Genomic DNA, 269,842 nt, shown 5'->3' with positions numbered 1-269,842 from the left:
GGGGCTCTGGGCAGGGGGGGCTCTGTCCGTCCCTCCCTGCTCTGCTATTGGGGGTCCCACAGCCCCTCCTGCGGGAGCGCCCACCCCGGGCTCAGCTCCGGGGGCTGGGGGGGTCCCGGCGCGGCCCCGAGCAGGTGCGCAGGCGGCTCCCAGCGCCGCGGGCCGATGGTGTGAAGGAGATAAGCGCGCGCCGCAGCCTTATCGCCGCCCATCTCCCGTGTGCCCGGGCACGGGGCAGGAAGAGCAGCCCCTGCCCACCGCCCCCCCCCCCGGTGGGCACCGGCAGCCCCAGCGGGGCCGGAGGGCGCGGGCAGAGCCGGGGGGCACTCGGGGACCCCCTTGGGGACGGCGCCCCAAGGCGCCCGCGTGGGGACGACGCCCGCGCCGTGCCCGGGGTGCGCGGGGCGGGGGCCAGGCCGTCCCCAGCCGGGACCGGGAGCGCTGGGACGGGGCCTCCCTGCGCTGGGGGGGGGCCCGGCCCCCACCTTCTCCCCCGGTTTTTCTCTCTTTTTTTGAAATCACGTGATAAATGCCAAACGGCGCTGCCGTTACTCATCCCGGCCCCTCCCGGCGCCGCGTCCCCCCGGGGGCGGCGGCGCTGACTCAGGACCTGCCGGGCTCCCCCGGCACCGCGGGGATCCCCCCGCGCCCCCGAACCGCCGTCCCTTCAGGAGGCGTCACCTGGCGCAGCAGCAGCAGCGTCCCCGCGATGCTCAAGTGAGTCTGGGGGCTCCCAGCACCCCAAAGCCGCTGCCGGGGGCTCTCCCCGCTCCCGGGGCTCCCGGGGCTCTCCCGGGGCTCCCGGGGCTGTCCCGGGGTGCCCGCGGGGCTCGCTGGCCGCGGCTCGGGGCCGTGCTGCCCATTTTGTCACCTCCCGCCACCGGGGGGGGCGCAGCCCCCCTCTGTCCCCCGTGGGGAGACTCCGACCCCTCCCCAGTGCGAGAGGGAGGGAGCAGCTCCCACGGCTGCCCCCGTGCCTCAGTTTCCCTTTCCCACCGCCTGGCTCCGCTGCCCACTGCGGAGGGAAGTGGGGGTGTCCGGGGAGGGCGTTGCTGGCCCCGTTTCCTGTGACCCCCCCGAGCTGCCAACCGCAGGCCTGGGCTGTGCCTTTGGTGGCAGCACTGTCCCACGGGGTGTCCTCGCCGTGCCACCCCCGCCGTGTCCCCAAGGCCACCCTGAGCCCCCCTCGGCTGCGCTGCCCCAGGGAGGCTGCGGGGGATGTGGCCCCGCTGTCCCCAGGGGTAGGGACAGGGCACAAGGTGGCGTTTGGTGGCTCTCGGTGGCCTCCCGAGCCCGGCTGGAGGCACCAGGTCCCCCGTGTGGCCTGGCCGTGACAAGGACAAGCCAGGCCTGCCTCGGCCGTGAGGATGGGGGGGCTACGGGTGCTTCTTGCGGGGACAGGGGCTGGGCTTTGTCACCTCCCGCCTGTCCCGAGGGCAGTGGGAGCATCCCGGGGGGAATTGTCCCCTCTAAGCGCCGGGGGTGTCACAGCAGCGCCACAGGGCACCGTCCCCAGGGCCAGCCAGGGGTGCGCAGCGCCCTCACACCCTGCCCTGCCTGTGTCCCCCGCCCCTGGTGGGACACACCTGGCTCCTGTGCCCTCTGTCCCCTCTGTCCCCATGTCCCCATGTCCCCATGTCCCCGTGTCCCCTCTGTCCCCCATGTCCCCGTGTCCCTCATGTCCCCATGTCCCCGTGTCCCCGTGTCCCCGTGTCCCTCATGTCCCCATGTCCCCGTGTCCCCATGTCCCCATGTCCCCGTGTCCCCTCTGTCCCCATGTCCCCCATGTCCCCATGTCCCCCGTGTCCCCATGTCCCCCTATCCCCTCTGTCCCCCATGTCCCCTCTCTCCCCATGTCCCCGTGTCCCCCATGTCCCCGTGTCCCCATGTCCCCATGTCCCCGTGTCCCTCATGTCCCCTCTGTCCCCCATATCCCCATGTCCCCTCTGTCCCCATGTCTCCGTGTCCCCTCTGTCCCCCATGTCCCCTCTGTCCCCATGTCCCCGTGTCCCCGTGTCCCCATGTCCTCTCTGTCCCCATGTCCCCATGTTCCCATGTCCCCCGTGTCCCCATGTCCCCATGTAGCCTCTGTCCCCATGTCCCGATGTCCCCATGTCCCCGTGTCCCCTCTGTCCCCCATGTCCCCTCTGTCCCCATGTCCCCCATGTCCCCGTGTCCCCCATGTCCCCTCTGTCCCCATGTCCCCATGTCCCCATGTCCCCCATGTCCCCTCTGTCCCCATGTCCCCCATGTCCCCGTGTCCCTCATGTCCCCATGTCCCCATGTCCCCCGTGTCCCCTCTGTCCCCATGTCCCCGTGTCCCCATGTCCCCGTGTCCCCATGTCCCCATGTCCCCTCTGTCTCCATGTCCCCGTGTCCCCATGTCCCCATGTTCCCATGTCCCCCGTGTCCCTCATGTCCCCCTGTCCCTCTGTCCCCCTGTCCCCGTGTCCCCGTGTCCCTCATGTCCCCATGTCCCCGTGTCCCCCATGTCCCCCGTGTCCCCTCTGTCCCCCATGTCCCCATGTCCCCATGTCCCATGTCCCCATGTCCCCCATGTCCCCTCTTTCCCCCGTGTCCCCATGTCCCCATGTCCCCATGTCCCCGTGCCGCCATGTCCCTCGTGTCCCCATGTCCCCATGTCCCCATGTCCCATGTCCCCGTGTCCCCCATGTCCCCTCTCTCCCCCATGTCCCCATGTCCCCATGTCCCCGTGCCCCCATGTCCCCCATGTCCCCATGTCCCTCGTGTCCCCATGTCCCTCATGTCCCCATGTCCCCATGTCCCCGTGTCCCCCATGTCCCCCATGTCCCCATGTCCCTCGTGTCCCCATGTCCCTCATGTCCCCATGTCCCCATGTCCCCGTATCCCCCATGTCCCCATGTCCCCATGTCCCCATGTCCCCATGTCCCATGTCCCCATGTCCCCATGCCAGCGGGTCACACCTTGCCATCTCCTAGGCAACAACTTCATTTCATTGTTTTTCCCATCAAAACCCCCTCTTATTTCGGGCACTTTCAAGGTTTCTTTTTCCAGCTTTCAGTTGGGTCGGTTTTTTTTTTTCCCCTTTTCTCAGTGTTTTTATCATTTAGGGGAAAAACGAAACAATTCTCCCTGCTCGGGCCCCGCTTTCCCCTGCCGGGGGGAGGAGGGACCGAGGCCGCTTTGGAGGGACGGGACCGTCCTGGTCCCGCTGGCTGCGGGTGTCGCTCGGGGATTCTCCGATGCCCTCTGAGTGGCGCTGGGGTCTCATTCCCGGCCGTGCCTTTGTCCTTCCGGGGGGATCCCTGCGAGCACCAGCGCGGGGGGGCTGCCGGGACCCCCAGCCCGGCTCGGGGGACGCGCCGCCGTCCCCGTGTCCCCTCCGCGGCGTTTATAGGAAACGGCTCTGCGAGGAAGTGCCCGGCTGGCTGCCCCCGTGAGGGTTTTTTTCCTGCCGTGGGCGCCCCGGGGCTGCGGGGGATCCGGTGTGAGTCAAAGCCGGAGCCCCGGGGTTCAACCGCAAGCCCGGAGCTGCCGTGTCATGGCAGAGCCGCGCCAGAGGCGTTTATAAGAAATGGAGGGGCTGCCCTGAGGGGGGAGGGACCCCGCTGGCACCGCGGCCGTGCCCGCCACCCCTCGGGGACCGCTGCCCTGGCTTCGGGGCTCGGGTCTCAGCCCGGGGCTGCTGCAAGGGGCCGGAGCTGCTGCGCCTCAGCCTCGCAGTTCAGCCCCTGCCCGGGGTGCCTGGATCCCCCCAAAGTGCCCGAACCACCCAAGGGTGCCCTTGTCACACTGAGGTGACCCCAGGCACCTCATCCAGCTGGGGGCCTGGTGCCAGCATCACCCCTGAGCGGCTCTGTCCAGGCTGGAAATCCAGTGCCAGCATCACCCTGGGTGCCAGCATCACTCTGGGGTCCTCAGGTCACCCTGGGTGCTTCATCTAACGGGGGGTGCCGGTGCCAGCATCACCCCTGGGTACCTGTACCCAGCTCTGTTCAGGTGCCAGCATCACCCCTGGGTGCTCCCATCACCCCCAGGTGCCTCAATCCTGTTCCTGCCTCACCCTGGGGTACCCACACCCCGAGCGGGGCTGCTCCTGTGTCCCCCCGGTTCTCCTGTCCCCCCTCCTGTGGCTGCCCTGCTGTCCCCGCTGCCCGCTGGCCCTGTCCCACTCGTGTGCCAGCAGCTCCTGGCCTCTCACAGATGCTCTTCCTGGCGGTTTCCACACGTGGGGACAACGGTGGTGGCGCTCGCGGTGCCTGGGGACCTCCTGCCCTGCACACTCCGGGGAAGGCCACGCCGTGTCCCCTCCTGGCCGAGCCGCCGCGGTGTCCCCGCTGCCCGTGACAGGATGGGCTCTTTGCTGTCGCCCCCTCCCCGTGCCCAGCCATGGCGGCCTCGAATGACAGCGCGGGGGGGACAGGGCCCCACACACACGGCACAAACGCGGCCCCGGCTGCCATGTGCCCAGCGCCATCGCGGCTGCCGCGGAGCGACAAGCGCCACCGGGCCCCTCGGGAGCCGCGGGCCGCCCCGGAGCCGCCGCCGCGCTGCGGGGAGGTGACGGAGCCAACGCGCCGTGACACGGGGCTGGCGGAGCCCCCCCCGCCTCGGCCAGCGCCTCGGCAGCGCCCGCCGGGGGCAACTCTCGGCTGTCACAACCCATCTGCGCTGGGGACAGCGTCTGCCGGCGCCGTAAGTGGGGTTAAACTCGGGGTCACCCCCACCGAGCATCCAAAGGGAGGGGGCCGGTCCTGCTGGAAAGGATCCCCCCCTCCCCAAATCCCTCCGTGTCCCGGCCCTGCTGTCACCAGGGTGGGGCGGTCGGGGGGGGGGACAGTGAGCGCGTCCCCCGGTCCCCCGTGGCTCTCGGGGACAGCAGCGATGGTGGCCGGGCACGGCGGTGGCCCCAGGGCCGCTCCTCAGCGCTCGCTGCGGGTCGCGGCGGCCACGGGGACCCGCGGGGCCCCAGGTCCGGCACCCGCCTGAACTGCGGTGACCCGCGGGGAGCGCGGCCAGCGCGGCCCCCGGCACCGCGCCGCCCTCCCGGGGTCGCAGCCCAGCGCTGCCGGGTGGATCCGGCCCCGATCCCCGCCGGGGCTGTCCTGGAGCCCTCCAGGGCCGCGATCTGGGGACAGTCGGGCCCCGCCGGGCCGCAGGAGCCGGGTGCCGGGCAGGTGCGGTTTGGGGCCGGGGTCCCAGGGCCCTGGCAGAGGATCGTGGTGTGGGTGGCGAGTCCCCTTCCCCTCACCTCCACCGCCCCCCGTCCTTTTCGTCCCCCCCGCCACCGTCCGGGCTCTCGCGGTGCCGCCGGACCCACGGGCGGCTCCTTTTAACCCGCGGCTGAAATGAAACCGGCTCCGGCTCCTTCCCCGTGACCTATTTTTAACATTTGATTGGAATCTGTTTGTTTCCTTTTTATTTTCCCCTCCTCTCCTCGCCGTTCCCGCGCGCCGGCCCCGGGTGCGAGCGCGGTGTCAGCCCCGCGTCACATCAATTAACGCGCGCGGGGCGTCATTTGTCACTTCGCATTTCCCCAAGGCCACCTCGCCGTGGCCGCGGCGGTGGCGGGGGGCGCACGCCGGGCTGGGGGTGGCCCCCCCTGGGGTGAGGGGAACGAGGATTCTCCTCCTGCCCCGTGGTTTTGGGGCTGGGGCGGGGGGGGAGGCACCGGGACGCGGCTGCCGCCGCCGCCGCCGCCCGCCCCTGTCGGTGGGGTCCCGGTGCCGGGCGCGAGGGTCGCTGGCGGGGGCCGGGACACCCGAGTCCGGCCCCCCCCCGGCCCCGAGCAGCCGGTGCCGACACCTCCACTTCCGTCGGCAGGGCCCCCTCGGGTATTTTTAACCGCCGGCGCTGCCGCTTGGCACGCTCCGAGCGTCCGTCCCTGCCTCCAGCTGCCTCCCCCGGCCCGCGCCGCCCCCCGGGGCAGCACCGGGGCCTCCGGAGCCGCACCGGGCGCTCCGCGACTGCACGGGACAGGATCGGGACTGTGGGACTGGGGTGGGCCCAATGGGGCCGACCCGAGCAGGGTGGGACCCCACGGAGCGGGACGGGGCCGTGCAGGGCAGGAGGGGATCCTGTGGCGGATGTCAGTCCCCAAAAAGCAGGGCGGGACCCCACAGAGTGGGGAACTTCTGGAGAAGGATTGGGGGATGGAAAGCAGGAATAGGATCAGGCTGTAGGGGAACATGGGACCCGGCAGGGTTGGACCCTACAGCTCCTGCAGGGCAGAACCTTCCAGATCGTGATGGGATGCTGCGGGACAGGATGGGACCCGGCAGGTGGGACAGTCCCCTATGGGACAGGACTGGTCCCAGTGGGTCCGGATTGGTCCCAGTGGGGCCGGATTGGTCCCATTTGGTCAGAGTTGCTCGCAGTGGGGCAGGAGCGGTAGCTGTGGGGCAGGATCCACATCTCCACCCCTTCCGCCGGGCAGGACCATCCTCATCCCCATCCCAGAGGGGTCCAGCCCCCCATGTCCCCACGCCACCCACGTCCCCCAGCCCGCGGGACCCCTCCCCTGGCCGGGTCCCGGGCCGGGGGGGCTCCGTGGCGGGCGGGGGCAGCGATCCCGCACACGCGCTGCCCGCGGGGCCCGCGTGTTGTCAGAAGCTGTAGCCCGTGTCTCGCCCGCCGTCCCCCCGCCCGGGCAGCGCACATCACTCCCCGGCCTTCGCCTCCCGCTGACGAAGAGGAAGGGCCGGGGGCGCCGGCCCGGAGCCCCCCGCGCCCCCGTCACGCTAAGCCGGCCGGACAGGGGCTGCAGCCCCGCGGCGCTCCCCAGGGAGCCGCGCTCCGCGCCGAGGATGCGGCTCCCGCTGAAGAAAATCACCTCGTACAGGAGCGGGGCGAGGGGCCGGGCACGGCGGCGGGGGGTGAAACGGACTCCCCCGACTCCCCCCGGACCCCCCCCGGACTCCCCCGGACTCCCCCGGCCTGGCGCACGGTGGCGGCCTCATGCGCGCACACGGGCGCAGCTGCGTCCCTGCACACCCGCGGTGCCGCCCTTGCGCATCCCGGCCCCCACCCGGCCCCCGCGCACACTCGGGGACCCCCTGGCACCCCCTCGCCCCCTCAGCTCCCCTTGCACACCCACACCCCCCCCCGGCCGTCACACACCTTCGCACACCCACGGGCAGCCCCAGCGCGCTCTTGCGCACCCACGCAGCCGCTGACGGCCCCGGTGCTGCGGCCCCAGGCGCGGGGGGCGCCCCCGAGGCGGTGACACCCGGACACGGCGGGAGCTGCCCGCGCACGCCGCCGCCTCCCACGCGGGGCTGCCATGGCCAGGGTGAGGAAGAGGAGGAGGGACCGGAGCCCAAGCTCGGATCGGTCTCCGGGGGGCAGGAGGGGACAGGAGGGACCAGGGAGCCGCCACCTCTGAGTCCCGGCAGCGGGACCACCGCAGGGAGGGGTTTTGGGGACCCCCGGTGCCACCCAAGCCAGCGCTCCCCGGGGGCGCGGTGACAGCGGGGACGGGGGGCACGGGGGACACGGGGGGCACGGGGGGCACGGGGGGCACGGGGACAGCGGTGCGGGCGGCGCGGGGCTCAGCACCAGCCGGGTTTTGGGTGGCAGCGGCTGGAACGATGTTAATGACTTTTCTTCCTGTCGCTCTCCTTTTACACCGAGGGCAGCTCCGTAACCAGAGCCGCTTCCTTCCCCGAGATTAAGGAGCCGTCTGCTCGCCCTGCCCGGGCCGCTGACCCCCCCCCGCCACCGAAGTGTCACCCCCGGCTGGCCCCGGCCTGGCCCTGCTGGGGACACCCGCCCCCGTCACCCTTGGGTGCCCCTTCCCCGCGAGGGCCGAGAATCCTCCCAGGGCCGCCCAGGACTTGGGGTTCGGGGCTCCTCAACGGGAACGGGGCTCGCCGCGACCCCCCCGCTCCCCTCCCTCCCTCCCTCGGTCCCCTCGGGGGGCTCCCCCAAAGCCCGGGGGGGGCGCAGCGCCCGCTGCCAGCTCGGGGGGCGCTGGGGCAGGGAGGGGAGGGTGACAACGCCGGGCTGAGGAGCCGCGGGGCGGGGGAACAGCGGCTGGGACCCCCCAAACCCCCCCAGCACCGGCTCTGCCCGTGCCCACTCGGTGCCACCCGCGACTCGATTTCCCCGCTGTGACTCAGAGGAGCTGGGGGACCTGGCCAGGTCCTGCGGGGGGGACAAAGAGCTCGGGGTGGCCTGGCCGTGGGACGGGAGGGGGCCCGGGGGAGGGGGTCAGGAGGGCTCCGGGGGAAAGCGGGGATGCGGCACCGGCTGCAGGTGGGCGGCGGATGCGGCCCGGGCCGGGGGTCCCGGGGGGGGCGGCGGATGCGGGGCCGGGCCGGGGGTCCCGGGGGTGGCAGGTGGCCGGGCCGGGCCGGGGGCCCCGCGGTTTGTGCACTTGGTGGCTCCGTGGAACGCTCGTCACCGCGCTGCCTTCGAGCAGCGGCGAGATGCAAATTCCTCTGGGGTGGGGGCAGTAATTTTGTATTTTTGGTTCTCCCTGAGCCCAAATTTAGCCCCCGCGGGTGCCCGGTGCCCTCGTGCTCATTTTAATAATGAAAACAGGAACGATGCCACCGAATAAGAAAATTACCCGCAAGTTTCCCCTGGTTCCTCAGAAGCCAAATTCCACGGCAGAGGCAGAACCTGCCTGGGGGCTGGGCTGCAGGGGCGCGTGGGGACGCTTCGGGGACACTTTGGGGACATTCTGGGGACACTTTGGGGGCTACAGAATTGCCCCCCCCCGGCTGGGTGCGACCCTCGCCCCTCCGCGGGGTTTTGGTCCCGGGATGATGCCGGGAGTGGGGACATGCAGGGTGGCGGCGCTCCCCAGAGGGAACAGGGGACAGGGGAAATGCGGGGTAATCCCCCCACGGCGGATCCAACCCCCACCCCGCGACCCCCTGGAGACCCCAGGGATGGAGGAAACTGAGGAACGGGGGCAATGCCGGGGTTGGCTCAAGGGACGCAGAGCTCGGTGCCGCCGCTTCGCAAGGGAGGTGGCCCTTGGTGACAAATGTGTCCCCGGCCCCGGGCGCATCCTGCAGCCGAGCCGCTTCCTCCCGGCCCCTCTGTGAGGGCGTTGGGCACCCCCGAAGCCGCGAGGGTGGCCGGGAGGGGCCGGGCGCGGCGGCCACACGGAGCTGACCTCGGCCATCCCGGGCTGTGCGACAGCAGCCACCCCCAGAGGGGAAACTGAGTCACGGGGCTGCCAAAGGAGGGGGTTCAAGCCCGAGGAGGTGCCGGAGCTCCCGCGCTGCGGGAAGGGCCCTGCGGGGGAGGATGCCCGGCCGTGGGCAGGGCTGGAGCCCAAATCCCCGCGTTCCCTCTCTGTGGAGGGCCCAGCTCGGGCTCGGAGTGCCCCGAACCAAGGGACGCTGTGTCCCAGAGGGGGCCGGGATGTCCCAGAGCATCCCCGTGGCCGGCCAGTGGAACGGCTGGTGGCTGTTCAAGGTGATGGTCAGGACACGGCTGCTGTCCCTGCTGTCCCTGCTGTCCCTCCCGGCCCTGCACGGGGACACCTGTGACAACCATCTCCCCAGGAGTCCCGCCGCGTCTTCCAGTGTCCCTGGTGTCACTTTACGGTGCCAGGGGGAGGCTCAAGGCCGTGACATCCTGAGGACAGGGCCCTGTCCCGCCCCTCCGGACCCCGCTGCTGGCCCGGCCAGGCCCGGGAGCCCCGGGGCGCGGGGGGCGGTGGTGGCGGTGGTGGCGGGTCCCCAGCTGCGGCCGCGCTGGGGACCCTGGCGAGCCCGACACCCTCTGGGTGCCACGGCGGCTGCTCCCTCAGCGGGGGGGTGTCCCTGTGAATTTGTCCTCGGCGGCGATGGCAGAACGGGGATGAATTAGCGCGTGGTGACGTCAGGAGCGCTGGTGCCTCGGCGCTCGCTCCCCCCCCCGTTAATGAGTCGCTCCCCCCATCCTTAACCCCCCTCCGGCCTTGATTTTCCCTCCTAGAAAAAAACAATTCTGGAAATTTCCTTGGTTTCCTTCATTTTCTCACTCGGGGTCTCGGCGTGGGGGTCCCTGCTGGGTGGGTGGGAAGGGGGTGGCAGCGCCCTGGGGGTCTGGGGGTGCCCCGGAGGGTGGGGACAGCCGGACGGGGCGATGCTGGCCCCACCGCCAGCCTCAGGGAACCAGAAAAGGGCGGGGAGGGGGCGGTGGGGGGCAGCAGGGGGAGCTTTGCATAGAGATTGAAGGCCGGGAGCCCTCTGAACAATGGCAGCGCTGCAAGGGCGGCCCGAATGGTGCTAAGGTGTGTGTGCTGGGGCAGTGCAGAACCGCCGGGACACCCCGGGACACCCCGGGACACCCCGGGACACCCTCGGGACACCCCGGGACACCCTCGGGACACCCTCGGGACACCCCGGGACACCCCGGGACACCCCCGAGCCTGGGGACCCGGGGATCCCGTCCAGGCCGCCCTGCCCATCCTTAACTCGCCATTTCCTCCTGCTGGGCTGGGCCGCTCCGGGGAGAGGCAGCGCTGTCCCCATTCCTCATCCTTATCCCCGTCCCTGTGACCGACCTGTCCCCATCCCGGGCCACCTCCTCATCCCTGTCCCCATCCTTATCTGTGCCTTCATCTCCACCTCTGTCATCCTCATCCGTGTTCCCATCTCCAATCCTGTCCCCATGCCCATTCCTGTCCCTTGTCTCCATCCCTGTCCCCATCCCCAGTCCTGTCTCATCTTCATCCCCACTGCTGTCTCCATTCCTGTCCTTGTACCCATCCCTATCCCTGTCCCCATTCCCATCCCTTGTCCCCATTCCTGTCCCCATCCCCATTCCCATCCCTGTCCCCATTCCTGTCCCCGGGGTCACACCCATGACCCTGATCCCCGGGGTCCCGGTGTGGGTTCGGTACCGCCCCCCGTGTCCCCCTGTCCGTCCATGCCCACCCCAGCTCCAGCGGGGTCCCCCAGCTGCCAGGAGCGGGGACAGTGGCAGTGCCACCGTCCCTGGGTGCGCTCTGGGGGTGGCACCGCGCCGCTGGCAATGGAAAATATTGACGGGACCGGGCTGGGCTCCTGCCAGGGGCCGCGGCCACGGCGGGGACAGCGCCTGGGGGGGCTCCGGGGGACACCGGGACTTCCCCGGGCACCGCGGGGTCAAGGACAGGGGCCGGGCTGGGCACGGGACAGGGCACGGGACAGGGCACAGGGGGTGGGCACGGCTGGGCCGGGCTGAGCCTCCCGGGGATCTCAGGCCACCCCAAAACAGAGAAGGGGAGGGGGACCAGGAGCCCTCAGCGCCACCCCCCCAGCGCGTGCAGTGTCACCAGAGCAGGGGAGGACCCGAATTGTCCCTTCCCTGTGTCCCCCCTGAGCCCCGAACAGCGACAGGAGCGTGGCCCCCGTGTCCCCCCTGTCCCCGCGCTGTCCCTGTCACCATCCCTGTCCCCGTCCCGCGCTCCCGCGTCCCCTGCCCGCGTCCCCCGTCCCGTGCCCGGCTCCCCGCGTGTCGCGGTCCCCGCGCTGTCCCCGGCCCGCCCCCGGCCCGCCCCGCTCGGGGCTGGGGAGGGGCTGCAGGCGGAGCTCGGCAGCGGAGCCGCTTCTTTGGATAAGAGGCGCGGGGCCGGGCAGGTGGAGCGCGTGAGGCACCGGCACCGGCACCGGCAGCGGGCGCGGAGCCCCCGCGGCACTTTCGGGGTTTTTCCGGCTGCTTTTGGGGATTTTTGCCGGGTTGGTTTTTTTGCCCCCGCTCCCTCTTGGCCGTCCCGGAGCCGCCGCCGCCGCTCGGGGCCCCCCGGTAGCACCGGGCATGGAGGGGGCGGCGGGAGCGCGGCCGGGCGGGCAGCGCTGAGCGGCGCCGCGTCCCGGGGACCCCCATGAGCGGCTGAGCGGGGCCGGCGCCCCCCGCCCGTCCATGGGCGCGCTGGAGCCGGGCACCGGAGCCCCCCGGCCCGCCGCCCCCATGCTCAGCGCCGCCGCCGGCTTCGCCAAGGAGCCGCCGGGCCCGCGGGACGCCGCCGCCGCCGCTTTCTTCGGTGATGGAGGGGCACCGGAACCGGGAGCCCCCCCGCTCCCTTACGGCGCTCCCGGCGGCTTCGGCGGCCGCTTCCTGGGGCCGTGCCCGCCGTACCGGGCGCCGCCGCCCCCCGCCCCGCCGCTGGAAGGTTACGCGGGCGCCGAGGGCGGGTTCGGCGGCGGGGGGGGCCCGCTGTGCCCCCCGCTCTGTGCCCTGCCCGGGTACCGGGCGGCCGGGAAGGTGCAGGTGATGCTCAACAATTTCCCGCTCTGGGCCAAGTTCCACAAGCACCAGACCGAGATGATCATCACCAAGCAGGGCAGGTGAGCACCGGGGGCACCGGGGACCATCGGGGACCACCGGAGAGCCGGGGGCACCGGGAGGGCCTGGAGGGGACTGGGCTGGGCTGGACAGGGACGGAGCGGGACGGGGGCCGGCGGGGACCGGGCTGTGCGGGCACAGGGAAGGATCTCGAGACGTGTGAGGCGACGGAAGGGACGAGGTGGGGATACCGAGGGGAACCTGAGAGCCCCGGGGGAACGGGGGCACCGCCGCAGAGATGGGCAGCGCCACCGGCACCGGGCAGGGCGGGGGTCCCGTGCGGGCACCGGGGGTGCGGGGATGGGGACACAGCAGTGACGGGGTGGGACAGACCCGGTGAGGGGCTGGGGGGGTCCTGCCTCGCCTCCCCAAGGGCTGGAAGGGCGGGAGGTGTTTGTGGAGCTGGGGGTGTAAGAAGGGCCCCCCGTCCCCTCGCGGGTTTTAAGAAAAGCCTGGGAGGGGGAGGCAAAGCATCCCGGCCGTCCCCTGGCGCTGTTTCCTCGGGGGTTGAGGCTTGTGGGAAGCAGAAAAGGGTCTGGGGGTGTCCCCAGCTGTGTCAGGGGGGGACAGGAGGGTGGCAGCGGTGGCGGCGCTGCCAGGGGCCCGCAGGCGGCTCTGATCCGGCCCCAGCCCACGGGCCGGATCCGGAGCTCGGCCCTGCAACAAGTGGAGAGGAGCTGCTGCCACCCCAGGGCGCCGTGGGCGGGTGGGTGGCACCCTGTCCCCTCCCTGTCCCCTCCCTGTCCCCTCTCTGGGCTAGAAACCCCCCCGAGCTCTGTGACCAGGGCAGGGGCAGCGTTTTGGGCACGTCCCGGCTGCCAAAATGGCCCTTGGTGACGCCACCGCCGGGCACTCGCTGTCCCCGTCGTGCTGGGCTGCAGATTCCGGGGCTGGAGAGGATCGGGGGATTTTGGGGGCTCTGCCCGAACCCCAGTTTGGGGGGTCTGGGCGCCCTACAGGCCCTGTGGGGCCGTGGAGTGGCCACGACGTGGAGCAAGGGGACTCCAAAATGTCAACCTCGTCCTTGAGCCCCACACTGGGGTGATGAGGATGAGGAGAACCCACCCTGGGCTGCACTTTGGGGTCCCCCTGGCAATGGGATCACGGCAGGGATCCCACACAGCCCTGCCGCCCCCAGATCACCCCGAGGGGCCCCAAAACCCCGAGCCAAGAGCTGCGCCCCCGCTCTGTGCCCTCAGCAGCTGGCACGGACCCCCCAGGCCCTGCTGCCCCCCCTGCCCAGCCGCAGCCCCGTGCCCAGGGGTGCCTCGGTGCCCCCTCGGCCGCAGACAGATGGTGTCACTTCGATGCTGAGCCCGACCTGCTGGATGCGGTGGAAGTCTAAACACGTTAGGGCCGCTTGGTTTGGCACGGCCGAGCCCGGGGATGCTCCGAGCCCGGCACGGAGGGGGGGACGCGTCCCCAGGGGGTGGCAGGGGGGGCGGCCACCCCAATTTGTTGTTTGTCGCCCGCCACCCCTCAGGCCCCGCAGGAATGTGCTGAAATTCCGCCTTCCCCCCCCTTTTGTGCTCTCTTTCCCAGCTGGGCGCTGGGGACGTGCCCTCCCCGCCGTGTCAGGGCCGGAGCTGAGGGTCTGGAGACTGAGGCGGCCCCGCAGATCCCTCCCCCCTGCCCCGCTGCGCCTCTGCGTTCCTCTCCCAGCCCGAAACCGCCAATTTTGGGTTTTTTTCCCCATCTCCATCCCCTGGCACGGCGGGGCTGCGGGCTTGGGGGGTTCGCCCGCTGCAGGGGGGGCTCACGCAAGCCCAGCCCATGGAGAGCGTCAAACCCCGAGCCACAGAACATCCGTTTCCCCCGACCCTGAGCTGCTTTTGCAGCGTGCAGGGCCGGGCTGCAGCGCTGCAGAGACAGGAAAGAAAAGGAAAGAAACCCCAGCGGGGCTCGAGGGAGCCGTGAGCCCCAAAGGGGACCCCAAACCCCGGCCTGGGGGGCTCTGGGGCAGGGAGGGCGCGCGGTCCCGTCCCGCCCGCTCCTCAGCACCGATGGGTGCAGGACCCGGCGGGATTGAGCCTGGGGGGACATGGGGGCGCTGGGCGGAGCTGGCCAGGCCTGCGATTGACCCTGCTGGCACCGCTCCTGCTGTCCCGTGCCAGCCCGAGCCGTGCCAGCCCGAGCCGTGCCGGCCCGAGCCGTGCCAGCCTGAGTGTTCCAGCCTGAGCCGTGCCAGCCTGAGCCGTGCCAGCCCGAGCCGTGCCGGCCCGAGCCGTGCCAGCCTGAGTGTTCCAGCCTGAGCCGTGCCAGCCTGAGCCGTGCCAGCCTGAGTGTTCCAGCCTGTCCTGGGCCACCCCAGCCCAACCATCCCCGTGCAGACCAACCCCGGCCGGCTTCACACGACTGTCCCCATCCCTGCCCCTGTCCCTGTCCCTGTCCCCATCCCTGTCCCTGCCCCTGTCCCTGTCCCTGTCCCTGCCCCTGTCCCTGTCCCTGTCCCCGCTGTGTCCCCCGTGGCTCCTGGGCCCGGCAGGGCAGGATTCCTGCAGAAACCCCCAGGATTCACCAGCACCCCGGCAGTGCCGGGCACGGGGAATTCCTGCCGGGGCTGGCTCTGCCCTTTGGGGTGACACAGGGGCTGGCTCTGCCCTTTGGGGTGACACAGGGGCTGGCTCTGCCCTTTGGGATCTTTTGGGGCACTGCCTTTTGGGACAGGGCCCATCTTTGCATTTTGAGGGGACTCGGGGGCTGGCCCTGTGCTTTGGGGTGACACAGGGGCTGGCTTTGCCTTTCGAGGGGACACAGAAGGGCTGTCCCTGTCACTGGGGACACGAGGGGCTGTCTCTGCACTTGGAGGTGGCTCAGAGCCGCCTTTGGGGGTGCAGGGGCTCTCTCTGCTTTTGGGGACACCAGGGACGGCTTTGCCTTCAGACAGGACACTGGGGTGGCTTTGGGGACACAAAGCGGCTTTGATCTGAGGGGTGGCCGTGCCTGAGGAGGGACCCCAGAGGTGGCAGCGCATTCTGGGGACCCTGGGGATGGCTCTCTGGGCCGGCCGGGCTGGGGACACACAGGGCCCGGCCGGCAGCTCGGTGCAGACATGTTGTGACTTGTCACCGTGTCCCGCTGCGCTGTGACATTTGGCTGTGCCCTGTCACCCACACGGGCGGTGCAGCTGTGCTGTGCAGATGTGCAGTGCCACACAGCCCTGCCGTGTCACCGGCTGCCACCGGGACTCGTCCAGCTGTGCCACCGCGCTGTGGCACCACGGCGTGCATTGCCATGTCACCGTGCCATGTCCCCCTGCCATGTCCCCATGCCATGTGTTGGTGTGTCACCATGTCCAGCAGCTCTTCCATGTCACCATGCCATACATTGATGTGTCACCGTGCCATGTCACTGTGCCATGTCACCATGCCATACATTGATGTGTCACCGTGCCATGTCACTGTGCCATGTCACCATGCCATACATTGATGTGTCCCCATGCCGTGTCACTGTGCCATGTCACCATGCCATACATTGATGTGTCCCCATGCCATGTCCCCGTGCCATGTCCAGCAGCCACGCCATGTGACTGTGCCATGCTCTATCATCACACCATGGCACCGTGCCGTGCATTGCCGTGCCACCACCCCATGTCACGCTGCCCTGTGCCATGCAGCGGGGGCTGGCCCATGTCCCATGTCCCGTGTCCCGTGTCCCATGTCCCGTGTCCCGTGTCCCGTGTCCCATGTCCTGTTCCCATGTCCTGTTCCTGTGTCTCATGTCCCATGTCCCTTGTTCCACGTCCCATGTGCCACATCCCATGTCCTGTTCCCGTGTCCCGTGTCCCTTGTCCTGTGTCCTGTTCCCGTGTCCTGTGTCCTGTTCCCGTGTCCCGTGTCCCCTGTCCCACGCGGCCCCGGTGGCTCCTGTGGTCCCCGCGCTGCCGCTGGGTGAGGATGAGGATGAGGAGGAGGATGAGGATGAGGATGAGGAGGAGGACGAGGATGAGGATGAGGAGGAGGATGAGGACGAGGATGAGGATGAGGATGAGGATGAGGAGGAGGATGAAGATGAGGATGAGGATGAGGAGGCTCAGGAAGCCGCAGCCCCCCCGAGTCTGCCGGGGGCTGGGGAGGTTCTGCCGGGGGTTTGGAGCCCCCGGCCCTCCTTTGCTCCACCTGGCTGCCCTCCGTGTGTCCCCAGCCCCGCAGTGTCCCCAGTTGTCCCCTCGGTGTCCCCTCGGTGTCCCCTCGGTGTCCCGGTGCCGCCCCGAACCGAGCGGTTCACACCGGGACAAGCCCCGAGCGCCTGAACAAAACCGTCCGAGGGTGAAACCAGCGGTGCCCACCCGCCTTTTGGGGAGGGGGCACCTCCCAAACCGCAGCGCCCGGGCCCGGGGGAGCCGAGTGCTGCCCGGGCCGGGCTCGGGCTCCGGGGGTTTAAAAATAAAGGCGAGGCGAGCGCGGTTTCGGCTCCTGCCCCCGCCCTGCCGTGCCCGTGCGGTTTCCCCGCAGCGTGTGAGCGCCGGGGCTCGGCTGGCAGCGCGGGGGAACGCGCTGGGGAGAGAAAGGCAAAAAAAAAAAAAAAACAAAAAACCCAGCCCAAAAAAAGCTTTTTTTTTTTTTTTTTTTTTTTTTTCCTCTGCGCTCCTTGCAGAGCTGGGGCCGGTGCAGCAGAGCGCTGGGAGCTCGGCCCGGCCGGGGCCCAGCCTCGGCTCGCAGCTCCCGGGTGGTTTTGAATGCGGTCGCGATTTTCGATCAGCGGCTGGAACCCCCCGTGCTCGCTGATGTGAGCAGATGCGAGCCCGCGGGGACGGCCCCTGTGGGGACACAGAGGGGACAGCGGGGTCTGAGCGCGCTCGCGGGCGCCTGGGGGACCTGGGCACGCCCGGGATGCTCGGGGACAGCGCCGGTCCCCAGCACGAGCAGCTCCTCACCCCCGCTGCTGCTGGCTCCGCTTCTTTCTCTTTTTACTTCTCTTTTTATCTTTTTCTTTATCTTCATCTTTATCCTCTTCTTTATCGCTTTCTTTATCGTCTTTTTATTCTTATTCTTACTATTTTCATGCTCTTGTTTTTAGTCTTTATCTTCTCCTTCTTTCTCTTCTCCTCCTGATTCTTCATTTTTTCCTCTTATTTTTTTCATAGTTTTTCATTTTTCTCTTCCTTTTTCTACTTCTTTTTCTATTTTATCTTCCTCCCCCGCCCCTTCTTTTTCTTAATCTTAATTTTCTTCTATTTTCTTTTTCTGTATTTTTTTTCTTCTCATTTTTTTCTTTCTCTTTCTATTTTTTTTTTCTTTTTCTTCTCTTTCTTTTTCTATTCCTCACTCTCTCGCAAGGGCAATTTTGAGTCAGCCTCCACCCGCTGACTTTTCTTTCCACTGCTCTTCCCCCGGCCCCGCTTCCTGCAGGGGGGGGCCCGGACCCCCCTTTTCCCCCCGAGTCCCCCCTCCCCTCAGGAACTGGGGGTGAAGATTCCCCGGGTGGGGAATTGAGGGGTGGTGGCGCTGGTGGCGTTCTGGCGGGGGTGACATTAATGGGGTGACCGGACAGCAGCGGGGGGGACACACCGGTGTCCAGCTCCGACCATCGGGGCTCCAGGAGTTGCCAAAATTCCATGGCCGGGAGCCACGGGGGGGCCTGAACTGGTGCCCACGGCCGCGGCTGGAGGCCCCGACACCAACCGGGGACACTGGGAATACTGGGGATACTGGGGACACTGGGGATACTGGGGATACTGGGGATATGGGGATACTGGGGACACTGGGAATACTGGGGATACTGGGGACACTGGGGATACTGGGGATACTGGGGATACTGGGGCTATTGGGGCTATTGGGGTACTGGGGCTGCTGGGGACACTGGGGCTACTGGGAATACTGGGGATACTGGGGATACTGGGGATACTGGGGATACTGGGGATATGGGGATACTGGGGATATGGGGATACTGGGGATACTGGGAATACTGGGGATACTGGGGCTGCTGGGGACATTGGGGTACTGGGGCCACTGGGGATACTGGGGACACTGGGGATACTGGGGATACTGGGGATACTGGGGCTATTGGGGTACTGGGGCTGCTGGGGACACTGGGGCTACTGGGAATACTGGGGATACTGGGGATACTGGGGATACTGGGGATACTGGGAATACTGGGGATACTGGGGATACTGGGGGCATTGGGGACACTGTGGACACTGGGGATACTGGGGATACTGGGGCTGCTGGGGACACTGGGGGCACTGTGGACACTGGGGATACTGGGGATACTGGGGATACTGGGGCTGCTGGGGACACTGGGGGCACTGGGGATACTGGGGATACTGGGGATACTGGGGACATTGGGGACACTGGGGATACTGGGGACACTGGGGATACTGGGGATACTGGGGATACTGGGGCTGCTGGGGGCACTGGGGATACTGGGGATACTGGGGATACTGGGGACATTGGGGACACTGGGGATATGGGGACACTGGGGATACTGGGGACATTGGGGACACTGGGGATATGGGGACACTGGGGTTATTGGGGACATTGAGGTACTGGGGATATGGGGACACTGGGGATATGGGGACACTGGGGATACTGGGGACACTGAGGATATGGGGACACTGGGGATACTGGGGACACTGGGATGAGTCCCCACGAGGGGCAGAGCAGCGAGCAGAGCAGCGGGCAGAGCTCTCCCAGGGCAGCGCTGTGGTTTGAGGGGACGCCCGGGAGGCAGCGGGTGCAGCCCCGGGGGGGTGGCAGCTGCCACCCCGTGGTCCCCCCCGGTGCCACCGTGTCCCCTTCCTGCCCTTGGCGCGGGCTGGCGCCCGGCCCGAAATAGCAGCGGTGTTGGTTTCCGATCCGGAAGGTGCTTGGGGAGGGGGAGGAAGGTGCCGGGGGGGGCTCGGCCCCGAGAGCGGCCCCCAGCTGCCGGGGTCACTCAGCTGCTCGCGGGCACCCGCCGGCCGCGGCAGCGGGGGGGGCAGCGCCTGCCTCAGTTTCCCCATCACCCCCGCCCCAAACTGCCCCGTGCGCACGGGCCGGGCGGGGGGTGACGGTGTCTGTGCCTCTGTCCCCTGCCCAGGCGAATGTTCCCCTTCCTCAGCTTCAGCCTGTCGGGGCTGAACCCCGCGGCGCACTACAGCGTCTGCGTGGACGTGGTGCTGGTGGACCAGCACCACTGGCGCTACCAGGGCGGCAAGTGGGTGCAGTGCGGGAAGGCCGAGGGCAGCATGCCAGGTACGGGCCCTTCATCCCCCCTCCTCCTCCTCCTCCTCACCGTCCTGCCGCTGCCGGGGCGGGGGTGACGCCGTGGCCGCTGTCCCCGCCCAGGGAACCGCCTGTACCTGCACCCCGACTCGCCCAACACGGGCGCGCACTGGATGCGGCAGGAGGTTTCCTTTGGGAAGCTGAAGCTCACCAACAACAAGGGAGCCTCCAACAACGTCGGACAGGTGAGGGGAGGGTCCCGCCGCCCTGGCAGCTCGCTGTGACGCCCCCTGACCGCTGGCCGTCCCGTTTTACCCCGCAGATGATCGTGCTGCAGTCGCTGCACAAGTACCAGCCGCGGCTGCACGTCACGGAGGTGAAGGAGGGCGAGGGGGAGGACGGGTACCCCTCCCCGCACACCCACACCTTCGCCTTCCCCGAGACCCAGTTCATCGCCGTCACCGCCTACCAGAACGCCGACGTGAGTGCGAGCCCCCCGCCAGTCCCCCCCAGCACGGAACCCCCCCAAAAACCCCCCAAGAGCACAAAAATCCCAGCAACGCCGGCAGCGGCCTCCCAGAAACCAGCTGGGATATCCCAGCGCCACCACAGCCCCCAGGGCAGCCCCGTTAATCCCCCCAGCAGCATCCAGGGGGTGCTGGGCTTCAGGGAAACCCCCCGGCCTCGGCCCAGGCCACCCCCGTCTGCCAGCACCCGGGGCTGCAGCGTCCCTGCGACCCCAGGTACATCCCCTCGGCATCCCAGGATCGTCCCCTGCATCCCCTCGGCATCCCAGGATCTCCCCCTGCATCCCCTCGGCATCCCAGGATCTCCCCCTGCATCCCCTCGGCATCCCAGGATATCCCCCTGCATCCCCTCGGCATCCCAGGATCGTCCCCTGAATCCCCCCAGCATCCCAGGATCTCCCCCTGCATCCCCCCAGCATCCCAGGATCTCCCCCTGCATCCCCTCGGCCTCCCAGGATCGTCCCCTGCATCCCCTCAGCCTCCCAGGATCTCCCCCTGCATCCCCTCGGCATCCCAGGATCTCCCCCTGCATCCCCTCGGCATCCCAGGATCGTCCCCTGCATCCCCTCAGCCTCCCAGGATCTCCCCCTGCATCCCCTCGGCCTCCCAGGATCGTCCCCTGCATCCCCCCAGCATCCCAGGATCTCCCCCTGCATCCCCCCAGCATCCCAGAGGCCTCCGTATCCCCTCAGACTCCCAGAGCCTCCCTGTGGATCCTCTGACCCCCTGACCCTTTCAGCCACCCCCTGGTCCCTTCAGCACCCACCATCCCTCCCAGAACCATCTCACGCATTCCCACATCATCCCAGGACCTCCCCCTGCGTCCCCTCAGCATCCCAGGGGCTCCCAGTGCCCTCAGATCCCCTCAGGTTTCCAGAGCCTCCCCTGGATCCCTTCAGCCTCCCCCAGGGTTCCCCATTACCCTCCAGGACCATCTCTCACATCCCAGTACCCCCTCCCAAACCCCTTCAGCGTCCCCCAGCCCCCCAGCACCGCCTGCCCAGGCGAAGGGCGGGATTCTGCTGGGATGGGGGGGAAGGAACGAGCTGCCAGCAGCGCCCCCAACCCACATTCCCCCAGATCACGCAGCTGAAGATCGACCACAACCCCTTCGCCAAAGGATTCCGGGACAACTTTGACTCGTGAGTGTCACCCCCGCTCCCGTCCCGGCCCCATCGGGCGGGAGCAGCCCCCCAAAACCCGCACCGTGTGCGCCCCCAGGATGTACCCGGGCCCGGAGAGCGACCGCCTGACCCCGTCCCCGCCGGAGGCTCCGGGCTGCCAGCAGCTGCTGCCGGCGCCGCGCTTCCAGCCCTTCCTGCCCGAGCAGTTCCCGCTGCCCCCGGGCCGCTTCTTCGGGGGGGAGCGGGGGGCGGCAGCGCTGCCCCTGCCCCCCAAGGACGCCCCGTCCTGGTTCTTCCCCCCGCAGCAGCCGCCGGGCCCCGGCGCGCTGGACTACGGCGGCTACGAGGGGGGCTACGGGGGGGGCAAAGCGCTGCCCTACGGGGTGAAGCCGCTGGCGCTGCCGCCCGGGCCGCACCCGCCCCTGCCCTTCTACCCCGCCGAGGGCCCGGGGGGCTTCGCGGGCGGCTGGAGCCCCGCGCAGTTCGGCCCCAAGGGCGGCGCCGCGGCCCTGGGCTGGTACCGGGAGCCCCGCGAGGAGAAGGGCAAGGAGCTGGAGGGCTGGGGCAGCGAGGCCGCCGCCGCCGGGGACCCCTCGGACTCGGGGCTGTACGAGTGCAAGCGGCGCCGCGTGTCCCCCCCGTACCCCTCGAGCACCGAGAGCTCCTCCCCGCCCCGCAACGGCGACAGCTACGACAAGGAGCCGCTCACCGACGGCGGCTACTACGGCTACTACGGCAACTGAGGCACAGCGGGGCTCAGAGCCTCCCCGGACACCCCAAATCTGCGTCCCGTGTGCCCCCCAGCCCCACATCCCGGGGCTCAGCCTGACAATCAGCCCCCGGTGCCACCCCGGAGCGGCGGCGGGGGCCAGCGGGGAGGGCAGGGCGGGGAGGGCGGTGGGGAGGGGGTTGTTTTTGGTGTGGGTGGTTTTTAAGGGAGGGGGGGTAATGCTGAAGTATTTATTGAGCCCCCCCGCGCCCGGTGTGGGGCGGGGGGCAGCAGCATATCGCAATAAAGGGGGCACTGTGGGACACGGCTCTGGGCAGTTCTGTGCGTGTGGGGAGGGAAACTGAGGCACGGCAGGGGCGTGGGAGGGGCTTGAGCGTCCCCAGCTCAATTTGAGAGGGGGTTCTGAGCCCCCCGGGGCTGGCGATGAGGGGAGGGAGAGAAGGAATCTCTCTGCACACCCCAGCTCTTCACAGCCTTTATTAGAGCAGCCCCTGTGCACAATTTGGGGGGGGGGGCAGTGGGGTCCTCCCGCCCGCGGGCACCCTGCGACCCCCTGAACCCCCCCTTATCATCCTGTGCCCCCAGGGCAGGGGGGCACTGCCAGCCCCTGCCCCAAAGTGCCTCAGGTGTCCCCAAGGCTCTGCCCCGGGGCGGGGGGGAGGCATTGCCAGTGCCCCCCTCCCACGTTTCTATCACAGTTTTACTGAAACAGCGGCAAAATGGCTCGGAAAGGGAGGGGAGGGGGGCTCTGCACCCCCAGTGCTGGGGGGACCAGCCCCGCTGCTGTGAGGGGCTGGGGGGCTCAGCACGCCCGGGTTTGGGGCGCTACCAGAGCACGGCGCTGTCCAGGTGCGAGAAGCCGGGGTCCAGGCGCAGCTTCCAGTAGGTGTTGTTGGTGACCCAGGACTCCTTGCCACTGGCATCTGTCACACGCCTGGCGCGGGGCGGGGGGCACGGTTGGCACTTCCAGGGGGCTTTTCCCATTCCCTGAGAGCCCCACGCTCCTCTGAACCATGAGGCCTCCTGAGGGTCTCACAATTCCCTTAAATCCCCCACACCTCCCTGAACCATGGGGTGCCCTCAGGACGCCCATGGTGGGGGGGTTTCCCCATTTCCTGAGAGCCCCACATCCTCTTGAGCCTTGGGGTGCCCTCAGGACTCTCATGGGGGGGCTTTCCTCATTCCCTTAAAGTCCCCCCACCCCTCTGAGCTATGGGGTTCTTTCAAGACTGCTGGGAAGGGTCTCCCCATCCCATAAGATCCCCACATCCCCCGAGAGCCCCATATCCCCTGGGCCAAGAGCTGCCCTCAGGACCCCCAGCAGGTCTCCCCTCCCCCTGATGCGGGGGTCCCAGCCCCGGCAGCCCCCCCAGACCTGAAGAAGCGGGCCTGGTGGGTGATGTTGTTCTCCTCCATGACGCGGCGCCGGTCGCGCTGCAGCTGCTCGATCTGGCGCTTCTGCGCCTCGGCCGCCGGCACGTTCCCCTCCTCCAGGTACCTGTGGGGACACGGGACAGGGCTGTGACCCCGGGCCGGCCCCAGCCCGCCCAGCCCGGCCCCCGGGGCGCTGCTGACCGCTGGTCCGGCCGCAGGCGCGTGTCCGTGGAGGGCAGCACCCGGCGCAGCTCCGGCGTCAGCTCGTTCAGCTCCAGCGCGAACTGCGTGAAGCCGTAGCTCCTCTCGTGGTCGCGGGGCATGGGGTCTGCGTGGGGGGCGCGGGGGCGGTCAGAGAGCCCCCGGAGCGGGGGAACCCCCCCGGGCGTCCCCCCCAGGTCCTTACTGGCTTTCCAGACGCACTGGCCCGGGGCGGGCCCGCGGCGCAGCCCCTCGTGCCACTTGCCCGCCAGGCGCTCCACGGCCGTCCCGGCGCGGCTCAGCACGGCGCCCTGCACCTCGTTGGCCCCCGCGCCCCAGTACCGGGCCTGCGGCCAGCGGGGCTCAGCCAGCGGGGCCTCAGCGGGGCGGGGCCGGGAGCGGGGGGCGGGGTCAGCGGGGAAGGGCGGGGCCGCGGGGAGGGGTGGGGCTATGGGGAGAGGGCGTGGCTAGGAGCAGGTGGGGCAATTGGGAAAAGGGTGGGGCCATGAGGAGGAATCTTCTGGAAAGAGTGGGGTAATCTGAAAGGGGCGTGGCCACTGGGGAAGGGTGGGGCCACAAGGAGAGGGTGTGGCTATTGGAAAAGGGAGGGGCAATGAGGCTTTGGGGGGAGGCTTCTAGAAAGGGCAGAGCCAATGGGAAGGGGTGGGGCTATGATGGGTGGGGTCATTTGGAAAGGGCGGGGCTACTGGGAAAAGGGTGGGGCCAGGAGAGTAATTGGCAGAGGGTGGGGCACTGGGGGGGTGGGGTCACTGGGGAAGGGGTGGGGCTATCAGGAAGGGGTGGAGCCATAAGTGAGGGGTGGGGCCAGACAAGGGGCGGGGCAACAACACAGTGTTTAATTACCACGTCTGTAAAGGGGCGGGGCCACACCTGAGGGGGCGGGGCCAGGCCATGATAATGCAGAGGGGCGGGGTCAGGGCAGCGTGTGGGCGGAGCCCGGGCAGGAAGGGGCGGGGCACACCTTGCAGAAGGTGAGCTTGCAGTGGTAGGAGGCGTCGCGGGTGTTGCGGATCAGCACCTCGCCGTAGTGCTCGATCCAGCGGGGCCCGCTCAGCACGTTGTGGATGCACGTGGTCACCTTGTTCCACTCGTAGTGGTCGCCGGTCCTGCGGGCAGCGCCCTCGTGGGTGGGCACGGGGGGCAGGGGGCACGGGGATGTGGGGGCGCCCGTCTGTGGGGCTGGGGTCTCACCTGGGCAGCTGGACATTGACGGTGCCCATGGGGACGATCTCCAGGGATTTGCCCCAGAATTTGTTCTTCCACCTCATGTCTGGAGGAGGAGGAGGAGGAGGAGGAGGAGGAAGAGGAGGTGAGACCCCCCCAATCCCCCCGCCCTGGGGGGACCCTCCCAGTGCCCAACACCCTCCCGGACTCTCACCTTGCCAGAAGACAAAGTTGTCGGACTCGGCGTGGCAGGCGGAGATGGGAGGGTGGTGGGAGACCTGTGGGGACAAGGAGGGACGTGCCAGCGCCCCGCCCAGCCCGGGGAGCCCCCCAGGACCCTCCCCGTGCCCACCTGCTCGCTGATGAAGCGGAAGCCGCGGTCGGGCCGCACGCACTCGTAGGTCTCGCCCAGCACGGGGTTGAAGGGTTTGCTGCCCGCCCGGTAGTAGGTGGAGGCATAGGCGGACACGGCAAAGGCGGCCACGTACACCTGTCACCGTGTCACCATGTCACCGTGTCACCATGGCACCGTGTCACCGTGTCACCATGGCACCATGTCACCGTGCCACCGTGTCACCGTGTCACCGTGTCACCATGGCACCGTGTCACCATGGCACCATGTCACCGTGTCACCGTGTCACCATGTCACCGTGTCACCATGTCACCGTGTCACCGTGTCACCGTGTCACCATGGCACCATGTCACCGTGTCACTGTGTCACCGTGCCACCGTGTCACCATGGCCATCGCGACGCTGTCACCACGCCCGGCACGGGCACACACCTGCCCTCCCCCGTTCTCACAAGTCCCAGGAGACCCGTGTGTCCTCAAGCACCTCTGAGCCCACTGAATCCTCAAATTCTCCCCTGTTCCCCGTGACTTTGGGGTCCCCTGTGTCCCCAAAATCCTCAAATTCTCCCCTGTTCCCACATAACCCCTGGTGTCCCAGCTCCCCCCGGTGTCCCAACTCCTCCCAGTGTCCCCTCTGCCCCCGGTGTCCCCTTTGCCCCTTGGTGTCCCGGCTCCCCCCGGTGTCCCCTCTGCCCCCGGTGTCCCCTCTGCCCCCCGGTGTCCCCTCTGCCCCCGGTGTCCCCTCTGCCCCCCAGTGTCCCCTCTGCCCCCCGGTGTCCCAGCTCCCCCCGGTGTCCCCTCTGCCCCCAGTGTCCTGGCTCCCCCCGGTGTCCCCTCTGCCCCCCAGTATCCCCTCTGCCCCCGGTGTCCCCTCTGCCCCCGGTGTCCCCGTTGCCCTCACCAGGCGCTGCCGGGGGTCGCGGGCGCGGCTGGCCCTGTCCAGCAGCTCGCTGTACTCCAGCTCCTCGCAGAGCCGCTGCAGGGTGTTCAGCGGCTCGTTCAGCTGCACGGGCAGCGCCACGCGGGACAGGTCCTTGCCCACGCTGCTCCGCAGGAGCCCCCACAGGCTCACGTCCCCCGAGGGCGCGGGGGGCGCGGGCAGGCGGCTCCTCCGCCGCGGGTCCGGCCCCGGCAGCTCCAGCGGCGGCTCCAGCGGCGGCGGCTCCGCCGGCAGCCCCGGGCGCTCCGCTCCTGCCGGGCAGCGGCCGGTGGCACGGAGCGCCCCAGTCCCCGGAGCTGTCCCTTCCCCCGTTCCCCCGTCCCGTGCTCCCCGTTCGCGTGTCGGGAGGCAGAGCTGCCTCCAACTCGGTTCCCCCTTCCCGCACCTCCGCCGGTGCCGCTCCCCCCCCGGTGCCCTCCCCGGCGCTCCCCGCACCTGTCGGGGGGCGGCCCGGCCCCCCCGGCTCGGTGGGCTCCTCGCAGACGCTGGTGGTGACCTCGCTGATGCACGACTCGTCCTCCGAGGGCTGAGGAGGCGCAGGGACCGTCGGCGGCTTCGGGGGTCCCGGGGGGATGTGGGGGGGACCCCACGGAGGGGGCGGGGGGGGCGCTACCGGGAAGGGCCCCCCGGAAAGGGTGGGAGGAGCCCCGGGATCCTGGGATGGGGGTGTCGGGATGGGGGGGTGGGGGAGCAGCGGCGGGGGCAGCACCCGCCCCCCCCCCGGGGCTCAGAGACTGCGGAGACCCCGAGAGCGGGGAGAGAGGGGGGAACCGGGGGCTGGGGGGAACAGCGGGAGCGGGGGGGAACCGGGGGCTGGGGGGGACACGGGGATCGGGGGGGATCCGGGGACTGGGGGGGACACGGGGAGTGGGGGGGATCCGGGGGCTGGGGGGGACACGGGGAGCGGGGGGGAAGCGGGAGCTGGGGGGGACACGGGGAGCGGGGGGGAACCGGGGGCTGGGGGGGACACGGGGAGCGGGGGGGATCCGGGGGCGTGTGGGGACACCGGGAGCGGCTCTCGGGCCGCCTGATGAGGTGGGACGGGGGAGAGAGAGGGGACAGATGAACCCAGAGCAGAGAGGGGTGGCGGGGGGTCTGCAGAGCCCCCCATAGCAGAGCCCCCCATAGCAGAGCCCCCCAAGCCCCTCACCTCGTTCTCAGAGGAGCTGGCGGAGAGGAAAACCTCGCAGGCATCGAAGAACTCGGTGTGGGAGTCGGCCAGCGAGACGATGCTGCGGTTGGAGAGCTGCTGCTCCCGGCCCTTGGCGGGCAGCGCGTCCGGCTGCGGGCACAGCCACCGGCTCAGCCCCGCGCCGGGGGCGCCACAGCACCCCCAGACCTCCCCATCCCACCGCCCTGACCTCATCCGGGTGCAGCGAGGCAAAGGAGTCCAGGGTGGTGTCGGAGGAGACGGACAGGGAGTGGAAGCGGCGCAGGGCGGGCTGTGGGAAGGGCGAGGCTGAGCCGAGCCCCCCGGCCGGTCCCCTGCAGCCAGGACAGGGCTGGCAGGGCCAGGGGACCCCCGGAGCAGCCCCCGAGGCCCCCGTGCCCCCTCACCCCGGCGGTGCCGGCGCTGCCGGGCCGTGGGGCCGGGCCCTGCCGGTCCAGCGCCCGCCGCATCTCCTCCAGCCGGGCCCTCTCGGCCACCAGCGCCGCCACCACGCTGCTCAGCGAGCCGTGCACTGCCGGGGCACACGGGGGGGTCAGGCTGAGCCCCAGCAGCCCAAAACCCGCCCCGGGACCCCCGCCCAGGCTCGGCCCCCGGCCCATCGCACCTTTCTGGGCCAGCACCCAGAAGCTGCGCTGCAGCTGGCTGTACTCCGGGGGCACGCTGAAGGGCAGCTGGCTCTGCGACGGCTCCAGGTAGCGCGACAGGTTGGGGACAGAGCCGTGCAGGCGGCCCACCTGGGGGGACACGGGGCTCAGGGGGCTCGCCCGGGGGGCTCCGTGCCCAGGCAGAGCTCGGGGTGGGGGTTCCCACTCACCCTCACCCTGCCGATGGTGTCGTCCTTGGCGAAGCTCTGCGTGCACCAGATCTTGGTGCTCCTCCGGCCCTTCTTGGGCCTCTCCGTGGCAGCTGAGGGCTGTGAGGGACAGGAGGGGGCTGCAGCCGGGAAAGGGGGGCCCGGGACCCCCTCCCTCCCCCGGCTGTCCCTCTCACCTGGCCGCCGGAGATGAGCGGGGCCGAGGGGATGCGGTGCAGCGCCTCCAGGTGCTGGAGCATTCCCGTCAGCTCCTGCAGCTTGGCCTGGCACTCCGACAGCTCTGCCAGGGGCACGGGGGTCAGGGAGCGGCCACGGGGACCCTGCCCGGCCCCACACCCCCCTCGGGCCCCGCTCACCGGCCGAGCAGCGCTCCAGCCCCTCGCTGTCCTTCAGCCAGGCGCTCACCTTGTCCCGGGAGCTGGCCAGCGTGGACAGGGCAGGGGCGCTGCCCGAGGGCAGCATCCGCGTCCACTGGCCCTGCAGCGGGGCACAGAGGGCATTGATCGTGCCAGGGGCCGCCTGCCCAGGCCCTGCCTGGCACTGTCACCCCCAGCTGTCACCCACCTGCGTGCTGGCCCCCGGGGGACACGGCCCCGGCCGCTCGCCGTGGTGGTGGGAGCACAGGCTGCTGACCCAGCTGGAGAACACCTCCGGGGACTTGATCTGGGGACAGGGCCGGGTTGGAGGGACACCACCCGATGTCCCCAAGCCCGTCCCAGCCCAGCTCCGGCCTCCCAGTGGCACCTTGAGGTGGTAAATGTTGTCCTCCGTGTCCAGGTCAACCCTCTGAGCCTTCTTGTTGACGGACATGACGGACTGACGGACATCGATGGCACCGTGCAGCTTGCCCTTGAGGACCTGGGGGAGCGCAGGGACGCCTGTCAGGGGACAGAGCCCCCTCCTCAGGGGGACCACGGGGGTGTCCCCAGCCCTGAGCCCCCGGGGACGCTGCGTGGCCGCAGCCTGGGCACACACTCACGTCCTGGCGCGTGGTGGAATATTTCAGGATCCCGTTTTCCAGCACGAAGTACCGCTGGGGATGGAGGGGAAAGGTTTGTTCTGGGAGGGGGTGCAGGCAGCAGCCCCTAGAGCCAGCCCCCCCTGCCCAAATCCTGCCAGGCCCAGCCCGGATCAGGGCTCCTGGTGCCAGCTCTGCCCCTTACCTTGTGCCAGCCCTTCAGGGGCCATTTCCTCTTCTTGAGCAGGTACCCCTCGTGCCGCTGCGGCTGCTGCCCGGGGCTGCCCCGGGGCTCCTCCACCACCTCCCAGCTCTCCGAGCCCTGCGGGGACAGGGGTCAGCGCGGGGGTCCCTGAGCACCACAGGCTGCTGCCCACCTCGTCCCCAGGCAGGGACATTCGGTACCCACAGCCCCCAAAGCCTCCCTGTGCTCATTCCGAGCCCCCCAAATCCCGATGCAAACCCTCGGACCTGCTGCACGCTGCTGTGCTTGGAGGACACGGTGCTGTTGGAGCGGGACAGGGCCCTTTTCGGGGAGCACGGGTCCTTCTCGTGGCTGCCCATGGCCGGAGAGCGGAGGGGCCGGGGGGCACCGGGCCGGGCCCCCGCTCCCGTCGGGGCTGCGGGGCCGGGGCTCCGAGCTCGGCCGTCAGGGCGGGAGCCGCTGCGGGGAGGGCACGGCCGGTCAGGGAGCTCGGGGACGGCCCCTGCAGCCGCGCCGGGAGCGGGGAGGGCGGGGATGGCCCCGTCCCCAGCCCGCGGGGGGCTCTGCATGGCAGCGCCGCCGGCACCCGGAGACTTCTGCGTGAGCCGGAGCCTTTGACCCCGGCAGCGTTATCGCGGCTGTGCCACCCAGTCCGGGTCCAGAGTCCGGCCCCGCCGCCCCACGGGCCGGCGAGCACGGGGCGAGCCTGGCACAGCCCGGGGTGACACCGGGGCCAGCCTGGCACAGCCCAGGGTGACACCGGGGCCAGCCTGGCACAGCCCGGGGTGACACCGGGGCACGGGCCGGCGAGCACGGGGCGAGCCTGGCACAGCCCGGGGTGACACCGGTACAAGGACCAGCCAGGCTGGCGCAGCCCGGGGTGACACCGGGGCACGGGCCGGCGAGCACGGGGCGAGCCTGGCACAGCCCAGGGTGACACCGGGGCACGGGCCGGCGAGCACGGGGCGAGCCTGGCACAGCCCAGGGTGACACCGGGGCCAGCCTGGCACAGCCCGGGGTGACACCGGGGCCAGCCTGGCACAGCACGGGGGTGACACCGGTACAAGGACCAGCCAGCCTGGCACAGCCCGGGGCCAGCCTGGCACAGCCCGGGGTGACACCGGGGCCAGCCTGGCACAGCCCGGGGCCAGCCTGGCACAGCCCGGGGTGACACCGGGGCCAGCCTGGCACAGCCCGGGGGTGACACCGGTGCAAGGACCGGCACCGACCCCGGCTCCATCCGAGCCCTGCAAATCCCGGCGTGGCCCCGCGCCCTCCCGGCACGGCGTTTGTTCCCCTTCGCCATTCCAGAGGGGGAAACTGAGGCACGGGAAGCGTCTCCTGGCCTTGCCACCCCCCCCGGCGCTGTCCCTAACGGGGCATCCATGAGTCCCGGCCGCTGCTGTAGGATGGATCCCGGGATAACCCCGGGACAGCGGCCAAGCCCGGGCACCGGTGAGCACCGTGCCGGTAACGGCGGCACCGTCACCGCCGTACCGATACGGTAACCACGGCACCGGCAGACAGCCACGCTGCCCCAGATAACCCGGCACCGGTATCGGCGGCTCCGAGGGGAGGCACCGGGGGTCTCCCGGCTCTCTCCCGCAGGTGCTGCCCGGGATCGGCACCGACCCTTCGCACCGGAACGGGGCTGCGCCGGTACCCCCGGGGCTCTCCATCCCCCGGCGGGGCAAAGCCCGTCCCGGCGTCCCCGCGCCGGTGTCACCGCCCGGGGCAGCGGGGCCGGGGGTCGCGGGGCCGGCCGGACCCTCCCCCCGTGCCGGTGGCCGGTGCTCACCTGGGCGGGCGGCGGGCGGGCGGCGGGGGCCGAGCGCATCCTGCCCGGCGGCGGCGGCGGCAGGAAGCGGAACACGGAGGGCGGTCCGGAGCCGCTCGGCTCTGCCCCCTGCTCCGTGGAGGACCGGAGCCGCCAGCGCCGGCGGCCGCCGGGACACCGGGAGCGCCCGCACGGAACCGGGGCAGCTCCGGAGCCCAGCCGAGAGCAGCCCCGGGGAAACGGGCGGGGAGAGGCAGCGCCGGCGGGGGTCCCGGGGTTGGTCATCCCACGGGGGTCCCGGGAACCACCGACCCGCGGGGGTCCCGGGATGGGTGTCCGAGGGTCTCAGGATCATCATCCCTTGGGGACTGCCAACCCACGAGGGTCTCAGGGATCACTGACCCACCGGCATCCCGGGAATCCCCAGCCCATGGGGGTCTCAGGATCATCGTCCCGTGGGGGTCTCGGGGCTGATCATCCCATGGAAATCCCGGGAATCTCCACCCCGTGGGGATCCCGGCAATCCCTGACCCACGGGGGTGTCCGGGCCCACCCCTCCAAGGTGGTCCCAGGGCATTCCCACCCTGGGTTTGCCTCTCCCACCCCCAGCCCTTCTCCCTCAGACCCCCAGAGCAGCCCTGGCCTCTCCCCCCACCCTCGGGGGGCAGGACCACCCCCCACCCACCCCCAAAATCGCAGACAAGGCCTCGGCATCTCCACACAGAGACTTTAATGGGCAGGACAGGGAGCCCGGGGTGGGCTCAGTGTTACAGCACAGCCCCATCCCAAAGCCACGGGGCTGGGAGTGCCCCAATCCCCCCGGCAGGGTCCACCCCGCGCTCCTCCTCCTCTGGCTGCTCCCAGAGAGCCCCGATCACAGCTGGAGCGATCACAGCTGGAGCGATCACAGCTGGAGCGATCACAGCTGGAACGATCACAGCTGGAAGGATCACAGCTGGAGCGATCACAGCTGGAACGCCGCTGGGACGATCCCGAGGGAGCACAAGGGAACGGCCACGACTCCCTGCAGGGCTGGGGGGGCAGCGGGACCCTCAGTGCCAAACCCCCAGCCCCTGACCCCGCTCTGTGGAGCTGCAGAATTCCATGGGAATCGTGTCCACCACCCTCCAGCCCCTCACCCGGGGCGCTCCCCGCTTCCCGTGGCCAGGGCAGGAGCTGGTTCCCGGCTCCCAGTGTCAGTGGTTGCCGGTGCCGGGGCCCGGGGGAGGCTCCGCGGCTCCGCCCGCGCCCCGCAGCCGCCGGATGTGCTGCTCCAGGAGCGCCGTGAGGTGAGCGGGGCCGCGCTGGAGCAGGGAGCAGGTCTGCGAGGGCAGCAGGGACAGCGCTGCCACCGTCTGGCCCTGGGACACCTCCAGGGGCGGCAGCCGGGCCACGTTCTCCACCCCCTGCCGGCTCAGGATGGTGTCGTCGATGCAGGCGCCTGGAAAAGGGAGCCGGGGGTGGAATCCCAGAGCCCCTGGGAGGGGCTGCTGGCTCCTGCGGGCTGCCTGCCCCGTCTGCAAGGATGCAGCTCCATCAGGGGCCTCATTCCCAGCCCCGGGCCGGCATTCCCAGCCCTGATGAGCCTCCCGAGCCCTGGGCAGGCCCTCCTTCCCAACCCTGGGCTCACATTCCCAGTCCTGGATGAGCCTCCCGAGCCCTGGATCCCCATTCCCAGCCCCGTTCCCCCACTCCCAGCCCCATTCCCCCATTCCCAGTCCCATTCCCCCATTCCCATCCCCATCCCCAGCCCCGTTCCCCCATTCCCATCCCCATTCCCAGCCCCATTCCCCCATTCCCAGCCCCGTGCCCCCATTCCCAGCCCCGTGCCCCCAGCTCAGTGGCGTGGGGAGCAGGCCAGGCTCTCACCCAGCAGGTTGACCTGTGGCACCCCCTTGAGCACTCTCAGCATCTCCCTGGCCCGTGGCTCCGGGCTCACCAGCAGGATGTTCCGGCACACGAACAGTGGCAGCAGATTCCTGAGCTTGGACTGTGCCAGCACCGGCCGGGCCACCTGGGACAGAGCTCAGGGTGAGACCCGGGGCCACCGGGACAGCCCCAGAGCCACCGGGACAGCCCAGAGCCACCGGGACAGCCCCAGAGCCACCGGGACAGCCCAGAGCCACCGGGACAGCCCCAGAGCCACCGGGACAGCCCAGAACCACTGGGACACCCCCAGAGCCACCGGGACAGCCCCAGAGCCACCAGGATACCCCCAGAGCCACCGGGACAACCCCAGAGCCACTGGGACACCCCCAGAGCCACCAGGACAGCCCGGAACCACTGGGACACCCCCAGGATATCCCCAGGATACCCTCAGACCCACCAGGATACCCCTGGAACCCCCGGGATACCCTCAGAACACCCCAAGAACACCCAGGATACCCCCAGAACCCCCGGGATACCCCCGGATCTCCCGCGAGGCCCAGCCCCACCTCGTTGAGCACGAACTTGACGTGGATGTCGTGGCGGCGCAGGAAGTGCCGCAGCATGGCCACGTCCTCGTCGGCCATGGCGTTGTACTGGCACACGGCCACCATGCGGCTGGCACGCAGCGTGGCCTCCAGCTGGGCACGCAGCACGCGGGCATAGCCGTCCTCCTGGGGACACCAGGCACGGCGGTGGCACGGGGGACGGCACCGGTGCCACAGCACTGCCCGTACCCGTCCTCCTGGGGCCAGGGAGTGTGGGGACGGGAGGGACCACTGGGGACAGGGAGTGTGGGGACAGGGGACAGCCCCGGCGTCACAGCAGTGCCCGTACCCGTCCTCCTGGGGACAGGGAGTGTCAGTGTGGGGACACAGTGGGACCCTGCTGTGACCCCTCCTGGGGACAGGGAGTGTGGGGTATGGGGACAGGGGACAGTCCCGGTGTCACAGCACTGCCCGTACCCGTCCTCCTGGGGACAGGGAGTGTCAGTGTGGGACAGGGCACAGGGGACAGGGTGGGACCCCTGGTGTGATCCCGCAGCTGGAAGTGCTGGGGGGAGATGGTCCCAGGGATTGTGAGGTGGTGCTGTGGGTTTTGGGGTGTTCCCATGGATCTCAAGGTGATCCCATGGATCCCAAGGTGATCCCATGGATCTCACCATGTTCCCAGGGATCTCAAGGTGTTCCCATGGATCCCAAGGTGTTCCCATGGATCTCAAAGTGTTCCCAGGGATCCCAAGGTGTTCCCATGGATCTCACCGTGTTCCCAGGGATCTCAAGCTGCCCCCCCAGATCTCAAGATCCCATTCATGGGGTCTCACCTGTTTCCCAGCCCCCCATCCCACCCCATGGGATTACACCCTTCCAGGAGCTCCAGCCGGGCTGTGTCCCCCACCCGTGCCCTCTCCCGCAGGAACCCCCCCCAGAGCCATGCCATGCCGTGGCATGCCATGCTGTGCCATGCTGTGCCATCCCGTGCCGTTCCGTACCTGCTGCTGGCGGGGCGCGGGGCGGGGCAGGCAGCGCGGGGGCAGGGCGGGCCGCGGGGGCAGGTACTCGGTCAGGGCCAGCAGCTTCTGCCGCTGGAAGTGCATGGCCTTCCAGTGCCGCGTCACCGCCTTGGAGCCGCGCCGCAGCAGCTGCAGGGCGGGCAGCCAGGCTGCGGGGCAGCGCTCAGCACGGGTACCGGCACCGATACCAGCATGGGTACCGGCACCGATACCAGCATCGATACCGGGCTGCCCGGGGCTGCGGGGCAGCGCTCAGCACGGGTACCGGCACTGGGCTGCCTCAGCCCGGCCCCAGTCCTGGCCCTGGTTCCTGATCGTGCCCCAGACCCACTCGTGTTCCCGGTCTCTGCCCCCTCCCGTTCCCTGGCCCAATCCCGTTCCCAGTCCCATTCCTATACTAAGCCCCTGCCCCAGTCCCGTTCCCAGTCCCGTTCCCATTCCAAGCCCCTGTCCCAGTCCTGTTCCAGTCCCATTTCAGGCCCCTGCCCCGTTCCCATTCCCACTCCCAGTCCAATTCCTGTCCCAGTCCTGTCCCGTTCCCATTCCAAGCCCCTGTCTCAGTCCCAGTCCCAGTCCCAGTTCCGTTCCCATTCCTGTCCCTGTCCCGTTCCAGTCCCAGTCCCGTTCCCATTCCAGGCCCCTGTTCCATCCCGTTCCCATTCCAGGCCCCTGCCCCAGCCCCGTTCCCGTTCCCGTTCGTCTCTCACCCCGCCGCCATCGCGTCCCGCTACCACTGAGCGCCGCCATCTTGGTCGCGCCGGCGCAAGGGCCTATGGGAAGGTGGACGATTCGTCACTTCCGGCGCGCCCGTCTCCATAGCAACGGCGTAACGCGGCCTAGGCGCGGCCTGGTTGCTCGGATACTCCTGGGATACCCCTGGACCGGGGGTCGCTGAACCCCCCAAAGTGAGGGACTGAGCCCCAAACCCAGGGAACCGCTCCCGGTGAGCCCCCTGCCCTTTCCGAGGCTCTCTGAGCCCCAAACCCGCGGTACCCGCTCCCGCTGAGCTGCCGTGGCTCCATCTCAGGGGTCTCTAAGAGCCCCCGTCCAGTGGGGCCTGGTCCCGGTGACCCCCAGGCCCCATCCCTGGGGGTCTCTGAGATCCCCAGACCGGGGCTCCCGGTCCCACTGATTCCTGCAGTGCCATAATCGCCCTGGGTACAGAGCCCCTCCGCCCACCGTGAGGTCCCAGCCCTGACCCCACCCCAGCAATCCTTTCCCCACTGACATCCCCAACCCACAGGATTGTTTAGAACCCTCTGTTCCCTCAGACACTGCTCCTCCATCACCCCTGAGTGGGGACAAGGACCCCCAGGCCACCCCGCCATGGCTGAGCAAGGGGACGCCCTTTGTGGGGGTGAGTGAGGCACTGGGGGGCTCCTCCCGGGCAGGAGGGGCTGCCCCTGCCCTGGACCCCCTCTCTGAATCCCCACAGCTCCCGAGGAGCCGTCCCCAGGAGTGACCCTCAGTGACGGCCTCATCATGGCCCACACCCGGTGAGGATCCCCCAGAGCCCCCCTGGGCTGGCAGGGAGGGGGCTCAGGGCACCCCAAAACCCCCCCTGTGCCCCCTTTAGCTCCACGGGGCCGCTGCCCACTGGCACCGTCCGCTTGGACCGGGAGAACATCTCCTGCATCGGGAAAACCCGGGGGCAGGAAAGGATCCACAGCCTCTACCTGCAGCAGGTACGGAGCTGGGGGGGCAGACACAGCCCAGGCTTGACACCCCCAATTCTGATCCCACAGACACCCCAGTCCTGATCCTGGGGGCACAGACACCCCCAGTTCTGATCCCACAGACACCCCCAGTTCTGATCCCACAGACACCCCAGTCCTGATCCTGGGGGCACAGACACCCCCAGTTCTGATCCCACAGACACCCCCAATTCTGATCCCACAGACACCCCAGTCCTGATCCCAGGGGCACCCCCAGTTCTGCTCCTGTTTTCCCTCCCCAATATCCAGAAGGGAACAGTTTCCCCCCACCCTTGAGAGTTTCGGGGGGTTCCAGTTTGGGTGGGTTCCAGTGACCCCCCCGGTCCCCCCACAGGGGTCTCTGAGCCTCCCTCCATTCCAACCCCCTAGAATTCCAGTATTCCCAAACCCACATAGGATAACGCAGCTCAGGGCCCTGGATTTTGGGATGTCTCCATGTCCTCCCACCCCATTCCCTCCCCAGAATCTCCCGTGTTGCCCCCAGGATTGGTTGGAGCAATCCCAGCACATTCCCAAAATGTGAATTTTCACTCAGCAGGCAAAAAAAAAAAACCCAAAAAACCAAAACAACAACAACAACAAAAACACGTTGGGTTTTTTTTCTATTTTATTTTCCAGAACCAAATTGAGAAGATGGAGAATCTGGAGTGTTTTCCCAACCTGAGGTACCTGAGGAGGGCTGGGGAAGGGGACCAGGTGTCCCCAGGGGGCTGTGACACCCCCCCTGCCCTCCTGAGCCCTGCAGGTTCCTGTGCCTGGCTGGGAACCGCATCCAGAGGGTGCAGAACCTGCAGGGGCTGTCCCAGCTGAGCCTCCTGGACCTGTCCCACAACCTGATCCAGGTGCTGGACACAGGTGGGAGCAGGGACCCCTCCAGGGCTGTCCTCGATCCCATTCCCACCCTCCTGCCTCAGTTTCCCCGGCTGTGGGGGTGCAGTGCTGCTTTGGGGGGGGTTTGGGGAGCAGGGATTTTGGCTCCCAGCTCAGCCCCCCCATGCTTTCCCTGTTCCATCCTGGCAGAGGAGCTGCCCCGCAGCCTCCGGATCCTGGACCTGGCCGGGAACCAGTGCACCCAGCAGGAGGGATACAGGTGGGGCAGGAGGGGAGAAACAGCGCCCCAAAATCCGGGAGGAGCCTCGGGGGGACCTGACTGTGGCCTTCCAGCACTTGCCGGAGAGCTGGGAAAGGATTCTGGGCAAAAGGGGAATGGATTCACATCGCCAGAGGGGATTTGGGGAAGGAATTCCTGGCTGGGAGGGTGGGGAGGGGCTGGGATGGGACTCCCAGAGGAGCCGTGGCTGCTCCTGGATCCCTGGCAGTGTCCCAGGACAGTTTGGATGGTGGGATGTGTCCCTGGGTGGAGCTGGATGGGATTTAAGGTCCCTTCCCACCCAAACCATTCCATGGAATATCAAACACAGCCTGGCCCTCCACACCCCAGGGATTGAATCCCTGCTCAAACCCCAGGGACTGAATCCCTGCTCAAACCCCAGGGATTGAATCCCTGCTCAAACCCCAGGGACTGAATCCCTGCTCAAACCCCAGGGACTGAATCCCTGCTCTCCACACCCCAGGGATTGAATCCCTGCTCAAACCCCAGGGATTGAATCCCTGCTCCCCAAACCCCAGGGATTGAATCCCTGCTCTCCATCTCAGGGACTGAATCCCTGCTCAAACCCCAGGGACTGAATCCCTGCTCTCCACACCCCAGGGATTGAATCCCTGCTCTCCATCTCAGGGATGTGAATCCCTGCTCAAACCCCAGGGATTGAATCCCTGCTCAAACCCCAGGGATTGAATCCCTGCTCTCCATCTCAGGGATGTGAATCCCTGCTCAAACCCCAGGGACTGAATCCCTGCTCAAACCCCAGGGACTGAATCCCTGCTCTCCATCTCAGGGATGTGAATCCCTGCTCAAACCCCAGGGATTGAATCCCTGCTGTCCACACCCCAGGGATTGAATCCCTGCTCTCCAAACCCCAGGGATTGAATCCCTGCTCCCCAAACCCCAGGGACTGAATCCCTGCTCTCCATCTCAGGGATGTGAATCCCTGCTCAAACCCCAGGGATTAAATCCCTGCTCAACCCCAGGGACTGAATCCCTGCTCTCCAAACCCCAAGGATTTGAATCTCTCCTCTCCAAACCCCAAGGATTTGAATCTCTCCTCTCCCCCCTCAGGCTCTGGTGGGCTGAGGGAGGATGGGACCCCCACTCCCAATCCCACAGCTGCAGAAAATTCGGCTTTTCCTCCCTTTTCCGCGCAGGGATGGGGTGCTGGCAGCGCTGCCCCAGCTCCTGCAGCTGGATTCCCAGCCCGTGCAGGGAAGCGCGGCCGAGGAGGAGGAAGGAGGAGGCTCCTGCAGCAGCGAGGAGGAGGAGGAGGAGGAGGAGGAGGAGGAGGAGCTGCTCCCGGTGCTCCGGGCTCCCTTCACGGTGGACAGAGGTGCGGGGGGGCACAGGACACGCGGCCGGGTCCCGGGGCCGGCAGTGCCGCGCTCTCTGCAGCTGCCGTCGCTCCGGGCAGGTTTCCTCGGGGACGTGCGCCGGGAGCTGGCGGGGCGGGCGCGGCTGCGGCGCACCCTGAGCCTGGAGGAGCACCGGGCCCGGCTGCAGGAGCTGCGGGAGCGCCGGGCGCTGCTGCTGGGCCCGGGGCAGGGCGGCACGGCCCGACCGTGTGCCCAGCCCTGTCCCCAGGGGCACCCGGGGCCACCGCCGCCACCTCTGCCGGCATCCAGCGGGTCCAGCCAGCCCCCAGGCGAGGCCCTGCAGATGGAGACCCGTGCCAGCGGAGCAGAGAATGGGCAGTTATCCCAAATACCCTGAATAAAGGCTTTATTCCCACCCCAGTCCAGCCTGGTGCCACCCTGAGGGGCTGGAAAATGGGGAAAGCATTGGGCAGGACCCCCAGTCCCATATCCCATATCCCATATCCCATATCCCATACCCCATATCCCATATCCCTGCCCTTCCCCTTGCACCCCATTCCAGCCTGAGCCCACCTCCAGGGCAAGCTGGGGGCTGGGAGTCAGGAAGAGTCAGGGTCGGGCTCTGGGAATGTTTTGTGATTCCCTGTCCATGACAAACGCCGTGGGGAGGCTGAGCCCACCCACCTGTGTGGGGTTTAGGTGTAAAACTTCATCTCGGCCTCCACGCAGTCGAAGAAGAGGTCGGCCAGCTCCTGGGGGCTGGGGCTCACGGTGCCCTGCAGCAGCTCCCGCATGCCCTGCAGGCCCTGCTGCTCCAGCTCCTGCAGCGTCCCCAGGAGCTGCCGGCCCCACTCCTGCAGGGAGCAGGGACGGGTCAGGGAGACCAGGGAGTCCGGAATGGGATCAGAGAGCTCAGAGCTTGATCCCATTGCAGGGTGGGGAGGGGTCTGTGAGGGCTGCAGGGTCTGAGAGGTCTGTGGGGTCTGTGGGATCTGCAGGGTCTGTAGGGCCTGTGAGGTCTGTGGGATCTGGGAGGTCTGTGGGTTCTGTTGGATCTGGGGGCTCTGTGGGGTCTGCAGGATCTGTGGGATCTGTAGGGTCTGTGGGTTCTGCAGGGTCTGCAGGATCTGTGGGGTCTGTGGGATCTGTGGGGCCTGTGGGATCCACGGGCTCTGTGGGATCTGCAGGCTCTGCGGGCTCTGTAGGATCCATGGGGTGTGCGGGGTGTGCTACGGTACCCGGTCCCGCTCCATGAGCTCCAGCGCCGCCTGGTGCCGCCGGTAGAGCTCGTGCCGCCGATCCACGGAGCTCCGGAACCGCGGGATCTGCCGGGCGGGGTCCTGCGGGAAGCTCGGGGATCGCACCTGCGGCGCCGCCTTGATGCCGGCCACGAACACGAAGGGCTTGAAGACAGAGCTGGGGGAGGAGCCGGGATGAGAGAGCAGAACCCGTGCCGGGATGAGAGAGCAGGAACCGAGCCCGGCCGAGCCTCACCGGGAGGGGTCGGGGGTGCCGGTGAGGAAGTGCACGCAGGGCAGGGCGGGGTCGCGGGGCAGCACGGACACCATGCTGCCCGCCGTGCGGAACCCCTCGCTGTCCACGCAGATCCCGCTGGCCTTGTCCCGCAGGATGGACATCAGCGTCTCCTCCGTGATGTGACCTGCAGGGACGGGCAGGGCCACCTCAGCACCGCCAGCCTGGCCGGGGGCAGCGGGGAGGCACTGGGGCGAGGCGTGGGTGGCTCTGGGGACACACTGGGGCAAGGCGTGGGTGGCTCTGGGGACACACTGGGGTGAGGTGTGGGTGGCTCTGGGGACACACCAGGGCGAGGTGTGGGTGGCTGTGGGGACACACTGGGGTGAGGTGTGGGTGGCTCTGGGGACACACTGGGGTGAGGTGTGGGTGGCTCTGGGGACACACTGGGGTGAGGTGTGGGTGGCTGTCCCCACGCCAGGCCCTGTCCCCAGGAACTGGGGCTGTGCCAGCACAGAAGCAGCCTTTGGCGAGCCATGGGTGGCCATCCCTGTCCCCATCCCTGTCCCCACCTGAGCTGCCACAGGAGCTCCTTGCCAGCGTGGAAGCAGCCCTTGGGGAGCCATGGACGAGTATCCCCATCCCTGTCCCTGTCCTGTCCCTATCCCTGTCCTCATCCCCATTCCTGTTCTCATTCTTCTTGTCCCAATCCTGTCCCCATCCCTGTCCCTGTCCTGTTTCCATCCCCATCCCAGTCCTTATCCTATCCTTGTCCTGTCCCCAGCCCATCCCCGCCCTGTCCCCACCTGCGTGCCGCTGCAGCAGCTCCCTGCCCGCTCTCAGCCGTGCCTTGGCAGCCTCCATGCGCGGGGGCTCTTTCTCCAGGGAGAACGCCCGTGCGAAGCTGAACTCGCCGTGCCCGCTCCACCAGCCCTGGCTCCGTGCCCGCTCCCGCAGCCCCGCGTGCTCGGCCGTGATCTCGCTGCCGATGCTCAGCTGGTTGGAGATGTTGCGGCTGCCCTCTGTGCCAGCCGGGCCCGGGGGTCACTCAGGGCGCTGTGGGACCCCCGGTGCCCCCCGGTGCCCCCCGTGCCCCCCGTGCCCGCTCACCGCGGATCCGCTGCGCTGCCCAGTAGCGCCCCGCGGTCTCCAGCAGCCAGGCCTCGTTGCGGTCGGCCAGCAGGAAGGTGTTGTGGTACACGAAGGGCTCCGGCTCCTCCTTGCAGCTCCCGCCCTGCCCGTGGTGCTCCAGCAGGGCCGTCATCACCTCCAGGGCCTCCCGGGCAGAGCTGCCCCGCTCCAGACCCAGCCTGTGCCAGCAGGGCCCGTCAGGCAGAGCCAGGGGCTGGGCACGGGGCTGTCCTCATCATCCTCATCATCCTCACCATGGGGACATGGGGACACGGGGCTGTCCTCATCATCCTCATCATCCTCACCATCCTCACCACCCTCACCTTCATCACCTTCCTCGCCATCCTCACCCTCCTCACCTCACCAGGTCCATGCCCAGCAGCGCCTCGGCCTCGCCCAGGGGCTCTCGGGTCCACACGCCCTCGTTGCCCACGCAGACCCCGCAGTCGTTGGCGCCCATCTCGGCCCCCCAGAGCCAGGCGGGGCGGCTCAGCACCACGGCGTGCGTGTGCTCTGCCTGCTCGATCTGCAGGTACGTGCACTGCGGGGACACGGGGGACAGGGGGACACCGGGCATGGCCAGTGCTCTCAGCCACCCTGGCACACAGGGGTGACACCTGGCACACTGAGTGCTCTGTCCCTGCAGCCACCCAGGTACACCAAGGTGCTGTGGGGGGACACGGAGGTGACACCTGGCACCCTCAGTGCTCTCAGCCACCCCGGCACACAGGGGTGACGCCTGGCATGATCAGTGCTCTGTCCCTGCAGCCACCCAGGTACACCAAGGTGCTGTGGGGGACACAGAGGTGACACCTGGCACCCTCAGTGCTCTCAGCCACCCCGGCACACAGGGGTGACGCCTGGCATGATCAGTGCTCTGTCCCTGCGGGGACACACTCGGGTGAGCTGGCACCTGACGCCTGCAGCCCCTTTGGCCCCAGCACGGTCTCACCTGGACTTTGTCCCCAGGCCGGTGGGTGGCAGCGGGGACATAGACGATCTCCTGCACCTCGTCCCGGGGCCGATCGGCGTTCTTGGCGAAGATGACGGCGGGGGACGCCGTGTGCGGGGGCATGGCCACGAAGCAGTCGCAGGACGAGGGCACCGGGCCGTGCCCCGCCATCCTAAACTGGGTCAGGGCGGGCACCGAGGCGATGTCAACCCCCGGTCCCTGCCCCGGATGTGTCCCCGGGGTCCCTTTGGGGCTGGGCATGGAGGGGCTGCCGTGGTCCCTGAAACTTGGGGGACATCAGGGACCCCATGGCGGGGTGACCTGGGGGGCAGCCCCCGCCCCGGGACCCCGCAGCTCCGCTCCGACCGGAGCCACCCCCCTCGCAGCCCCGGTAACCGGGACCCCCCAGCACCGACCGCGGACGGGACCCCCTCCCTCCCAGCGCCGGTAACCGGGACCCCGCGGGGGCCTCCCGTCCCCACGGACCTGCCGCTGCTTCCGCAGCTCCGCCGCTGCCCGGACCCGCCCCGGCCCGCCCTGTCCGGCCCCGGCCCGCCCTGTCCAGCCCCGGCCGTGCGACGGCGGCGCCCGGTGGCCGGAGGCCGCACGGCGGCAGCGGCGGGGACCGGCACCGGCACCGGGACCCGCGTGGGTCGGGGGCTGCGGGTCCCAAAGGAGCCCGGGGACGGGGGTCCCAATTTTCCTCCCGTGGGGCAGGGACGGTGCTGGGGGTTCCCGTGGGCAGCGCCGGCGTGGGCAGCGCCCGGCCCGCGGGGGGACCCTGCCCGCCCGGCCGGCCCGGGGGGCGCAGGATGGGACCCGCAGGGGGGGCTCGGCTGTGCCAGCCCCAGAGCCCGCGGCTCCCGGGGTCCCCGTGCTGAGAAGCCTTGGAGAGCCGAGGCCGGGCTGGGGGACCCTGAGCCCCTCGGGGGGGATGGTTTGGGGTCGGGATCCCAGACCCCTGAGCCCCTTAGAATGAATGATTTGGGGTCGGAATTCCGGACCCCTGGGTCCCTCGGGGGGGATGGTTTGGGGTCGGGATCCCAGACCCCTGAGTCTCTTGGGCAGGGCTGATTTGGGATCGGAATTCCAGACCCCTGGATCCCTTGGAATGAATGATTTAGGGTCAGGATGCCGTACCCTGAGTCCCTTGGCAGGCCTGATTTGGGGTCGAGTTGCCAACCCCCTGAATCATTTGACAGGGCTGATTCGGGGTCCGGGTGCGGGACCCCCGCGTCCTTGGGCAGGGATGGAGCCGGAGAGCCGGAGCGTGGAAAACACGCGGCGTTTATTCCAGTACAAAACCCAAACCCCGCAGCCCCGCAGCCTCTTCACAGCACAAACGCTCCCCTCGCCGGGCCGGGGGCACCCCCGGGGCCGCCCCGCTCCGTCCCCCGCAGCCGCCCCCAGCCCGGGGCCCCGCCGGGCCGGTCCCTCCCTGCCCCGGGGGCGGGCGGGGGACGCGGCGGTTCGGGGCGCGGGGCCGGGATCCCCACGCCGCAGCAGGCTGGACTGGTTTCCCGGCCGCCGTCCCTCCCCACCCGGTTTTACAGCCTTCATTGCCCCATCGCGGCAGGCAGAGCCCCGGGGCTGCGGGGGCTGAGCGCACCTGGGGGGGGCTGAGCGCACCTGGGGGGGGCTGAGCGCACCTGGGGGATGCTGAGCTCACCTGAGGGGGGCTGAGCGCACCTGGGCCCCCCCGCAGCCCCCCAGGCTGGATCAGCTCGCTGAGGCTGAACCCCGAGTGCCCGCGTGGCCGTGGGACCTCCCCAGCCCAGGCGTGGGGTGCCCCTGGTGCAGCCCCCCCCAGTCTGGCCCCAAAAGGCCGGAGCCCCCCTCCCGCAGGTGCTGCTGGAGCCGGGCTCGGCCGCTAAAGTCCCGTTGGTGCCACTCTGAGGGACATTGGGGAGGGTCCAGAGCCCCGCCAGGGTCCCTTTGGGAGGTGAAATCCCATCTGGGGGACCCCGAGGGGGGGAATTTTGTGCTGGAAAAGTCAAATTCCGGAGTCGGGGACGTCCTTCGAGAGCTGGGAGAGCCCAGGTCACCCGAGTCCTGCGGGGGGACAGCGGTGGCCGGGCTGGGGACACGTCCTGGGACCCCCCCAGCGAGACTTCACCTCGTGCTGGGGGTCCCAGCCCCAGGGCTCGCCCCGCCCGCTGCTGCAGCCCCTGCGCAGCCCTGGGGACGGGGACAGCGGTGGGGACAGCGATGGGACCCTTGCAGGGGCCCGAGCCCTCCCCATCCGCACAGCCCAAGGCCACAGCTCCGGCCTGGGACCTCCACTCTGCCCGAGCGGCAAAGCCTGGCTTCACCTTAATAAAATAATAATAATTAATAATTAATAATAATAATAATTAATAATTAATAATAATAATAAAACACTCAAAACCGAAGGCCTTGGGGCGCCCTCTGGGCACGGACCCCACTCGACTTCACCTCTACCCCTTCCCCCCCTGACCTCGGGGTGCTCCGAGCCTGGGCAGCCCCTGGCACGGCCCCCCCAGAACCCCAGGAGGGGCCGGGCCGGGGCTCAGCGCCCCCCAAATCTCCCTCCCTCCCCAGATTCCCAACTGGTTCGAGCTGGTGTTGGCTGGGGGGCAGCGCCGGGGGGACCCCGGGTGCCTGGAGCAGCCAGCGAACCCCCACCCCCCCAAACCCCCCTCCCCAGGTCCCGCTTCATCTTCTCCTTCTGTGTCCGAGGGGTTCTGCCAAAATCGGGGTGTAAGACCCCAAAAGATCTAAAAACCGAGATTCACGGACCCGCAGCCAGGGGTGAGGGACAGATACGGGGTGCCCCGGGGACAGGGGGTGTCCCCAGGGGAGGGAAACTACGGGGTCCCTGGTGGGGGAAGGCCCGGGGGTCCCGGGAGGGAAGGGGCAGCTCTGGGGTCCCCGGGGGGACGGGCAGCATGCAGGGGCCGGGCAGAATTCCCTGGAGCTACGGGATCCCGGGGAGGGACGGCTACGGGGCACAGGGGACGGGCAGCATGCACGGAGGGGACGCGGGGTCCCCGAGGGGCCCGGGGGGCGGCTGCGCTCCCCGGGAGGGGCAGGGGGCGCGGGCAGCCGGCCCGGGGCGGGGGTGCCCGCAGGGAGGGGCGGGGGTCGCGGGCGGGCAGCGCGGCCGTGCCAGGCCGGAGGAATGCGGCCGCCCCGGCTCTCCCGGGCCCGCGGCCGCCCCGGTGCTTCCCGCGGCGGTGGGTGTGGGAAAGCTGCAGGTGTGCGCTCGGGCCACCGCCCGCCGCGGCCCCCGCGGCCCCCCGAGCTCCCCACGGCTCACACTCGCGCAGGAATTCTCTTTCCTTTTTTTTGGTTTCCCTTTTTCTCCATTTGAGCCACGATTCGGGCCAAAAATGGGTTTCGCATCCTCGAGCCCCACAGCCAAAGCGGGGCTGCAAGGGCGGGGGACCCCCGCCGGCTCAGCCGCCCCAGCTGGGGCCGGGGGATGTCGCCGACCCCCGCGTGTCGCCCGTGGGTGGCTGCGCCAACGCCTCGTGAGCGACGGGAGAGCGGGGCAGGCACGGGAGGGGCTGAGCCCGGGGTGCCGCAGCTCGGAGGGGACCGTGGGGAGGGCCCGGGGGGCTGCGGCCGCCCCCGCCCCGAGCGGAGGCTCCCGGGTTCCTCCTCTACCCTCCTCTCTCCCTTTCTCCTTCTCCTTCCTCCCCTTTGGGCTGGACGTGCCCGGGCAGCTCCCGCTCCTTCGGCTGCCATTGATGTTCCTCCCAAACAGCCCCGCCGCCTGCCAGCAGCCTCCCGAAAAAAAAGATTTGGAAGCCGGGGGAGGATGAGTGCGGGGGGGAGGGAGGGAGAAGCGGGGCGGGAGAGCGGCAGCGGCACAAGTGAAACCGCCGCGGGGCAGCTCCGGCTGCGGCGCTCCCCAACGCCGCGCCGGGGCCGGGGCCGCGCCACCAGCGCCGTCCCCGGGCTCGCCGCCGCTCCCGGCACAAGGAGCCAGCCCTGCGCCGCCCCCCGGCCCGAGCCCCTCCGGAGACCGGCCCCGAGGGCTGCCCCCGGCCCCCGCCCCCGCTCGGGGCTCAGCGGCTCAGTTTGTGGGGGCGGCCGTGCCCCCCTCCGGCTCCCTCTTGCCTCCCTTGGCGGCCGCCGCGTCCCCGGCGCCTTTGCCCTCGGGCTCGGGCCCGTCCTTGCCCCCGTCGTGCGTCTTCATGTGCTTGCCCAGGTGGTCGCTGCGCATGAAGACGCGGCCGCAGACGGGGCAGGAGAATTTCTTGGCGCCCGTGTGGGTCTGGAGGTGCCGCTGCAGCTCGTCGGAGCGGGTGAAGCGCTTGCCGCAGAAGAGCCAGTTGCACACGAAGGGCCGGTCGCCGCTGTGCCAGCGCAGGTGGGCTTTCAGGTGCGAGGTCTTGGCGTAGGCCTTGCCGCAGCCCGGGATGTGGCAGTTGTGCAGGTGCTTGCGCTTGGCCCCCTCGGGGCAGGGGCCGCCCCGCTCGGCCTCCTGGCAGTTGGGGCAGCGGCACGCCGCCTGCCCCCCGCCCCGGGGCACGGCCCGCCGGGCCCCCTTGGGCCGCCCCCCGCCCTCGCCCTCCGCGCCCCGCGGCTCCGGGGGCCCCTCCAGCGCCTTCACCCCCTCGGCCGCCAGCAGGTGCTGCGCGGGCGGGGGCAGCAGGTGGGCGGGGGGCGCGCAGAGCTGGTGCTCGGCCCCGCCGTACCCGCCCAGCCCCGCGGGCAGCCCGGGGTGCGCGGGCACCGGCAGCCCCGCGCCCTGCCCCGGCGGCAGCTCCATCCAGCTGGCCCCGGCGTGCAGCTCCCACCAGTTGACGCCTCCGCCCTCCTCGCCGGGGGCTCCGGGGTGCGGGGGCCGAAACCAGGGCTCGTAGGGATGCGCCATGTCCGGGGCGGCCGGCAGCAGCTTGGCGTAGGCTCCGGGCGCGGCGGGGCCGTCGGGGGGCAGCTCTAACCTCGGGGGGCCATGGGGCTCGTAGGCGGCGGCGGCGGCGGCGAACGCGGCGTCCTCGGGCCCCGGCAGCGGCAGCTCGGGCGGCGGCAGCGGCGAGGCGAAGTCGGGGGCGCCCGGCGCGGCGGGGCCGTGCGGCTGGAAGGGCTGCAGCGGCTGCAGGTCCAGGTGGGTCGGGGAGGCGCGGGGCGCGTCCGAGGGCTGCGATCCCAGGGAGCCGCAGACCGCCGTCAGCATCGCGGGGCGGCGCGCACGGACCTGCGGGGCCAAGCGGGGCGGGCGGGGAGGGGGGAGAGGAGCTGTGAGAGGAGGAGGGGGCGCAGCTCCGCGCCCCCCGACCCCGCGCGCACCGGAACCGGCACCGGCACCGGCAGCCGCGGCCTGGGAGTAGCTGAGCCCCCACCGAGGGGGTTGCGCTGCTCTGCGACACCGCTGTGACACCGGGATGGTGGCACCAGCCGGGGGGGGCACCCCTCACACCCGTCCCCGCCCCCTGTGCCAGCCCCTGGTGCCGCTCGGTCACGTCTGCAGCCCGGAGGGGTCGGTGCCTAATTCCAAAATCCGAGGAAGCCTCCAACATCTGCTCGGGCACCTCCCCGACTGTGTCCCCCAACACTGCCAAGGGGACGGAGGTGGCATCCCCAAACCCACGGCGGGGACACGCGAGGCCAACCTGTCTCTGCCGCGTCCCAGGCGGGCTGGGAAAGCCTCGCCCCCCGCCGCTGCCGCCCCGAGGCCAGGCCCAGCTGGGAGCCCTGGGGCTGCTTTTGGGGGGCTGCTCCCCCGGGCCGGCCGGCAGCGGGAGGAGGCAGCGGAGCCCCGGGCCGAGCCCCCGGCAGCGCTTTGAAGCCAGGCCCGGGACAGCTTCGCCCGCACCCCCGGGGCACCCCCGGGGCAGCGGCGGCGCCCCCAGACCCCCGGGCAGCCGCAGCCTCCAGCAGGGCGGCCGTGACTCAGCGGGAGCTGCGCAAACCCCACGGGGCCGGGGACGGGCCCCACCCCGGTGTCGAAATCCACCTGCCGGCACCGGCTCCCGCCCCCCGGCACCGGCTCCCGCCCCCCGGCTTCCCAGCGGCGCCGCCGTGAGGGGCGGCCGGGACCCCCCCACTCCCACCGGCCGCTCTCGTCACCATCCCCCGGGCCCGGCCACCCCCGGGGCCCGCGGGGGACAGGGACAGACCCTCGGGGACAGGGACGGACCCTCGGGGACAGAGGCGGACCATTGGGGACAGTGACAGACCCTCGGGGACACGGACAGACCCTCGGGGACAGGGACAGACCCTGAGGGACAAGGACAGACCCTCAGGGACAGGGACAGACCCTTGGGGACAGGGACAGACCCTCGGGGACAGGGACGGACCCTCGGGGACAGGGACAGACCCTCGGAGACGGGGACAGACCATCAGGGACAGGGTCAGACCCTTGGGGACAGGGTCAGACCCTCAGGAACAGGGACAGACCCTCGGGGACACAGACAGAGCCTCAGGGACAGGGACAAATGTCCCTGCTTGGGGGGTGCTGGAAGATTTGGGGTGGGGGATCCCCCGAACGGCCCCCCGGTGCCCCCCAATGCCCACGCTGTGATTCCAGGGTCCCCACAGTGCTGGAGACCCCTCAGCCGCGCGGGGACCCCGTTTTCCCCTGCCAGGCGTCACCCGGGCAGGCAGGGGGACCCCAAAGATCGGGGTGGGAGTTTGGGGGGGTCCCAAAATCCCCCCGACGGGACCCGCCCGTTCCTGTACTGCCGACACAGGTGGGGCTCGGCCCCCAGGCTGGGGGCAGGATGAGCCCCCCGGGGTGGCAGCTGAGCAGGTTTGGGGGTCCTGCTGCCCCGTGGGGGCTCGGCTCTGCCCACCCCAGCCCTGGGGACTGTCCCTGCCTCCCGGGGGCACGGGTGGGCTCGGGGGGGGCTGGCACTGCCGGCTCCATCGCCGCCTCAGGGGGTCCTGAGACCCCCGACCCTGATCCCCACGAGCTCCGAATTGGGGTCAAAGCCACGAAGTGCGGGCCCCTCACGGCCTTTCGGGTGCTGGCACGGATGGGATCCCCAGGGCTGAGGGACATCCCGCAGCCCCCCAAACCCCCGCGGGACGGGAGGGACCCTCCGGGCGCTCCGGGGCCGCTCCAACCCCGCCGGATCCAGAACGGGGCTCTCCTGGGACACCCCAATCCCAGCGATCCCTCCCGGCTCGGGGGTCCCACCGACCCCACCGTGACCAGCGGCACCAGACCCCATCGCAGCCCCCAAAGGCGGGAAAGGGCCGCGACCGGGATGGGGGAGCGCTGGGAGCACCCCCCTGCACGGGCCTGTCCCGGCCGGGCACGGAGCCTCCCAGGACATTTTTCCATCCGGGAATGATGACAAAAATCCCCAGGGGCCACCAGCGTCCTCCCTCCCTCCCTGGCGGGGCTCAGCGACGCGTTGGCCATTTCACCGCAGGGAAACTGAGGCAGCGGCGGCTGAAGCGTCCCGTGAGTCACGGCCCGGGCTGGGCACAGGCGGCCCGGCCCCGTCTCCCGGCTCCGCCGGTGCCTCGCCCCGCGGCGGGGCCGGGCGGGCGCCGCTGCCCCCAGCACCGGCAGCCCCGACGGGGGGCACGGGGGCGGCGGCGGGGCCGGGCTCGGGGGATGCCGCGGCTCTGGGGGCGATGCCGCGGGTCCCGGGGGATGCCCGGGTGCCGGGGGGCGCGGTGGGATCGGGACCGTCCCCCCCCGAGCCGCGGCGGAGCTCCCGGGGGGTTTGGGAGGGGAGCGCGGCCGCACCGGTGGCGGCGGGGGGGTCCAGCCTGTGCAGCCCCCGCAGGACTCGGCACCGCGCGAGGGTCTCGGAGCCCCGGGAAGAGCCGCGGCCGCGAGGGGCGGGGGTCGCGCCGGAGATCGGAGGGAGGGGACGCAGCGCGGGGTCCCGGGAGGTGGCGGGGCCGGGAGCGCCGCGCTCGGGGGCCAGCGGGGACTCGGCGGGGCCGGAGCGGCCGCGTCCCCGCCGTGGGTCAGGGCGGCCGCGTCCCCGGGACCACCCCGAGGGTCCCCGGGACCATCGCGAGGGTCCCCGCGGCACCGGGGGTACGTACGGCTCTAGCGGCGGCTCGGTCCCGGCGGCTCCGTCCTCATGGGCGCGGGCGCTGCTTCCCGAGGGGACCCCGAGGGACCCGCGCGGCTCCCCAGGGACGGGGCACCCACTGGGCCGGGCGAGCAGGAATGGCCGGGTCCCAGCCCGGCCGCCGGCTCTTCCCTCCGCCCCCCCGCCCAGCTCCACCCCCGGCCCGGTGATTTTAACCCTTGGAGGCAGAGCCGCAGCCCCGGCGCTTGACAGGAGCCGGCTCCGGTCTCAGGATCCGGCGGATGAAAGCGGAGGGAGGGGACGGGAAGTTCGCAGCAGACACCGCAAACAGGGGGGTAATTAAAGAAGAAAGCAACAACCGCCTCCCTCCCGCGGCCCTGGCCGCCTCCTCCTGCCACCCCCGGGGACCCCCGGGCGCCCCTTCTGTCCCCACGCCCCTCCAGGCCCCCCCTCGCCTGCTGGTGACACACGGGGGTGGCCGCCCCCCGCCTGCCACCCCCGCTCTGTGTGCCCGCACAGGGGCGGGCACCTGCTCCTGCCCGCAGGGATGTCACCTGTCCCCGTGGGGGGCTCAGTGCCCCCCACTGCCCCTCGGTTCTGCGCCGTGGCACCAGTGGGACGGGGGGGAATACACGGGGGACAATTTTGGGGTCACAGCTGGCAGGGGGGAGTGGGACACAGGACCCAGCGTGACCCCGATGGATTTGGGGCGACCCAGAACCACCCGGGAGGCGCTGGCGGAGCCTGTCCCCGCTCGGGCGGGGGTGTCCAACCCCCGTGTCTGCCGTGTCCCCCCCGAGGCTGCCGGGAGGGACAAACCCCGCGAGCCGCCGGGTGACAACACCGCGGCCGCTGGAGCCACTTAATCACCGGCGCGTCCTGTCCCCATTTCCAACCGCTGCGCCCGCCCGGCGGCCCCCGCAGCCCCCGGGGACCCCGGTGGGCACGGGGGGAGTCCCCGGCTCCCCAGATCCCACGGGTGAAGGCGGCGGGGGCCCCGCGGAGCCGGGCCGGGGCTGGCAGCGCCGCGATCGCGGCCGGCGCGTGGGAGCCCGCAGCTCCCGGCGAGCGCCCGGCCCGGCCGAGGGAGCAGCGAGCTCCGCCCTGGCCGCGGGGAAAACTCGGCTGGGTTTTCATCATCCCGGCACGGACGGGCCCGCCGCCGCCGCCAACCAAACGCGGCTGCCCGGTGGGCTGAGAGCGGCACCAGCGGAGGGGATCGGGGCACCGGGACGGGGGCACCGGGATGGGGACACGGGGTGGGGACATGGGATGGGAATGGAGACATTGGGATGGGGACACAGGGATGGGGGACACTGGGTTGGGGACACTGGGATGGGGACTCCAGGATGGGAAGGGGCAGGACAGGCCCCTTTGGGGTTTCTGGCTGTGCAGAAATGGGGCTGAACACACGCACGGGGCTCTGTAGGGCACATCTGGGGGGATTTGGGCACACCCCAACCCCAGGGTCCCACTGCGCTCCCTCTCCTCTGCCTCCCCAGGAGGATCCAGGGCTGTTCCCGCGGCTGCTCCAGCCTGGGGACCCCCGAGTGCTCTTGGGGTTGGGGTGGTGGCCTTGGGCTCCCTGGCTGGCCCTGGGGGCCGGATCGTGGCCTCCAACAGCTCTGGGGGGCAGACTTGGCATGGGCAGCTCCAGCCACCCCAATTCCCATCCCCATTCCCATCCCATCCCCATTCCCATCCCAATCCCAGTCCCCATTCCCATTCCCATCCCAATCCCAGTCCCCATCCCTGCTGTGCCACCACAGGGAACAGGGACGGTGCCTCCTGGTCCCCAGCTGCCCCTCAGCCACCCCGCACACATGGCCTGTCCCCGTCCCTTCGCCCCAGGGGCTGCTCCCAGTGCTCCCAGTGCTCCCAGTGCTCCCAGTGCTCCCAGTGCTCCCAGTGCTCCCAGTGCAGGATGATCCCAGTGCTCCCAGTGCCCCCAGTGCCCCCAGTGCAGGATGATCCCAGGCTCTCCCATCCCGGCCATTCCCGCTCCAGGAAGGGGCTGCAGGGTGGGAGGACGTGGGGGGCACGAGGGGACAGGGATGGGGGTCTGGGAGGGCCAGGACCACCTCAGGACCACCTCATCCCACCAGCACCACACCCCAAACCCCCCGGGACCCTCCAGACCCACCCCAAAACAGATCCTGGGCTGGGACCCTGCTGGGATGGGTCTGGGAGCAGGAGGAGGCTGCGGCACCGCACTGGGGGCACGGGGGGCACGGGGGCACGGGGGGCACCAGGATTTGGGGTCTGGGGGCTCCCGGAGCCCCCCCCGGCAGAGCTGGGACCACCCAGGGCAGGGAATCACAGGGGGGATCCGAGTGTCTGAAACCCCGAGCCGTGCCTTGAAATTACTGCTAATTACAGCTCATTTGCATAAATTATAAGGCAAGAGGCAAATGCCGCCAATCCCTCCGAGTGATCAGGCAGCGGGGGGGGGGGCAGAGGGGGGACAGGGGGGGTCGGGGCTCCCCAAAACTGCAGCGCGACCTCGGGGTGTCCCCAGAGCCCGGCAGGGGAGGGACACGGCCCTCGGTGGGTGACAGGGAGGGGGACAGGGCTGGGGGTGGCACTGGGGGGTTCCGGGGGTGTCCCGGGGGTGTCCCAGCGGTGTCCCAGCGGTGTCCCGGGGGTGTCACACCGTGTCTCTGAGCTCCTCCCTGTCCCCGCCCCTGCGTGCCCCCCCTTGGCCGGTGCCGCTCCCCGCTCGGGGTGCTGGGGGGGCTCTGCCGCGGGGCTGCGCCGTCTGGGCCGCCCCGTCCCTCTGGGGACAGCCCGGGGGCGCCCGCGGGGCCCAGACGGGCCCGGGCGGAGCCGCCGGATCCTCCCCGCGGGTCCCGGGGGGCCCCACGCCCAGACGGGCCCGGGGGGGGACGCGGGGGTGACGTTGGAGCTGCCGAGCCCGGGGGGGACCCGGGGCTGCTGCAGGTGGCGCATGGGGACAGGGCCAGGTGAGGGGGGGACGGGGGTGGCACTGGGGGGGCACGGCCCTGGGGAGTGGGCACAGTCCTGGGGGGTGCCACGGTCCCCACGGGGGTGCCACGGACCCCTCGGGGTGTCACAGCCACCACGGGGGTGCCACGGTCCTGCGGGGTGGGCACAGTCCTGGGGGGGTGTCACGGTCCCCACGGGGGTGTCACAGCCACCATGGGGCTGTCACGGTCCCCACGGGGGTGTCCCAATACCCGCCAGGACACCCCCGTGTCCCCCCTCGCTGTCCTCCAGCGGTGCCACGGCCGGTGCCCGGGGCACACCTGGCACACCTGGCACGGCTGGCACGGCTGGCACAGCTGGCACACCTGGCACAGCTGGCACACCTGGCACAGCTGGCACGGCTGGCACGGCGCTGCCCCCCCGCTGCCCGAGGCCAGGGCCGCCTGCCATCCCGGCAGAGATCTCTATCGCGATTATCGCGACGGGGTTGCCCTGCCCGCAGCGCGTGCCCGCGGGCGGCGTTTCCTCAGCGATCGCTGTCGGGACTCGGGCTCCGCGCCGGGGCTGGGGCTCGGTGCAGCCTTAAACGCCAGTTTTAATTGGAGTTTTAATTAGTCCCGTGCTAATCTCGCTGCCGTATCTGCGCCCCAGCGGCCCCGCTGTCAGTCACGGCCCGGGGAAACCGGCCCGGAACGGGCGGGAGAGCGGGACAGGGACACGGGGGAACAGCGGGGACAGCGGAGACAGCGGGGACAGCGGGGACAGGGACAGGGATGGGGACAGGGGACACTGGGCTGAATTGGGGACATAAGGACGAGCTGGGGACAGGGACAGGGACGGGGACAGGGGCACGGGGGGACAGGGATGAGGACAAGGATGGGGACAAGAATGGGGACAGGGACAGGGATGGGGACAGGGGCACGGGACAGAGACAGGGACACGTGTCCCCAGCAGAGACCCAGCCCAGCCCCCGCGCTGCCCCCGGGGGTGTCCCCGAGTGTCCCCAACCCCGCGAGCCCCCAGCGCGGGACTGAGGCGGGCCGGGGGGAGCCGGGGAGGGTTTTGGGGCGCGGGCCGGGGGTCGGGTGAGTAAGCGGAGCGGGGAGGGCGGGGGTGAGGGCGGGGAGGCGCTGGCCGCGGCTGCTTCCCACAAATGGAGGCCCCGCGGCCACAGACACGGCACAACAAAGCACCGGGCAATTATTTGGCTCCAGTGGGAGCTGCCGGGCCCGTGGGGGCTGGAGCCAGCTGGGCACCCCCGGCACCCCCGGGCGGCACCGCCGAGGGGACCCCGGGAGGGTGAGGGACCTCCCAAAAGGGGATGCGGGACATTGAGCACAGCCCAGGTTTTGGGAGGGGCTGGGGATACCCATCGCTTTTGGGAACCCCGAAATCTGCGAGGGGATTGGGGATCCGCGTCTCTTTGGGGACTCCGAAATCGGCAAGGGGATTTGGGATCCCTGGCCCTTCTGGCAGCCTGAAGACCCCAAAGCTCTCCAAGAGCCCCGAGCCCACAAAATTTAGAAGGGGACTGAGGACCTCCATCCCTTCTAGCGCCTTGAACACCCCAAAACACTACAAGCACCCTGAACCCCCAAATTCTGTCATGGGAATGGGGACCCCCATCCTCTCAGGGAACCCCCATCCCCTCCGGGAGACTGAATCCCCCCCCGCCCCGAGCACCCCGATTGTTGTCAGGGTTTGGGGACCCACATCCCACCCCAGGTTCCGCAGGGACCCCCCGAACCCCGCTGTGCCTCCTCCCCGCGGGAGTTGGGGACCCTCGGGGGCGCCATCGCCCCGGAACCCCCCGATCCCCTCCCTGGGACCCCCCGGATCCCCTCCGTGCCCGCCCCGGGACCCCCCGGATCCCCAATCCCGGGACCCCCGGACCCCCCTCACTGGGACCCCCCGGATCCCCTCCGCGCCACCTTTGATTGGGGAGGGGGGGGGCGAGGGGGATCCCCGGGACTCCCCACCCGCCGGGGGACCCCGTGACGTCATCCGGCTTCAGCTGCCCCCTCCGCCAATCGCAAGCGCAGCTCCGGCGCCTCGCGACTTCCATTAATTCATTAATCTGTCAATCAAATTATTGTGACCAATCACAAGGCGTGTTTTGTGCGGATCACGCCCAAGAGTAACTCCGCCCCCTTGAAGGCCTGTCAATCAAACACGATAGCCACAGGCTGGGCTTGCGTCCATTGGCTGTCGATGCTGTCAATCAGAGATATTCCCTGCTATTGGCCCTCCGCTGCCGTCCGTCACCTCAGAGCTCCGCGCCCATTGGCGGAGCCATCCCTCCATCACGCGCTTTACTGCTCGGCGCAGCTGCCCATCAACCGTTTCCCCTCCTCGGATTGGCCGTCTCTCCACCATCTCACCGCCCATTGGCCAGATCGCAAAGCAGCCGGGCGGCGATTGGCCCAAACCCCCTCTGTGGGCGGGCGCAGCAGGGCGGTGCCCGGCGGAGGAAGATGGCGCCGTGAGCGGGTCGGAGCCGCCGCCGCCCCCGGCCGGTCAGTGCGGGGGGAGCGGGGCCGGGCCGCGGCCGCTGCGAGGCCGCCGGGGCGGGGAGGGACCCGCGGCCGCCCCGAGCCGCCCTCCCCCTGCGCCCGGCGGGCGGGCGGCGCTTCCGGCAGCGGGGCCCGGTCGGGGGCGGGCCCGGCCTTTGGGACCCGCCTCCCCCGGGACCGCCCGGAGCGGCGGGGGCGGCCCGGGGGGACCGGGGAGAGCCCGGGGGGGGCTCCGGGGGGACCCTCGGGGGTCGCGGCCTCATCCCGGCACGGGGGCGGCGGGGCCGGTTCGGGGATCCCGGGATGCTCGGGGAGCCCCGGGGATGCTCGGGGGTCCTGGGGATGCTCAGGGGTCCCCGGGATGCTCGGGAGTCCGGGGGATGCTCGGGGAGGTCCCCGAATTTCCTTATGGGATTCATTCCCCTGATGGGGTTCGGGATGGTTCCCAAATTTCCCTGGTGGGATTCAGGATGATTCCCAAATTTCTCTCATGAGGTTCATTTCCCCAATGGGACTTGGGCTGTTTTTCCTTATGGGATTCCTTTCCTTGGGATTCATTCCCCTGATGGGATTCGGGATGGCTCCCAAATTTAGGGGCCTCTGCTTCACCACGAGTGGGAAACACACGGAGGGATCACGCCAGGCTTCCCTGCATTAATATCCCCATTTATTGTTCTGGGAAAATAGGATTTCTCCAGGGAAAATGGGATTTCTCCAGGGAAAATGGGATCTCTCCCAGAAAAATGGGATCTCTTCCAGAAAAATGGGATTTCTCCAGAAAAATGGGATCTCCCTGTCCGGGATCTGGCTCCTCCCTGGCCGGCCCAGCCCCGCTCTGATTCGCGGTCGGGGCTGTTGATCCTCAACTCTGCCCTAAATTCCGATGGAAGGGAGGGAACAACCACACAAAATCCCCGGAAAAACGAGAATATTTCAGGCTGGGAATGGGAAGACTTGGGGCTAGAAATGGGAATATTTCAGGGTAGGAACAGGAATATTTCAGGCTGGGAATGGGAAGATTTGGGGAGATTTTGTCTCTCTGGGCACACCTGCTTTGAAGCTGGGCTCTGCCAGCTTTTAGGAGGCTGCTCCTTCAATCCAAGGCTATGCTGGAATTCAGGAGAACAAGGGAAATCCAGGAGTGCTCCCTGGGATTTCCCTTGGGAACCAACCAAAGCCCCAACCCTGGAGAGGGGAGAAGGTGGCACATGGGGGGCAGCCCCCCGGGGTGAGGTGGGATGGGTCTGGGGTGCACCAGGCAGATCCTGGGGGGGCCAGAACCCCGGGCTGGGCTCCCCGAGGAGCTGATCCTCCCCTGCTCTGTGCCCACAGCCCGAGGGACAGCACAGCATGGCTGCCACTGCTGCTGTCAGCCCCAGCGAGTACCTGCAGCCCGCCAACGCCGCCGCCCAGGTGAGCCCAGCCCCTGCTCAGGTGAGCCCAGCCCCTGCCCAGGTGAGCCCAGCCCTGTCCAGGTGAGCCCAGCCCCTGTCCAGGTGAGCCCAGCCCCTGCCCAGGTGAGCCCAGCCCTGTCCAGGTGAGCCCAGCCCCTGCCCAGGTGAGCCCAGCCCTGCCCAGGTGAGCCCAGGCCCTGCTCAGGTGAGCCCAGCCCCTGTCCAGGTGAGCCCAGCCCTGTCCAGGTGAGCCCAGCCCCTGTCCGAGTGAGCCCAGCCCTGCTGGGGTGAGCCCAGCCCCTGTCCGAGTGAGCCCAGGCCCTGTCCAGGTGAGCCCAGCCCCTGCCCAGGTGAGCCCAGCCCTGTCCAGGTGAGCCCAGCCCCTGTCCGAGTGAGCCCAGCCCCTGCCCAGGTGAGCCCAGGCCCTGCCCAGGTGAGCCCAGCCCTGCCCAGGTGAGCCCAGCCCCTGTCCAGGTGAGCCCAGCCCTGTCCAGGTGAGCCCAGCCCCTGCCCAGGTGAGCCCAGGCCCTGCCCAGGTGAGCTCAGGCCCTGCTGGGGGGAGCCAGGAGGGCAGGACAGCCCTCAGGCTCATTCCCTGTCCTCATCCCAGTGTTCTTCCTCCTGCCCGAGCATCTCTGATGTTCCCAGCCCATATCTCGGGGTGGGTTTGGGATTTGAGCTGCCTGTGATGTTCCAAGGGGAAATCTCAGGGAGTTTCCAGGATGTCCACAGCTTTGGGATGGTTTTAAGGATGGTTTGAACCTTTAGGATGGTTTTAAGGATGATTTGAAGCTTTAGGATGGCTTTAAGGATGGTTTTAAGGATGGTTTGAAGCTTTAGGATGGTTTTAAGGACACAAGGATGGGATTTAAAGGGATTTAGGGACACTGGGATGGGATATTAAATGCCGCCATGGCTGAAAGCAGTGGGTGCTGGACATCTGCAGGAATTCCTTCGCAGAAAAAACTGGGATTGGGATGGGCTGCCCGGAAAGGTGGTGGAGTCACCTGGGGGTGTTTCAGGAAGGACTGGACGTGGCCCTCAGCGCCATGCTGGGGTGGCAAAGTGTCCCCGGGTTGGACTGGACCATCCCAAAGATCCTTTCCAGCCTCGGTTGTTCGTTAATTAACGCGGGTAATTAATCAGCTCCCTGGGTCAGGGCTGTGTCATGAGCCGTTCTGCGGGTGCTGGGCACTAACTGCCCTCTCTCCCCAGGACTCCCAGCCCTCTCCCCTGGCCCTGCTGGCAGCCACATGCAGCAAGATCGGTCCCCCCGCCGTGGAGGCGGCCGCGGCGCCGCCGGCGCCCCCCCAGCCCACCCCTCGCAAGCTGGTGCCCATCAAACCCGCCCCGCTGCCCCTGGGCTCTGCCAAGAGCAGCATCGGCATCCTGTCCTCCAAGGGGAACCTCTTCCAGATCCAGGGCTCCCAGGTGGGCACCTCCTACCCCGGGGGGCAGCTGGTGTTCGCCATCCAGAACGCGGCCGTGCTCAGCAAAGCCTCGCGCTCCTCCTCCTCCTCCTCCTCCTCGTCCTCCTCGTCCTCCTCCAACATCCAGTACCAGGCGGTGCCGCAGCTGCAGCCCAGCGGGGCTCAGACCATCCAGGTGCAGCCTAACCAGATCCAGATCATCCCAGGCACCGGCCAGGCCATCCTCACGCCCTCCTCCTCCTCCTCCTCCTCGCACAAGCCCGTGCCCATCAAGCCGGCCCCGGCGCAGAAAGCGGCGGGAGCGGGCGGCGTGGTCAAACTGCCCGGGGGCGCCAACGTCACCCTGAGCCTGCCCCCGGCCCTGGTGAGCCCCGAGGCGGGCGGGCAGCCCCAGCTGCTCACGGACAGCCCTTCCAAAGGCGGCAAAAAGCCCCGGAAAAAGGCCCCGTCCCCCGGGCAGCCCGCGGCCGTGGCCGTGGCCGAGCAGGTGGAGACGGTGCTGATCGAGACCACGGCCGAGAACATCATCCAGGCTGGCAACAACCTGCTGATCGTGCAGAGCCCGGGCTCGGGGCAGCCTGCAGTGGTGCAGCAGGTGCAGGTGGTGCAGCCCAAGCAGGAGCCGCAGGTGGTGCAGATCCCGCAGCAGGCGCTGCGCGTGGTGCAGGCGGCCTCGGCCACGCTGCCCACCGTGCCCCAGAAATCCTCCCAGAACTTCCAGATCCAGGCGGCCGAGCCCACCCCCACACAGGTACGGCCTCCTTGGGACCTTCTCCCTGCTGCTCCCCTCTGGTCCTCACCCAGGGTTTGGGAACTGGGGGGTTTGGGAGATATTCCCAGCTTGGAGTCTGGTTTGGGCATTGCTGAGGGGAGGTTGGGAGTGCAGCCATGCCCTCTGCAGGGATTTAGGAGCTCCAGCTGCTTTCATAGGTGCTTTTTCAGTGTCCCTGAAAGCTCCTCAGTGCCACAGCTGGGGCTGGGATGAGCCAGCCTGCTGGAAGTTCCTGAGTCACAAAGGGAGGTGGGAGAGGGATGGTGTCCTTGTGTCCCCTTGGGCAAAATCCAGGAGCCTTCTCCTTTCTGCAGAGGTCCCACAGAGGTGCAGATTCACCTCCCAGGGAGGGTGGGGAGGAGCTGGGCTGCACTTCCCACACAAGCTATGACTCCCCCATCCCTGGAAGTGTCCAGGCCCAGCTGCAGCAGAAGGAAATTAAAACACGACAGCCTCCAAACCCCCCCACCCCACCCCAAACCATTCCAGAATTCCCGAGCTGCAGGGGCGGATCCCGTCCCCACAAACCCCAGCCGTGTTCCCTCCTGCCGCCCAGGTTTACTTCAAGACCCCCTCTGGCGAGCTGCAGACCGTGCTGCTGCAGGAGGCCTCGTCCATCCCGCCGCCGCCGGGCGCGTCCTGCGGCAGCCCCGGTACCGGCCCCGGCAGCGCCCGCAGGCCGGCCCCGCGCAAGGAGCGGCCGCTGCCCAAGATCGCCCCGGCCGGGGGCATCCTGAGCCTGAGCGCGGCTCAGCTGGCAGCAGCTGCACAGGCCATGCAGACCATCAACATCAACGGCGTGCAGGTGCAGGGCGTGCCCGTCACCATCACCAACAGCGCAGGTGGGTGGCACTGATGGCACGGATGGGGACATGGGGACATGGGGACACGGGGCAGGGCGTGCCCGTCACCATCACCAACAGCGCAGGTGGGTGGCACTGATGGCACGGATGGGGACATGGGGACATGGGGACATGGGGACATGGGGATGTGGGGATGGGGATGGGGATGGGGCAGGGGCAGGGCGTGCCCGTCACCATCACCAACAGCGCAGGTGGGTGGCACTGATGGCATGGATGGGGACATGGGGACATGGGGATGTGGGGATGGGGATGGGGATGGGGCAGGGGCAGGGCGTGCCCGTCACCATCACCAACAGCGCAGGTGGGTGGCACTGATGGCACGGATGGGGACATGGGGACACGGGGCAGGGCGTGCCCGTCACCATCACCAACAGCGCAGATGGGTGGCACTGATGGCACGGATGGGGACATGGGGACATGGGGACACGGGGCAGGGCGTGCCCGTCACCATCACCAACAGCGCAGGTGGGTGGCACTGATGGCATGGATGGGGACATGGGGACATGGCAGGGGCAGGGTGTGCCCATCACCATCACCAACAGGTGGGTGGCACTGCTGGCATGGATAGGGATGGATGGGGCAGGTGCAGGTGAGCCCCCCAAGGATGGGGGGTCCTTAAAACAGATCAGATCAGATTAAATCAGATCCCCTGAGGGACATGGGGACAGTGAGGAGCTCACTGAGCTTCCAGAGGAACGAGGAGCTCTCCCAAGCTCCCAAACCCAGGAGAGGCACATTCACACACCCAGCTCCATTTTTCCAGCTTCACTTTTCAGGGATCAGAATTCCAAGAGTGAACCCCTCACTCCAGGGATCATTCCAGAGTGAACCCCTCACTCCAGGGATCATTCCAAGAGTGAACCCCTCACTCCAGGGATCATTCCAGGAGTGAGCCCCTCACTCCACGGATCATTCCAGAGTGAACCCCTCACTCCAGGGATCATTCCAGAGTGAACCCCTCACTCCAGGGATCATTCCAGGGAATGAACCCCTCACTCCAGGGATCACCTGAACCCCTCACTCCAGGGATCATTCCAGGAGTGAACCCCTCACTCCAGGGATCATTCCAGAATGAGCCCCTCACTCCAGGGATCATTCCAGAGTGAACCCCTCACTCCAGGGATCATTCCAGAATGAGCCCCTCACTCCAGGGATCATTCCAGAGTGAACCCCTCACTCCAGGGATCATTCCAGGAGTGAACCCCTCACTCCAGGGATCATTCCAGAGTGAACCCCTCACTCCAGGGATCATTCCAAGAGTGAACCCCTCACTCCAGGGATCATTCCAGGAGTGAGCCCCTCACTCCAGGGATCATTCCAGAGTGAACCCCTCACTTCAGGGATCATTCCAGGAGTGAACCCCTCACTCCAGGGATCATTCCAGAGTGAACCCCTCACTCCAGGGATCATTCCAGAGTGAACCCCTCACTCCAGGGATCATTCCAGAGTGAACCCCTCACTCCAGGGATCATTCCAGGGTGAACCCCTCACTCCAGGGATCATTCCAGGAGTGAACCCCTCACTCCAGGGATCATTCCAGAGTGAACCCCTCACTCCAGGGATCATTCCAGGGAATGAACCCCTCACTCCAGGGATCATTCCAGAGTGAACCCCTCACTCCAGGGATCATTCCAGGGAATGAACCCCTCACTCCAGGGATCACCTGAACCCCTCACTCCAGGGATCATTCCAGAGTGAACCCCTCACTCCAGGGATCTCCCCAGACCCCAAACCAGCTGGGCCCCACTGCTCCCCGTGCCAGGAGTGTCACGTCCCTGCAGCCGCCCTGTCCCCACTGCAGGGCCAAACCCTTGCCCAGAGCCGCGGGGAGGGTTATCCCTGTGGGGAGCTTTATCTGCTCCCTGAGATCAGCCCAGCCCTGCTGCCTGCTTGCTTGGTGCCCCAGCCCTGGCTCTGCTGCTGCTGCTCCTGGCCAGGCGTCAGCAGAAATCCCAACCCCACTTTCCCACTGTGCTGTCCTCCCAGGACCGCCTTTGTGGGGGGGGGATTGAATTTAATTAGCTGTTCCAATTAACGTGGAGGGGACTGGCAGGACCTGCTGCCCACAGCCCAGCCAGGGCTCAGCTCATCCCCGGCGCTGCCTTCCCTCGCTTGGCGCTTCCCCGCCGGCTCTGCCTGCTCTCCCTCCCCGCTCTGCTCCTCTGCCGCAATCCCCCTTGTTCTTCCCCTCCTCCTCCTCCTCCTCCTGGTGCTGCCCTGGGAGCAGCAACCCCAACCCCAACCCCAACCCCAACCCCAATCCCCATCCCAGCCCCGCTTGCTGACGCTGACCCCCTGTTCTTCTTTCCAGCCCCTGTCGCGGCTGCCAGGGACGCCCGAGCCTGGAGCGGCCCTTAGGCTGCGGGGTAAGTCCCGTTTTTTTGCTCAATATATTGCACGTTTTTTCAAAGTTTCTTTTTTGTTCCCTCTTTGAGCCCTTTTTTTATTCCCCGCCCCCCTAAAAGGGTCGAAAACAACTTTTTTGAAAACTTTGAAAAACCGCACAGTATATTCAGAAAAAAGGGGACTTACCAGGAGAGGCACGTGGCAAAGGGGGCCGTGCTGCATGTGGGGGTGAACTCGGGGTGTTCCCTGTCCGGAGGGCACAGATGGATCCTGACTGCCCCTTTCCCCTCTTCCCCAGGCCAGCAGCAGCTGACGGTGCAGAACGTGTCCGGCAACAACGTGACCATCAGCGGGCTGAGCCCCACGCAGATCCAGCTGCAGATGGAGCAGGCGCTGTCCGGGGACATCCAGCCCGGCGAGAAGAGGAGGAGGATGGCCTGCACCTGCCCCAACTGCAAGGACGGCGACAAGCGGTGGGTGCTGCGAGTGGGAAGGGCTCAGCCCGCTTGGGTCCGCCACTCCTGGGCTGTCTGAGAGCGGTTCAATCTCTGGATCTGCCCCTCCTGGGCTGTCTGAGAGCGGTTCAATCTCTGGATCTGCCTCTCCTGGGCTGTCTGAGAGCGGTTCAATCTCTGGATCTGCCTCTCCTGGGCTGTCTCAGAGCGGTTCATCCCTCTGGATCTGCCTCTCCTGGGCTCAGAGCGGTTCAATCTCTGGATCTGCCTCTCCTGGGCTGTCTCAGAGCGGTTCATCCCTCTGGATCTGCCTCTCCTGGGCTAACTCAGAGCGGTTCAATCTCTGGATCTGCCCCTCCTGGGCTAACTCCAGGTTCATCCCCCTGGGTCTGCCCCTCCTGGGCTATCTCAGAGCGGTTCAATCTCTGGATCTGCCTCTCCTGGGCTGTCTGAGAGCGGTTCAATCTCTGGATCTGCCTCTCCCGGGCTAACTCAGAGCGGTTCATCCCCCTGGATCTGCCTCTCCCGGGCTGTCTGAGAGCGGTTCAATCTCTGGATCTGCCTGTCCTGGGCTATCTCAGAGCAGTTCATCCCTCTGGATCTGCCTCTCCTGGGCTAACTCAGAGCGGTTCATCCCGCTTGGATCCGCCTGTCCTGGCTTTAACCCAGAGCAGCTCATCCTGCTTGGATCTGCCTGTCCTGGGTCTAACCTGGAGCGTTTTACCCCCCCTGTCCCACCTGGCCGTGCTGACGCCACCTCTCCCTCTCCCTCTCCCTCTCCCTCTCCCTCTCCCCTCCTCTCCCATCCCTTCAGGCCGGGTGATGGTGGGAAGAAGAAGCACATCTGCCACATCCCCGAGTGCGGGCGCACGTTCCGCAAGACGTCGCTGCTGCGGGCGCACGTGCGGCTGCACACGGGCGAGAGGCCCTTCGTGTGCAACTGGGTGTTCTGCGGCAAGCGCTTCACCCGCTCCGACGAGCTGCAGCGGCACGCGCGCACCCACACAGGTCTGCACCGCGCCGGGGGCCGGACGGAGCCCCGGCAGGGCTGGGACGTCCCTGGGGTGTCCCCGTTCCTCCCAACAGGGCTGGGGTATCCCTGGGGTGTCCCCGTTCCTCCCAACAGGGCTGGGGTATCCCTGGAGAGTCCCCGTTCCCAGGGCAAAACCCCCAAAAGGGCTGGGAAATCCCTGGGGTGTCCCCGTTCCCAAAGCAGAGCCCCCAATAGGGCTGGGGTATCCCTGGAGAGTCCCCGTTCCCAAAGCAGAACCCCCAATAGGGCTGGGGTATCCCTGGGGTGTCCCCGTTCCTCCCAAGAGGGCTGGGAAATCCCTGGGGTGTCCCCGTTCCTCCCAACAGGGCTGGGGTACCCCTGGAGTGTCCCCGTTCCCAGGGCAAAACCCCCAATAGGGCTGGGGTATCCCTGGAGAGTCCCCGTTCCCCCCAAGAGGGCTGGGGCATCCCTGGAGAGTCCCCGTTCCCAAAGCAGAACCCCCAAAAGGGATGGGGTATCCCTGGAGAGTCCCCATTCCCCCCAAGAGGGCTGGGACATCCCTGGAGTGTCCCCATCCCCAGGGCAGAGCCCCCAAACACATCTGGGGTATCCCAAGCTCTCCTCCATCCCCAGGGCAGAGCCCCCAAACAGGCCTGGGGGACCCCCAGGTGCCACCACCCCGTTGGGAGCACGGGGATGATCTGGGCAGGTTCTGCCCGGGTTCTGGGGGGCACTGGGGGATTTTGGGGGGTCTCTGGTGACAGAGGAAGGGGATGGGGACATGAAGGGGACAAGTCCTGGAGGTGCCACCACCCCCTTGGGAGCACGGGGATGATCTGGGCAGGTTCTGCCCGGGTTCTGGGGGGCACTGGGGGATTTTGGGGGGGTCTCTGGTGTCAGGGGCTAACGGGGCCGTATCCTGGGGTGTCACCCCGTCCCCTGAGGCCCCTGGCCGTCCCTGGGGGTGACCCCGGTGTCCCCTGTCCCCGCAGGTGACAAACGCTTCGAGTGCGCGCAGTGCCAGAAACGCTTCATGCGCTCCGACCACCTGACCAAGCACTACAAAACCCACCTGGTCACCAAGAACCTGTAGGGTGGGGGCACCCCCTGCGCCCCACGGCCCGGCCCCACAGCCAGGGGCCACCCACAGCACTCCAGGGAGGGACCTCGGGGACGTCCCCGGCCTCCCGACCGCGCTGGGCACCCCGAAAACGGCGCTGGGGGCGTCCCTGGGGCCCCACGGGTTTGGGGGGTGCCCCAGGGTCCCCCCTGTGACCCCACAGATTTACGGGGTGCCCCAGACCCTCCCCTGTGACCCAGAGCCTCCCTTGTGACCCCACAGGCTCAGGGGTGACCCCAAGCTCCCCTGTGACCCCACAGCTTTAGGGGGTGACTCAAACCCTCCCCGGGGACCCCACAGGCTCAGGGGGTGACCCCACAGCTTTAGGGGGTGCCCCAGACCCTCCCCTGTGGCCCAGAGCCCCCCCCCTGTGACCCCAGAGGTTTAGGGGATCACCCAGAGCCCCCCAGCCCCATGGGGACCCCCAGAGCCCCCCAGCCCCATGGGGTCCCCCCAGTTTCCCCCAGAGCCCCCCAGGGCGTGGGGCAGGAGCCCCGAGGGGAGAGGCTCCAGAGCACATTCCTACTTTATATTTAAAGTCTATAAATAGCTATAAATATCTATATCCCCTTTGGAAAATCCCTGTTTTCTATCGGATCGTTGCCTTACACTCCCCTGTCCCCGCCCTGTGGATCATGAGTGCTTTTTTAATCTATTTAATCCCCTGCCTTCCTCTCCCTTCCTCTCCCAAAATTCCGTTTTTCCCCCCCCTCATGGCCAATTCCTCTCTCCCAGTTTTTATTTCCGAGCAACGTTGGCAATTCCCCCTTTTTTTTTTTAATTTTGGTTGCAATTTTTCCATCCCTTTTTTTCCCTTTTCCTTCCTTTTTTTTTCTTTTTTCCCCTTTTCCCTTCCTTATTTTTTATTTTCACCCCTTTTTCTTTCCTTTTCCCCCCCTTTTTTCCTTCCTTATTTTTTCCCCTTCCTCCTTCCTTAGTTTTTATTTTTCCATTTTTTTCTCCCTTATTTTTTATTTTCCCCCTTTTCCCGTTTTTTTATTTTCTCCTTTTCCCTCCCTTTTTTTTTCCTTTTCCCTCCTTTTTCCTTCCTTATTTTTTATTTTCCCTCTCTTTCCTTCCTTTTTTTTTTCCATTTTCTCTTCCTTATTTTTTCTTTTTTCCCCCTTTCTGTTCCTTATTTTTTCTTTTCCCTCCTTTTTCCTTCTCTTTTTTTTTTTATTTTCCCCCCTTTTTCCTCCCTTGTTTTTTTCTTTTTCCCCCTTTTCCTGTCCTTATTTTTTATTATTTTTTCCCTTTTCCCTTCCTTTTTGTTTCCTTTCCCCCTTTCCCGTGTGTGCCCCCCGTGTACAGTGTACATTGTATCATAGATTCTATTGCTTTGGAGCTTTTAAATTAAACAGAAATTCCGTTTATTTTTGCCTGCTGTGCCGGGCCGTGCTGTGCCTGCCCTGTGTGATCCTCCGGGAGCTTCCCCTGCTCAATAAAAACCCCGAGGCGCCTCCAGGTCCTGCTGCCTCCGGGCTCTGGGGATTTGGGGGAGTTGGGGGGGTTTGGGGAATGGGTGGGAATTGGGGGAATTGGGGGAATTTATGGGATTTGGGGGAATGGATGGGATTCACAGGAATGGATGGGGTTTGGAGGCATGGATGGGAAATTGAGGAATTTTAGCAGGAAATGGTTCAGCTCCTGCTGTGAGCTGCTGGCTCAGGAGTGGGGGATTGTCCCCAAACCCCTGTGCCCCAATCCCCGTCCTTGTCACAGCATCCCAAACACTCCATACCCACATCCCTGTCCCCAGTGTCCCCAACTCCCTGTTCCCACCATGTCCCAGCCCCTTGTCACCGCCTCCCGAGGCCCAAATGTCCCAAATCCCCACATTGCCGTCCCCGTGTGTCCCCGCTGTCCCCTGGGTGTCCCCGCTGTCCCCTGGGTGTCCCCCTCCCGCGGTCGTTGCCCCTTTAAGAGCCCCCGCACCTCTCTATACCAGCCACTACTTCCGGGTCTTTTGTCCCCGCCCTTTCCACCTCCTCCAATGGGCAGCCAGCTCCTACGGAGGCGCGCGCGCTCTGCCGCTATCTATTGGTTGCGCTGTAGGAGGCGTGGCCGCTCTTGGACACGCCCCCGGGGCCGTGGGGGCTCCGCGCGGCCGCGATGGAGCTGGAGCAGCTGCGGAAAAGCTACCGGGGGGACAGCGAGGTGGGACCGGGACCGGGGGGACCGCGGGGGTACCGGGACAGGGGGGACCGCGAGGTGGGACCGGGACCGGGGGGACCGCGAGGTGGGACCGGGACCGGGGGGACCGCGGGGGTACCGGGACAGGGGGGACCGCGGCGGTACCGGGAGGGCCCCCCAAAGCCCGGAGAAGCCCCTCCCGGGCAGGGTGACCGTCCCCGAGGCTTGGGGCCACCCCGCAGCCAGGGCGACGCTGCCCCAGGTTGCCCCCAAGCCCTGCGGTGTCCCCACGTTCCCCTTGCTGCCCCTCAGTGCCGTCCCCGCTCTGTCCCCTGTGCTGGCCGTGCCCTCGAGCGCGGTGCCCTCCCCCGGTGTCCCCTGACCCCCGGTGTCCCCCGGTGTCCCCAGGCGTTCGAGGAGTGCCACCTGGTGTCCCTGGAGCCCCTGGAGCAGTTCCGGGCCTGGCTGCAGGACGCGCTGCAGTGCCCGGACATCGCCGAGCCCAACGCCATGTGCCTGGCCACCTGCTCCAGGTGACACTGGGGGGACACAGGGGGGACACTGGGGGGACACAGGGGGGACACTGGGGGGACAGGGGCCATGTGCCTGGCCACCTGCTCCAGGTGACACTGGGGGGACACAGGGACAGGGGGGACACACAGCGGGGACGCGGAGGGGACATGGGTGACACACAGAGGGTGACACGGGGGTGACACAGGTGACATGGGTGACACACAGAGGGTGACATGGGTGACACTGGGGTGAGACAGGGGTGACACACAGGGTCACCCAGTGTGTGTGGGGGGACACCGAGCGGTAGCACAGGGGACACCGGGGACGCTGGGGGGTGGCACAGGGGGGGGACATTGGGATGATACAGGGGGTGACACTGAGGTGACACAGAGGTGACACAGAGGTGACACTGAGGTGACACTGAGGTGACACAGAGGTGACACAGAGGTGACACTGAGGTGACACTGAGGTGACACTGAGGTGACACAGAGGTGACACTGAGGTGACACAGAGGTGACACGGTGCCTGGGCGCTGTCCCACAGGGACGGGCGGCCCTCGGCGCGCATGGTGCTGCTGAAGGGGCTGGGGCCGGACGGGCTGCGCTTCTTCACCAACTACGAGAGCAGGAAGGGCCAGGAGCTGGTGAGGGACACACGGACACACACAGGGACCCCCAGAAATCAACCCCGAGAAATAAATCCCGAGAAATCCCAAATTCCGGGAGCTGGTGAAGGACGGGGACCCACAAACACTGGGAACCCCGATCAATAAATCCTGAGATATCCCCATAAATCAATCCAAATAAATCCTGGAGCTGCTGAGGGACAGGGACCCTGAAACACCAGGAATAAATCCCGATAAATCCTGATTAATAAATCCTGATAAATCCCAATAAATAAATCCCAATAAATCCCAATAAATCCCAATAAATCCCAAATTCCTGGAGCTGGTGACGGACAGGGACCCAGAAACACCAGGAATAAATCCTGAGAAATCCCAATAAATCCTGATAAATAAATTCTGATAAATCCCAATAAATCAATCCCGATAAATAAATTCAAATAAGTCCTGATAAATAAATCCCAATAAATAAACCCCGATAAATCCCGATAATAAACCCCGATAAATGTGGAATTCGGCCCCGGAGCAGCACGGTTCTGCCTCAGCTCCCTCCTGTTCCCGCAGGACTCCAATCCCTTCGCCTCCCTCGTGTTCTACTGGGAGCCGCTCTGCCGGCAGGTGAGGGGGACCCCAAATCCTGGAGGGGGATTTGGGGCTGGGGGTCCCCCCCGGTGGGCACTGGGGTCAGACAGGGCGGGAGCGGCTGCGGTTTTGGGGGAAAAGTCACGGAATGGGGGTTCTGTGTTTGGGAGCACCTTTGGAGCCACTGGCCGGATCCCAGGGGATGGTGGCCCCTGAGTTTTGGGTGGAAAAGTCGGAGAATGGGGCAATTCCATGCTCGGGAATGGGAACTGGGGTGGCCCAGGTGCGCATCGAGGGCTCGGGGCTGCCCCAGGTGAGGGCTGAGGTCCCCAGGTGCCGTCCCCAGGTGCGCATCGAGGGCTCGGTGCGGCGCCTGCCCGAGGAGGAATCCGATCGCTACTTCCAGTCCCGGCCCCGGGGCAGCCAGATCGGGGCCCTGGTCAGCCGGCAGAGCTCGGTCATCCCTGACAGAGAGGTGAGCCCAGGGCGGGATCGGCTCTGGGATCCCTGTGCCCTTTGGGATCCCCGTTCCCTGTGGGATCCCCTCACTCCCCATTGTTCCCCTGGCTCCCCGCAGTACCTGCGGAAGAAGAATGCGGAGCTGGAGGAGCTGTACCGGGACAAGGCAGTGCCCAGGCCGGATTACTGGTGAGACCGGGGGGCTGAGCCCCCCCGAGCCCCCCAAATTCGCCCAGAACCGCCCCCGAGCGCGGGTGTCCCTTGCAGGGGCGCGTACCTGGTGGAGCCGGAGCTGGTGGAGTTCTGGCAGGGCCAATCGAACCGGCTGCACGACCGCATCGTGTTCCGGCGGCTGCGGGACCGCGCGGCGCCGCTCGGGGCCATGACCCACCGCGGCCACGGCGACTGGGTCTACGAGCGCCTCTCGCCCTGAGCCCGCCCGGAACGGCCCGGGAACGGCCCGGGAATGGCCCGGGAACGGTCCCGGAACGGCCCCGGGAACGGCCCCGGAACGGTCCCGGGAATGGCCCCGGAACGGCCCCGGAACGGCCCCGGGAACGGCCCCGGAACGGCCCCGGGAACCGCCCCGGAACGGCCCCGGGAACGGTCCCGGAACGGCCCCGGAACGGCCCCGGGAACCGCCCCGGAACGGCCCCGGGAACGGTCCCGGAACGGCCCCGGAACGGCCCCGGAACGGCCCCGGGAACCGCCCCGGAACGGTCCCGGAACGGCCCTGGAACGGTCCCGGAACGGCCCCGGAACGGTCCCGGGAATGGCCCGGGAATGGCCCCGGAACGGCCCCGGAAGGGCCCCGGAACGGTCCCGGGAATGGCCCCGGGAACGGCCCCGGAACGGCCCCGGAACGGTCCCGGAATGGCCCTGGAACGGTCCCGGGAATGGCCCTGGAACGGCCCCGGGAATGGCCCCGGAACGGTCCCGGGAATGGCCCCGGAACGGTCCCGGGAATGGCCCCGGAATGGCCCCGGGAACGGCCCCGGAACGGCCCCGGAACAGTCCCGGGAATGGCCCCGGAACGGCCCCGGAACGGTCCCGGGAATGGCCCCGGAATGGCCCCAGGGAATGTCCCCAGGTGTCGCAGCCACCCTGCTCTGTCCCTCGCTCTGTGCTGGGGATGGGCCCGGAGCTGCCCTCACCCCATCTGCAACCATTCCCAGTGGTTAATTAATTATGTAAATGATCGTGCAGGGTCCAGCTGTGACCCCAGTGACCCCCCTGTCCCCGTCCCTGTCCCCGTCCCTGTCCCCGTCCCTGTCCCTGTCCCCGTCCCTGTCCCCGTCCCCGTCCCTGTCCCTGTCCCTCGCTGTGTGTTGGGAATGCCTTCAGAGCTGCCCTCACCCCGGTGTGTCTCCAAATCCATCTGCAGCCGCTCCCGGTGGTTAATTAATCGTGTTAATGATCGTGCAGGGTCCAACTGTGATCCCAGTGACCCCCCTGTCCCTGTCCCTGTCCCCGTCCCTGTCCCTGTCCCTGTCCCACCACTGCCGCCCATCTCTCCATGCTTTGGCTGGAATCGTGGAATGTGCTCAATTCCCAGGTCGTTAATTGTTGTTTAATTAACTTAAATCGTGTCGCCGCTGTCGTGGGCTGCCCCGGGGCCATGAGACCCGAAACCTCGGCGCGTCCCCTCCTCCAGCTGCCGGAAAAGAATAAATCGGGATTTATGTGGAGGCGTGGAGCCTCTGGGTCCGTACCGGGCTAATGTTTAACCAGGCAGGGCTGGGCTCTCCCGGGGCGGCCGGGGGGGCTCGGAGCTGCCGCCAATCCCGGGCCTGGACCCGGCCCTGGCTGGAACCAGCCCCAAAACCGGCCCCGGTTCCGTGTTCGCTGTCCCGGAGTGGGACCAGCCCCAAAACCGGCCCCGGTTCCGTGTTCGCTGTCCCGGAGCAGAACCAGCCCCAAAACCGGCCCCGGTTCCGTGTTTGCTGTCCCGGGGAAGTGGAACCAGCCCCAAAACCGGCCCCGGTTCCGTGTTCGCTGTCCCGGAGCAGAACCAGCCCCAAAACCGGCCCCGGTTCCGTGTTTGCTGTCCCGGGGAAGTGGAACCAGCCCCAAAAGCGGCCCCGGTTCCGTGTTCGCGGTCCCGGAGCGGGATCAGCCCCAAAACCAGCCCCGGTTCCGCGTTTGCTGTCCCGGGGGAGTGGAAACAGCCCCCATAAACCGGCCCCGGTTCCGTGTTTGCTGTCCCGGAGCGGGATCAGCCCCAAAAGCGGCCCCGGTTCCGCGTTCGCCGTCCCGGAGCGGGATCAGCCCCAAAAGCGGCCCCGGTTCCGCGTTTGCTGTCCCGGGGAAGTGGAACCAGCCCCAAAAGCGGCCCCGGTTCCGTGTTTGCTGTCCCGGAGCGGGATCAGCCCCAAAAGCGGCCCCGGTTCCGTGTTCGCTGTCCCGGAGTGGAAACAGCCCCCATAAACCGCCCCCGGTTCCGCGTTTGCTGTCCCGGGGAAGTGGAACCAGCCCCAAAAGCGGCCCCGGTTCCGTGTTCGCCGTCCCGGAGCGGGATCAGCCCCAAAAGCGGCCCCGGTTCCGTGTTCGCCGTCCCGGAGCGGGATCGTGCCCGTCCCGGGGGCGGCAGCGCAGCCCTCGCACCCAGGCACGGTGGCCCCGGCGCTGCCGCCCCCTTTGCGCCTCTGTCACAGCCCCCGCTGGCTCTGGGCCCTCCGGGCTGTCCCTCGGGGAGGACGGGAGGGGACCGGGCGATGTCGCCGGATTTGAGCTGTCCCAAATTCCAGGGGAGGGGCAAAGGGACCGAGGGGCTCCTCCCGTTCCCGCCGGGACAAAGCCCGGGATCCGAGCGCCACGGGAACGGGGCTGTGAGCACACAGAGCCGGGGCGGGACCGGGACCGGCCCCGGGGCAGCTGGCACCGGCCCCGGGAAAGCGGGAAACCGGGAAACCGATAAACCGTGAAACCGGGAAACCGGGAAACTGAGAAACCGGGAAACCGGGAAACCGATAAACCGGGAAACCGGGAAACCGGGAAACTGAGAAACCGGGAAACCGGGAAACTGAGAAACCGGGATACCGGGAAACCGATAAACCGGGAAACCGGGAAACCGATAAACCGGGAAACCGGGAAACTGAGAAACCGGGATACCGGGAAACCGGGAAACCGATAAACCGGGAAACCGGGAAACTGAGAAACCGGGAAACCGGGAAACTGAGAAACCGGGATACCGGGAAACCGATAAACCGGGAAACCGGGAAACCGGGAAACTGAGAAACCGGGAAACCGGGAAACTGAGAAACCGGGAAATCAGGAAACCGGGAAACCGGGAAATCGGGAAACCGGGAAATCGGGAAACTGAAAAAAACGGGAAACCGGGAAACCGGGAAACCGGGAAACTGAGAAACCGGGAAACCGGGAAATCGGGAAACCGAAAAAACGGGAAACCGGGAAACCGGGAAATCGGGAAACCGAAAAAACGGGAAATCGGGAAACCGAAAAAACGGGAAACCGGGAAACTGAGAAACCGGGAAACCGGGAAATCGGGTAACCGGGGCTGGGCTCGGGCTCGTGGCGCCCTCCGGAGCCGGCAGGGGCTGGAGCTGCGGAGCTCGGGAGCGGCCGCGCCCTCCCCTCCCGGACCCGCCTCTGCTCCCTCCTCCTTCCCCGGGTCAGGGATTCCCCGGCACGGCCCCGCGCCCTGCAGGGTGGACAAGGGCTGGGAAACCCGGCCCGGAGGGGAAACCCCCAAAATCCCGCAAAATCCACCCAAATCCACCAAATCCCCCCATTCCTATCCGTTCCGGGAGAAATCTTACCCTCCCCGGGTCCAATCCTGCCCACCCCGAGGGTCCCATCCTGCACCCATTAGGGACCAATCCTGCCCACCCCGAGGGTCCCATCCTGCACCCAGTAGGGTCCAATCCTGCCCACCCCCCGAGGGTCCCATCCTGCACCCAGTAGGGTCCAATCCTGCCCACCCCCGAGGGTCCCATCCTGCACCCAGTAGGGTCCAATCCTGCCCACCCCGAGGGTCCCATCCTGCACCCATTAGGGACCAATCCTGCCCACCCCCGAGGGACCAATCCTGCACCCAGTAGGGACCAATCCTGCCCACCCCCGAGGGACCAATCCTGCACCCAGTAGGGTCCAATCCTGCCCACCCCCGAGGGACCAATCCTGCACCCAGTAGGGTCCAATCCTGCCCAGCCCCGGGGCCCAATCCTGCCCCGGGGAGGGTCCAATCCTGCCCACGGGGGGGGGGGGGGGGGTCTAATCCTGCCCACCGGGGGGGGGTCTAATCCTGCCCACCCTCCCCAGGGGGCCAATCCTGCCCACCGGGGGTCTAATCCTGCCCATCCCATTACCACACCCCCCCCCCCCGAGGGTCCAATCCTGCTCTCCTTGGGGACCAAGCCGGCTCTCCTTGGGAGCGATCCTGCCCCGTTTGGGTCCGACCCTGCCCCGTTTGGGTCCGACCCTGCCCCGTTTGGGTCCAATCCCGATCTAAAGGGACCAATCCCGACCTAAAAGTACAAATCCTGCTCTCCTTGGGACAAATCCGGGGGAACTGGAAACCGGGAAACCGGGGCTGGGCTCGGGCTCTTGGCGCCCTGCGGAGCCGGGAGGGGCTGGAGCTGCGGAGCTCGGGAACGGCCGCGCCCTGCGGAGCCGGGATCGTGGATCGCGGATCCCGGGATCGTGGATCGTGGATCCCGGGATCGTGGATCGTGGGTCCCGGGATCGTGGGTCCCGGGATCGTGGATCGTGGATCGTGGGTCCCGGATCCCAGATCGCCGCGTTCCCCGCCGGCTCACGGAGCCGGGAGGGCTCCCCGGGCTCCGGCCGGCCCCGTGTCCCCCCTTCCAGGGGTCAGGGATTCCCGGCATGGCCGCGCTCCCTCCGGGGCTCCAGAGGGATCCAGAGGTGCCAGGAGGGATCCGGGGATCTGCGGGAAATCCCTGGAGCCGCCTCTGCTTCCAGCCCCGCGTGTCCCCTTGTCCCGCGGGGTCAGGGATTCCCCGGGATGGCTCCCAGAGGGGTCCCAGAGGGATCCAGAGCTTTCCATGCCGGGGTTGGGGATCCGCGGGGCTCTCCCGGAGCTGCCTCCGCTCCCAGGCTCGCTTTATTAATCACAGTTAATTAGCGGCGGGCGCGAGCGGCGTGGGATCCCCGCTTCCAGCAGCGGGCACGGATTCCGGGGGAACGCGGCTCCTCCGGGAGGGATTCCCGGGGAAATGCGGCTCCTCCGGGACGGATTCCCGGGCATGGGTCCCGCGGGGTCGTTCCCTGGGCACAGGGAAGCGTCGCACCCCCCCTCGGGCGGGACTCGGCAAGGACGCGGCTCTGCAGCCCCTCGGGATCGGGACACGGGCGGGGCTCGGCCCCAAAAAGTGACGGGAGGAGGGGATTGGGAATGGGAATGGGATCGGGATCGGGGCAGAGCCGGGCGGGCCCCGCGGGGAGTGTCCTCATTCATCCCAGTACGGACCAGTCCGCGCTGGGCAGCGGCAGGGACGGGGAGCGCCGGCCCCGCTCTGCCCAGGGGTCAGTCCTGCGGCTCCGGGATCATCCCACAGGTAAATTCCATTAAATTCCATCCTGAGTCCTCCCCGGGGCCGACCCCCGCCCCGGTCACTGCTCCTCGCGCTCGCCGGCCCCGCACAGGCTGGGATGCTCGGCCAGCGTCGCCCTCACTTTCTTCTTCTCCTTGAAGCGCCCGGAGTGCGAGACCTTGACGTGCTTGCCCTTGGTGCTCTTGTCCACGATCTTCTCCAGGCGGGCGGCGAAGCCGGGGGTGCCCTCGGGGCCGGTCCCGTCCGCGCTGTCCCCGCCGGGCGCCGCGGGGCCCTCGGGGCTCTCGTACAGCACCGTGGGCGCTGCCTGGCGCTTCCGCAGGAAGGTCAGCTTCCACCAGCCGTGCCCGTCGGCCATCCTGGAACGGCACCGGGGCTCGGGCTCCGTCCCGGGGCTCCCTCCGCCCTCCCGCAGCCGCATCGGGGCCGCGGCGCTGCCCTCCCGCGGGATGCTCGGGGCGGGATCCGCCGCGGGCACCGGCACGGGGCGGGCGTTCCACGGCTCGGGCATTCCGGGAAAAGCCGGGAAAAGGCGGCGAGCAGCGCCGGGAGCTGCCCTTATCAGCCACGTGTAGCGGGAGGGAGCGCGGAGAGCAAACAGGAACAGGAACTGGGCGCAGGTGGCACCGGGGAGTGCCGGGGGCGCTGCCCGGGGTCCCCCCGGCCCCACGCCGGCCTCGGGGCTCGCTGCTCCCGCTGGGGCCGGGGCAGGTTCCGGGAAGGCTCCGGAGCCCAGCGTGGCGGGCACGGAGGGGATTCCCAGGGCCCGGGGCCGAGCCCTGCCCCGTGTCCCGGTCCCTGTCCCCGTCCCTGTCCCCACCCCTGTCCCCGTGGCGCTCAGCCACCAGCGAGCCCTCCCCGATGTCGCTTTGGGGATAAAAACCCCTTTTCCCTCAGCGACACGGCGACAGGGGCACAGAGACCGCGGCCACCGCCCCGCTGGTGGCCCCTGTGTCCCCAGCGCCAGGTGGGACCGTCCCCGGCCGTGTCCCCAGAGTGTCCCCGGGGGTCCCACAGCCCATCCCCAGCCCGGACACCGCACCCCGGTACCTGCTCCTGCCGCCTCCGGGGGTCCCGGGGATGTCCCGGGGGTGTCCGGGGGTCCCAGGGGTGTCCCGGGGTGTCCCGGGGGTGTCCCGGGGTGTCCCGGGCGTGTCCCGGGGGGCAGCGCGGGCAGGTGCCGCTCACCTGCGGCTGTCCCGGTGTTCCCGTCAAGGTGAACCCGCTCCCAAACCCCTCCTGCCGGAGCAAACAGCGGGGCCGGGCCAGGCACGGCTGAATATTCATGACAGGGAGCGGTGCCAGCCCCGGGAGGGTGGCCCGGAGTGGCCTCGGGTGGCCCCGGGTGGCCCTGGGTGGCTCTGGGTGGCCCCGGGTGGCTCTGGGTGGCCCCGGGTGGCCGGGGATGTGTCCTGGGGCTCCCAGTGGATCCCAGTGGATCCCAAGGGATCTGGGATCTGCTCTGGGGATGCTGGGGACCCCGCAGGGTTTGGGATCTGCCCGGGAGCCTCCTGTGGATCCCCGAGGGACGGCTGGGGGCGATCCCGGGGATCCCGGCTCGGTGCTGGGGCACCTTGGGACCCGGACCGGGATTGGCGCCAGGTTTGGGACCGGGATTAAGGCCGGGATCGGGATCGGGACCGGGACCGGGGTTTAGGACTGGGACTGGGATTATGGCCGGGATCGGGATCGGAATTGTGACCGGGAGCAGGATCGGGATTGGTTCCAGGTTTGGAGCCGGGACCGGGATTGGTTCCAGGTTTGGGGCCAGGACCGGGATTGGTTCCAGGTTTGGAGCCGGGATCGGGACCGGGACCGGGATTTGCTCCGGGAGCGGGATCGGGACCCCCAAACTCCCACCGCCCGCTCCGATTGGTCCGCGCTCATCCCGCCCCTTTCCCCTCCAGCCAATGGAAACACAGGGACGTGGCGCTGCCTCCGAGCTGCCGCCTTCTGATTGGTGAGAGTTCGACCTCTGGGCGGAGCGCGTTTTGATTGGCCGAGGCGCGGGCGCTGAGGGAGGCGATTGGCTGGGGCGGGGAGGGCGGAAGTGGAGAGGCGGGGCCGGGAAAGATGCAGGTGCGGAACGGGAGCGGGACCGGGAGCGGGAGCGGGATCGGGATCGGAAACGGGAGCGGGAGCGGGATCGGAGAAGGGTTCGGGAGCGGGAGCGGGAGCGGGATCGGGATCGGAAACGGGAGCGGGACCGGGATCGGAGAAGGGCTCGGGAGCGGGATCGGGTCCAGGCGCGGGGCAGCGGGGACAGCCCGGGCCTGGCGCTGGAGCGAGGGGTCCCGGCCCCGCTCCCGGTGCCGGTCCCGCTCCCGGTGTCGCTCCCGGTGCCGGTGCCGCTCCCGGTGCCGGTCCCGGTTGCCGCAGCCCCGCCCCTGCCGTGTTCTCCCCGCAGGCCGCTCCCCAGGACTACCAGAATGTGCCCATCGACATCCAGACCAGCAAGCTCCTGGGTACGGGAGTGAGCCCCGGCTCTGGTCTCTCCCGGCTCCGCTTTCCCTCCAGACTGGGCAGGAGCCGGGAATTTATCCCGGTTATCCCAGCCCAGCTCCCGCTTTCCCCTCCAGCTGCAGATCCGTCCCAGGCTTTGGGAAAAGACTCGGGAATTCCTCCCGGTGTTTGCTCCCCGTGTCCCCAGAGCCCGAGTGTCCCCCCGGTGACCCCCGTGTCCCCAGACTGGCTGCTGGACCGGCGGCACTGTGGGCGGCGCTGTCCCTGCAGTGTCCCTGTCCCCATGTCCCCATGTCCCCGTGTCCTCTGTCCCCAGACTGGCTGCTGGACCGGCAGCACTGTGGGCGGTGCTGTCCCCATGTCCCCGCGGTGTCCCTGTCCCGGTGTCCCCATGGCGATGGCACTGTCCCCATGTCCCCATGTCCCCATGTCCCCATGTCCCCATGTCCCCAGACTGGCTGCTGGACCGCCGGCACTGTGGGCGGCGCTGTCCCTGCAGTGTCCCTGTCCCCATGATGATGGCACTGTCCCCATGTCCCCGTGTCCCCATGGTGATGGCACTGTCCCCATGTCCCCGTGTCCCCGTGTCCCCAGACTGGCTGCTGGACCGCCGGCACTGTGGGCGGCGCTGTCCCTGCAGTGTCCCTGTCCCCATGATGATGGCACTGTCCCCATGTCCCCGTGTCCCCATGGTGATGGCACTGTCCCCATGTCCCCGTGTCCCCGTGTCCCCAGACTGGCTGCTGGACCGCCGGCACTGTGGGCGGCGCTGTCCCTGCAGTGTCCCTGTCCCCATGGTGATGGCACTGTCCCCATGGCGATGGCACTGTCCCCATGTCCCCGTGTCCCCATGTCCCCGTGTCCCCATGGTGATGGCACTGTCCCCGTGTCCCCATGTCCCCAGACTGGCTGCTGGACCGCCGGCACTGTGGGCGGCGCTGGCCGGCGCAGGTGGCGCAGGTGCGGGAGCGGATCCGGGCGGCGCTGCAGGACATGCCCGAGCACCCCGAGATCCGAGAGCTGCTCCAGGGCTCCTGTCAGTGCTCCGGGACCGGGGGGGATCGGGGTCTGGGGGAGTTTGGGGTCGGGGTATTGGGAATTGGGGTTTGGGGATTTCAAAATTGGGGTTTGGGGGTTTGGGAATTGGGGTTTGGGGTCTGGGGTTTGGGGATTTCAGATTTGGGGTTTGGGGGTTTGGAATTTGGGGGTTTGGCGGTTTGGGAATTGGGGATTTGGGGTTTGGGATTTGGGATTTTGGCATGGATCTCCCCCCCCGGCAGAGCCAGGATTTGGGGTGGAAGGGTTGTTCACAAAGGGGTGGTGGTGGCAGCTCAAAAACCTCCCAAAACCTCCCGGGGGTCTCCTAAAACCTCCCAGGGATCCCCCAAAGCCCCCCAGGGCTCCCCTGACCCCGTTGCTCCCCCCAGACCTGCACTATTTCCACTGCCTGCGCATCGTGGAGATCCTCAAGGGCACCGAGGCCTCCACCAAGAACCTCTTTGGGCGCTACTCGTCCCAGAGGATGAAGGTGGGAACGCCCTCCTCTTCCTCCTCATCCTCCTCTTCCTCCTCTTCCTCCTCCTGCTCCTGCTGACCCTCGTGTCTGTCCCCAGGACTGGCAGGAGATCGTGTCCCTCTATGAGAAGGACAACGCCTACCTGGGTGAGAGGGAATGGGAATAATGGGAATAATGGGAATACTGGGAATAATGGGAATTCCCCGAGGCGTCCCAAAGAACGCCCTGGGTGGGTGGAATTCAGTCCCCAAACTGGGATGGGACAGGATGGGATTTGTGGGAAGGCCAAAGCCCAGTGGGATTTAAAGGCGAATTTGGTCCCCAAACTGGGATGGGATGGGATGGGATGGGATGGGATTTAAAGGCGAATTCAGCCCCCAGATTGGGATGGGATGGGATGGGATGGGATGGGATGGGATGGGATGGGATGGGATGGGATGGGATGGGATGGGATTTAAAGGTGAATTCGGCCCCCAAACCGGGACAGGGCAGCATTTAAAGCCCAGGGCTCATGGGAACGCCCGGTCCCAGTGGGATGAGCCCCCCGGGATGCTGGGACCCCCCTGGCCCCCGGGGTGACCCCGGTGTCCCCCAGCCGAGCTCTCGAGCCTGCTGGGGCGCAGCATCAGCTACGAGCTGCCGGCGCTGCGGAGGCAGCGGGGCCGGTGCCTGCAGGCGCAGCAGGAGCTGGCGCGGCGCGAGGACGAGTGCCAGGCGCGGGCAGGGGAGCTCCGCGAGCGCTTCCTGGGCTCCTGCCGCCAGTACGGCATCGCCGTGAGTGCCCCAGGGAGCCTGGAACAACGGGCTGGGAATGGCCCTGAACAGAGCCTGGAATGGGCTGGGAATGGCCCCAGGGGGAGCCTGGAACGGGCTGGGAATGGCCCTGAACAGAGCCTGGAACGGGCTGGGAATGGCCCCAGGGGGAGCCTGGAACGGGCTGGGAATGGCCCCAGGGGGAGCCTGGAACGGGCTGGGAATGGCCCTGAACAGAGCCTGGAACGGGCTGGGAATGGCCCTGAACAGAGCCTGGAACAACGGGCTGGGAACGGCCCCAGGGGGAGCCCAAAACGGGCTGGGAATGGCCCCAGGGGGAGCCTGGAACGGCTGGGAATGGCCCCAGGGGGAGCCCAAAACGGGCTGGGAACGGCCCCAGGGGGAGCCTGGAATGGGCTGGGAATGGCCCTGAACAGAGCCTGGAACGGGCTGGGAATGGCCCCAGGGGGAGCCTGGAACAACGGGCTGGGAACGGCCCCAGGGGGAGCCCAAAACAGGCTGGGAATGGCCCCAGGGGGAGCCTGGAATGGGCTGGGAATGGCCCCAGACCAACCCTACAATAACCCCAAACAGACCCTAAAACAGGCCTGGAATAACCCCAAATGGGGCTGCAATGACCCCAAATGGGCCCCAAAATAACCCCTGAGCAGAGCCTGAAACAGGCCTGAAACAGCCCCAAACAGGGCTGGAATAACCCCAAAATGGGCCCCAGAGTAGCCCCTGAACAGAGCCTAAATCAGCCCTGAAATAACCCCAAACGGGCCCCAGAATAACCCCAAACAGAGCCCAAAACAGACCCCAAGTGTCCCCGCGGTGTCCCCAAGTGTCCCCGCGGTGTCCCCAGGGCGAGGACGTGCGCCGGGAGCTGCTGGCTCAGGTGCAGGCGCTGCCGTCGCTGCTGTCCCGCGTCGGGGACGGCGCCAGCGCCCTCGGGGACGCCATCGAGCTGTACCAGGCCTGCGTGGCCTTCGTGTGTGACAGGTGGGGACAGCCCTGACACTCCAAAGTCAGCCCCAAAACAGCCCTGACACCCCCGAAACAGCCCCAAACCAACCCCAAAACATCCCTCAGCTCCCCTAAAACAGCCCCAGCTCCCCAGACTTCCCCAGAACAGCTCCTGGTCCCTCCAAAACCCTGGAACTGCGGATGCTGAGGTGTCCCCATCCCCGATGTCCCCATAACCAACCCCGTCCCCAAATGCTGTCCCCCTGCTCCCTGTCCCCATGCTGTCCCCATGTCCCCAGTTCTGTCCTGTGTTCCCATGTCCCTGTGCTGTCCCCATATCCCTGGTTCTGTCCCGTGTCCCTGTCCCTGTCCCCATGTCCCTGTGCTGTCCCGTGTCCCTGTCCCCATGTCCCTGTGCTGTCCCGTGTTCCCATATCCTCGGTTCTGTCCCATGTCCCTGTCCCCATGTCCCCGTGCTGTCCCATGTCCCTGTGCTGTTCCTGTCCCCATGTCCCTGTCCCTGTCCCCGTCCCAGCCCCGGAGCGCAGGCGCTGCCGCTGCTGCGGCACGTGGTGTCCCACGGGAACTCCTCGGTGTTCCGGTGGCGCACGGGGCAGGAGCCGCTGCGGCTGGAGCGGCCCCAGCCACCCCCGGAGGCACCGGAGCCGCCCCCGCAGGACACGGTGGGTGCTGGCCAGGGGACACGGGGGACACGGGGGACATGGGGGGACATGGGGGGGACATGGGGGGGACACAGTGAGTGCTGCCCGGGGGACACGGGGGGACATGGGGGGGACATGGGGGGACACAGGGGGGACACAGTGAGTGCTGCCCGGGGGACACGGGGGGACATGGAGGGGACACGGGGGGACATGGGGGGGACACAGTGAGTGCTGCCCGGGGGACACGGGGGGACATGGAGGGGACACGGGGGGACATGGGGGGGACACAGTGAGTGCTGCCCGGGGGACACGGGGGGACATGGGGACACCTCTGGTGCTGCCGGGTGGGTTTGGGGCCGGCCGTGCCTCACGGGGTGTGGGGTTTGGGATTTGGGGTTTGGGGTCAGCCGTGCCTCACGGGGTTGGTGTGTGGGGTTTGAGATTTGGGATTTGGGGTTTGGGGTCGGGCTGTGCCTCACGGGGTTTGGGGTTTGGGGTTTGGGGTCGGGCTGTGCCTCACGGGGTTTGGGGTTTGGGGTTTGGGATTTGGGGTTGGGCTGTGCCTCACGGGGTTTGGGGTTTGGGGTTTGGGGTTTGGGGTCGGGCTGTGCCTCACGGGGTTTGGGGTTTGGGGTTTTCCCGCAGATCGACTGGGGGGATTTCCCCACGGAGCCGCCCCAGGGCGGGGACATCGACTGGGGCATCACGGTGGAGCCCAGCCCCCAGGTGGGTGACATCCCTGTGTCCCCCTGTGTCACCCTTTGTCACGTTTCCTCCCTCAGGGGGACGGTGGCGTTGGTTGGGGCGATGTCCCTGTGTCCCCAAATCCCCCTGTGTCCCCAAATCCCCCTGTGTCCCCAAATCCCCCCGTGTCACCCTTTGCTCCCCAGGGGGACGATGGCATCGACTGGGGTGATGGAGAGAAGGGACAGGAGGGGACGATCACAGTAGAGCCCCAGGTTTGTGACATCCCCATGGCCAGGGGTGTCCCTGTGTCCCCAAATCCCCCTTTGTCCCCCTTTGTCCCCCTTTGTCACCCTTTGCTGCGCAGGGGGACGATGGCATCGACTGGGGTGATGGAGAGAAGGGACAGGAGGGGATGATCACGGTGGTGGAGGCTGGAACTGAGGGTGAGCAAGGCTGGGGGGTCCTGGGGGGCACGGGCAGCTCCCAAATGCCCCCAAATTCCCCATTCCCAGTGCCCCTGGAACCCCAGAGGGGTTTGGGATGGGACAGGGAGTGGGGTTTGGGTGCTGGGCAGGGATTTTGGGTGCTGGGCAGGGATTTTGGGTTCTGGGCAGGGTTTCTGGGTTCTGGGCAGGGTTTCTGGGTGCTGGGCAGGGTTTCTGGGTGCTGGGCAGGGATTTTGGGCTGAAGCTGAGCAGGCTTTGGGGTCCCACCCCGCTGCAGCCCCCGAGGGCGTTGCCCGTGGCTCGGACGCGCTGACCCTGCTGGAGAACCCCGAGACTCGGAACCAGTTCATCGACGAGCTCATGGAGGTGGGCACCAGGGACACCGGTGGCCCTAGGGGTGGCCCTGGGGGTGGCCCTGGAGGTGGTGGCCCAGACAGTGGCCCTGGTGGTGGTGTCCCTGTTGCTGTCCCCGTTGCTGTCCCTGACGCTGTCCCATTCCCTGTCCCGCAGCTGGAGCTGTTCCTGGCGCAGCGGCTGCTGGAGCTGGAGGACGAGGCCCTGGACGTGGTGGCCCTGAGCCAGTTCCAGCTGGCCCCGGCCGTGCTGCAGGGCCAGAGCCCCGAGCGCCTGCGGGCCCAGCTGGCCACGGCCCGGGGGCTGCTGGCCCAGCTCTGCTCCCGCAGCGTGCAGCACCTCTGCATGATCCTCGCCTCGCCCAGGTGCCTGCCCTGCCCCAAAACAGGCCCCAAACTGCCCCAAAACAGACCCTAAAATGATCCTCGCCTCGCCCAGGTGCCTGCCCTGCCCTGCAGGGACAAACTGCCCCAAAATAGACCCTCCAATAGCCCCAAAACAGACCCTCCAATAGCCCCAAAACAGCCCCTAAAATAATCCTAAAAAAGAGCCTAAAATAGCCCTAAACCAGCCCCTAAAATAGGCCTAAAGAAGCTCCCAAAACAGACCCTAAATAGCCCCAAAAAAGCCCCTAAAATAGCCCTAAAATAGCCCTGAACCATCCCCTAAAATAGCCCTAAACTGGCCCCTAAAATAATTCCTAAAACAGCCCTAAAGAATCCCCCAAACCAGCCCCAAAACAGCCCCAAAACAGCCCCTAAAGTAGCCCTAAACCAGCCCTTTACTGGGGCAGGAGGGGGGGCCCTGCAGTGTGTCCCCGCTGTCCCCAGACAATGTGACCCATGACCCCTCTGTCCCCTCTGTCCCTGTCCCCATGTCCCTGTCCCCATGGCCCTATCCCCATGACCCCCCTGTCCCCTGTCCCCAGGTACGTGGAGCGCGTCACGGCCCTGCTGCGGCAGCAGAGTCTCCAGGCCGAGCTGTACCCAAGCCATGCAGTGTGACCCCGTGTCCCTGTCCCCCTGTCCCCGTGTCCCTGTCCCCATGACCCCCCTGTCCCCCTGTCCCCTGTCCCCAGGTACGTGGAGCGCGTCATGGCCCTGCTGCGGCAGCAGAGTCTCCAGGCCGAGCTGCTGCTGGCCAAGCGGGAGGCGCTGGGGCAGCGGCGCCGCCAGGCCCTGGCCGAGCAGGGAGCGCTGGAGCCGCGGCTGCAGCAGCTGCAGGAGAGAACCAGGGAGCTGCAGAGGCTGGTGAGGGCCGGGGGGACACCCCGGGAATGGCCCCGAGCCCCCCGAGCCCCCGGTGGCCCTGAGCCCCCCCCGGTGCCATTGCAGATCGAGGCCGACATCTCCAAACGCTACGGGGGGCGCCCGGTGAACCTGATGGGCGTCAATGTGTGACACCAAGCTGTGACATCTGGGGGACGTCCAGCTGGGGCCCCTGGGGACACCAACCTGGGACACCCGATGGGCGTCAGCCTATGGCAGCTGAGGGACATCAAAGTGGGACAGCCAGGGAACACCAGCCTGTGACAACCAAGGGACATCAGCCTGTGACACCCGAGGGACACGGGAAGTCCCAGCCCTCCCAGCCCCCCTGCCCACCCGGGGGTGCTGCGGGGTTTGGGGGTGTCGGTGAATAAACCCAAATTTGTGTCACATCGGGGGAGAGGAGCTGTGTGTCACTGAGGGGAGGGGGGACAGGGACAGGGACAGGGACAGGGACAGGGACACCCGAGTGGGGGGCGAGAGCTGGAGCCGGGCTGGGACCCCTCTGAGCCCTCCCCGGGGCCCTGGGGCTGTGCCCGCCGTGGGGACAGGGCTGGGGACAGCCCCGCGGCTCTGGGCGGGCTCGGGGCCACCAGCGCCCCCTCCTTTGGGCGGCCCGGGTCTGTCACGGCACAGCGGGCACGGATGGCGCCGTCCCTGGCGCGGTGACACCGCTCGGTGACAGCCGCGCTCCCCCCCCCCCGCCACCGGTGATTAACGGCCTCGTTAATTGCCCGCCGCCTGTCGCGGAGCCGGGAGCCGCCGAGGGTCCCCCGGGAGCGGCTCCGGGGGTCACCGTCCCCATCGTCACCACAGCGAAGGCACTGGGGGGGCCGGGGAGAGCCTTCATCCCCCCCGGGACCCCGGGCCTGACCCCGGGACAAGGACAGGAGGGACAGAGGGGACAGAGGGACGGGAGGGACAGAGGGACGGGAGGGACAGAGGGACAGAGGGGACAGAGGGACAGAGGGGACAGGAGAGACAGGAGGGACAGAGGGACGGGAGGGACAGAGGGACAGAGGGGACAGAGGGACAGAGGGGACAGGAGGGACAGAAGGACGGGAGGGACAGAGGGACGGGAGGGACAGAAGGACGGGAGGGACAGAGGGACGGGAGGGACAGAGGGACAGGAGGGACAGAGGGACAGAGGGACGGGAGGGACAGAGGGACGGGAGGGACAGAGGGGACAGGAGGGACCTGCAGCAGCCCCAGCCCCCCCAAAACCCGGGGTCCCTCGTGGGTCCCTGTCCCCGCTCGCTGTCCCTGCCATGCGGTGGCTGTCACAGCCTGGGGGGCGTCCCTGGGGACAGAGGGCCGGGACCGGGCCGGGAACGGGGACCCCGGCAGTGTCCCCTCCCCCCGGCCGGCTGCTGCTCCCTCTCCCCTGCCAGGGAGGGCTTTAATTACCAATTAATGTCGCTCCATCTGTCCCGGCCCTGTCCCCGCGTCCCCGCTCGCTCCCTCAGCGCCGGGACCCCCCCGCCAGCTGGGGGCGGCTCCGCGCCCCCTCCCGCTGTCCCCAACTGTCCCCAACTGTCCCCGCGGCCACCCCCGGCCCCGCCTGTCCTGTGCACTCCCCGTCTGTCCCTCCGTCCATCCCTCTGTCCATCCCTCCGTCCATCCCTCCGTCCATCCTCCCCTCCCCGATCTCTCCTCCATCCCCTCTCCGCCGCATTTTTAGGGCCGAGCAGCCGCTCCCAGCGGGGCGGGGACCCCCCGAGCCCCCCGAGCCCCCTCCCCAGGGCAGCGCTGCAGCTGCTCCGCCGCCCCCGCATTTCCCCGTTAACACCGCGCGGAGCGGGGCCGCAGCTGCCCCGAGCCCGGGCACCGAGGTGCCACCGAGGTGTCACCGATGTGCCACCGATGTGCCACCGATGTGTCACCGATGTGCCACCGAGCGGCGACAGCTCCGCGCGGGGAGGGGGGGACACGCTGGGCCGGCTGGGGAGGTCCCGGTGATCGGGGGGTCCCGGGAGTTGGGGGATCCTTGGAGGGGAAGGGAACAGAAATCAGGGAGCAGTCGAGGCACCGAAGAAGGGAAAACTGTCGGGGGTTATTTTTGGGGGGCTCACCCCCCCATGGGTGTGATGAGCTGGGGAGGCTCAGCCTGAGGATTTTTGGGGAGGGGCCACCCCAAAACTGTCCCGCCCTGTTCTGTGACCGCTGTTCTCCCCAAACCGCCCTGCACCCCACACGGCTCTGGGGTGTTTGGGGTGCTGTGGGATATTTGGGGTGCTGTGGGATATTTGGGGTGCTGTGGGGTGCTGTGGGGTGCTGCAGGATGCTGTGGGGTGTTTGGGGTGCTGTGCGATGTTTGGGGTGTTATGGGGCCGCTGTCCCCCCGCCCTGTCGCCCCCCGCTCAGCCCCTCTGTCGCCGGCAGCGGTGCCTTTGTCCCCGTGTCACCCGGGGGGCACCAGCTGTCACCGCCGGGGCCTTCGCGCTCCTCCTCCTCCTCCTCCTGCCCCTCTTTGTTCTCGGGCTGCGGAGGGAGGGGGGCACACCCAGGGTCGCCATCCCGAGGGGACACGGGGGGGACACAGAGCCCCCAGGGATGGGGACACCCCCAAAGCGGGGACAGGAGGGGACTGGGCTGGGGTTTGGGGGGCGCTTCGTGCCCCCACCCCCGGCTGGCGCCGCTTTGGGGGTGCCCAGGGTGTGCATAGGGGGGTTCCCGGGTTTGGGGTGACCCGGGGGGGGTCCCAAGGGAGGGGACCCCCTGTGTTTGAGGGAGGCGCTACAACTGGGGAGGAGGGGAAGGGGGTTATGGGGCGCAGAGTTTTGGGGCGTCCGGAAGGGGGATTCAGGTTTGGGGGATGAGGACGGGGTCAGGGCGGGGTCTCGGTTTGGGGGTGAGGGCGGGGTGAAGGCGGGGTCCCGGTTTGGGCGGGGTCAGGGCGGGGTCCCGGTTTGGGGGTCTCGGGGCGGGGCCCTGCGCGCTGCTGCAGAGTCACCGGCAGGCGGCGCTGCAGGACCGCGAATGCGCGACCCGGGGCGGGGCACGAGGGGCGGAGCCAAGATGGGAATGGGCGTGGTCATTCACCTAATAAGGACATCGTGATGTGTAAGGGGCGGCGCTATGCAAATGAAGCCGGTGTCGCAAGGCGCGTTGGGAAAGAGGCGCGCTGGGGCCGCGGCCTTGGGGGAAGCGGGGGCGGATTTTGGGGTCCCAAGGATGAATTTTGTGGTCGCATTGGGGCGTGGGGGACTCTGGACAGGCTGTGCCAGCCTGAGGGGCTCTGTAGGGTTGGGGTTACCCGGGAATGGGGCAAAACCCGAGTGGGGGGGTCCCAAAAAGGGAGTGACCCCAATGTGGGGTGGGGTCTGTGGGGTTGGGGGTTCCCGAAAAGGGGGTGATCCCAATGTTGGGGTGTCCTTAGGACGGTTGTCCCAAGCCTGGGAGGGTCTGTCGGGAACATCCATGGGGAGTGGGGGGTCCCAGCCCCATGGGACCCCTGTGCTGGACCCGTGGAAGTGATCGCTCCATAAAGGTTGGGATTTAACCAAAACCCATAAACACCCCAAAAAGCCACCCCAGCAAGGAAGGGAAGAGCCGGGTCCGCCCCAACACCGGATTGGGCGGGAAAATCTTTAATTGTGGCTGGATGCAGCTGGGAAGGACAAACTTCATTAGTGCCTAATTAATCCCTGGATGTCATCAGCGCTGGGGGCAGATCCCAGACCTGGGAAGGGGCTCCTGGATCCATCCCAAATAATCCCAACCCCTGCTCCCATTCCCTGAGCTCTCCCAGTCTGGAATTTTCCAGTGACTCACCCGAACCCTCCCTCCCTTGTTCGTTTTCATTTTTGGGGTGGGGCGTTTCCCTGGAGGAGAAAAAAATGGGGAAGGGGCTCTTGGATTCAGGGGATCTTGGATTTGGGGACCCCAAATAATCCCTGTCCCTGCTCCCATTCCCTGAGCTCTCCCAGCCTGGAATTTTCTGGTGACTCACTCGAATTTTCCCTTGCTTGGGAAGATTTTTTCCTTTGATTTTTGGGGCTGGGAGCATTTTCCTGGGGGGCAAAAATGGGGAAGGGGCTCCGTGCCCCCCCCTCCAGTGGCACGAGGTGGGCACGGGGACAGGGCCAGCTGTCCCCAAATAGCCCTGGGGACACCAAAAATAACCCAGAGGGACAGCCCAGCTCGGGTTCCCAGCTGGGAACTGGCACGGGAGGGGTTTGGGGGGGCTGCCAGACACCCCCTTTTCCCTTTGGGGGGGATTTAGGGTGGGCAACACCCCCAAAATCCAACCCAGGGGGGTTTAGGGTGGAAAAGAAGCCCAGATCTCGATCCCAGGGGGAATTTAGGGTGGGCAACAACCCCAAAATCTATCCTGGTAGGGTTTAGGGTGGAAAAAAAAACCCAAATTCAACCCAGGGGGGTTTAGGGAGGAAAACACCCCCAAATCTCCATCCCAGGGGGGTTTAGGGTGGAAAACACCCCCAAAATCCATCCCAGGGAAGGTTTAGGGTGGGCAACACCCCCAAAATCCATCCCAGGGAGGGTTTGGGGAGGACATGACCCAAAATCTCCGGGATCCAGGCACTTCCAGCCCCTCAAACACCTTCCCTTGTCTCCCTGGAGTCCTCCCTGGATCTCTGGAGGTTTTGGGGGGCACAAGCAGCCTGGACAACCCTGGGGTAACGTGGCCAGCCTCTCCCTGCCGCCAGGCCTCAGATCCCACGGTTTTTTCCCATGGGATTTTATTTTTCCATGGTTTTTTATTTTTTTTTCCCGGGATGAAGCAGCGTCTGTGGCATCCTGTCTGTCCCGGCAGGTTTCTGGGGCAGGGCAGGGGTGTCTGGGACGGGCAGGAATGGCAGGATCGGGGTGGCGCTGCCCCAGCCGCCCACCTGCCGGGCTGGCACCGGGCCGGGCAGGAATGGGGCCCAGGGATGGGCAGGGATCCGTGTGGGGTGGGGAGAGCAGGCAGGAATCCCACACAGATCCATGGGGGAAGGAGTGAACAGGCAGGAATCCCAAATGGAGCAGGGGTGGGCAGAAATCCAACAGGCATCTGTGTGGGAAGGGGAGAAAGGGCAGGAATCCCACAGGGATCTGTGTGGGAAGGGGCAGGAATCCCACACGCAGCTGGGATGGGCGGGAATCCCATGTGGATCTATGTGGGAATGGGAGAAGGAGCAGGAATCCCACAGGGATCCATGTGGGAAGGGCAGGAATCCCGCACGGATCCATGCAGGCAGGGGTGAATGACCCGCTCCGGGTTTGAACCCTGCCCTGTAGATGTTTAATTAGGTTACGGGGTTTTAGGCTGGGTTAGGGGTTGATGACCCTGGAAAGGAAAGGGAAGGCCAGGGCCTGATGCTAGCAGCGCTTTTCCACCTTTTTCACACAGATCCCGGCCCGGAGCAGATTTTTGGGCAGCTGAGGTGGTTGGGAAGAGCCCCAGCCTGGCCCTCACCTGCTGACACCCAGCAGTCACTAACACCGGCCCTGGGACCCCCGGGGGCCATCGCCCCCAGATCTCCCTCCATGTCCAAGGCCTGTGGGTGCTCCCGAGGGGAACAAGGCTGAGGAGCCGCCTCGGGAGCGGCCCCCTCAGAGCCCGCCGGGGGTGCGGGCCCAGCGCGGCCCCGCCATGGTGGCCTCACCCCACTGAGGGCCCGGGCCGCCCGTTGCCTTGACAACCTCTGCAGGGCGAGGGAGCGGTGCCCTTGCCCCTCAGCGATTGGTGCGTGATGCTGCCACTCAAGCGCGTGAATCCTGTACGTCGTCTCATTGGTTTCTGCCGCTGTCACTCAGTAAAGACTTTGCGCGCTATTGGATGGGTATGTTGTCAATCAATCGCAGAGCGGGGACAGCTGCTCTTGTCTATTTCTGATTTCCCATTGGCTTGGCTGCGCTGAGCGCGAGGGCCGCCCGCGCCTCTCCGCGTGCCCATTGGTCAGTTTGCCTGCCAATCAAAGCGGCGCCGGGGAGGCGGGAGGAACTCTCCGCCGCCCGCTTCCCATTGGTCCGCGCCTCGCTCCCGCCTGCCCTCGGCGGGCGATGATTGGCGGCGGCGCCAGGCGAGGCGGGCGGGGGGGGCGGTTGGGCCGGGGCGGGGAGCGGGAGCGGCGGCGGCGGCGGCGGGGCCGGAGCAGCGGCGGAGCCCGGCGGGTACCGGCGGGGGCGGAATCTGTGGTGGCGGAGGGTGCGGGGGGGCGGTGGTGGCGTGCGGGTGGTGGCGGCGGCGGCGGCGCGCGCGGGGCGGGGCGGGCGGCGCCGAGAGGGACGGCGAGGCCGCGGGAGCGCGCGCGCGGGTGGGGCGGGGTCACGTGGCCGCGCCGGGGGGGGTGTGTGTGTGTGTGTGTGTGTGTGTGTGTGAGTGTGAGGTCACGTGGGGCCTTAAAGGGCCCCGGGAACGGGGAGCGCACGTGGCCCCCACCGAGGACCCCCCGAAACCGGGGAAACGCCCCCGAAACCGGGGAAACCCCCCCAAAACCGGGGACCCCCCCAAGCTCGGCATCCCCCCAGCTCAGGCTCCGCTCCGCGGGAGCCGCCCCGGCGCGCTGGGGGCGGCGGGAGCGGCGCGGGGCGGGCCCGGGAGCGTGGCCGGTGTTCCATGGAACAGCCCCGGCCCGGCTGGAGCTGGGCTGAGCAGGGACGGGCGGCCGGATTCCTCCGGGCTGCGGGAAGTTGACGCACCGGCCTAAGAATAGCTCGGGCAGGGGCAACGCGGACGGTGCTGCCGCCGGAGGTAACTCGGCCGAGGCAGGAGAACCGGGAATCGCGGTGAAATCCCCCGGGTTCGGCGGGGGGCAGGCGCTGTGCGGGCAGGGTGGTGCCCCGGTGTTACCGTGTTTGCTCTCTGGTTACATTTCAGCTGGTGATGAAATCGCAGCCGGGAGCGTTGGAGTCTTTGGACCTTCCCATGCTCGGGACCTTTGACTCATAAAAGGCTCCTGCAGAAAGCGTCGGGAGCAGAAGAGGAGAAGAAGAAGGAGCTGCTGGAAGGAGCAGAGCCCGTGCCGGAGCGGGGGCAGCTGCGGGGGCACACGGAACGTCGCTGCATGTGGAGTTTTCGGACAGTAAGTCACATGGATCGCGGAATTCCGCGTCTCCGCGTGCTCCGCGGGATAAAAACAAAAGGGAAGGCGAGGGTGGAGCTGCCGGCGACAATTCCCGGCTTCAAACTTTGGTTTTCTCCAGTTCTCCACGCACCAATTTCCTGCCTTTTCAGAGGAAAACCAAACCTCGTTGAACTAAAAACCTTTCGAACGTTCTTTAAACTTTCCTCCTGGCTTTTAGCTCTGCCCCGAAGGGCAGAAATTATTATTTGAAAGTGGGGCAGAGCAAAGCCAAACCCACCCAACCTGTTGTGTGTTGTGTGCGGAGGCTTCGCCCTCCGACAGCTCCTTGCTGTCCGTCCCCAACCTCCATCCTTGTTTGTTTTTAGCTTTTATTTATTTATTTTTAATTTTTCCCCGAACCAGAGATGCTCTCCCTGAAGAAATACTTCACGGAAGGGCTGATCCAGTTCACCATCCTGCTGAGCCTGATCGGGGTGCGCGTGGACGTGGACAGCTACCTGAGCTCGCAGCTGCCGCCGCTGCGCGAGATCATCCTGGGCCCCAGCTCGGCCTACGCGCAGACCCAGTTCCACCAGCTGCAGAACACGCTGCACGGCTATGGCATCCACCCCAAGAGCGTCGAGCTGGACTCCTACTTCAGCGCCCGCCGCCTGCTCAGCCAGGTGAGGGCTCTGGACCGGCTGCAGGTGCCCAGCACCGAGCTCAGCGCCTGGCTGGTGCACAGGGAGCCCGAGGGGCCGCAGGACGGCGGCGGCGGCGCCGACAGGGACGCCGGGGCCGAGCAGGGCTTTGGGGAGGAGCTGGAGGACCTGGGAGCCGTGGCAGCGCCCGCCAACGGGGATCTCACCAAGGAGGTAGGAAACAGGGGGCTCTGGGGTGCGTTGAGGGAGGGCTTTGGGTTCGGCTTGGGCGTTGCTGCGTTTGGCACTCGGGGTGTCGCAATCCGGGAGCCGGGCTGGGTTTCAGCGCTCCCGGGGTAATTCCGGGGTGGTTTTCCCTTTTTGTCTGCTCTGTTCTGGCTGCAGAGGAGCAGTGAAAGGAGGGGGAAGGAGCTGGGGCCCCTCGTGACTCTGGGGATTGGGAAAGCGAGCAATGCAGCTGGGAAATAAACAGGGCTGTTGGGAAAGAGCCTGGCCCAGGTGTGGAGCAGGTGGTTGGGCTGCTGGGCTGGAGCCCGGCCAGGAGCCTGCTCCTCCCTCAGTGTTCCTCCCCAGGAGCCTGCTCTCCCTCAGAGTTCCTCCCCAAAATTCAGCTCCTCATGCAGTTTTCCTCCCCAGAATTCAGTTCCATGCTCACTTTTCCTCCCCAAAATTCTCAGCTCCTCCCTCAGTTTTCCTTCCCAGAATTCATTTCCTAGCTCGGTTTTCCTCCCCAGAATTCCATTCTTCACTCAGTTTTCCTCCCCAGAATTCAGTTCCTCGCTCAGTTTCCCTCCCCATCTGGCTGGGCTGGGCTGGGTTTGGTTTTCCTGCTGGAGCCCTGACCTTTGGGAAGGCTGGGATGTGATTCTGGCCCCGGGAGCTGCTGCTGAGGCTGTGGCAGGGCTGCCTTGGTCACGGCTCATCCCGGGTTCCGTGGGGGCTGATCCGCGGCCTTGGCTCCTGCCAGGGCCAGGAAATTGGGCTGTCAGTGCTGATCCATGTCCCCAGGTCCTTCCAGGTTTATGGAATGGGAGTCTCAGTGCTGATCCATGGCCTCAGGTCCTTCCTGAGGGCTGTGAAATGGGGCTGTCAGTGGTAATTCCCAGCCTTGGGTCCTTCCAGTGGTGTTAAATGGGGTCTCAGTGCTGATCCGTGGCCTTGGGTCTTTCCAGGTCTATGGAATGGGGCCGTCAGTGCTGATCCGTGTCCCCAGGTCCTTCCAGGTCTGTGGAATGGGGCTGTCAGTGCTGATCCGTGTCCCCAGGTCCTTCCAGGTCTATGGAATGGGGCCGTCAGTGCTGATCCATGTCCCCAGGTCCTTCCAGGTCTATGGAATGGGGCTGTCAGTGCTGATCCATGTCCCCAGGTCCTTCCAGGTCTATGGAATGGGGCTGTCAGTGCTGATCCATGTCCCCAGGTCCTTCCAGGTCTATGGAATGGGGCTGTCAGTGCTGATCCGTGTCCCCAGGTCCTTCCAGGTCTATGGAATGGGGCTGTCAGTGCTGATCCATGTCCCCAGGTCCTTCCAGGTCTATGGAATGGGGCTGTCAGTGCTGATCCGTGTCCCCAGGTCCTTCCAGCACGGCTCTGCCCTCCCAGCAGGGCACCGGGAGCCGCTGGCACGTGCTGCAGCAGGGGTTGGGATTGGGGCTGGGGTTTGGGATCGGGATCAGGGTCAGGCTGTGGGAACAGCTGTGTGGGGAGCACTGCAGAGACTGAGCTGGAGGTGATGATGGAGCAGGCCCTGGGAACGTCATCCCCATTTCCCTGCCTGTTCCAGGGGGAAAACCCCGCTCTGGGCTGGCAGCAGCGACCTTGGAGGTGCCAGAGGGACACGAGGCTGAACGTCCCCCTGGGGATCCCCAGGGAGGCCATTCCCAGCCTCGGGAACGGGATCGGGTGGATCCTTGTGCAAGGTCACTCCCGGGAGGCTCCGCCACCCTTCCTGAGCTGGGAATTCCTGGCTCTGAGGAGCTTTCGGCAGGGAAACCGGGGGCAGATTTGGGGGAATTCGGGCACAGAGAGGCCGGGAGCTGCCTCCGTCCCCGGGCAGAGAAACCGGGCTCAGATTTGGGGAATTCGGGCACAGAGAGGCCGGGAGCTGCCTCCCTCCCCGGGCAGAGAAACCGGGCTCAGATTTGGGGAATTCGGGCACAGAGAGGCCGGGAGCTGCCGTTTCCAGCGGCCTCCCCGGGCCTGGCTGTGCTGGGAGTGGAGCCCGGGAATCAGGGAGGGGTGGGTGGGGGAGATCCCGGCCCTTCCCGCATCCCCCTGCTCATCCTCGGGGCTCTGTTTCCCATCATTTCCCCCTGATCCCGGGTTTTCCTCCATCTCTGCTCACTCTCAAGGCTCCGTTTTCCATTATTTCCCCCAAAACCGTGCCAGACAGGATCCCTGGCACTCTCAGGGCTCTGTTCTCCATGATTCCTCCCCAGTCCCGGTTTCTCCCCCATCCCTGTCCCTCCAGGCTCTGTTTCCCATTATTCCCCCCCAGTCCCAGTTTCTCCCCATCCCTGTCCCTCCAGGCTCTCTGTTCTCCATGATTCCCCCCGATCCCGGTTTTCCTCCCTCCCCGCTCCCTCCAGGCTCTGTTTTTTCCGCGGTTCCCGGAGCGGTGCGGGCCGGGAGCCGCGGCCGCGGTGGCTCCAGGAAATCCCGTCTGGCTCCCACGTCACTCCCTCGCCCGATCCCGCGCCCTCCTCCCCCGCAGTTTCATTTTGGGGCTGTTTCAGGGGGCGATTTTCCAGCCCGGCTCCCCGGAGGGAGCTCCGGGGGCTGTGCCCGCCGGCCCGGGCGGGGACCGGGCTGCAGATGGCTCCGGGGGCCGGCCTGGAAATTTTTCCATGACTTTTCCTGGCACATTGCGACTCCCGGTGGGTTGTGCGCGGTCCAGGCGCGACCTTGCCGGGGGAATACGGGCGATATAAATAATTTTGGGAAGAGCTGGAACTCGCTCCGGGAATGCTGTGCGGGATTTTTTTCCTTTTTTTTTTTTTTTTTTCCTTTTTGGGCGTTGCAGCACCCGGAGAGCGGGCGGGGCGGGAGGGGAATTATGAAATCCACTTGATTTTTATCCCACGGATAAAAAAATGCCCATTTTGAGCCGGGGCTAAAGACAAAGCTGGGATTAAATCCCGGCGCTTCCCTCTGCAGCATTGGGGGTGGGGAGGGCGGCGGAGGCTCCGTGCCCGGGGCCGTTTCCACAACACGAGGATAAAAATACGTGGGGCATGTGATGAGCTGCGGGGGCTCCGCGCCGTCCTCCCCCGCCCGGGGGATCTCCTTACACTTGGCCGCGGTTACCGGGGCCGGGGCGTGCCCGGGCCGAGGAGCACCGGGCGAGGAGGGGAGGGGGCGCGCCGGGGGTCGCGCCCTGCGGGCCGGGCTGTCCCGGGGGCCGGGCCCAAGGTGACCCCGGGCTGTGGCGGCTCCGGGCCGGGGGTCCCGGTGTTCCCCGCCCCCATTCCCGGTGCGGTGCGGGCGGGGCCGGAGGGGGGGGGCGGCCCCGCTGCGCCAGGGCGGGGGCGCGGCCCGGTGGGCACTGATTGGCTGAGCGGCCGGCCCCCGCCGGCGCTGATTGGTCAGGGCGGCGGCCCCCATTGGCGCTGATTGGTCGTGGCCACCGCCCGGGGCGGGGCGGGGCCATCGGCGGAGGGGGCGTGGCCTGGGAGCGCCGCATCCCGGCGGGGCGGGGGCGTGGTCTGGCGGAGGGGGCGGGGCTTGGCGGCCGCCGCAGCCGGGAACGGCGGGGGGAGGGTTGGCGGGGGGGGGGGGTGGGGGGGGCGGCCCCGCCGAGCCCCTCCCGGTCCCTCCCGAGCCCCTCCCGGCCCCGCCGAGCCCCTCCCGGCCCCGCCGCCCGCCCGGGGGCCGCCGCCGCAGCCACAGCAGCATCCTCCGCACCGGGGGCGGGGGCGGCTGCTGCCGCCGCAGCGGGGCCGCGCGGGCACCTGTGGCCGGTGGGGCGGAGCGGAGCGCGGCTCCCCCCGCCGCTGCCGCCGCCGCCCCGGCCGGCGATGCGTGCGCGGCGCCGCGCCCCGGCCAGCCCGCCCCGCCGCCGCCTCCTCCTCCTCTTCCTCCCCCGGGGACCATGATCGGCGTGCGCCGCGGCCCGGGCGGCAGCTGGGGACATGAGAAAGGTACCGGGGCCGCCCCGAGGAGCGGGGGGCTGCGGGGGGAGCCCGGGGGGCTGCGGGCAGCCCGGTGCCGGCGGGGAGCGGGCAGGGGCCCGGCGGAGCGGCACAGGCGGCGGCGGCTCAAGTTGCATCAGGTGGGTGGGAATGCGGGGATTTTCCTGCCACCCCACCCCTTATGCAAATGGCCGGGATGGCACCACGGGCTGATGCAAGGCGGGCACGGCGCAGCCACCGCCGCGACGCGGGCCCGGGCGGCCCCCGCCGCCTCTCCCGGCGGCGGGCGGGCGGCCATGGGCGGCGGGCAGGGCAGCGCCGGCCATGCGGAGCCCGCAGAGCCGCTCCCGGCCGGCCCGCCCGGCTCCGGAGCCCCGGCCGAGGGGGGCCCGGCGGGTGGGCTGCGGGACGGGCGGGGGTCCCTGGGGAGGGGCCGCTGGGCGGGGACCCCCCCAGGGCAGGCCAGGGGGCTGAAGGAAATGTGGTCTGTCTTGCAGGACATCGATTTGATTGACATCCTGTGGAGACAGGATATTGATCTCGGCGCTGGGCGAGAGATTTTTGACTACAGCCACCGTCAGAAAGAGAGCGAAGTGGACAAAGAGCTGAGCGATGGGAGGGAGCGCGGGGACAGCTGGAGGAGTGCAGGGAATGAGGTCTTGGATAGAATCCCGCTAGTTGATGGAGAGACCGGGGAGAGTTTCCCTGCGCAGGTAACGCCCCGGGCCGGCCGGGCTGGGGCTGCGCTCCCGGGGCCCTGCGGCTCTGCCGGTGCCGCTGCCCGTGCGGGGGCTGCTCCAGCAGCAGCGGCAGCAGCAGCAGCAGGGCTTGCCCAGGAGGGCAGCAGGGCTTGCCCAGGAGGGCAGCAGGATTTGGGCAGGGCCGTGTCCCCGTGGGCAGCCGCAGAGTCGCCCTGGCCCGTGTGGCCGGCGGGGACAGCAGGGACAGCAGGGACAGCGGCTGGCCGGGAGCGGCGGCGCTGGCGCTTTCCCGTAGCCCCGAGCGAGCAGGAGGATGGAGCCAGCACAGGAGCACTGGGTGGGGCTCTGGCTCTTTTTGGATGCGCTGCGATCCAGCCCTGCTGGAAGGGAGCTGATTCCTCCTCAGCAGCAGCTCCCAAGGCCCTTGGCTCCCATGCCCTGTGTTTGCTGTCCCCCAGGTGCCCGGAGCGGAGGATCAGACAGCCCTGTCCCTGGAGGAGTGCCTTAGGCTGCTGGAGGCCACCTTCCCCTTCGGGGACAATTCCGAGGTGAGCCCGTGGGGTGGATCCCCAGGCTCTCCCTGCCTCGCTCGCTGGGGTTTCGGTGCCTCCCGTGCGTCTCCTGCAGCAGCAAATTGGGTTTGGCTGCTCCAGGAGGCTCCAGGCACCCTGAGAAAACACGCGGGGAGGGAGGGCTGTGGTTAATTAAAACCTCCTGGCTTTGCTCCTCATTAGTTCACAGGAAAGCGGGCGGGAAGGGCGCTGGGCTGGGGGGTGGCTGCATCCCTGAGCATCCATCACTGAACATCCCTGAGCATCCCTGAGAATCCATCCCTGAACATCCCTGAGAATCCATCCCTGAACATCCCTGAGCGTCCATCCCTGAGCGTCCCCAATCATCCCTGAGTGTCCCCAGTCACCCCTGCTCATCCCCGCTCGTGCCCGAGGTGCCAGCCCTGACTCCCTGGCGTGCTCAGTTCCCAGCTGCGGATGTCTCGGCCCTGAGCGAGGCCGTGCCCGGGCAGAGCCGGGCCCCGGGCGGCCCCCCCAGCCTGCTGTCCCCTCTGCTGGCCGAGACCGAGTCGCCCTTCGACCTGGAGCAGCAGTGGCAGGACCTGATGTCCATCATGGAGATGCAGGTGAGGGTGGGAAGGGCCTCGTCCCTCCAGGTGTGAATTCGGGTCCTGGCCCGCGCGGTGACACCGCGGTGACACCGTGCCATCCCCGTGCCATCCCCGTGCCATCCCCGTGCCACCTGCGAGCTCCTGGGTGGGATCTGGCCGCGTCCTTGGCACGGGGGCTCCTCCACCGAGCTGTGCTGCGTCTCTTGCAGGCCATGGAGGTGAACAGCACGAGCGCCGAGAGCCTCTACGGTGGCACCGGCGGGGACCTCCTGGCGTCCAACTACAGCCTGGCCCCTGGCACGCCCATCAACCAGAACGTCAGCCTGCATCAGGCCTCGCTGGGCAGCTGCTCCCAGGACTTCTCCCTCTTCAGCTCGGACATCGAGAGCCCCCCCATGGCGGGCGGCTCGGCCCTGCTGCAGCTGGCGCCCGACAACTCCACCGGCCTCAACAGCACCTTCGGCTCCACCAACCTGAGCGGGATCTTCTTCCCGCCCCAGATGAACGGCACGGCCAACGAGACGGCCGGGCCCGAGCTGCCCGACCCCCTTGGGGGGCTGCTGGACGAGGCCATGCTGGATGAGATCAGCCTGATGGACTTGGCCATCGAGGAGGGCTTCAACCCCGTGCAGGCCTCGCAGCTGGAAGAGGAGTTCGATTCCGACTCAGGTCTTTCCCTGGATTCCGGCCACAGCCCCGCGTCCCTGAGCAGCTCCGAAGCCTCGTCCTCGTCGTCCTCTTCCTCTTCGTCCTCCTCCTCCTCCTCGTTTTCCGAGGAAGGCGCCGTGGGCTACAGCTCGGACTCGGAGAACGTGGACTTTGAGGAAGCGGAAGGGGCGGTTGGCTACCAGCCAGAGTACAGCAAGTTCTGCCGCATGAGCTACCAGGACCCGGCGCAGCTCCATTACCTGCCTTACCTGGAGCACGTGGGCCACAACCACACCTACAACATGGCCCCGGGCGCCCTGGACCCCGAGGAGCCCAAAGCGCCCGGCGCCGGCAAGAAGAGCGGCAAGGAGAAACCATCCGAGCTGCTGGACAAGCAGCTGAGCCGCGACGAGCACCGCGCCAGGGCCATGAAGATCCCCTTCACCAACGACAAGATCATCAACCTGCCCGTGGAGGAGTTCAACGAGCTCCTGTCCAAGTACCAGCTGAGCGAGGCCCAGCTCAGCCTCATCCGCGACATCCGCCGGCGCGGCAAGAACAAGATGGCGGCGCAGAACTGCCGCAAGAGGAAGCTGGACACCATCCTCAACCTGGAGCGCGACGTGGAGGAGCTGCAGCGCGACAAGTCCAAACTGCTCAGGGAGAAGGTGGAGTTCCTCAAGTCCATCCGGCAGATGAAGCAGAAGGTGCAGAGCCTGTACCAGGAGGTGTTTGGGCGGCTGCGGGACGAGCAGGGCCGGCCCTACTCGCCCAGCCGCTACGCGCTGCAGTACGGCAGCGACGGCAGCGTGCTGCTGATCCCGCGCGCGCCCGCGCCCGCCGAGCCGCAGCCGCGCCGCCAGGAGCGCAAGCAGAAGGACAGGAGGAAGTGAAGGCGGCGGCGGAAGGGAGAGCTGGGATGAGGGCCGAGCCTGGAGGTGCTTGCGGAGGGAACTTTGATGCCTTCTTATCCGATTCTGTCTCCTGGAGCCGCGCGCGGCGCCGGCGGCGCCGGGGACTCTGCGGGAGCGGCCGTTCCCGAGGAGCCGGGGACGGGGCCCAGCCCAAGCCCAGCTGCCACCGGCCACCCCCGGGGTGCTGGGAGAGCAGGGACGAGCTGGCATCGCTGCTGGGGAGGTTGGCACGAGGTGGATAAAACAAAAAAAAAAAAAAAAAAAAACCCGACAAAAAAAAAATCCCACAAAAAAAAAAAAAAACAAACTACTGTTAGGAACTGGCTTTAAGTAAGAGAAAAAAAAACAAAAAAGAAGAAAAAAAAAGAGATTTAAGCGAATGGACTTCAAACCAAGTTATAGGAGAGACGTTTTTCTGAACTTCCAAAGTTCTGTGATTTCAGGTAGTTGGTTGTTTTTAATTTTTTTCCCTCTTTTTATTTTATTTTATTTTTTTGGTTCTCTTTTTGGTTTTTTTTCCCTTTTTCCTTTCATCCCGACCCCGTTTTTTGCCATCGGTGTGTGTGAGATATTCCAGATTTCTCCTTCCTCGACGGAGATCAGACCAGGGCACACGTGGAGAGACACAAAAAGTGGCGTGACTTCCATTAACCCTTTCCAGCCCGAGGAAGAGCAGAGCCGGGGGGGTGACTCCCGTTAACCCTTTCCTGCCCGAGGACGCTCGGAGCCGGGGGGAAAGGGCAAGAAATCCATCCTGGGAGGAAGGAGAGCGAGGGGGGATCCGGGCAGAGCTGGGGGATGGGGAAGGGATTTTGGGTCAGGAACAGCACAAGGGGAGCGCTGGGACCCCGATGCCGAGCTCGGCCCCGGCCTTGGGGCGCCCCCTCGAGCATTCAGCAGCTGCAGGGCCCCGTCCCACAACCACGCTTGGGTTCTCTGGGGTTCCAGCCTTGACTTTTTCCCTCCCCCTTTTAGGGTCTAGAAGTGCTTGTGTTGAGTAAAAAAACAAACAAACAAAACAAAACAAAAAAAAACCTAAAAAAAAAATTACAAAAAAAAAAAAAGGAAAAAAAAAAAAAGGGAGAAGCCCAAACGTTCAAAGCTGCTCAATGTTCTCTTTGCCATAAAGATTCCGTGTAACCGTGTGATCACATTATAGGATTCTCTTCTGTCCCTAGAGGTGTTGGTCTGACTTCCTTTGTTTTTCAGGAGGGGGGTGGGGGTAGTGCCTTGATCACTGTCAGGTCTCCACACCTCGGAGACCATCCTAGAGCTGTATTTCCATATAGCACAGCTGGGAGTGTTCTGACTTTACCAGCAACCAGAAAAAAAAAATATAGAAATTTAAAAAAAAAAAAAAAAAGGAAAAAAAAAAGCTTAAAAAAAAAAATAAAATGAAAAAAATGAAAATAACGGCTTTTCCGAGCCAGTCCTGTGCACGGGATCCAGGGAGGATCCCGGGGTGGGGCTTCCACCTGGGAAAGCAGCAGGGAAGGCCCGCTGGCAAGATGTGTGTGGGTTTGTGGGAATGGTTTCCAGGTTTTTTTGGGAATGCTTGGAGCTGGGATGGGCCGGCCGGGAGCCCCGAGCCCCCTCTGGCCCCCCGGGAATGAAGCACAAGAGTTGGGGTGTGGGGAGGTTGGAATGCAGAGAGAGCCCTGTGTGTGTGTTTAAATTATTTCTTTTTGTTTCCTCTTAGAAACTTATTTTGATTTGAATGATCTGTGACCTGTCAGGGAGAGAAGAGAGATTGTTGTGAGCACAGGACAAAAAAATAAAAACGGCTTATTCACTGTACCAGCCTCGGCTCCAGGGCTTTTATTGGGGATTCCAGGGGGTCTGGGATGAAACGGTGGGAATTTGGGGATTTTCCGCCATCACTGCAGCTCCAGGTCCAGCTTGGATGGGAGGGAGCTGCTCCAGCTCTGCAGGGGATGGAGAAGGAGGAGGAGAAGAGAAGAAAAAGAGAAGAAAGAAAAAGGAGAAGAAAGGAGGAAAAATGGAAGGAAAAGGAGAAGAAGGAGCACAAAGCATCCACATGAGCTCTGCAGTAACTCCACACTGGATCCACGCTGGATCCACGCTGGATCCACACTGGACCCACGCTGGATCCACGCTGGATCCACGCTGGACCCACGCTGGATCCACGCTGGATCCACGCTGGATCCACGCTGGACCCACGCTGGACCCACACTGGATCCACGCTGGACCCACACTGGATCCACGCTGGATCCACGCTGGACCCACACTGGATCCACGCTGGACCCACACTGGACCTACACTGGACCCACGCTGGATCCACGCTGGATCCACGCTGGATCCACGCTGGACCCACGCTGGACCCACGCTGGATCCACGCTGGATCCACGCTGGACCCACGCTGGATCCACACTGGATCCACACTGGATCCACACTGGATCCACGCTGGATCCACGCTGGATCCACGCTGGACCCACACTGGACCCACGCTGGATCCACACTGGACCCACACTGGATCTACACTGGATCCACGCTGGACCCACGCTGGATCCACGCTGGACCCACGCTGGATCCACACTGGACCCACACTGGATCCACACTGGATCCACGCTGGACCCACGCTGGATCCACGCTGGACCCACGCTGGATCTACACTGGATCCACGCTGGACCCACGCTGGATCCACGCTGGACCCACGCTGGATCTACACTGGATCTACACTGGATCCACGCTGGACCCGAGGTGCTCCTCGCTCTCCTCCTGGTGGGGATTCCGGACATTCCTCAGGGCCAGGCTTAGGCTGGGATCCGCGCTGGCAGAAAACCCCACGGGGATGGAGCTCACGGGAAGGGACCCACGGCTCCTCCTGGGATCCACCCTCCAGGAGCCATCCTCTTCCTCCAGGAGCCGCCACTGCCTCCAGGAGCCATCATCCTCCTCCAGGAGCCATCATCCTCCTCCAGGAGCCATCATCATCCTCCAGGAGCCATCCTCTTCCTCCAGGAGCCATCATCATCCTCCTGGAGCCATGATCTTCCTCCAGGAGCCGCCATCCTCTCCTGGAGCCATCATCATCCTCCAGGAGCCATCATCCTCCTCCTGGAGCCATCATCCTCCTCCTGGAGCCATCATCATCCTCCTCCAGGAGCCATCATCATCCTCCTCCAGGAGCCATCATCATCCTCCTCCAGGAGCCATCATCATCCTCCAGGAGCCATCCTCTTCCTCCAGGAGCCATCATCATCCTCCTGGAGCCATCATCATCCTCCAGGAGCCACCATCCTCCTCCTGGAGCCATGATCTTCCTCCAGGAGCCGCCATCCTCTCCTGGAGCCATCATCATCCTCCAGGAGCCATCATCCTCCTCCTGGAGCCATCATCCTCCTCCTGGAGCCATCATCATCCTCCTCCAGGAGCCATCATCATCCTCCTCCAGGAGCCATCATCATCCTCTCCAGGAGCCATCATCATCCTCTCCAGGAGCCATCATCTTCCTCCAGGAACCATCATCATCCTCCAGGAGCCATCATCCTCCTCCAGGAGCCATCATCTTCCTCCAGGAGCCATCATCCTCTCCAGGAGCCATCATCATCCTCCAGGAGCCATCATCATCCTCCAGGAGCCACCATCCTCTCCAGGAGCCACCATCCTCTCCAGGAGCCATCATCTTCCTCCAGGAGCCATCATCATCCTCTCCAGGAGCCATCATCATCCTCCTCCAGGAGCCATCATCATCCTCCAGGAGCCATCCTCTTCCTCCAGGAGCCATCATCATCCTCCTGGAGCCATCATCATCCTCCAGGAGCCACCATCCTCCTCCTGGAGCCATGATCTTCCTCCAGGAGCCGCCATCCTCTCCTGGAGCCATCATCATCCTCCAGGAGCCATCATCCTCCTCCTGGAGCCATCATCCTCCTCCTGGAGCCATCATCATCCTCCTCCAGGAGCCATCATCATCCTCCTCCAGGAGCCATCATCATCCTCTCCAGGAGCCATCATCATCCTCCAGGAGCCACCATCCTCCTCCTGGAGCCACCATCCTCCTCCAGGAGCCATCATCCTCCTCCAGGAGCCATCGTCATCCTCTCCAGGAGCCACCATCCTCTCCAGGAGCCATCATCCTCTCCAGGAGCCTTTATCCTCATCCAAGAACCATCATCATCCTCCTCCTCCTCCTGGAGCCATTATCCTCATCCAAGAACCATTCCCCCGCTCATCCTCCAAGAACCTTCCTCCTCATCCAAGAGCCCTCCTCTTCCTCCACCAATAAACCCCAATCCTCCTCCTCCTCCTCCTCCAGGCCCTCAGACCCCTCCGTGCCCCATCCCCAGCCCTGCCGGGTCCCTCCCAGCGCCCCCAGGCCCTGAGCAGGGACCCCGAGGTCACTTACCCGCTCCCAGGCAGGGCTCAGGGCTCTCCTCTGCAGCCGGAGGCCAAAATTAACCCAGAACCCGCTCCAGAACCTTCTCCAAAGCTCTACCCTGGCTCAGGGCTCTCACCTTCCCTCCGTGTCCTGCTCTACCTGGTCACTCATGGCTGGAGGAAAGGGAGCAAGGTAAAGAAACGATTTAAAAAAAAAAAAAAAAAGGATAAAACCAAAATCATTAAAAACAAATAATTTGAAAATCGGGATTATAAATCTAAAATTTTATTGAGACAAAAAAAAAAAAAAAAAAAAGGCAAAACAAAACAATAAAACCAAAATAAAAACTGGACAGAGCTCGGTATGAAGTTAAAATCCAAACACGAACTTTTACATTTGCACACGGATTTTTGCACAGGAACCCAAACACATGCTCATAAAAAAGGTTTGTACAACGCACCTCGAGATCCCACCCCTGGAGTCACTTAAATAGTTCAGGATTTGGGAAATAAATCTGATTTCAAAAATCAAAAAACCCCCCTGAGGTTCTGGGAAAGCAGCAGCTCCCAGCCTCGATTCGGGGAGAAATTGGGATTGATTGGAGTTTTGCTTGTGCTGCTGTTGGTTCCTCTCCCTCCCACATTCCCTCCCTGCTGCCTGGGCAGGAAAATCCAGGGTGAGAAAAAGAAGGAGTGGTCAGAAATTCAGGAAATCTCTTTTTTTTTTGGGGGGGGGGGGGGGGGGGATTTTCCCCCCTAATTTGGAGAAATAGCACCTTAGAACGGAAAAACAAAAAAAAGGGTTAAAAAGGCAATAAAAGGGTTAAAGTCCATCCCCCCCATACAATGCACGTGTCAGGAGTGGCAGTTCTGCTGCAGGACGATACAGAATCACAAAGTTGCGTTTTCACAAAGTCTCCCCTTTCGTCCCCCTCCCACCCCAAAAATTCCCTCCCCCTTTTCCCCAAAAGTTCCCCCTAAAAATCGCTCGAGGATCAGCTCCGGAGATTTTGGACATTCACAGTTTCAGTGTCTCTGTCCCCAGTTCTGGCAGCAATTCTGGGATCTTCTCCCTTCCTCCCTTAATTTTTTTTTTTAGTACATTGATTTTCTTTGCTGAATTCAGGTTCTTTTTTAGGAAAAACAAAAACCCGAATTCAGGTTCTTTTTTTTTTTAAAAAAAAAACCAAACAAAACAACCCCAAAAATATGGAAACGATCTGGGAACGTCATCACCAGACCTCATTTCCCTCCTTGATTAAAAGTGATTGAATTCCCCCCAAAATATCCCTCCCTTCCTTCCCAAAGGATAACACCAGGAAATAGCAAAAAAAAAAAAAAAAAAAAAGGAAACAAAGAAAAAAGGAAAAAAAAAGGAAAATAAAAGGAAAATAAAGATCCGAATCAAAAGACCTACACACATGCTACGCCTTAAAAATGCAGAGTTAACACTATTGGGAACAAGGCTGGGGCTGTGGGGTGGGCTCTGGGGGGAGCAGGATCCATCTGCAATCCCAGTCCCAGTCCCAGTCCCAGTCCCAGTCCCAGTCCCAGTCCCGGCCATCCCGGCGAGTCCTTCATGGAAGGGGCTTTGCTTCCGCTCCCACTGCTCCGAGACCCCTCCCCACCCTCGGTTCCCACCCACCCCAAGCCTCCACGTCCCCCTGGGCGCTGCCTCCCTCCCCCATCCACCCCGATGGAATCTGCAGTTCCAGGGGATCCTGGGGAACGTGGGCACGGCAGGGAGCAGAGGAGCGGCTGCAGGGCACAGAGCCCGGCCTGGGGGCCCTTCCAGGGCACCTCCAAACCCCTCCTTTGCTCACACCCCACAAGAGTTCGGATCTTCTTCCCAAAACAAATCCCCCAGAGCTGCCCGGAGCGGGGCCAGCGGGGCTTAGTTCTTGTCCTCTTTCTTGTCATCGTCCTCTGAGGGGTACGAGTGCCATGTCAACCTCTCCTCGTAGAACGAGATCACCACCTGCGGGCACTTGATGTTGGCTTCCTTGGCGGGCACCAGGTCGGCCTCGTCAGAGTTCTTCCTGTAAGGGCAGAGCAGAATGGAACTCTCCTGAGTCCCACAGACCCCTAACCCTGACCCTACACCCTAAATCCTGATCCTGACCCTAATCCCTGACCCTAAACCCTAAACCCTGACCCCTAACCCTGACCCTAAACCCTGACCCTTGGTGGGCACTGGGTCGGCCTCGTCAGAGTTCTTCCTGTAAGGGCAGAGCAGAATGGAACTCTCCTGAGTCCCACAGACCCCTAACCCTGACCCTAAATCCTGATCCTGACCCTAAACCCTGACCCTAATCCCTGACCCTAAACCCTAAACCCTGACCCTAATCCCTGACCCTAAACCCTAAACCCTGACCCCTAACCCTGACCCTTAACCCTGACCCTAAACCCTGACCCATGGTGGGCACTGGGTCGGCCTCGTCAGAGTTCTTCCTCCTGTAAGGGCAGAGCAGAATGGAACTCTCCTGATATCCCAAAGACCCCTAACCCTGACCCAAACCCTAAACCCTGACCCTAAACCCTGACCCTGACCCTAAACCCTGACCCTAAACCCTGACCCAAACCCTAAACCCTGACCCTAAACCCTGACCCCTGACCCTAAACCCTTGGTGGGCACCAGGTCAGCATCGTCAGAGTTCTTCCTGTAAGGGGAGAGGAGAGGAGTCAGGGAGGGAACAGGAGAAATGGGGGAGCAGGAGGAGAATGGAATTCCTTGGATGACCCAGGGAACCCTAAGCCCTGACCCAAAGCCCTGACCCTAATCCTAAGCCCAGATCCTAACCCCTAACTCTAACCCTAAATCCTAAGCCCTGAGCCTAACCCCTAATTTTAACCCCTGACCCTAACTCCTAACCCCTGACCCTGACCTTTGGTGGGCACCAGCTCAGCCTTGTCCGAGTGTTTCTTGGGATGCAGGAGGAAGAGGAAGTCAGAAAAGGGAGGGGAGAGAAGGAGGAATGGGAAAAATCAGGGACCAGAAGGGGAATGGAATTCCTGAGGGGCTCAGGATGACCCACAGACCCCAAACCCTGAACCCCAAACTTAAACCCTGAGCCCAAGCCCTGACCCTTCCCTGGGATCGGAGCCTGACGTCCCCTCCTGTCCCGATCCCCCCTTTCCTTTCTCCAGGACCAACATTCCCACATCCCCACTGCTGGAGCTCCGAACCTTCCCTGGGATCGGAGCCTGACGTCCCCTCCTGTCCCGATCCCCCCTTTCCTTTCTCCAGGACCAACATTCCCACATCCCCACTGCTGGAGCTCCGAACCTTCCCTGGGATCGGAGCCTGACGTCCCCTCCTGTCCCGATCCCCCCTTTCCTTTCTCCAGGACCAACATTCCCACATCCCCACTGCTGGAGCTCCGAACCCTTCCCTGGCCGCGCTGCAGCCCCTCCAGGAGCGGGCACGGCACACAGGGACGGTGCCGAGGGTGCCCCGGGAGCAGCCCTGCAGCCCTCACCACTTCATCAGGAACATCAGCTCCCCGCTGGAGTCCGTGGCTCCGATGATCCGCTCCGGCTCGAAGCCTCGCGCGAAGCCTCGCGGTTTCTCCGACTGGGAAAAGGGGGAAAAGAGGGAGAGAATTCCATGGGTGAATTCCCAGGGTGACGTTCCCGGCTCTGGGAGGGGCAGGGAGGATCAGGCCGGGGCTCCAGGCCTGTGGGGAGGCCCCCAGGGCTCCAGGAGAGCTGGGAATGCTCAGCTGGAGAAGGGAAGGAGCCAGGGAGAGCTGGAGAGGAGCTGGGATAAGGCATGGAGGGACAGGACACGGGGAACTGGTTAAACTGGGAACGGACTGGGAAACCTGAATGGGATCAGACTGGGAAACCAGACTGGGATCAGACTGGGAAAACAGACTGGGAACAGACTGGGAAAACAGACTGGGAACAGACTGGGAACCCAAACTGGGATCAGACTGGGAAACCAGACTGGGATCAGACTGGGAAACCAAACTGGGAACAGACTGGGAACCCAAACTGGGAAACCAAACTGGGATCAGACTGGGAAACCAGACTGGGATCAGACTGGGAACCCAAACTGGGATCAGACTGGGAAACCAGACTGGGAACAGACTGGGAAACCAAAATGGGATCAGACTGGGAAACCAGACTGGGAACAGACTGGGAAACCAAAATGGGATCAGACTGGGAAAACAGACTGGGATCAGATTGGGAACTCAAACTGGGAACAGATCCAGGGAGAGCTGGAGAGGGACTGGGATAAGGGATGGAGGGACAGGACACAGGGAACTGGTTAAACTGGGATCAGACTGGGAAACCAAAATGGGATCAGACTGGGAACCCAGACTGGGAACCCAAACTGGGAACCCAAACTGGGAACCCAAACTGGGATCAGACTGGGAACCCAAACTGGGAACCCAAACTGGGATCAGACTGGGAACCCAGACTGGGAACCCAGACTGGGATCAGACTGGGAACCCAAACTGGGATCAGACTAGGAACCCAAACTGGGAACCCAGACTGGGAAACTCGCCAAGCCAAGCTCAGCCATCCCCTCCCTCCCCCTTCCCAAACCTCCAGCCTCCCATTCCTTGGAAAAGCCCCTTGGAATGGCTTTTCCAGGGATTTTCCTTGGAATCCCTTTGTCCAGGGTCCCACTGCAGCCTCACCTCCTCCTTCTTCTTCTTTGGTTTGCTCTCCTCCCCTTTGTCCTCCGTGTCGGACTCGGCCTTGCGCTTGCTGCCCTCGGATTTCTCGCTCTCGTGGGCGGTTTTCTGGGACTGCAGGAATTCCGCGATCAGATCCGGGCAATCCAGGTTCTCCTCGGGCTCCCAGGTGTTGTCCTCGCTGCCAGCAAACAGAAACCCCTCATTTTTCCCCGCTTTTCCCAGCCCAGAAACCCCAGGATGCGGCACCACCGGGGTTTGGGGTGTTTGGGCTGATCCGGGTGGGAATGCTGGATCCAATCCCACATCCAATTCCCCTGGCTGGGTCACGGATACTCTGGGATGTTTATCCACCTCTTCATCCCAGAGTTTTTTTCCCTCAGCTTCCACAGCTGTTCAGGGAATCAAAAATTCCCAAAAATCCATCCGGAGCTGGCTGGGAAAACTCTGGATTCAGAGCTTGGAGGAAAGGCAGGAAATTCCCTTCTCAGGAGAGAATTCCTTGGATCCCACACTGGGATTGAGGGGGGAAATCCCCCCAGGATCTGTTTCCAGGTGGCAATGGGATATTCCCACCCTGGCACTTTCCAGGATTCTCTCTCCCTCCCTGCTTGGCATGGGAAATCCTTGGGAACCCCGGGATTTTCCAGGATTTTCTCTCCCTGCCCTGCTGGGGCTCCTTCGGAGCACTGGGATTTTCCCTGGGATGGGAAACCCTTGGGAAAACTGGGATTTCTGTGAACTCCGGGGCGTTACACGAACTCAAATTCCATCAGTTGTTAATCCGGATTAATCCCAGGTCACACTCCCAGATCCCGACCTCTCCATGATTTTTTTCCTCCCTGCTCTCCCTGGGATGGGGAATCCTTGGGAACAACATGATTTTTGTGGGAACACCGGGATTTTCCACGATTTTTTCTCCCTACTCTCCCTGGGGTGAGAAATCCTTGGGAACACCGGGATTTTTGTGGGAACACTGGGATTTTCCATGATTTTTCCTCCCTGCTTTCCCTGGGATGAGAAATCCTTGGGAGCAGCATGATTTTTGTGGGAACACCAGGATTTTCCTTGGGAACACTGGCATTTTCCACGATTTCTTCTCCCTGTTTCCCTGGGGTGAGAAATCCTTGGGAATAACTGATTTTTGTGGGAACACCAGGATTTTCCATTATTTTTTCTCCCTGCTCTCCCTTTGATGGGGAATCCTTGGGAACAACATGATTTTTGTGGGAACCCCGGGATTTTCCATGATTTCCCTCCCTGCTCTCCCTTTGATGGGGAATCCTTGGGAACCCCGGGATTTTTGTGGGAACCCCGGGATTTTTGTGGGAACCCCGGGGTTTTTGTGGGAACCCCGGGGTTTTTCCGGCACCGCGGGGATTTATTTCCCCCTTTCCCAGTGTCCCCCCGGGGCAGGAGGAGCCCCCGGTCCCACCCCATCCCGGTTCCAGGGGCGGATCCGTGGGGAACGAGGACTCACTCGGAGAAGCCCTTCCACTTGAGCAGGTATTCCACCTTGCCCTTGACCACGCGCCGGTCCAGCACCTTCTCCACCACGTACTCCTCCTCCTCCTCCTCCAGCACCTCCTCCACCTTCTTCTTGTTCTGCTTTTTTCCCATTGTGCTGGCCAGCTTCTCCGCTTTCCCGGGCTGCTGCGGGGGGACACGGCGGAAATCCGGGATTGCGGGAATGCTGGGAGTGCTGGGAATGCTGGGGATGCTGGTTTGGGATGAGCCGAGCGGGGATTGGGGCCCCTTCGCAGCGGGGAATTCCCTGGATCCCACACTGGGATTGAGGGGGAATCCCGCCAGGATCTGCTTCCAGATGGGAATGGGATTTCCCACCCTGGCACACCGGGATTCTCCTTGGGATGTTCTCTCCCTGCCCCGCTGGAGCTCCTTGGGAACACTGGGATATTCCTTGGGAGCACTGGGATATTCCCTGGGAACACTGGGATATTCCCACCCTGGCACACCGGGATTTTTCTTGGGAACACTGGGATTTTCCTTGGGAACATTGGGATTTTCCTTGGGAACACTGGGATTTTCCTTGGGATTTTTCCACCCATGTTCCTCTCTCCCTGCCCCGCTGGAGCTCCTTGGGAACACTGGGATTTTCCCTGGGAACACTGGGATATTCCCACCCTGGCACACCGGGATATTCCTTGGGAACACTGGGATTTTCCCTGAGATAGGAAATCCTTGGGAACACTGGGATTTTCCTTGGGAACATTGGGATTTTCCTTGGGAACACTGGGATTTTCCTTGGGATTTTTCCACCCAGGATCCTCTCTCCCTGCCCCGCTGGAGCTCCTTGGGAACACTGGGATTTTCCCTGGGAACACTGGGATATTCCTTGGGAGCACTGGGATATTCCCACCAAAAACAGGCAAAAAATAAAGCTGGGATCAGGGCAGGAATCCAGGTGGGAACTCCCGGAGCAATCCCAGTGGATTTTGACACAAAGATTTGGATTTCTGCCTTCCCCACTCTTCGATTTCAGCAATTCCATGACAATTTTCTTTCCTAAAAACTGCTCCAGGTTTTTTTGTGTTTTTTTTTTTTTCTCCCAGCCTTTCCCAAATTTTTCCAGCTCATTCATCCCAGAGCTGTTCAGGGAATCAAAAATTCCCAAAATTCCACCCAGCGCTGGCTGGAAATATTCTGGATTCAGAGCTGGGAATATTCTGGATTCAGAGCCGGGAATATTCTGGATTCAGAGCCAGGAAAGCCCTGGATTCTGAGCTGGAAAAACTCTGGATCCAGAGATGGGAAAAGCCTGGATTCTGAACGTTTTGGGGCATTTTCTGGGATCTGTTTTTTCCCAGATTCCCACAAGGAATTCCCAAGGGCTGCATTCCAAGCCCATTCCCAGGGCTTTTTGGGCATTTCCCAGCTGAATTCCGTGGATTCCAGGAGCCCGACCCGACCCTCTCCGTTCCCGGAGGAATTTTGGGATTTATCCCTCTTCCCTTCCCACACTTCCAGCCTCGTTCACAGCAGATCCCAGAGTTATCCCGCCAGAATCCCAATCCCGGGACCCCTCAGTTTTATGGGAAGCTGCTCCCAAACCCATCCCCGGCATCCCCCCCATCCCCATTCCAGGGAGAATCCCCTTTTCCTCGCCCCCAGAATCCCCCCGCAGGATTCCCAGGATAACCCCGATCCCAAATCCGCTTTTTCCTGGGGAAAGCTTTCCCAGCTCCTTCTCCAGGCACGCGAATCCCGCCGGGATCCCACAAACCTTTCCCGGCTCCCAAAATTCCGGCAGGTTTCCCCCAGGGCAGCTCCTCCTCCCCTCCCAGCACATTCCCGACCCCAGCTCCGCCCCGAATTCCTGAATTCCCTTTCCGAGCCCGGATTCCCGGGATTTTTCCCGTTTCCCGCCAAAAGCTGTCGCTTGTCCCTCCCCGGTCCCGCTTCCCATCCAGACCCCTTCCCCTCACAACGCGGGGTGTTTGCAGCCCCGTCCCCCAAAATCCCAGTTTTTCCCCTCGCAAATCCCCTTTTCCTCCACCAATCCCAGTTTTACCCCTCGCAAATTCCCCCTTTTCCTCCACAATTCCCACTTTTTTCCCCTCACAAATCAAAACCCATCACTGACCCCTTCCCTGTCCCCCAGAGTCCATCCCTGCACTGATCCCCAAATTCCTCCTTAAACCCCTCTCCATCACCCCAAAATCTGACCCTACACTGACCCCAGCCCTAAAACCCTCCCCTACACCGATCCCAGCCCCAAATTTATTCCTACACTGACTCCATCCCCGAATCCATCCCTACACTGACCCCAGCCCCAAATCCCCTCTCCATCACTCCGAATCCATCCCTACACTGACCCCCTCACCCCAAAATCCCTCCCTACAGACCCCAGCGCCAAATTTATTCCTAATTACCCCAGATCCATCCCTACACTGACTCCATCCCCAAACCCCTAAATCCATCACCCCCAAATCTGTCCCTACACTGACCCCAGCCCCAAATCCATCCCTGCACTGCCTCCATCACCCCAAAACCGGTCCCTACACCGACCCCAGCCCCAAGCCCCCTCCCCAAACCCCCTTACTGACCCCAGCCCCAAATCCCTAAATCCATCACCCCAAAACCGGTCCCTACACCGACCCCAGCCCCAAGCCCCCTCCCCGAGCCCCTCACTGACCCCATCCCCTCTCCCCTCTCCGCCCCCAACCCCCCCTCACTCTCCTCCCCCCCCCAGCCCCCCTTTCCCCCCTCCCCCCTCCTCCCCTCCCCCCAGGGCCGCCCCGCCCCCCCTCACCCCTCTCACCACCGACCCCCCCACGCCGCCCGTGGCCGCCGCGCCCCCCCCGCGGCCGGTGCCGGTTCCCCGCTGACCTTGCACAGCCCCGCCGCCGGTGTCCGAGGGAAGGGGCGCGGGGAGCGCGCACGGGGGTCGGGGGAGGCCCGGGCCTGGCCGCGCTCCGTCCGCCGCCCTGAACAAAAGAGCCCGGCCAGCGCCGCTGCCCGCCGCGCGCACCGCGCCTGCGCCGCGCCCGCGCGGGGCACGCCGGGAGCTGTAGTCCGCGCCGCCGCAGAGCCGCAGTGCGTTCCGTTGTGGGGCGCGAGGTGTGATGGGAGGTGTAGTCCGCGGAGAGCGGCGGCGCTGCGTGCGCGCGAGGCGGGATGGGCGGTGTAGTCCGGGATGGTCAGGCCTCTCCGTTCTGCCCGTTGTTAATTAAATTAGAGTCATTAACGAGGAGAAAGTCTTTGAGTTCAAGCCGTGACTCAAAAGCGCCTTTGTCCTTCAGGTCAGAGCCCCGAGTGCCACTTCCAGTGGGCTGTGCCCAACCTGTGCCAGCGCCCAGGGAAGGTCCTGTTTATGGGTTTCATAAATAATCTTATTTAGGGAATATTGGAATCGCTCAGGCTGGAAAAGCCCTCTGAGATCGCCAAGTCCAACCATTCCTCTGGGGATGGGGACTCCAGCACCGCCCTGGGCAGCTGTGCCAGTGAGGTATCCCCATTTCCACGGGGAAATTCCTGCTGATGCCCAGCCCGAGGCTGTTCCCTTTCCTCCTGTCCTGTCCCCGGGAAGCAGAGCCTGACCGCCACGGCTGCCCCATCTGTCAGGGACTTGTGAAGAGCCAGAAGGTCCCTCCTGATCCCTCTTTTCTCCAGGATAAACATTCTCAGCTCCCTCAGGTGCTCCAGCCCTTCCATATCCCTCCTTGTGCCAGGGCAGGGGCGGCGCCCGCCACCTCAGGAGGGCCCGGACTACAATTCCCAGCATGCTCCGCACCGGAAGTTCCGGCACCGCCCGCGCTATAAAAGCCCGCGCGGGCCGCCGCCGCTTAAAGGGGCCGCGGGCTGTGCGAGGTGAGGGGGCCCTGAGGGGAGGGCGCGGATTTGTGGGGGGCTCCCGGTGTCCCCTCGGGGGCTCCCGGTGTCCCCAAACCCCCGGGAGGAGGAGGCGGCGGCGGCGCTGGGATGAGCTCACCCCCGTTCCGCGGCCTCTCCCGGCGGGGCCGGCCCGGGGCTGGGTCCGGCTCGGGGCTCGGCTCCGATCCCGTCCCGAGAATTCCCAAAGAGCCTCGGCAGTTCCCGCCGCGGCGTTTTCCAGCCGGCCTGGGAGAGGAATAAATGGGGCTCATTCCCGTTTTCCCGGCTTTTCCCCGGGTTTGGGGGCTCGTGGCGGTCCCCGGTCCGCGGCCTCTCCCGGCCTGGGGCCGGGCCCGGCTCCGGTCCCTGTCCCGAGGAATCTTCTCCTTCCCTGGAAAGGCGAAACAGCCCCGGGAGTTCCCCCTGCGGTGTTTTCCAAGCGTGGGAAAGGAATAATCGGGGTTCATTCCCGTTTTTCCGGCTTTTCCCGGGGTTTTGGGGCTCGTTGCGGTGCGGGGCATTGGGGTGGGATGAGGAATCCTCTCCTTCCCTGGAAGGCAAAAGATCCTGAAAAAAGATCCTGAAAAAAAACCACTTCCAATGTTTTAGTGTGTCCAAGGAAAATAGGGAATAAATGGGGTTAATGAAGATCCTCAGGAACTCACCCACTGCAGGGAAAATCAGGAATAACTGGGGTTCATTCCCGTTTTTCTGGCTCTGGATGGGAATGAGGATTCCTGCTGTTCCGGAGGGTTGGGAAAGGTTTTCGGGGGTGGATCAGGATAAAAGATAAGGAGCCCGCGATAACAATGAGCACTTTCCCTGGCAGGCATTTCCCTGGAAATGAGGAATTTCCCTGGAATTCTCTCCTTGAACCCCAATCCCGGGCAGGTGAGAGGCAGCAGAGCCTTTGGAAAATCCCGAATTTGAGGAAAACGACCCCAAACTGGGAATCCCAGAGCACCTTCAATTGAGGCTTTCCCCAAATTCCAGGGATTTCCATTCTTCCCAAAAACTGCAGTATCCCGGAATTCTGGGGGCTGCAGGATCTGTGGAAAACCCGCAGAAAGGATTTCTCTAAATCCCCTTTTTTTTTCCTTTCCCAGATGTTTCCCGCTGGGCTCTGGCTCTAGGATGTTGGAGAACCGAGAGGAAGTGAGGAGCGGTCCTGGTTTATCCCCCAGATCCCGGAACTGGGGCGAGCGGAATTCTTGGGAATTCCATCCCTGTGGACAATTCCTGGGAGAACGTGGGGCTGAGTCCCACGGGGCGGCTGGGAGTGGGAATGTCTGGAAAAGCAGGGATGGGGATGGGGACGCCTGGAGGTGTTTGTGCCATTCCCAGGAAACTGGAAAAGCAGCGATGGGGGGGATCCCGGTTCTTTTGGGCCCCTGATCCCATTTCTGGGAAGCTGGGAAGGCAGGAATGGGAATGTCTGGGAATCTGGGAATGTCTGGGGGTGTCTGTGCCGTTCCCGGGACGCTGGAACAGCAAGGACGGGCTGGATCCCCGTTCCCAGTCCCATTCCAGGACAGCAGGGTGGGGATGGTCCCTGAGCCCGGTCCCGGCCTCCCGCAGGAGCTGACCACGGTGCGGGTGCAGGACCCGCGCGTGCAGAACGAGGGCTCCTGGAATTCCTACGTGGATTACAAGATCTTCCTGCACGTGAGCTGGGAACGGGGCACACGCGGGAGGGTGGGCTCGGGATGAGCCCCGGGACGGGCTCTGGGCCGGGATTGTCCCCAGGGGAATGGAGGGGATGGGAATCTCCGGGATCCGGGGGATCCTGCAGGGACTGAGATCCTGGTCCTTGATCCCACGGGGAGTTCCCATGGAGAATTCCCATCCTGGATCCTCTGTCCAGGCCAGATCCAGCCCCTTGAGCCCATGGGTAATTCCCAGAGATCAATCCCAGGCATCGTTCCCGTCCTGGATCCCTCCTGGGGACCATTCCCAGGGATTCCTCCCAGGGATTCCTCCCAGGGTCATTCCCGGGGATCTCTCCTGGGGATCATTCCAGGGATCTCTCCCGGGGATCACTCACAGGGATCACTCCCAGTGATCCTTCAGGGATCCCTCCCGGGGGTGATTCCCAGTGATCCTTCAGGGATCCCTCCCGGGGGTGATCCCCAGTGATCCCTGAGGATCCCACCCATGATCCCTGAGGATCCCATCCATGATCCCGGTGCTCCCAGACCAACAGCCGGGCCTTCACCGCCAAGACCTCGTGCGTGCGGCGCCGCTACCGGGAGTTCGTGTGGCTGCGGCGGCAGCTCCAGCGCAACGCCGGCCTGGTGTAAGGGCTGGGTTCCCGGGATCCCCCCCAAACTGACGGCACCTGGGGTCCCCACGGCGCCCAGACCAAAGCTCCACCCCAACTTTTCCAGGCCGGTGCCGGAGCTGCCGGGAAAATCCGCGTTTTTCGTGGGGAGCACGGATGAGTTCATCGAGAGGCGCCGGCAGGGGCTGCAGCACTTCCTGGAGAGGTGGGCAGGGGTTGGGGGTTGGGGTTGGCTGGGGTTTGGGTTGGCTGGGGTTTGGGATGGTTTGGGATTTGGGGTCTGGGATGGTTTAGGATTTGGGATGGTTTGGGATTTGGGGCTTGGGGGATTTGGAGTTTGAGATATTTGGCGTTATTTGGTATTTGGGATATTTGGGGTTTGGAGTTTGGGATTATTTGGTATTTGGGGTTATTTGGAGTTCAGGGGATGGGATTTGGGGCTCGGGATTTGGGGAGGGTGCAGTGCCCCGGGGTGGCCAGGAGGTGGCAGCAGGGAGGGCTGGGTCACCCTGGTGTCCCCCTTCTGTCCCACTCCTGTCCCTCCTGTCCCACTCCTGTCCCACTCCTGTCCCTCCTGTCCCACTCCTGTCCCTGCTGTCTCTGCTGTCCCACTCCTGTCCCTGCTGTCCCACTCCTGTCCCTGCTGTCTCTGCTGTCCCTCCTGTCCCACTCCTGTCCCTCCTGTCCCACTCCTGTCCCACTCCTGTCCCTGCTGTCCCACTCCTGTCCCGCTCCTGTCCCACTCCTGTGCCACTCCTGTCCCACTCCTGTCCCTCCTGTGCCACTCCTGTCCCACTCCTGTCCCTGCTGTCCCACTCCTGTCCCGCTCCTGTCCCACTCCTGTCCCTGCTGTCCCGCTCCTGTCCCACTCCTGTCCCTCCTGTCCCACTCCTGTCCCTCCTGTCCCACTCCTGTCCCACTCCTGTCCCTCCTGTCCCACTCCTGTCCCTGCTGTCCCCCTGCTCTCCCCCTGGTGTTCCTGCTGTCCCTCCTGTGCCACTCCTGTCCCTGTGGTGTCCCTGCTGTCCTTCCTGCCTGTGTGCCCAGGGTGGGAGGTGCCAGCAGAGGGGCCAGCAGCGGTGCCATGTCCCTGTGGGTGCCAGCAGCGGTGCCATGTCCCTGTGTGCCCGGGGTGCCAGCAGCGGTGCCATGTCCCTGTGTGCCCGGGGTGCCAGCAGTGGTGCCGTGTCCCTGCGGGTGCCAGCAGCGGTGCTGTGTCCCTGCGGGTGCCAGCAGCGGTGACGTGTCCCTGTGCTGTGCCTGTCCCCAGGGTGCTGCAGAGCGCGGTGCTGCTCTCCGACAGCCGCCTGCACCTGTTCCTGCAGAGCCAGCTGCCCGTGCCCGCCATCGAGGCCTGCGTGCAGGGCCGGGGCCCGCACTCGGTCACCGAGGCCATCCTGCGCTACGCCATGGCCGGGCCTGCCTGGGGACAGCGCGGGGACGGCGGCGGCGCGGGGCTGCCCGGGCCCGGGTGAGGGCAGGGGCAGCGGGGCAGGGGCTGGGCTGGGAAACGGAGCAGGGGGAGCAGCCCGGGACAGCTCCAGGACCTCCCCGTGGATCCCGGGGCATTCCCTCCTCCCCGTGGATCCCAGGGCATTCCCAGCTCCTCTCCGTGGATCCCGGGGCATTCCCAGCTCCTCCTCTGGATCCCAGAGCATTCCCAGCTCCTCCCCGTGGATCCCGGGGCATTCCCAGCTCCTCCCCATGGATCCCAGGGCATTCCCAGCTCCTCCCCGTGGATCCCAGAGCATTCCCAGCTCCTCCCTGTGGATCCCAGAGCATTCCCAGCTCCTCCCCGTGGATCCCGGGGCATTCCCTCCTCCCCGTGGATCCCGGGGCATTCCCAGCTCCTCCTCTGGATCCCAGAGCATTCCCAGCTCCTCTGGATCCCAGGGCATTCCCAGCTCCTCTCCCTGTGGATCCCAGGGCATTCCCAGCTCCTCCCCGTGGATCCCGGGGCATTCCCAGCTCCTCCCCATGGATCCCAGGGCATTCCCAGCTCCTCTGGATCCCAGGGCATTCCCAGCTCCTCCCCGTGGATCCCGGGGCATTCCCAGCTCCTCCCCGTGGATCCCGGGGCAGAGGAGCCCAGGCAGGGGAGCTGGAGTGTCCCTGAGGTGGGAACATCCATGGAACATCCCTGCCCCTTTTCCAGCTGGGATGGAGCTGCCTGGGTGGGGCTGTGCCCAGGAATTCCCGACATTCCCTGGGTCATTCCCTTTTCCTGCTCTGTTTTCCAGCTGTGCCAGCCTGGGGAGCACCCAGGGCTGCCTGGAGAGCTTCCCCTACTGGGGTGACCTGGGCATGGACGAGGCACGGCCGGAGAGCCCCGAGCGTCCGGCCGGACACGGAGTGACCCCTCTGGACAGCCCCGAGCGTCCAACCGGACATGGAGTGACCCCTCTGGACAGCCCTGAGTGTCCAACCGGACATGGAGTGACCACCCTGGACAGCCCTGAGTGTCCAACTGGACATGGAGTGACCACCCTGGACAGCCCAGAGTGTCCAACCGGACACGGAGTGACCACCCTGGACAGCCCTGAGTGTCCAACTGGACATGGAGTGACCACCCTGGACAGCCCTGAGTGTCCAACCGGACACGGAGTGACCCCTCTGGACAGCCCCGAGCGTCCGGCCGGACACGGAGTGACCACCCTGGACAGCCCTGAGTGTCCAACCGGACACGGAGTGACCACCCTGGACAGCCCTGAGTGTCCGGCCGGACACGGAGTGACCCCTAAGGAGAGCCTGGAATTCCTGGAATTCCCAGCTGGACACTGAGTGACCCCTCTGGACAGCCCAGAGTGTCCAACTGGACACTGAGTGACCCCTCTGGAGAGCCTGGAATTCCTGGAATTCCCAGCTGGACACTGAGTGACCCCTCTGGAGAGCCTGGAATTCCCAGCTGGACACGGAGTGACCGCTCTGGACACCCCCAGGCCCCGCAGGCCTCGCTGGGAGAGGGATCAGCGCCACTGGGATGGCCGGGCTGGATGCACTGGGAGCACTGGGAGCACTGGGAATGCGGCCCCAGCCGGGGCCGAGCTCTTCCCCAGCACATTCCTGATATTCCCGATATTCCCTGATGTTCCCAGCAGTGTTTTCCTCACTCTGCTCCTGCTCAGATCCCTCCGGAACCCCCAAACTGGGCTCAGATCCCCAAACTGGGCTCAGATCCCTCTGGAATTCCCAAACTGGGACAGTCTGAGCCTGGCATCCCGCCGGGAAGAGGGAGGGATGGGGCTGGAATTTGTGTCCCCTTCCCTCTGGGGCTGCTCCAGGGATTTTTGGGAAAGCGGGAGCAGCCCGCGGGTGGTTTTGGTGTCTTCCCCTCCCTCAGCACTTGGTGTGGGCAGGAAATAAAAATAAATAAAAATTAAAATAAATGAATAAAACTCAAACTGGAAGTGGAGGAGATTTTCCGGGTTCTGCCGGGCTCGGGGGTGGGAGAAGCGCCGGGAATTTCGGGATTTGGGAATTTGGGAATTCCCCACCCCGGGCGGGGCTCGGGTTGGGTTTTGGGGAGGTTTTGGCTCCGGGAATGTTGGGAATCCCTTGGGGGCAGCGGGAATGGCAGGAGGAGTTGGGGACCCCGAGTGCGGCTGTGATTGGCTGGGCCCCTCTTGAATATTCATTTAAAAATCGTTAATATTCATGAGCCTGTCGCTGCCGTGGCCTGGATGTGCCCGGGATGGGATCGGAATCCAGGGATCCACCCAGATCCTATGGATCCGCTCCGAACCCAGGGATCCGCTCCGAACCCAGGGATCGGCTCCAGAGGGATCGGAGCCGAATTCCAGAGGGATCCGAGCCCCGTTTGGGAATTCCGGAGGGATTGGGGCCGGCAGGGCCCGGCCACCATCTGTGAGGGAGGGGAGGGAGACCAGGAAAAGCAGGAAAAACCAGGAAAAAACCAGGAAAAGCAGGAGGAGGAGGCACTGGATTCACCCTCACTGCAAAGGGGCCATTGGAGAGGAAAAAGGGATTTATTGAGGGGAAACACCTGGGTTTGGGATAGGGGAACACCTGGGTTTGGGATCTCCAGGGCATTTGGGATTGACCCAGGAAAAGTGGGATAACGGGAGCGGGAGATCTCCAGGGGATTTGGGATTTTTGGGAACGCCGGGATGCGTGCCTCAGTTTCCCCACGGAACGGCTCCAGGAGGGATTTTTGGGATAATTCTGCTCGATGCCAGCGCTGGGTCCTCTGTGGGTGGCTCCGCTGCGGGAATCCCGTGGGATTTGTGGGATTTGTGGGATTTGTGGGATATTTGGGGCCCAGGGAATGCCGTGGGCTGCGCTGGCGTTGTCCCCACGCCGCCGTTCCCGGCCCCACCTGTTCCAGGGAAAAGGGGGGATGGAGACGAGGACACCACGGACACCCGGGCATGGATCCGGGACCCCAAACCCAAATACCAAACCCTGCAGCCCAAACCCCAAACCCCAAACCCGCATCCCAAACCCCAAACCTGACCGCAAACACAAAACCTGACTCTGAACACCCAACCCCAAACCACGCACCCCAAACCCGACCCCAGACCCCAAATCCCAAACCTGATCCCAAACCCCAAATCCCAAACCTGACCCCAGACCCCAAATCCCAACCATGGCCCCAAACCCTGCACCCCAAACCTGACCCCAAACCCCAAATCCTGAACCCCCAACCCCACTCCCCAAATCCCAAACCCCAAAACATGACCCCAAACCCCAAACCTGACCCCAGACCCCGAATCCTGAACCCCCAACCCCATTCCGCAAATCTCAAACCCAAAACCTGAACCCTCACCCCAATCCTGACCCCTGACCCCAAATCCCAAACCTGACCCCAAACCCTGAATCCCAAACCTGGCCCCAAACCCCAAATCCTGAACCCCCAACCCCACTCCCCAAATCCCAAACCCCAAACCTGACCCCAAACCCCAAACCTGACCCCAGGGCTGACCCCTGACCCCGCAGGTGACCCCGCACCCTCACCTGTCCCGGTCCCGGTCACGGCTCCAGGTCGAAGGCGGGCGCCAGGAATTCCCTCGGGACGATCCCGATGTCCCGGCCGAGCTCCCCCACCCACCACCCGTGCCCGGGGTACTCCTGTGGGGCCGGCACCGGGGTCAGGCCCTTCCTTTGGGCTCTGACCCCAAATCCCACAGAAATACCCCAAATCCCACCAAAAAAACCCCCAAATCCCACCGAAATACCCCCCAAATCCTACAAAAAATACCCCAAATCCCACCAAAAAAAAAACCCAAATCCCACAAAAAAAACCCCCAAATCCCACAAAAAATACCCCAAATCCCACAGAAATACCCCAAATCCCACCAAAAAATTATCAAAATCCCACAAAAAAACCCCCCAAATCCCACCGAAATACCCCCCAAATCCTACAAAAAATACTCCAAATCCCACAAAAAACCTCCCACAAAAAAAACCCCCAAATCCTACCAAAAATACTCCAAATCCCACAGAAATACCCAAATCCCACCAAAAAATTATCAAAATCCCACAAAAAACCCCCCAAATCCCACAAAAAAATACTCCAGATCCCACAGAAATACCCCAAATCCCACAAAAAAATTATTAATATCCCACAGAAATACCCCCCAAATCCCACAAAAAAAAAACCCAAATCCCACAAAAAACCCCCCCAAATCCCACAGAAATACCCCAAATCCCACCAAAAAATACTCCAAATCCCACAAAAAACCTCCCACAAAAAAAAAACCCCAAATCCTACAAGAAATACTCCAAATCCCACAGAAATACCCCAAATCCTACCAAAAATTATCAAAATCCCACAAAAAACCCCCCAAATCCTACAAAAAAACCTCCAGATCCCACAGAAATACCCCAAATCCTGCAAAAATGTCCTAAACGCCACAAAAATACCCCAAATCCCACAAAACTACCCCAAATCCCCTGGGTCATGGTTTGGGGTTTGCGCCAGGAGGGGTAAAAAACCCCAAATTTAATCCTAAAATCGAAATTTATCCCGACAGCCCCTAAAGCAGACTGAGCTGTGTCTCAGCCGCTCCGCAGTCCCAGGTTCAAAACAGTCCTAATTGTAAACCAGTTTTTACCAATTTTAACCAATTTTAACCAATTTTAACCAATTTTAAACCAATTTTAACCAATTTTAACCAATTTTAAACCAGTTTTTACCAATATTGAACCAATTTTAATCCTTCTCTGCTGAATCTCGGTATAAATCTCAGGACAAACCTGGGCCTAAATCCCGGGATTTTCCAGCATCCGAGGGGATGGAAAAAACCCCAAATTTATCCCTAAAACCCGAATTTATCCCTAAAATCCAAAATTATCCCCAAACCCCGCAGGCTGGGCCGTTCCGCAATCCCAAACCCGATTTAAAAACCCGATTCCTTCCCTGTTGGATCTCGGGCTAAGCCTGGGCCCAAATCCAGCCCAAATTTCCCAAAATCCTGGGATTTTCCAGCATCCGAGGGGATGGAAAAAACCCCGAATTCATCCCTAAAATCCGAATTTATCCCTAAAATCCGAATTTATCCCTAAAGTCCGAATTTATCCCCAAACCCCGCAGGCTGGGCCGTTCTGCAATCCCAATCCTGATTTTAAAACCCGATTCCTTCTCTGCTGAATCTCGGGCTCAGCCTGGGCCTAAATCCAGCCCAAATTTCCCTAAATCCCGGGATTTTCCAGCATCCAAGGGGATGGAAAAAACCCCGAATTTATCTCCAAACCCCGAATTTATCCCCAAACCCCGCAGGCTGGGCCGTTCCGCAATCCCAATCCCTATTTTAAAACCACCTGATTCCTTCCCTGCCGGATCTCAGGGTAAACCTGGGCCCAAATCCAGCCCGAATTTCCTGAAATCCCGGGATTTTCCAGCATCCGAGGGGATGGAAAAACCCCCAAATTTATCCCTAAAGTCCGAATTTATCCCCCAACCCCACAGGCTGGGCCGTTCCGCAATCCCAATCCCGATTTTAACACCCGATTCCTTCCCTGCCGGACCTCGGGCTCAGCCTGGGCCCAAATCCAGCCCCAATTTCCCCAATCCCGGGATTTCGGGGGCGCGCGGCCCCGACCGCGCCAGCCCAGCTGCGATTTCCCCCGCGCGGCGCAGGAGGAATTAAAAGCGCATTAAAAAGCGGCGGCAGCGGCGCTCGCTCCTCGGCTGGCGCTGCCAAATTGCCCCGCGCCGCCTGGCGCAGATGTTCGTTAATTATGCTAATTTTTATTAAATCATTAACGCCGAGCCCCGGCTCGGCGGAGGAGGCGCCTGAACCCTGCTCCGCTCCTGCCCGGCCCGCTGGAATTCCGGGTTTGGGGGGAGCAGGAGGATGATGATGGTGGTGGGGTTTTGCTGGAGTTTGGTTAATTAGGGCTTAATGAAGGCTCTGCTGCGCTGGGCGGGGGGGGAATTTTGGGGGGTTTTATGGGAATTTTGGGGAGTTTTATGGGAATTTTGGGGGGTTTTTTTATGGGAATTTTGGTTGGGGTTTTATGGGAATTTGGGGGAGTTTTATGGGAATTTTGGGGGGTTTTATGGGAATTTTGGGGGCTTTTTATGGGAATTTTGGGGGGGTTTCATGGGAATTTGGGGGGATTTTATGGGAATTTGGGGGGTTTCATGGGAAGGATTGGAAAGGAGCGGATGAGTGGGAAAAGGGATGCCGGGAGTGGTGTGGGGGACACTGGGAGCACTGGGAACAGCTGGGAAGTGGAGCAGCGTCCTCCCCATTCCCGGGAATCCGCGGGAATCGGGAAATTGGGAATCTGGCGCCATTGCGAAGCTGGGAGTGGATTCGGGGTCGCTGGAATTCCTGGGAATTGGATTTGGGGTGGCTGGGAATGGGATTTGAGGTCAGCCCGACTCTGTCCTCCCCATCCCAGGAATCCCCAGGAAACGGGGAATCCCATCCCACCGAGACCGGTCCCATCCCAACGGGGTCCAGGTGTCCGTCCCAACAGGATCCGTCAGATCCCACCAGGATCCACGTGTCCCATCCCAACAGGATCCGTCAGATCCCAACGGGGTCCACGTGTCCCATCCCAACAGGATCCGTCAGATCCCAACGGGGTCCACGTGTCCCATCCCATTGGGATCTGTCCCATCCCATTGGGGTCTCCATGTCCCATCCCAACCCGCCAGAGCCCACATGTCCCAAAGATCCAGGATTTGTCCAACTGACCATTCCCCATAAAAACACCAAATCACAGCCCCAGCATTTACCCCACCCTGCCCGAGGGACCCCGGGGTGACACTGGGGTGACACCGGGGTGATACAGGGGTGACACTGTGGTGACACTGGGATGACACCGGGGTGACACTGTGGTGACAACAGGGTAGGGTGACAACAGGGTGACACGGGGGTGACACCGGGGTGACCCTGGGGTGACCCTGGGGTGACACTGAGGCGACACTGGGGTGACATCAGGGTGACACCGGGGTGACACGGGGGTGACACCGGGCCCGGCTCCGTCCCGGTTCCCGGCCGAGGCCCGGCGAGCGCGGCGCCGCTCGTTCCCGCTCGTTCCCGCTCGTTCCCGCTCGTCGCCGCTCGTTGCCGCTCGTTCCCGCTCGTTCCCGCTCGTCGCCGCTCGTCGCCGCTCGTTGCCGCTCGTTCCCGCTCGTCGCCGCTCGTCCCCGCTCGTTCCCGCTCGTTCCCGCTCGTTGCCGCTCGTTCCCGCTCGTTCCCGCTCGTCGCCGCTCGTCGCCGCTCGTTGCCGCTCGTTCCCGCTCGTTCCCGCTCGTTCCCGCTCGTTCCCGCTCGTTCCCGCTCGTTGCCGCTCGTTCCCGCTCGTCGCCGCTCGTCGCCGCTCGTTCCCGCTCGTTCCCGCTCGTCGCCGCTCGTTCCCGCTCGTTCCCGCTCGTTCCCGCTCGTTCCCGCTCGTTCCCGCTCGTTGCCGCTCGTTCCCGCTCGTTCCCGCTCGTTCCCGCTCGTCGCCGCTCGTTCCCGCTCGTTCCCGCTCGTTCCCGCTCGTCGCCGCCGCGCCGCGCTCGCTTCACCTGCCGGGCCCATCTGCGCCGCGCGCTGCCGCCCCGAGAGGCGCCGCCGCAGCTCCGCATCGCCGCTAATGCGCTCCTAAATCACCTCCCCCGCGCGCTTCAAGGGCCATTGCCGCCGCCGCCGCCGCCGCCGGTTCATCTGGAGTGCACGGCGGAACGGGGGGCGCGGCGAGGGCACGGCCAGGGCAGGGCCGCGGTTCCGCCGCGACTCCCGGGGAAAAGGAAAAAAATCGAAATAAAAATCTGCAGGGAGTGGCTGGGAGGGTTTGGGGGCGCAGGGATGTTTGGGTTTGGGGGTTCCGGGGGTGCGGGGATGGGGGGGATGCTCGAGGTTCAGGAGTTTTTGGGGTTCAGGGGGATCCAGGGGTGCGGGGATGAGCAGGGATTGAGGGATGCTCGGGATTCAGGAGTTTTTGGGGTTCAGGGGGATCCAGGGGTGCAGAAATGTCGGGTTCGGGGGTGCAGGGATTGAGGGATGCTCGGGATTCAGGAATTTTGGGGGTCCAGGAGGATCCCGGGGGTGCAGGAATGTCGGGTTCGGGGGTTCGGGGGTGCAGGGGTTGGAGGGGTGCTCAGGATTCAGGAATTTTGGGGTCGAGGGGAATCCGGGGGGTGCAGAGAGGATTTGGGGCTGCGGGGATTGGGGAACGCTCGGGATTCAGGAATTTTGGGGGTCCAGGAGGATCCCGGGGGTGCAGGAATGTCGGGTTCGGGGGTTCGGGGGTGCAGGAACTGCAGGGACGCTCAGGACCCTGAAGCATTCGGTGCCCGGGAGGATTTGGGGGTACAGGGAGGGTTTGGGGGTGCAGGGATGAGCAGAGAGCAAGGGGATAGGCGGGACCCAAGGGATTTGGAGGTTCAGGAATGCAGGGATTGGGGGAAAAGCGCAGGAATTGGGGGAAAAGCGCAGGAATTGGGGGGTTCACATCTCCACGATTACCTGGGGGATGAACTCGGGGATTTGGAGTTTCAGGGGTGCAGGAACTGGGGAGAAATACACCAGAAATGGGGGGGGGGGGGGGAATGTGCCAGAATCGAGGGTTCGCATCTCCAGGAGAACTCGGGGGTTTGGAGTTTCAGGGATTGCAGGAACGGGGGTGAAACGCGCCGGGATCGGGGTGAAATGTGCCGGAATTGGGGTGAAATGCGCCGGGATCGGGGTGAAATGTGCCGGAACTGGGGGGAAACGTGCCGGAATTGGGGTGAAACGCGCCGGGATCGGGGTGAAATGTGCCAGAATTGGGGGGAAATGTGCCGGAATTGGAGTGAAATGCGCCGGGATCGGGGTGAAATGTGCCGGAACTGGGGGGAAACGTGCCGGAATTGGGGTGAAACGTGCCGGAATTGGGGTGAAATGCGCCGGAATTGGGGTGAAACGTGCCGGAATTGGGGTGAAACGTGCCGGAATTGGGGTGAAATGCGCCGGAATTGGGGGGAAATGGACCGGGATCGGGGTGAAATGTGCCAGAATTGGGGGGAAACGTGCCGGAACTGGGGTGAAACGTGCCGGAATCGGGGTGAAATGCGCCGGAATTGGGGTGAAATGCGCCGGAATTGGGGTGAAACGTGCCGGAACTGGGGGGAAACGTGCCGGAATTGGGGTGAAACGCGCCGGGATCGGGGTGAAATGCGCCGGGATCGGGGTGAAATGCGCCAGAGTTGGGGTGAAACATGCCGGAATTGGAGTGAAATGCGCCGGGATCGGGGTGAAATGTGCCGGAATTGGGGTGAAACATGCCGGAATCGGGGTGAAGCCCCCCAGAATCGGGTTCAATCACCCCAGAACGGTGTGCAGCCCCCCATAACCGGTGTGCAGCCTCCATAATCGGGTTCGAACACCCCATAACCGGGTCCAAGCCCCCCATAACCGGGTTCGAGCCCCCCATAACCGGTGTGCAGCCCCCCATAACCGGGTCCAAGCCCCCCATAACCGGTGTGCAGCCCCCCATAACCGGGTTCAAACACCCCATAACCGGGTTCGAGCCCCCCATAACCGGTGTGCAGCCCCCCATAACCGCTGTGCAGCCCCCCATAACCGGGTTCAAACACCCCATAACCGGTGTGCAGCCCCCCATAACCGGGTCCAAGCCCCCATAACCGCTGTGCAGCCCCCCATAACCGGTGTGCAGCCCCCCATAACCGCTGTGCAGCCCCCCATAACCGGTGTGCAGCCCCCCATAACCGGGTCCAAGCCCCCATAACCGGGTCCAAGCCCCCCATAACCGGTGTGCAGCCCCCCATAACCGGGTTCAAACACCCCATAACCGGGTTCGAGCCCCCCATAACCGGGTCCAAGCCCCCCATAACCGGTGTGCAGCCCCCCATAACCGGTGTGCAGCCCCCCATAACCGGGTTCGAGCCCCCCATAACCGGGTCCAAGCCCCCCATAACCGGTGTGCAGCCCCCCATAACCGGTGTGCAGCCCCCCATAACCGGGTCCAAGCCCCCCATAACCGGCCTCGAGCCCCCAGCACGGGCGCTCCCCGCTCTCCGGCGGTGCCGGCGCCGGGCCCGGGGCTCCGCAGCGCGGCCGGGGCAGCGCTCGGGCTCTGCCGCATCCCCGGCGTTGCCGCGGCAACCGGAGCGGCCCCGCCGCCGCCGCTGCCCCCGGGGCCGCTCCCGCGGCTCCACCTGCGCCCCGCGGCCCCCGGCGGGGTCAGCGCGGGGTCGGCAGAATTAATGAAGGCGGGCGCTAATGAGGTGTCGGCGGCTGTTGATGCTCTCCGTGTGTCGGGGGCACTCGCGTTTCCAGAGCTCATTATGGGCTGCAATTAGGCTGCGGCACCGCCAGATATTGAGCTCAGCTTTTTGGGGGTTTTTTTCTTTTTTTTTTTTTTTTTTCTTTTTTTTTTTTTCTCCTTCCACCCTTAAATTAGCATTTTAATAACGCCGCTGCCGAGCGGGGAGAACAACACCGAAATTGGCCGTTTTTCACGGGGAAAAACTTCCCGGCTCGAGTTAATGGCAGAGTTGTGAGGGAGAGAGGGGGAAAAAAAAATAAAAAATAAAAATGAACCTTTCCCGCCTATCCCAGCGGGAAGGGGAAAAAAAAGGGGGGAAAAAATGAAATGAAATGAAATAAAAAAGCGGGAGCGATTTTTATTTGGTTTATCGCACGCTCCGGCTCCGGAATTCGCTCCGAGGCCGATGATTTTCGGCTTTTTCGGCTTTGAAGCCGCGCCTCGATGCAGAGGAGCGGGCGGAGGAGTCGGAGCCGCCGCGGGCGGGTTTGGGGCCGTTCCACCCACCCCGAACCCCAAATCCCAAATCCCCGGGGAAGGCAGCGGGGTGCGGATCTGGGAGCAGCAAGCGCCGGTTCCGGGATGGGTCCGAAACAAAATCGGATCCAAAACCCGATCAAAAATCAGATCCAAAATGCGATTCGAAAATCAGAGTAAAAAATCGCATTTAAAAAAATCCGATCAGAAATCCCATTAAAATCCCATTAAAATCCCATTAAAATCCCATCAAAAATCGCTTTCCAGACAAAACCCCGGGGTCGCTTCCCCCTCCAAGAGTCATCGGGATTGTTCCCCGAGATTCCCTGGATTTGGGGCAGGGAAAGGGGATTTGGGGACAAGGCGGGGAGGGCGATTGGGAAAGGGGACACGGACACGTCGCAGCTTTAGGGGGAATTGGCAGAACCGCCCCTTTTCTTCCTGGATTTTCAACCCAGTCCCAGTCCCAATCCCAATCCCGATCCCGATCCCGATCCCGATCCCAATCCCAATCCCGATCCCGATCCCAATCCCGATCCCAATCCCGATCCCAATCCCAACCGCTTCCTTTTCCAGCAGAATTCCCGATCCCGGTTATTTGGTGATCCCAAATCCCCTGGGATTGGGAATTTTGGGATGTGGGGAAAAGGGGAGGGACCCTGGGGACGGAGCTGGGAGAGGGGCCTGGACTGGGAGAACTGGGAGAACTGGGAATGGGGGAACTGGGAGAACTGGGAATGGGGAACTGGGAGAACTGGGAGAACTGGGAATGGGGGAACTGGGAATGGGGAGAGCTGGGAGAACTGGGAATGGGGAAACTGGGAGAACTGGGAATGGGGAAACTGGGAGAACTGGGAATGGGGAGAGATGGGAGAGCTGGGAATGGCGGAACTGGGAGAACTGGGAATGGGGGAACTGGGAGAACTGGGAATGGGGAGAGATGGGAGAACTGGGAATGGGGAAACTGGGAGAACTGGGAATGGCGGAACTGGGAGAACTGGGAATGGGGAGAGCTGGGAGAACTGGGAATGGGAGAACTGGGAGAACTGGGAATGGGAGAACTGGGAGAACTGGGAATGGCGGAACTGGGAGAACTGGGAGAACTGGGAATGGGGAACTGGGAATGGGGGAACTGGGAATGGGAGAACTGGGAGAGCTGGGAATGGGGGAACTGGGAGAGCTGGGAATGGGGGAACGGGGAGAGCTGGGAATGGGAGAACTGGGAGAACTGGGAATCTCATTTGGGAATCTCATCCTTGCCCCCCATCCCTGAATTCCCTGCTCCCGGAATCCCTCGGGATCAATTCCCGGGGCTTTCGTTCAATCCCGCATTTACTGGGGGCAATTCCCAGGAATTCCAGCCATTTTAGGGATCCCGAATTCCCTTTTCCCCTTCCATAAAACCGGGATTTTCCCTCCTTTTCAGTTGGAAAAGGGAATTTTTAAAAACTCGGGAATAAAAGGGCAGAGCCAGCGGGATCAGGGGGATTTGGAGCTGGGAAATTCCCATTTTCCCCCCAAATCCAGGCTCCCCCCCATCCCGGATTTCCCACCACTCCTTTTTTGGTTTGTTTTGGGTTTTTTGGTTTGTTTTTTTTTTTTTTTTTTTTTTTTTTTTGTGGGATCGTTTTAAACTCGGGATTTGTTTGGGATCTGCGGGAAGGGCTCGGGAATTCCGGGAATTCCACGGATTCCAGAGGGAACAGGAGCCCGGGGATGTCGGGAATGCGCAGAATTCCCGCCGGGATTTGGGGCCAGCCCCGGGAAAAGGAGCCCTGGGATGTTCTGGGATGTTGTTCTGGGATTTCTGGGATGTTCTGGGATTGTTTTTTCCCCCCGCAGTTTCTGCGTTTCTCCCGTGGTTTTCCATGGAAAAATTCCCGAATCTGCCGGCAGGGGTGGGTGCGGACGGAACGGAATGGAGGCGGAACGGAGAATGCAAAATAGAAAACAGGAAACAGAAAGTGTAAAAATTACAATATAATATCTGAAATTTAAAAATTTTTAAAATATAAAAAGTATAAAGTATAAAACGGAAAATGTAAAATATGAAAAATATATATAAAATGTAAGAAAAGAGTAAAATATAACATATAAAATGTAACATATAAAGTATAAAATATAAAAATATTTGAAAAGAAAATATAAGCTATAAAACATAAAAAATAAAAAATATTTTAAAAATGTAAAATATAAAAATGAAAATGTAAAATGTAAATATAAAAGTAAAAAAAAAAAAATGTAAAATGCAAAATGCAAAATGCAAAATGTAAAATGTAAAAAATCAAAAACTAAAAAAAATTGAAAATTTCGATTTAAAAATATTTAGTGGGAATTATAAAATGCAAACTACAAAGTATTAAATATAAACTGTAAAATCGAAAATAGAAAAGCAATGGAAAATCTCCCATTCTGTGGAGCACATCCAGGAGTGAATGGAATTCCCAGGATCCAGGAAAATCCGGGAATTTCTGGGCCAGGAAGAGCCCCCGGAGCCTCCCCCAGCCCCAAACCCCGAATTTCTGCTCAGCCCCGGAACAAATCCCGGAGAAAAATCCCAGTTCAATGCGAGGACCCAGGAATCCGGTTTATTTTCCTGTGTATTTATTAATTCTACCATTTATTAAATTAAATTACTATTTATCACTGTTTTAATTGTAATTTTATTACTTTTAAATTTTATTTATTATTCATTATTTATTATTCTTAATTTTTCTATTATTGATGAACACGAATTTCCCTCTTTGTTTACCTGTTTGTTTAGTAATTGATAATGAATTAAAATTCATTTACCTCTTTGTTTTCGTGTTTATTTGCTAATTTATAATGAATTAATAATTAGTGGGTTCTTGTACCTGTTTATTTACCTGTTTGTTCAGTAATTGATAATGAATTAATTAACATTTATTTATCTGTTTGTTTACCTCTTTATGTATTAATTTATAATGGATTTAAATAGCTGTTTATTCATTAATTAACATTAATTTACCTGTTTGTTTACATGTTCATTTATTAATTTATGATCAATTTATTTCTCTATTTTTATTAATTAATTAACATTAGTTTACCTGATTATTTATTAATTGATTAACATCAATTTACCTGATAATTTATTAATTTGCAAGTAATTTCCTTCCCTGTTTTTTTATTAATTTATCATTAATCCACCTCTTTATTTAATAATTAAGAATTAATTTAGAATCGATTAATGCCCCTATTTATTAATGAATCCTTTTATTCCATTAATTAATAAATTAATGACATTTATTAAATTAATTCATTTTCCCAGCCGAGGCTCACCCCTGGAAATTCCCCAGGCGCTGATCCCAAATCCCTCCCGGTTTTCCAGGATCCTTTGGGATTCCCAGTTCCTATGGAAATGTGGGAACATCCCGGAATTCCTGGGAATCCCAGCCCCGATTGCCGCCGCATTCCTGGGGCTCACCCCGGGACTCCCGGCTTTTCCTGGAGAGCCGATCCCGGAATGGGCGAGGGAATCCCCGCGGAGGGAGAAATCTGGGGTGGGGATCGGGGGTGGGCAGGTGAGGATGGACGGGGAGAAATTCGGGATCCGGGATCAGGAATGCGCAGGTGAGGCCCCGAGTGGGGAAAATTCGGGATTTGGGATCAGGAATGCGCAGGTGAGGCCCCGAGTGGGGAAAATTCGGGATCCGGGATCAGGAATGTGCAGGTGAGGCCCTGAATGGGGAAAATTCGGGATTTGGGATCAGGAATGCGCGGGATTCATTCCTGAGGATGAGGAAAATTCGGGATTTGGGATCAGGAATGCGCAGGTGAGGCCCTGAGTGGGGAAAATTCGGGATTTGGGATCAGGAATGCGCAGGATTCATTCCTGAGGATGAGGAAAATTCGGGATGCGGATTTGGGGATGCGCAGGTGAGGCCCTGAAGGTTGGGCACAGTTTGGGATCAGCCTCGTCCCTGTCCCTGTCCCTGTCCCCATCCCTGTCCCCATCCCCATCCCTGTCCCTATCCCTGTCCTGGGGGAGACTGGGAATGACCCGGAGTGACCAGAGGTGACCAAAGGTGACCAAAGGTGACTGGGGGGTGATCAGGGGTGGTCAAGGTGTGACCAGAGGTGACCAGAGGTGACCGGGGATGACCAAGGGTGACCAGGGGATCACTGGGGGGCGTCTGGAAGTGACCAGGGCTGACCAAGGGTGACCAAGGGCTGACCAAGGGGTGACCAAAGGGTGACCAAGGGTGACCAGGGGATCACCGGTGACCAGGGGGTGTCTGGAGGTGACCAGAGGTGACCGAGGGATGACCAGGGTTGATCGAGGGGTGACCAAGGGGGTGACAGAGAGGTGACCGAGGGGTGACCGAGGGGTGACCAAGGGTGACCAGAGGGTGACCAAAGGGTGACCAGGGAGTGACCAGGGGGTGACCAAGGGGTTACCAGACGGTGACCGTGGTGTGACCGCGGTGTGACCGGGCGGTGACCGGGGGTGGCCGCTGCCTTCCAGCTGCCGCCACCGCGGCGCTGCCGCCGTTCCCAGCGGGATCATTGCGGGCACCGGGCGCAGCTGAGCCCGGACCGAGCTCATCCCGCGCCGCCTCCGGGGACGGAGCGGGGCGGGGAGCTCGGGGCCGCTCCCGTCCCCGGATCCATGGAAATGCCGCTAGATGTCACCCCGCGCCTTCGGCTGCCGGGCGGGAGCGGGAATTCTCTGCCGGCGCTTCCCTCTCCCGGTTTTACCGGGCAGGGATGCAGGGAATGAACGGGTCCCGGTTTTACCGAGCAGGGATGCAGGGAATGAACGGATCCCGGTTTTACCGGGCAGGGATGCAGGGAATGAACGGATCCCGGTTTAGGGCAGGGATGGAGGGAATGAACGGATCCCGGTTTTACCGAGCAGGGATGCAGGGAATGAACGGATCCCGGTTTAGGGCAGGGATGGAGGGAATGAACGGATCCCGGTTTTACCGGGCAGGGATGCAGGGAATGAACGGGTCCCGGTTTTACCGAGCAGGGATGCAGGGAATGAACGGATCCCGGTTTAGGGCAGGGATGCAGGGAATGAACGGATCCCGGTTTTACCGGGCAGGGATGCAGGGAATGAACGGATCCTGGTTTAAGTCAGGGATGGAGGGAATGAACGAGTCCCGGTTTTACCGAGCAGGGATGCAGGGAATGAACGGATCCCAGTTTAGGGTCAGGGATGGAGGGAATGAACGGATCCCAGTTTAGGGTCAGGGATGGAGGGAATGAACGGATCCCAGTTTAGGGTCAGGGATGGAGGGAATGAACGGATCCCGGTTTTACCGGGCAGGGATGCAGGGAATGAACGGATCCCGGTTTAAGTCAGGGATGCAGGGAATGAACGGATCCCGGTTTAGGGCAGGGATGCAGGGAATGAACGGATCCCGCATTCCCACAATAATCCTGGAGGAGGAATCGCTGGGATGGGAAAAGGGGAGCAGGGCCAGGAATTGGATGTGGGAATGGGGTTTTGTTGGGATTATGGAATTCCAGGATCGAGTGGGTGGGAAGGAGCTCAAACCCCATCCCACTCCCAGTCCTGCCATGGGCAGAGACTCCTCCCGCTATCCCAGCCCAGCCTGGCCTTGGGCACTGCCAGAGATGGGAATTCGGGATGGGAATTCGGGATGGGAATTCGGGATGGGAATGACTCTTCCCTTTTCCCGAGTGAATTCCCGGTGTGTTCTCCTGACAGGGGTTTCGGGAACGCGGCATTGGCCCCTTTGGGGTTGTCACCCTGCACCTCCCAGATCCACGGGCCCGGGATCCCTTGGGATCAGCATCCCCGGGGTTCCTGGGATCAAACAGGGCCCGGTTTCCCTGGAAGTGCCGCAGGAGCACCGGGGCAGGGTCGGTTTCCTCATCGGGGATCAGGCCCTGATCCAGCCCCAACAATTCCACCATTCCCTGACCCCATTCCAGCTCCCGGTGCCCAGTTTTCCCGGGAATGCCGGGCCGGGAGGGCGCCAGATGGGATTTTATAGGAGCCGCTATTCCGTGGTCGGAGCCAGCGGGCGCCGCGAGATTAATTCCGCGAAATTAATTGGGACAAGATTGAAAAGGAAATTAAGGCGCAGCTGAGTGAACATTCCCAACCTTTTCCCTCCTCCTCCTCCTCCTCCTCCTCCTCCTCCTCCTCCTCCTCCTCCTCCCATCGCTGCCTCTCTCTCCTCTTCCCGTATCCGGAATTTATGGGGAGAAGCCCCCGGGCTCCGTCGGTTCTGAGCGAGGGATTCGCCCCTGGAGCCGCCGGAATTCCTGCCGGGATCGCGGGGTGTGGCCCCGAGCTGATCCCGGCGCCGCCAGCCCCGGATGAACGCGGCCCGGGGGACCCCAGCACGGGCAATTCCCCAAACCCCCAAATTGGGAATCCCCAAAAATGGGGAATTCGCAGGTTTCCAGAGCGGGGTGCAGGATCAGGACGGGGAGCTGCTCCTCTGACTCCAAAGCAAGGCCCAAATAGGCCCTGATTCCAGTAAAAACCAGTAAAAACCAATAAAAAACAATGAAAACCCAGCAAGGTCCAATAAAATCCCCTCCTGACATCATTAATTCACTTTTTAATCTTAATTTTTGAGTGATTTTAGCACCTTTTGGCCTTGAAAATGAGCCCGAATCCCAAAAAATTCCCACTCCTATCTCATTGAGGACGTGGACGAAGCCGCCCCGTTGGAAACGGGAAATAGAACGGAAAATGAGCCAAATTCCCAAAAAATTCCCAAAAAATTTCCCCAAAAAATTCCCAAAAATTTCCCCAAAAATTTCCCAGAAATTCCCCCCAAAAATTCCGTCTCCTACCTTGCTGAGGATGTGGATGAGGTCGCCCCGTTGGAAGGAGAGCTCGTCGGGATTGTCCCCGCGGCAATCCCACAGTCCCTGGTAGTAATTGGAATAATCCCAGCCGGAATTTTCTGGGAAAAAGGGAGGAGAAAAGGGGTCAGGTTGGTGAGGGATTCATAGGAACGGGATCACGGAGGTGATTCCAGAGCCAAAAGTTCTCCTGGAGCTTCTCCGGGGTGGGAAAGGCCCCCAAATCCATCGGGAATGTTGAATTCTGAGGTTGGGAAATGTCGGGAATTCCACGGAATTCCATCACGGGCTCGCTGGCTGAGGGGTTGGTGCTCCCCAAAGAGTTTGGTCCCAGTTTCCCAGGAATCCCTTTCCCAGGAATTCTCATCCCAGCCCCTTTCCTGCTCCCCAGAGGGACAGGAGGGTGTTGGGAGCATCCTGGGAATATCTGGGGGGATCCCGGGGGGGTTGGATCCCAAAATTCCTGTGGGAAAATTCCTGTGGGAAAATCCCTCCCTGGCTTTTTAGGGATAAAAATCCCACTAAAAAAAAAAAAAAATCCCCAACACCTCCTTTATCCCAGGAATTTTGGGAGATGTCTCACATCGGGAAGAGTCTTCCCAGGTGGAATTCCACCAGTGGGGGAGGAGTCAAATCCCAGGAATTCTCCCGTTCTCCACATTTTCCACAGCCCAGGATGCTCCAGGGCGGCCGAAATCCCAAAATATTCCCCCCATCCATATCCTGGGGATTGTTTGGATTGGGATCTCACCCTCCTCGCTCCCGAAATCCTCCTGATCCTCTGGGAATGGTGGCTCCAGCTCCTCACCTGGGGAGGGGAAAAAAACAGTGGAAAAATCCAGGGAAAACAGAGGAAAAACCAGGGAAAATCCGGGAATGTCGCAGCTGCTGCAGGCCCAGGGCTCCGAGAGAATCCTGGGAATAAAAAATTCCCAGAGTGATGGTGGGGACAGGAGGTACCGAATGAGATTTTGATGGAAAACCAAAATTGCTGTGGGCACCGGGAAAGAGAAATCCCTGAATTCTTGGGGAAAAGAAATCCGTGGGAAGAGAGGAAAAGGAAATTCCGGAGGGGGAAATTCCCGGCTGGGAACGCGAGGGAGGAAGGAGGAATTAGGGAGGAAGGGATGGAAGGAACGATCCCGGGAAAAGGCAGATTCCAGAGGGGCTGGGAAGGCTTGGAAAAACGGGAAGGGAGCGGAGCTGGGTGGAGCATCCCGAATTTCCGTCCCCATCCATGGAAAACCTATTTCCCATCCCACGGACACCCCTGCCTGCTCCTTGTCCCATCCCCAGGCACATTCCTGGAGGATTCGGAGCTGGGAAATCCAGGAATGGGATCCATGGGGACAAGAGCAGCCCCTCCCCACCATCCAGGGCTTTTCCTGGGATCAAATCCGATGGATCCAAGGGTTTTCCTGGGATCAAATCCGATGGATCCAAGGGTTTTCCTGGAATCGGGCCTGGAAGTGAAGCTCGCTCGGCCTTCCCCACCCCACCCAACCCTTGGGTTCTCCAGGACGGAATCCAAAAGGGAAAAGCTGGAAAACTTTGGAAAATTCCACTTCTCCCTCCCACCCCACTTTTGGGATCCTCATCCCGGGGGTCCGGAGCCGCCGGCGCATCCCGGGAAGCTCCGGAATCTCTGCGGAGCCGAGTTTTTAATGGAGCAATTTGATTCAATTTTCCAGTCGATAAAATTCCCCGGCAGCGCTCGGCGCTTCCGAACGGACACCTTCACTCCTGATTTAACATTCCCATCGAATCCTTCCCGGGAAATTGGAAAAATTTATCACCTGTGAAATTTTATTTGGCCTCGGCCGCGTCTGTTTTTGTAAAACTTCATTAACGCCGAGGAAATTATCTCTCCGTGGCTTTTCCCGGTTTTTTTTATTCCCGTCTCCCGGGTTTTTGGGGTTTTTTTTCTGTGTTTTTTTTTGGTCAGGAGGTAAAGGAGGGAGAAGGGTGGGATTGGGGATTTTCCTGGGGTTTTGGGGGGTTTGGGATGGAGGAAGATCCCAAAAGTTCCCAAGATGAGGAGTTGGGTTATCCCAGGGAAGCTGGGAAGGCTAATCCGTGGAAATCCATGGAAATCCATGAAAAGGCATGGAAGTCCATGGAAATGCATGAAAACCCATGGAAGTCCACGGAAATGCATGAAAACCTATGGAAATCCATGGAAGTCCATGGAAATCCACGAAAAGCTATGGAAATCCATGGAAATTCATGGAAACCCATGGAAATCCATGGAAAACCATTAAAACCCATGGAAATTCATGGAAATCCATGGAAAACCATTAAAACCCATGGAAATTCATGGAAACCCATGGAAATTCATGGGAAGCCATGGACATCTGTGAAACGCCATGAAAATCCATGAAAATCCATGAAAACTCTGAGGGCTGCTCCACCAGAATCCCTGGGATCTGAAATTCCCAGGAAAGCGAGGTTTGGATTTGGGAGGTCCATCAAAAGCTGGGAATAAAGAAACGGGATAAAACCCTGGAATTTTGGGTGGGTTAAAAGCAGAGACGCGGGAACGGCGCCGGTGTGGGAACAGTCGAGGTTTCCTTGCGGTTTTCCAAGAAAAAGTTGGGAATCTGGGAGCTCACCTGGCATCACCTCATAGATGTCATCACCTTCCAGCTCCGGCTCCTCCGGATTCAGGGCGGAGCTTTGGGAATTGTTCATGGAATCGGAGCTGTCCCGGTCCTTGGAGAGCTCTTCCTCCTCCTCCTCCTCCTCCTCCTCCTCCTCCTCATCCTCGTCGCAGGGAATGGTCAGGGAGCTCAGGTCTGCCAGGAGGGAGGGGGAAAAGGGGGTGGAAAAGTGGGAATTCCCCCGATTCCAGAGGGGTGGGATCGAGATTCAAATCCCGCACCAGAGAACAGGCAAGGAAAAACCCAAGGAAAAACCCAAGGAAAGACGGGAAAAACCCAAGGGAAGATGGAAAATCCCAGGAAATAGCCCCAAATTCAGGGATGAATCCTGAAGGGACACAGCCGGGGGGTTCCGGAGGGTTCCAGAAGGTTCCGGAGGGTTTCTGGAATTCTCTCTGCCTCCATCTGGAGCAACTCCCCACAAATCCGGGCGTGGGTGGATGGAAAGCCCCGATCCAGGTGGGACAACGCTTCCCAAAGATCCCGAAAAACCGGGAGCCGCTCCAGACTCACCCCTGAGGAGGAACCGGATCTGCTCCACCCAATCCTGGGCCTCGGCCGGGCTCGGAGCTGTGAACTGCCAGGAGAATCCGTTATCCCGGGATTATGATCTGGGATTTGGGATTTGGGATGAGGGGGACAGGGATCCGCCATTCCCAGCCCTGGGGCACCGGGAAAAGCCATTCCCAGGGTTTATCCACCTGCTCCAAGTGGGAGCGGAGCACAGCCAGAATATCCCAGGAAAGCTGGAAAACCTAATCCATGGAAACCCATTCCCGTTTCTCGCCCGATATTTCCATTTCCCCTCCAAAATTCCCTTTTTCCCCCCAAAAATTTCCATTTTTTCCCCCCGAAATTCCCATTTTCCCGCCGTTTCCCACCTCGTAGGAGCGTTTTCCGGGACAGAGCAGCTGGAAGCAGCATTTTTTCCGGGAATCTTTCCGGAGCTGCGGATCCAGGCGGGCCTGGTAGCGCTCGATGGGAAAGGAGCCCTTGGGCTGCTTGCCTGGGAAAAGGGAATTGGGCAAAAATTGGGATTTTCCAGCGTTTTTCCCCACCCCTGGATGCGGCTCAGAGGGGGTTTCATCCATGGAAGGAAACCGAGGGGAGTGGCTGGAAAATTCCGGGAAACGGGAATGTCCAGAAAATCCGGGAAAGGGGAATGGATGGAAAACTCCGGGGAGGGGGAATGGCCAGAAACTCCCCTTTGCTCCAATGGGAAAAACCCCAAATCCCGCTGGGATTTCCCCTCCCAGGAGCTGGGAATTGCAATTTTCCGTGGTCATTCCCAACTTTTTTGATTCCAAAAGCTGGGAATTCTTTCCCCACTCACTTTTCTCGCTGGCGTAGTAGAGGAAATTCCGCTGGGTGAGGACGCACCAGCGCTTGTGCCACTCGGAGCCGAAGAAGCTGGGCTCTGGAAAACAGGAAAAAAACGGGGAAAAAAATGGGGGAAAATGGGAAAAATCAGGAAAAATCAGGAAAAGCAGGGAAAAAGGCTCCATTTTACTCCTTTGGGATGTGTTTCTCATGGATTTGACGCAGCCAGGGAACGCGTTTGGGGTTGAATCTCTGGGAAATGTTGTTCAATCAGAAATTAGCGGGAGTTAAGCCAGGCCTAACTCCGAGCTGAGCTCAGGGAAAAGCCAGGAGCTGTTTCTGCCTCTTCCCATCAATAATTCCTGAGAAAATCCCATTAGGGGAGGGAATAATTTGTGGCTTTCACGGGAAAAGGGAGATAAGGCCGAGGCTGATTCCGAGCCCGGCTCTTATCTCCACATTAAACGTGGCATGATCCCGAATCCCTGGAGCTTTTCCCGGCTTTTTCTCCTCATTAGTTTTGCCCTCCAGGCCTGGGCCGGGCTTAATTTAATTCCAGGATTTAATTTGGATGCTCTGGAAAAGGGAATGAGCCAGGCAAGGCGTTGGAAAAACCTGGAAGCTCCTGCCGGTGGAAATCCGTGGATTTCCTGACTTTTCCTGGGTTTTTTCAGGCTGGAAATTCGGGATTTTCCCAAATTTTCAGGTGGTAGCCCTGGATCTTCTCCTGGAATTCCAGGTTTTACCTCGGGATCTCTTCTCCAGGTATCCTTGCTTCAAAATATTCCCGGAATCCTGGATGGGCCGTGGGATCTCCTCCAGGCCTGCAGGGAGCAGAGCAAAGGAAAACCTTGGAATTCGCCATTCCCATTCCCACATTCCGAGGTTTCCCGCCCCTTCCTTTGGGGAAGCAGTGTTGGGGGTGGAAATCCCAGTTTTTCCCAATCCTGCTGATATTCCCAGCATTGGGAATAGGGAACGGGGTCTTGGAATTCTGGGATTCAGTGGGATGGGGCTGGAGCTGCCCTTTTTCCCTGGAATCTGGTTGGGTTATGGACACGGAAAACCCAATTCCCATGGAGGATCTGCCCATGGAATCTCATCCCAGAGCCCGGAAGGGCTCTGCCGTTCCCAGCTCATCCCAAAAAACCTGGGAATCCTGGGATGGTGGGCGGTGACCCTGGACGAGCTTTAGGATCCCTTCCGTCCCAAATTATCCCCTGATAAATCCACATAAAAGTGAAAAACATGGAGATAAAAATATAAAAATATAGAAATATAGAAATATAAAAAATATAAAAATATAAAAATATAAAAATATAAAAATATAAAAATATAAAAATATAAAAATATAGAAATATAGAAATATAGAAATATAAAAATATAGAAATATAAAAATACGGATCCCTAACTTGAAAATCCCTGGAGTTCCTCCCCTGCTCCCCAATTCTTCCCTAATCCCAACATTCCAACCCCGGCCCTGCCCGGCCGAGCCCTCCCTGATCCACAATGAGCCGGAAAATCCTAAATCATTCCCTAATGGAGCGTCCACCCCATCCATCAGCGGGCGGGAATTCGTCCCCATTAATTCCCTAATCCATGATAAACTTCCCGTCCTTTCCTGTCCGCGCGGGGACTCCGTAAATCCCGACTTCTGCTCCGGCTCCACCGGAGCGTTCAGGTGTGCTCCGACCATTCCTCGTTAGCCCGACGGCCTCATTTTCCCGGGAATGGCCTTGGAGGCCTCGTTTTTCCGGGAATGGCCTTGGAGGCCTCGTTTTCTGGGAATGGTGAGGCCTTGGAAGCCTCGTTTTTCCGGGGAATGGCCTTGGAGGCCTCGTGCTGTACGCAGAAAAACTTGGGAATTCTGCAGGCAGCAAACTTGGGAAAAAGTCTGGAATTCTGGGAAAACTTGGGAATTCCAGAGGCAACAAATCTGGGAATTTTAGGCGTGGCAAAACTCAGGAATACCAAGGGCAGCAAACTTGGGAATTCCGGAGGCAACAAATTCGGGAATTCCAGAGGCAAGAAACTTGGGGTAACTCCCCACAGCAGGGCAAATCCGGGGAGGGGGGGGGGGATCCAGCATTTTTTGGGATTCTGTCCAAGATGACGTTTAGCCGGGCCAGGGAACAGCTTCCATAAATCCCGGCTCATCCCGGGACGCCGCGGAACGCCAGGATCAGCCCCCGCATCCGGCCGGGAAGCGCGGCCGGGGCTCGACCGCGTCTTCTCCCGTGTTCCCGATAAGGAGCTCATCCATCAGGGCCGGGGGGAAGGCAGAAGGGCGGGAACGGGGTTGGATTTATCGGGAATGTGTCATTCCCTCCACACGCCCCGCGGGATAAATGGATCCTCCATCATCCCCGGCCGCTCCGCACCTGCGGCCGCGCGCGCTCCGCGCTGACCGGAGCCAAGGATTTGATGGATTTTCCCCGACTTTAATGAACGTAAACAAACAAAGGAGAGAGGGAAACATCAAATAATTCCCGTGACAGCTCCCAAAAGGAGCCGGGAGAGTGGGAAGCGCTTCCCAAAGGGAGCCGCGTTTGATGTGGGACCGGGATTTGTAAACAGCGGCAGCTCCGGATCGCGCCTTATCCAAATATTTCCCTTTCCCAGCGCCGGCTGAAAGTCGGGATTGACGGCTTTGGACTCTTCAACTTTCAGCTTTCACCCCGCGGCTCCGGAGGGAGGGAGAGCCCACCCCCCCATTCCCGCTGGAATTTGTTCCCTGATTTCCCCTTGGAAAAGCTGATGTGGGGCAGCTGGAGATCCGACTCCCAGAGCTGCTTTCCCCCGGCATTCCCGGTTTTCCAGAGGGTCCCAGGCCCCTCCAAGGACCTCTCAGCCCCAAAGGAGGAGGGAGGGGGCAGTGACCTCAACTCCTGCCGGGATCTGTTCCCTAATTTTCCCCCTTGGAAAAGCTGACGTGGGACACCTGGAGACCAAACTGGTCCCGCTCTCCCTGCTCATTCCCGGATTTCCAGAGGGTCCCGAGCCCCTCCAAGGACCCCGTGGCCCCAGATGGAAGCAGCGGAAGAGGGAGAGAGGGAATGGGATTCATTCCCAATCTCCCCATGGAAAAGCTGATCTGGGGCACCTGGAGATCAAACTGGAGCCGCTCATTCCCAGTTTTCCAGAGGTTTCCCGTTTTCCTCTGCTCACTGCCCTCATCCATCCCATCCCTGTTTTCCATCTGGGTCAGGAGCTGCTCATGGGTCAATCCCAGGGGGATGAAGCTCCCCCAGTCATGGATGAACAGGATTTGGGAAGCTGAGCCTTGGGAGCAAATCCCAAATCCCGGTGGGATCCTCCTGCCCACCCACCCCCTTTTCCTCATTCCCAACCCCGGGAATTTTCCCTGGGGCAGCAATCCCAGGGAAAATCCCAGATTTTAGGGAGCTGAAGGTGTCACACAGTGGGAATTCCACCTTTAATCCCGAGTTCAAATTCAGGAATAATGGGAAGGGAATGAAAGGACCTTCCTGCCATAAATATCCCGGGAATTCCCACCGGGGCCCTGGGGTTATATCCCGGCTCTTTAAAAGCGTATCCCAAGAAAATCAAGCACCTCCATCACCTTCCTGGGAATATTTACGGCCTCTGGGAAGGGCCGGCCAGCAGAATTCCCACGTGGAATTCTCCAGGAGCCAGCAAAGGTCAGCGCAGGGACGGGCGGGGCTGAAGGATTTCCCTCCCGAGATTCCGGGGCCGGGAGATCCCAACCCTGGAGCTGCTCCCGAGGGATTCTCCCGGGGTTTGGGGTCGCGTCCCGGGCCAGGAATTCAGGGAAAGGCCGTGTCATTCCACGATTTTGCCACAAGGAAGCAGCAGAAGCTCAGGATTGGAGCCGGGAGAGGGAGCGGCCCCGGTGGGAGCAGCAGCGGGGGGCTGGGATCCCAAATCCCAAATTTCCCATCCCAAAAAGGGGCTGGGAACCCCGGCTGGGATCCCAAATACCAAATTTCCCACCCCAAAAAGGGGCTGGGAACCCCGGCTGGGATCCCAAATCCCAAGTTTCCCACCCCAAAAAGGGGCTGTGCTGATCCCTAAAATCCCCTGTCCCAGGGGAGTCCAGAGCCTCACTTTTCCCCAGTTTCAGGGCGGCAATTCCGTCTCCAGTTCCTGCTGGGAATTCCAAAGGAAGCAGGGAGGAGGTCGGCAGGTCCCTGTCCCCATCCTTGTCCCCATCCCTGTCCCTTTTCCCGTCTCTATCCCTATCCCCATCCCAGCGCCCCCAAACGCCTTTTCCCTGGTTTTAGGATGGCAGTTCTGAGCCCCGTTCCCACTGGGAATTCCATGGGAAGTGGATGGGGGTTGGCAGGTTCCTGCCACCATCCCTGTCCCTTTTCCCATCCCATCCCACTGATCCCATCCCATTGATCCCATCCCCTCCCACCCCATTGATCCCATCCCATTGATCCCATCCCATCCCATTGATCCCATCCCATTGATCCCATCCCATTGATCCCATCCCACTGATCCCATCCCATCCCACCCCATTGATCCCATCCCATTGATCCCATCCCATCCCATTGATCCCATCCCATTGATCCCATCCCACTGATCCCATCCCACTGATCCCATCCCATCCCACCCCATTGATCCCATCCCATTGATCCCATCCCACCCCACTGATCCCATCCCACTGATCCCATCCCACTGATCCCATCCCATCCCGGTCCCCTCAAACGCCTTTTCCCATTTTTGGGGTGACAGCTCCGAGCCTCATTCCTGCTGGGAATTCCATGGGAAGTGGATGGGGGTTGGCAGGCCCCTGTCCCCTTTCCCGTCCCTTTTCCCATCCCATTGATCCCACCCCATTGATCCCATCCCATCCCCAGTCCCCCCAAACCCCTTTCCCCATTTCTGGGGTGCCCCCTCCGCGCCCCATTCCCGCGGGAAGCTCCAGCCCCGCTCCCTCCCTCTCCTCTCCCTCTCCTGACCTCATCACTTTTCCCCCCCCCTCTCCAAAAGTGCTGAGCGCGGCTTTCCCGGGAATTATTTATCCGCGGGAGAAATGATTAAAAAAATTATTGGGAAAAAAAGGGAGATAAAACAAAACATCGATCGCCGGGGCCGCATCCGCCTCTGGGAGCGCTGGGAAGTGACAGCGGATAAAGGATGGCGGGGCCGGAAAAACAGGGAACGGCGTTTTTATGGCAGCTCGGGTTCCCACAAAGCCATAAATCCGGGATGTGGTGGGTCGGGAGAAAAGCTCCGGATGGGGAACTTTGGGCAGGAGTGAATCCAGGTGGGATCAGAGCTCCAGGATCCCAAAATCCAGGTGGGATCAGAGCTCTGGGATCCCAAAATCCAGAAGGGATCAGGGCTCCAGGAGTCCCAAAATCCAGAAGGGATCAGGGCTCTGGGACCCCAAATTCCAGGTGGGATCAGGATTCCAGGACCCCAAAACCTCAGCTGGATCAGGGTTTTGGGATCCAGGGGGGACATTGGGACCTTATCCCTAAATCCTGGTTGGATCAGGGCTCCCAGACCCCAAAATCCAGGTGGGATCAGGGCTCCAGGATCCAGGGTGGACTTTGGGCCCTAACCCTAAAATCCAGGGATTTGGGATTGAACAGAACCCCAGCAATGGGATCCCATGGGAACGCAGCCCCTTCCCAGCCCGGATCTGATCCCAAACTTTCCCCTCGGGGCCGTTCCCTCATTCCCTGGGAAGGGAGGGACGGGAACATCACCGGGAATTTGTAACGCGGATCTGACATTTATGGGAAATTGGGAAAGTGAGGATTTTATTGCTCTCTCCGTCAAAACCCGCGGCTCCATCCGAGGCCCGGCAAATGTAGGATCGATATCCCGGCCTTTAATATCATCCCAGAAAACCAAAAAAAAAAAAAAAAAAATCATTATCCCGTTATTTTTATTATGGAGTTACGGCTGAAAAATGGGACTGGGGTGGTTTCCATTTCCTCGGCGTTTTTTACGGGGCTTTTTTTTTTTACGGGGTTCTTCCCTTTCCTGCTGCCTCTGGATCAAATCCTGCTGGGATGGGAAGCAGGATCCGGGTGGGGATGGGAAGGGCCTGGCTCTGCTCCAGGATGGGATTTTGGGAGCCCCGGAGTTCCAGGATGGGATTTTGGGAGCCCCGGAGTTCCAGGATGGGATTTTGGGAGCCCCACATCTCTGGGATGGGATTTTGGGAGTCACAAATCTCCAGGATGGGATTTTGGGAGCCTTGGGGTTCCAGGATGGGATTTTGGGAGCCCTGGGGTTCCGGGATGGGATTTTGGGAGCCGCACATCTCTGGGATGGGATTTTGGGAATCCCAGAGATTCCCTCAGCTCTGAGATGGGGATTTTGGGAGTCCCAAATCTCCAGGATGGGATTTTGGGAGCCTTGGGGTTCCGGGATGGGATTTTGGGAGCCCCAGAGTTCTGGGATGGGATTTTGGGAGCCCCACACCCCTCCTGAGCCTTGGGAAGACAGACTCATCCCCACAGAGTCCCAGGCTGGGAGAGGATTCCCACCGGGACAGAATTCCCGGTGTCCTGCCGGGGCCTTGGCGGTGTCACCGCTGCTGTCCCCATCTCCCTGCCAGGCACTCCTGGATTCCCGGGATTTATGGGATTTATGGGATGGGGGAGCACCAGGGCGGCCAAATCCTCAACTCCACCTCGGAGCCGGGATGAGACGGATCCGGGACGGTTCCTGGGATCCGTCCCATGATCCCAGCTCCCATTCCAGATGCCGGGAGCTGGGACTGGGACCGGAAATCCCAGCCTGGAGCACATTTGGGACTTCCTGTCCCTTCCAAATCCACACTTGGATTCCCGGGATTTATGGAATGGGGGAACACGGAGCCAACACCTCCGCCTCGCTCCGGAACCAGACGGATCCAGGATGGTCTCCGGGATTCATCCCACGATCCCAGCATTTCCCAGCCTCCCCCGGGGTCCCCGGAAGGCCGGGATCAGGGCGGTGAATCCCAGCCTGGAGCAGCATCCCGGCAATCCCCGGGAATCCTCTCCGTGCCCTCCTCATTATCCCATTCCCAGCGGGAAGTTCTGAGCTCCTTCCCGGCTCCTGCTATAAAAAAGTGATGGATGGCCGGGAAAGCTCCGGGAGTTCATCCATTCTCCCATTAAATTTCCCTTTAATTGGTCCCGGAGTCAATCAGGAACTCGTCGGGCAGTGAATTAAGGAAACGAAAAAGAGGGGGAAAAAAATCCACGGAGAGTGGGGGAGTCTTTGTGCTGTTCCTGGGTTAAAAGTGCTGGATTTGCTCCCAGAGGGGCTGGAATTCCACGCCGGGAGGGTCCTGCATGGATTGAGGGATCTCCAGGAGCAGGGAATCCACGGAGTGCCGCCAAATCACCAAAAAATCCTTGGAAAACACGAGGAAATCCGGGCGGGAGCGACAATAAAGCGACGGGAGAGGGACGATGGGAAGGGTGGATAACGAATCCATGACATTCCCTGGGACTGGGGCGGCATTCCCGCGGCATGGAAAACTCTGGGAATACACAGCGGGAATTCCTGGGCTGGTGGGAATGGGCAGGGGCAAAGCCAAGAGCAGCACCTGGAGGCACCTGCAGACCCATCCCGAGTTTTCCGGGAATACTCAAGGAAGGACCAACTGACCGTGGAGAATTCCTAAAATTCCTTTGGAAATCCGGAGAGGGGAAAGCCGGGATGGGCCATTCCAGGGCCATTCCAGGGCCGTCCCCGTGGGATTCCAACTCCTCCATCCCTTTGCCCACGGATCTAAAGTTTGGGATTGACGCGTCCCAGCCCGGCCTGAGCCAGGGCAGGATCTTCCCTTGGGGAATGTTCTTCTGTTTCCCATTTCCCCTTTTTTTTTTTAATGGAATTTCAGAGTGGGATCAAACCTCTCCCTGCCCCACACCCACATTCCCATCCCAAGCCAGGGCGGGGTTTTCCCCTCCCAGAATGTTCTTCTGTTCCCCACTTTCCCCGTTCCTTATGGAATTTCAGGGGACGGGATTAAACCGTGTTCTCTTCCCCATTTCCCCCGTTTTTTTTGTGGAATTTCAGAGTGGGATCAAACCTCTCCCTGCCCTACACGCCTCCCACCCCTTCCAACCTCTCCATCCCTCGGGAACACCGGGATCAGCTCCGTTCCCCCTTCCAGGAGCGCTGGGATCGGCTCCATTCCCCCTTCCAGGAGCCCTAAATCTCCTGGCGGGAGATTTACGATTCCCATTCCCGTTCTTTACTGCAAATCCAATCGGGCAGTAATGGTGGAACACGGGAACGCCGTCACCCAGGGCTGATGGCTCCCATAAAACCGATGTCATTCCAAACGGATGAGTTTATAAACGGGAACAAACCCTCGGCGCTGACAGGAACATGAAACCCATTCACCATTTAAACGCTTCCCATTTTTTATCCTGAGGATTCGCGGCTGCCGGGGAACGCGGAGCGCGGCCGCGGGCAGGGGACGGGCTCGGGATCCTAAAGCCGGGCTTAAAATCGCCCTGGACCTGCTCAGTCCAGCAGGATTGATCCATTTCCCGCTTTGGAAAAGCCCCCGGTGACCCCAAGGTGTCATAAGCCCCAAAATCAGCCCTAAAACCAGCCCCAAAACCAGCCCTAAGACCAGTCCTAAAACCAGCCCTAAAACCATCTTGGGTCTCAGCATCCAGCAGGATTTATCCCTTTTCCACTTTGGAAAAGCTCCCCATGACATAAACCCCAAAAGCTTTTTGGAGAAGCTCAAAGGTGTCATAAACCCCAAAACCAGGCCTAAAACCAGGCCTAGAACCAGTCCTAGAACCAGTCCTAAAACCAGGATAAAAACCAGCCCTAAAACCAGCCCTAAAACCAGCCCTAAAACCAGGCTTAAAACCAGCCCTAAAACCATCTTGGGTCTCAGCATCCAGCAGGATTTATCCCTTTTCCACTTTGGAAAAGCTCCCGCTGACCCCGACGTGTCCCAAATCCCAAAACCAACCCTAAAGCCAGCCCTGAAGGCCGCCCTGGCCCTGCCCCGCATCCATCAGGATTTGTCCCTTTCCCGCTCCGGAGAGGCTCCGGGATCATCGCCGTGGCGACGGGCGCGGATCAATCCCCGCTCCAGGTGTGTTTGGATTGCTCCTGACGGAGATTTCCCGGCCGCTCCGGGGCCCTTTCGGCACCTCCTCATTTCCCCGAGCAAATATTTGTGGGATATTGTCCTGGAGCTGAGGCGAGGGGGGAAAAGGGGGAGAGCTCCACCTGCTCCCAGAAATCCGTGGTGGTTTTCTCCCGGGATACTTTGCTGGGAAACCAGGGAAAATCCCAAACAGGGAACGGTGGAAAGGTTTGGGATGGAAGGGCCTTAAATCCCATCCTGTTCCCACCCCATTCCTGAGGGCAGAGACAATTCCCGTTGTCCCAGGGTGCTCCAGCATGGCCTGGGAGAATTCCAGGGATCCAGGGAATCCCAAAATCCCGCCTGAATCCTCCTTTTCCACTTGGAGCATGCCCCTGTGTCCTGTCATCCCGATTCCCCATGAAAATACCCGGGATGTCACCCCAGAGGATGGGGAACGTCCCTGCCCGGTGCTGGATCCCGAGAAAAGCCAGAAAATCCAATTTTCCCGCTCCAATGATGGATTTTCTCCTTCTGGAAAACCGGGATAACGCAGGAGAGCTTCTCCTGGGAAGGGCCTGATGATCCTTAGCACCAGTGTGAAAACAGACAGGGTTTTTCCCTGGTATTCCAGGAATTAGGATGGGAATGATGCTGGATCAGCCGGATCCAGCTCTTTCCCTTGGGAAAAAGGAGTGGGAATACCTTTGGCTCCGTGGGAGGATTCCTTTGGAGAGACCCGTGACCCCCGAGAACCCACGGAATTACGGAGTGGGGTCGGGATGGGAGCGACCCCCAAGGCCAGAATTCCAGGACCTGGGAATCCTCAGGGATCTCATTCCAGGCCCCTGCCACCAGAGCAGGCTCAGACCATTGATCCACGGATAAAACCGCAGAAAACTGGGAAAAAGAGGGGTAAAAAAAAATCCCATTCAAATATCCCGGAGCTGACTTTTCCAGACCCACCGGGATCTCCTCCCTTCCTTCCTTCCTTCCTGCCCTGGGAGCAGCCTGGGATCCCATCCCAAAGGGAAGGAAGCGCCACCGGAGCCTCCGGCCCTAAATCCGGGCCCATCCCATGGAAATTCCGGAGCCGGGAACGTTTCCTCCTTCCCTGAGCAAATTCCGAGCCTTTGGCTCCATCCTTGTTTTTATTGGGAACGGGAACAGCCCCTTCCCTAAAAATCCCATTCCCACCCCAAAAAACCGGGAAAAGCTGGAGCAGCCCCTGGATCCCACCCCGGGAAAACTTCTGGAATATTTGTAGCAGGGATCCCAAAATCCTGGGATTAATTTAGGCCCCTAATTAATAACAATCAATTGATGACAGGCTGGCATTAATTTAGGACAAGCAGCTTCCACTTCCAAGAGTTTTCCAAAGGTTTTTCCCGCCCTGCCCAGGGAATGGATGTCCCGGTATGGTTTTAGCTGGGATTTAGAGGGATCCGGGATAAAAATGGGGAATTTGGAGGAGGGATTGAGCTGAAATCTGGGATTTGGGATGCTCCAGCTCCTTCCCAGATGGCAGGAACACGGGAACTTGGGAATCATCCCTGAATCCCCCTTTTTTTTAGGGGACCCAGGCCCAGTTTTCCCACCCCAAACCAGGAACACGCCAAAAAAAAAAAAAACTGGGAATTTTTCCAGGCTCATCCCTTGAATATTTAACCAAGCCATTTTTTAAGGAAAAAGCCCCGATCCCGAGGGATGGATTTTCATCCTTTTCCATGTGGGAGCCGATGTTTCCCAGGATGAACGGCCCCTGTTTTCCCAAGCCTTCAAATCCCACTAAATTTCCGTTTCCCTGGAAGAACTCCGCAGAATCCCATAAAATTTGATTTATCCGCCTGCGTGAGCCGCACGGAACCGCAATTTCCAGGATAAATGCCGGGTGTAAATTGTGGTTTATGTCGGATTCCGACCGGCTTTACGAGTTTCCCCGAGAACACGGGATCTTCCCGCCTTTATTTCTTCCGTCGGAGCCTCCCCTGCCCACGGAGAAATTCTCGGGATCGGGGGCTCGGCCAGGAATCGCCTTTTTCCCACTTTTTTTTCCGGGGGGGGGGAGGGATTGTAGGAATTCTGGGGTTTGGGGTCGGTTTAAATCAGGTGAATTACAAGGGGAAGTCCCGGTGCCGTTCCCGGGGTTTTCATGTGGGGATCCGCCAGGATTCTCTGGAAAATCCTGGCTGGGAAAAAAGCTCATTCCCATCCAAAGTTCGGGCACAGCAAGGGGAAAATTCCTTGGGGATGTGGGTGGGAAAAGCCACTCATGGCCACCCTCATTCCCGCCCAAATTCCTGTCAGAGCCAGTGGAGAATCCCTCAGGAATTCCCCAGGAAAAGCCCCTCATTCCCACCCAAAATCCAGCCCCAAGGAGCAGAGAATCCCTTGGGAATCTTCCTGGAATGCCGGGGTGGGAAATGAAATGGGACAAACCCCAAGAAATCCTGGGAAAAGCAAATCCCAAAAATGTTCCGTGCCATGGGAATGAGGCCCAGGGATGGGAAATGAAATGGGACAATCCCCGAGAAATCCCGGGAAAAGCGAATCCCCAAATCCTCCGTGCCATGGGAATCGCCCAAAGTCCTTTCCATGGGGGCACCAATCCATCCTTCCCCCGCTTCCGGAGGGGATGCGCCCAACCCATTCCCTGGATTCTCCCCAAAAAGAAAAAAAAATCCCTCACCACCAGCACAGCCCCCAAACCCAAGGCAACTTTTCCTCCAGCGGAAAGCCGGGAAAAGGTCAGGGAGCGGGAAAAATAATAAGATTTTCTAACGGCTTCCTTCGGAGCAAAATATTATCCGTTCTCCCGCTTTTTTTCCGGCTTTTATGGAAGGAGATTCTGCCAATTCCAAAGAAAAAGGAGGATTAAAATGAGCTTCTGCACCTTCGGGGGCCCATTTGGAAGTTTTACTGTACGGAGCTGACAGGAAAAATCGGGAATTAATATCCCGGAGCCGCTTCCGAGCTGCAATAGCAATTATTGGACTCCGTGTCCCTGGATAAATAATGGGGCCATTCCGCTAATTAGCTCCGACGATCCCGGCTCCGTGGAAATCCTCCCCCGCCCGGAAAAACAACGCCGGGCTTTTTTCGGGAATGGCGGCTTTTTCCACCTGGAAAAATGAGGGGGAAAATGGGGGGGAAAAATGAGGGGGAAATGGTGGGAAAGTCCCGGAGTTGTTCCCGTGTTTGGGTGTGGAACGGGAGGCGTCGGTGGATAAAATTGGGAATGTTGATAGAGAATTGGGAATGTTACGGATTCCTGGGCCCCGCTCCATGGAAATCCTTCCCTGCTCGGAAAACCAACTCGGGATTCTCGGGAATGGCGGCTTCTTCCACCTGGAGAAACGGTGGGAAAAATGGTGGGAAAACTGCGGGAAAATCCAGGAGCTGTTCCCATGTTTGGGTTTAGGACGGGAGGCGTTGGTGGAAAAATCGGGAAGGCTGACAGGGAGCTGAAAATGTTACGGATTGCTGGTGATTCCTAATAAAATTATTCCGGTGATTCCCGCTCCTGCGCGACCCCATTAATTCCGGAGGTGTTAACTGGGAGCAGAGCTCGGAATTAATTAATTAATCAATCAATCAATCAATCAATCAATCAGCGTTCCAGGATGGTTTTCCCACTTCAAATCCTGGGGTTTTTTTTGCGTTATTCCCTAATCGTTCTCCGGCCTTGGGATTGCAGCAGGAGCTGCTGTTCCCTGGCATATCCCGACTCATTCCAAGGAAAAACGGGATCTCCGTCTCCAGCCCATCCTCACCCCCCAAATTCCTGGGATCCGAAGTTCCCGGGGATTGCAGCCTCATCCTGAATATCCCAAAATTAAAATATTGAAACCTCAGATTTCTCTGGATGTTAAATTCCCTTTTCCCACTTTTTTTTTCCCACCTCCCATCCCTCCTGGATTTTCCATAGGATCAGATCCCACTCTGAACGCTCCTTGGGATTGTTTGGATGGTATTCCAAGCTCCCTGAACTCCCAACAGCCCACTGATCGCTGGAATTATCCCAAATCCACCTTTTCCAGAGGGTTTGGAGCAGGGAATCAAAACTTTCTTCCCGAAACTCCTTTTTTTTTTTTTTTTAAAGCCTTGATGATCCAAGAAATTCCAGGTGCTGAAAAATTCCCGGCTCATTCCATGCTTGGAATTTGAGCACTTCCTTATTCCCTTTCCCAGTCCATCTGGATGATGTGCCGAAATCCCAGACCCCAAATCCCACATCCCAAATCCCAAATCCCTTATCCCAAATCCTGTATCCCAAATCCCGCATCCCAATCCTGCATCCCAAATTCCACATCCCTCACCCCGTATCCCAAATCCCGCATCCCGGTCCCTCCCGGCTCCGCAGGCAGGGGGCAGTGGCGCCATTTCCCGGAGAACATTCCCAGCTGGAAATCTCCAAAGCGGGAAGAGGAGAAGGGTCGGGAATGAACCCCCCCCAAAAACACCGGGAATTCTCCCCCTTCCATGGATCCACCGACCCCAAAACAATCCCTCAGCGGGGCAGGGACGGAGCCAATCCCGGAGGAAATCCAGGAATGGGAATTGGATGTGCCGGGGTTTCACCCCGTTCCCAGAAAACGATGGATCAGGGATTGCGCCTCGAAAATTCCAAGAGGAGCCTCCAGTTCCCTCCCATTCCAAGAATTCCTCTGTTTTTCCAAAGGCCCCATTGGAAAACCCCACAAATCCAAGGATCCATGGGGGGAAATCCCGCTGGGAAAGCCGTTCCCGCTGCGATATTCCAAGGAAACGAACAGCCTTGGGAATAACTCCCTGATCCCTCCTTGGAGACCCTCATTCCCAGGAATGGGAATTCCCAGGGATGGCGTTCCCTGCTCCCGCCGTGCTTTTGGGATCTGCGCTGCCTCCTCCCCCTCTCCCGGGGCTTTTCCCGGTGTTCCCAGTGCCGGATCCCAGCCTGGAATTCCTGGCCCAGCCCCATGAGGAGAATTCCCTGACCCTTCTCTCCCCGTAGCTGGAAAACCGGGAATTCATCCCCCACTTCTCCCGCTCCTGAGTTTGGATCCTCGGGGTTTGGTTTTCCCCTGCCCATTCCAGAGGCAGGGAAAAACTGGGATAAAGCCATTCCCAAGGATTCAGCCCAGCCCAAGGATTGGTTATTCCCAATCCTGATCCAGAGGGATGAGTTGGGAGGAGAATCAGGAGCGCAGGAATTCCAGGAAAACTCCTGAGTGGGATCCGACAGCATCAAAATTGCTGGGACAGACCTTGGAGAAACAGGGATAGCACCAGGATGGAGGGATGTGGGCATGGGAAGAGGGAAAACGAGCAGGGAATTCCGGATCCTGAAGCAGGGATGTAACAAATCCGTGGAATTTTTAGGGAGAGAATCCCAAATTCCTGAATTCCTGAGGGGCTCAAGAATTCCCAAGAATCCTGGGACCTTGAAAATCCCAGATCCCGAAGGTTCAGGAATTCCTCAGGATCTTGGGAGCTTCGGAATCCCAAAGGTCCAAGAATTCCCAAGGACACCCTGGCACCTTTAGAATCCCAGATCCTGAAGATAAAAGAATTCCAGGAAAACCCCACTCCAGCCCTTCCCAGAAAACAAATCCCTGGGTTGTTCCCACCCCAAATCCACCCCCTTTCCCGAATCCAGGATGAGATTTCTCCGTGTGTTCACCTTTCCTATAAAACCCTTTCCCTTCAAACTTCCTCTGGGAAAGGAGGGGAAAAGCCAGGTTTATCCCAATTTTTTCCTGAATTTATTCCTTAATTATTTTTAACGGGAATTAATAATTCCCGTGGGATGGAAGTTGGAAAATCCTGTGGGATCAGGGCTGGAAAATCCCTGTCCCTGCCCCAAACCGAACCCTTTTTGTTGTTTCCTTCCCATTTCCACAGATTTGACGGATTTTCCCTTAAAACCCTTCCCAGCATTCCCAAATTCCCCCAAAGCCGCGCTGGGAGCTCCAGCCCCCGTGCAGTTGCCAAGGGAAAACCCGCAGCCTTCCCAATCCTTCCTAGAATTCCCAATAAAAGCCGAGGCCGTGAACTCCAGGCGGGAATGGCCTGGATTTGACCGCGGGATGACCTCGCCCGACGGACACCGGCACCATCCGTCCTTTTTTACAGCATTCCCATTTTTTTTCCCTTGGAAAACGGATCCCTAAAGCCTCCCTGACCCTGCCCCGGGCGCCAGGAATTCATCCTGGGAAAAAGGGACAGCTCCTCTTTCACACAGCCCCCGGATTCCTGGGAGAATTCCGGGAGAATCCTGGAAATAAAAGGGAAAAGAGGATGTGGAGCTCGGCTAAAAAAAGGGAAGAGGGGAATCTCGGATCTGCTTCTGTTTCCCACTGCTGGGATTTGGGGTTTTCCCAAATAAATGTTAAAAATACTGATTTAAATATTCCTAAATATTCCCAAATATCCCTGTGTAAATGTCCTTGAATATCCCAGAATATCTGTATTTAAATATCCTCAAATATTCCTAAATGCCCCTAAATATTCCCAAATATTCCTATATAAATAATCCTAAATACCTCTAAATATCCCCGTTTAAATATCCCCAAATATCCCATTTTAAATATTCCTAAATATCTCTAAATACCCTTAATAAAATATCCTTAAACGTCCCTTTTAAAATATCCCTAAATATTCCTAAGTATCCCAATTTAAATATTCCTGTATGTCCCCAAATATTCCCAAACATCCCTGATTTAAATATCCCTAAATATCCCTAAATATTCCTGTATATCCCAATTGAAATATCCTCAAATATTCCCAAACATCCTGATTTAAATGTCCCTAAATATCCCCAAATATTCCTGTATATCCCAATTTAAATATCCCCAAATATTCCCAAACATCCTGATTTAAATGTCCCTAAACATTCCTGTATATACCAATTTAAATATCCCCAAATATACTGATTTAAATGTCCCCAAATATTCCCAAATATCCTGATTTAAATATCCCTAAATATCCCTAAATATTCCTGTATATCCCAATTTAAATATTCCCAAATATCCTGATTTAAATGTCCCTAAATATCCCTGTATATCCCGATTTAAATACCCCCAAATATTCCCAAATATCCTGATTTAAATGCCCCTAAATATTCCCATAAAAGTCCAGGATTTTCGGGATCAGAGGGAGAATCCGCCTGGATGGGTTCCGTTCCCCGCCCCGCTGACTCCGGGAATTTTCCTTTCCAAGGACACGACGCCCCCATTCCCATTCCCAGTCCCATTCCCATTCCCATTCCCATTCCCATTCCCGTTCCGTGCCCCGGATTCCCGGGAATTGCTCGGTGGAGATCCCCGCCAGTGCCCGGGGCCGGTGGGGACCCCACCTCGGGCCTCTCTCCGTGGGGTTTTTTTTCTCCATGGATTTTCCCTTCCCGCCCGGAGCCGCCCGAGCTCTTTGGAGTCGTTAACGGCGTCCCCACCCAGCCCGGCCCCGCTTCCCCAGAAACTCTTGGAAGATTCCATGGAAAATCCCGGAAATCCGGGGAAGGGCTTCCTCAGATTCCTCCTCTTCCTCGGGAGCGGGGGCAGAGAAGGAATTCCAAGGAATGGGGGAAGAGGGGGATCCACTCTGGGTCTGGGAGCCGGGGAGGCCCCGAACTGCGGCCGAGTTTTCCATGGAAAAGGCTCCAATCCCACCCTCCTGGGAAGACGATTGGGAAGTTTCAGGATTCTCCTTCAAAGTCTCCTCAAAAAACCCCAGAATGGTTTGGGATGAAGGGAGCTCAAGGCTCATCCCATTCCCGCACCTCCCATTATCCCGGATTGCTGCCACCTGGCCTTGGGCACTTCCAGGGATGTGGAATCCCAGAGTTCCCCTGGGAAATCCATCCCAGCCCCTCCCCGCCCTCCCAGGGAGGAATTCCTCCCAAATTCCCAATGGAAAATCCTGATTTTCCAGCCTGGAACCTCTTCTCCACCCCAAAATTTCCCTTGGACCCCATTTCTGGGATTTCCTCCAGAGGAAGGGATTTTTCCCAAATTCCCAAACCGAATCCCTTTTCTCCCATCCCAAAATTTCCCTCGGACCCCATTCCTGGGATTTCCTCCAGAGGAAGGGATTTTTCCCAAATTCCCAATCCGAATCCTTTTTCTCCAATCCCAAAATTTCCCTTGGACCCCATTCCTGGGCTTTGCCAGGAAGGGATTTTTCCCGAATTCCCATTTTTCCCGAATTCCCAATCCAAATCCCTTTTTTCCCAGCCTAAAATCTCCTTTCTCCCATCCCGAAATGCCCCTGGAATCCCCATTCCCAGGCTTTACCAGGAATCTGCTCCTGGAATGGGGTTTGAGCTGGCCCAGCTCTGGAATTCTCTGGAAGGACCCCCAGAATCCCCGAGGAAAAGGAGAAAAATGTGGGAATGCCCCGGGAATGCCAAAGGTGGGGGAAAATGGGCAATAAAATCCCGGGATTTGTCGGGAAAAAGCAATTCCAGAGTTAATCGAGGCAGAGGTCCCAAAAAAAGGGACTTTTGCCATTGATCCGGGAATATTCCAGATGAAGGAATTCCCGGCTCCTGCACTGTGACCCGGCGGGAAATGAAACATCCGCCCCTTTCCCTCTCCGGCTTTTATCCCTGACATTAATCCATGCCGGAAAAATCCATTTTCCCTTTTTGTTTTTAAGGGGAAAAAAAAAAAAAAAAAAAAAGGCCAAGAGAATTTTCTGGCAAAAGGGGGGAAAAAAGGGAGGTTTTTTTTTTATAGTTGGGAATTTTTATTTTAATTAAAAATCCTGGGATTTGGAATAAGATTAATCAATAAATCAAAATTCCTACAAGGGGCCCGGATCAAAGGTTAAAACCTGGGGTCATCCCAACAGTTCCCTGGGAAAAGCTTTCTTTGGATGAATTTTGAATGGAAAAACCTGGATATTTTTGCTGGAAAGAGGATTTTTATGGGGAAAAAAACCCAATCCAAAGGGGTTTTCCCAAGAGCTGGGCCATCCCCAGATCCCAAATGTTTGGAATTCCAAGGTGAGATTGGATATCCTTGGATGGATCCCATTCCAAAGCTTTCCCAGGGCTGGGATATTTGAGCTCCCACAGGATCCCTGTGCCCATCCAAGGGATTTATTCCTTCCCTTTTCTCTTGGAATTGCGCAGAAATCCGAGGAAATTCAACCCCGGCGAACAAATTCCATGGAATTCCCCCCAAACTGGCCAAGAGATCAGAAAACCAAAGCAACGACGGTGCCGAAACCTCCCTGAAAACCCGGATGAAAGCCAAAACCATGGAATTCCTCCAGAACCAGAGGCGGAAAAATCAAAGCGGCGCCGGCGCCGGAACCCCCTGAAAATCCAGATAAAACCCAAAATCCCGGAATTCCGGGCGGGAATCCAAGCCAGCATTTCCCACCCCCACTCAGATCCCCACGGGGATAAACAAATTCCAGCGGGGCAGGGAGCACGGAAAATCGGGATGGAGGCCACGGAATGACCCCCGGAGAGGGCCAGGAATGTCGCCACGGCCCGGCGCTCCCGTTCCACCTGGGCGGGTGCGGCGCACCTGGGGAAATCCATCACGATTCCGGGCCCGAGGAATGCGGGGACGGGGTTGATCTTTAACCAGAGCCCCCCCCGCCCGCCCCTGGAAACCTCGGAAAATTCCCAGGAGCCGCTCCCGGGGTTGTTTGGGAGCCACCTCGGGAAGGATCCGTCGGGGAAGGAGCCGGAATCCCGCGGCTCCGTCCGGAATTTGCCGCTCCGAGGTCACCGGGAGCGAGGCAGGACCCGGGGGAATGGGAAACGGGAAAACGAAGGGGTCGGATCGGGGCAGGTCCCCGGAAATGTGGGGTTTGCTGGGAAAAGCGGGGAAAACTGGAAAAAACCAAAATTCCTGGGTTTTGTGTGGGGATGGGGAAGAGGCCGAGGCCTCGCCAGAAATTCCCGGAATCCCCTGAATCCCAGAATCCCCGCAATCCCAGAATCCCTGGAATCCGGGGTCAGATCCGTGCCAGAGCATCCCCAAAATTCTGCCTCCCTCCCAAGCCCTGCCTGCCCTTCCCCGGCCCCAAACCCTTTGGAATATCCACAAATCCAGGGAAAAGTGATGGGAAGAAGGAGCCCTCAATGGGCTGGGACATCGGGATCCTCCAGGAAGCCCCAAAATTCCCATTCCATGAAAATCAAATATCCCACGGAAATCGAATATTCTACAGAAATCGAATATTCCACAGAAATCGAATATTCCACAGAAATCGAATATTCCGTGCTTATCATTCCCGGCCACAGGTGTTCCCTTGGAATAAAGAGAAGTTTTCAGCTGTCCCAGAATTCCCTCCCCCGGAGCAGAACTGGGATTTTAAATCCATTTATTCCTGGAGCCGGGAATGTGGAAGGGGAGACAGGGATGGGAATTATTCCGAATGCCTGAGATGGGGGGAAAAAGCCGGGAATTGGGTTTGGGAGCTGCAAGGAAATGTTTTGGGGTGTGGGAAGAACGGTGGGGAAGGGGAAAAGATGAAAATAAAATGAAATGAAAATAAAGTAAAATAAAGCCGAAACAGAATAAAGTAAAATAAGATAAAATAAAGTAAAAATAAAATAAAATAAGATGGAGTCAGAATAGAATAAAATAGAATAGAATGAAATAAAATAAGGCATAATAAAGTGAAAATAAAATAAAACAAGTCCTTCCCAATGCCTTCTGTGAATCCCAGGATGTTTTAAAACCCAGGAATATCCAACCGCCCCCAAACCCTGATTTAAATCCGGCCTCCCTGAATTTCCCAACCATTTCCATGGATTTTTTACAATCCCACTTTTTCCCCTTCCAACCTTTTTCAACTCCGACAAAAGGGAAAAATCTCTGCAGCTCTGGGGCTGAAAGGACTTTTTGGGAACATCTGTCACCGTAAAAGAGTGAAACCAACCCGAGCAGCAGCGAATTCCTTTTTTATTCCCTTTTTTATTCCCTTTTATTCCCTTTTTTATTCCCCGCTCCGAAATTCCTGCTCCAAAACTTTTCCTCGGAAGCATTTCCCAGCCCGGATTTCTTTTTGGTTTTTTATCATTAAAAAAAAAATTTGATTTTTATTTCCCAGCCTGTGCTTCTTTTTGGTTTTCATCATTTAAAAAAAAATCCTTTTGATTTTTATTTCCCAGCCCAGATTTCTTTTTGTTTTGGTTTTTTTTTTTTTGTTTTGTTTTGGTTTGGTTTTTTTTATCACTAGTCTGGATTTCTTTTTGGTTGTTTATCATTCAAAAAAATAATTTTGGTTTTTGTTTTTTTTTTCCCAGCCAGGATTTCTTTTTGGATTTTTACCACTAAAAAAAACCAAAAAAATCATTTTGATTAAAAAAAAAAAAAATTTAAACCATTAAAAAAAGAAATTAAACCGGGGAGCGAGTTGGAGTTGAAAAGCAGGGAGAGGATGAAGATAAGCGGGAAAAATCAGATTTATTTATTTTCCCCATCAATTGACGGGGGAGAAAGGGAATTTTTTTCGGCGGACGAGGGGAGGGAAGGGGCCGACGCCGGAGTTGTCGCTGGCTGTTTACACCGGGAGCCATCTGGCAGCAGAGATATAATAACAATTATTCCGTGGAGATTCCGCTGAGGAATCGCATCCCCGTAAATCAAATTAACGCCCCCTGCCCCTCCCCGCCTTTCCCGCTTTTCCCCCCTTCCTTCCCTGCTCCCGTTTAACCCCGGGAATGCTCCCGAACAAGGCGCCCTCATCATTAAGAATTGATTTTTTATTTATGGCCGCGGTGCCGCCCCGCGATATCCCGCCGCAATTCCGCCTTCGGAAACCCCGCGTTTAACGCCGAGATTTGTGCTTCCCAAATCCCTTTTCTCTTTTTTTTTTTTTGTGGTGTTTTTTATCCCTCTCTCCCCCGGCGTGGAAATATCCGATATCCTTCATTAGCTCGATTACATCGGATAAGGGGTTTATTCCTTTAAATTATTTAACCTTGGGAGAACCCGCTGGGACCCCATAAATTCTGGCCCCGCTAATGAAAATCATCCGTTAGGGCCGTTCCCGAAGACAACGGGAAAAGGGATTAAAATATCTTGGAAAATCGACTCCCGTTTGGTTGTTGTTTTTTTTTTATTTTAATCCTTGGAATCCGACAGACTCCATAATTCACCAAAAACCCTCCTTTTCTCCCCCCACCTCGGTGCTGATCCCAAAACTTTTCTTTTGCAGGATATCTGATTTTTCCCGGATTTTTGGAAGGAGAGAGGGTACTGAACTCCCCTTTTTTAGCTGAATTTGGCAGAATTTAGCTCCTAATTCCAGAAGTAAACATCCAGCAGTTTTTGTGGCTTTCCCTGATTTTCCTGGAATTTTGATCCAGGCCTGGGAATGGGAAGGGATGGAGCTCAACCCCAAAAATCGGATTAAAAACCGGTGGGGTTGGTGGAGCTCCACGCAGGATGAGCACTGAGAAATTTTGGGAAGGTTTGGGGAAAAATCAGTGGGATTTGGGGTGGATTTTCAAGGGAAAAAGGCCCAAAATGCATCACCTGCCCTCTTTTCCTCATTAGGTTTTTTTTTTTGGTTGGTTTTGGGATTTTGGAGGGCAGGAGGGGGAACATTTAAAGCACTTGAGGAGAGCCGAACAACCCCAAAATTCACCCAGCTGACCCTAAAGACGACCCGGGAATTCGGGCACAGAATAAATTCTGCATTATCTGGAATTCCCCAGTTTTCCCACAGGACATTCCCGAGCGGGACGGGATTCCCTGGGATCGGCCAAAGGTCTTGGAGGAGCCACCTGAGCAAGGAGAACCCTCTCCTCTCCTCCCCAGCCCAAGCAGCTCCAGAAAGACGCAAAAATTCAAACAATCAAAGCTTTGGAGGCGGAAATGTCCCAGTTCTGTCCTGCCCTGGGAGAGGGACCAGGAGCTGCCGGGTTTATGGAGCTCCAGAAGTTCCACGGAGGCACCGGGAAGGCCCAGGCCACGCTTGGGCCACTGGGCCAGGCCAGGCCCCCCAGAGCTCTCCAGAAGCACCAATAAATGGATTTTAAAGGCATCGGAGCCGGAGCTGCTCTCTGGGATTTGCCCAAATCTGGAGCAACCTCACCGGGTTAACCCGGAGCTGAGGGAGGAGTTCGGGATCAATCCCAGCAGGAAATCAAAGGCTCTGGATCCCCATTTTTCCCCGGATCCTCATTTTTCCCTGGGTCCCATTCCCGGAGTGTGCAGGAACACGACCACCCTGACCCTGAGAAAATCCCAGGTTTAAAACCTCGGTTTAAGGGCGGCTCCTCAACCTCCCAGCTCCCACAGATTCCGGTTCCAACCTCCTGCTCCAGCCTGGAGCCACTGCACCGGGATGAAACCGGAGCCAAGGGTTCAGGGTCGATTCCAGGCAGGGATCAAAGGCTCCGGATCCTCATTTTCCCCTGGATCCCTTTCCCGGTGTGAACACGACCACCCTGACCCCCTAAAACCCCACATTTAAACGGGGGCTTAAGGACGGCTCCATTTCCCAGCTCCGACAGATCCCAGTTCCAGTCTGGGATGAAACTGGAACCGATCTGGGGAGGCACGGGAGGCTCTGGAGCTTCACCTTCCCCGGATCCCAGCCCCAGCGCGGGGGGAACACGAGCACCCTGACCCCTGGAACACCCCACATTTAAAGGATGATTTAAGGACGGCTCCTCAATTTCCCAGCTTCCCAGCCCTCCTGGAAACCAAACCCAATTTCCCTGCTTTAATCACCGCGCCTCGCTTTGTCTCCCAGCCCTTTCTTTGCCTTTCTCTCCCTTTCTTCTCCATTTATTTCCTTTCTTTTTGTTGGTGGTGGTTTTTTTTTTTTTGGTTTTTGTGGGGTTTTTTTTTGGGTTTTTTTGTGCTAAACCTGTAAAAGGCGCCGGGCTCGGAGTTCATTTGGCCGCGGAGCTGATAAGCCATGAAAAACACGGAGCCGGCGATGGAAGCGCTGACAGCGCCGGCTCTGCCGCGGGCCCAGCTGCAATTTGCCTTCCAGGGCTGTCTCCGAAAACAAAAACGCTCCACACGCAGCATGCAAAGAAGTTCCGAGTGCGCTGGGGGGCTCGGGGAAAGAGGAGAAGGGGGTGGAAAAAGCCACATGGAAGACGAGAAGGGCGGGCGGCGCTGGGAGCGGGGAGAGAGCTGCAGATCAATCATTTATAATTAACAAAAATCCGATTGGGGCTTTAAATAGAGATCAATGTGCGGCGGGGCTGAGTGGATTGCGAGGATGTATTCACCTTCTCGTAACTCTCCTCGCGAGCTGTCACACCTCCCGAACCCCCATTTGTTTTGTTAACAAAGCTTCAGGGGGCGCCGGGCTCTCATTGAAATTTCATTAATCTAATGGAGTAAAGTCCTGGAGAGGGGGGAAAAAAAAAAAAAAGAAAAAAAAAAATCAAATTCTCGTTGGGCGAGATGGTACCTGGGAAAGATAACCTCTGGTTGAACTCCCCGCCTCGGCGGGCTCTGCCATCAGTCTGGGAGCAGACAGCAGCGGGATGATTGCAGCCACCGGCCGCAGATCCTTCTTCTGCTGCTGCCGCGGCTGCCGCTGTGTCCCCCCCGCGCCCCCCGGCCCAGCGCCGGCGCCGCCGGCCACGCGCTGGAACCACGGCGGGGTCACGGCTGGGACAGGGCCAGGTGCGAAATCACCAGGGCTGGTGTAAGACCACCATGGGCTGGTGTAAAACCACCATGGGCTGGTGTAAAACCACCATGGGCTGGGTCTGGAACCACAGCGGGGTCACGGCAGGGACAGGGTCAGGTGTAAAATCATCCTGGGTTTGGGCCTGGATCTGCACTGGGGTGACAGTGGGGACTGCGACAGGGTCGGGTGTAAAACCACCATGGGCTGGGTCTGGAACCGCACTGGGGTCACGGCAGGGACAGGGTCAGGTGTGAAATCACCAGGGCTGGTGTAAAACCACCATAGGTTGGTGTAAAACCACCATGGGCTGGGTCTGGAACTGCACCAGGGTCACGGCAGGGACAGGGCCAGGTGTGAAATCACCAGGGCTGGGTCTGGATCTGCACCAGGGTCATGGCTGGGATAGGGTCAGGTGCAAAACCACCATAGGTTGGTGTAAAACCACCATGGGCTGGGTCTGGAACCGCACTGGGGTCACGGCAGGGACAGGGCCAGGTGCGAAATCACCAGGGCTGGTGCAAAACCACCATGGGCTGGTGTAAAACCACCATGGGTTGGGTCTGGAACCGCAGCGGGGTCACGGCGGGGACAGGGACAGAGGGTCAGGTCTCGAATGACCTTGAGCTTGGTTCTGGAACCACAGCGGGGTCACAGCTGGGACTGACAGGGGTTTGGGTCTAAAATCACCACGGGCTGGGTTCTGGACCCACCACGGGCTGGGTTCTGGACCCACCACGGGCTCAGCTCTGGAACTGGGCACGTTGTCCCCTCAGATGTCCCCTCATGGAACCCCAGAGCTGTTGAGGTTGGAAAAAACCCCCAAGGTCAAGCGCAGCCTCCAAGCCAGCGCTGCCGCGGAATCGTGGAAGGGTTTGGGTGGGAAGGGACCTCAAAGCCCATCCAGGGCCCCCTCCCACTGTGCCAGGTGCCCCAAGCCCCAGCGTCCAGCCTGGCCAGGGACACCTGCAGGGACCCAGGGGCAGCCGCCGCTGCTCTGGCACCCGCGCCACCCCTGCCACGTCCCCAAGTGCCAAATCCTCACAGCCCTTAAATCCCTCCGGGGCAGGAAACGGGGGGCGCCTTTTTTGGGATGTCCCCACTCCTCCCTCCAGCCACGAATCCCAAACCTCACCCAAATCCCCCCCCGCTCCAAGCCTCGACTTCTCCTTGGAACCCTCAGGGATTCTGAGGAGGTTTCCAAGGGAAAACTGGGGGGTTTTCTCCTGAAAACCTCGGCGTTCCTGCCGCTGCTGGATGCGTGACCTTCCCAGCAGCTCCCGCTCGCTTTTCGGGGATGTTGCATTCCGAATATCCCAGGAATCCCAACAACTGGAGCGACACAGCCACAGGAGACTCTCAACTTTCAGTTCACGCTCCTGGCAAATTCCTCGTCCTCCCGGCTGTGGGAAAGAGCAGGAAACTTGAATCCGAGCGAGGCGAGACCGTTAAAAAAGCGGAAATCTCACGGGTTCCTCAATGCCTGGCACCGCGGGCAGGGGCAGGAATCTTTGGAAAACTCCGGGAATTCAAGGGGGCGGTCATAAAGCTGAGCACAGACATCTGCACGGCCCCATTCCGCCCCAGCAGCGGCAGTTATCCCACAATTCTTTGTAAATTTATTGGGAAAATGAAATCGCCCGTTTCCCCGCTCCGAGATCCAGGTGGAGGATAAAATCCAGCTGCAATTTTGATTTGGGATAATCCCAGGCAGCGCCAGCTGTGGCGAGGCCTTGGCTGCCACCCCAAATCCTGCCTCGATTCCCAATTAAAGGAGCCCCCGATCCCACAGAAATCCAGGAAATCGAACCTGGAAAACCCCGATCAAATCCCTTTGATGGCCCTGGTGGGGCCACGCTGGTCCCACAGAGGCGGCACCGAGGGCACTCAGGAGATCCAGATCCCCCTCAGGACGTCCTCGTGTCGTTTTTTGGCTTTTTCCCATCCCCTCCTTCCTGTTCTCCAAGGTCTTTCCTCCCCCAGCCCTGAGTTTTCCAAGCTCTTCTGTGGTGGGTGGAGCGGGACAGATGCTCCCTGTCCCGGGAAAAGCGGGATCGGCGATTCCATGGAAAACCCCGGCTCCTTCCCCTGCTCCACAGGCACCTGGGTTCGTGTCCTTGGATGAGCTGCTCCTCGTGACGGGGCTTCCCTCCCTCAGGGATGGAATTCCCAGGAGATCTGGGGCTGTCCCATCCCTGGGATATCGGGAATTGTCCCCCGATGGGACTGGAGGGGCTTCAATGTCCTTTCCCCACCCCAAAGCATTCCAGGGTTCTGGAATGTTCACCTGACCCACCCCAAGCCCCTCCTTCCAGCTCCAGGGTTTCCCAGGCCGCGATCCTGCCTGACTTCAGGACAGCAGAGGGGAAAAGAAGCAGGAAAAACACGGAATTGAGGGAAGGACAGAGTGACCAGGACAGAGCAGCCCGGCCAGGACAGACGGACACAGCCAGGCTGGGGAGGGGCTGAGCCAGCAGATCCCAGCCTGGAACTCCCCCAGCAGCGAAACCAGGGAATTTTGGCACTTTAACACTGATTTCTCCATGGCCACAGCCCAAAATCCTCCCGTTTATTTTGGGCAGAGACAGCAGAATTCCAAGAGCACCCAGGGAGGAGGGAGTGAGCCGTGGATTCAAGGAGAGGGCAACATTGAGCCAGGAAAAGTCCCGGAGGGAATTCTGGAGCTGATATCCCACAGATATCCCACATTCCCAACCCTCTGCTTTCCCCAGAAATCCTCCCTTGGCCCCATCCTGACCAGGGGTACCCCAAATTCCCACGTTCCCCACGGGTACCCCAAATTCCCACCCTGGCCATGGGGTATCCCAAATTCCCACGTTCCCCACGGGTGTCCCACATTCCCACATTCCCCACGGGTGTCCCACATTCCCAGCCCCTCTGTGGTTGCTGCCTCCTGCCCGGACCCACCTGTGGAATCCGCCCCCATCCCTTCCCGTTTATCCCATTCCAGCCCCGCTCCGGAATCGCCTTTCCCTTCCCCATCCAACCGGGATAAAGGACGAGCAGGGGGAGAGAAAGAAGGAAAATCTCTCCCCCCCCCCCCCCACCACGGAACATTCCAGACGGAATAAAAACAACCCCAAAATTAATTTTAATTTTTTTTTCTTTTTTTTTTTTTTTTTTTAAAGCGTGGCACCTTTTTGGGAACGCGTGCGGGAGCAGGGAGGCGAGGAAATCTGGGAATGAGGGAGAGGCGCACGCACGGCCCCGATTCCAAACACACACACACGGACGAGCCTTGGGGGAATTGGGTGAACTTTTGAACCAGAGCTGCGCAGAGACAGAGCCGAGAGCCTGTTCCCACTTTAATAAACAATTCCCTCTTCTTCTTTTTTTTTTTTTTCCCCTCTCTCTCTCTCTCTCTTTTTTTTTTTTTTTCCCCTCAATTAATTAAGGTTTGGGAAGGGAAAAAAAAAAAAAAATGGCAGGAGAGGAGTAATGGAGCAGGCGGCGCGTTCCTTACAGATGGATCCTACCTTTGGCTGCTTATTAAATCTCTGCATGATTGCGCTGCAGAAAATTAATCGCATTGTTTTCCCTTTTTCCGAGGGCTCTGCAAACAGCCTGGGAGCGCGGCTGGGCTCCCGCTCCTCTCCCCCTTCCCGCCCGGGCTGGAGGAGCCGCGCTCGTTCCACCCGCGGGCTCCGGGCGCTGCTGGGGGAGCTGGGAGGGGTTCGGGGGAAATTTGGGGTTTTCGGGTTTGGGTGAGGCAGGAGCTGGTGGGAAATAGGGAAAGGGTTGGGAGAAATGTGCGGGGAGAGGGGAGGGATCCGGATCCCTGCAGGGCCCCTGGAAGGGTCGGGGATGGTGGAGATGGAGCCCAGATCCGGCTCCTCCTCATCCTCATCCTCATCCTCATCCTCATCTTCATCCTCACCCTGGTCTTCACCCCGATCCTGATCCTCAGCTGCCTCCTCTTCCTCCCCCTCCTTCTCCACATCCTGATCTTCATCCTCACCTTGATCCTTGACTTCATCCTGATCCTCACCCTGATCCTGATCCTCAGCCTCCTCCTCTTCCTCCTCCTCCTCATTCTCACCCTGATCCTGATCCTCAGCCTCCTCCTCCTCTTCCTCCCATCCCCAAAGGCCCCAGCACCGACCCAGCGGTCCCAGTTTGAGCCCCGGACTGGGATGGGGTGGGGGGTCCACCCCGAGGCCTGGCCTTTGGCCGGATTTGCATTCCCATTGTTTGGAGCAGGCTGAGCACTTCCACAGCTGCTCCCGGGCCGCTGGAATTTCCACCCAGGCCCTTTGGACACCAAAACCCGGGAAAACAATGGAGCAGGTGTGGGACCGAGGGAAATCCCTTTGTGCTCCCGTGGACCGGGACAGGGCACGGCCCCAGTCCCAAAATAACCCCAAAATAACCCCAAAATAAACCCAAAATATCCCCAGCGACTCCCAAGGGAATTCCCCAAGTTCAAAAACGGGGAATGAGGCCAGCGCTGGGATATGGGGGGAGCTCTTTCCCCTCCCCACCCTTATCACCACCACCCCAGCACCCCAAAACCCCTTCCCAGGTGGAGGAACCCCAACTCCTCCTGCCCAGGCCCCGCTCCGAGTGTGGCCGGGCCCATCCTTGGTGCATCCATGGCTGATCCAAGGATGATCCAAGGATGATCCAAGGCTGATCCAAGGATGACCCATGGCTGATCCAAGGATGATCCAAGGATGATTCAAGGATGATCCACGGCCGATCCATGGCTGATCCATGATCGATCCATGGGTGACCCAAGGATGATCCAAGGATGATCCATGGCTGTTCCATGATCGATCCAAGGATGATCCATGGCCGGTCCATGGCTGATCCAAGGATGACCCATGGCTGATCCAAGGATGATCCAAGCATGATCCAAGGATGATCCATGGCTGATCCATGGGTGATCCTTGGCCCATCCTTGGCCCATCCTTGGCCCATCCATGGCCATTCCATGCCTGTTCCATGGCCGGTCCATGCCTGTTCCAGGCTGTTCCAAGGATGACCCATGGCCGATCCAAGGATGATCCATGGCTGTTCCAAGAATGATCCATGGCCGATCCAAGGATGATCCATGGCCAATCCATGGCTGTTCCATTGCTGTTCCATGGCTCATCCATGGCTGTTCCATGGCCGATCCATCCTGTTCCATGCCTGTTCCATGGCTGTTCCATGGCTGCTCTATGCCTGTTCCATGGCTCATCCATGCCTGTTCCATGGCCGTTCCATGGCCGTTCCAAGGCCGATCCGCGGCCGCCGTTGCCATGGCTGCAAGGTGACCCCTCGGAGCCGCGGCCGCACCAGCCGGGGGCAGCGGGGTCAGCGCGCGACCGCTCCGACCCCCGGGGTGAAAAGTTCAGGCATCCCAGGAAAAACCAATACGGCCCCGGCGCGGCCGCTTCCCGATTTATTTCCATTCCCAGCAAGCCATGCATAGAAAATCCAGATAAATCCCATTGAGCCCCGCCGGGAGCCGCCGCCCAATGGATGCAAACAGATGTCCGCAGGGAGCGGGGGGCGGGGGCTCAATTAATATTTATTAATAATTTGATTAATCCCGCCCGAAAACCCCTTCTGGTGTTTCTGCCCAGCTTCAAAATCCTCGCTTTTAATTCCTCGCCCTCCCTGCGGAATTTTTTTTTGTGTTTTTCCCAGGGTGTTTTTTCCCGACCGGGTGGGAGTTAAGGGGGGATAATGAGAATTTCCAGCGCTGATGTCCCCGAGGTTTTCCCGGGATTCTGCAGAGGGACGGGCCCCAGTTCCCAGCCCGGGGCTGGAATTTCCGCCCTTCCCGAGCTCTCCTGGAGCTCCCACCTCGGCAGAAGCTGCCACGAGGTGGCCACGAGGTGGCTCCTGGAGCCCTTGGAGAAAGTCCGGAATATTCCGAAGGGAAAACGGGAATTGCGGCGCGGGGGGGGCTGGGATGAGGCAAACCAGCAAATCCGGGGTTTATGGCCAAAAAATTCCTCTTTTTTTTTTTTTTTTTTTGGTGGGGTGGCGGGAGGGAAAAACAGGAAATTTGGGATATTATATATAATTTTTGGGGGTTTTTTTAATGCCTAAAATTCCCTGGAAAAGGGGATTTTTGTGGCTGTTTTTAAGGGAAAGGTGGAAGGGAAAAGCAAGAAATTTGGGGTATTATATATAAAATATATATTAAAAAAAAATGCCCAAAATTCCCTGGAAAAGGGGATTTTTATGACTGTTTTTTTAAAGGATAGTGGAGGGGAAAAGCAGAAAATCTGGGATATTATTTAGAGGATATTTTTTAAAAAAGGGGTTTCAAATTTCCCTGGAAGAAGGCAAGACGGAAAGTAAAAGCAGAAAATCAGGGATAATATTTTAAAACATTAAAAAATAAGCAGTGCCCAAAATTCCCTGGAAAAGGGGATTTTTGTGGCTGCTTTTTAAGGGATGGTGGAGGGGAAAAGCAGAAAATCTGGGATATTATAAAAAAAAAAAATTTTTAAAAAGACGATCCAAAATTCCTTAGAAGAAGGGGTAATTAAAAGGAAAAGCAGAAAATCTGGGATATTACATAAAATATATTTTTTTAAAAAGACGCCCAAAATTCCCTGGAAAAAGGGATTTTTGTGGTTGTTTTTAAGGGATGATGGAAGGGAAAAGCAGAAAAACCGGGATATAATTTAATAAACATTAAAGAAAAAGACGGGAGCCAAGATTCCTTGGAAGAAGGGATCGTGGAAGGGAAAAGCAGGAAAACCGGGATATTATTTTAAAAGTGCTCTTTTGAAAAAGGTGCCCAAAATTCCCTGTAAAACGGGATTTTTGTGGCTGCTTTTTAGGGGATGAGGGAGGGGAAAAGCGGGAAAAGGGGGATGGGAAGGAAAAGCCGGATCCTAAACTTGACCCAGCCCTGATCCCATCCCAGGGATTTTTTTCCTGGCCTTGGCTGCTGTTCCCAGGGTCGGGGTCAGGGATTGGGATCAGGGCTGGGATCGGGGTTTTGGTCCATTTATCTCAACTCTCATCCAAAAACCAAATAAAAATCTTCCCTTTTCTGTGGGGTTTTTTTTTTCCCCCCAAGATTTTCCCAGGTTTGGGTGGGACCGAGGAATTTTTCCCCTCAAACCAAACGGAATTTTTCAGGCATTGCCATCAAGAAATTCCCAAATTTGACCGAACCCTCGATTTCCCTGGAGCAGAAACTCACGGAGGGGTGAAACCTTGAGGCAAAAAAAAACCCTCAAAAAAAGAACAAAACCGAGCTTTAAAAAAATAAAAAAAATAATAGAATTAAAAATGAACAAATCCACCCCGGGCTCGGGAAAATCCTGGGATTTCCTGGGGAGGGACAAAAAATTCCCGAGGAATTCCCCCAAAGCGGCCCCAGACAAAGGCCGGGGTGATAAATGGGGCTTTGGGGTTAGGCCGGGGTTTAGGCCCGGTTTTATCTGAGCCGGGTAAACAGCTCATTAATCCCGAGACTAAATGAGGTGGGAATGCAAATATCGGGGGGAGAAGGGCAGGGGACAGAGGAGGGGAAGGGAAAAAGGGGAAAAGGGGAAAAATGGGAAAAACGGGATTGGGTTTATAGGGGACGGAAAATAAAAATGGGATTTATTTATACGGGACGGAGGAAAAAAAAAAGGGATTTGTTTTATTGGGGAGGGGGGGAAATGGGATTTGTTTTCAAATATTTTAAAGGGCTTTCAAGGATTTTTTAAAGATTTTAAAGGGCTTTGAAGGATTTTAAAGGGTTTTGAAGGTTTCTGAAGGATTTTAGAGAGTTTGGAACTATTTTAAAGGGTTTTGAAGACGTTTAAAGGGTTTTAGAAGGTTTTGAAGGATTTTAGAGAGTTAGGAACCATTTGCAGGAATGTTTTTGAGGGGTTTGGAAGGGTTTAAAGGGTTTTAGAGAGTTTTGAACTATTTTAAAGTATTTTAAAGGGGTTTTAGAGAGTTTTGAACTATTTTGAAGAATTTTTAAGGGTTTTAGAAGGTTTTGAAGGGTTTTAGAGAGTTTTGAGCTGCTTTAAAAGGTTTTAGAGAGTTCTGAACCATTTCCAAGGATATTTTTGGGGGCTTTGGAAGGGTTTAAAGGGTTTTAGAGAGTTTTGAACTGTTTTGAAGGTTTTAAAAGGGCTTTGAAGGTTTTTAAAGGATTTTGAAGGTTTTTAAAGGGTTTTAGAGAGCTCTGAACAATTTCCAAGGATATTTTTGGGAGGTTTGGAAGGATTTAAAGGGTTTTAGAGAGTTTAGAACTGTTTTGGAGGTTTTAAAGGGGTTTTGAAGGTTTCTAAAGGGTTTTAGAGAGTTTGGAACTATTTTGAGGGTTTTAAAAGGGTTTCGGAGGTTTTTTAAGGGTTTTAGAGAGTTCTGAACCATTTCCAAGGATATTTTGGGGGGTTTGGAAGGGTTTAAAGGGTTTTAGAGAGTTTAGAACTGTTTTGAAGGTTTTAAAAGGGTTTTGGAGAGTTCTGAACCGTTTCCAGGGGTAGTTTTGGGGGGTTTGGAAGGCTTTGGAGGGTTTTTAGGGCACCCCATGCATCAGGTGTTTATCAGGGGATTCCGCAGCCCTTCCCCGCTTTTGGAGGGAGTTCAGAGAGCGCCGGGACCTCCCCTGCCCTAAATCTGCTCCCCCCTGGCTTCCGGTGCCTTCCCGGCCCTAAAACCGGCGCTGGAAAAGCCCCAAAAGCCATCAGTTCCCGGCTGAAATAAACTTCCCGTTTCTCCCCCAAATTCCAGGGGATTTTTTGGTTTTTTTTTTTTTTTTTTTTTCAGCTTTGATGCTCTGCGGAGCAGCTCGCTTCGAGTGATGAATGAACGAACGAATTAGTGATGAATTAATTACTCAGGAGGCGTTTGGGGGATTTGGGGTGGTTGCCTCCGGTGGGAGATATCCCCGTCCATGGCACGGGGTTGGATTTGGGGCATTTTTAGGGTTTTTTTCCATCCCAAACCGTTCTGGGGTTTCTGAGTGAAACCACCTGGGCTCCTCAGCAGCATCCAAGGGACAAATGGGATCCAAAGGATAAAATTCCCTAAATCCAGCCCAGCCCTTCCCTCCTGCACCTCCTGGGGCTGCCAAAGGTTCTTTGGGATTATCCAGGCCAGGAAAAGGAGGGAAAAACCCCAAAAAAATCTGCCCAAACCCAGTGGGCTCCTGGCTGGGAAGGTGCCACAGTGAGGGGAAAAACCTGAGCCCAAATCATCAATCCTGACATCAGTCCCGGCCCCAAATCATCAATCCTGGCCCCAAATCACCAATCCTGGCCCCAAATCATCAATCCTGAGCCCAAATCATCAAGCCTGACCCCAAATCACCAATCCTGGCCCCAAATCATCAATGCCGGCCCCAAATCACCAATCCTGGCCCCAAATCATCAATCCTGACCCCAAATCACCATTCCTGACCCCAAATCACCAATCCTGACCCCAAATCACCAATCCTGACCCCAAATCACCAATCCTGACCCCAAATCATCAATCCTGGCCCCAAATCACCAGTCCTGGCCCCAAATCACCAATCCCGGCCTCAAATCACCAATCCTGGCCCCAAATCACCAATGCCGGCCCCAAATCATCAATCCTGACCCCAAATCACCAATCCTGAGCCCAAATCATCATTGCCAGTCCCAAATCACCAATCCTGGCCCCAAATCATCAATCCTGGCCCCAAATCACCAATGCCGGCCCCAAATCATCATTGCCAGTCCCAAATCATCAATCCTGAGCCCAAATCACCAATCCTGACCCCAAATCACCAATCCTGGCCCCAAATCACCAATCCCGGTCCCAAATCATCAATGCCGGCCCCAAATCACCAATCCTGACCCCAAATCACCAATGCTGGCCCCAAACCATCAATCCTGAGCCCAAATCACCAATGCTGGCCCCAAACCATCAATCCTGAGCCCAAATCACCAATCCTGACCCCAAACCATCAATCCTGAGCCCAAATCACCAATCCTGACCCCAAATCACCAATGCCGGCCCCAAACCATCAATCCTGAGCCCAAATCACCAATCCTGAGCTCAAATCACCAATCCTGACCCCAACTCACCAATCCTGACCCCAAATCAGTCCCGAAGGACGGGACGGGTCTGTGGGGTGGGATTGGTTTGTCTGGGATGTGTTTGTGAGGTGGGATTTGTTTGGGATGGGTTTGGGGGAGGATTTTGGGGTTTGGGGGAGGATTTGGGGGCCGGGTTTGGGTTCTTTGGTGGGGTTTGGGGATAAAATGAGAGGACGAGGTCGCGCCTGTGCATGGTCCTGGCCGGGCGCGTCCCCAAACCCCGATCCCAATGCCCGATCCCAATGCGCGTTCCCGTCCCCAATGCCCGATCCCAATGCGCGTTCCCGTCCCGGGCGCGCTCCCGACCCCGCGCGTTCCCGGCCGGCCCCACATGGGGGCGCTGCAGAATTCCGGAGCCGCCGCCGCGCCCGGAGGGACCGCGGGACCCCCAAATAAACCCGAATACACCAAAAAACCCCAAATAAACCCCAAATACACCGAATAACCCCGAATAAACCCCAAATACACCAGATAACCCCGAATAAACCCCAAATACACCGAATAACCCCGAATAAACCCCAAATACACCAGATAACCCCGAATAAACCCCAAATACACCGAATAATCCCGAATAAACCCCAAATACACCGAATAATCCCAAATAAACCCCAAATAAACCCCGAATACACCAAATAACCCCCAACAGACCCTAAAACCACCAAATAACCCCAAACAGACGCTAAATACATCATAATAACCCGAAATAGACCCCAAATCCACTAAATAGACCCCAACGGATCCCAAAAACCCCAAATCCACCTGAACAGACCCCTACAGCCACGGGCAGATATCGCTGAGTCACCCCAAATCGTGCAAATAACCCCAAATAATGCAAATAACCCCAAAGAGCCCCTGACAGACACAGAGAGACCCCCCAGACACACGGACACCCCAAATATTCCCTGACAGCCCCAAAAATCCATTGGCACCCCCAAATATCCCCTGAGATCCAGCGACACCTCTGGACGCCCCCAAATGTCCGTGGACGGCCCCGAAAACCCCCCGAGACGCCCCCAATATTTGCTGATAAACCCAAAATCTCCCAGTAAAGATGGACACGGCCAAATATTCACTGAGCAACGGGAATAAGGGAATGTCCCAGGGGATAAATAAATATCCAATGGGATGAATCAATATCCAGATCAATCAATCGATACCCAAAGGGATTGATCAATACCCAAAGGGATCAATCAGTATCCCAAGGGAAAAATCGATACCCAAAGGGACTGATCAATACCCAAAGGGATAAAACCGTACCCAACAGGATAAATCAATGTCCAAAGGAAACAGGAATATCCAAATGGATCAATCAATAACCCAAGGGATCGATCAACATCCCAAGGGATCGATCAATAACCCAATTGATTGATCAATATCCCAAGGGATCGATTCCCAGGAGGAATCCAAGCCAGGACAATCCTGTCCCAGGGGATTTTCCCCAGTCCAAATTCCTCCTCCTCCAAAATTCCCAGGGGTTTTTTTGGGAGACGCCATCCCGAATCCAACCTGTTCCCGTGAAATTCCAGGGGTTTTTTTGGGGAGAAGCCATCCCGAATCCAACCTGTTCCCGTGAAATTCCAGGGGTTTTTTTTGGGAGACGCCATCCCAAATCCAATTTGCTCCGGTGAAAAGCGGGATTTAAGAAAGTTGGGAATTCGGGAAGGTGGGAAAGGCCGCACAATCAATCCCAAAGGAACCAGCAGCAAGGTGAGCAAGGGATACCTGGAATTCCAGGAATATTATCCGGGATTTTCACGTTTAGTGGGAATGGACAAAGCGCTAAAAAAAACCCAAAATCCCCTCCGGAATCGTGGGATGGACGGATGGAAAACCCAAAGGATTCCGGAAGATAAAACCCCAAGAATTCCGAGAAGCTTCGGCGACATTCCGGCATTCCAAGAAATTTTCCGGAACGGAATTCCCCCAAAAAATCAGCGACTCACCCTCATCAGGGAATTCTGTCGGGAACGGGGCCGGAGGAAGCCGGGAAGGGCCGAAATTCCAGCTGGGATTTTCCTGGGAGCCGCCGTGTCCGTCGTGCTCGTCCCCTCCTGGATGGGAGCGACCAGGAGAGGCTGAATTTGGGGAAAATTTGGAGGAATTTAGGAATTCCTAACCCCAAATATCCCCTTTGCTTCCCGTTCCCTCCAAAATCCAAACTGATTTTTGTGGGATTTCTGGGGTTTTAGGGAATTCCCGCTGGAAAAACCCGGGAATGCCAAAATTCCAGAGGCCAATCCAAATCCTTGTCCCTGTCCTCAGGCCGTGACCACCTTGCCATAAATCCAGGTGAAAAAATAAAAGATTTACACTAAAATGGGCAATTTCCTGGGATTTTAGGGTAGAAGAGCTTGGAAATCCTTCAGGAGAGGGGGGAAAAGGATTAAAACACGGATTTCCTACATAAATCTATAGGAAAATGGATAAAACCGTGGATTTCCTATATAAATTTACAGGAAAATGGATAAAACTGTGGATTTCCTATATAAATTTACAGGAAAATGGATAAAACCGTGGATTTCCTATATAAATTTACAGGAAAATGGATAAAACCACGGATTTTCTATATAAATTCACAGGGAAAAGGATAAAAACCTGGATTTCCTCAAACAAATCACCCAATCCAGGGTGTGGAAAGGATCTTTCCACTCCTGAAATTAACCTCATGTTGAATTTTCCGGGGAACTTTCCTGCTGCCCTTGGATTTTCTGGAGAGGCCGCTCAGCGCCAGGTGCTGAGATCCCTTTTAACAAAAACCCGGCGGCGACAAAAGATTTTTAATTGGGCATTAAAAGGTTTTTAATTCAACATTTAAAGGTTTTTAATTCAATATTTGTTCAGGGCAGAGCGGGGCCGATAAGGGAGCGGGGGCAGCTGCTCCTCACTCAGCGCCCTCCAAACAGCCCCAAAAAGGAATTTCCAGCTGCTCCTCCGGCGCTTTCCGAATCAGGCCGGGCTATAAAATGATCCGGCACCAATAATTCCCATTTTTAGGGAAAAAATGGGAATAATTAAAAAAAAAAAAAGGTGGGATCATCAAACAATCCAACATCGATACTTCCCATTTTTAGGGGTGGTTCCAAGCTCTGCTCAAATCCATGGGAGCGGAGCTGCTTTGTTTTCCTTCACACCGGGAATATTCCGGAATATTCTGGAATATTCCTTCAGGAGCGACCCAAAGCCCCACAGCCCTTGCTCTGTAAAAAACCCAATCCCATTGTTTTTCCATTTGGGTTGGCATCCCGAGGATTTCTCCCACTTTTTCCATAAAAAAAATCCTGATTTGCTGCTTCCCACGGAGGGATAAAAAAAGGGAATTAATGAATCCCAGGAAAAAACAAACAATTTCCATGGATGACAGGAAAAACCCTTCATTTCCCGCAGCTTTTATGGGAATTGCAATTAAATTTCCTTGGCTCGATCAGGTGCCCAGAGCTTCATTAAACATCTCTTAAATCCCGGGAAAAATCAATGCCAGGAGAGCTCCGGGTGGGATTTTATGAGGAGCGGAAGTGAAATCCCCGATTTTTTACCTTAAAATCCAAATTTTTTACCTTAAAGTTGTAATTTTTTTTGCCTTTAAACCCTATTTTTCCGTTCCATCCATCCTTCCATCCCCAGCTTACCCCACCACAATCATCCCCAAAAAATCCCATCTAAACCCGAATCGTTCCACCACCATTTATTTTCGGGATGCGATCCCACCCAGAAATCCCAGAAATTCCTCCCAGTATGTGTGAGGAGCCGATTTCCCAAATTTCCCGAAATTCCCAGATTTCCACCTTGAGCTGCCAGACACGGAATCCGCTCCAAGCCTCGTTTTCTCCCCTCATCCCAATATTTTTAGGGTTTTATTTTGTTGTTAATTATACGCAACAAAGCAAATTCCCGGCATCTAAAAACGCCAAGAAAAGGGGAAAATTCTTTGGGATGGAGCTGCTGGAGCTTGCAGTGATGGCCGGCGCCCAGCAGGTCGGGCTGCAAGGCAGCGGCAGCCGGGAATGCGCCGCTGGAATTTCGCCGCCGTCCCCTCCCCCAGGCACAGGGAAAACCATGGAATTCCTTGGGAATATCCTAAACCAGCAAGGAATAATCCCAGGAGAGGATGGGGAGTTAAAACCGGCGGGTTTTGGGGCTCGTGGAGAAACGGGGGTGGAATAATTTCAAATATTCCAATCTTGGCAATCCTGCAGCGGGTGGGAGTTTAGGGTGGGATAAACAGGAAAAGCTGAAGTTTTGGGATGGGGAGAATAATCCCAAAGGAAATTCAGCAGCTCAGGGGTTAAATTATTCCTGGATACAAAAAACGGGGAATAATTGGGGAAATTATTAATCCTTTTTCCCTTTTTTTTGGGAAGCAGGAGGGGCTGTTCCCACTGGGAACAATCTCAGATGAGGTTAATTAATTAATTAATTAATTGATTGATTAAATCCTGCTCCTCCCAAACTTGGGGCCTTCACAAGGCCTCCTACCAAAATAATTCTACAGAACGGGTAATAATTAATTAATAATTCTATTATTATTCTATTCCAAGTGAAGCAATAACTAATTAATAATTAGGCAGAATTGAAAATAAAACCGAGCAATAATTAAAAAATAACTCTATAAAACTCCAAGGGAAGCTGGGAAATAATTAATTAGTAATTCAGCTGAATTCCAGGCTAATAATTCATTAATAATTCTACAGAGGGGTCAATAATTAATAAATAATTCTACGCTGAATAAATAAGACTTTATATATATAGAATATATATAGATATCTATATAATAGTACACTATATTATATATACATTATATATATATAATATTTATAAAATATATATTATATTATCTATTTTTATTATATATAAAATATATATTTACATATAATTTAAATATATATCTCTATGATATAGAATATAGAATATAGACTATAGAATATAGAATATAGAATATAGAATATATCTCATATATATAATTCTAAAAATAATTTTGTTTTCTCTCTGTCTCCCCTGTGTTTTGACATCTCCCGGGCCGGAGTTTCGGTGTTTATAAACGGGGGAATTCCAGGGCCGGAGATTTGAACAACGCCTTCCAAATCTCGTCAGTCCCAAAGGTTTTTTCCTGCTTTTCCCCAAACACTTCATAAATCTAAGCCGGGTTTGGGAGCCTCGGCCCCGCTCAGCGAAGCTGGAGCCTCCTGGCATGAGCCAAAAACGGCTTTTTATAAATAAAACTTCCTAAAATCACCCAGCACTCCATTAATTCCTGGACACTCCGGCTCGGCTTCAAAGGGAATCTTTGCAGCAAAAAAGGGAATTTTTTGGGGTTTTTTTTGTTGTTTTAATGATTTGCTACTTGGCCTTGTCATAACTACACGGAGCAAAAAGGCGGCAGTGGGGAGAGGGTTGGGGAAACGTGAGGTTCCGGCTCCCAGGCAGCTGCAGCTCCGTGGATTTGGGGTTTTAGAGGGAAAAAGGGTTTCAAAGATCTGGGTTTGGGGTTTTTTTGGGGTTTTTTGGGGATTTTTTTTGGGGGGGATTTTTTTTAAATTTACCTGAAGGGAGAGGACAGGGTGGACGTGGCAGCAGCTCCGCCACAACTCCAGCAGGATGGAGTTTTGTTCCAAGGCAGAGGGAAAAAGGGATCAGAAAATGGATAAAAGGGAGTTTAAATGATCCCACAAAATGATTCCGAAAAAGTTACGCCAAAAAATGAGACCAAAAATGGATAAAAATATCACCTAAACCAGGCCTACTACGAGGTGAGGCCTACTGAGGCCTACCGAGGCCTACTGAGGCCTAAGGGCCTACTGCGATTTTCTCTTTGTTAATGAATCCTTTTAATTAACAAACCTCCCAATTTTTAAATCATAGTTAATCCAATTTCTATTGATGATTCCTGACTCTGGGGGGTTGGAATTTTCTGGGGTTAAGGCACGGAGCTGGGACAAGCAGGAGTTCTGGGTCCAGGCCCTGCCAAGGCACATTTTTGAGCCTCAATGTTCCTGAATTTCATAAAAATGGAAGAGCCATCCTCTCTCTCCTGCATGTTTTGACTACTTCTGAATATTTTAAGGAATTCTGCTGTTCAGCAGTTCAGGGAAAACCATATGGGATGAATTTTGGATGGAAAAATGAAAGCGTCGTCATCAGCTCCGTGCAAATAAATCTGGGTTTATTCATCTGCTTGGTTTGTGGGGGTTTTTTAATTAAATAAAGGGGAAAGTCGTCGCTTTCCAGAAGCTCCTTCCAACCCAAACCATTCCCTGATCCCCTGATTTTTTGACGCTCAGGAGTGACTCCGTAACCTCTCCTTGAGGACCCTCGGAGATGGAAAATGTGGCCCTGGAATTTCCCATTTTCCCAGTTTCCCGTGGGGTACCTGTCTGGGCGTTCCCTGGGCACTCCAAGGACTCATTCCCACTAAAATTCCCAGCGGACACAGCAGGAATTCAAAGTGAGCTGGGCACTCCTTTCCAAACCCCTGCCCGCTCCCACTTCCTGATTTCCCACTTTTCCTTCAGCTTCCGACTCCATCCAAAGAATATTCCAAGGAACAAAAGGCTCCCTCCTCCCCCAGCCTTGAAATTCCATGAACTTTCCTGGTTTAAAAACCTCATTTGGAGCCTTTGATGCGCTCGGATCTTCCCTCCCTCCCATTTTTTTGTTAATTTTCCGCCCAGCTGTCCGTTGGACTTTTCCAAAGGGTGCCAGCTGCTGGATTCACGGGGAAAACAATGCTCGGGAAGCAATTAAAGCTCCGAGGCTCTGATTGGAATGGGACAACGCCGCTCCCGGCGGGAATTGCGAGGCTGCCGCGCTCCTGGCCTTGCCAGGAGGGGCTGGAAGCGAGCCCTGAGCCGGGAGGGAAGCGCTGGAATTTGTTCTGGGGAAAGGAGGGATCAGAGGAGCCGGAATGCCGGGAATGGGTTTAATTCCTGGATAAAGGATTGGATAGACTGGAACGCCAGGAAGGGATTTGTTCCTGGAATAAAGCATTGGAGGAGTCGGAATGGTGGGAATGGGTTTAATTCCCAGAGGAAAGGATTGGAGGCGTTGGAATGGTGGGAATGGGTTTAATTCCCAGAGGAAAGGAAGGATTGGATAGGTTGGAATGCCAGGAAGGGAATTTGTTCCTGGAATAAAGGATTGGGTAGGTCGGAATGCCAGGAAGGGATTTTATTCCAGTAGCTCCCACCTCAGTGGAACTCCGGGAGATCCCCATGGATCCCAACCATTCCCAAATTCCTGGAGTTTCTGGAAAACTTCCCAGCCTGGAAATTGGTGCCACAGAAATTGTGGGATTTGCTCTCTGGGATGGGATCCCTGCTGCAGAATTTTCCCACCCCAAGAACTGCCCCCCCCCCCCCCCCCCATCCATAAAAACCCTTTTTCCTGGGAATTTGGCACACGGAACGTCCCCCGGTCCAACCCTTCCCAGCCGGACTCACCTCGGGGTGGGAATTCCGGGTGGTACCTGAAAAACCAAAGGGAAAAGGAGCCGTAAAATCCCAAATGTTCCTCAAGGATTATTCCAGCCTGAGGAATTGGGGATGGATGGGAGAACCTGGGAGCCCAGGGCAATGGGAAACACTGGGAATTCCAGGAGGAATTGGGATGGGGTTTAAGGCCCTTCCCAACCCCAATTCCATGGATTTCCAGCCCTTGGAACAGATCCTTCTCCAAACACAGAAATTCCTGCCACCTTTTTTTCCCTCAAATCCTTTAAAAGCCACCTCCAAGCCCAAAATATTCCAGGATTTTCACTGAGCTCATTCCCAGCAAGTGGAGGGTGATCCCAAAAATAAAAAAGGATTTAATATTAAAAAAAATCAGGATTCTTTCCTCTCTCCCATTACACGAAAATCTTGGGAATTGTTTTAATCCAGAAACAGCACCAGGAAACTTGGGAATCCCACCGAGGGTTGGGAATAAAGCACAAAATGCCCATTCCAAGATGAGCTTTGGTGGCAGAGAGAAAATTTCCCAGAATATTGGGTTGGGAAGAGCCTTTTGGAGGAAAAACTGGGAATTTTTCAGGATGCCTTTGGGCCTGGTTCCCGGATTCCACAAGGAATTTTTTCTCCATCCTGTGGCTGCTCCATTTTATCCCAAAATCCCCAAAATCCAGCCCCACACGAGGGCAGCAGGGAAAGCAGCCCTGGCTTTTTATTCCCATATTTTTTTATCCTTAAATCCCGACATTTCCATGGAAAATCCCAATAATCCAACACTTAAGCAGAAAAACACCAGCTCTAAGAGATCCCTGCGTCCCCCCCAATCCCAAAAAATCCAGCATTCCCAAAATTCGGGATATTTCTGCCTCCTGGACAAAGAAGAGCAGCAAAAATCCCGTTTTGGTTTTTTTTTTTCCGGGAATTTTTTGCCTCAGGAGCTTTTCCCGGCCACGTTTTAGCGCCAACATTTCCTGAACGATTTTCTGTCACTCGCAATTCCCGCTCCGTGAAAGCACCGGGGCTTTGTTCCCGACCTCTGTCATTTTTAATCCCAGGAAATGGCCTAAAAAAAAAATGGGAAAATTGAGTTCCGTTCCCTCCCGGAGCAGCTCCGGGGAGGCAGATGGAAAAGGCCAAAAAAAAAAAAGCTCGGATTTTTTCCCTGCTTTTTTTCTCATTTTTTAGGATTAAAACACCAGGAAAAAAAAAAAATCTGATTTCAGCTCAAGGATTTGGTTTTAATTCCATGCTTGGATCATTTTTACTCTGGGAAGGAAAATTTGGGATAAAATGGAATTAGGGATGGGGGGAGGAGAGGTTCTTTGGGAATGTGGGAGAGTCACGAGCTCATTTCTGCCTCTGCCAACAGAAACCTTGGATAAATCCCGTAAATGCCGGACTTTGGGAGCCTTTGGATTTTCAGTAAGTTCCTCCCCAGAATTTTGCCCTTTTCCCAATATTTTCCCTAAATTTGGTGTCTCCCCCCCGCTTCCTGCAGAAAACTTCATCCCAAATCCTATTTTCTCCAATTTATTCTTGGATTTTTGGGCCTGCAACACCCAAAAAATGCAAAAATTTGGGTTTAATGGGATTTGAGCAGCAGGAAAATCCCAAAATCCAAACCCTCTGAGCAGGATCCATAAAATCCAGGTTGCTTCCAGTCAAATTCTCAGTTTTTCCTCATTAATGAATTAAATATTCCCAAGGGATGGGGTGGAATGGAACCTTTGGAGCCAGGATTTGCATGTCTGGGAAAATGAAATATTTTTTTAAAAATCGATGATGGTGGACAAGATTTCCAAGAGGGGAGGAAAAAAAAAAATATGGGAGCCAGGAAAATGGGATTGGGAATTCCCCATTAGGGGAGGAATGGATTTAAATTCATTTTTCGGCTCAGCTGAGGCTCTCAGGTTTCAGGTTAATGATGGATCCAGGAGGAAATGGATGGGAAAATTGGGATAATTCCATCAGCTGGGCTGGGAAAGGCTGGAAAATTCCGGAAAGGAACAACCCAGGAGGCTCCAAACAGAATTAGTGGTGGGAGTGAGCTCAGGGATAAAAGGAAGTGAAAATGGGATTAATTTAATTTGGATTAATGTGGGAAATGACTTCTTTAAAAGAAAAAGAGGGGAGAAAATCCCCATCCGGAATAAGTCAGGAATATCCGAGAATTCCTTCCCTAAAAAGGGGGGAGAAAGTCTCCATCTGAAATTAGGGAATAAATCAGGAATATCCTAGAATTCCTTCCTCAAAAAAAGTGGGGGGAAATCCTGAAATTAGGGAATAAATCAGGAACATCCCAGAACTCCATCCTTATAAAAATGGGGGGAAATTTCTCAAATAGGGGAATAAATCAGGAATATCCCAGAACTCCATCCTTATAAAAATGGGGGGGAAATTCCTCGAATTGGGGAATAAATCAGGAATATCCCAGAACTTCTTCCTTATAAAAATGGGGGGAAATTCCTCGAATAGGGGAATAAATCAGGAATATCCCAGAACTCCATCCTTATAAAAATGGGGGGAAATTCCTCAAATTGGGGAATAAATCAGGAATATCCCAGAACTCCTTCTTTACAAAAAGAGAGGGAAAATCCCTCATCCTAAACCAGAGAGAATCCAACCAAAACAACGACAGCTCCCCAGAATTCTCCCATTATCCCGAGCCTGGGACATCCACAGCGTCCCAAAGCGCGGGGGGAGCTCCTGCAGCGGGAGGAAGGCCCGGAATGTTCCGGAATTCCGGGGAATCCGGGGGAACCCACCTGGCTCGGAGGCGCTGGAGGCAGCGCAGGATGGCGGCGCCCTGATCCCGCGCCCGGGCGCTGAGCGGCTCCTCCCGCAAAGCCTGGCCCAGGTAATCCTCAGCCTCTGGAAAACGGGAAAACCGGGAATGGGAAAGGGAACAGCAGGAAATACGGGAATGGGAAAAGCAGGAAATCTGGGAATGGGAATGGGAACATCAGGAAATCTGGGAATGGGAATGGGAAAAGCAGGAAATATGGGAATGGGAACATCAGGAAATCTGGGAATGGGAAAGGGTTCAGGAAATCTGGGAATGGGAATGGGAAAAGCAGGAAATGTGGGAATGGGAATGGGAACATCAGGAAATCGAACGGGAATGGGAAAAGCAGGAAATCTGGGAATGGGAAAGGGAACATCAGGAAATATGAGAATGGGAAAGGAAAAAGCAGGAAACCAGGGAATGGGAAAGGGGTCAGGAAATCTGGGAATGGGAAAGGGAACATCAGGAAATACGGGAATGGAAAGGAAAAAGCAGGAAATCTGGGAATGGGAACATCAGGAAATCTGGGAATGGGAATGGCAAAGGGGTCAGAAAATCTGGGAATGGGAATGGAAACATCAGGAAATACGGGAATGGGAAAGGGAAAAGCAGGAAATTTAGGAAAGGGAAAATCAGGGATTGGCGGCCTTGGAGAGGGAAAGCGGCCATGGGAAGGGGTGGGAAAGGGAAATGGAAAATAGGAAATGTGGGAATGGGAAAGGGAAAATCAGGAAATCTGGAAATGGGAAAGGGTTCAGGAAATCTGGGAATGGCCAGGAAAGTCAGGAAATCTGGGAATGGGAAAGGGAAAAGCAGGAGACACAGCCTTGGGGGGAGGGATGAAGTTTCGGGGTGTTTTGGGGAGGGATGAAGTTTTGGGGTGTTTTTGAGGCAGAAGGATGAAGTTTCGGGGTGTTTTGAGAGAAAGGATGAAGTTCTGGGGTGATTTGGGGAGGGATGAAGTTTCGGGGTGTTTTTAGGGGAGGGATGAAGTTCTGGGGTGATTTGGGGAGGGATGAAGTTTCGGGGTGTTTTGAGAGAAAGGATGGAGTTCTGGGGTGTTTTGGTGGCAGAGGGATGAGCTCAGCGCTGCTGCAGCAGGAAATGAGAGCTGAAACCCCAAAACCACCAAAAGGCTCCCAGCTGCTTCCTCAGCACCCGCGTTTTTAGGGTCGGGGATGGGGAGCTCCCACCGCCCCCCGAATTCTCCTCGGGATCAGGGCCAGGGAGGCCCCGCAGGACCCAAGGACCCCAAAGCACCCCAGAAAAGCCACCCCAACCCCGTCCCAGCTCCACCCCAGAGCAGGATCCCCTCGTGGGGCAGGAGGGGGGCGAGGAGGGATCCGGTACCTTCCAGGAGCCTCTGGATCTCCTGCGGGATCGGGGCGTCCACGGCATCCATGGGATCCATGGGATCCATGGGATCCATGGGATCCCTTCCCGCGGGGCCGCGATCGCTGCGGGGCGGTGAGGAGGAAGCCACGAGGGCGGGGACACCCCAAAAACGAGGGGGAGGAGGAGGAGGAGGAACCTTTGGGGTTTGGGCTCCTCCTCCTTTCGAACCCCAGCGGATCCCTGGGATGGTTCCCACCTCTCCTGGGCGATCCCAAAAATCCGGGCGGGAAAAGCTGAGCTCAGGCCAAGGAGCTCCACCTGGAATTTCCTCCCCGGGCTGTTCCTGCCCCCAAAATTGGGATTTTTTTGGGGTTTTTCCCCCAAAAAATTCCCATGGGGGAAAAACGGGGATGTTCCGGGATGAAATTTTCCCATTTCCCGCATGGGAAAGAGGTCGGGTTTGGAAAATGATCACCTGGGATGGGGAAAGGACGGAAAAACTCCTGGAAATTTGGAAATTTCCACATGGAAATACTCCTGGGAATCCAGAGCCGCTCCCAGGTGTTTTGGGCCCCTCTTTTCTGAGAAATAAAGGAAAAAAAGCCAAATTTGTTTGTTTGATTGGTTTTGTTGTTGTTTCTGAGCACAAACCAGAGGTGCCAGGAGGGCCCCAACTCTTTGGGGTTGGGATTTGAGGCCGTGGAGCAAAAGGAGAAACCCCAAAGCAGCTCCAGAGTTCTTTTGGGGCCGTTTTGGGTTGGGATTTGCAGGGCCAGCCCCTCATAAATCCCATTTCTCAGGGAGGGGGATTTTATGGATTTCCCAGAAAATTCCCAGCTGGACTTTGGGGATTTTGGGGTTTTCTCTTTGGGGACAGAGGGAGCGCCAGGGGATTCTCCAGATCTGGGACCCAAAACCTCGGGGCCACGTCACTTCCAAAGCGGGGACTTTCACATCCAGCACCTCCCAGCCCATCCGAGCCCTTTCTGGCTCAGGTTTTAGACTCAGGTTTTGCCCCTCCTCCTTCACCTCGTTAGGCTCGGCTCAGCTGCAGCACGAGCTCGGTTTTAGGACCGAAACAGCCCCAAAAATGGAGATTTTGCAGCGGATGCTGAGGCCTCAAAGCACAGGAAACGCAGCTCGGGGGCCCCGAGCAGGAGATGGAAAATCAAAATATCACAGGGGCTGCCCCTCGATCTTTTCGGGGCCTCGTGTCCTTTTTGGGGGGCAAAGTGTGGATTTTTCCTGTCAAAACCTGCTCCTCTTATCTCCTCGCCAGGTAGGGTCTCCTGAGCTGGGATTTAGAGAATTAAAGCCAGGAAATAAAAAATAACGGAAAATAAAAATATCAAGGTAGGGTCTCAGGGAAAGAAGCTTCTTTCTTCTTTTTTTTTTTTTTTCTCCTTCTTTTTGCTCTGCCTTCCCTTTATTTTGTCACCAGTTCAATTTCTGGGTTTTGGAAGGGTCACAAATTTGGATTTGGGGTCAGCTGTGAAGGAGAAGGGGGGACTCTGGCGCTGTCCCTGTCCTGCAGCGCCCCAAATTTGGGGATCCGGGATTCAGAACCTCCTCCCGGCGGGAGGAAATTCCCACCTGGATCCTCCCCGGTCCCGCCCTGCCGGCGTCCTGTGGAAATTCGATTTCCCGGGAAACGGAGGCGGGATTGGGCGTAACCATGGAAACGGAGCTGGGGAAAACGGGAGAGGCAGAGCCCCGTTCCTGTCGGGAATATCGGGGGAATAATGGGAGAGGCAGAGCCCCCTCCCAGTCTGGAATATCGGGAATATTGGGAGAGGCAGAGCCCCATTCCTGTCGGGAATATCGGGGGAATAATGGGAGAGGCAGAGCCCCGTTCCTGTCTGGAATATCGGGAATATCAGGGGAATAATGGGAGAGGCAGAGCTCTTTTCCTATTGGGAATATCAGGAGGAAAACAGGAGAGGCAGAGCCTTGTTCTAGTCAGAAAAATTGGGAATATCAGGGGGAAATGGGAGAGGCAGAGCCCTGTTCCTGTCTGGAATATCGGGAATATTGGGGGGAAATGGGAGAGGCAGAGCCCCGTTCCTGTCGGGAATATCGGGAATATTGGGGGGAAATGGGAGAGGCAGAGCCCTGTTCCTGTCGGGAATATTGGGGGGAAATGGGAGAGGCAGAACCCCGTTCCTGTCGGGAATATCGGGAATATCGGAGGAATGCCAGGGCCCCTGAAATCCCTGGATCGGGAAGGGCGGTGCTGTGGCTGGGGGAGCTGTGGAATGCTCTGGGCACACCTGGGGGGGCAGGAATTCCCATTTGGGATGAATTCACCCCAAAAGGGGCGTTGGGGGGACGGGAGGAGCGCGGTTCTCCACGCCTGGGTCCCCAGACCCTTCCCGAGGAGGCGGAACAGGAGCAGGATGGATGGGCTGGGTTAGGCCGGGCTTTTCCCGCTGGCTCTGAGCCGCGCTCTGCTGAGCCGGACACAAAGCCGGAGGCAGCGAGCGAGACGGACAGAGTGACAAGGACAGAATGAGCTGTCGCCTCCCATTTGTCACCGCTCCCCGAGGCTCCCGCTGCTCCCAAAGCCCGGCTCAGCTCCAGGCCGGCTCAGCCCGGGTTCATCCGGCCCGGAGCCCCCTCCTCAGGGTTTGCTGCGCCTGGAAATGCCAGGGCGTGGATTTCCCGAAGGATCCGGGGAGCCTGGACAGGGATTGAGGGGGGGATTGTCCCAAGGGACAGAAATTCCTGTCCCCAGTCTGTCCCAAACCTGCCCGGTCCAGCTCCATTCCCCGTCTGGAGGCTTCCCAGGACCCCAGGAATCTTCCCATGGCAGCTCCAAGGATCTGTCCCAAAATCCTGAAAATCTGAAATACCAAAATCCTGAAATCCCGAATCCTGAAATCCCCAAATCCCAAAATACTGAAATCTCAAAATCCTGAAATCCTGAAATCCCGAAATCCTGAATCCCAAATTCCCGAATCTTGAAATCCTGAATCGCAAAATCCTGAATCCCGAGTTCCTGAATCCTGAAATCCTGAAATCCAGAAATCCTGAATCCCGAGTTCCTGAATCCTGAAATCCCGAATCCCAAAATCCTGAATCCTGAAACCCCAACATCCCGAAATCCCGAATCCCAAATTCCTGAATCCTGAAACCCCAACATCCCGAAATCCTGAATCCTGAAACCCCAAAATCCCGAAATCCTGAATCCCAAAATCCTGAATCCTGAAACCCCAACATCCCGAAATCCTGAATCCCAAACCCCTGCCAGAGGCAGATGTCACCAGTCCTGGTGAGGTGACCCCGAGGGCCAGGACTGATCCCTGAGCGGGGTGAAAACCATGGGAAAACCCAAAGAAAAGCAGAATTTCACCAATTCCTGCCTCACTCACCCCAGGTCCGGGCGGGGTTGAACTGAATGGGTGCCCCTGGGGCTCTCCTGTCGGGTGTCGTGATGGGATTTATGGGAACGCAGATGGGACCCTGTCGGCTCCGGGCCGGGATTTTCCTGACGTTTCCAGCGATTTCCATTAAATCCTCGTGTTCCAGTTTGTCACCAGAGTGGGGCTGGGGGCAGGAGGAGCTCAGCGTGACCTCGGCTCGGGGTTTGGGGTGGAATCCGTGGGGGATCCTAAAGGATGGCCCTGCCTGGGGGAAATCCTGAAGGGGAGCCTTGCTCAGGGTTTGGGATGGAATCCAGCAGGGAAATCCTAAAGAATGGCCCTGCTTGGGGTTTGGGATTGAATCCATGGGGAAATCCTAAAGAATGGCCCTGCTTGGGGTTTGGGATTGAATCCATGGGGAAATCCTAAAGAATGGCCCTGCTTGGGGTTTGGGATGGAATCCGTGGGAAAATCCTAAAGGAGAGCCTTGCTCAGGGTTTGGGATTGAATCCGTGGGGAAATCCTAAAGAATGGCCCTGCTTGGTTTGGGATTGAATCCAGTGGGGAAATCAGCCCTGCTGTCCTTAAGGATTGTTTTTCCCAACAATTGTTCCCTGGGATGGGCTGGGATGGAATTCCTGGGGAATCTGTGGCCGTTCCGTCCCTGGAATTGTCCCGGGTGGGCCTGGCTGGAATTGTCCCGGGTGGGCCTGGCTGGAATTTCAGCTCCTCTCCCCCCGGACCATTCCCTGCTCTGCAATTCCCAGCTCCTGGCCCCGGGGTTGGGCAGGGCCAGGCCCGGCCTTGCCGGGGACATTCCCGGGACATTCCCAGGCTGGAAAGGCCCCGGGGTTGGGCTCAGCCCCAGCCGGAATTACGGCCCCGGAGCAGGGATCGGGCAGGAATTCCGGCAGCGTTTATTGGGAATTGTCATCACCCCGGCGGGAACAGGATCCAGATGTTGGCAGGGAAATTGGGAAGGTGAAGGGTGGAGATTCTGGGGTGGAGAAGCTGCTCCTGGTGATTTATTGGGGTTTAAAATCCACAGGATTTGGGAAGGGGGCAGGGTTATTTTATTATTTTATTTTATTTTATTTTATATTATTTTATTTTATTTTATTTTATTTTTTATTTTATTTTTTATTTTATTTTATTTTATTTTATTTTATTTTATTTTATTTTATTTTATTTTATATTTTATTTTATTTTATTTTTTATTTTATTTTATTTTATTTTGTTTTTATTTAGTTTATATTTTATTTTATTTTATTTTTAATTTATTTTATATTTTATTCTATTTTATTTTATTTTTTATTTTATATTTTATTTTACTTTATTTTATTTTAATTTTTTTTTAATTTATTTTATATTTCATTTCATTTCATTTCATTTTTTTTCCCAGGAGAGCTTTGAGATGGAGGAAAAAGAAACTTCCAGATCCATCACCTCTTCTCCAAACCCTTTTCCCTTATCCCAGCCACAATCCCAGGGATCCCAGAGTTTGGGATGAAGGGAAAAACTTCCATCCCCACCATCCCCTCTCCCCTTATCCCATTCCCCCAGATCCGTCCCGAGCCTCTGGATGAATTAATTAATCACTTTGATGAGGATGTTAAAGCTTCGCGCCTAATTAGGGGCTGATGGATGGCGGCGCGCGCCGGAGCTGCGGAATTCCCGATTTTCCCTCTTTTCCCGCCTCTCCCCGCGCCCACCGTCCGGAATTCCCGATTTTCCCTCTTTTCCACGCCCACCCGTGAGCTCCCGGTGAGACGTTGACCCCTCTGCCTGCGACCCTGCCTGGGAAAGGTGGAAAATATGGGAAATAAGGAAAAGCTGGGAAATATGGGAAATATATGGACAATATGGAATAGCTGGGAAAGCTGGAAAGTATGGGAAATATGAGAAAGCTGGGAAATACAGAAAACATGGAAAATAAATCTGGGAAATGTGGAAAATGTGGAAAATAAAGCTGGGAAAGCCGAGAAATATGGGAAATATGGAATGGGTGGGAAAGCTAGAAAAGCTGGGGAAATCTAGAAAAGCTGGGAATCTAGAAAACTGGGAAAGCTGGGAAATCTAGGAAGGGAAATATGGGAAAGCTGGGAAATATGGGAAAGCTGGAAAATCTAGAGAATCTGGGAAAGGCTAGAAAAATCTGGAAAGATCTAGAACATCTAGAAAAGCTGGGAAATTGGGAAAGCTGTCAGGGAGGGAAGAGCCTCAGGGCGCTGAAATTCCCGCAGCTCCCGCATTTTCCTCCAGGGAATCTCCTCTCCCCTTCCCTGTGGGAGCAGAGGGAACGGGCCCAGGTTGAGGGAATTTGGGGAAGATTTGGGGCTCTGACTCTGAACTCCCAAATTTTGGCCTCTTCCCGCCGGAGCAGTCCCAATCCCGAGCCCAGGCGGTGTTCCCAGATCCCAGAAAAACCTGGGATCAGAGTGACCCCGGGGTTTGGGGCGCTCTGGGGTTGTCCCATCCCAAAATCAGCCTCGCACCCTCAACCCCCAGGCGAATCCAGGGAATTTTTGGGAAATTCCGGCGAAATCTTTATTGCCCCAGAACTTGGGCTCTGTGCCTTCTGACCGGCCCAATTCCTGCCGCGAGAAGTTTCCAGCAGGGATTTTTTTGGGGCCAGAAGGGGGGGATTTGGACGGTCCCTCCCAGCTGGGAATATTCCGTGATTCCGCGAGGAGTTTGTTCAAACCGAGGCCTGGTTCCACTTTCTGGGCCTGACTCATCAAAATTCGGCTCACGCGCATGGAAACGACTCCAAAAAAACCCCCGAATTTTGGAGCAGCGCCGGGGATAAGAGCAGGAAGCACGAATCTGGGGTTTGGGGGTGCTGGAGATTCCCACAGAAAAGCGGAAAAGCGGCCGGTGAGGGGTGAGAATTCCCTCAGAATTCCGTAAAAAATCCACAATTCTCGGGTCCAGAGCTGCATTCCCGGCTGGGGGAGCAGCTGCCTGTCCCTGGCGCAGATGAAAACCCATCCCTGGAGCCCGGCAGAATTCCATCGCAGCAGCAGCAGCTGCTCAGAAGCAAAAAAAAAAAAAAAAAAAAAAAGATAAAAAAAATAAAATAAAAGGAATAAGAAATTCCTCATGAATAAATATGAGGGAAAAGGAGGGGGCGGGGGGGGGGAATGGAAACGAAAATAATAAAATGAATAAAAGAAGTTCCTCATGAATAAATATAAGGAAAGGGGGGGGGGGTAAAATTAAAAAAATAATAATAATTAAAAAAAAAAGGTCGCCAAGAACAAAAGAAGAGGAAGTTCGGGGCAGCTTTCATCTCAGGGGGGGAAAAAAATGTAATTAATGCAATATCTGCCGTGGCGGGGCTGGGTGGATCTGGGATCAGAGATAAGGAATTTTTGGGGAAGAAGGAGAGCCATAAAATGCAATTCCTGCGCTGTCAGCACCGGGGTGGGGGAACCCACAAAGTTCCTGCCCGGCCGCCTTTGATCCCCGGAATTCCTGGGGAAAAGGGCAAGTTTGGGGAGAGGGGAAAGTTCTGAAGGAAAAAAGGCTGTTTTGGAGGGGAAAAGGGCCTGGTTTTGAGGGGAAAATAGTCCCGTTTTGAGGGAAAAAGTGTCCAGTTTTGAGGAGAAAATAGTCCAGTTTTGGGGGGGGAAGCCCATTTTTGGGAGAAAAGGGCCTGGTTTTGAGGGGGGCACGAGCCCATTTTTGAGGGAAAAATGCCCATTTTTGAGGGGAAAAGTCCTTTTTTGAGAGGAAAAGGGCCTGACTTTGAGAGGAAAACAGTCCAGTTCTGAGGGGAAAAACTCATTTTTAGGAGGAAAGGGCCTGGTTTTGAGGAGAAAACAGTCCAGTTTTGAGGGGAAAGTGCCATCTGTGAGGGAGAAAGAGACATTTTTGAGGGGAAAGTGACATTTTTGAGGGAGAAAGTGACATTTTTGAGGGGAAAGTGCCATTTGTGAGGGAGAAAGAGACATTTTTGAGGGGAAAAACTCATTTTTAGGAGGAAAGGGCCTGGTTTTGAGGAGAAAACAGTCCAGTTTTGAGGGGAAAGTGCCATTTGTGAGGGGAAAGTGCCATTTGTGAGGGGAAAGTGCCATCTGTGAGGGAGAAAGTGACATTTTTGAGGGGAAAGTGCCATTTGTGAGGGAGAAAGAGACATTTTTGTGGGGAAAAGCCCACTTTTAGAGGAAAAGGGCCTGGTTTTGAGGGGAAAACCGTCCAGTTTTGAGGGGAAAGTGCCATTTGTGATGGGAAAAACTCATTTTTAGGAGGAAAGGGCCTGGTTTTGAGGAGAAACCAGTCCAGTTTTGAGGGGAAGTGCCATTTTTGAGGGGAAAGTGCCATTTGTGAGGGGAAAGTGCCATGTGTGAGGGAAAGAGAAACATTTTTGAGGGGAAAGTGCCATTTTTGAGAGAGAAAGAGACATTTTTTGAGGGGGAAGTGCCATTTTTTGGGGGAAAAGGGCCTGGTTTTGAGAGGAAACCAGTCCAGTTTTGAGGGGGAAAGTGCCATTTGTGAGGGGAAAAGGGCCTGGTTTTGAGGGGAAAATAGTCCAGTTTTGAGAGGAAGTGCCAGTTTTGAGGGGAAAGTGCCATTTTTGAGAGAGAAAGAGACATTTTTGAGGGGAAAGTGCCATTTTTGAGGGGAAAGATCTCGTTTTTTGAGGGCTGCAGTTGTTGCAACCCCGACCTGATGTGGGGTTCTGTGTTTGCAAGCCCCCGCCGTGACTCAGGCCCGCGGCTCTGGTATCTCCCACCAGATTTCCTGCCCCTGGAACTCCTCCCTGCCGTTATCGCCTCCGTGAGCATCTGATCCCTTATCTCTTAGATAGGAGCGAATCTCAGATTTACAAATGCCGGGGTGGGGGGGGGGGGGAGGCAGGAATGCATCAAAGGCTGGGAATGGCGTCGGGAATGCTGGGACGCCCACGGGAAAAACGGGAATATCTGGGGGAGAGGAGGCTCCTTGAGAGCAAATCTGAGTTTGATCCCTCAGGGTGGGATTTTCGGGGATCTGCAATCCCCCAGCGGGACCGGGACGGTTCTGCTCCTTCGGGTTTGGGGTTTTTTGGGGTTTTTGAGGAGATTTCGCTTCCGGGAGGGTGGGAGATCCGCTAGGGAGCACCTGTGGGCCGGGATATCCGCAGGGCTCCAGTTCCAGGGGCCCTGGAATGGTTCCTACGGTGGAGCTACAATCAGGGAAGGGATTTATCCTTTGTTTTTTAGGCTGAGGGCTCCGAGATAAATGACAGCTCCGAAGATGCTTTTCAGCACTTCATAAATCAACCGCCAGCTGGGCAGTTTCACCTCAGAAACATCTCCTCTTTTTTCTTCCCTCCTTTTTTTCTCTTCCCTCCCTTTTTTCATTCCTCCTCTTTTTATTCCTCTTTTTTTTCTTTCCTCCTTTCTTTTTTTCATTCCTCATTTTTTTTTTATTCCTCTTTTTTTATTCCTCTTTTTTCCTTTCCTCTTTTTTTTCATTCCTATTTTTCCTTTCCTCCTTTTTTTTTTCATTCCTCATTTTTTTATTCCTCTTTTTTTTTTTCCATTCCTCTTTTTTTTTTTTCTTTCCCCCTTTTTTCATTCCTCTTTTTTTTTTTTTTTAATTTTATTTTATTTCTTTCTTCCTTGTGCTGTAACTCCAATTCCTGATGGAAACAAAACAGGCTCTGGATCCTAAAGAGGCTCTGGACCCTAAATAGGACAAAACAGACTAAAAAGGATAAAACAGGGTCTGGATCCTAAATAGGATAAAACAAGGTCTGGGTCCTAAATAAACCCAAACACGCTCTGGATTTGTTCCTGGATGGATAAACCTGCTGTGAATGCGGGGCAAAATGTGGCTTTTTTGGGCCATCTGAATTCGCCCATGCATGGAGCAGCTCTGGAGCAGCAGGAGCGGGGCAGAGGCGCAGGGGAGGAGCAGAGTGGGGAGGAAATGGGATAAAAAGGAGGTAAAAAAAGGGGCAGGGAAAATTTTCCAGGGAAAATTCTGGATCCTCAGGTGTTCCAGGGGTTCTGGGCCTTGGCAAACGTCTGCGGGCGTGGGAAGTGGTCCTGCATGGAAAAATGTCATTTCTGCAGGGAAAAAATGTCATTTCTGCAGGGGAAAATATTGTTCCTGCAAGGAAAATGTCATTTCTGGAAGGAAAATGTCGTTCCTGCATGGAAAATGTCATTTCTGGAAGGAAAATGTCATTCCTGCATGGACAATGTCATTCCTGCACAGAAAAATGTAGTTCCTGCACGGAAAACTGTTGTTCCTGCATGGAAAGTATCATTTCTGCAAGGAAGAATGTCATTCTTGCAAGGAAAATGTCGTTCCTGCATGGAAAATGTCATTTCTGGAAGGAAAATGTCGTTCCTGCATGGAAAACGTCATTCCTACATGGAAAATGTAGTTTATGTGAGGAAATATGTTGTTCCTGCATGGAAAATGTCACTCCTGCACAGAAAAATGTAGTTCCTGCACGGAAAAAAATGTTGTTCCTGCATGGAAAGTATCATTTCTGCAAGGAAAAATGTCATTTCTGCAAGGAAAATGTCGTTCCTGCATGGATAATGTCATTCTGGAAGGAAAATGTCGTTCCTGCATGGATAATGTCATTCTGGAAGGAAAATGTTACTCCTGCAAGGCAAATGTTCCTGCTGAGGGGCTGAGCCTCGTTCAGGGGAGGCTGCGGTGCTGTGGTTTGGGAAAAAATGCCTTTGAATGGTGTGGAAAAGGAATTTATGGAACGGGGGCAGAAATCGGGCTGGCAGATGGGGGCTGGGAGTGTGGGAGTGGAGAAATGGAGAATGGAGAAATGGAGAAATGGAGAAATGGAGAAATGGAGAAATGGAGAAATGGAGAAATGGAAAAATGGAGAAATGGAGAAATGGAGAAATGGAGGAGTGGAGGAGTGGAGAAATGGAGAAATGGAGAAATGGAGAAATGGAGAAATGGAGAAATGGAGAAATGGAGAAATGGAGAAATGGAGAAGTGGAGGAGTGGAGGAGTGGAGAAATGGAGAAATGGAGAAATGGAGAAATGGAGAAATGGAGAAATGGAGAAATGGAGAAATGGAGAAATGGAGAAATGGAAAAGTGGAGAAATGGAGAAATGGAAAAATGGAGAAATGGAGAAATGGAGAAATGGAAAAATGGAGAAATGTAGGAATGTAGGAATGTAGGAATGTAGAAATAGAAAAATATAGAAATATAGCAATAAGACAATAACAGAAGATGGAAATATAGAAATATAGAAGTATAGGAATATAGGAATATAGAAGTGTAGAAACACAGAAATCAAGGTTCCCGCCAGGAATCAGAAACTCCGTGGTGGATCCTGGAACCAGCCCAGACCCCCAAAATCTGGAATATTTCACAGCTTTGTGCACCCTGACCCTTCCAGGGTGGATTGAGCAGGAGTGACCTCGCCCCTGCTTGGCCCAGAGATGGGGAAATTTGGAAATTTGGGGTTTTCCGAAATCCACGTCTCTGAATTCTTTCTGTGGGTTTAACTCTGGGAAGTTAAAGGAGGGGAACGGGGGAGGTGTTTGTGCAAGCTCGGAGGTGTTTCCTCATGGGAATGAGTGGTGACAGATTATCTGGAGCTGCCACCCTTTATCAGCCCCGTGTCTGCAGGGCCAGACCCCAAATCCTGGTGTTTATGTGTCTGCAGGGTCAAACCCCAAATCCTGGTGTTTATGTGTCTGTAGGGCCAAACCCCAAATCCTGGTGTTTATGTGTCTGTAGGGTTGGGTGCCCAAACCCCAAATCCTGGTGTTTATGTGTCTGCAGGGTCAGGTGCCCAAACCCCAAATCCTGGTGTTTATGTGTCTGTAGGGTCAAACCCCAAATCCTGGTGTTTATGTGTCTGCAGGGCCAAACCCCAAATCCTGGTGTTTATGTGTCTGTAGGGTCAGGTGCCCAAACCCCAAATCCTGGTGTTTATGTGTCTGTAGGGTCAAACCCCAAATCCTCAGTGTTTATGTGTCTGTAGGGTCAAACCCCAAATCCTCAGTGTTTATGTGTCTGTAGGGTCAAACCCCAAATCCTCAGTGTTTATGTGTCTGCAGGGCCAAACCCCAAATCCTCAGTGTTTATGTGTCTGTAGTGTTGGGTGCCCAAACCCCAAATCCTCAGTGTTTATGTGTCTGTAGGGTCAAACCCCAAATCCTCAGTGTTTATGTGTCTGTAGGGTCAAACCCCAAATCCTCAGTGTTTATGTGTCTGCAGGGTCAGGTGCCCAAACCCCAAATCCTCAGTGTTTATGTGTCTGCAGGGTCAGGTGCCCAAACCCCAAATCCTCAGTGTTTATGTGTCTGCAGGGTCAGGTGCCCAAACCCCAAATCCTGGTGTTTATGTGTCTGTAGGGTCAAACCCCAAATCCTCAGTGTTTATGTGTCTGCAGGGCCAAACCCCAAATCCTCAGTGTTTATGTGTCTGTAGTGTTGGGTGCCCAAACCCCAAATCCTCAGTGTTTATGTGTCTGTAGGGTCAAACCCCAAATCCTCAGTGTTTATGTGTCTGTAGGGTCAAACCCCAAATCCTCAGTGTTTATGTGTCTGCAGGGTCAGGTGCCCAAACCCCAAATCCTCAGTGTTTATGTGTCTGCAGGGTCAGGTGCCCAAACCCCAAATCCTCAGTGTTTATGTGTCTGTAGGGTCAGGTGCCCAAACCCCAAATCCTCAGTGTTTATGTGTCTGCAGGGTCAGGTGCCCAAACCCCAAATCCTCAGTGTTTATGTGTCTGTAGGGTCAGGTGCCCAAACCCCAAATCCTGGTGTTTATGTGTCTGTAGTGTTGGGTGCCCAAACCCCAAATCCTCAGTGTTTATGTGTCTGTAGGGTCAAACCCCAAACCCCAAATCCTCAGTGTTTATGTGTCTGTAGGGTCAAACCCCAAACCCCAAATCCTCAGTGTTTATGTGTCTGTAGGGTCAAACCCCAAACCCCAAATCCTCAGTGTTTATGTGTCTGTAGGGTCAAACCCCAAACCCCAAATCCTCAGTGTTTATGTGTCTGTAGGGTCAAACCCCAAACCCCAAATCCTCAGTGTTTATGTGTCTGTAGGGTCAAACCCCAAACCCCAAATCCTCAGTGTTTATGTGTCTGTAGGGTCAGGTGCCCAAACCCCAAACCCTCAGTGTTTATGTGTCTGTAGGGTCAGGTGCCCAAACCCCAAATCCTCAGTGTTTATGTGTCTGTAGGGTCAGGTGCCCAAACCCCAAACCCTCAGTGTTTATGTGTCTGTAGGGTTGGGTGCCCAAACCCCAAACCCTCAGTGTTTATGTGTCTGTAGGGTCAGGTGCCCAAACCCCAAACCCTCAGTGTTTATGTGTCTGTAGGGTTGGGTGCCCAAACCCCAAATCCTCAGTGTTTATGTGTCTGTAGGGTCAAACCCCAAACCCCAAATCCTCAGTGTTTATGTGTCTGTAGGGTCAGGTGCCCAAACCCCAAACCCTCAGTGTTTATGTGTCTGTAGGGTCAAACCCCAAATCCTCAGTGTTTATGTGTCTGCAGGGCCAAACCCCAAATCCTCAGTGTTTATGTGTCTGTAGGGTCAGGTGCCCAAACCCCAAACCCTCAGTGTTTATGTGTCTGTAGGGTCAAACCCCAAACCCCAAACCCTCAGTGTTTATGTGTCTGTAGTGTTGGGTGCCCAAACCCCAAACCCTCAGTGTTTATGTGTCTGTAGGGTCAAACCCCAAACCCCAAATCCTGGTGTTTATGTGTCTGCAGGGTCAGGTGCCCAAACCCCAAATCCTGGTGTTTATGTGTCTGCAGGGTCAGGTTCCCAAACCCCAAATCCTCAGTGTTTATGTGTCTGTAGGGTCAAACCCCAAACCCCAAACCCTCAGTGTTTATGTGTCTGTAGGGTCAAACCCCAAACCCCAAATCCTCAGTGTTTATGTGTCTGCAGGGTCAGGTGCCCAAACCCCAAATCCTGGTGTTTATGTGTCTGCAGGGTCAGGTTCCCAAACCCCAAATCCTCAGTGTTTATGTGTCTGTAGGGTCAGGAGCCCAAACCCCAAACCCTCAGTGTTTTCTTCCCTGACCCCATTGGTTAGAGGTGAATTTAAAGCCTTAAAACAAAGGGAAAAGGGGGCAAAATAAGAGAAAATAAAAAGAAAGAAAAAAGGAAAAATCAAGGGGGGAAAGGATCATCCTCCCCTGTTCGCTATCTGTGGAACACAAGAACCACTTGACCCTGAGGCCCCGGCCCGGGAGGGGCTGAGCCCGGCCAGGAGCGGCCCCCGGGTGATGGATCAGGGCAGAACCGGGTGATGGATCAGGGCAGAACCGGGTGATGGATCAGGGCAGAACCGGGTGATGGATCAGGGCAGAACCGGGTGAAGGATCGGGGCAGAACCGGGTGAAGGATCGGGGCAGAACCGGGTGATGGATCAGGGCAGAACCGGGTGAAGGATCGGGGCAGAACCGGGTGAAGGATCGGGGCAGAACCGGACAGGAATGGGGCAGAACCGGGTGATGGATCGGGGCAGAACCGGACAGGATCCAGGCAGGGAGCCCCTGTGAATATCCCGGGATTGGGGTCCAGGCTGGCAGGGATCCCTGTGAATATCCCGGGACAGGATCCAGGCTGGCACATCCCCTGTGAATATCCCGGGACAGGATCCAGGCTGGCAGGGATCCCAGTGAATATCCCGGGACAGGATCCAGGCTGGCACATCCCCTGTGAATATCCCGGGACAGGATCCAGGCTGGCAGGGATCCCTGTGAATATCCCGGGACAGGATCCAGGCTGGCAGGGATCCCTGTGAATATCCCGGGACAGGATCCGGGCTGGCACATCCCCTGTGAATATCCCGGGACAGGATCCAGGCTGGCAGGGATCCCAGTGAATATCCCGGGACAGGATCCGGGCTGGCAGGGATCCCTGTGAATATCCCGGGATTGGGGTCCAGGCTGGCAGGGATCCCTGTGAATATCCCGGGACAGGATCCAGGCTGGCAGGGATCCCTGTGAATATCCCGGGACAGGATCCGGGCTGGCACATCCCCTGTGAATATCCCGGGACAGGATCCAGGCTGGCAGGGATCCCTGTGAATATCCCGGGATTGGGGTCCAGGCTGGCAGGGATCCCTGTGAATATCCCGGGACAGGATCCGGGCTGGCAGGGATCCCTGTGGATATCCCGGGACAGGATCCAGGCTGGCACATCCCCTGTGAATATCCCGGGACAGGATCCAGGCTGGCAGGGATCCCTGTGAATATCCCGGGACAGGATCCGGGCTGGCAGGGATCCCTGTGAATATCCCGGGACAGGATCCAGGCTGGCACATCCCCTGTGAATATCCCGGGACAGGATCCAGGCTGGCAGGGATCCCTGTGAATATCCCGGGACAGGATCCAGGCGGGCACATCCCCTGTGAATATCCCGGGACAGGATCCAGGCTGGCAGGGATCCCTGTGAATATCCCGGGACAGGATCCAGGCTGGCAGGGATCCCTGTGAATATCCCGGGACAGGATCCAGGCTGGCAGGGATCCCAGTGAATATCCCGGGACAGGATCCGGTCCGGCGAGCGCAGCCCTGGCCAGAGGCGGCCGCGGGGCCATCGCTCGGCGCTGCCCGGGGACCGTGGGACGCCCAAAGCCCGCCCGGCGCTGCCCACGCTCCCCGCTCGGGATCTGACCGGCTCCTTTGATAATGTTTATTTGGATTTGCTCCCCGCCTGCGGGACGGGCGGGGAGAACACGAAAAAGAGATAAAAAAGCCCTCCCGGGGGACCTTCGGGGATTTGTTTCTGATTTATGAGGCGGAGAGGGACGGGGGTTGTTGTAGGGAGCGGCTCCGGGCCTGGCCAGAACCGGGAATTTGGCCAGAATTGGGAATTTTGGGGTTTTCCGGGGCTCTTCTCCCTCCCCACCGCAAATCCCAGGATTTGGGAACCGAATCCCCCAGCCTGGCCAGAATTGGGAATTTGGCCAGAATTGGGAATTCTGGGTTTTCTGGGACTCTGTTGCCTCTCCACCCCAAATTCCACTATTTGGGAACCAAACTCTCCTGAAAATCATCATTATCTAATAATTCCTTCTTTAAAAACGCCCATAAATATTCAATTTCCCTTCTCATTTTCTCCCCCGCACTGAAAATCCATTGGTTTTTCCTCAATTCTCTCACCAGAAAACCCCAAACACCAATTTCCGCTCCCCAAACTCGTATTTAAAATTTCTTTTCAGGCAAAAAAAAAAAAAAAACCAAAAAAAAAAAAACCAACAAAAAAAGACCCACCACCACCTCAGTAAAAATCAATTTTTTATCACTTCTTAACCAAAATAAAAAAGGCGAAGAAGAGGCGATCACGGCGCTCTCGAGGGGAGATAAAGCCGGGTTTATCTCGGGGCGGTTAGGAGCGCGCCTCGGCTTGCGCAAGCCGGGCTCAAATCGGGATAAAAGCGGGCGGGAGCGGGGCCAGGAGCGCGGCCCGAGCCTTATCAGAGCTCGGTATTTGCACTCCGATAACCTCTCGGTCCCAAAAAGAAAAACAAAATTAAAAAAAAAAAGAGAGAATTTTGTGCTCCTCGGGTTTCAAACTCCGATAAAGAACTAAAAAAAAAAAAAAAATATGCGGAGCCTCCGAGAAAACAGCACCACGCTGGGTTTTTAAAATTATTTTTATTAATTTTTGCGCTTTTTTTTTTCCCATTAAAAATTCCCATTTCTGGGAGTTATTCGGAGTTAAATTCTATTTATTTTTTTTTTTTGAACCTGGAGGAGGAGGCGATGATTTGCGGGTGGGGCAGAGGAGAGCGAAGGAATTTATTCCGAAATTTGAGGTTTTTCGCCGCCTTTGATCCGCCGCTCGGGCGGATTCCTCCCCATCGGCGGATCAAGGCGGATTTTTATCTGTTATTTTTTATTAAAATCCCCTTTTTGTGGTAACACACAGCAGGAAAAAAAAAGAAAAAAATTCCGCTTTTTTTTGTTTTTGATGTTCCGAGTGAGGAAACGCCCTCGGAATGTTCCCTCTGAAGTGGCCACATCACAGGAAAGGATTTACAAAAAGCAGAATAATTCAGGAACGCTGCAGGGAACAAAAAAAATAATAAAAAATAAAAAAAAAAATCGCGTTTTTCTGCTGGGTGCTTGCCCAGGGAGAGAATTTCTTAAATTTATGCAAAATGAGCTCGGCGGAGCTGAAAAATCAACAAATAAAGGGAAAAAAACCCACAAACCCTCATTAAAATAGGGAATTGTGGGGTTCCCTTTCCTGGAAATTGGGAAACCTCCCTGGGAAAATTCCGGCCCCTCGGGGATCAAGAAAGGGAATTATTCTCCCGTTGTCTCCCCGAGAATTTGCCCCAAAAAATCGACATTTTCCTCAAAAACGTGAAAATCTGAGGGGTTTGAACAGGTCTGGATTTCAAATTTGAGGGGAGGAAAAATGAAGGAAAAGGGGAAATGAAAATAGGGAAAGGAAGAGTTAAAAAGAAAAAAAATTTAAAATATAGCAGATGATGAAATCTAAATGTTAAAAGGAAGGCAAAATGCAACATGAAAACAAAATTTAATTTAATTTCGCCTAAAAAAATAGAACATAAAATAGAATTAAATTAAATTTTAAAATGGAATAGAATAGAATAGAATAGAATAGAATAGAATAGAATAGAATAGACTAGAATAGAATAGACTAGAACAAAATAAAACAGAATAAAATTCAGCCTCCACACCAGCGTTTCCTGCAAAAACTCCCCCCAAAAAATGACGGGAGGCGAATTTTATTGAGTTTTATATTATTTTTTTATTTATTGAATAATTTTCCCTTTTATCGAATAATTTTCCCCATTTTTCCCGAGGCAAATCAAGTGCCTGACTTCAAACAGAAATCTGGATCCATTCATTCTTGGCTTTTGGAGAATTTTTCCCCTGGAATCCGGGAATTCCTTAGGAAAACCGGGGGGTTTTTTTGGGGGGGGTGGTTTTGATCTTCTAAAGAAATTTGAAACTCCCCCGTGCAAAAAATGGGAATTCTCAATTTCTAATAAAAATTCTGAATTTTTAATAAAAGTGATGAGGGCAAGAATGGATTTTTTGCAGCTTTTTTCGCGGCCAAATTCTGGATTTTCAGGTAAAACTTTGCTGTTTCCTCTGGAAAATCCTTCCCTTGCTGCCTTCCTGCTTTTCCCAACAAACGGAATTTATTAAACACATGGAATTTATGGGATAAGTGGGATATATGGCAAATATGGCATACAGAGGATATATGGGATATAGGGAATACATGGATTATATTAATTATATGAATTATATGGAATATATGGGATTTATGGATTATATTAATTATATGAATTATATGGAATATATGGGATTTATGGATTACATGAATTATATGAATTATATGGAATATATGGGATTTATGGATTACATGAATTATATGGAATATATGGGATTTTTGAATTATATTAATTATATTAATTATATGGGATATATGGGATTTATGGACTATATTAATTATATGGACTTTGATTATTTCTATGGATTATGTGGAACATAAACGATTGTCCCTCATTCTATAAAATAAATGAAAGTGTAAGTAGAAGGTTTGGGATAAAACCCGACCGTGGCAATGAGGCCGAGTCTCCCTGGGGCTTCTCCAGCCTCCGCCCACCCGTCCCTGTCCCACAGGGATGCACCTGCCCGCGTCCTGAAATCCCCGATCCCAAAATCCCAGATCCCAAAATTCTGCGGCCCGAAATCCCCGGATCCCGAAGTTCCGGAATCCCGAAATCCCGGAATCCCGGATCCTCAAATCCCGAAATCCCTCATCCTGAAATCCTGCATCCCGAAATCCCAGATCCCGAGACCCCCAAATCCCGGATCCTCAAATCCCGGGTCCTCAAATCCCCAAATCCCCAAACCCCGGATCCCCAAATCCCGTGTCCCCAAATACCCAAATCCCGTGTCCCCGAATCCCGGGTCCCCAAATCCCCGAATCCCGGATCCCGGAATCCCCAAATCACGAATCCCCAAATCCCCAAATCCCGAGTCCCCAAATCCCCAAATCCCGAGTCCCCAAATCCCCGAATCCCGGATCCCGGAATCCCCGAATCCCGTGTCCCCAAATCCCCAAATCCCGAGTCCCCAAATCCCCAAATCCCGTGTCCCCAAATCCCAAAATCCCGAGTCCCCAAATCCCCAAATCCCGGATCCCGGAATCCCCAAATCCCGAGTCCCCAAATCCCCAAATCCCGGATCCCGGAATCCCCAAATCCCCAAACCCCGGATCCCCAAATCCCAAAATCCCGGGTCCCCAAATCCCCGAATCCCGAGTCCCCAAATCCCCGAATCCCGAGTCCCCAAATCCCCAAATCCCGAGTCCTCAAATCCCCAAATCCCGAGTCCTCAAATCCCCAAATCCCGGGTTCCCAATCCCCACCCGCCCTGGGCAGGTCCCGGTGTCCCCCAGCCCCTCCCGGGCTGGGGTCGGGATGGTTGGAAAACTCGGGATGGGGAAAACAGGGCAGAGCCGAGAGAGCCGCTGGTTTGGGGAGAAATTCCGGGGAAAAAGGGACGGGCTGGGAGCGCTGCTGGTTTTTTGGGGGGAAGAAGGGATGAGCCAGGAGAGCCGCTCTTTTTTGGGGGGGAAAAGGGCTGAGGTGAGAGCGCTGCTCGGTTTTGGGGAAATTCTGGGGCATAAAGGGCTGAGGTGAGAGCGCTGCTCGGTTTTGGGGAAATTCTGGGGGGAAAAGGGCTGAGGTGAGAGCGCTGCTCGGTTTTGGGAAATTCTGGGGCATAAAGGGCTGAGGTGAGAGCGCTGCTCGGTTTTTGGGAAATTCTGGGGGAAAAAGGGCTGAGGTGAGAGGGCTGCTCGTTTTTGGGGAAATTCTGGGGGGAAAAGGGCTGAGGTGAGAGCGCTGCTCGGTTTTGGGGAAATTCTGGGGGGAAAAGGGCTGAGGTGAGAGCGCTGCTCGGTTTTTGGGAAATTCTGGGGGAAAAAGGGCTGAGGTGAGAGCGCTGCGGCTGCGAGGGGCGCGGCCCGAGGGGTCCCGGGGGTCGGGACGGGGCCGGGGGGTCCCGGGGGGTCCCGGGGGGTCCCGGGGGGTTCCGGGGGTCCCGGCGGGGCCGGGGGAGGCGGCGGCGGCTCCGGGGCATCTTCCGGAGGGGCTCTTTGAGTTTCAAATGAGAGCCGCGAGCCTCTGTAGTGCCCGCGGAGCCGGCCTGGCCCCTCCTCACCTGGCACCGCGCCTAATGCCGGGCCTAACCCGCTCCCCATCCCGGGCCTAACCCGCTCCCCATCCCCGGCCTAACCCGGTCCCAATCCCCGGCCTAACCCGCTCCCCATCCCGGGCCTAACCCGGTCCCCATCCCGGGCCTAACCCGGTCCCCATCCCCGGCCTAACCCGGTCCCCATCCCCAGCCTAACCCGGTCCCCATCCCCGGCCTAACCCGGTCCCCATTCCCGGCCTAACCCGGTCCCCATCCCGGTCCCAATCCCGGTCCCCATCCCGGTCCCTGTGCGTGTGTTTTGGGTTCGTTTTTGTGTTTTCCTCCCGACCTTTTGCAAATAGGGACTGTTAAAAAAATCCCCTTTTCACCTTTTCCCCTCTGTTTTCCCCTCTCTTATCTCGGATTGGCTTCTCTAAAATCTTTTCTCGGGAGCGAATCCCGCTCCTGTCCCGGCCCCACTCCCAGTCCCTGCCCCACGGCCCAGGGATGCTCCAGCCCCAAATCCGGGGGGGCTTGAGCCTTTTTTGGGGTGGGAGGCTTTGTTTTAGTGTTTTCCCCCTGACCTTTTGCAAATCGCCGCTGGAAGAAAAATCCCCTTTTCACCTTTTCCCCCCGGTGTTTGTTTCCCCTCTTATCTCGGGGCTAATTGGGCTCTCCAAACCCCCTTTTTTTTTTTTTTTTTTATTTCCCGAGAGAAAGGAGCGTGTCAGAGCGGGGAGAGATTTTATCTGCGGGGCAGAGCAGGTACTTCCCTCCTCAGCCCTCATCCCTCACCCCGCCGAGCAGATTTGCAAATTTACCCAGGGCCGAACAATGGATCCTCCTGGCAGCCCCTCTGTTGACTTGTTTAGAAATCCCAGAGGCGTTTCGAGGTAAAAAGGTCAGAGCTGCACCGGGCCCGCTCTTCCTCCCTCCCCTCCGGCCCCGCTCCGTCCCTGCCCGGAGGTAAAAACGCGGAAATTTGGTTTATTCTGGGCCAAATCCCCTCTCAGGGCCGGCCTTCGGGGAGCTGAAGGGGAACAAACCGCGTCTGACGCTTCGGTTTTGGACTTTGAGGAGCGCGAATTCGGAATCGGTCGGAAATTCAGAAGAGCTCAGGAAAATCAGAATTTCCTCCCATCCCCAGCCCGCCCCGGGTTCCACCGGTGCGAATTCCCGATTTCCACCCCGGGGATGATTTCCTGCTCTCATCAGGCGAGGAAATGAGAAATGAGGACAGAATTGCACCCGGGAAGCCGGGCCCGATTCCAGGAAAAGGGATCGGCCCCTTTGTTTGGGGTCGCTGGAACAGCCGCGGACTTTTCCTTCCTCCTCCTCCTCCTCTTCCTCCTCCTCCCTCCCAGGCCCCAGAGATTCCCACTGGGCTGAAAAGACGCGAATTGAGGGGGGGGGGGGAAAAATAAAAATCAACTTTATTGGGCTGAGGTAGTTCCGTGTGGGGGCGCGGGGAGCAGGGGGGATCCGGCGGAGGAGCCGCTCGGGTTTTCCCGATAATTCCAATTTCACCCGCGGGCTCTCGGTCCCGAATCCCCGCCGGGGAGGGAGGCAGGGAGGCAGGGAGGGCGTTAGGCCGCGGTTTAGTCTCGGGTTTATCCGGCTCCGATAAGGCCGAGGGGGTGCGGGGAAGGCGCTGCGGGCTCTGGGGCTGCCGGGAGCTCCCCGAACTCGCCCCCATCGCCTCTCGCAGGCACAGCCCCGAGGGCAGCCCGGGCTCCTTTCCTCGATAGCGAAACCCCCTCCCCTCCGCCGCCGGCAGCAGCAAAAACTCGTGCGGAAATAAAACCCTGTAAAGCAGAAATAGTGCAAAACGGGAGCAGGAAATTGCGCTTTTTCTCTTTTTTTTTTTTGCCTTTTTTTTCTTTCCTTTCCTGAGGGTTTGGGTCTTGGCAGGGGCCTCGAGCGTCTTGGGCGCCTCGGGGCTCGTTTCAAGCTCTACAATCAGGAAATAAAAGGGAAAGGAAAAGGGGAAAATGCCCGTAACTTTTTTTTTTTGTGTGTGTGTGTGTGTGTGTGTGTGTGTATGGGGTTTTTGTTTTACATTCTCACAAGGAGGAAAAACGCATCGGGCGGGGGGAGAGGGAAAACAAAAAAATCGTTGCGCTCGTTTTTCCAGAGGGGAGCGAACTAAATTAAAGTGGTTTTTTTTTTGTTTGTTTGTTTGTTTTGTTTTTCCTGGAGTTGAAAGTGCAGTTCCTAAAGGGGAAGGGGAAAGGCAGAGAAGTCCCTGAGACACGGAAATTGGGAAATTGCTCCGGCCGCCGGCCACGGCCGCTCCTTGGGAGCGCGGCGCCCGCAGAGGGGCTATAAATAAAGAGAGAGGCTCGAGCGGCGCCGCCCGCGTGGGGACGGCCCCGAGGGTCCTGCGGGGGCTCTGGGGGGGCTCAGGAGGAGCCGGAGCTGGGCGAGGCCTCAGGCGAGGATGGATCCGAGCCCTCGTCCTTGGCCGCCCTGCGGGCAGCGGCCGGGGCCAGCCCCTCCTTCTCCCTCTTCTTCTGCTTCATCCGCCTGTTCTGGAACCAGATCTTCACCTGCGTCTCGTTGAGCTCCAGGGTGGCCGCGATCTCCACCCTGCGGGCCCGCGTCAGGTACTTGTTGAAGTGGAACTCCTTCTCCAGCTCCGTCAGCTGCTTGGTGCTGAAGTTGGTGCGGATGGCGTTGGGCGGCCCCAGGAGTCCCAGCTCCGACGTTTTGCCTGAAAAAACCCAAAACCCGCCAGGGCAGGAGCGGCCGGAGCAATCCCTCCCCTGAGGGGTGTCCCCTTCCCCCTGCCCCGAGCTCCGCGCTCCCCCCGGCCCCGCTCCGGGCTCTGCTTTTCCCGGAGATCCCCACGGAGATCCCGGGGATGCATCTGGGGATCCTGGAGATCCTGGAGATCCTGGAGATCCATCCCCTCATCTTCCCGGCTGGGTTTTTCCCCCAGGATCCATTCCCTGGGTTTTCCCCCTGGATCCATCCCCTGAGTTTTCCCCCTGGGATCCATCCTCTGGATTTTCCCCCTGGGATCCATCCCTGGATTTTCCCTCTGGGATCCATCCCCTGCGTTTTCCCCCTGAGTTTTCCCCCCGGGATCCATCCCCGGACCCCGCGGGAAGTGCTGGAAGGGGAGGAGGAGGAGGGTGATGATGGCGGGGGAGGAGGAGGAAGGCCGGGCTTTAAGGGAAGGTGGTGGGGAAGGAAGTGGAACAATGGAGGAGGGGATGGAGGGCACGGCTGGAGAAGGAGGAGGAAGCGCCGGGAGTTTCCTGCTCTGAGCTGGGCTTAAATCAGCCTCGGGCCTGCGGGAAGCCGAGCTCAGGGACGCTTGGTGGGATGTGATGGGAAATCTCTGGGTGGGGGTTAAGAAAAAGGCCCCAAACCCCAAACAAACCCAAACCCAAAGACCAGGAAAAGTACCCACCCCCAAACCCAAGGAAAGGACCCCAAAACCCAACCAAACCCAACACAAACACCAAGAAACCACCCTAAAACCCAACCAAACCCTCAAAACCCCCCAAAACCCAACTAAACCCCCCAAAACACAACCAAACCCAACTCAAGCCTTTGCTCCTCTGGAAGACGACCCCAAACCCTCGGGACCTCAGCCCCGCACCCCACACTCACCTGTTTTGGGGGGGTTCCTCTTCACCCTCATCCACTCGAAGGTCTGCGCTGCCCCGGCCCTGGCGCCGGGCTCGGGGTGCCCCGGAGGCTCCGGCTCCTCGAGCAGGGCCCCCGAGATGTCCCCGTAGAGGCCGGGCAGGTACGCGGGGCCCGCGGGCGGCTCCGGGCCCAGGCCGGGCTGGAACTGCCCCGGCGCCCCGCAGAAACCCTCGGCCAGCGAGGCCGAGCCGTAGCCCGAGGGCCCCTGGAAGAAAATCCCGTCCGCGTCCTGCTGGGCCAGGTAGAGCTGCGGGTAACCCTGGGCCGGGTAAGCCGGGCTGGAGAAGCGGGAGGAGGACGAGGAGGAGGAGGAGGAGGAGGAAGGAGGGTGGAAGCCGTGCTGGGGGAGGTGTCCGGCGGGGGCCGCAGGGCCGAAGGGACCCTCGGAGCTCGGAGCGGGGCTGCCCGAGCACGGCGGGAAGGACGGGGAGGGCTCGGCGAGGTGCGGGAAGGCGGCGGTGCCGCGGTTACAAATTGCGAACTCCAAGAAGGAGTTCATGGCGGTATTGTCCATCTGCCAGTGATGGAGGAGGGTCAGCCCGTTTTGGGGGCGATGCCGCCTGCCCTCCAACCTCTGGGCCGTCTGTCAAAGCTGGGAAACTTCCTGCCCGGGCATGGGGGACCCCGCGGCTCCGCGGCCCAGCCGGGGGGGACCCCGCGGGCGGAGCGGGCCCAGCCCAATGAGCGCGGGGCTCCCGAAGTTTGCGGCCGGCTCCGGGCTCATCCATCACGGGCCTGACATTTGCATGACAAAGGGGCTTCAATCAAACCCGGCCCATCAATCTGATAACAACACGGCCGCGTCAAAATCTTCTCCTCAAAGACCTTAAAAGAGAGCGGGGTGCGGGGAGGCGCCGGGGGGAAGGATCGCGGCGACCCGCGAGTGGTTTTAAAGTGCTAAAAAGGGCCCCGAGTTATGCGGGGAGCCGGGCTCAGGCGCGAGTCCCGACTTTAAAAAGGTTTTTTTGCCCCCGATGCCGGCTCGGTGTGAGGGAAAGAAAAGAGGGCGAGGGGATGGGGAGGTGCGAGCACAAAAGGATGCGCGGACGCTCTTTGATTCATTTGCGAACTTTTCCCCCCGAAGCGCCTCGGCCTTTTCCGGGACGCTGAAAGCTGCCCAAGAAAAACCCGCTCGGTCTTCGCTTTAATCCGGGCTTTGTGCGTCCTAATTAAATCAACATTCTAATGAGAGGCCAAATAAAGTTACCGAGGGCAGAGCGGCTTCGGCCGGAGCCGCGCCAGGCCCGGCCTGGCGATTCCGGGATGGGAACTGAAACCGAGCCCTGCGCCCACCTGGGGACCTTCCCGTCCGTCCACGCACTAAAACCGGGTTTAGGGGCTCACGTTCTGCACAGTCCCGACCAAATCCGGGTTTAGGGGCTCACGTTCTGCACAGTCCCGACCAAATCCGGGTTTAGGGGTTCACGTATTGCACATTCTCTACTAAAACCGGGTTTAGGGGCTCACTCACTGCACATTCCCGACTAAAACCGGGTTTAGGCGCTCACACACCACGCACTCCTGACTAAGCTGGGGTTTTAGGGGTTGTGCACTGCTCAGTCCCTACCAAACCCGGTTTTAGGGTATCATGCACTGCTCAGTCCCTACCAAACCCGGTTTTAGGGGTTGTGTACTGCATAATCCCTTCCAAACCCGGTTTTAGGGGCTCACACACCACACAATCCCTACCAAACCCGGTTTTAGGGGCTCGCGCACCGCACAATCCCTACCAAACCCGGTTTTAGGGGTTATGCACTGCTCAGTCCATACCAAACCCGGTTTTAGGGGCTCACGCACCGCACACTCCCTACCAAACCCGGTTTTAGGGGCTCACACACAGCACAATCCCTACCAAACCCGGTTTTAGGGGTTATGCACTGCTCAGTCCCTACCAAACCCGGTTTTAGGGGTTATGTTATGCTCAGTCCCTACCAAACCCGGTTTTAGGGGTTATGCACTGCTCAGTCCCTACCAAACCCGGTTTTAGGGGTTATGTTATGCTCAGTCCCTACCAAACCCGGTTTTAGGGTATCACGCACTGCTCAGTCCCTACCAAACCCGGTTTTAGGGGCTCACACACAGCACACTCCCTACCAAACCCATTTTCGGGCGCTCTAAGCCACGCCGGGGCACTGAGCTGGGCTTTGCTGGGCCGCTGCCGTCGCCAGCTGAGGAGGAGGAGGGCAGAGCCTGCCTCCGGGCCGGGCTCAGAGAATGGGAACAGGGCCAGGACACATTTATTTACTTGTTCAGCGGAGGGGGACAAGGGCGGACGCCCACAGCCATTTGTTCTTGTCAGGGATTTACGGCCCGGCCACGCTCCGGGAGCGGCTCCGCTGCCTCTCCTCGCCCTCTCCCCGGGCCAAAAGTTCACCCCGAGAGCCAAACCCGGCGGGGAAAATCCATTTGCGCCCATCCCACGCGTTGGGGGCGAACATTTGGTGCCAAATTCCACCCCGGCGTCGCTTTCCCCGCCTCGTCTCAAGCCCAAAATTTGATTTTTTATTTTTTTTTAAAGCCGCTTCCAGCTCCCGTTCTTCCATTTAAAAAAAAAATAAAAATTAAAGTTTCCATTCAAGCGCTTCTTTATTCATTTATTCCCGCTTTGCTGGGGCGCGGAGAGGCCCCGAAATGAGAATATTTCAAATGTAAACGTTCTTCAAAACTCTCTGCTCCCTTCTTTGCATAACTCCGAGCGGCTCTCCCGTCATTCCCCTGGCAGCAAAAATCGATTTCTAATTCGATTCCTTTGATATTTCGTTGCGTTCGGGTTCAAACGGGTGATTTATGGCTGTAAAACGAGAAAAAAAAAAAGAAAAAGAAAAAGAGAAAATGCAGATGTTTATTCCGGCCTGGAGACGATGGGTTTGTGTTTCCTGCTGGTTTCCCACCGCGATCTCTGCTGCATCAAAGGGATTATTTTAAATGAAAATCACCAAAAATCGCGATTTTTTTTTTTTTCAGTTGTGGCGGGGGAACTTTTCCTCTGAGCCAAGCCTGGATTAGAGTTGAGGTGAAAAATCCGGGGTTTTTTAAAATTTTTTTTTTTTTTTTTTTAGTGGATGGAACAGGGGTCCCAAAATCGGAGCCAGAATTGGCGAAACTGTGCAAAATTCAGCCTGAAACGGGGACGGGCAGCGGGGCTGGGGTTTGGGGCTGGGATCACCCCGGGAATTCGGGAAAATCGCTTTTTTTGGGGTTCCTAAGGCTCAGATGAGGGATTGAGGGCCGGGATAATTTTGAGAATTTGGAAAAATCGCTTTTGTTTTGTTCTTACCGTTCAGAGAGGGGATTTAGGGCTGGGATCACCCCGGGAATTCGGGAAAATCGCTTTTTTTGGGTTCCTAATGATCACATGAGGGGTTTGGGGCTGAGATCATTTCGGGAATTCGGGAAAATCGCTTTTTTATGGGGAGAACCCGGGCTGGAGGAAGGGCCCCGTTCCCAACATGCCCCGGCCCCCCGGCTGCCCCAAAATTCCATTTTCTGCACCCAAATTCCATTTTCTGCCCCCAAAATTCCATTTTCTGCCCCCACATTCCATTTTCTGCCCCAAATTCCATTTTCTGCCCCAAATTCCATTTTCTGCCCCACATTCCATTTTCTGCCCCAAATTCTGCCCTGGGGGAGGAGCCCCAGCTCTTGTTCCGATGGGAGCATCTCGGTTTTAAATCTTTACTTTAAAATCTTTATTTTTAGCCTTTATCGGAAATCTTCATTTGAAATCTTTGTTGGAAACCCTTGTTTGAAACCTTCATTTTAAAAGCGTTGTAAATCCTGATTTTGAGTCTTGGTTTGAAACCTCGATTTGAAATCTGCATCTTAAACCTTCATTTGAAATCTGCATCTTAAACCTTCATTTGAAATCTGTATTTTAAACCCTCATTTGAAATCTGTATTTTAAATCTCGATCTTAAATCTGCATTTTAAATCTTGAACCCGGGAGGTTTCTGTGCAGGCCACAGAGGAGGAACGAGGCATTTCCAGAGGCTCGGCAGAGTCTCCAGGTGCTTCGGTTTTGGGGTTAAATACAACTTTTTTTGAGGTTTAATGTAACTTTTCTGAAGTTAAACATAACTTTTTTGGGGGTTAAACAGGACTTTTTTGGGGGTTAAACAGGACTTTTTTGGGGGGTTAAATAGAACTTTTTTGGGGGTTAAATAGGACTTTTTTAGGGCTTAAATAGAACTTTTTTGGGGGGTTAAGCAGAACTTTTTTGGGGGGTTAAATAGAACTTTTTTGGGGGGTTAAATAGGACTTTTTAGGGGTTTAAATAGGACTTTTTAGGGGTTTAAATAGGACTTTTTTGGGGGGTTAAATAGAACTTTTTTGGGGGTTAAATAGAACTTTTTTAGGGGAAGCCTCAATTCGAGCTGAGGCGAAAAATCCGAATCTTTTTATTTGTTTGGCGGATGGAAGGGTGGGATGGGAGGGGAAGGAAAAGAGGGGATTTAATGAGTTACAGACATCGGGTCATGCGTGGGAAAAAAAAAAAAGGCAGAAAATTCAAATAAAATAGAAAACAAACAAAAACACAACGGAAAAAAAGAAAACCCCAGATAATTCGGATAAAATAGCGGGGGAAAAACGGGGGAAAAGCGCAGATAATTCAGATAAAAGAGGGTGGGGGGAAAGGGAAAAAGGCCCAGCTAATGGGGATAAAATGGGATTATGGGATTATTCAGGGGATCCTGCCCTGCTTCCCTGGGAATCCCAGCGGCCTCTCCATGGGCTGGAGCCCGCCTCGCCTCATTAATGGGGGTCATTTGCATATTCATTAGTGCGCCGGAGTGGAGAGGAGGGGTCTGGAGCCGCTGCCCTGGGACGGGGATTTGGGGGGATCCCGAATTCCTGGGGATCCCCCCCGATCCCAAATCCCTGGGGTTCCCTCAGACCCCAAATCCCTGGGGTTCACTCAGACCCCAAATCCCAAATTCCTGGGGTTCCCTCAGACCCCAAATCCCTCAAATCCCAAATCCCTGGGGATTCCCTCAGACCCCAAATTCCTGGGGTTCCCTCAGACCCCAAATTCCTGGGGTTCACTCAGACCCCAAATCCCTGGGGATTCCCTCAGACCCCAAATTCCTGGGGTTCACTCAGACCCCAAATCTATCTGGGGGTCTCAAATCCCAAATCCCTGGGGATCGCCTCAGACCCCAAATCCCTGGGGTTCCCTCAAATCCCAAATCCCTGGGGATCGCCTCAGACCCCAAATCCCTGGGGTTCCCTCAAATCCCAAATCCCTGGGGTTCCCCTCGGATCCCAAATTCCTGGGGGTTCCCTGAGATCCCAAGTCCCCCCAGATTCCCTCCAATCCCAAATCCCTCTGGATTCCCTCTGATTCCAAATCCCTGGGGATTCCCTCAGACCCCAAATCTATCTGGGGGTCCCAAATCCCTCGGGTTCCCCTCCGATCCCAAATCCCTCTGGATCCTCTCCGATCCCAAATCCCTCGGGTTCCCTCCGATCCCACACCCAGGCCCCGCCCCCCCAGCCCATGGATCAATGGCCGCTGTGATCAATGGCCGATATCGGCAGCTCGCGTTTGGCGATATCGGGGCTCAGGAGACCCAAATCCGCCCTTTTTTTCCCCATTTTCCCCGCCCGAATTTCAGCTCCCAGCGAGGAAATGGAGCCGGGATAAACCCGGGGGGTTCCAGGTCAGGGTTCCCTCTCCCAGCTCCTCCCTTTGGGGCCTTTGGAGCAGCTTTGGGTGAAAAGCTGGAAATGGATGAGAGGGAAATAGAGAAACTGAGAGGGAAATGAAAGAGGGAAAAATAAAATGAGAGGGAAATTCCCCCAAATGCCCCAAAAGCTGCAGAATTCCCGGGAAAAGGGAACTGCCCCTGCCAGGCCCCGTCCCAGGGAATTCCCCATTCCCTTCCCAGGGCTGACCCCGCATCTCCAGGAGCCGCTCACGAACACCTCCCCCTCCCAAAACCAACATTTCCCCAGCGCGCCGCTCATTTGCATATTCCCCGCCTAATTACCGCCGGGCCATCGCCGTGTTTTGCCAACAATCAAGGGCCTGAATATGCTTAATATGCTTAATTCGCTTAATTAATGCCCTCCAGTTGCGCGGAACAGAAGGGCAGGGCTGCAAATATCCGCCCGCCGTTCGTTTGACGTTTTGGAGGAGGCAAAGAGAAGAACGGCAGAACCTCGCGGCCGCTCAATAATTCAGATTTTATTGAATATTCCCCCTCCCCTCCTCCCGACGCCTCGGTCTCGCTAATTAGGACAGATAGGAAGGGCCCTGCCGTTCGGGGGGGATGATGAAAACCGCGGCGCCGCGGTCGGGGAGGGCCTTTGGGCCGGGCATTGATCGGGGCTGGAGCCCGGAGCCGCGGCCGCGCCGGGAACTCAGCGCGGGCCTCGCTGGGGACCGGGATCCCCGCCCCCGCTCGGGGTTTTGTCAACGAGAGCGCCGGGTTTAACTTGAGGGGGGATTTTGGGGTCCCTTTTGCCACCCTCATTGAGGGCCGGGATTCCCGCCCCGGTCGGGATTTTTATCAATGAGAACTCCGGGTTTGATCTGGGGAGGGGTTTGGGGTCCCTTTTGCCACCCTCACTGGGGATCGGGATCGATGGGGGCTCGGGTTTGATCTGGGGGGGTTTGGGGTCCCTTTCCCCACCCCTATTGGGGATTGGTATTGATAAGAACTTGGGGTTTGATCTGGGGAGGGGGTTTGGGGTCCCTTTCCCCACCCTCGTTAGGGACCAGGATCGATGGGGGCTCGGGTTTGATCTGGGGGGGTTTGGGGTCCCTTTCCCCACCCCTATTGGGGATTGGTATTGATAAGAACTCGGGGTTTGATCTGGGAGGGTTTGGGGTCCCTTTCCCCACCCTCGTTAGGGATTTTTATCAATAAGGACCCAGGGTTTAATGTGGGGAGGGGGTTTGGGGTCTCTTTTTCCTCCCCCATCGGGGATTGGTGTCAGTTAGGGGTTGAGGTTTGATCTGGGGGGTTTGGGGGTCTCTTGTCCCACCCTCATTAAGGATTTGCAGCGAGAATAACTCGGGGTTTAATCTGGGGAGGGGCTTGGGGTCCCTTTTCCCGCCCCCATTAGGGATTGGTGCCGATGAGGGCTCGGGGTTTAATCTGGGGAGGGGTTTGGGGTCTTTTTCCCCACCCTCATTGGGGATAGGTATTGATAAGAACTCTGGGTTTAATTTGGGCGATTTAGGGACCCCTTTCCCCGTCCCTTTTCCAGGGGCTCCCTCCTGACCCCTCCCTTCCCCAGGGGAAAAGGGCGTGGAAATGCGGAAATCCGCCCGTTTTGGGACATTTCCCCTCATTTTTAGGCCAAAGACCATCTCAGTGTGGGAATGACCATCTCAGTGCGTCCATGACCATCTCCGTGTGTCAGTGACCATCCCAGTGCATCAGTGACCATCTCCATGTGTCAGTGACCATCTCCATGTGTCAGTGACCATCCCAGTGCATCAATGACCATCTCCGTGCGTCAATGACCATCTCCGTGCGTCAATGACCATCTCCGTGCGTCAATGACCATCTCCATGTGTCAATGACCATCTCCATGTGTCAGTGACCATCTCCGTGCGTCAATGACCATCTCCATGTGTCAATGACCATCTCAGTGTGGGAATGACCATCTCAGGGTGTCAGTGACCATCTCCGTGCGTCAATGACCATCTCCATGTGTCAGTGACCATCTCCATGTGTCAGTGACCATCCCAGTGCATCAATGACCATCTCCATGTGTCAGTGACCATCTCCGTGCGTCAATGACCATCTCCATGTGTCAGTGACCATCTCCATGTGTCAGTGACCATCCCAGTGCATCAATGACCATCTCCATGTGTCAATGACCATCCCAGTGCATCAATGACCATCTCCGTGCGTCAATGACCATCTCCGTGCGTCAATGACCATCTCCGTGCGTCAATGACCATCTCCGTGCGTCAATGACCATCTCCATGTGTCAGTGACCATCTCCGTGCGTCAATGACCATCTCCATGTGTCAGTGACCATCTCCGTGCGTCAATGACCATCTCAGTGCATCAATGACCATCTCCATGTGTCAGTGACCATCTCCGTGCGTCAATGACCATCTCAGGGTGTCAGTGACCATCTCAGTGTGTCAGTGACCATCTCCATGTGTCAGTGACCATCTCAGTGTGCCAATGACCATCTCAGTGTGGGAATGACCATCCCAGTGTGCCAATGACCATCCCAGTGCATCAATGACCATCTCTGTGTGTCAATCACCATCCCAGTGCATCAATGACCATCCCAGTGTGTCAGTGACCATCTCAGTGCGTCCATGACCATCTCAATGTGTCAGTGACCATCTCAGTGTGGGAATGACCATCCCAGTGCATCAATGACCATCCCAGTGTGTCAATGACCATCTCCATGTGTCAGTGACCATCTCAGTGCATCAGTGACCATCTCAGTGCGTCCATGACCATCTCCGTGTGCCAATGACCATCTCCGTGTGTCAGTGACCATCTCAGTGTGTCAGTGACCATCCCAGTGTGTGAATGACCATCTCCGTGTGTCAATCACCATCTCCATGTGTCAATCACCATCTCCGTGTGCCAATGACCATCCCAGTGTGCCAATGACCATCCCAGTGTGCCAATGACCATCTCAGGGTGTCAATGACTATCTCAGTGTGTCAGTGACCATCCCTGTTTGTCAATGACCATCTCAGGGTGTCAATCACCATCTCAGTGTGTCAATCACCATCTCCGTGTGTCAATCCCCATCTCCGTGTGGAGTCAATCCACCTCTCTTTTGGAGATTTGTTTCCTCATTTTTCAACTGGATACAGGAGGGGCCGCCCCTGGGGAGGCCTAAAGGATGCTCAGACCCCAAAACCAACCCGGGGCAAGGCCGAGCTTCCCCTGCTGGCCTGGAATGGGGCGGGAGGAGGAGGAGGAGGAGGAGGAGGAGGAAGGTGGGAAGTGCCGGAGCAAATGGCGCTTTGATGGCACCGTCTGGCAGCTCCGAGCGCGCCGCAGCAGCCGGGGCTGTGAAATAAACCCCAAAATAAAGAATAAAGGGTTTGGGGGGGCTCTGCTGCTCCAGATTCGCGGCTTGGGGACCCCCGAGCGGAGGGGAGGCGGTGGGAGAGGGGCTGAGCTCGGCTCCAGCGCTGCCCTTTCCCCCTGGCAACGGGGCTGGGAAATTTAAATATTCAAATATTCAAATATTCACGGCCGGAGTGGGTTTTGAATGCGGGCAAGCGCCGCGAGGAGCGAGGTTCGGGCATTGCCGGCTCCTCTCCTGGAGAGGAGATTTGGGGACCCAAAGGTGGCTCCAGAACCACCCCGGCCCCTCTTTGTTCGAGCCGAGAGAGATCACCCACAGCCATTCCCAAACGTCTCTCCGGCCTTCGCCTGCTTTTATTTCGCTTCTATTTATTTTTATTTATTGTATTTTCTCAGTGTGAACCCAGCCCCGCTCTGCTGCTTTTTACCCCAAATAAAAGATCCCAAATTTCCAACGTTCCCTGGAGAGGCGGGGTGTTGGGGGTGACCTCGCCCAGGCACTGAAAGCACCAAATTCACCCCAAAAATCGACCGTTTTTTGCAGCTCCGGACGTTTCAAAGCCCGGGAACTGTGGTGGATTCTGAGAGAAAGGAGGAGGAGGAGGAGGAGGAGGAGGAGGAGGATGGGGATGAAGGGCGGGATTGGGATGTGGGAGGCCGGGAATGGCCCCGGAATTCGTGTGGGCTCCGCGCTGCCTTTGTGTTGTTTTCCCATCCCTTTATCCCCTTTATTTTTTAGGGTTTTGTTCGGATTTTTTTCCCCTTTTTTCCCCTCAAATTCGAGGATTTTTCCCGTCCCCGAAGCAGAACCCCAAAACGCTAAAATTAAGAAAGAACCACCCCGCTTTGATTGGCTGCAATAAATAAATAAACGAATAAATGAACAAACCCCGAGCTGGGGGAAAACGAGCCCAGAACTCGGGGAATATTTCCTCTGGAATCGTTGGCTGGGAGCGAATCCTTTTGTCTCCTCCCAGGGCACACGAGGAGATGATTAAATCTCGTTACAAAGCAGGGAAAAGCGAATGATTTATGGAGGAAAACAAAACAAAACAAAACATAAAAAAAAAAAGCGCTTTTTTGGAATGAAATCCAGAGCAAACACGCTTCTGTCACTTTTATAAAGGCGTTTATTTACTCTATGAAAAAAATATACAATAAATAATTTGCCCTTTGCTACGAAAGGATTTGAATAAATAATCTACATCTAAAACGTAAAAAGAGGAAGGAAAATTCCCCTGTTTTTTTTTAAATTTTCTTTTTTTTTTAAATTTTATTACGAAATCTAAAAGTCTCGTTCTGATTCCTGAGAAAGTCGCTGGGGAGGAGGATTTATAAATTTAATTTTTTTTTTTTTCTCTCCGGGGGCTGAAATCTCCCCCGTGCGTGAGAACCGCCGGCTGCTTCCTTGGAAATAAATAAGGGGGAGGAAAAAAATAAATAAAAGGATCACGAAATTACCTGAATTTTAGCAAAACTGGGGCCGCTCTTTCCCCTTCTGGAATAAATTTGGGAGGGAGGTTTGGGTGGCTCGGAGCTTCCAGCGGAAGTGGGAGGAGGCGACTGAATGGGAAATGGCTTCAGGGGGATTTTGGGGGGGTTCCCCTTCTTTTGGGGGCTTTCCTCTTCTTTTAGGGCCGATTTTGGGGGGTTCCCCTTCTTTTGGGAGGTTTCCTCTTCTCCTAGGCCAGATTTTGGGGGGTTCCCCTTTTTTCAGGGCAGATTCTGGGGGTTCCTCTTCCTTTAGGGCAGATTAAGGTGGGCTCCCCTTCGTTTAGGCCAGATTTGGGTCGTTGTCCTTGTTTTAGGCCAGGCTTTGAGGGTTCCCCTTCTCTCAGAGCAGATTCTGGGGGCTTCCCCTCTTTCAGGCGAGATTTGTGGTTTTCCTCCTCTTTTAGGCCAGGCTTTGAGGGTCCCCCTTCTCTCAGGCCAGATTTTGGGGCTTCTCCTTCTTTTAGGCCATATTTTGAGGGTTCCCCTTTTCTCAGGCCATATTTGGGGGGGGTCTCCCTTCTCTCAGGGCAGATTTTGGGAGTTCTCCTTATTTTAGGCCAGATTTCTGGGTTTCCCCTTTTCTCAGGACATATTTTGGGGGTCTCCCCTCTCTTAGGCCATATTCCCGGGTTCCCCTTTTCTCAGGCCATGTTTCCGGGCTCCCCCTTTTCTCTGCCATATTTCCGGGCTCCCCCTTTTCTCAGGCCTTATTTCCGGGTTCCCCTTTTCTCAGGCCATATTTCCGGGCTCCCCCTTTTCTCAGGCCATATTTCCGGGTTCCCCTTTTCTCAGGCCATATTTCCGAGTTTTCCCTTTTCTCAGGCCATATTTCCGGGTTCCCCCTTTTCTCTGCCATATTTCCGGGTTCTCCTTTTCTCAGGCCATATTTCCGGGTTCCCCTTTTCTCAGGCCATGTTTCCGGGCTCCCCCTTTTCTCTGCCATATTTCCGGGCTCCCCCTTTTCTCAGGCCATATTTCCGGGTTCCCCCTTTTCTCTGCCATATTTCCGGGTTCCCCTTTTCTCAGGCCACATTTCCGGGTTCCCCCTTTTCTCTGCCATATTTCCGGGTTCCCCTTTTCTCAGGCCATGTTTCCGGGTTCCCCCTTTTCTCTGCCATATTTCCGGGCTCCCCCTCCTCTCCGGGCAGTTTCGGGGGTGCCGGCAGCGGCCGCTGCGAGGCCGAGCGCCCCAATCCCTGCGGCAGCCGCGGTCAGGGCAGCTCCAGCTGCCGCAGGTCCATGGAGCAGAGCGCGCTGCTGAACAGCTCCAGCTCCTCCTCGGAGAAGCGCAGGGGGCTCTCCAGGGAGCCCGGGCCGAGCTCCGGGCACGGCTCCACCGAGAGCGCCCCGAGCTCCGGCAGCGCCGGGGACCCGCGGGCCGCCCCCGCGCGCTGCTCCGCGCTCCCCGCGCGCTGCTCCGCGGCCTCCTCCGGCCCGGCCGAGGGCGGCTCCTCCCTGTGCTGCGTCTGCCTCTTGTGCTTCATCCTCCGGTTCTGGAACCACACCTTGACCTGGCGCTCGCTGAGCTGCAGCAGCGCCGCGATCTCCACCCGGCGGGGCCGGCACAGGTATTTGTTGAAGTGGAATTCCTTCTCCAGCTCCAGCAGCTGCGTGTTGGTGTAGGCGGTGCGGAGCCTCCTGGAGCCGCTGCCGTCCGCCGGCCCCGCCGCCTCTGCCGGGGAAAAAAAAAAAATTCACGGGAATTGGCACCAAAATTCGTCCGTTCAACTTTTCCCGCTCCGGACGAGGTCTCTGCCCCGGGGGGAAAAGGGGATTTCGCTCCCTGGTCTCTCCCTTTAGAGCCCTTCCCTCTCTGCCGCCCTGGAGCATGAAAAGAATTCCTACCTTCCTTCTAAATCCCAAAAATGTAGGATATTTCTAAACTCCTAAATTTCTTCTCAATTTCTTCTAAATTTATTCGCCATTTCTTCCGAGTTCATTCTCTATTTTTCTTCTCAATTTCTTCATTCCCTCTGTCCCGTTTTTTGTTGTTCTGTGGTTTTTTGGTTTTTGGGGGTTTTTTTTTGCCTTTTCCCGGTGCTTTGCTTTCATTATCCCACTTTTCCCGGGCCAATGAGCTGCGGTGTCCGCCCTGGTCCTGCCCGGCATTGCCCGAGCCCTGGAAATCCTGGAATTGTTCCTCCAGCGCTTTATCCCGAGGGAGGGAGGCAGGGAGGCCGAGCAGCGAGAGGCTGCTCCTGTTTCTGGGGGGGGTTTGGGGTGCAATAATTTCATTTCGCAGGATCAGCCCTGGCTCTTTCACCTCCCCACCCATTTATTTTCCTTCTATCTCCGCGCATCTTTGGCGCTTTGCTGTCTTTGCTTTTCCCCTTTTTAAATTTTTTTTTCCCTTTTTTTCCCCCCGTGGGCTGTAAAACCCCGCAGCTCTGGCGTTGAAAGCCGAACGAACGGAGCTGCAAACCCCTCCCGGGCCCTCCTCTCTCGGGGCTTGGGCAGAAGTGGCAGAAATTTGTGATTTTCACTGGGAGGAGGAGGAGGAGGAGGAGGAGGAGGAGGAGGAGGAGGCAGCAGAACCCCCCGGGGTTCCTCGCTCCGTGAATTCCCCGATCCCGGGGGAGCCTCCCGGGCAGGGGGATGGGCTGGGGCTGTTTTGGGCCAGAATTGGCCGTTTTCCGTATTTTTTTCTCCATTATTTTCCATTTTCCGATGCACCCCCCCCCGGCCATACGAACCTGCGGGAGATCCCGCGGCGGGCGCCGGCAGCGAGGAGGAGGATGAGGAGGATGAGGATGGCGGGGACGAGGCGGCCGCAGCGTGGCCGCTTCTCTTGGACGATTTCTTCTCCTTCATCCAAGGGAATTCCGCTGCCCGGGGGCCGGGCCGGGCCGGGCCATGCGGGGCTCGGCCGCGGCTCCTGCCCGAGCAAGGATCGAGGCTTTGGAGGAGGCTCTGCTCGAAAGGAGGAGGAATTAACGTCGAGTCCTTGATTGATGAAGTTTGAAATGTCTCCAGGACAGCGGGGAGAGACGTCAGGCACTCAGCGAGCGAAGGCTGGCTATTTATAAACCCGATCTCCCTCTCAAATTCAAAATTCATGGCTTTTCCAGGGCCCGGCTTTAAAAAGCGGGAGGGAGGCGGGGGAGAGGGAGGAGGAGGAGGAGGAGGAGGAGGAGGAGGGGGAGAGGGAGAGGAAGCGGAGGGCCTCGGGTTTGGGATGGCGGGGGTGATGAGGGTCCCGGGCTTTTCCTATAATTGTTATATTGCGATAACACGGGCGGAGGGGGACCCTGCTCTGCCAAACTCGAGGCTGGGGCGAAATTGCAGCCAATTCCTCGTCACGTGGGAGGCCCTGGCCAATGGCAGGAGGGGCCTGGTGGCAAACAGAAAGCGTTATTTGCTTTAATTGATTAAAAAAAGGGGAGGAAAAAGAGAGAGGCAGAGGGGAACCCCAGAAAAGCCAACGGCAGCACCCCAGAATCGACAGCATTGCACGGGCAGGGAGATCCCTCCTTCCTTCCTTCCTTCCTTCCTTCCTTCCTTCCTTCCTTCCTTCCTTCCTTCCTTCCTTCCTTCCTTCCTTCCTTCCTTCCTTCCTTCCTTCCTTCCTTCCTTCCTTCCTTCCTTCCTTCCTTCCTTCCTTCCTTCCTTCCTTCCTTCCTTCCTTCCTTCCTTCCTTCCTTCCTTCCTTCCTTCCTTCCTTCCTTCCTTCCTTCCTTCCTTCCTTCCTTCCTTCCTTCCTTCCTTCCTTCCTTCCTTCCTTCCTTCCTTCCTTCCTTCCTTCCTTCCTTCCTTCCTTCCTTCCTTCCTTCCTTCCTCCCTTCCTCCCTTCCTCCCTTCCTCCCTTCCTCCCTTCCTCCCTTCCTCCCTTCCTCCCTTCCTCCCTCCCTTCCCTTCCCTTCCCTTCCCTTCCCTTCCCTTCCCTTCCCTTCCCTTCCCTTCCCTTCCCTTCCCTTCCCTTCCCTTCCCTTCCCTTCCCTTCCCTTCCCTTCCCTTCCCTTCCTTTTCCCTCCACCTCTTTCCCTGCCCATTCCTTGCCTCATTCCCTGCCCCGTTCCTGCCGCTGTGAACCCTTATGAAATCAAGCGGGCCTTTGAGCCGAGTTTAGTTAAACCTTTAAGCCGAGTTTAGTTAAACTCGCCCGATTTCCGGGTTTAAATGACTCCTAAGGAGCGGCCTAATCTTTGTCCTTCCCAGGCCAGGCTTAATGGACCCTTTGCACCTCGCTCAAAGGCCGAGCGCGTTTTAAGGTCACGGCTATCTCTGAAATCGCATTTCTTCCTTCCCCATCCCCTTTTCTCCAATCAAGCAGCGCCGCTTCCAGAGTTTACAAAACAAATAAATAAAACGAAAAAGTCATTTCCCAACTTTTTTTTTTTTCTTTTTTTCTTTTTTTTTTTTCCTTTCTTTCTTTTCCCTCTCTAAAGCGCCCCGGGTCCGCGCAGCCCGAGAAGAAGAGAGGAACCATCACCATCAATCTTCTCCTGCAAGGCCTCCTGACAGCTCGCCCTGACTCACCCTCGGCACAGAAACTCAGCTTTTACCACGGGGGTTTTAACCCGGGGCAGATTTATAAACTTCAGTCAAGGGCAGAAACTCAAAAAAAAAAGAAAAAAAAAAACAAACAAAAAAACAAAAAAAAAAAAAAAAAGAGAGAGAGAAATTAAAATAAATCCGCCTGGAGGGGATGGAGTGGAGAAGGAGTTTTGGGGAGCTCCAGTTGTCCCAGTTTGCGGCCGGGAGGGACGGGGGGGCTCCGTTCCCTGGAAACTTTTGTCACTCGAAGCATCCGCGTGGGTGGGGAGCGCTGGGGAGGAATCGAGAAACCCAAAGCTCCTCCAGCGAGCGGGGCTTAAGGAAATAATGGCGATAATTGAAAAAGCACCGAGCGCGGGCCCGGATTTCCCCGAGCGCTTCGAGGATCCGCGAATCAAAACCGGCCCGAAATCTGCTCCGTCTCGTGGGATCAATGATTAAAAGTAAAATAATCGGGGGTTGCTCCTTGCTGGCTGGTTCGGAGTTCCTGGGGCTTGAGGGATGGGATGGAGAGGAGGAATTTGGGGTGGAAGGTGGAAAATTCTTCCCAGCCGCTGGCAAAAGCTGACTCGGGGTTTTTGCTGGCACTCGGAGCCGCGAGGGGAAAAGAGAAACGAAAACTGGGGGGGATGAAAAGAGGGGGAAAATGAGAAGAGGGGGGAGTTTAAAAAGGGGGGAAAATAAAAGTGGGGGGATGAAAAGAGATGGGGGGGGAATGAAAATGGGGGGAAATGAAAAGGGGGAGAAAATTGAAATGAAAAGGGGGAAATGGAAGGGGGGATGAAAAGAGGAGGGGAAAGGAAAAGGGGAGAAAATGAAAAGATGGGAAAATGAAAAGAGGGAGGGGAATGGAAAGGGGGGAAAAAAGAAAAGTGGGGGCATGAAAAGGGGAGAAAATGGAAATATGGAAAAATGAAAAGATGGAAAAATGGAAAGGAGGGGGAAAATGAAAAGGGGAGAAAATGAAAAGATGGGAAAATGAAAAGATGGGAAAATGAAAAGAGGAGAAAATGAAAATATGGAAAAACTAAAAGATGGGAAAATGAAAAGGAGGGGGAAAATGAAAAGGAGGGGGAAAATGAAAAGGGGAGAAAATGAAAAGATGGAAGGAAACGGAAAGGGGGAAAAAAAGAAAAGTGGGGGGATGAAAAGGGGAGAAAATGAAAATATAGAAAAGTTAAAAGATGGGAAAATGAAAACGGGGGGGAAAGGAAAAGAGGGGGGAAAGGAAAAGGGGAGAAAATGAAAAGAGGGAGAGAAATGGAAAGGGGGAAAAAAGAAAAGTGGAGGGATGAAAAGGGGAGAAAATGAAAAGATGGAAAAGTTAAAAGAGGGGGGAATGAAAAGAGGGGAAATTGGAAGAGGGGAAATGAAAAGAGGAGAAAAGGAAGACGGGGGGGAAATAAGAAGAGGGAAAAGGAATAAAAAAGGAAAAGAAACTCTTGAGAAATTGGGATTTTTTCTCCCCACGCATCGCGCGGAGGCAAAGGGGAGAAACCTCCCGGGTGCGGGGAATGTTTCGCATCCTGGGGCGAATTCCCGAGTTCCCAAAGCCCGGGCGAGCAGCGCGGCCCCGCCGGGGAGGGAGGGCCCAGGGCGCGCCCCGGAATTGCTTTTTTCCCCTTTTTCCCGGATTTTCACCATTTCCTGGGAATCCCGGGCTCAACATGGCGCCGGAGCGATCCGGGAATGGGAGCGGGGAGGGAGAAATGATCCGCGAGAGGATCCCGGCCCAGGCCGGGACAATTCAATTATTTGATTGGTAAAAATACATTTTAAAATTGATTTTTTAAAATTAAAAACATTTCACAGGCAGGGTATGGGAGGTCGCTCCTTGGTGCTCCAGATCCCCTTATTATTTATAATTATTTCTAATTTTTAATTATGAAGCTGGAACTCGGTTTATGAGGAGGGCTCGGAGCTCGGGGTCGTTTCTCATGAGAGATTTTTCTCCACCAGAGATTTTTTATTTTTTAATCCCTCGGGGATTTGTCCTGGCTGTGCACACAGGTGGATGAAATGAGTGAAATGTGAAATATCTGAAATGTAGAAGTGTCAGGTAGAAAATGCGGTGCAGGGAATGCAGGGTATTGGATATAAGATGTAAAATTTAAAAATAAATAAATAAAATAAAAATGAACTATATAATAGAAAAATATACTATATAAAGTATACGTTATGGACTATGAAATATGTAATGTGTAATATATTATATATATAACATATAGTATTTATTATATATAAATATAATCTATAAATATATAACCTATATAAACTTTATAAAAAATATAAAAAAACATAAAATACAAAACACAAACCCCACGTGCTGCTCCTACACCCCAACCCCCTTTTTTTTCCTTTTTTAATTTTTTTTTTCCTTTTTATTTTTGGGGGTACCTTTTCCAGCTTTTCCACCCTTTTCTCACGGGATTTTGAAAATGCAGGATCCCCCTCTCCTTCCCTGCGGAGGGGACCTTCATCCTCCTCCTCCTCCTCCTCACCCCCAGCCTTTCCAGCCCATAAAACTTTTATTGCCCCTCGCTGCTTTAATGGGAGTTTTCTTAGGGCTTTAGAGCAGAAAAAGCGAATTATTCACGGCTTCCCCGCCCGCTCTCGCTGCCGGCCCGGGGCTCTTCTCCCCTTTCGCTTTCCCCTTTTTTTGGGGTTTTTTTCCCCGCTTTTAACCCAAATTTGGGGTGCCCGGGGGGTGCTGCCGTGTACTCGTGGGTGCCACACATTCATATTTCGGAAATAATTCCATTGTTTTAGCCAGAGCTCGATTGTTTCGGCCAGAATTCAATTATTTAATATTCAATGAAATAACCTAGAAATTATGGATTTCATTCCTCGTCACTTCCCAGGACCCCGGATGGAAACTCTGGGCCATTTTTACATTTTCTTCTCTTTTTTAAAATTTTTTTCCCCTTCTCCTTGTTTTTATTTATTATTTTTGGTGATTAATCCCTTTCCCTTTGTTTTCCTTCCCTCTCCAATGGCAGCCCGGGCCTGGCTCCACGTGATCGCTCTTTGTGGGCCCGAATTCCCAGGATTTCACCCCAAACCAGCTCCGCTCTCCATCCCTCTCCTTTTCCTCCCCATCTCCCTTTCCTCCCACAATTTTATTTTTTTCTCTTTCAAATTTTTTTTTTTTTTTTAATTTTTTATCCCCAAATTAAACCAACCCCGGCCGGACAGGACGAGATAAAACGGAGAGCAGAAAAGTTTTATTGAGGAATTGTTGAGCAGACAAGAGGAAAGAAAAGAACTACTGTAAGAACAAAGGGAGGGCTGCAGCGAGAGGAGGGGCGGAGGGGAGGGAGCCGCGATGAAAATTCTTCTAATTCAGGACCAAACAATTCCAGTCTGCTCTGCTCTCATGCCTCCAGTAGAACTAATTACATTATTCATAAGTACCGAGGGAACAGAAAACTACTGCTTCTCCCTAAATTACAATAACTAAAAGAAGCTCGTGGTACAATGACAAGGGGAACACAATGTCCTTTTTTTTTTTTTAATTTTTTTTTTTTTTTACTTTTTTTTTTTTCTGTTCTTTTTTTCTTGCTCTTTTTTTTGGGAAGGAAATACTAAAAAAGTACCGTTTGAATCTTATTTTTGTCGGTTTTTTTTTTTTTCCTTGCTTTTCGCTCATATAAATACATGGTCTGGGGCGGGGGGGGGGAGGGAGGATAAATAATACAAAAAAAGGAAAAAAAAAAAAAGGAAAATATCTTCAACTGCTATAACCAATAAATATATATGAATGTTCACCAGAACACACACCTAACTGAAGGGCGCCTCGACAGAGCTGAGAGCCCTTCAAAGTTGCTTTTTTTTTTTAATTATTATTATTATTATTATTATTTTTATTTTAATACCCATTATATGTAAACTCTAAGTGCAACAAAGATGTCCCGGCAGGAAAGCGTCAGCGGATCCCAGGGATCCCCTGGCCTCTGCTTCCGTGGGAGGACATTCCCTCTGCTCAAAAATACCCTGTTTCACGTCAGCTCAAGGGAGAGGAGGAAAGGACAGCAGGATTTCCCCAACTGCTCTTTGTTTTCTTCTGCTCGTCAACCCTAAAAAAACACCCCCCCAAAAAAACCCCCAAACCCTCCCCAAAAGGAGAAATTGAGATTTCACCTCAGCAGAGGCGAAGGAAGGGAAATTTTCAGACCTGGCCGCTCTTTCTTCCTCTCTTTGTAGTTTTGGGGTGGGGGGAAAAAAGGGGGATTGAGGCGCTCCCAACGATTTCCTCGACCCTTTTTGGGGTTAGACCTCTCTTATCCCGAGTTTTTAAAGGGTTTTTTTTGTGGTGTTGTTTTGGAGAGGGGGAGCAGGGCCTGGAGGGACGAGTGTGGCTCTGGGGTGTTGGCAGGTTGGGGATTTGCAGGTTTGGGGGATTCGGGGGGAAAATTGCCCCATGGGAAAGGGAATTTCTGCTTTTTCCAGCGGGAAATTGGATTTGTCCCTTTTCCAGTCAGAAACTGGATTTCTCCCATTTCCGGTGGGAAATTGGATTTCTCCCATTTCCGGTGGGAAATCGGATTTCTCCCTTTTCCAGTCAGAAATTGGATTTCTCCCTTTCCCGGTGGGAAATCGGATTTCTCCCATTTCCTGTGGGAAATCGGATTTCTCCCTTTTCCGGCGGGAAAGGAGAACCCTTCCTCTGAGGGCTGGGAAGGAAAGCACCGGCGGATCTGGAGAAGGACTCAAAGTGGGGAGAGCTTCCTGGTGGATCTCTTTGGGGTTCTTTGGACGCAGAGACCCCCAAAGCTTGGCTGGAGGACTCTTCTCCTTCCCGGCATTCGGGAGTTGTCGGTGACGATCCGGACGTGGCTTGGAAATGACGGATTTGGCCGCCCAAACCCTGCAGGATCCCCACAAAACCACCCCGAGCCCGTTTTAGAAGCATTTCTGTCAAAACCCAGGAGGTTCCTCCCTTCCAAAGCCACCAAACCCGCTCGGATTTTGTGCTCATAACAAACCCCACAACCCCGCCAGAACCAGCGAGGCCAGAGAGAAACCCAACACAACCATCCCTGAAACCCAAACCGCCCTTTTTTCCCCCCCAAAAAAACACCACCAGCTTCCCCTCTCACAGGTGGGTGAGCTTGGGCGCCTCTTGGATTCTGCCCTGAGAAGTCGCGTGGTGCGACGAGAGCTCCGCGTAGGTGGCGTGGCTCTCGCACGGTCCGTGGGGCTGGCCCGGCGGGACCCCTCCGTAGTCCATGGCGCCGGCCTGGTGCTGCTGGCCCAGGTGGTTGAGGCCGTAGAGGGCCGGGCCCGAGGCGGGCAGAGCATCCACAAAGTTCCCTCCGACGTAGGCGGGGCTGCCCTGCATGGCGCCGTAGGCCGCGCCGTTGGCCTGCAGCACGTGCGGCTCGTACTCGGCCGCCGCCGCCGCCGCGGCCCCGGCGAATTTCTGCTGGCTCGGGCAACCCTTGAGGGCCGCCTGGTAGCCGGGGTTGGGCACGGCGTAGGCGTTTTGGTGGGGTTTGCCGAAGGAAGGCGGCGACGGCGCCTCGTAGGCGCCGCTCATGGGGTGCAGGGCGTTGAGGAACCCCGCCGAGGCCTGCATGGGCTGCGGGGGGCTGCCCGCGGGCGAGGGCCCTCCCGAGGAGGAGCCGCCCATGCCTTTGGACTTCTGATCCTTTTTGTACTTCATCCGCCTGTTCTGGAACCAGATCTTGATCTGGCGCTCGCTGAGGTTCAGCAGGTTGGCCATCTCCACGCGCCGCGGCCGGCACAGGTAGCGGTTGAAGTGGAATTCCTTCTCCAGCTCCACCAGCTGGGCGCTGGTGTAGGCCGTGCGCGCCCTCTTGGAGGCCGAGGAGCCCGGGGGGCTTTTCTCACCACCGCCGCCGCCGCCGCCGCCGCCGCAGGATTCTGTCGCGCGCCCGGAATGAAATAAAAGAGAATTACTTACGGGCAGAAATTGAATGCGTCGCCTCTTAATAAACCCTCCCCTCGCCCCTGCGCCGCGGCCTGCGCTCCATAATCGTGTCATTTATTAAGAGTTCTGTTCTCCAAAGCTGCCCCTGCTTTATGAAAATTTGATCATGTCGTGTCGGAGAGGATCCCAGGGCCCGTTATTGAGGAGAAGATTATTTCCCGCGGATAATTTTCTGGGAAATGACGTTTGGCAGGGCAGGGCAGGGCAGGGCAGCCGCGGGGCCAATCAGAGCGGGGTGGGGAGGGGGCGGTGTGCACACAGGTGTGACACCAAGGTTTGGTTTGCACACAGGTGTGACACCAGGGTTTGGTTTGCACACAGGTGTGACACCAGGGTTTGGTGTGCACACAGGTGTGACACCAGGGTTTGGCTCTGCACACAGGTGTGACACCAAGGTTTGGTGTGCACACAGGTGTGACACCAGGGTTTGGTTTGCGCACAGGTGTGACACCAAGGTTTGGTTTGCGCACAGGTGTGACACCAAGGTTTGGTTTGCGCACAGGTGTGACACCAGGGTTTGGTTTGCGCACAGGTGTGACACCAAGGTTTGGTTTGCGCACAGGTGTGACACCAGGGTTTGGTGTGCACACAGGTGTGACACCAGGGTTTGGTTTGCGCACAGGTGTGACACCAGGGTTTGGCTCTGCACACAGGTGTGACACCAGGGTTTGGTTTGCGCACAGGTGTGACACCAGGGTTTGGTTTGCACACAGGTGTGACACCAAGGTTTGGTTTGCACACAGGTGTGACACCAGGGTTTGGTTTGCACACAGGTGTGACACCAGGGTTTGGTTTGCACACAGGTGTGACACCAAGGTTTGGTTTGCACACAGGTGTGACACCAGGGTTTGGCTCTGCACACAGGTGTGACACCAAGGTTTGGTTTGCACACAGGTGTGACACCAGGGTTTGGCTCTGCACACAGGTGTGACACACAGGTTTGGTTTGCACACAGGTGTGACACCAAGGTTTGGCTCTGCACACAGGTGTGACACCAAGGTTTGGCTCTGCACACAGGTGTGACACCAAGGTTTGGCTCGGCACACAGGTGTGACACCAAGGTTTGGTTTGCACACAGGTGTGACACCAGGGTTTGGTTTGCGCACAGGTGTGACACCAAGGTTTGGCTCTGCACAGGTGTGACACCAGGGTTTGGTTTGCGCACAGGTGTGACACCAGGGTTTGGTGTGCACACAGGTGTGACACCAGGGTTTGGTTTGCGCACAGGTGTGACACCAAGGTTTGGCTCTGCACCCGCCTCTTGGAGAGGAAAACTCCGTAAATTGTGTTAGTGGGGGATGAAGCGAGCACCGCGGGGTTTGTGCGAACAGATTTGTCGAAATTGCGGTGAATTCAAACTGAATTTTTGGTTTTTATCTGCATTCACCTGAGTTCTGGTAAGTCTGAGCTGAATTTTTGGTTTTGATCTGAATTTATGTGAACTGCAGTAAATCCTAGCCAAAATTTTGGTTTTTATCCGAATTTATCAGTGGATTTTTGGGTTTTATCTGGATTGTGGCAAATCCAAGCTGAATTTTTGATTTTTACCTGAATTTATCTGGATTGTGGCAAACCTGAGCTGAATTGTGGCAAATCCAAACTGAATTTTTGTTTTTATCCGAATTTATCTGAATTTTTGGTGGGGCACATGGAGAAGTTGGACACGGCACCACGCCTGCTCCCTCCGAGCGCCGGGAAGGCACCAAACAGAATTTTAGTGGTGATTTGAGCAGTTGGGGGAACATTTTCCCCAAATTTGCGTCCACCAGCCGGACCGGGGCTGGGTCCATCGCCTGTGGTTGTGTTTGAAATAAACCCATAAATAAATAAATAAATAAATAAATAAATAAATGAACCAGGGGTGGGTGGGCAGTGCCAGGACCCCCCTGGGGTCTCACAGGGTCCTCTCCCCATCCCTGCAGAGGAGAAGGAAAATGTTCACACCCGTGAAGCTCTTCCTTCCTCCCTTTGGGATTCTGGGCAGGAAAACGGGAATCTGGGTCTCTCTTAAACTGATTTCTGCCACCCTTAAGACATCTCTTTGGGATTCTGGGCAGGAAAACGGGAATCTGGGTCTTGCCTAAACTGATTTCTCCAATCCTTTGCCGTTCTTAGACCTCTCTTTGGAATTGTGGGCTGGAAAACGGGAATTTGGGTCTTCCCTGAACTGATTTCTCCAGCCCTTTGGGATTCTTAGACCTCTCTTTGGACTGCTGGGGGTAAAAGAGGAATTTATGCCTTTCCTAAATGATTTCTGCAACCCTTAGGCCTCTCTTTGGAGCTCTGGGCTGGAAAACGGGAATTTGGTCCTTCCCCGAACCGATTCCTCCAACCCTTTGCGATTCTTAGGCCTCACTTTGGAATTCTGGGCAGGAAAAGCAGAATTTTGGCTTCCCCCGAACCAATTCCTCCAGCCCTCTGCCGCTCTCAGACCTCCTCTCCCAATTTTTTTGCCTTCCAGCCTCGCCATCCCCCAGCAGGCGAGGCCGGCGCGCGTCACCGAGGCCTCCCCATCTACCTGCGCCGGGCGAGCCGTTCTTCTGCTTGGAGTTCTGCCTCGACTCCTTCATCCAGGGGAAGATCTGCTTGGAGATGCTGCCGCTGGCCGCCAGGCCGGGTTTCCCGGGGGTGTTTTTACCGGCCTGGCCCGCGGCGCCGTTGGCGTTGTTGGCGTTGTTGGCGTTGCCGGCGCCGTTGGCGTTGGGCGACGCCGGCGGCTCCGCGGGCCGCATGCAGCTCCCGTTGAGCTCCTTATTTTTGCCGTGGGACTGCAGGGAGCAGGAGGACCTCTGGAAGTCGCTCTCCAGGTGGGAAGAGGCCTGGAAAGGCGGCTGGGCGCCCTCGTAGCCGAACCCATTGCCGTAGGAGTAACCCCCGAAGAGCGTGGAGCTGTCGTAGTACGAGGCCTTCTGCATCTTTTTTGGCTACCAGGGTCTTGACACCCCTATGGCAGAACATTGGCACCCCGAGGCCACGTGACGGCCCCTCTCCAGCTGGCTGGTGGGAGCTGACCTGAAAGGTTAGGAGAAAAAACACAATAATAGTGCCAGGAATCCATCTTGGGGCCTGAAAGGCTCCTGACATGAATAGGGTCCCGCCGAACGGGGGGGGAACAGATGCTGCCAGCAGATTTCACCCTGCCCGGGCTCGGAAAAAAATTTGATTTTTGAGAGGGTTTTTGGGGCGGCGGAGGTTTTCTTTTCACCGCTCGTTTCGCTCTGTGGCTCCGCACGGGACGGTCGCCGTGCGTCGATTTATTCCGGATTTATCCCCGCACACAAATCCCCTAAAACACCCCTGGGGGGGCTTGCGTCACTCACGGATTCACACACCCAGCTAAACCCCAAACCAGCGCAAATGTGAGAGCACAGAGCGGAGAATCGCCGGCCAAAAGCACAGAAACAACCAAAGTCCTGCTCTTCCTACCGAAATCACACACGGAGCAGCCCCCAGAATCCCCCCAGCACAGAAATTCAAAGTTCATCCCCAGGGTTTGTTTGCTTCGGAGCTGCAAACAGCAAAAATCCGTGTTTTCCCCCAGGTAACAGCAAAAATCCGTGTTTTTTCCCCAGGAACAGCGAAAATCCGTGTTTTCCCCCCAGGTAACCACGGAAATCCGTGTTTTCCGCCCAGGTAACGCTGTCCCGGCACACTTGGCTCCTTTTTTGTTTACTCAGGAACTCCCAGCGCCTCTGGAATTCGGGGCAGAGATTCCCAGCAGATCGGGGCAGGCAGGAATTCCAAACGCGGTTTCTCCCCCTGGCCTGCTCTGGGTCTCTCTCCCCTCCCTGACAGGTTCAATTTAGAAAATAAATCCCTTTTTTTATATATATAATTTTTTTTTTTTTTTCCCGGCACGGTTTTGTGTTTCTCGTCCCAGGTCCAGAGCCGGGGAGGAGCGGATCCCGACCCCGCTGGGGTTTCATCGCTGTTGTTGTTTTTTATTTATTTTTTTTCCTCTCTTTCTCGTGGAAAACAAACACTTCACGAGGCCATTTGCTCCTCGCTTTGCACCCCTCGGATTTTCCAGCGTTCCTCCCTCCCTCAATCCAAACTCAAAAAGTCTGAAAATACCCCAGTCCAAAGCCTTAAATCACAAAATTAAACCTCTTTTTTCCTCCCCTGCCTCTGTCTCTGAGATTTTTCTGATTTTTCTCCATCTCGTCTCTTTTCTCTTTCCTCCTTCTCCCAGCGGAAACTTTCTCCTCCGTTCAAACAGAGTAGAAATACCCAGGAAAAGAAAAAAAAAGGTGAAAACTGCTTGGAAATGATCGGCAGAGGGATTTTTAACCAGGCGCAGGCTCCCCTCTGCCTCGGGAGCCGCCGAGCGTTTGTTTGGGGATTGATATCCATTGTATATTTAATTCTATCTCTTGTATATTCAATTTTATCTGGGCCTCTTTCATCCTGCGGAACAAAACAAAACAAACCCCGCCGAGATAAAGCCCAGCGCGATATTTTTAAGTGCCGGGGCTTTAACAGAAGCCCCAGCTCGACAATAAATAACATTTTTTCCTCCTCCTTTTCCTGGCTGCTGTTTTTATGTCACGTCGCACCAAAGCTCCGCTCGCTTCGCCCCATCCTGGCGGCGTCCGCGGAGGGACCGCGGGGCTTTTGGAAATTTATTTATTTAATTTTTTTTTTTTTTTTTTTTTAACCCTGATTAAATCCTTCCCGCATTCCCAAATCCGCATCGGATCTTCCTCGGAGATGCGTTATTGTCTGCGCCCAGGGCAGATCCTCGCTGCGAGTTATTCTCCTCCTCCTCCTCCTCCTCCTCCTCCTCCTCCCTGGCCATGATAAATTTGTCTTATTAAAAAGTAGCCTCCGCTCCCCGAGCCGTGAATTAATTAATTAACAAACAGCAGCGCCTTTATTATGAATAGGTTTGCTGGAAATATCTGCGAGGGGGCAGAGGTGGGGATTTCTCCAAGGCCTTTCTGTCTGCTAAAGATTTACTTAAAAATAAAAAAAAACCACAAAACCCAAAAAACAGCAAAAGAATCCCAAAGCAGAACCTCGCGAGGCTCGGCCAAAGCAGCTAAAAATAACGGCGATTATTCTTTTTTTTTTCTGGTTTTTTTTTGGGTTCTTGTTGTTTTAAACGTCCATAAAATAAATTTACAATCCCCTCCGCCTCGCTCGTGGCTCCGCTTTGTACCTCATCTCTCAGCGCCTCACAAATGCCGCTCATTTATCTTCGCCCGGGACGGCCGCAATCCTAATTATTTACTCCAAGGAATTGCTTAGGAAAGGGGGGGAAAAAAAGGCAAAAAAAAAAAAAAAAAAAGAAGAAAAAAAAAAAAACCGGGCAGAATAATAAATATTCGATGATGTCGTGCTCCAATTAAAGGCGGGCGGGAGCAGCTCCGAGTTTCACTTGGGCAGCAGCGATTCCCCAAAAACTCTTTGCCCGCAACTTTGGAGGGCGAGGATTTGGGGCCATTTAAATGAAAAAAAAAAAAAAAACCCAACAAAAAAAAATCAAAATAAATGAAGAATCGGGAGGGGGAAAGGTGAGGCAGCGGAAGGGGCGTGGGGAGGACGAGGATGCTCCGGGATAAAACAGAAATGTGGAAATGTGGAAATATAGAAATGTGGGGATGCGGAAATGGGGAAATGCGGGAATGCAGAAATGTGGAAATATAGAAATATAGAAATATAGAAATGCGGGGATGCAGAAATGTGGAAACGCGGGGATAATGCGGGGATGCAGAAATGCGGGGATAATGCGGGGATCAGGCGGGGAAGGGGAGGGAAGGCGCCGAGGCCGCGGGGTTTTCCCGCTGGAGAAGCGGCCCCTCCATGTTGGAAAATCCGAATTTGGCGAGCCCGGGGCGCTCCTGGGGAAGGGCAGCGCCGTCCCCTCCCCCGCCCGCCGGCCGCTCCATGGCCCCGGCCCCGCCGTTAATTCCGGCTCGGATCAATCCCAAATATTCCGAGCGTGCCCCGCAACAATGGGGCGGGAGCTGGGGACGAGCGCGGGGCCCCGCGCCCGCAGAAACAACGAAGCGCCCCCGAATTTCCCTTCCTCCGTCCCCCCCCCGCACCCCAAAGCGACAACAGCTCCCCGCCCCCGGCTGGAAAAACGCGGGGAGAGGCGGAAAATCAAAAAAAAAAAAAAATTAAAATTTCAAAACGCGAGGAGAGGCAGGAAAAAAAATTAAAAATAAATAAAATTTAGAAAACGCGGGGAGAGGCGGAAAAAAAAAAAGAAATGAAAAACGAAAATAAACCGCGTGGAAAGGCGGAAAAAAAAAAATTGAAATAAATAAAAATACAGAAAAAGAGGGTGGGGGTAGCGGAATTAAAAAAAAAAAAAAATAAAACAACAAATCCAGGCGGTGGGCGAGGGCTGCAAAAGAGGCTCTGCGTGGAAGGAAGCTTAAAGCTTGTGAACTCTTCTTGAACCGAGATCGGAGTCATATGGTCATAAATCATTGGGACATATACTCCGCCATTCACAAAGTGATAGCCTATTTGAGTCCGGCTTACCTTAGTCTCTGACGAGCCAAGCACAGGCAGACATAAATATATTTTCACATCCAGCATCCACGCAATCAATAAGCGAGGAGTGACCCCCCCTCCCTCTTCCCCTCCCGGTACTCCCCGCTTTTTGCTGCTTTTTTTTTTTTTTTCTGCTTTTTTTTTTCTCTTTTTTTTCTTTTTTTTCTTTTTTTTTTTTTTTTGGTCTTTCTCTCTCTCTCTCTCTCTTTCTCTGGCTCCTTTCAAAACCTTACGGGGAGAAACGCGCGGGCGAAGCGTCAAAAGGATCAAAAAAATAAAAAAAAAAATTAAAAAAAAAAGGAAAAGATTCAATCCGTTTTTTTTTTTAATGGTGGGTGGAACGGATTGTTCAAAATGTTATTATTTAAAAAAAAAAATTAAAAATAAATAAATAAACCAGAGGGGGGAGGGGGTTCAGCCGGGCGGTTACGGCGGCTCAAATTGTCTCGCTCGCTCTCCGTTAGGAGGGGTGGGGAGGGGATGAAAAATAAATAAAAAAATAACGATAAAAAGAAAAAAAAAAAATCGGGAGGGCTCCCAGCCTCGGCGAGGCGTGCGGGAAAAGCCGAGGGGGCTTTGGGGATGGCCAAACGCTGGCGGTTTCCACTTGGCCTCTGCTACGCGCCGCTCACTGATAACAATGGCCTCTGCTCGAGCAAAGGGGAAGAAGGGAGACGAGAAGGGAGGGAAAAAAAAAAAAAAAAAAAAAAGCGAAGGAAAAGAAGAAAAAAAAAAAAAAAAGAAAAAGGGACCAGAAATTCAGGAATAATTCGGAAATAATTCGGAAATAATTCGGAAATAATTCAGAGATGATTCGGAGATTATTCAGAGATTATTCAGAGATTTCCCCCCCTCACCAGCACCAGCCGAACCCCTCCTGGAACCGCTGGGATTAAAATTCAGATTTAAATTTAAATGAAAATGAAAATGAAAAGGATGGCGGCGGGAAGGCCGCGAGGGGTTGGGGGGTGATGGGAGGGGGGTTCGGAGCAGGGACCCCCCGAAATCGGGGTTCGGTTTGGGGCGCTGGGAAATGGGAAATTGTGGGGCCCGGCCTGGGCAGGAGGCGGCGGCGGCGCCTTTGATGCACGCGATGAACAATTAGGCGTTAATTTATGCAAATGAGCCCGGCCGGCGGCTCCCCCCCGCCCCGCGGCCCTGCCGGCGCTCAGGGGGCGCCCCCAAATCCGCTCCTCGCGGCCTCCCCAAAAACCAAAGCCCGACTCCGGGGTTCCCGGATGCTCGGGGCGGCTACAACCCGGAGTAACTTCGGCGCAGTAACTCCGCAGGTTTCCCCACCCCGAGGATGCGCTCCTTAATTTTCCTCGTCACAGCCACCCCAAAAAACCAAACCCCAACATTTTTGGGGGTTTCTGGGGTGTTTTGAGCAATTCTCGGTGCGGCTACAACTCGGAGTAACTTCGGCGGAACTTTGAGCGCCCCAGAGCAAATTTCCCTTCTCCTCGGCCACCCCAAAACCCAAACCCCATTTTTTGGGGTTTCTGAGTGCTCGGTGTGGCTACAACTCGGAGTAACCTCGGTGGAGCTGTGGGCACCCCAGAGGATTCTCCCCCATTTCCTTCCTTGCAGCCGCCCCAAAACCCAAACCCCATTTTTGGGGCTTTTTGGGGCTTTTTGGGGCTGTTTTCAGCAATTCCCACCGTTGATACAACTCGGAGTAACTTCAGCGGAACTTTCACCACCCCAAGGGGGCTCCCCCCAGTTTCCCTCCTCCTCAGCCGCCCCAAAACCCAAACCCCAACATCCCTGGGGGTTCCTCGGGGGCGGTTTTGAGCAACGCTCGGTGTCGCTACAACTCGGAGTAACTTCAGCGCAACCTTGAGCACGCTCGGTGTTGCTACAACTCAGAGCAACCTCAACGCAGCTTCAAGCACCCCAGAGCCAATTTCCCTTCTCCTCAGCCACCCCAAAACCCAAACCCCAAAATGTTGGGGCTTGTTATGAGCAATTCTCTCTGTTCCTACAACTCGGAGTAACCTCAGCGGGACCTTGCTCACCCCTTGGGCCTGGGGGGCTCTGGGGCGCCCAAGGCCTCTGGGGGCAGTGGGGGACCATAGAGAGAATTATGGTTGCTGTTAATGAAGCTAATTATGATTGCTGTTAATAAAGGTAATTACTATCAACAACCCCAAATTTACGATTTTCGCCCCTCCCGGCAGCAAAAACTTGGCCAAGAAGGGATTTTAGGGAGTTTTTTAGGGATTTTAGGGAGTTTTTTAGGGATTTTAGGGATTTGATTTTTAGGGATTTTAGGGACAATTTTTAAAGGCTTTTTAAAGGGATTTTAGGGAATTTTTTTAAGGGATTTTAAGGATTTTTTTTAGGGATTTTAGGGATTTTTGGGGGGATTTTAGGGATTTCCTTCTTAGGGATTTTAGGGTGGAATTTCAAAACCAGGAGGGGCTGGCGAGTGGGAGGAAGGCAGGGCTGAGGAATTGAGGTGTCTGCACATTTTTTTGTCTTTTTTTTTTGCTTATTTTCCCCTTTTCTCCCTTTTTTCCTTTGGAATCGCGACTTTTGTTCCCCTCCCCGATTCTCTCCTTGAATCGCGGGCGCTCCCTCCCCGGCCCGAAAGTGCTGACGAGGGGGAATTTGGGGGAGAAAAAGGGAAAGAGGCGCCGCAAAAATCCAAAAATCCCCTTGGAGCTGCCTGGGATGGTGGGGACCCACCGAGGGGTCCCATCGCCTTTTCTTTCTTTATTTTTTAAAATTATTATTATTATTATTATTATTTAATTTTTTTTTTTTTAAATTTCTGGGTACTGCACCTTCAGGCTGAGGACTCTGGAGGGCAAAACAAAAAGCAAAAAAAAAAAAAAAAAATTAAAAATAAGAGAAAAAAAGAAGAAGAAAAGAGGAAGAAAAGAAGAAAATAAAAGGGGGACAAAGAGAAAAATTTAGATTAAAAAAAATACAAGAAAAAAAGAAGAAGAAAAGAAGAAAATAAAAAGGAAAAAAAAAAAGAGAAAAATTTAAATTAATAAAAAAAAAAAAGAACAAAAGAAGAAAAAATAATTTAAAAAAAGAAGGACGCCCAAGGGAAGATTTGGAAGATTTGGACTTTTGGGGACTCCCTCAGCCGAGGTTTTCCAGGTGATTTTTCAAGTTTTATCCCGAAAATCCCGGGTTTCGCAGCCTCCAGCCCCAGCTGGGAGCCGGGACCACCGCAATTGGCGTTTTATGAGGGATTTCTTTCACCTCCCCTCCCCTCTCATCGCCCTTTTTATGAGCGGCTCCGACATCAATCTCCGGCTACGAGCCAGGTCCTGCCCGGAACGACGGCGTGGGATCCCCGGGAAAATGGGAAAAAGAGGAGGGAAAAGGGGAAAAGAGGGAGAAAATAGGAAAGAGAAGAAAAAGAGAAAGAAGAGGAAAAAAAGGAGGAAAAAGAGAGGAAAAAAAGAGGGAAAAATAAAGAGAAAAAGAGGGAAAGAAAAGAGGAAAAAAGGGGAATAAGAGGAAAACCAACCGCGGGCTGTTTACAAACTTCTATGGAGCTGAACCCTCCCTGCCCCAGATTTCTGCATTTCGGGGTTTTTGGAGCATTTCGGGATTTTGGAGCATTTCTGGGTTTTTGGAGCCTTTCTGCATTTCTGGGTTTTTGGAGCATTTCGGGGTTTTTGGAGCATTTCTGGTTTTTGGAGCCTTTCTGCATTTCTGGTTTTTTGGAGCATTTCGGGGTTTTTGGAGCATTTCGGGGGTTTTGGAGCATTTCTGGGTTTTTGGAGCCTTTCTGCATTTCTGGTTTTTTTTGAGCATTTCGGGGTTTTTGGAGCCTTTCTGCGTTTCTGGAGCTCCGGGACAGCCGGAGGTGCCCGGGCTGCCGGGAGCGGCTCCTCCTCAGGGTGAGAAATTCGGATTTTCCCCGCCCCGAGCAGCCGGGACAGCCCCGCGGGGCTGCTCCTCCCAATCAGCCGCAAATGTCGCGATAGGGGCGCTTCCCTAAAAGGCAAATGTCGCGACTGGGGCTTTCCCTTCCAAGGTAAATGTCGCGATTTGGGCTTATCCCCCTCTTCCAAGGCAAATGTCGCGATTGCCTTTGGGTTTCCCTTCCTTCCAAGGCCAATGTCGCGATTGGGGGTTTCCCTCAAGGGCAAATGTCGCGATTTGGGCTTTGCCTTCCTTCCAAGGCAAATGTCACGATTTGGGGTTTCCCTCAAAGGCAAATATCGCGATATGGGGGTTTCCCTTCCAAGGCAAATACGGCTGTATGGGCTTTGCCCTCCAAAGGCCAATGTCGCCATTTGGGGTTTCCCCACAAAGGCCAATGTCGCGACATGCGCTTTCATTTCAAGGCCAATGTCGCGATATGTGCTTTCATTTCAAGGCTAATGTCGCAACTGGGGGTTTCCCCACAAAGGCCAATGTCGCGACATGCGCTTTCATTTCAAGGCCAATGTCGCGATATGCAGTTTCATTTCAAGGCCAATGTCGCGATATGCGGTTTCATTTCAAGGCCAATGTCGCCATTTGGGCTTCGCCCTTCCAAGGCCAATGTTGCGATATGGGCTTTACCTTCCTTCCAAGGCAAATATCACAATTATTAATAATAATAATGATGATGATGATGATGATGATGATGATGATGCTAGAGATAATAATAGTAGTCTTAGTAATAATAGTAATAATAAAATAAAATAAAGTAATAACAGAATAAAATAATGAAATTATCGGAGAGGTCAGGCCGTGGAGGGGCTGCTGAGGACGGACAGACGGACAGGACGCACGGAGCTGAATGAAAACTCACCGGGTGTCCGAGGGCGGCTCCAGCGAATCCGAGGCCGACGTGGGGAGAGGAGCGGGACTGAGGAGGGAAAGAAAAAATAAAAATTAAAAATACAAAAAATGTGAAAATGGGGCCAGAACAGGGCGGGTGAGGGGACGGATCAGCAGTGGTGGCGCTGGGGACAGGAGGGACAAAATGGGGGACAGGAGGAGCAAAATGGGGACAAGAGGAGCAAAATGGGGACAGGAGGGACAAAATCGGGACAGGAGGAGCAAAATGGGGACAGGAGGGACAAAATTGGGATAGGAGGAGCAAAATGGAGACAGGAGGAGCAAAATGGGGACAAGGAGGACAAAATGGGGACAGGAGGAGCAAAATGGGGACAGGAGGGACAAAATGAGGACAGGAGGGACAAAATGGGGACAGGAGGGACAAAATGGGGACAGGAGGGACAAAAGGGGAACAGGAGGGACAAAGTTGGGACAGGACGGACAAAAGGGGGACAAGAGGAGCAAAATGGGGCCAAAAGGGACAAAATGGGGGCAGGAGGGACAAAATGGGGACAGGAGGGACAAAATGGGGACAGGAGGGACCAAAGCCCCTCCGGGGTTCCTGCCCCCAGCGTCGCCTCCTCAAGGTTGGGATTTTCCCCGAGGATTTGGGGCGCTCTGGGGTTTCCTTCTGCTTTCCCTCCCTGGAACCCCTGGGGACATCGGGGACCACTGGGGAACCTGGGTGAGATCCGGGGACACAGGGGGACACCAAGGGGACACTGATGAACCCCGGGGGACACCAGGGGACATCGAGGGACACCGGGGACCACTGGGGGACCACCAGGGGACACCAGGGACATTGGGGGACACTGGTGGACATTGGGGACACTGAGGGACACTGAGGAGCCCCGAGGGACACCGAGGAACCCAGGAGGACACCAGGGGTCATCAAGAGGCCCTGGGGGACACCAAGAAGACATCGAGGAACCCCGGGGAACACCAGGGGACACCGGGGACATTGGGGGACATCAGGGGACACTGAGGGACACTGAGAGACACTGGGGAACCCAGGGGGACACCAGGGGACACCGGGGACATCAGGGACATCGAGAGACATCAGGGGACATTGAGAGACACTGGGGAACCCAGGGGGATACCAGGGGACATCAAGGGACACTGGGGGACACCAAGGGGACACCAGGGACATGGGGGACACTGAGGAACATTGGGGACCACCAGGGGACACCGGGGGACACTGAGGAACAGCAGGGGACACCAAGGAACATTGGGGGACATTGGGGACCATCAGGGGACACTGAGCAATCCCGGCGGACATTGGGGGACACCAAGGAACATTGGGGGACCACCGGGGGACACCCAGGAACCCCAGGGGACACCGGGGACCCCCCAGACCCCCGGGTTCGGGGTCCCTCGGGGGCCCGAGGTCTCTGGGGAGCCCCGAACGCGATTCCCGAATTTGGGGCGCTCTGAGGGGTTTGGGCTCCGTCCTGGCGCCCCTTTCAGTGCTCGAGGCCGCTCGGAGATTAATTAGCTGCCGCTAATTAGCAACAATGAACACGAGGGGAAAGACGAGGCCGCGTTCCTGGGAAAGCCTGGAGGATTCGCAAAGTGATGATTTTGGGGTTTTTAAAGTTTCCTTTTTCCCAAATGTGCGAGAGGGGGAGGAGGGAGGGGTTGGAGGGGACGCGAGGACACGACCCCGCACGGCGGCGATTTGGTCCCGAAATTCCCCAAAAATCATCCAAAATTCCCCCAAACGAACGCGCTCGAGATGCAAAAATATTAAAAATAAAGAAATAAAATTTCCAAAGCCAGGCCGGGATTTCTCACCGCAGCTTCGGCACGGAGCCGACCCCGGGGGGAGCGGGGAGGGAGGCAAAAAAAAAGAAAATTAAAAAAAAAATAAAAGAGAACAATTTAATTTAAAAATATTTTCGTTTTGGGAAGCGTTGGGCGGCTTTAATAACCCCGTTTCCGCTGCGAGTGTTGGTGCTGTTAATAAATAAATAAAAATAAAAACCTGAAATAAAAACGTGAAATGGAAACGCTGCCCTCGCACTCGCGGCACCGAGGCCGGCTCCTTTATTGGGGTTATTATTGGTATTATTGGTATTATTGGTATTATTGCTATTATTGCTATTATTGGTATTATTGTTGTTATCGCTCAGTTCTCAATGCGCCGCCCGCGCCATTTCCCGCTCCCGCCTCAGCCGGGGCTGCTCGGGTCCCTCAAAGGGGGTTTGAAAAACGGGGGGGAAAAAATCAGAATAAAAAGGGGAAAAACATCAAAATAAAAGAAGGGGGAAATGTCAAAATAAAAGGGGGAAAGTCAAAATAAAAGGGGAAAAATATCAAAGTAGAAGGGGAAAAATCAAAATAAAAGGGGAAAATCAAAATAAAAGGGGAAAATCAAAATAAAAGGGGAAAAATATCAAAGTAGAAGGGGAAAAATGTCAAAATAGAAAGGGAAAATCAAAATAAATGGGGAAAATTAAATAAAAGGGGAAAAAATCAAAATAGAAGGGGAAAAATCAAAATAAAAGGGGAAAAAATAGAAGGGGGAAAAAATCAAAGTCAAAGGGGAAAAAATCAAAATAGAAGTGGAAAAATCAGAATAAAAGGGGAAAATCAAAAAATCAAAATAAACGGATGAAAAAATAAAAAAAAAGGGGGGGGAATCAGAATAAAAGGGAAGAAAACGCCCCCAAAATAAAAGGGGAACAAAATCCAAATAAAGGGGTGAAAAAATCAAAATGAAAGGGGGAAAAAAAATCAAAATAAAAGGACAAAATCAGGAGATTTCTGCGTTGTGAGCTCAGCAAACGCCGGCGCTTCCCCAGCTCCTGCCAGGCCGGGAGCGGGGGTGGAGAAAAGTGGGAAAAAATCGGAAAAAAAATTAAATTATTTGAGGGTGGGAGGGAAAAGGAGAAGCCAACGAGAGGGAGCGGAGGGAAGAGCGGCTGCGGCCCGGGGGCTCCTCGTGCTCGGATTTTCTCGTTGTTTTTCTTCGGGTTTTTGTTCATTTTTAATTCATCCCCTCGCGGCAGAGGCTTCCCCCGCCCCTCCCCGCCTTCTTTGCTTCGATTTGCGGCTTTTTTGGGGTTTTTTTTGGGCATTTTTGGGGTTTTTTCTCCATTAATTCTCTCCGGGGCGGGGCCGCTGCTCCCGCATCCCCCGGGCGGGGCTCGCCCCATCTCAGACCCTTTTTTTGTTTTTTTGGGGTTTTTTCCTGCAAAAAAGGAGAATTTTGGGTTTTTCCATCCCGCGAACAGCGAGGAGGAGGAGGAGGAGGGGAGAGCAACGAAGACCTCGCGAAACCCCGAACAGAAGCAGGGGGAGAAATCCAAATTTTGGGGGTTTTTTTGTTGTTTTTCGTGACGGATCGGGGTTTTTGGCTCGGCCTGACCTTTGCTGGGAGCGGCAATAATTCACCCGTTAATGATCAACCCGAGGGAGCGCCTTGGAGCTGCCTCCCAAAAAAACCACAGCGAAAAAAAAACCACCCCAAAAATCAAAATAAACCCAAAAAAAAACGGCCTCAAAACATCCCCGGGATGGGGGCACCCAGAAATCCAAGGAGTTTTTGGGGGGCACCCAAAAATCCCAGGGGTTTTTTAGGGCCTCGGGACGTTGGGACAGCCAAAAATCCAGGATTTTTTAGGGGCTCCAAGATTTTTGAGGGACCCCAGGATTTTTTTGGGGTGCCGGGATTTTGGGAGACTCAAAAACCCAGGATTTTCTGGGGGGGGGGGCTCCAGGATTTTTTGGTGGCGCCAGGAATTTTCGAGGGCGTTTGGGACACCCAAAATTCCTCCCCAGGCTCCGTGAGGGGAAAAATTTGAATTTTTGGGGGGGATTTTGTGGGGGCAGGGATGGGAATTCCCTTCCCCCCTCCCATTCCCGCCCCTTTTTCCCCAAATCATCGCTGGAATTCTGCACCCACGTGACCCAACCACGTCAAAGTTTGGGTTTTTTTGGGTTTTTTTCCCCTCTCGTTTTAACGAGAATTTGGGAATCCCAAGAATTCCCGAAACTCGCCGGGAGCCGAGCCCCCGACTCCATCCCGGGTTTGTTTTTCCTTCCTTCTCTTTTTGATTTTTTAAAATTCTTTTCCCTTCTAATTTTAATTTTTTTTTTCCCCTTTTTCTCTTTGGCACAAACGGGGGAGCGGCAGCGCCAAGCGCAGCTCGCAGATCCAGAGGGGAACAAACGGGATTTGGGATCCGGGAAAAAAGGAAAATTTGGGGTTTTTTCCCTGCCTCCCGAATCCTGGGGCTGGCCCCGGCTCGGACGGAGCCGTTCCCATTTTTTTCCCCGTTTTTTTTCTATTTTTTAACCCCATTCCTCCAAAAGATTTTTAAAAAAGGAGGGGGGAAAAAAAGGGGAGGAAATGAAGATTCCAAGCTTTTCTCCTCCGAGCTTTTTCCGCGGCCGTTTTCGCCAGGAAAGGGAGGAATTGGGCGGATTTCGGTTCTCCTTGCAGGAATCCTCGCCCGGAGCCCGGACTGAGCGAGACGAGAAGCGCCGAGTTCCCTTTTCGGCCCCAAAAGCTTTAAAAACCCGCAGGGAGAGCCCCGGGAGGGGCAAAAGCGGCGCCCAGAAATTCGAGTTTCGCGCTCCGGGACGGTTCCGCAGCCGCGATTTCTCCACCTGAGCTCCGCGTCCCCGAAAGGGCCCCAAAACCACCGCGCCCGGCTCTTTTTGGGGTTGAAATCCGCTTTTTGTTGTGGTTGTGGTTGTTCTGGGCGTCCTGATTCAAAGGGGCCGCGGCCACCCCGGGTTAATTTTTAACGGGGGCAGGTTTGGGAGCGGGGGCACCGAAGGGGTTAAATCCCATTCCGGAGAAAATTCGGGAGAAAATTCCCGAAATGTCCAATCCCGGCGGCCCCAGAAGCCCTGGAACAGCGCACGGGGGGAATGTCCCAAATAAATTCAATTTTCGCTGCTCAAACCCCCGGAATAAATCTCCTCCGGGCGCCGAGGAATAAAGAACTAAAGAAATAAACCCCACGCAGGAATCCCGAATAAAAATCGGATTTTTTGAGGAAGAGCGGCAGAAACGCCGGCTTGGGAAGGCGGGGAAATGAATCAAACAAATTCCCTGAAATGATCCCGTCCCAGAAGAGCGGGAGCGGCCCCGAACGCGCCCGGTTAAAGATCAGAAATGCCCATTAATATCAATTGACTGCAGCGCAAACTTCGCTTCTTCACCGAGCGGGTGATTTATGAGAAAATCAATTAAATCACGGCCACTTAGGGCCTGCGGTTTCTGCTCGGGTTTCATTCGCCAGCACTTCGAGCCCTCGCTTTAAAACAAACCCCCAAAAAAAAATTTAAATAAATAAAATAGATAAATTAAAAATCCAAGTTTGGCTGGAGGAGAGCGGGGGAGAATTGCGAAGCCGGAGAAAAAAAAAAATAAAATAATCAAATAATAATCACAATAATAAAGTAAATTCGAAAAGGGAAGGGAGGCGCTGCTGGAGCCGCTGCCAGCTCAGCTCCGGCCCGGGGAGATCCGAGCCCGAAACTGCCCCGGTTTTCCGAGGGATGAGGAATTTTTGGAGCTGGCAGCGCCTCCGGAGGGAGAGGAGCCAGAGCAGAGCAGAGAGCACCAAAATATTGGAATTTCCACCCAAACTTTGCCGCTTTCATTCGATTTTCTGAGGGTTTTTGGGGGTTTTTATCCCTTTCCCACACCGTACAAAGGATTTTTCTGTCTCCCTTTCAATCTCGCATTCCTGGGGGAGGAAGGACAGGGATTTTTTTTTGGTTTTTTTTCCCCTGAGTTGGAATTTGGAGCAGAAATCCCCAAAACCAAAACCCGCGCTGTCCCCACCCCTCCCTCCCTCCCCCCAAAAAAAGGCTCCGAACCCAACATTTCTCAACTCGGAGCCTTTTAAGCCCCAAAACCCCGAATTTCCAGGAGCCCCGAGGAGAAGCAGCGCGAGCATCCAGATGTTCACGGGGCACATCTGGCTTGGGAAAATTCCCCTTTTTTTTTTTCTCTCTATTTTTTTCTCCTTTTTTGTAATCAGGGTTTGCTCCGAGTAAACAAAAACCTCGCTGGGGCCATAAATCAGCGGCCCGAGCGTTCCGTGCTTTCACAGCCGCTCGGCCAAAGGCTTTTAGGGGTGGGGTTTGGGGTTTTTTGGGGGTTTTTCTGACCTTTTTTTTTTTCCCTTTTCAAACCGCACCCGAGGCGCGAAATCTTTACCAAACGCGACCCAGGGGGAAAAAAAAAAAAGAGAGAAATAAAAGAACTTTTTCAAGGTGGGGAGAATAAAAAACCACCGCGTCCGGAAAGGAGCCGGTGCCGGGTCCGGATTATTTTTATTTTTTGCTTCGGCGTTAATTTGAGGCTCCCGGTGAAGCCTCGTCAAGGCCTTCGGAGCAATGAATGAATTAATTAATTAATTAATTGCAGCTCGCGGCCCTGGCAGCCTTTATTTATTTATTTATTTATTTATTTATTCATTCATTTATGTATTCATTTTATTTTATTTATTTTATTTATTTATTGATCTTTTTGAACTTCTTACCTGCGAGACTCCAGGGCTCCGAGGGGAAGGAGGAAAAGCCGGCTCGGGGTGCGGAGGATTCCTCACTGGAGCAGGAAAATCAAGAAGAATCTCATTTATTTCACCCCCGCTGCATCTCGGTCCCGTTGGGGATTTTTTAGGATTTTTTGTTTGGTTTTTTTTTTCTCAAAGATGATTTGAAATTTTTTTTTTTTTAAATTTTTTTTGGTTTTTTTTTTTTGGACTCTTTGGGTTCGGGCGGAACGGATTGGAGGTGGAGAAAAGATTCAAAATTCGCGCAAAAAAAAAGCTCAAATCGTGGCAAGGATGGGGATGGGGGGCGAGCGTTTGTTCTGCTCTGGGAAAAACACCAAAAAAACCCCAAAAAACCAAAAAATCAAAAAAAAACCCGGGGAAAAACTCCCAAAAAAACCCCCAAAAATTCCCTCCCTCGGTGCCGAGCGGCCGGGCCCTGCCCCGAGCGCTGCTTCTCTTTCTGCAGGCTCGAAAACGCAGCGAGAGGGCGGAACAGGGAGCGCCAAGGGGAGCTGCGGAGCGAGAACCAAACGGATTCCGCTCCTCGGGGCCAGTGGGAATCGGCAGCGCCGCGATGGATTCCAGATGTGCGGGAAAAGGGAAAAAACCCCGGGGAGAGCGGGAGAGGGAAGGGACGGGGCGGGGAGGAGCGGGCAGAGAATCGGGGCTGCTGAGCCCGGCGCGTTTTGGGGCTTCTTTGGCCTCGCGGGGAATCCCGGGGTTCGGTCTCCGTTTCCGGGGGGTTTTGGGGGTTTTTGGGACCCCCCCAAACCCGGGCTGGATTTAGCGGGGAGGGGAAATCCCGAGCAGGGCGCGGATTCTGCTCCCCAAAACCCGCCGGGAAATGGGGGGGGAGCTCCGCATCCTAAAAACAGCGCCCCAAAACTGGGGGGAACATCCCCATGCCAAAAACTGCGCCCCAAAACTGGGAGGGGAACTTCCCATCCTAAAAACACCACCCCAAAACTGGGGGAAATCTCCCCATCCTAAAAACAGCGCCCCAAAACTGGGAGGAACATCCCCATGCCAAAAACTGCACCCCAAAACTGGGGGGAACATCCCCATGCCAAAAACAGCGCCCCAAAACTGAAGGGAACGTTCCCATCCCAAAACACCACCCCAAAACTGGAGGGGAACATCCCCATCCTAAAAGCAACACCCCAAAACCGGGGGGAAGCTCCGTATCCCAAAAACTGCACCCCAAAACTGAAGGGAACCTTCCCATCCCAAAAAAACACCCCAAAACTGGGGGGAATCTCCCCATCCCAAATCCAGCACCCCCAAACCGGAGGGGGACTTCCCATCCTAAAAACAGCGCCCCAAAACTGGGGGGAGAACATCCCCATCCTAAAAGCAACACCCCAAAACTAGGGGGAAGCTCCGTATCCCAAAACACCACCCCAAAACTGGGGGGAACCTCCCCATCCTAAAAGCAGCGCCCCAAAACTGGGGGAGGAAGCTCCCCATGCCAAACGCAGCGCCCCAAAACTGGGGGGAGCCTCCCCACCCTAAAAGCAACACCCCAAACCCACCGGGCGATGGGGAGAGGGTCCCGGCCCCCGTGCCCCCATGCCAAAAGCAGCACCCCAAAACCGGGGGGGAACCTCCCCATGCCAAAAGCAGCGCCCCAGAACTGGGGGGGAACCTCCCCATGCCAAAAGCGGGCGGGAACCTCCCCGTGCCAAAAGCAGCGCCCCAAAAGTGGAGGGAAACCTCCCCGTGCCAAAAGCAGCGCCCCAAAAGCGGGGGGAACCTCCCCATCCCAAAAGCAGCACCCCAAAAGCGGGGGGGAACCTCCCCATGCCAAAAGCAGCGCCCCAAAAGCGGGGAGGAACCTCCCCATGCCAAAAGCAGCACCCCAAAAGCGGGGGGGAACCTCCCCGTGCCAAAAGCAGCGCCCCAGAACTGGGGGGAACCTCCCCGTGCCAAAAGCAGCGCCCCAAACGCACCGGGGGACGGGCCCAGGGGCTCGGGGGGTCCCGGTGCCCCCATCCCGGCCCCGCAGGCTCCGCTCCCATCCCCGGCCGAGCTCCCGGAGGGTCCCCGGCCGCCGCCCCGAGCTCCGCCGGGAAAGCCCCGATGGGATCCGCGGGGATTTCTCCTCAAACCCCTCCCCTCGGACCGACGCTAAGAACAGAGAAGGAAAAGGGGAAAAAAAAAAAGAAGAAAAAACCAGGAGTGAAATCGCCACCCTCGGCTCTGATTTATGGCCTCGCTTTTCATCTCGGGATGGCTGCGAGCGGGGAAGTGTTGGAACGCCCTTGTTGCCTTTTATTTCTCTCGTGTCTGCCCCGTTCCCTCCTCCCCGCACGGCCAGGGGGAAAAAAGAAAAAAAGAGGAGAAAACTTCAAAGCGAAACCTCCCCAAAGCTGCCCCGGAGTTTCCCTGCTCGGCCGCCGAGCGCTTCCCTTTTGTCTCCGCTCGTGTTGGCCTCGGCTTCGCGAAATAAAAACGCTGGGGGCGATGCTGGGGGGCTCGGAACTCACCAAACCACAGAAAACCACAGAAAACCACAGAAAACCACAGAAAACCACAGAAAACACACCGCAAACGGGGGCAGCAGCCTCCGCCCCGCGCCCAAATCTCGAATTTCCGCCTTATTTTGTTTTTTTTTTTTTTTTTTTTTTTTTTTTTTGCTCCTCCGCGAGGCTCTGGTGTGAAATAAGCCTCCCCTGCCGGCCGCAATAAATCCCGAATTACGGCGCTGCTGGGTCGCGTTTGGGGGCGCTGATCGCCCCCTCTCCGGGCAGGAGCGGGAAAACGGGGAAAAAGGGAAAAAGGGGGAAAAGGGGAAAAAGGGGGAAAAGGGAAAAATGGGAGAAAGGGAAAAAGGGGGAAAAGGGGGAAAAGGGGGAAAAGGGGGAAAGGGGAAAAGGGGAAAGAGGGAAAAAGGGGAAAAGGAGAAAAAGGGGAAAAGGGGAAAAGGGGAAAAGGGGGAAAAAGGGGGAAAAGGGGAAAAAGGGGAAAAGGGGGAAAAGGGGAAAAGGGGAAAAAGGGGAAAAGGGGAAAAGGGGAAAAGGGGAAAAAGGGGAAAAGGGGAAAAGGGGAAAGAGGGAAAAAGGGGAAAAGGAGAAAAAGGAGAGAGGGGAAAAGGGGAAAAAGGGAAAAGGAGAAAAAGGGGAAAAGGGGAAAAAGGGGGAAAGAGGGAAAGGGGAAAAGGGGACAAAGGGGAAGAAGGGGAGAAAGGGGAAAAAGGGGAAAAGGGGAAAAGGGAAAAAGGGGAAAAAGGGAAAAGGGAAAAAGGGGAAAAAGGGAAAGGGGGAAAAAGGGGAAAAGGGGAAAAAGGGGAGGGAGGCTGCGGGCGCTGATGAGCGCGGCGCTGATGGAGCGGGACCTTCCGCGGGGATGACAGCCGAGGAGAAGGGGCGGATTGCCCAGAAATCAATGAAATTCCGCTCGCTCGAGCCACTCGAAAGAGCCAATTACCCCCCCCAAAAGAGCCAATTACCCCCCCCAAAAGAGCCAATTACCCCCCCCAAAAAAGCCAATTACCCCCCCCGCCGCCTGCCCAGGGTTTGATCTGCTGCGGGAAAAGGGAGGGTTTGGGGAGTTCATCAAGGAAAGAATGGGCAGGGAGGGGGTTTGGGGGGTCTGGGGGAGATGCTGAGGGGGGACGGGGCGGGAGAGGCCGGAGCTGGGGGTCCGGAGCCCCCTGAGCCAAACCCAGCCCCGTCCTGGCCGCACCAGCGCGGAAAATTCGGGGTTTTGGAGCTGATGGGAGGGAGGGAGGGAGAGCCCCGAGGGTGCGAGGAACAGCCAAGAGCTGCCAAAAAGCGCAAAAAAATCTTCTGGGGGGGTTTGTGCCAGCCCAGCCCCTCCTGGGCCCGTCCCGGAGGAGCAGAACCGGGGGGGGGCTCTGCCTTCCTGGGTCTGGGGTCCCCTCCAGGCTCTGGGTCTGGGGTCTCCTCCCAGTTCGGGGTCTGGGGTCTCCTCCCAGTTCTCGGTCCCATTCTGGGTCTGGGTCCCGTTATGGGTCTGGGGTCTCCTCCTGACTCTGGGTCTGGGGTCTCCTCCCGGTTCTGGGTTTGGGGTCCCCTTCCTGTCTTTAGGTCTGGGGTCTCCTCCCGGTTCTCGGTTTCATTCTGGGTCTGGGGTCCCCTCCTGACTCGGGGTCCCGTTCTGGGTCTGGGGTCCCCTCCTGTCTCTGGGTCTGGGGTCCCTCCGGGCTGCGGGGTCTCTGTGAGGCTCCCGCTTTTCACCTTTTCAGCTTTTCCCTGGACATTGGGGCTCCTGACCCGGCTCTGGGGGGTCCCCCCGGCTCTGGGGGTCCCGCTGGAGCCGCGGGGCTCTCCCGAGGCTCGGAGCCCCTAAATCAGAGCCCAGGGTGGGGCTGGGGTCGTGTGGGGGTCCCGAGCCCCGGGGTCCCCTCGGGGGGGGCTCGGCCACAGCGACCCCGGGCCGAGCCCCCCCCGGTTATTGGGGGGCACAAAGCGGGGGCGGCACCGGGGCTGAACCGAGCGCCCCCTCCCTCCATTGAACGGGCGGGGGGCTCCGGGCTCTCCCAGGGCCCGTTCCTCACACTCACAGTCCCAAACCCAGAGGAAAAAACCAATCAAAATTATTATTATTATTATTATTATTATTATTATTATTATTATTATTATTATTATTATTATTATTATTATTATTATTATTATTATTATTATTATTATTATTTAAACGCAACACAATCAAATAAAGAAGGGGGCAGTGGGGAGGGGTCTGCGCGCACTGAGAACCGGAACGAAGCCGGGGCTGTGCCGGGGGCTGTGCCGGGCTCTCCCTGAATATTTCCTGGGGATCCGCGAGGGTTTTTCTGTGTCTGACGGAGCCAAAGAGCCCCGGCCGGGCGGGGCGAGCCTGGGCTGCCGAGCAGAGCAAAACGCCCAATTCCCACCCGAGAACCCGCGGCCGGCACTTCATCATTTCATCTCGGCTCCCGCTGTCACTTTTATGGACTCCCCGCCTGCCGGAGCTTGTAAAATATTAAATAATAATAATAACAAAAAAAAACCTCGCGAAAACATTAAAAACCAGCGCTGCCATTTCCTGCCCTCCCTTTCAACGCCGGAGCCTCGGGGCCGGGAGGGGAGGGCGGCGCTGCCTCCGAGCCCGCGCTGCGCGCAGGATGCGCGGGGGATGCGCGGGGGATGCGCGGGGGATGCGCGGAGGATGCGCGGGGGATGCGCGGGGGATGCGCGGGACATGGCGGGGGATGCGCGGGGGATGCGCGGAGGATGCCCGGAGGATGCGCGGGGGATGCGCGGGAGATGGCGGGGGATGCGCGGGGGATGCGCGGGGGATGCGCGGAGGATGCGCGGGGGATGAGCGGAGGATGCCCGGAGGATGCGCGGGGGATGCGCGGGAGATGGCGGGGGATGAGCGGAGGATGCGCGGGGGATGCGTGGGGGACGCGCGGGGGATGCGCGGGGGATGCGCTGCCCCTTTCGGGACACACGAATCTCGTCCCAGCGCTTTCCCCGCGGTGTTTGAGGCAGGGAGCAGCGGCTCCTGACCCGTTTTTGCCGATTTTCAACCCAATTTTCGGGCGCTTTTCCCCGCGGTGTTTGACAGCAGGGAGCAGCGGCTCCTGACCCGGTTTTGCCGGTTTTAAACCCAAATTTTCGGGCGCTTTTCCCCGCGCAGTTCGCTTTGCCCCAGGGGAAGCCCCGAAGGGGGACGCGACCCTCGGGCCGCTCTGTCCAACTTTGATCCTGCGCGTCCCCGACTCCCCCAGCCCAGCCCCAGCGAGAGCCCGAAAATTCTGGGAAAACGCCTGGAAAAGCTGCGGGAATGGCCCACAAGGAGCTGATTTCCCTCGCTTTGCCCCCGGTTTTGGGACGAACCGCCCCTGTTGGGGTCCCTCGGCAGCGCCCCGAGTTTTCCCCATTGTTCTGGGCTCCGCCGGGCTCGGGCAGAGCCCCCCTTGCAGCCCCGCTTTGATGGTTAAAAAAACCATATTTAATATTTTTAAAATAAGATCATTTCATTTTGTTCCCCTTTCTCAATGCGGAAATTCCACGTTCCGGGGTGAAATCGGCGGAGGAGGGGAAGGGGAGGCGGAAAGGGCGGAAAATGAGCCCTGGGTGAGCAAGGGACGCGGCCGCGCCGCAATTTTGATTTTAAGGTCGCGCTCTTGGCCGAGCTCCGCACGCCAATGAGGCGGCCCCGCTCCCCCCGAATTTATACAAATCTCTCCTTAATTGGTGATCGCAGACGCCGTAATTTAAGACCCCCGGCTCCAGAGCTTTCATATTAGCGCTGATCTATTACTGCAGGATCGGCTGCAATAATCGGCTCCGGGGAGCGGGGCGAGGGGAGCGATCCTCGCTCGCCGCCGTCAGCGCTCGCACATCGCCCTCGCCCCGGCGATGATTTATCCTGGCCCGGGCCATCAACAGCGCGGCTCCCGCTCCCAAACACGCGCACAATGGCAGCCGACGTGTTTATTGTCATAAATCAGCAAAAGGGGGGCGGAAAAAATGTTAAAAAAATAAAAAAAATTAAAAAAATAAAAGAGAGGGGAGGTAGCGAGGAGGGAGAGAGAGAGAGGAGAGAAAATCTCCCCGAAAAAAAAAAAAAACCAACCCATCAATGAAATGCCTCGGCGGGTAGCGAGGAACGGGAGGGAACGGAGCCGGCGATTTGTCACGTTTTGCGACAATAACATTAATAACAAACAATAAATTCCCAGGGACGCGCGGGGAGCCCCCGCTACTCACACGGATCCGGCCCTCGGCGTGCGCGGCGCTGCCCGCGGTTGTTTTATTGCGGCTCCTCTCCCTCTCTCCTCCTCTCGCTCCCCCTCGCTCTTTTCTCTCCCTTTTATGAATTTTTTTTTTTTCCTTTCCCTTTTTTTTCTCCCCTCTCTCCGTTGTTTTTTAAAGGACACTTGGGTTTCGCGTCAGGCTCGGGGAGAGCGTGGCTGCGATTTTCCTGACGAATTCATATCTATTCTGCAAGCTCGGCATTAATTATTTAATGAGCCACGTGATGAGGGGGAAGGGGGAAGGGGGTCCCTCCGTTCCGCACTCGCAGGACCACTCTGACCTTCCACCGGAACAGGATTTCAAAAAAAACCAGAAAAAAAAGAACTTTCCAAGGCAGCGCTGCCCGATTCCCCGTGCAACACCGCGATTTTGGGCCATTTCCCCACCCCGAGAGCGCCCAAAGCCTCCCTCAAACCCTTCCTGGAACTCGGCTTTGCTCGGCCAGAGCAAATCCCCATTTTCCCCGATTTTTAATTTTTTTTTTCCCCCCCCATTTTTAATTTTTCTCCCCCGATTTTTAATTTTTTTCCCCCTGATTTTTAATTTCCCCCCCCCCGATTTTTAGTTTTCTCCCCCGATTTTTAATTTTTTTCCTCCCCGATTTATTTTTAATTTTCCCCCCGATTTTTAATTTTTTCCCCCAGATTTTTAATTTCCCCCCCGATTTTAATTTTTTTCCCCCATTTTTAATTTTTCCCCCCCATTTTTAATTTTTCCCCCGATTATAATTTTTCCCCCCGATATTTAATTTTTCCCCCGATTTTTAATTTTTCCCCCCCGATTTTTAATTCCCCCCCCGATTTTTATTTTTTCCCCCATTTTTAATTTTCCCCCCCCATTTTTAATTTTTCCCCCCTGATTTTTAATTTTTTCCCCCCGATTTTTAATTTTTTTTCCCCCCATTTTTAATTTTTTTCCCTCCCCATTTTTAATTTTTTTCTCCCCTCTGTGCACGCCGGGATTTGGATCACAACCGTTCCAGAGCAGCCGAGAATATTTATTTCTATTCCTATTTTTGAAGGCTCGCAGCTCCCCCTGACTCCCGCCGTTATTATTTGGAGTTTATTGCGTTACAGAGGGGAAAGAGGAGGGGAGGGGAAAAAAAAGAGGAGGGAAAAAAAAAAAAAATCAGATTTTGAGGCCGAGGGGAGCTGCCAAGTGCGAGGATCTCGGGAGATAAATGGAACAAAAAAAGCGACAGAGAAACGCAGAGAGGGTGAGAGCAACAAAGGGAAAGCAGCAGCAGCCGGGAGGGGAGGGAATCCCCCCAAAATTGGCACCGAGCAGGGCCCGAAATCCTCGAAATCCCCCAAAACCTCGGGGGGAGCGGCCGGAGAGGCCCCGACCCCTCCGAGCCCCCCCAAGCCCCGCAGGCTCCCCGATCCCCGCGGGGCGAAGCCCGGAGGGAGCTCGCGGCGAGGGCGGAAATTCGGAATTTCGAGGCTCCAAAAGCGCATTTGGGACTCGCTGAGGGCCGGGCGGGCCGGGCCCGGCTCAAAACAGCCCCCGGGGGCTCCTGCGTGGGGTTTATGGAGCGAGGGATAAAAAATCCCATTAAAAAAAGGGGTCCCGGGCTGGGGGGGGCTGCGGAGAGAGGAAAACCCGAATGGGGAGGGAATTGCAGGAGAACTCCGGGCACTTCAGAACCGCACCTTTCACTCCATAAAAACTTCTCCCTTTTTCTTTTTTTTCCCCCTCTTTTTCCTTTTCCCCCTCTTTTTCTTTTTGTTTCCCCTCTTTTCCTTTTCCCCCCCTGTTTTTCCTTTTTTTCCCCCTCTTTTTCCTTTTTTCCATCTTTTTCCTTTTTCCCCCGTTTTTCCTTTTTCCCCCCTGTTTTTCCTTTTTCCCCCCTGTTTTTCCTTTTCCCCGTCTTTTTCCTTTTTCCCCTCTTTTTCCTTTTCCCCCTCTTTTTCCTTTTTCCCCTCTTTTTCCTTTTTCCCCTCTTTTTCTTTTTCCCCCTCTTTTTCCTTTTTTCCCCCTCTTTTTCCTTTTTTCCCCCTGTTTTCCTTTTTCCCCCTTCTTTTTCCTTTTTCCCCCTCTTTTTCCTTTTTCCCCCCTCTTTTTCCTGCTCAAACTCGTTTAAAAAGAGAAAAGAACAGCGACAAAAAGGGAGCGGAGCCACCGCAGGCGCGAACGGAGCCTCCCACCCTTCCCCTCCGCCGGGGCATTTCTGGGGCCGTTTAATACCAAAAAAAAAAATTAAAAAAAAAAAAAAGTCAGGAAAAAAAAAAAAAAAAAAAAGAGGGAAAAATCCCTTATTTTAATTTTGGCGATTTTTTTTGGTTTTGTTTTTTAGTTTTAAAAACCCGCCCGGTTCAAAGGCCGGGCGAAGGCGGCCGGGCCCTCGGAGGTGCCGCGATCAAAGGCGTCGCCTTTGTGAGGATGAAATGAGTTTATCCCGGCCGTGATTTACGGCGGCGGCCGCGCCGCTCTTATTGCGCCTCATAAATCTGTCAGCGGCGCCGAGAAAAGCCCGAGCGCCTTTCAAGGGGCCCGGAGCCACCCCGGGACAGCGCCGCCCCCTCCCCGAGCCCCCCCGAGCCCCCCAGAGAAAGGGACGGGGCAGAATAAATCGAATTTTCCGGGGGTTTTTCACCCCGTCCCCACAGCCCCGGCAGCCCCCCGGGCATGGGCGCCGAGATCTCCTCAGTTTTTGGGTCCGGTTTGGGGAGGTTTGGCCCAGTTTGGGGGCGTTTGGGTGGGTTTAGGGTGAAGTTTGGGGGTGTTTGGGTGGGTTTAGGGTGAAATTTGGGTGGGTTTAGGGTGAAGTTTGGGTGGGTTTAGGGTGAAGTTTGGGTGGGTTTAGGGTGAAATCTGGGGGTGTTTGGGTGAAATTGGGGGTGTTTGGGTGGGTTTAGGGTGAAGTTTGGGGGCATTTGGGTGGGTTTAGGGTGAAGTTTGGGTGGGTTTGGGTGGATTTAGGGTGAAGTTTGGGTGGGTTTAGGGTGAAGTTTGGGTGGGTTTAGGGGGAAGTTTGGGTGGGTTTAGGGTGAAATTTGGGGGTGTTTGGGTGGGTTTAGGGTGAAATTTGGGGGTGTTTGGGTGGGTTTAGGGTGAAATCTGGGGCTGTTTGGGTGGGTTTAGGGTGAAATTTGGGGACGTTTGTGTGGGTTTAGGGTGAAATTTGGGGGTGTTTGGGTGGGTTTAGGGTGAAGTTTGGGGGTGTTTGGGGGTGTTTGGGTGAAATTTGGGGGTGTTTGGGTGGATTTAGGGTGAAATTTGGGGGCGTTTGGGTGAAATTTGGGGGTGTTTGGGTGGATTTAGGGTGAAATTTGGGGGTGTTTGGGTGGGTTTAGGGTGAAGTTTGGGGGTGTTTGGGTGGATTTTTACTCTAATTTGGGGATTTGGGGGCCAATTTGGGGGTTTTGGACCCAGTTCAGGGATCTTTGGGTGGATTTTTCGTCCAGTTTGGGGATTTTTAGTCCAATTTAGGATCTTTGGGTGAGGTTTTGGTGCCATTTGGGGGTCAATGGTGGATTTTGGACCAAATTTAAGGATTTTTGGTCCAGGTTGGGGATCAATGGGGGATTTTGGACCCAATTTAAGGATTTTTGGTGCCATTTGGGGATCAATGGGGGATTTTGGACCCAATTTAAGGATTTTTGGTGCCATTTGGGGATCAATGGGGGATTTTGGACCCAATTTAAGGATTTTTGGTGCCATTTGGGGGTCAATGGGGGATTTTGGACCCAATTTAAGGATTTTTGGTGCCATTTGGGGATCAATGGGGGATTTTGGACCCAATTTAAGGATTTTTGGTGCCATTTGGGGGTCAGTGGGGGATTTTGGACCCAATTTAAGGATCTTTGGGTGGATTTTTGGTCCAATTTGGGGACCTTCGGAGGGATTATTTTGTCGAACTTGGGGAACTTTGAGGGATTTTTTTTCTCCAGTTTTGGGGGTATCTGGGTGTTTTTTTGCCCCAGTTTTGGGGGTATTTGAGGGGATTATTTTGCCTGATTTTGAGATCTTTGAGGGGATTTTTTGGTTCAGTTTTAGGATTTTTGGGGGGGGCACTCTTTCGCTCCAATTTTGCCGTCTTTGGGGCGGATTTTTTCTCCCATCTGGGGACCTTTGGGTGATTTTTTTCTTTTTTTCTGGCCCAGTTTTTGGGCAGGGATTAACAAAGAGCTCCGGGGGTCCCCGATTTGGGGTGAGCGGGGGGCGGGGGGGTCCCGGGAGAGGCTCCCGAGGGTCGCGGGGATCCCCGCGCTGGCAGCGGGAGGAGGAGGAGGAGGAGGAGGAGGAGGAGGAGGAGGAGGAGGAGGAGGAGGAGGAGGGGAAGCACAGGGACTCTGCAAACAAAGGAATTTCTGAAATCAGAGCCCACACCAGGCCAGGCCGCGGCTCCTCTGCTCCTCGGGTTATACACTTGGGGCTTTCCCCCCCACCCAAAAAAAATTTAAATTTGTGGCGTCAACCCCGCTCCCACCCCCCAAAAATCCCTTTCCCGAGGCAGATCAAGGCACAAAAAATCCGATTTTTTACCCAACAAAACCACACCAGAAACCCTGTTAGGCCCGGAACGATTAAACCGCAAGGAAACAGAAATAAATCAACTTTTAGGATTTTTTTTCCCCCCCATTTTTCCTCCCTCCCCGCTGATGGTGCAGGCCCGGCCAGGCCGGGCTTTGCTGGGCTGGGGGATGAGCTCAGTGTCCGGCCTGGGGCAGGTCAGGGGGTGTCGAGGTCACTCCGGGGCTGTCACACCCGGCTAATGGGGCAGAAAATGAACTCGGAGTGACCCCGGGCCGGCCCTTCCCGCATTTCCCACAGAAACGCCCGGGCACGGCCGAAATCCCGGCCCTAAACGGCCCCGGCCCGGCCTAAACCGCGCTTAGAGCGGGGCTGGGCCTGGGACAGGCCTAAGGCCGGAATATTCGGAGTTCACGGGCCGGTTTCAATCGGGAATGCTCGAATTTCCTGGGACACTTTAATTTGGGAATATTCACATTTCCTGGGACAGTTTGCACTGGGAAAGTTCCCAGTTCCTGGGACGGTTTAACCCGGGAATATTCGAATTTCCTGGGTCAGTTTAAACTGGGAAAGTTTCCAGTTCCTGGGACAGTTTAATTTAGGAATATTCACATTTCCTGGGACAATTTGCACTGGGAAAGTTCCCAGTTCCTGGGACAATTTAACCCGGGAATATTCGAGTTTCCTGGGTCAGTTTAAACTGGGAATGTCCCCAGTTCCTCGAAGAGTTTAACCCGGGAATGCTCCCAGTTCCTGGGACGGTTTAAATTGGGAATATTCGAACCTCCTGGGACAGTTTAAATTTGGATTATTCACATTTCCTGGGACAGTTTAAATTGGGAAAGTTCCCAGTTCCTCGAAGAGTTTAACCCGGGAATATTCACATTTCCTGGGACAGTTTAACCCGGGAATATTCGAATTTCCTGGGGCGGTTTAAACTGGGAAAGTTTCCAGTTCCTGGCACAGTTTAACCCGGGAATGTTCACATTTCCTGGGACAGTTTAAACTGGAAATATTCGAAATTCCTGGAACAGCTCAACCCGGGGATATTCCGTTCCTTGGAGATCCTAACCGGGGAATGTTCACATTTCCCGGACAGTTTAACCCGGGAATGTTCCCAGTTCCCGGGACATTTTGACCCAGGAATTTCCGCATTTCCTGGGACACTTTGAAACAGGAATATTCGCATTTCTCGGGACATTTTGGACCAGGAATTTCTGCATTTCCCGGGACACTTTGGACCAGGAATATTCTCATTTCCCGGACATTTTGACCCAGGAATATTCGCATTTCCCGGGACACTTTGACCCAGGAATATTCGCATTTCTCGGGACACTTTGACCCGGGAATGTTCACATTTCTCGGGACACTTTGATCCGGGGATTTCTCCTTTCCCGGGATACCCAGCGCCCTCTCCACCAAACCCTCCCCAAACCGTCCCGCGGGAGATTTAACTCAGGGAAAAACGGGGAAAAAAACCGGGGGGAAAAGCGACTTTTGAGCATAAACCCCCAACTCTGCGGAGCCCCCGCAGCAAACCCCAACCACGCCCAGCCCCAAACCGAGACAGAACCCAAATAAAAAACCCCAAACCCCTCCAAGACCCGCCCCAGAGAGCGGAGGGAAAAGGGAAAAACCCCACACGAGAACGCGCGGGGAGTTTCTCCTTCCGCCCCTATTGGCCCCAAAACTCCTTTTTTTCCCTCAGAATTTCTGTCAGAACCACAAAGTCCCCAAGTCCCGCCGGGAGAGCGCCTCCGTTACCTGCTCGGCTCCCAAATCCTTTTTCCAGCGCCCTCACGCTCGGGGTGGCTCCTTCCAAAGCGACTGGGGCGGGAGGGGGGGGCCGCTGGAAATTTGGGGTTTTCTCTCCCCCCCCCCCCCAAAAAAAAAGAGAATTTTCACCTTTGGGGCGCGGGTTTTATTACCCGCCATATTTCTAATATTTCTATTATTAATTCTACTTCTCATGGGTGCCCCTGAAGGTTTCTTGCAGGAGTCCGGGGGATTTTTGCCGCCAGACGGTCTGCGGAGATTTGCTGTTGAATAACAATGGGAAAAGGGATAAGTATTTCAAGAAAAGGAGTGATTAATGATTTTCTGTATAATTCTCGCATTTTTCTTGCCTTCTGTCCGCTCCTAATGGCTGTGAACTTTCGGGTCCTATAGAAATCTCCTTTTCTCCCCCTTCCACCCCATTCACGCTCCCCAGCCTTGATTTGCCCCCACAGACCCCGCATTCCTGCCAGCATATGTTTCTCTGGGGTTTTTTTTTATTTTTTCCCCTTTTTTTCTGGTTTTAAACACCCATTTTTGGCCATTCTCAGGAGCCCCCTCCCGAAAATCGCACCCTCTTCCCAGGCAGATCAAAGGGAGGAGCAGCGGAACAAAAAACGCAGCGGCGACCAAACGAACCAGGCCCAGGAACACAAAGACAGAAAATAAAGAAACTCGCGAGTTTCGCTCTCGCCACCTCTAAAACCGCGAGAATTAAACCAAAATCCGGCCAGAAATCCCTTTTTTTTTTTCTTTTATTTCTTTTTTTTATTTTTTTTTAACATCACATGGAGCAGAGCCTGCACCATGTGACCGCACGAATATTATTTATTTTAAAGCATTAAAAAGTGAAAAAAAAAACACAAAAAAAACCTCAAAAAAAATCACGCGGCTGGGGTTTGTGTGAACGGGGGGCGGCGGAATTTTGGGGGGAACAATTTTTATTTATTCCAGAGGGTGCGGGGTCAGCTCGGGCAGCCGGGGCAGGGATTTGAAATCTCCCAGCCCTGCTTTGTCTCGGGATAAAGAGGGGCCGGGATCTGGGCCCTGCTTGGGATTTTTGGAGGATTCTGTGAATGTTGAACAGAACTTTACAACATTATTATTATTATTATTATTATTATTATTATTATTATTATTATTATTATTATTATTATTATTATTATTATTATTATTATTATTATTATTATTATTATTTTTATTTTTATTTTTATTTTTATTTTTATTTTTATTTTTATTTTATTATTATTTTATTATTTTATTATATTATTATTATTATTATTACGACTACTCCTACTAATACTATTACTATTAATACTATTATTTTATTTTACTATTAATACTACTATTTACTATTCATATTATTATTATTTTATTTCTTTCTATTTTCATTCTTTTTAGTTTTATTTTTATTTTATTTCTTTTAATTTTTATTATTTTTATTTTTTATTTTATTTTTATTTTTAATTTAATTTTAATTTTTTTAAAAATTTTTATTTTAAATTTTACTTGATTTATATATTTATATTTATATATCTATTCATAGCTATATTTTATATTCATAGCTCTCTGTATTCATATTTACACTTTATATTTATACCTCCACTTACGGCTACACTCACACCTATCCTTACACGTATATTTACACTTAAACCTATATTTACCAGACTTTTATTCCTATTATCATCATTATTTCAGGCCCCAACGCCCTTTCCTCCAGCTGCCTCCACCCCCTTGGAGAACAATAAATTTGGGTTTTTTTCTCCGTTCCTAACCCAGAACCGCGCCGGTTTTTTGTGGGTTTTTTTGTTTTGTTTTGTTTTTTTTTCTCTCTCCATCCTTTCCTACCCGAAAAAAAAGAAAATGAAAATTAATACAAGAGCTGCGGCTGACAAAAGGAGCCATTTGTCTTCTTGATTATCTATTTGCTTGTCAGGCCCTGAGCTATGGCAGGAGCGGCTCCTTTTGTGCACCCCAAACCCACCCAGAGCCCCCCGAACATCTGGGCCCAAATTGGACTCATTAATGCGGTAACTACCCCGGAGAAGGAGGGATTTCAACCAACAACAACGACAACAAATAAATAAAATCATTAAAAAAAAAATAATAGAAATAAATACAAGCGAAGAGATCTCCGGAGAAATCCGAGGCAGCAAAGCGCTAATGAGCGGCCGCGTTTGGGCTGGGGGTCGGAAAAGGAGAATTAATCTGCGCTTTGAGCAAATAAATCATCATATCTGGGGCTTAGCGCTGCTTAGGGCTGCTCAAACATCTTTTGTTTTCATTAGGGGGCTGCGGGCGGCGCCGCTGACAACGAAAGAAAGCCCGAAAAGAATCCCCCGAAATGGCGAATAAATGAATGTGTTTATTTTTGCACCCCATAAATAACCCCAGCCCGGCCGCGCCCCCCCAGAAGAACCACGCAGGGGCAGCTTTGGGATCGGAATTTATTTCTGAGCAGCGTTTTTGGGGCTTTTTGGGGCATGTCCAGGTAAATCCGGACACCCCCGAGCACGAAGGGGGTGGAGGAGGCGGGGGGGGGCAGGGCCGCCCCTCCCCCAGGCCCGAAATTCGCATTTTCAGCCCCAAACCGGGGCAGGGAGGAGCTTTGGGGCGCTCCCAGTTCATCCCAGTTCATCCCAGTTCATCCCAGTTCCCCTTCCCTCCCCACCCCCCTCACTCGCAATGAACCTGCTGGGTTTCCAAAAAACCCCAAATAAATCCCAAAAAACAGGGTCTGATCCCGCTCCGTTCCCTTCATTTTTTGTCCAACACCTCCTTGACCAAACTCTCATTTGTTAAATTTATTTTTTTCTCCCTGATATCGCAAAGTTCTCAACTCCCCAGAGGAGATTTTGGGGTTTTTTGTTGAGTTTTGGTCAATTTTTTTTGGATTTTTTTTTTTTTTTGCGCCTCTCCAATTTCTTCTCTTTGGGACAAGGGGGCAGAAACTTCGGGGTTGGGAAGAAAAGAGAGGAGGGGAAGGAGGAAGGGGGAGAAAATTGATAAAGAAATAGGAAAAAAAGGGAGAAAAAGGAAAATAAAGAAAGAAAAACAAAGGGAAAATAAAGGGGAAAGAAAGGAATTAAAAAAGGGTGAAAAAAGGGGAAAGAAGGAGGGGGGAAGAAAACTGATAAAGAAAACTTTTATAAAGAAGGGAAAAGCAGAAGAAAGGGGAAGAAAGGCAAAAAAACCCAAAGAAAAACAAAGAAAGAAAAAAAAGAAAAAAGAAGGGGAAAAATGACAAAAAAAAATTTTTAAGAAGATGGGGAAAAGGGGGGAAAAAGAAAAGAGAAGAAACCAAGAAAAAAGGGGGGAAAAAAAAGAAGAAAAAAATGAAAAAAAAATAAAAATAAAGGGGGAATAAAGGAGGGCAAAAAAAAAAAAAGGGAAAATGAGGGGGGAAAAAAAAAAGAAAAAATGGAGGAAAAAAAAAAAAGGCCAAAAAGGGGGTGGTGTGGAAACCGCAGTTGTGGGGAAGGAGCTGAGGCTCATTTATTAAAGCGGGCGCTGCTGTCGGGGTAATAGCAGACATAAGGTCCATCCTTTGTACGGGAGAGTAAACATGACAAATGGGGCCGAGCTCGGCGTGATTAAAGATGAAACAAGGATCCATCGCAGCCAAATCCCAAAAAAAAACCCCAGCAGCCTCCCCTTCGCCGGGCTTTGTGCTCAGCTGAGCCCAGCGCCGGCCCCGCGCTTCGCATCGGGGTAAAAACCACCGAAATTCAAATTATTGGGGGCAATGACCAGCACCCGCCTGGCCCTGTGGGTCAAATTTGGGTTAAAATGATCAAAATTCAAATTATTGGTGGGAATAACCAGCACCTGCCTGGCCCTGTGGTTCAAATCGGGGTAAAAACGATCAAAATTCAAATTATTGGTGGGAATAACCAGCACCCGCCTATGTGGGTCAAATTGGGGTAAAAACGATCAAAATTCAAATTATTGGTGGGAATAACCAGCACTTGCCTAGCCCCGTGGTTCAAATCGGGGTAAAAATGATCAAAATTCAAATTATTGGTGGGAATAACCAGCACCCGCCTATGTGGGTCAAATCGGGGTAAAAACCACCAAAATTCAAATTATTGGTGGGAATAACCAGCACCCGCCTCACCCTGCGGTTCAAATCGGGGTAAAACCGATCAAAATTGAAATTATTGGTGGGAATAACCAGCACCCACCTATGTGGGTCAAATTGGGGTAAAAATGATCAAAATTCAAATTATTGGTAGGAATAACCAGCACCCGCCTGTCTATGAGGGTCAAATTTGGGTAAAAATGATCAAAATTCAAATTATTGGGGGGAATAACCAGCACCTGCCTGTCCCTGTGGTTGAAAACAAAAATTTCAGATGATTTGCCATAAATAATGAGCACCCGGTCTGCCCCCGCTGTTCACATCAGTGTAAATAATGACAAAAATTAAAATTATCCCATTTCCTGCTCTGCACACCCCAAACACGCACGCACATCCATGCGGGCGGTTATAGGGCAGCAGACCCTCTGTGGGGTCGGGTTTGGGATCCTCCTCCTTGTGGGATCGGCCTTTGGGATCCTCCTCCTTGTGGGATTTGAGTTTGGGATCCTCCTCCTTGTGGGATCGGCCTTTGGGATCATCCTTGAGGTATTTGAGTTTGGGATCCTTGTGGGATCAGCCTTTGGGATCCTCCTCCTTGAATGTTCTGCCTTTGGGATCCTCCTCCTTGTGGGATCGGCCTTTGGGATCCTCCTCCTTGTGGGATTGGCCTTTGGGATCATCCTTGAGGTATTTGAGTTTGGGATCCTTGTGGGATCGGCCTTTGGGATCCTCCTCCTTGAACGTTCTGCCTTTGGGATCCTCCTCCTTGTAGGATCTGCGTTTGGGATCCTCCTCCTTGCGGGATCTGCTTTCAGGATCCTTCTCCTTGTGGGATGTAACTTTGGGATCCTCCTCTTTGTAGGATCTGCCCTTGGGATCCTCCTCCTTGTGGGATCTCAGTTTGGGATCCTCCTCCTTGAAGATTCAGCCTTTGGGATCCTCCTCCATGTGGGATCTGTGTTTGGGATCCTCCTCCTTGCGGGATCTCAGTTTGGGATCCTCCTTGAGGCATTTGCATTTGGGATCCTCCTCCCAGTGGGATCTGCCTTTGGGATTGGAGGAGGAGCTGACCCGATCTCGGCGCTGGGGGATGAGGAGCAGCCCCGCCTTTCCCCACGGTTCAAACAATCATTAAAATAATGATAAAAATTAAAATTCTCACATTTCCCTTCCTTCACCCGCACGAGGTCACACCCCAAACTCGCACCTACGTGCATGGGGGGCGGTTATAGGGATCGAGTTTGGGATCCTCCTCCTTGTGGGATCGGCCTTTGGGATCATCCTCGAAGGATTTGAGTTTGGGACCCTCCTCCTTGAGTATTTGTGTTTGGGATCCTCCTCGTTGTGGGATTTGTGTTTGGGATCCTCCTCCATGTGGGATCTGCCTTTGGGCTCCTCCTCCATGTGGGATCTGCCTTTGGGATTGGAGGAGGAGCTGACCCGATCTTGGCGTTGGGGGATGAAGAGCAGCCCCACCTTTCCCCACGGTTCAAACAATCATTAAAATAATGATAAAAATCAAGATTAAAAATTAAAATTATCGCGTTTCCCTCTCTGCACTCGCTCGAGTTCACGGCCCAAACACGCACACGCATCCATGGGGGCGGTTATAGGGTGGGGGCCGGTCCATGGGATCGAGTTTGGGTTCCTGCTCCTTGCGGGATCTGCCTTTGGGATCCTTGCTGGATCTGGCTTTGGGATCCTCCTTGTGGGACGTGACCCTGGGATCCTCCTCGAGGGATCTGGCTCTGGGATCCACCTCCTCCGTGTGGGATCTGCCTTTGGGCTCCTCCTCCTTGTGGGATCGGCGTTTGGGATCCCCCCTGCAGGATCTGGCTTTGGGCTCCTCCTCCTTGTGGGATCTGCCTTTGGGATCCTCCTTGTGGGATTTGCGTTTGGGCTCCTCCTCCTCCTCCTCCTCCTCCTCCTCCTCCTCCTCCTCCTCCTCCTCCTCCTCCTCCTCCTCCCTGCGGGATCTGCGTTTGGGATCCTCCTTGCGGGGCCTGCAGGGCTCCGGAGGAGGAGCCGGACCTGACCTTGGTGTTGGGCAATTTGTGATCCTTCTTCCACTTCATGCGGCGGTTCTGGAACCAGATCTTGATCTGGCGCTCGCTGAGGCTCAGGGCGTGCGCGATCTCCAGGCGCCGGCGCCGCGTCAGGTACCGGTTGTAGTGGAACTCCTTCTCCAGCTCCAGCACCTGCTGCCGCGTGTAGGCCGTGCGCGAGCGCTTGGGCTCCGCGCCGCACAGCCCGGGGGCCACTGCCCGGGAATGGGGGGCACGGGGGGGGAAAGAAAGGGGGGGAAAAGGTGTGAGAATAATAAAAAAAAAATGGAGAAAATATGTAGAAATATGGAAAAATAACGGGGGGGGGGGATGTGTGGAAATATTTAAAAAAATGGGGGCGAAAGATGTGAAAATACCAAAAAATGAAAGATGTGAAAGTACAAAAAATGGAAGATGTGAAAATACAAAAAATGGGGGGAAAATATGTAGAAATATAGAAAAATAACGGGGGGGGGGATGTGTGGAAATAAAAAAAAAAAAGTGGTGGGGAAATATTTAAAAAAAATGGGGGTGAAAGATGTGAAAACAGAAAAAATGGGGGGGGGAATATGTGGAAATATAGAAAAATGGGGGAATGTATAAATATAGATAAATGGGGGGGAAAGATGTGAAAATATTTTAAAAAGGGGGGGGAAGATGTGGAAATATAGAAAAATGGGGAAAGGTGTGGAAATACAAAAAAAATGGGGGAGGAAGTTGTGGAAATATATAAAAATGGGGGGATGTGAATGTATAGAAAAGTGAGGAGGGAAAGATGTGGAAATACAGAAAAAAGGGGGGAGAAGATGTGGAAATAATTTAAAAAGGGGGAAATACAAAAAAATGGAGGGCAAAAAGTGAAAATACACACACACACACAAAAAGGGGGAAATATTTGGAAATACAAAAGAATGGGGGGGCGGGATGTGAAAACACGAGGAAAAGAAAAGGGAGAATATATTAAAACACACAAAAGAAAGGGAAAAAAGGGAGAAAAGATGTGAAAACACACACAGAAAAGGGAAAAAACGAGGAGAAAACACCAAAAAAAAAAAAAGGGAGAACACACAGAAGAAAGGAGAAAATATAAGGGAAAAATAAATAAAAAAGGAGGGGGAAAAAAAGAAAAGCAGAATTACCGAGCCGTTCCTTTAATGGGTTCTTTCCCCCCTCAAAAAATCACAAAAAAAGAAAAAGAAGAAAGAGTAGAACCGTCACACATCCTTTGGAAGGGGAGATTTGCTTTTTTTAAAAATAAATAAATAAATAAATAAAATGGAAAAGTTCTAAAAATGCCCCCAGAGCCGCAGCGCGGATCTCCGCCTCACGGCGGGCGCGGGTTCCTGACAAACTCCAGGTTTTCCCAAGGCTCCCCCCGGCCGCGCTCCCCGCGCCCCGCGCGGGTGGAAATTCGCGTTTGCGCGCCCGCAGCTCTGCCGGAGCAGCGCGGAATTATCGCCGAAAGTTCCGCCTGCGCGCTGGGCAAGGGGCGAGCGCGGGGGCTGCGGGTTGGTAAATGCCTCCTTTAAAAAAAAAAAATAAAATAAAAAAGGGGGGAAAAAATAGAGATATAAAAAAAAAAACAGGAGGAAAAAAGGGAGGGGGAAAGAAACTGAGGGAAAAAAAAAAAAAAAAAGAGGGCAGGGGAGGGGAAACCAGTAAAACTCGACTCAATCCGCCACTTAAATACAAATTACCAAAACATAAAACTTCACTTAGGAAGATTCAACAGCCGTAAAAAAAAAAAAAAAAAAAAAAAGTTAAAAAAAAAAAAAGCAAAAAAAAAGCAGCAGCAAAGTAGCCTGGAAGAAACCGGAGGAGGATGGTAACAGAGACTTCAAAGGCACATGGCCAAGCAGAGCAATAAAAATTTATGGAGGATGTAATTATAGCGCTCTGCAAAGCGGCGCTCGTAAATCTCCGCCGGGCGCTCCTTTCACAGCCTTCCCCGGGCCGCGAGGTGCTGCTCCAACTATAAAGCGAAGCCCTTTTCCCTCTGCCCGCACTCACCCGAGCTTACGTGGACTTTTTTCATCCAGGGGTAGAGCACGGGCTCGGCGGGGCCGCGGCTGCAGGCGGGGGCCGGGCTGGGGCTGCGCGGCCGCGGCTCGGCCGCTCCGCGGGGCTGCGCGGAGCCCGGGCACGGCGGGTACGGCTGCTCCGCGCAGGCGGCCCGCGGCTCGTGGTACATCGGCTCATGGTGGAAAGAGCTCTCCCGGTGCCTCTGGCCGCCGTAGTATTCCGGCGAGTGATTGGGAAGGTAATCGCTGTGGGAATATTCTTCACAGGGTGGGAACTTGGGGTCCACGTAGTTGGAGTTGATCAGAAACGAGCTCATGGCCATGAATTTCTTGGAATGGCGCGCCCGAACGCGGGGGGAAGGAAAACAATTCTATCTATCTCTATCTATATCTATATATCTCTATCTGTATCTATATCTATATCTATATGTATGTCCCTCTCGCCCTCCGTTCTCTTTCTCTGCTTAAAATTTATTCGTGCGCCCCCCAACCCCCCCCGCCTCCCTTTGGTGCTTTTCCTGTTTGGCCGAACCCTCCTACTTTACTGTCAAGTGAACAAAGTTGGCTCCATGTGACAGCGCGGGCCAATGGCGAGGGCCACGCCGAGCCCCGGATAAGGAAAATGAGGAAACCTGCGCAGCCCGGGCTCTGCCGGGGCCCCCGGCATCCCCGGGGAGGCGCTCGGGGGGCGCCCGCTGCCCTCCGGCCGCCCCCGGTCACCCCCGTTCATCCCCGGTCACCCCCGTTCATCCCCGGTCACCCCCGTTCAGCCCCGTTCACCCCCGGTCACCCCCGTTCAGCCCCGGTCACCCCCGTTCAGCCCCGGTCACCCCCGTTCAGCCCCGTTCACCCCCGTTCAGCCCCGGTCACCCCCGTTCACCCCCGTTCAGCCCCGTTCAGCCCCGATCACCCCCGTTCAGCCCCGTTCAGCCCCGATCAGCCCCGATCACCCCCGTTCAGCCCCGTTCAGCCCCGGCCGCCCCCGTTCAGCCCCGGTCACCCCCGTTCAGCCCCGTTCACCCCCGATCACCCCCGTTCAGCCCCGTTCACCCCCGTTCAGCCCCGGTCACCCCCGTTCACCCCCGTTCAGCCCCGTTCAGCCCCGTTCAGCCCCGATCAGCCCCGATCACCCCCGGTCAGCCCCGTTCAGCCCCCGTTCAGCCCCGGCCGCCCCTCGGGGGTGTGTCCCGGGCTGGGGGCGCCGCGCCCCCCCCTCAGGAAGGGAATAACGAGAGCGCGGCCCGGTACAAGCGGAATTTCCAAGCGGAATTTTCCGGGGCATCGCGGCGCTGCCTCCCCCCGGCCCCCGCAGGCGCAGCTGAGCCGCGCTCGCCACCCCCGGGCCGGGGTCGCCGCCCCCCGAGCGGGGCTGGCAGAGATGGATGGGGCCGTGGCCGGGGATCGATAGGAAACGCGGCGGCGAATTCGGGGTGAGGGGGACCCCAAAACCTCCCCCGCGAGAGGAGCGCGGCCGCCCGGGCGGAGCGCGCGTTGAGGAACGATTATGACAAAAAAAATTGCGACGAAAACGATCACAAACCAAATTAACCCGAGCCCCGGCGCGGCTTGGCCTCGCCCTGCCGGCCATGAAGAGGCTCTAAAAGGCTTCGAGACCCCCCTGAAACCCCCCAATTCCTGCGGGCAGAGCCCAAGGGCGCCCGAGGAAAGCGGCGGCGGCAGCGAGGGGATTTTATTGATTCCCGACTCCGCGCCAGCGCCCAGACCACACAAATTAAAGCAAAGCGGGCGAGCCCCGCTCTGAAACGGCAGCGACGATGCCCGCGACCCCCAAATGCCCCAAATGCCCCAAATGCCCCAAATGCCCCAAATGCCCCAGAGCCGAAATCCCCCCCGGCAGCTCCGCCGTTATCAGCTCGAGCCCTGATAAAGTTTTATCGCAGCAGCGCCGGAGTTGAGCTGAGGTCAAACCCGAGGATTTCTTTGGAGCCCTAAAGCGCTGTTCTGGTCAAACCCTCGTTCCCACCCTGCCGGTTTTTGGATTTTTAGGGTTTTTTTTTGGGGGGGGGGGGTTTAATGGCTTCGGGGTTTGTAGTGTTTGTGTCAACTACATATTCCCCTAGATGCGAATTTGTGACCCAACTTCCTCTACACAAATTCGGATCTACAGGGTACATATAGAAGACAGTTGCGTCCTCCTCGGTCTCAGATCTTCTCCTACCGCCACAATTCTCTTCTGGGGCAAAGTTTGGGGTTTTTGGGAGATCGGGGCTGCGCCTCAGGAAAATTCCCTGCAGAGGGGGAAGCGCGATTCGTTAACGCAGCGAGGCTGCAGAGCGCGCAGAGAGGAAAATCGGGATTTCCCCACCTTCTCCCTGCACACCTTGGGCGTTAGTTTGGGGTGAAAAAATCGGGTCCTGGGGTGAAGGTGGAGGTGCGGGCGCGCAAGGAGACGCGGACCCAAAATTCCGCCTTTGAATAGAGAAACCCCCCAAGCTCGGCGCCCACCCCGCCCTGGAAGCCTCGTCACGATTTTCTGGTGGGCAGCGCAAAGATTTCACCCATTTCTCGTTGCTGGAGGTCACCCAAGGTTTGGGTTTAGCCGTGCGGGGAAATGGGAAAAGAAAAAAAAGGAAAAAAGGCAAAAAAAAGGCAAAAAAAAGGCAAAAAAAAAAAAAAAGAGAAAGAAGCAGATGAAAAGAAATCCAGAATGTAAAGGCAGATGGGACGACAGGTTTTTTTTTAATGACAGGCAATTCTTTTTACAACCCGAGAAAAAGATCAAAGGCGTTTCATTTCCGAAAAAAGGGATATAAAGCAATAAAATATTCATACTGTCTAGGTAATGAACCTTCATTCGGAACTAATGAGGGTAGCATCATGTTGAGATTTCCTTTAAAATTACAGTTGCCCAAGAGATTCAAAGTAGCGCAGCCCCCCCTTTCTTTTCTCTTTTTTTCCCCTTTTTTTCTGTCTTTTTTTTTTCCTTCTTTTCTCTTTTCTCTTTTTTTTTTTTTTTTTTTTTTTTGTATTTCAAAAGGCAGAACATTTTCAGGTCAAGTATCTCCCGAATTAAT

The 269,842-nt window shown here is 58.0% G+C and overlaps 18 protein-coding genes across 32 annotated transcripts; 7 read left to right on the top strand and 11 right to left on the bottom strand.

Annotated features, from left to right (window-relative positions):
• Window positions 1-11,829: 11,829 nt before the first annotated feature.
• Window positions 11,830-21,872, top strand: TBX21 (T-box transcription factor 21). Its single transcript, XM_066567063.1, has 6 exons — window positions 11,830-12,254; window positions 19,273-19,427; window positions 19,521-19,642; window positions 19,720-19,878; window positions 21,005-21,066; window positions 21,146-21,872. The coding sequence occupies exons 1-6, from the start codon at window positions 11,830-11,832 to the stop codon at window positions 21,789-21,791; spliced, it is 1,569 nt and encodes a 522-aa protein (XP_066423160.1). The 3' UTR covers window positions 21,792-21,872.
• Window positions 21,873-22,237: 365 nt separating this feature from the next.
• On the bottom strand, window positions 22,238-29,545 carry OSBPL7 (oxysterol binding protein like 7). Of its 2 annotated transcripts, none has more exons than XM_066566871.1 (22): window positions 29,243-29,545; window positions 28,977-29,093; window positions 28,793-28,846; window positions 28,558-28,671; window positions 28,378-28,476; window positions 28,170-28,290; window positions 27,990-28,093; window positions 27,814-27,912; window positions 27,604-27,733; window positions 27,386-27,510; window positions 27,190-27,270; window positions 26,979-27,110; window positions 26,264-26,354; window positions 25,790-26,079; window positions 24,891-25,028; window positions 24,753-24,816; window positions 24,566-24,644; window positions 24,336-24,480; window positions 23,559-23,700; window positions 23,354-23,480; window positions 23,154-23,276; window positions 22,238-22,712 (listed from the first exon to the last, which is right to left on the bottom strand). In XM_066566871.1, exons 1-22 carry the CDS (start codon window positions 29,543-29,545, stop codon window positions 22,604-22,606), a joined length of 2,787 nt encoding a protein of 928 aa, XP_066422968.1. In that variant the 3' UTR covers window positions 22,238-22,603. The 2 variants fall into 2 exon arrangements, with proteins under 2 accessions (XP_066422968.1, XP_066422969.1); XM_066566872.1 differs by having other exon boundaries at window positions 27,820-27,912.
• A 1,923-nt stretch (window positions 29,546-31,468) lies between these two features.
• Window positions 31,469-34,944, bottom strand: MRPL10 (mitochondrial ribosomal protein L10). The gene is made up of 5 exons (XM_066566827.1): window positions 34,900-34,944; window positions 34,172-34,341; window positions 33,189-33,353; window positions 32,623-32,767; window positions 31,469-32,194 (listed from the first exon to the last, which is right to left on the bottom strand). Exons 1-5 carry the CDS (start codon window positions 34,937-34,939, stop codon window positions 31,950-31,952), a joined length of 765 nt encoding a protein of 254 aa, XP_066422924.1. The 5' UTR covers window positions 34,940-34,944; the 3' UTR covers window positions 31,469-31,949.
• A 69-nt stretch (window positions 34,945-35,013) lies between these two features.
• LRRC46 (leucine rich repeat containing 46) lies at window positions 35,014-38,754 on the top strand. 4 transcript variants are annotated; one of them, XM_066566825.1, is made up of 8 exons: window positions 35,014-35,135; window positions 35,464-35,549; window positions 35,628-35,688; window positions 35,769-35,877; window positions 36,526-36,572; window positions 36,653-36,762; window positions 36,928-36,997; window positions 38,173-38,754. In XM_066566825.1, exons 2-8 carry the CDS (start codon window positions 35,519-35,521, stop codon window positions 38,729-38,731), a joined length of 987 nt encoding a protein of 328 aa, XP_066422922.1. In that variant the 5' UTR covers window positions 35,014-35,135; window positions 35,464-35,518; the 3' UTR covers window positions 38,732-38,754. The 4 variants fall into 4 exon arrangements, with proteins under 4 accessions (XP_066422922.1, XP_066422921.1, XP_066422920.1 ...); XM_066566824.1 differs by having other exon boundaries at window positions 36,653-36,997; window positions 38,173-38,351; window positions 38,433-38,754; XM_066566823.1 differs by having other exon boundaries at window positions 36,653-36,997.
• On the bottom strand, window positions 38,562-42,420 carry SCRN2 (secernin 2). Of its 2 annotated transcripts, none has more exons than XM_066566821.1 (9): window positions 42,377-42,420; window positions 41,891-42,062; window positions 41,298-41,479; window positions 40,918-41,117; window positions 40,614-40,829; window positions 39,829-39,994; window positions 39,573-39,750; window positions 39,019-39,188; window positions 38,562-38,671 (listed from the first exon to the last, which is right to left on the bottom strand). In XM_066566821.1, the coding sequence occupies exons 2-8, from the start codon at window positions 42,059-42,061 to the stop codon at window positions 39,030-39,032; spliced, it is 1,272 nt and encodes a 423-aa protein (XP_066422918.1). In that variant the 5' UTR covers window position 42,062; window positions 42,377-42,420; the 3' UTR covers window positions 38,562-38,671; window positions 39,019-39,029. The 2 variants fall into 2 exon arrangements, with proteins under 2 accessions (XP_066422918.1, XP_066422917.1); XM_066566820.1 differs by having other exon boundaries at window positions 41,891-42,067; window positions 42,377-42,416.
• Window positions 42,421-45,932: 3,512 nt separating this feature from the next.
• SP6 (Sp6 transcription factor) lies at window positions 45,933-47,060 on the bottom strand. Its single transcript, XM_066567083.1, has one exon. It carries the CDS (start codon window positions 47,037-47,039, stop codon window positions 45,933-45,935), a length of 1,107 nt encoding a protein of 368 aa, XP_066423180.1. The 5' UTR covers window positions 47,040-47,060.
• Window positions 47,061-55,261: 8,201 nt separating this feature from the next.
• SP2 (Sp2 transcription factor) lies at window positions 55,262-66,069 on the top strand. 2 transcript variants are annotated; one of them, XM_066566810.1, is made up of 7 exons: window positions 55,262-55,325; window positions 56,655-56,735; window positions 57,932-58,897; window positions 59,475-59,760; window positions 62,426-62,600; window positions 63,397-63,590; window positions 64,569-66,069. In XM_066566810.1, the coding sequence occupies exons 2-7, from the start codon at window positions 56,673-56,675 to the stop codon at window positions 64,667-64,669; spliced, it is 1,785 nt and encodes a 594-aa protein (XP_066422907.1). In that variant the 5' UTR covers window positions 55,262-55,325; window positions 56,655-56,672; the 3' UTR covers window positions 64,670-66,069. The 2 variants fall into 2 exon arrangements, with proteins under 2 accessions (XP_066422907.1, XP_066422906.1); XM_066566809.1 differs by lacking the exon at window positions 55,262-55,325 and having other exon boundaries at window positions 55,760-56,735.
• Window positions 66,070-66,759: 690 nt separating this feature from the next.
• Window positions 66,760-70,693, top strand: PNPO (pyridoxamine 5'-phosphate oxidase). The gene is made up of 7 exons (XM_066566812.1): window positions 66,760-66,853; window positions 67,238-67,362; window positions 67,886-67,985; window positions 68,529-68,582; window positions 68,893-69,021; window positions 69,124-69,194; window positions 69,273-70,693. The coding sequence occupies exons 1-7, from the start codon at window positions 66,809-66,811 to the stop codon at window positions 69,436-69,438; spliced, it is 690 nt and encodes a 229-aa protein (XP_066422909.1). The 5' UTR covers window positions 66,760-66,808; the 3' UTR covers window positions 69,439-70,693.
• Window positions 70,694-74,301: 3,608 nt separating this feature from the next.
• PRR15L (proline rich 15 like) lies at window positions 74,302-74,900 on the bottom strand. Its single transcript, XM_066567095.1, has one exon. The coding sequence runs from the start codon at window positions 74,898-74,900 to the stop codon at window positions 74,601-74,603; it is 300 nt and encodes a 99-aa protein (XP_066423192.1). The 3' UTR covers window positions 74,302-74,600.
• A 1,692-nt stretch (window positions 74,901-76,592) lies between these two features.
• CDK5RAP3 (CDK5 regulatory subunit associated protein 3) lies at window positions 76,593-84,047 on the top strand. 2 transcript variants are annotated; one of them, XM_066566849.1, is made up of 15 exons: window positions 76,593-76,621; window positions 76,950-77,007; window positions 77,910-78,041; window positions 78,433-78,533; window positions 78,619-78,667; window positions 79,117-79,295; window positions 80,140-80,276; window positions 80,776-80,923; window positions 81,548-81,628; window positions 81,793-81,861; window positions 81,954-82,032; window positions 82,313-82,401; window positions 82,546-82,754; window positions 83,468-83,639; window positions 83,724-84,047. In XM_066566849.1, exons 1-15 carry the CDS (start codon window positions 76,616-76,618, stop codon window positions 83,787-83,789), a joined length of 1,575 nt encoding a protein of 524 aa, XP_066422946.1. In that variant the 5' UTR covers window positions 76,593-76,615; the 3' UTR covers window positions 83,790-84,047. The 2 variants fall into 2 exon arrangements, with proteins under 2 accessions (XP_066422946.1, XP_066422947.1); XM_066566850.1 differs by lacking the exons at window positions 83,468-83,639; window positions 83,724-84,047 and adding an exon at window positions 83,318-83,454.
• Window positions 84,048-89,711: 5,664 nt separating this feature from the next.
• Window positions 89,712-100,188, top strand: NFE2L1 (NFE2 like bZIP transcription factor 1). Of its 4 annotated transcripts, XM_066566759.1 has the most exons (7): window positions 89,712-89,777; window positions 90,484-90,688; window positions 91,094-91,545; window positions 95,957-96,172; window positions 96,619-96,708; window positions 97,137-97,298; window positions 97,493-100,188. In XM_066566759.1, exons 3-7 carry the CDS (start codon window positions 91,096-91,098, stop codon window positions 98,822-98,824), a joined length of 2,250 nt encoding a protein of 749 aa, XP_066422856.1. In that variant the 5' UTR covers window positions 89,712-89,777; window positions 90,484-90,688; window positions 91,094-91,095; the 3' UTR covers window positions 98,825-100,188. The 4 variants fall into 4 exon arrangements, with proteins under 4 accessions (XP_066422856.1, XP_066422858.1, XP_066422857.1 ...); XM_066566761.1 differs by lacking the exon at window positions 95,957-96,172; XM_066566760.1 differs by lacking the exon at window positions 96,619-96,708.
• A 4,659-nt stretch (window positions 100,189-104,847) lies between these two features.
• On the bottom strand, window positions 104,848-112,301 carry CBX1 (chromobox 1). Of its 2 annotated transcripts, none has more exons than XM_066566946.1 (5): window positions 112,183-112,301; window positions 109,313-109,485; window positions 107,836-108,013; window positions 106,666-106,760; window positions 104,848-105,225 (listed from the first exon to the last, which is right to left on the bottom strand). In XM_066566946.1, the coding sequence occupies exons 2-5, from the start codon at window positions 109,450-109,452 to the stop codon at window positions 105,081-105,083; spliced, it is 558 nt and encodes a 185-aa protein (XP_066423043.1). In that variant the 5' UTR covers window positions 109,453-109,485; window positions 112,183-112,301; the 3' UTR covers window positions 104,848-105,080. The 2 variants fall into 2 exon arrangements, with proteins under 2 accessions (XP_066423043.1, XP_066423044.1); XM_066566947.1 differs by having other exon boundaries at window positions 109,313-109,482.
• A 793-nt stretch (window positions 112,302-113,094) lies between these two features.
• SNX11 (sorting nexin 11) lies at window positions 113,095-118,848 on the top strand. 3 transcript variants are annotated; one of them, XM_066566840.1, is made up of 9 exons: window positions 113,095-113,163; window positions 113,996-114,057; window positions 114,273-114,321; window positions 114,745-114,831; window positions 115,362-115,462; window positions 115,554-115,652; window positions 116,718-116,918; window positions 117,688-118,288; window positions 118,340-118,848. In XM_066566840.1, the coding sequence occupies exons 3-8, from the start codon at window positions 114,301-114,303 to the stop codon at window positions 118,226-118,228; spliced, it is 1,050 nt and encodes a 349-aa protein (XP_066422937.1). In that variant the 5' UTR covers window positions 113,095-113,163; window positions 113,996-114,057; window positions 114,273-114,300; the 3' UTR covers window positions 118,229-118,288; window positions 118,340-118,848. The 3 variants fall into 3 exon arrangements, with proteins under 3 accessions (XP_066422937.1, XP_066422938.1, XP_066422936.1); XM_066566841.1 differs by lacking the exon at window positions 113,996-114,057 and having other exon boundaries at window positions 113,144-113,163; XM_066566839.1 differs by lacking the exons at window positions 113,095-113,163; window positions 113,996-114,057; window positions 114,273-114,321 and having other exon boundaries at window positions 114,329-114,831.
• A 566-nt stretch (window positions 118,849-119,414) lies between these two features.
• Window positions 119,415-183,787, bottom strand: SKAP1 (src kinase associated phosphoprotein 1). The gene is made up of 13 exons (XM_066566686.1): window positions 183,727-183,787; window positions 182,357-182,462; window positions 179,586-179,611; window positions 174,096-174,203; window positions 139,191-139,268; window positions 138,458-138,541; window positions 138,006-138,130; window positions 137,638-137,701; window positions 137,077-137,259; window positions 135,216-135,272; window positions 134,453-134,565; window positions 120,422-120,535; window positions 119,415-119,783 (listed from the first exon to the last, which is right to left on the bottom strand). Exons 1-12 carry the CDS (start codon window positions 183,785-183,787, stop codon window positions 120,437-120,439), a joined length of 1,104 nt encoding a protein of 367 aa, XP_066422783.1. The 3' UTR covers window positions 119,415-119,783; window positions 120,422-120,436.
• Window positions 183,788-205,612: 21,825 nt separating this feature from the next.
• Window positions 205,613-207,384, bottom strand: HOXB1 (homeobox B1). The gene is made up of 2 exons (XM_066567077.1): window positions 206,832-207,384; window positions 205,613-205,923 (listed from the first exon to the last, which is right to left on the bottom strand). Exons 1-2 carry the CDS (start codon window positions 207,382-207,384, stop codon window positions 205,613-205,615), a joined length of 864 nt encoding a protein of 287 aa, XP_066423174.1.
• An 11,214-nt stretch (window positions 207,385-218,598) lies between these two features.
• HOXB2 (homeobox B2) lies at window positions 218,599-220,444 on the bottom strand. The gene is made up of 2 exons (XM_066566684.1): window positions 220,081-220,444; window positions 218,599-219,059 (listed from the first exon to the last, which is right to left on the bottom strand). Exons 1-2 carry the CDS (start codon window positions 220,442-220,444, stop codon window positions 218,599-218,601), a joined length of 825 nt encoding a protein of 274 aa, XP_066422781.1.
• Window positions 220,445-226,976: 6,532 nt separating this feature from the next.
• On the bottom strand, window positions 226,977-230,749 carry HOXB3 (homeobox B3). 2 transcript variants are annotated; one of them, XM_066566989.1, is made up of 2 exons: window positions 230,335-230,749; window positions 226,977-227,767 (listed from the first exon to the last, which is right to left on the bottom strand). In XM_066566989.1, exons 1-2 carry the CDS (start codon window positions 230,747-230,749, stop codon window positions 226,977-226,979), a joined length of 1,206 nt encoding a protein of 401 aa, XP_066423086.1. The 2 variants fall into 2 exon arrangements, with proteins under 2 accessions (XP_066423086.1, XP_066423088.1); XM_066566991.1 differs by having other exon boundaries at window positions 230,353-230,749.
• A 33,599-nt stretch (window positions 230,750-264,348) lies between these two features.
• On the bottom strand, window positions 264,349-267,474 carry HOXB4 (homeobox B4). Its single transcript, XM_066566943.1, is given in 5 exon segments — window positions 264,349-264,409; window positions 264,749-265,001; window positions 266,797-267,136; window positions 267,353-267,372; window positions 267,375-267,474. Coding segments are annotated over 5 exon segments (774 nt in total).
• Between the last annotated feature and the right edge of the window lie 2,368 nt (window positions 267,475-269,842).

Source organism: Molothrus aeneus, chromosome 28 (genome assembly GCF_037042795.1).
Source record: "Molothrus aeneus isolate 106 chromosome 28, BPBGC_Maene_1.0, whole genome shotgun sequence".
Classification (NCBI taxonomy): Eukaryota; Metazoa; Chordata; class Aves; order Passeriformes; family Icteridae; genus Molothrus; species Molothrus aeneus.
The sequence above is the reverse complement of the archived record's forward strand: the minus strand, read 5'-3'. Positions and strand labels throughout refer to the sequence as shown.

Excerpts from the sequence above, each read along its gene's own strand:
- TBX21 (XM_066567063.1), top strand. The coding sequence starts at position 11,830 with ATGGGCGCGCTGGAGCCGGGCACCGGAGCCCCCCGGCCCGCCGCCCCC. Across the intron at positions 19,879-21,004 it reads CCGCCTACCAGAACGCCGAC|ATCACGCAGCTGAAGATCGA; the intron begins GTGAGTGCGAGC and ends ACATTCCCCCAG. Across the intron at positions 21,067-21,145 it reads TTCCGGGACAACTTTGACTC|GATGTACCCGGGCCCGGAGA; the intron begins GTGAGTGTCACC and ends GTGCGCCCCCAG.
- OSBPL7 (XM_066566871.1), bottom strand. The coding sequence starts at position 29,545 with ATGCAGAGCCCCCCGCGGGCTGGGGACGGGGCCATCCCCGCCCTCCCC. Across the intron at positions 28,094-28,169 it reads GCTGGAGCGCTGCTCGGCCG|AGCTGTCGGAGTGCCAGGCC; the intron begins GTGAGCGGGGCC and ends TGCCCCTGGCAG. Across the intron at positions 24,645-24,752 it reads CAACTTTGTCTTCTGGCAAG|ACATGAGGTGGAAGAACAAA; the intron begins GTGAGAGTCCGG and ends CTCCTCCTCCAG.
- MRPL10 (XM_066566827.1), bottom strand. The coding sequence starts at position 34,939 with ATGGCGGCGCTCAGTGGTAGCGGGACGCGATGGCGGCGGG. Across the intron at positions 32,768-33,188 it reads TCAAGTTCGTGCTCAACGAG|GTGGCCCGGCCGGTGCTGGC; the intron begins GTGGGGCTGGGC and ends GCTCTGTCCCAG. Across the intron at positions 32,195-32,622 it reads GCCACAGGTCAACCTGCTGG|GCGCCTGCATCGACGACACC; the intron begins GTGAGAGCCTGG and ends TCCCTTTTCCAG.
- LRRC46 (XM_066566823.1), top strand. The coding sequence starts at position 35,519 with ATGGCTGAGCAAGGGGACGCCCTTTGTGGGG. Across the intron at positions 35,689-35,768 it reads CTCATCATGGCCCACACCCG|CTCCACGGGGCCGCTGCCCA; the intron begins GTGAGGATCCCC and ends TGCCCCCTTTAG. Across the intron at positions 36,573-36,652 it reads GAGTGTTTTCCCAACCTGAG|GTTCCTGTGCCTGGCTGGGA; the intron begins GTACCTGAGGAG and ends TGAGCCCTGCAG.
- SCRN2 (XM_066566821.1), bottom strand. The coding sequence starts at position 42,061 with ATGGCGGGGCACGGCCCGGTGCCCTCGTCCTGCGACTGCTTCGTGGCC. Across the intron at positions 40,830-40,917 it reads GGCAGCGCAGCGGATCCGCG|AGGGCAGCCGCAACATCTCC; the intron begins GTGAGCGGGCAC and ends CGGCTGGCACAG. Across the intron at positions 39,751-39,828 it reads GGCACCCCCGACCCCTCCCG|CTCTGTCTTCAAGCCCTTCG; the intron begins GTGAGGCTCGGC and ends CTCCTCCCCCAG.
- SP6 (XM_066567083.1), bottom strand. The coding sequence starts at position 47,039 with ATGCTGACGGCGGTCTGCGGCTCCCTGGGATCGCAGCCCTCGGACGCG.
- SP2 (XM_066566810.1), top strand. The coding sequence starts at position 56,673 with ATGGCTGCCACTGCTGCTGTCAGCCCCAGCGAGTACCTGCAGCCCGCC. Across the intron at positions 58,898-59,474 it reads CCGAGCCCACCCCCACACAG|GTTTACTTCAAGACCCCCTC; the intron begins GTACGGCCTCCT and ends CCTGCCGCCCAG. Across the intron at positions 62,601-63,396 it reads TGCAAGGACGGCGACAAGCG|GCCGGGTGATGGTGGGAAGA; the intron begins GTGGGTGCTGCG and ends CCATCCCTTCAG.
- PNPO (XM_066566812.1), top strand. The coding sequence starts at position 66,809 with ATGGAGCTGGAGCAGCTGCGGAAAAGCTACCGGGGGGACAGCGAG. Across the intron at positions 66,854-67,237 it reads GCTACCGGGGGGACAGCGAG|GCGTTCGAGGAGTGCCACCT; the intron begins GTGGGACCGGGA and ends CGGTGTCCCCAG. Across the intron at positions 67,986-68,528 it reads GCAGGAAGGGCCAGGAGCTG|GACTCCAATCCCTTCGCCTC; the intron begins GTGAGGGACACA and ends CTGTTCCCGCAG.
- PRR15L (XM_066567095.1), bottom strand. The coding sequence starts at position 74,900 with ATGGCCGACGGGCACGGCTGGTGGAAGCTGACCTTCCTGCGGAAGCGC.
- CDK5RAP3 (XM_066566849.1), top strand. Across the intron at positions 78,042-78,432 it reads AGAGCTGCTCCAGGGCTCCT|ACCTGCACTATTTCCACTGC; the intron begins GTCAGTGCTCCG and ends TGCTCCCCCCAG. Across the intron at positions 82,755-83,467 it reads ATGATCCTCGCCTCGCCCAG|GTACGTGGAGCGCGTCATGG; the intron begins GTGCCTGCCCTG and ends CCCTGTCCCCAG.
- NFE2L1 (XM_066566759.1), top strand. The coding sequence starts at position 91,096 with ATGCTCTCCCTGAAGAAATACTTCACGGAAGGGCTGATCCAGTTCACC. Across the intron at positions 91,546-95,956 it reads ACGGGGATCTCACCAAGGAG|GACATCGATTTGATTGACAT; the intron begins GTAGGAAACAGG and ends TCTGTCTTGCAG. Across the intron at positions 96,709-97,136 it reads CCTTCGGGGACAATTCCGAG|TTCCCAGCTGCGGATGTCTC; the intron begins GTGAGCCCGTGG and ends TGGCGTGCTCAG.
- CBX1 (XM_066566946.1), bottom strand. The coding sequence starts at position 109,452 with ATGGGAAAAAAGCAGAACAAGAAGAAGGTGGAGGAGGTGCTGGAGGAG. Across the intron at positions 108,014-109,312 it reads AAGTGGAAGGGCTTCTCCGA|CGAGGACAACACCTGGGAGC; the intron begins GTGAGTCCTCGT and ends GTTTGCTGGCAG. Across the intron at positions 106,761-107,835 it reads CAAAGAAGAAGAAGGAGGAG|TCGGAGAAACCGCGAGGCTT; the intron begins GTGAGGCTGCAG and ends CCCTTTTCCCAG.
- SNX11 (XM_066566839.1), top strand. The coding sequence starts at position 114,592 with ATGGGAATGTCTGGGAATCTGGGAATGTCTGGGGGTGTCTGTGCCGTT. Across the intron at positions 115,463-115,553 it reads CAGCGCAACGCCGGCCTGGT|GCCGGTGCCGGAGCTGCCGG; the intron begins GTAAGGGCTGGG and ends CAACTTTTCCAG. Across the intron at positions 115,653-116,717 it reads CTGCAGCACTTCCTGGAGAG|GGTGCTGCAGAGCGCGGTGC; the intron begins GTGGGCAGGGGT and ends GCCTGTCCCCAG.
- SKAP1 (XM_066566686.1), bottom strand. The coding sequence starts at position 183,787 with ATGGATCCCATGGATGCCGTGGACGCCCCGATCCCGCAGGAGATCCAG. Across the intron at positions 137,260-137,637 it reads GATCCGGTTCCTCCTCAGGG|ACCTGAGCTCCCTGACCATT; the intron begins GTGAGTCTGGAG and ends CCCTCCTGGCAG. Across the intron at positions 135,273-137,076 it reads CATCTATGAGGTGATGCCAG|GTGAGGAGCTGGAGCCACCA; the intron begins GTGAGCTCCCAG and ends TCCCCTCCCCAG.
- HOXB1 (XM_066567077.1), bottom strand. The coding sequence starts at position 207,384 with ATGGACAATACCGCCATGAACTCCTTCTTGGAGTTCGCAATTTGTAAC. Across the intron at positions 205,924-206,831 it reads GAGGAACCCCCCCAAAACAG|GCAAAACGTCGGAGCTGGGA; the intron begins GTGAGTGTGGGG and ends GGGTTTTTTCAG.
- HOXB2 (XM_066566684.1), bottom strand. The coding sequence starts at position 220,444 with ATGAATTTTGAATTTGAGAGGGAGATCGGGTTTATAAATAGCCAGCCT. Across the intron at positions 219,060-220,080 it reads CGCCGCGGGATCTCCCGCAG|AGGCGGCGGGGCCGGCGGAC; the intron begins GTTCGTATGGCC and ends TTTCCCCGGCAG.
- HOXB3 (XM_066566989.1), bottom strand. The coding sequence starts at position 230,749 with ATGCAGAAGGCCTCGTACTACGACAGCTCCACGCTCTTCGGGGGTTAC. Across the intron at positions 227,768-230,334 it reads AGGTAGATGGGGAGGCCTCG|AATCCTGCGGCGGCGGCGGC; the intron begins GTGACGCGCGCC and ends GGCGCGCGACAG.